The 264,226-nt window shown below is 37.1% G+C and overlaps 11 protein-coding genes and 1 long non-coding RNA gene across 24 annotated transcripts in view; 5 read left to right on the top strand and 7 right to left on the bottom strand.

Annotated features, from left to right (window-relative positions):
* Positions 1 to 7,798: 7,798 nt before the first annotated feature.
* Positions 7,799 to 36,643, bottom strand: LOC115411928 (poliovirus receptor homolog). Of its 3 annotated transcripts, none has more exons than XM_030124224.1 (9): positions 36,231 to 36,643; positions 31,690 to 32,028; positions 31,273 to 31,569; positions 23,732 to 23,825; positions 20,218 to 20,372; positions 10,635 to 10,652; positions 10,436 to 10,541; positions 9,798 to 9,900; positions 7,799 to 9,670 (listed from the first exon to the last, which is right to left on the bottom strand). In XM_030124224.1, the coding sequence occupies exons 1-8, from the start codon at positions 36,271 to 36,273 to the stop codon at positions 9,819 to 9,821; spliced, it is 1,134 nt and encodes a 377-aa protein (XP_029980084.1). In that variant the 5' UTR covers positions 36,274 to 36,643; the 3' UTR covers positions 7,799 to 9,670; positions 9,798 to 9,818. The 3 variants fall into 3 exon arrangements, with proteins under 3 accessions (XP_029980084.1, XP_029980083.1, XP_029980085.1); XM_030124223.1 differs by lacking the exon at positions 36,231 to 36,643 and adding an exon at positions 35,809 to 35,980; XM_030124225.1 differs by lacking the exons at positions 10,635 to 10,652; positions 36,231 to 36,643 and adding an exon at positions 35,809 to 35,980.
* Positions 36,644 to 42,815: 6,172 nt separating this feature from the next.
* LOC115411932 (uncharacterized) lies at positions 42,816 to 45,949 on the bottom strand. The gene is made up of 5 exons (XM_030124230.1): positions 45,580 to 45,949; positions 45,183 to 45,500; positions 44,991 to 45,078; positions 43,320 to 43,407; positions 42,816 to 43,215 (listed from the first exon to the last, which is right to left on the bottom strand). The coding sequence occupies exons 1-5, from the start codon at positions 45,683 to 45,685 to the stop codon at positions 43,111 to 43,113; spliced, it is 705 nt and encodes a 234-aa protein (XP_029980090.1). The 5' UTR covers positions 45,686 to 45,949; the 3' UTR covers positions 42,816 to 43,110.
* An 8,298-nt stretch (positions 45,950 to 54,247) lies between these two features.
* On the bottom strand, positions 54,248 to 58,941 carry LOC115411935 (uncharacterized). 4 transcript variants are annotated; one of them, XM_030124237.1, is made up of 5 exons: positions 58,755 to 58,941; positions 58,357 to 58,677; positions 58,165 to 58,252; positions 57,065 to 57,152; positions 54,248 to 56,959 (listed from the first exon to the last, which is right to left on the bottom strand). In XM_030124237.1, exons 1-5 carry the CDS (start codon positions 58,858 to 58,860, stop codon positions 56,942 to 56,944), a joined length of 621 nt encoding a protein of 206 aa, XP_029980097.1. In that variant the 5' UTR covers positions 58,861 to 58,941; the 3' UTR covers positions 54,248 to 56,941. The 4 variants fall into 4 exon arrangements, with proteins under 4 accessions (XP_029980097.1, XP_029980095.1, XP_029980096.1 ...); XM_030124235.1 differs by having other exon boundaries at positions 54,249 to 54,352; XM_030124236.1 differs by having other exon boundaries at positions 54,258 to 54,319.
* Positions 58,942 to 60,199: 1,258 nt separating this feature from the next.
* LOC115411931 (uncharacterized) lies at positions 60,200 to 63,049 on the bottom strand. Its single transcript, XM_030124228.1, has 5 exons — positions 62,926 to 63,049; positions 62,527 to 62,847; positions 62,335 to 62,422; positions 61,059 to 61,146; positions 60,200 to 60,952 (listed from the first exon to the last, which is right to left on the bottom strand). The coding sequence occupies exons 1-5, from the start codon at positions 63,029 to 63,031 to the stop codon at positions 60,935 to 60,937; spliced, it is 621 nt and encodes a 206-aa protein (XP_029980088.1). The 5' UTR covers positions 63,032 to 63,049; the 3' UTR covers positions 60,200 to 60,934.
* Positions 63,050 to 77,484: 14,435 nt separating this feature from the next.
* Positions 77,485 to 103,257, bottom strand: LOC115411938 (uncharacterized). The gene is made up of 3 exons (XR_003934286.1): positions 103,216 to 103,257; positions 94,429 to 94,430; positions 77,485 to 77,585 (listed from the first exon to the last, which is right to left on the bottom strand). It is a non-coding gene; the product is annotated as an uncharacterized LOC115411938 (long non-coding RNA).
* fstl1b (follistatin-like 1b) lies at positions 87,213 to 118,906 on the top strand. Its single transcript, XM_030124238.1, has 11 exons — positions 87,213 to 87,402; positions 87,557 to 87,613; positions 108,576 to 108,677; positions 108,778 to 108,907; positions 111,350 to 111,382; positions 111,655 to 111,785; positions 113,461 to 113,579; positions 114,013 to 114,125; positions 114,761 to 114,871; positions 114,965 to 115,059; positions 117,448 to 118,906. The coding sequence occupies exons 1-11, from the start codon at positions 87,400 to 87,402 to the stop codon at positions 117,487 to 117,489; spliced, it is 936 nt and encodes a 311-aa protein (XP_029980098.1). The 5' UTR covers positions 87,213 to 87,399; the 3' UTR covers positions 117,490 to 118,906.
* A 2,677-nt stretch (positions 118,907 to 121,583) lies between these two features.
* Positions 121,584 to 131,925, top strand: lrrc58b (leucine rich repeat containing 58b). Its single transcript, XM_030124226.1, has 4 exons — positions 121,584 to 122,338; positions 128,453 to 128,581; positions 129,001 to 129,278; positions 129,972 to 131,925. Exons 1-4 carry the CDS (start codon positions 121,881 to 121,883, stop codon positions 130,163 to 130,165), a joined length of 1,059 nt encoding a protein of 352 aa, XP_029980086.1. The 5' UTR covers positions 121,584 to 121,880; the 3' UTR covers positions 130,166 to 131,925.
* An 11,915-nt stretch (positions 131,926 to 143,840) lies between these two features.
* gpr156 (G protein-coupled receptor 156) lies at positions 143,841 to 158,733 on the top strand. Its single transcript, XM_030124202.1, has 10 exons — positions 143,841 to 144,029; positions 147,074 to 147,226; positions 151,744 to 151,871; positions 151,974 to 152,109; positions 152,249 to 152,359; positions 152,549 to 152,674; positions 152,866 to 152,961; positions 153,365 to 153,601; positions 155,539 to 155,697; positions 157,366 to 158,733. The coding sequence occupies exons 2-10, from the start codon at positions 147,110 to 147,112 to the stop codon at positions 158,695 to 158,697; spliced, it is 2,442 nt and encodes an 813-aa protein (XP_029980062.1). The 5' UTR covers positions 143,841 to 144,029; positions 147,074 to 147,109; the 3' UTR covers positions 158,698 to 158,733.
* LOC115411920 (E3 ubiquitin-protein ligase TRIM39-like) lies at positions 148,481 to 150,264 on the top strand. The gene has a single exon (XM_030124203.1). The coding sequence runs from the start codon at positions 148,546 to 148,548 to the stop codon at positions 150,262 to 150,264; it is 1,719 nt and encodes a 572-aa protein (XP_029980063.1). The 5' UTR covers positions 148,481 to 148,545.
* A 7,445-nt stretch (positions 158,734 to 166,178) lies between the features above and the next one.
* Positions 166,179 to 212,821, top strand: gsk3ba (glycogen synthase kinase 3 beta, genome duplicate a). 4 transcript variants are annotated; one of them, XM_030124210.1, is made up of 11 exons: positions 166,179 to 167,058; positions 178,746 to 178,939; positions 187,542 to 187,625; positions 198,211 to 198,321; positions 199,811 to 199,941; positions 200,137 to 200,243; positions 202,917 to 203,014; positions 203,839 to 203,946; positions 206,097 to 206,283; positions 207,756 to 207,854; positions 209,554 to 212,821. In XM_030124210.1, the coding sequence occupies exons 1-11, from the start codon at positions 166,971 to 166,973 to the stop codon at positions 209,622 to 209,624; spliced, it is 1,278 nt and encodes a 425-aa protein (XP_029980070.1). In that variant the 5' UTR covers positions 166,179 to 166,970; the 3' UTR covers positions 209,625 to 212,821. The 4 variants fall into 4 exon arrangements, with proteins under 4 accessions (XP_029980070.1, XP_029980072.1, XP_029980073.1 ...); XM_030124212.1 differs by having other exon boundaries at positions 203,839 to 203,934; XM_030124213.1 differs by lacking the exon at positions 207,756 to 207,854.
* A 5,225-nt stretch (positions 212,822 to 218,046) lies between these two features.
* Positions 218,047 to 243,118, bottom strand: nr1i2 (nuclear receptor subfamily 1, group I, member 2). 2 transcript variants are annotated; one of them, XM_030124208.1, is made up of 9 exons: positions 242,983 to 243,118; positions 235,853 to 236,025; positions 234,835 to 234,965; positions 232,319 to 232,488; positions 231,898 to 232,244; positions 229,377 to 229,522; positions 222,083 to 222,199; positions 218,438 to 218,543; positions 218,047 to 218,347 (listed from the first exon to the last, which is right to left on the bottom strand). In XM_030124208.1, exons 2-9 carry the CDS (start codon positions 236,017 to 236,019, stop codon positions 218,203 to 218,205), a joined length of 1,329 nt encoding a protein of 442 aa, XP_029980068.1. In that variant the 5' UTR covers positions 236,020 to 236,025; positions 242,983 to 243,118; the 3' UTR covers positions 218,047 to 218,202. The 2 variants fall into 2 exon arrangements, with proteins under 2 accessions (XP_029980068.1, XP_029980069.1); XM_030124209.1 differs by lacking the exon at positions 222,083 to 222,199.
* Positions 243,119 to 253,134: 10,016 nt separating this feature from the next.
* The window catches only part of LOC115411921 (uncharacterized), a 13,074-nt gene continuing 1,982 nt past the window's right edge, over positions 253,135 to 264,226 (bottom strand). The window contains exons 2-9 of one of the 4 annotated variants that reach the window (XM_030124207.1): positions 263,449 to 264,016; positions 260,603 to 260,838; positions 259,524 to 259,670; positions 258,671 to 258,758; positions 255,381 to 255,586; positions 254,864 to 254,950; positions 254,602 to 254,683; positions 253,135 to 253,787 (exon numbers count right to left, since the gene is read on the bottom strand). In XM_030124207.1, coding sequence (XP_029980067.1) covers positions 253,543 to 253,787; positions 254,602 to 254,683; positions 254,864 to 254,950; positions 255,381 to 255,586; positions 258,671 to 258,758; positions 259,524 to 259,670; positions 260,603 to 260,838; positions 263,449 to 263,998 — 1,641 coding nt within the window. In that variant the 5' untranslated portion in view covers positions 263,999 to 264,016 and the 3' untranslated portion in view covers positions 253,135 to 253,542. Of the gene's footprint in view, positions 253,788 to 254,601; positions 254,684 to 254,863; positions 254,951 to 255,380; positions 255,587 to 258,670; positions 258,759 to 259,523; positions 259,677 to 260,602; positions 260,839 to 263,448; positions 264,021 to 264,226 lie in introns of all 4 variants that reach the window. The other 3 variants (XM_030124204.1, XM_030124205.1, XM_030124206.1) reach the window with 3 other exon arrangements.

Here is a 264,226-nt window from a genome sequence, read left to right on the forward strand (position 1 = left end):
TAAACTTTGACTTACTTTTTCCAAAATGTAATCAGATCTATTCTGGGTCACTGGCAATCTATAAACCCAATTTGGATTTGGTATGAATTCAACCAATAGTTTTGCTGTTAGAGTGTTAACAATCAAAGAAATAAAGAAACAAAGAAGCCAAGACAACCAAAAACAATACCCCTTGCCTCCTCTTCAGAGGTGGGGTAATAAGTGGTGTTAAATCACTTAGGAAAGGTTAGATATAGAGGAAAATTCATTTGAAAGTCGCCCCAAAAGTTCTAGGCTTTTAAAGGTCAATATGCCCCCTACTGGCTGAAAAAAAAAACACGTTTTAAAATGGCGTTTCATTTACACATGGAAAACAGTGAACTCAAGGAGACCAATGTCCTACACAGAGAGAAGAGGAATTAACACATCAAAATACAATAAAAATAAACATAAACAGACTGACTGTATAGTTTTGTGCAGGACTCTCCTCAAAAAGAACAATTTTAAGGACTGATAATGCAAAACATAGCGTTGCTTTTCAACCCCCACTCTTTCAAAACTTCTCCTTTGTTTGGTTGCTTTCCTTTGGCATTTGCAGAGGAGTTCGATTAGAAGGTTTACTGTGTCTCAAACACAAAGGACCTTATTGTGTTCATGATACTGGCCTTATAACATCATGATGTAACTTTATACAGTTATGGAGAGAACCACAGACACTTCTTCATTCCTGACTGGGGTAGTAACGAATATTTAATACAGGTACACTGTCTAGAAACCATGGTATGTGTTGACGAGTACTTGAGTGCACTGAACCTGAGGCCTGCATCGTGTTTTTTCAGCTTTAATGAAAACATAGTCTGTTTGAAGAGAATAACAGTCTGTAGATTCCAAAGTAAAGTGCGTAATCTTTAGAGGTATCCAATGGTTTAGCGTCAACCTCACCAATCACTGCAGTGACTAAGGCCCTTATGAGAACTAGCACTTGTTTTGTCTATTTCGGGCTTTCTGGAAGTTAAAGGGTGTGTACTGTGGTCCAAACTCAAAAATAGCATTAAAAAAATGTAAAGGAAACAAGAAGTCATCTCTGTAGAAGCATGACAGTGCATGAACCTCATGAATATTATATTCCACTTCTGCAAATAGATCCCCCTAAATCATACACACTGAATCTTTAGTCAACCAACAAAACAGTTAAACATCAGGAAATCAGATGAATGGTTAAATTCAGACACAGATTGAACAAGAATGGTGTTACAATAATGTGAATACTAAGTTGATGGTGAAATCCTTTATTCAGTCATCACATAACACAACCACTGTCAACACTATAAACATTACCAATAGGTTAGTGACTGAAAAGGCACAAGCAGAAGCACAATGCCTGTATTATTGCCTGTCCTACATAACAAATTAAGCTACCCAGCATTCTATATAAGAACAAGAAAAAACAAAAATATAAACAACCAAACAATATAAAGAAGTGAAACTAAACCAGAAAAACAGAAAACATAACCTACTAAATTAATGGTAATTTAATGTAGAGTAGAAAATAAATTATTTACTTATTAGATCTTAACAACTGTAACCTTCAAAAATGGCCCTACATAAAACACAAAACATACTTGTACATATTAGTACTAAAACATTTTTGATTAGACTACTTCAAAGAAAAATACTTAAAATAAATATATAAAGCAATAATATTAAATAAAGCCATTTCTCCCAAATAAGCAAAAAATTGAAGGCATGTTTTGTTGTGGGGTTCAGCTCTCCATAAACACAGTGTCTACTGGTGTTTAACATGTACAGTCACAGAAAAAATTATTTAGACCATCTAAAGTCATCAAAAACAATGGTTATGCAATCAAGTACTAACTCTTGTGTGTATCATGTGACTAAAACAGACAGAAAAGAAAACATGGAATCCCTAAAAGCACTGTTTTTGGCAGTACAATGCCATAGCTACTGATGTAAGAACTGAAGTGATTTTGGTTATTATCAAGAAAACCATGGAAAATAGCTAGGTATCAGTTCTGAAATGAAACTCTTATGAGCTGTTTTTGGTGTTATCATTGTATTTGTCCAAACAAATGTACCTTTAGTTGAACCAGGCATTAAAATGAACAAGAAATTGAAGAAAACAATGGTGGTCTAATAATTTTTTCCCCGACTGTATTTTACAATTTACTGTGCATACTGATTTAAAAACAGGATGGAAACCAGTTACAAACAAAAACACAGAAAACTCCGCCAAAGCCAACAGTCCAGTCCTCATTATTGTACCACACTCAAACCCCATGTCGTACATCATTATCACTAAAGATGACTAATTCCAGTGTGACCGGTTTAACTACTGATGGAAGTGTAACGGCGACTGAGCTGGATGCTCCATTATGCCAAGCACAGAAACCCTGACTTCACTGAATGTTCTTTTGTCTTGTGTGATGTGAGATCAGTGACATGACAGGTGAATACATTTTTTTTTACCTGTGGTTTAGACAACATAAAGAGTAACAGAGATATAAAAATGCAAGTAAGTGGTCAGTACATGCTTCAGCTACATTACAGACTGTAAACCTGACCTGTTCCAACACTTGAAACTGTCGATTATTCCACAAATCGATTGTTAAGGTGCCGTTATGATTTCTAGTCTGTGCTTCTTTTGTCTACTCCTTCAGTTTGTCAGTTGGTGCTACTTATTACTTTAACCCATAAAGACCCAGACAACCACCGGTGACCAACAGCATTTCATCCCTTGAGAATCAGCTGCTTCTATGTCCACTTTTCCTCATTTTGAGAAAACAGAGTTTGAAAATTTCACCTGTCTGATCTCTGATATTTCAATCATCTTTTGTGTGGAATAGTGTTGACTGTGGAAGGTACCCTAAACATATTGTTAACATGTTCTAAATCTCCATAGGCTTAGAGATATAAGAAGTCAAAAATGGACATAGAACTTTCTGATTCCAAGGTATGTAAGTTGTCCCTGGTCAACATGTTCTATGTCCAATATAGGACCTGGTGCCTTTACAGGTGTCACTTATGATCAAAATCAGGAAGTTCTATGTCCACCACAGTTGTTTTTAAAAAAGTTATGAACAAACCAAGAACGTTTTAGTCAGTGATTATATGTATTTATACTGATGTCACAAAATGCAACAGTAAAAACCATCCTTTGCTAGTGTTTTCCAATCCACATGTATTTAAGGTTGACAGCTAAAATGAGCACATCTATCCTTTTTCATTAAAAGTAGAATGGTGAATAAACATGTTAGGACACCTGGAGTACCTGAGTGAATTGTGTTAACTCAGTTTTCATGGCAAACAACCATTTTCCAGCCATACTTCAATCCTCAAATGCAGGATAATTAGTTGTGGAATGTAGGAAAATGATGTGTAACACCATGAACCATCTTTTTAAGACTGAGGATTGATAAGAATTGAAAATTCTTCGTACACTCATAGATAAAAGTCGATGAATGAGCCACATTCTCATTTGAACCTGACACCGGACAACATTTCCCACTTGACCAGAATCTATAACATAAAAAATAAAAATTAGAAAAAAAAGTGTATAAAATGCAAAAATTGCATCAAAATTAAATGTACATTCACAGATAAAACAATTATATCAAATCAATGACAAGTCTGTAAATAAGCCAAATTCTCATTTGAACCTTAGGCCGGGACAATATTGGCCACTTGACCAAAATCTAGTACGAAAGAATGAAAAATAAAACTTATCCAGAAATGCCAAATTTTGCCTCAAAATGCCTCATACACTCAAATATAAAATGACTATCAAATACACAAGTTTATCAATGAGCCACCTTCTCAGACCTGACTCTGGGACAGCCTTGCCTGTCTAAAAATGCCAAATTTGAACACTGAACTACTGTGAACAAACATTAAACAAAACTATTTACATGATAGCCCTGTTCAGACCAATCATTTAAAACTTTACCAGTATCAAAATGCCTTACTTCAACGGCATAAAGTAAACATGTCTCAGTCAATTTGAGACCCCCTCCATGTATTTTCTGAGCATACATCTTTTTTGAGCGAATGTCACATGATCCAGGTCTGGCCCCTGACTGGCTCCTCTTGGACAAAGAACTACCTGATTTGAAACGAGCTCCACTCAGGATATAGAACTAAATGTTTCTAGGTGTGAGTGTGTGTAGATGTTTAGCTTGGAGCTAAGAACTTTGGGACATAAACTTAAATGGTTTTAGAATGTCCTGATATGCTTAACTCATTTCTGCAAAAAGTGGACATAGAACCAGCTGATTCTCAAGGGACGATTTGCCAGTCTCAACTGTTGATCCACTAATCCTGCCAATACAATATAGTAAATAAATAATTGAGGTAAAATACAGTTTGTCATCTTTTCATTGATTTACCAGTAAAACCCATGTAGTTTGGTAAATGAAAGGAGTTGGAGATGCTCCTTTTTACATTCAATGATTGATATCTTTCCTGAAAAAGTCACTTTTTCTTCAGTTTTCTCCATTTTGATACAACCTTTGAATTTACTCTGCGTTTTCATGAATATCTATATGATCAGTGAAATGAACATAAGAAAATACCTGATTTACACTGAAAAATACAAAAAACAGAAAATAATATGATAATAAATAATAAATAAGACAGGTTAAAAAGAGAGTAAAATTCTTTTGGGAACTGCCACAAAAGTAGCACTGGGTCTATATGGGTGAAGTGACTGTTGCCATGGTAATAGGGGTATTAGTTCATTTAAGCCTGGTCTGGTAAAGGTTCATACCGTTTTCCAAGTACAATTATGTAGATAATTCATTTAGCAGCCCTCCCTGCTGTCTGGCAAATCTCCGTGAGCGGCCTACAAGACCCGACACGGCAACATCACGTGACACTTCTGACGAAGGCTACAGGAAGTAATCGAAACTAGTCAGCAGGTAAAAACTACTCCCACCTGCTAAATGAATTATCTTCACATTCAAGCCTGGGGATTCGTACTTGGCCCGTGTGTGACCTTACCACCAAGTGTCATGAAAATCCTGCTGAGAAACAGAGAGGAAAGCACGACAAACATGAACCATCACACCACCACCTTGGCATTCTTAATACTTCAACCAAAGAGGTATTTTTCATCATGTGATCAATCACGTTTGTCTTTTGGTTCCTAATGATGACAGGAGCCAAATCCTGTGAGAAAAGCTGGAATTCACACCCACACACAAAGTTCATTGTTGCAGACAAGTTTTTTCCCAGGCTATTTTACAACTGAAGGAACTGATGAACCATTGTTATCAATGACAGAGTAACACAACCCTATGGCACCAAAGAACAAACAGAAGGAAGATAAAGCTTATAGTTTGTAGCTTAATGATCATTTATAACTTAATATGTAAATAGACAAGGAGACAGTAGGTCTGGGTGGAGGTCTGTTCTATTTGTACTTCTTTTGTTTGTGTCTAGTTTCACACTGATAGCTGGATGTGTAACAGTAGAGGTATAAAACCCAGTTCAGACCAAAAAGTCACAACTCAATAAGCTGAAATCGTGCTTCTACATGCAAAGTCCAGATCTGGAACTAAAAGTGAAAACCTCCCAGTTCACACCCATGCAATGAGACGTGACAGAGCATCATATTATGCTGTTCTGATCTCTGTGCATTTCTGGTATTGATGAAATGACAAAACAATTTTCCATCTCTGTTCCTGGAATGGTTCTTTCCTTTTAGAGGAGTTGGTATTGAGTTGTGCTACACTTCTTTGTGATTATTCAGCCATGAATATGGAACAGAACATGCAGTATGTTCTAAAACAAGCCACTGGTGATTTGTCAGACAGTTCAGTATTTTCCGCAACAGATTAATCTTATTGTGAATCTTTGGTCTGAACGGCAGAGGCTGAGGAAGTACTAATTATACAACCAGACTACCGCAGAGCTGCACAATTTGGTGAAAAACAAAATACACTGAGATTATTATATTATTTTGGAATTTCCCCTTGTGGGACTAATGAAGGAATATCTTATCTTATTATTGAGCACGAAACTCCAATGACGCACGAGTCTGTTTACTTTGTATTCAAGGATAATGCATAGTTACAACACGCAAACTTTAACTACTAGAAAATATTAAAACTTGAAAACAATTAAAGCAAACGCACATTTTTCATGTTTTATGCAGTACGAATATGACCATACATAGACAGAACCTATCAAATGCAGCATTTTGCAGTTTCATAATCACACAGGCTGATTTGATTAAATTTGCAGCTCTCGATTACAGATATACAAAGTAAAACTGCAAGCTACTGTTAATGAGGCGGGGGGAAAAAAAACATAAAAAAGCAAGGATATGCAGTACAACAGCTTAGATTACAGAGGTCTTTTGCAGCCGTTTTAACACGGCACTTCATTCTGACCTTAAGACAACTTAACGCATCATCCTGTTTTTTTATCTGTCCATCTTGTGTCAAAACAAAACTGAAATGCTATTTTTTCAACAAGACCGTAGCATCAATGTTCAGTGAGATAAAGGCCTCTCCCTCATATATGTCTTAACTGACTGTTGACACCAAAGCATCAACATGAGAAGGGAGCTGTGAAAAACTAAATGTCACTGGTGTCTATGGACGTAAAGAGCTATTGTACCTTTACTACATAATACACACTAGAAAAAACTGAGTGGAAAGTTAAACTACTTGAGATTTTCTCTGGAAATGTTTAAGATGGAGAACTAAAACCACCACAGAAAGGGTGAAGAAAAAATAATGTTGACTGAAATTAAAATAAAGCCACCACGGAAACTAAAAACTGCAATTTTACTCTACTTTTCTACTAAACTTAAATAAAAAGTAAATTCATATCTCCTCGTTTGGAAGTTTAAGCACATGACAGATGATGTTATTCCACTGTTATGGTAAGAAAAGAAACTTATGTGGTCATAAAATACCACATGTAACATTTGACACTTGGTAGCTGTAATGCCTTTGCTGCGTATCTGGTCTGGTCTGGGTTTTGGTCTTGGCTAAGTACTCATCTGGTCAGGAAATGTGGTCTTGACAACACTATCTGACATGTATACATTAATCCTACCTTCTTTCAGCATTATACAAAACAAATTAACACTAAAACTACATCAGAACTAAACTTAAAGTAAGCATTTCCCCTAAAATCGACTGAAAACTACTTATGTTTTTATAAACTGTCGATTATTGAAACCTATTGTGGAAAATCTAGAGCAACAAGTGCACTCATATAAATGAGTGGACAGATTACTTCAAACCAGTTCTTCAGTGCTGATTATGAATTCAGTTTTCAATAGCCATTCTTCAGTAAAACATCACTTTCCTCCCAAAGTACCCATTATTAAGTCCACTGTATGTGGGCTGTATGTCTTAATGGTGTGTATGAAACTGTGCCCTTCTATGAATCAGAAATTAAAAATATGAGATTATCAGTTTTAGCTGCCAGAGAAATTATTTACATTGACTCCCATACAGTGATTCTTTGTGTAAGTTTTTGTAAATTACACCAGATTATTCAGTCAGAAATTCTATATCCATCCTGCAAAAAACATATGTGAAAATGTTTCTGCATTTCAGACATGAAAGACTGGACCAGGGGTGTCAAACTCCTTTTTTTTCAGGGGCCACATACAGCCAAATTTGATCTCAAGTAGGTCGGACCAGTAAAATAAGAGCATAATAACTTATAAATAATGACAACTCAAAGTTTTCTTTGTTTTAGTACGAACAAAAATTAAAGTATGAAAATGTTCACATTTACAGACTATCAATTAAAAATGTGAATAACCTGAATATTCATGTACAACCTAAAATAACAATTTTAACAATATTACACCTCAGCTTATTTACACATGTGAATTACAACATATAGATCACAGTGGATCTACAAAGGCACAAAACATTTAATAACAGGCATCTGGATCTGAAAAATATAGGATTTAACTTCAGAATCATTACAATCTGTCAAGACTCAGTGATACTCTTGACTGTTAATGTCATCTGTGCAATTTTTGTACTTTGCATATTCGTCTAATGGGCCCCATTAAACCCTTTGGAGGGCCAGTTTTGGTCCACCAGCCTTATGTTTGACACCCCTGGTCAAAGCTGAAAATATGACAGAAACATGAGACGTGTAAAAAATGTAAAACATACAAACGCAATATTGAATTGGAAATAACAAATGGGGCATGAAGTACAAATTCACATTTACAGTGTTATAGCCGCATCAGCTACGAAGCATTTAAAAAGGTCTTTTTCAAGTTGGACATTATCCTTACACTTGCATAGTAAAATCTGTGTCCTGTTCAGTTTCATTCTTTTATTTATTCATTCATTATCTGAACCTGCTTTATCCTCATTAGTGACCCCCTCACAGGGGTCACTGGAGCCTATCCTAGTTACTTATGAGCGAAGGCGGGGTACACCCTGGACATGCTGCCGGTTCATCACAGGGTGAATTCTTTTATGACTGTGATAATCAGGCATAAAACCACAGCAGATGTGCCGCAACTGTGTTGTCAAGGATCCAGGATTCTTGTTTGCAACACAGTATTTGTCCTTATCTGTGAAAACCGACTGTTGATATAATAAACGAAGGAGTTTGCATACCGTTAAAACAGTTGGTGATAGGAGGCCTTGGATAGCCGCAAAAAACCCCTAGGTTGGAGGTCAGGAAACCTCACTTCCTCCACAGTTACACTTCTGGCTCACAGTGGATTTTGACCACAGTTTCACTGCAACACTTTGAGGACACCCCCTCAATGAATTATTTAATTGCTCTTTTCAAAAGACATGAGGTAAAGACAGAAAAATGAACGTGTGTCCCAGTTATGTTCCTTTATCGATTAGTGTTATGTAATAACCCTATCACTGTACCATGTGTTTAATGCATGCAGTAAGCCCCTTTTCCACCACAGGAACTTTACCAGGAACTTTCACTTTACCTGGAACTTTGAAAACCTTGGCGCATTTATACAAAAATTACCCAGGCAAAATAATTTTCCCTCAACCCCAAACTTTCCCTGAAAAAGTTTGTCTCGCACCTACAAGTGCATTGCAATGCCTCTGAGTATTTGGCAATTATACATAAAATAGCCTGGACCTTGTCAAGCATATTTGCCGAATACTCTCAAAAGAAATTCAGTGGGACTTCGAGACAATGACTAGAAAGGACAGGGTCTGATTTGAATACATTTTCAGACACTTTCAAATGCGGTGGAAACACAAACCACACAGATTACAAGGAATTCTTTTACCCAGGTAAATAAATTCCTGGTAATAAAAGTTCCTGGAAATCTGGTGGAAAAGGGGCTATGGCAAACTTTGGGATAAAAGCATCCTACTTCTGGAGGATTGGAAGAGATCCCTGCTCACACCTGGACTGTCCTTGGTCCCTGTGTGAGCTCTTATCTGTGCACGAATAAGACCTTGAAATAAACAAACACATTTCTGCTTCGAGAAACTTGTCCCACAGTGGTGGTTTTTGGTCTTCAAATCCCACACTCAAAAATGAAAATAAGGTGTCAAAAGCAGAAAGGAGGCAGCAGTGGAGAGTAACAACAACTGATATACGCCACCTGCAAATGCTGCATCTTTCTGAAACGGCATGTTGCAAGGTGGTCCGTAAGCTCCTGTCTGTCTTTTTCTTTCCAGGAATGTCAAACACACTGGGATACCTATGGGGAACAATTTTAAAACATCTTAGTATAGGACCATTTTTTACTGTAAAATGCTGCATATTTAACTTTGAGGGAAACAGCAAACAGCCATATTGTACTGTAAAAATGTAAATACTTAACTTACTTCTATCTCAGGCCTATCCGTCTATAGTTCTGCTTCTGCTGGTGTTCCCTCTGCTTCTGAACTGCTGACCCGTTTCCTTACCGCACATCTACTGTCTTCCGTCCTGGATTATAAACCACTATTAGTAAACTGAACATCAAAAGAAAGTTATCACATATTCTATGTGATGTCATTTCACACCATTTTATTAAATATGAAAACAAATTCTTTCTTGTTCTTAAAAAAACATTTAATTAACAAACAAAATACAACAAACAACAAATGGTCAAAAGGTGCACAGCCTGTATCAGGGCTCAGGGAGGACATACCCAGTACTGAGGACATTGATCTGGACCATTTGGTCAATCTTTGACTTGCTGTGGATTAATAATGTTGCTTGTTGCTAAATGTGAACTCTGTTGAACCACCCTTTGTCATATTTTACATTATCCTCTGGATACTTATCCACTGTTTTGTTGTTTGTTGTATTTTGTTTGTTAATTAAATGTTTTTTAAGAATGAGAAAGAATCTGTTTTCATATTTAATAAAATGGTGTGAAATGGCATCACGTAGAGTATGTGATAAGTTTCTTTTGATGTTCAGTTTATATATAAAAACGAAACACAACTTGAGTATGAAGTGTTTTGGGTCTCTGTACCTCAGAAATGAGCCAAATTTGTAATACAAAAATGCTGCACCACCCAGAAGCAGGCCAAGCAAAATAAAGGACAAAGAAAACAAGGTCCAACAGGCATGGCAGGCTCCTGAAGGGAGACAGAAGACAAAAAAAAAAACAAGAAAACAGTTAGATGATTGCACTAAAAAAGAAAAAAATTATGCAATTTTAAAATACACACCTTGTACCTTCCTCTGCTCTAAAAAGATAAAAAAAAAAACAAAAAAAACACACTTGACATTATTTTGTCCTCTCTGGAAAAGTGGGGCCAATTTTCTAAATTTCTATGTTCACCCACTGAGTACAGATGCATTTGACAAAATCTTAAAAATCATCAGATATAACAGCATCCAATCAGCTCTTCAACCCTCCTACCTGTCTGATGACATCGATGAGCAGATTAGGAGGTGAAAAGTAATCATGGGCTTATTGCCCAGTGACATCAAAATACTATTAAGCAGTGCAGCAATAACACAAAATTATGAACATACAGTCAGGTCAATATGTTTCTGGACAGTGACACAGTGCAAGTGTAGAGCTTTAAAGGGGTTAAACAAAAATATTCATTCATTCATTCATTTTCTGAACTCATGAGGGTCATGGGTGTGACCAGTATTATCACAGGAAACAAAGATATTACATTAACCATTTAGGAATTTCAGCCATTTTTAACAAAGGCTGTCTATGATTCAGTAAAATACAACAGTCATACCTCGAACCTCAAAAATTTCATATTTCTTTACAGAAATTCAGATTGAAAATAATTCAACCTGATGGCCCTTTTGTCATTTGTACTGCTTTTAAAGGGAATTACAGTATTTTTTCATTCATTCATTTCCTGTAAGTGACATATGGAGACAAACAACCATTCACTCTCAAATTCACAGCAACAGGGAATTTAGATTGACCAGTGACTTTGGACAATGACAGGAAACTGGAGTACCTGAAAAGAACCCATGTAGACGAGAAAATATGTCAACTCCACACAGAAAAGCCTCAGCCTAGGCATGCAACAAAACTAAAATGGATAGCATACGATAGTAAATTTAGGTGATCCAAAATTGACCAAAACTATAAATATTGGGCAACTAAGGGAGTTACAGCTTGGTGTGTTCTGGAAAATAATGGGAGGCTGGAGAGTTTCCAAACTTTGGCACAAAAATATCAATTTGAGAAACATGATTTTTTCTGTTATCTTCAAATGAGAGACTATTATAAAGGGGAAATACAGGTGGGACCCTCCATGGAAGAGAGCGATGTGGTTCAAATCATGACTAAAGCATATAAAGATACCAATATTAGGATAATCTCAGCATTATATAAAGCCTTAATAATTCTCGATAAGCAAACAACTTATTATGTAAAAGTAAAATGGGAAAGAGAATTTGACATCGAAATTGATGATATAGATTGGCTAAACATGTGGAAATTACATCATACAACAACTAGCTCTAGGACATGGAGGGAATTTGCCTGGAAAAACCTTATAAGATTTTTTATTACGCCCAAGTTTAAAAGTAAACAGTTAGAGGCATCAGGAATGTTGGAGAGAATGCGGGGGGATGGATCTTGACCATTCTCATGTTTTTTGGAAATGTTCAAAACTTGCAGAATATTGGGAAATGATCTACAATGTCCTATGTCAAGTATTAGGGTACACAATTTAAAAGAAACCTGAAATTCTTTATTTGTGCAACTTTGGTGATGGCACTATACGTGAATACGAAAAATATTTGGTAAAGGTGATGTTGATAGCTGCAAAAAAATGTATAGCAAGGAATTAGGGGAAGATGAACGTGCCATCAAAGGATCAATGGATAAAAACGATTGAGGACATATTTGTAATGGAAAAACTAACACACAGATTGAGACTACAAGAACCACAAATGAACAAAAAGTGGAAAAAATGGACATTATATAAGCAAAATAATTGGTAAGACTGTGCTACCCAGACATATTCATGTTGTGTTTTCATTTTGATGTTGTTCTTTTAAAATTAAAAAAATATAAGTAACAAAAAAAGAAAAGCCTCAGCCTGCTCATGCTTCTGTCAGTTGGGCAACAGTGCTAACTACCAATGGAGCACCACACTGCCCTTTTACACTATTTTGACAGATGTCCTTTTACACTATTTTGACACGTCCTTTTACACTATTTTGACAGACTAAATGTATGTCAAAGGGCCCTTGGCGAAAGAGCTGGGGTAATTTTAGAGACCCTTTACCGTCATTGGGAGAAACTAGAGCAGCCGGTCACAGTTTCAGAACAGGACAGAATATTTTTCACTGCCCTACCAATAAATAGTCATAGCACAAATTTATGAGCAAAAAATAAGACCGATGGCCCTGTATTTCACCAGCATGTTCTATCAACAATCAATAACATGTTGAATTTACGAGGTTATTGGGTTCTGCCACTATGTTGGAGTCCTGTGGTCTTAATGAAGGAGATCCATCTCCCAACAGAAATAATAATAACAATAACTAGAAGCACTCGGAGAGCGCAGACCTCCGCCAAGGCTGATCAGTGGGCCCCCCCGTGGGCCCCCCCACCCCCGATCACCCCCAAAAGTTAATCATTTGTTCCTTATCCCATTTCCAACAAACCCTGAAAATTTCATCAAAATCTGTCCATAACTTTTTGAGTTATGTTGCACACTAAGAGACAGACAAACAGACCCTGGCAAAAACATCACCTCCTTGGCAGAGGTAATAATGGACTAGATTTTTTATAGTGCTTTTCAAGGCACTCAAAACACTTTCCATTATTGATCCATTATTCATTCGCTCTCATGTTCTCACTCTGGTGGTGGTAAACTACATTTGTAGCCATAGCTGCCCTGGGACAGGCTGACGGAAGCATCCGACCACCGCCAAACATTCACACTCATTCATCTATCAGTTGAAATAGGTGACACTGGGCCGGATCTATCAAAGGTTTGCGTGTATTAAAACGTGTGCAAACTCATTGCACGCGCAAAAAAATGTACAAACTGATTTACTAACAGTGCGCAATAAGGGCTGCGTCCTTCAAATGTGCAAAACAGCGCGTCTGCATCCAGTTAGTACCTTTGCCGTAATGAATATGCAATTTGGGGCGTTTACACGCAGTTGTGCGTGTGGTGGGAGGAGAAAATGTAAATATAATAATTTAGCACACGCAGAGTGATTTCTCAAACCAGAAAGCAATTTTGCTGATTGAAACTGCGCCTATAAATAACACGTTCCAAACGGAGGTGCAAACGGTTTGGATGCGTAATTACGCACACATGGCTGCCGTCGTTGTTTCAAGAAGGAGACGCAGAAATAATGAAAGAAGACGCAGAGAACGCATTTTTCACCCTCGTGTGAACATCTTTGGTATGAATGAGGAAACACTAATTAAAAGATATCGCCTATCCAGCTTTGCCATCCTGGAGCTGTTGGACGAAATCAAAGCAGATTTGGAACCAGCCACAAGAAGGAGTCAGGCAATACCGGCAATGACAAAACTCCTGGCAAGTTTACATTTTTTTGCATTTGGATCTTTCCAGCGAACGGTGGCTATCACAGCTGGAATCTCCCAGTCCCGTTTTTCAGAAGTGCTTTCTGAGGTCCTAAATGCCATGTTGCGCCGGATGGCCAAGTTTATTAGGTTTCCTCACACTCAGAACTCCTTGAATGAGACCAAACAAGGCTTCTTTGCGGTAGCTGGATTCCCCGGAGTTATAGGAGCGATTGACTGCACCCATGTGCAGCTTGTGCCCCCCGCAGGAACCGAGCTTGTGTACAGAAATCGAAAACACACGCATTCATTGAATGTGCAGTGCGTTTGTGATGCCAAAGGCATCATAACCAACATTGTGGCCAAATATCCCGGGTCAGTACACGACTCCTATATTCTGAGAAACAGTGCTCTGTTTTCCAAGTTGAGAGATGGCGAGTTTGGAGATGGCTGGCTTGTAGGTGAGTCAAATTGTACATTCCTTTGTAAAATAATTACTTGCATTAAAAACAAGAACATGTCTCATATTGATTCATGTGTTTTTTAAGGTGATAGTGCATACCCCCTACACCCCTTCCTCCTGACACCTGTTCTCAACCCGACCACTGCCGCAGAGAACAGGTACAATGAGGCCCATATACGCACACGGAATGTCGTGGAGCGCACCTTCGGAATCCTGAAGAGCAGGTTCCGTTGTCTGGACCGCACTGGAGGAGCACTGTTGTACAGGCCAGAAAAAGTGGCCCAGATTGTGGTGACCTGCTGCATGCTCCATAACATCGCCAAGCTACACGGACTGGAGCATGATGCCATGCCGGAAGACAACGTCGGCCCGTCCCTCCGTATGGAGCAACAACTGAATGCTGCGGGGACGCAGACACGCACCAGTCTCATTCAGAGTCACTTCTTGTGAGGTGTGTGGGGTATGTATTTATTTTTCTATTGTCATTTAATGGTATGTAATGCAGAAAAACACCTTGATTAAACATATGCAGTAGATGAGAATATGAGTGCAAGCCCGTTCCCTTTGGTTAGTGTGACCCAATGAAGAGCATTGCAAAGTTAAGCAAAACAGTTGTTGAAAAAAGGTGATTTCAATCACTTTCTAAATTAATATAAATATATCAAACGAAATATTCAGTCACCTAAACGTCAAATCATGTTAAGCCCCGCAAAATGCAGAAAAGCACCTTGATTAAACATATGCTGTAGATTAGAATACGAGCGCAAGCCCGTTCCCTTTGGTTAGTGTGACCCAATGAAGAGTATTGCAAAGTTAAGCAAAACATTTGTTGAAAGTGATTTAAATCACTTTCTAAATTAACATAAATATATCATCAAACGAAATATTCAGTCTCCTAAATGTCAAATTATGTTGAGCCCCGCAAAATGCAGAAAAGCACCTTGATTAAACTTATGCTGTAAATTAGAATACGAGCGCAAGCCCGTTCCCTTTGTTAGTGTGACCCAATGAAGAGCATTGCAAAGTTAAGCAAAATAACATTTATTGAAAAAAGGTGATTTCAATCACTTTCTAAATAATACAACCATATCATCAAACGAAATATTCAGTCTCCTAAACGTTAAATTATGTGAAGCCCCGCAGAATCAAAGACGCATGGCTTCAGTCACAAAACGTGGCAAAAAAAAAAAAAAACTCTTCATGGTGAAGCTTATTTTACACACAAAATAAATATTTACAGCCAAATGTAAGACAACTTAAACATGATCAGGATGAGTCTTCTTTTCCTTTGTCTTCAAAACGTCACCCGGTCTTTTTCTTTTGCGCAGGTGGAATTTGCCAGCCGTGTACGTCTCTCCAGTCCCCGGCTGCCTTGCCGTGTCCGTAGGAGTTGGCCGGCCCACGTCCATACCTGGAAGGAGAGCAGACATTGCCTCTAGTCCTCTCGCTACAGAATTGACGGCCATCGTCAGGGCGGACAGTGCGCTGACCACTTGTCTGCTGTGTGTGGCAATGGCCTGAGTGTCGCGCCTGACCGCCCGTGCCAAGGATGACGCCGCTCGCATCTCCCGTGCAATTGTCTGAAGGGCTGCAGACTGTTTCTTTTGTTCCCTTAGCAACTCCAAATCAATGTCCTCTGGGTCCTTTGGAGGCTCTGAAGGGGTGGCAGCTGCTTTGGTGGGATTTGGGGGGAGTGGCTGAACTTCTGATGAAGATTCTGCATATCAAACAAAGAGAAATGTTTTTTGTTGGGGATTTAACTTAATAGACAGCAAAATGTTACCATGGGAGGTACATTCATTTGTTATTTGGTGAATTAAAATATTTTCAAACGAAAAAGTGTGTTACTAGTCGCCTACCTTGTTCTGCTGTTGGGTCCAGAGTGTCATACCCGGCAATTCCAGCGACTTGCTCCTCGCAGAACGTCCACTGCACCTGCTCCTCAATGCCGGTCAGAGGGATTTCATCCGCTGGGCCTCCACCCGTTTTATTTGCCGATGTTCTGTTGTGTGCCAATTTTTCTTTTGTTCTCCTTCTAATGTCTTGATATCTTCTTTTTACTTCATCCATTGTTCGCCTCGTTTTACCAACAGCATTTACTTTTTGGCAGATTTTCTCCCATACAGCGTTCCTTTGTGCAATCGTCAGAGTTCTCTGCTTTAGCTCATCTAAGTGTTGGTTTGCTTCGTCAACCAACACCTCTAATTCCAGAGGGTCAAATTTAGCTTTACGCTTTCTTGTCTCTAAACTTGCCATGCTGCAAACCAACAAACAAACGCGCAAAATCCTCATTTAAATAGGGCGGTCTCTAACACTTTGCACCTGTTGACAATTGTGCGAGCAATCTTGATAAATCACCCGCAAACCAAGGTTCAGCCCCCCACGCAAAATTCTAATTTGCGCAAGCAAATTACTACACGCAAACTGGGATCTTAGTAAATCCGGCCCACTGTCTCTTGAGGATCTTAACAAATTAACTGAAAGTCCACATATAACTTCCTATCAGTGCTCACTAGTAAGTATACTGATATCTGTGACCATTCCCATGATATAAACCATCAAAATATGGTCCATTATAAGTAACGGCAAATTTTTAATTCATCAAAAATTCAAAACTAAAAATTTCTCAAAACTGTGAATAAACTTTTAGAAATTGTCCCAAGGACGATACATTAAAAATTGTCCGCTGACCTAAAAACATAATGTTCTGATCCCTATTCTTGTGCATTTAACTGTTTTTGACACATCACCCTTGAGGGCTATAGGTTCACTTGCTGCCTAATATATCCACCCACCAATGGGTCCCATTGTAACGAGATAATCAAAATTAATACCACGTTACCTGTCAGTTGTCATAGTGTTATGGCAGATGAGTGCACTTTAAAGGATTGATATTTTAAATGTAATTATGCATTTAAAAACATTTCCCTGTGGTCTACATAAACTATAAATGCTATGCTTGGGTCTGAATTCTTCATTAATTCAATTCCACAGGTCCATTTTCAACCCTATTTCTGAGTAATGACACCAGAAAGGTTTGTTTTGAGCGCTGGCCCTTTAAATATAAATGAGCCACTTCATGCCCCACCCCCTCCGGGTTGTTGACCATGCTGCTGTGTCCCGTTCAGCCACTTGTGTTCATTAATACAACCAACAACTGAACAATTTGAGTAAGCTGCTCGAAGTTTGGACATATTTTCAGTTTTTACAACAACCGCTGCTGCTGAAAAACAATTATGTCGTACTCACAGAAATGTTTGTTGAAGTCTTGACCTTATATGTGCAAATGTTACGACATAACTAGTTATAAAACGTAACAAATTAAGCAGGAATTAAAAGAGATTGTAGAAATCCACTTGATTTTTGCCGGATTGAATATAAAGATAGCTTTGCAGCACCTGGAGGGTTCAAATTCAAACTTTTTGAACTATTAGGGTCCAAATACACAAATAAATGTACCAAAGGCTAACAAAAGTGAGTTTAGCTAAATATGACCCCTTTAAGTACTTGAGATTCAATTATCACTAAAGCGATAGGTAAAACAGAGGTATCATAGTGATTTCTACAGGTTATTGTTGATTCCCAGCATCAACGCATGCAGTGAGTACCTGGGAAAATAAACACCACCTTAAAAGCTGCCCATATCCTTTGAGCACTATTTAAAGCTGGTCTATTAAAGTACGCTTTTCTGTAATTTCCGTGGAGAGCGGTGAAGCAAGATCCACTCATAAGCGATCACTTGAGACTAGTGGAGATGCACAGTAATGTGTTTAGAGTTGTCCACATGCGATCGGATTGCTCAGGGCACACATTAATACCAGGTCTGAGCTGGGTCTTAGTGAAATTATAATGAGTTGGTTTACAGTTGCAATTAATGAATACTTAGTCTCCTATATGTGTAGAAAAAACATTAAGGTGTATTTAAGAGCGTATGTATGAAACTACTACCAACATTCACCTTCACAATCACTTTTTCTACACACATAAAAAATTGGTGACAAACCTTGACAATATCCCAGAATGTTAATATTTCATGAGAGATAATACCATAATTTCTGGTCTATAAGCTGCTACTGTTTTCCACACACTGTGAACCCACAGCTCAAATATGATGCGGCTAATTCATGTTTTCTGAGCTAACGATCGATCCGGCGGTCGAGGAAGGAAATGGAGCTGCTGCACGTAAGCTTGACATCAATGAATCGATGGTGAGACGTTGGAGACGGGGTGGGTACGGCTTATAGTCTGGAAAGTACGGTACATTAAATTTTTATAATGACTCACTGATAGCTGTGCAGTGGGTGGAGTACATCATCCATCATCTATTTGTTTTTCCATACATGGGTGGTGGCAACAAACCTAAATGCCAGACACCACAAATCCAAAATACCACTGCACATCAAGCTTAAGATATTTTGTAAATTTGCCCCGGCATGTTTTCTCTGTTGCACAAAAGTTAAATACCTCTAAGGTGATATGCAGGTGTCCTTTAGGAATCCTGTGTGTGTCCCTTTTAAGTCTTCTACCACAGAAGAAAAGTGCTTTTCTCCAAATGTCCAGCATTATTAAAGTTGTTTCCAAACACTGTGCTTGGGAATTCATTTTGTTTTTACACATCGGTACACAGAGTAAACACAATTTTCAATGAAGCCAAGACAAATCCAGCAGAAGAGAAGAAATGAGACCACCAAAGCCCATTACTACTGCTGCATTTCCACTGGAACCAGCTCGACTCGACTCGTGTACCAGATACTATTCCTGGAGACCGTTTCCATTACAGGATACTACTGACTTTAGAGTACCTGGACATCAGAGCGACGCAGCGTGTAACTTCCGTGACATGTGCTCAGAGAGCTGCTGATAAACTTGCTCATTGCTTGTTGTCCCGTCAAGCTCACGCTGAATTTTTTCGGCTCCCACCAAGGACAGAAATGTCTGAAACTCCTCAACCGACCACGTTGTAGTTTTACGGGGCTGCCATCATTGGGATTATCTTACCTGTATATTGACTGTAAAGTTCCGAATCTGTTTTTTTAAAATAGCAGGTCGTAGATTAATAACACAATGACGCACAGACTACTTTGACCAATCAGTGGTCTGCAGTGTTTACACGTCACATTTTAGTATCTCTTCCCCTGTTCTGGAACCTCAGAGGAGCAGATATCAAAAAAACTAGTACCGGGTACCAGATTCCAGGTCCTTTTTTACATAATGGAAATGCAAAAAGCCAGAGTGGAGTGGAGCTGGAACCATGTAGTGGAAGCGCAGCCTTACCTTTAGGGCTGTGGAGACAAGTCTGGCTGCATCAGACTAAAGCAGCTTGTAATTAGATCAGATACCAGTGCTTACATGTTTTTTTACAACGATGCTGATCTCTTTTATCAATGTCAAATCAACCACATCACTATACTGGTGCAGTTTTGGTGTCTGATGCCTCCTTTCATGTTACCTCAAAAAGCACACAAACTTGATAAGATAAGATAAGATAAGATAAGATAAGATAAGATTTTATTTATCCCACTATGGTGAAATTTCAGTTAACAGCAGCAACATACAAGTGCAGAGAAAAAGACAGGCAAAGAAAACACAAGAGTAAAAAAAAAGAAATATAAAAAGTGAAATAAGAAATTTGGTATTTATCCTATATACTATAAAGAATGTTTTGCTTATTACTGATGCAAAACAAGTTGGATTTAGCAAAGTAATGACAGCTTGCTGATGTCGGACACATGATGGATCAACCAGTTTAAAAAGATCAAACTATTTTCAGCTTGTACACCACATTGGACAGACAACAGCTAAAATCAAACCTACACACCTGAAGTCACTTGCATGTAAAGCTGTGCTTGCTTTTTTCCATATGAATTAGATGCTTCGCATGTGAAGACGCCGTTTAACTCAGAAGTCATGCGTAGAATATGCAGCAGTGAACCATCTGTTTTGACAGCAGGATGAGGCCATAAATGATCCGATCTAAAGAAAACAATAAGGAATGATGGCATTAGGGCACAGAAATTTCTTTGATAACATGTTAGACATTATAAATTAACAGACATGCAATTAATCATATGAATTTAAAACATTAGTCCTTAAAGGGTGCATATGCTGGTTTTCAACAGAGGCTTACTATAACACTGCTTCCCTTAATTTGTTTAATATAAACTCATAACTAACATAAAGAATGAGCGCAGTATGTAAAACAGACAGCAAAATGTACCTGTTAAGGACAGAACATTTTCATCATCCATAGAACAATATTCATTTATCAAATTGAAACCAGCAACAGAAAAAACAACATTCTCCATAAGTCAGTTCAATAACTCCTGTAGAGCTTTCATTCAGTCAGGTCTGAGGTGAAAAGTATGTCATGAGAACTGAAGGAAATCTAATGAAACACAGGCTGAATACGCTCAAATCAGGCTAATTTTTATCATACAAAATGTGCAAGTATACTTAATAATTCAGCATCATTGCCACCAGTATCACCATCAATCTAAAAAGTTATAGTTTAGCCTGATTTTGGAAGCACAGCACTGTCAAAGTTCAAAACAAAGAACAACTAAGATATGAGATATATTGATGAAACATTTTGTTATATTAATTACTGACACTGCTACAAGGCGAGAGTCATGCATAAGCAAACACTGTGCAGAGTGCCTGATATATGGAGAAGTATGATTGATTTAATTTGTGTTTGATCAGTTCCAGTTGATAAATGAGGAATGACATTCCCTCCAGAGGGTCAGACTCATTCTTCCATCTGTGCAGCCTCATGCGTCAGTAATCTTATTAATAACAGAGGAAGAATGAGTAACGTTCATTTACTGTGCTGCATATACAAGCTGTGTAATCACAAATATCCCATGAAGCACTGGGAGAGGGCCATGTGAGGTAAGAGACAAAGCGGTACCCTTCAACCAGATACTGATTAAATTGATATTGAAGACACTGACATCAACATTCTGTATGTCAACATGCTGTATAAATTAATTAAACTGTATCAAAGAGCAACATTATTCCATTTATTTAGTTTCTATGCACCACTGAGGAGCTGAAGTCCCACCTTCCAGTGTGCCTCATGGAACCTGATTATGGAAAATATGAATAGCAGTCAATGGTAAGAAACAAATACTTCCACTTGAATTATGTCACCATTTATACAAATGATTTACAAGTCAAGCAAGTCATGGTTTGTGGTAAAGATGGTGAAGTAACATCTGGTTTTGTGTGAAATGGTACAGTGGACTGCATCTCCTGCCTAACCAACACTAAAACAGCTGTTACCTTGGTATATTTAAGCTCCTTATTTGAGAATGAGGTGTTGGGTATTCAAAGAGATAAAAATCAGCACACCTGTCATGCTGAACCTGCAGAGACTTCATCAACCCTGATGGAAAGAGACAGCTAAAATGAAGTCACCTCCAGGACTTTCAGGTGCGTAGTCCAGAGGCAATTTCTCATAGACTGCAAGGGAAGCTCGGCTTCCCCTAAAATTACGAAAATTAAATGGTCAAATATGTTCGGTTGTGTTGACATTTCATTGACTACACATGTGTTAGAACACGTTCATCTCACAGACGAGTTTGTTCAGAATCAGCTTTATCACAAATCAATGGACTTGATGTTGTTCACTTCTCATACATTCCCGTTGCGCTGTTTTCTCATACGATCTCAGCTCAGTGCATTTGCCCGTAGATGCTCAGGGTTCATGCACTTCAATGGGACTGAGTGGAACAGTTTTTTTCATTGCCTCAAAACTGGACGGTAATTGGATAAATTCCACGATGTTGTCCCGCCCCCGGACGCTTGGCGTCTCTGGGGGTGAACTGAGCTGTGGGCGGAGCTCGGCTGGGCTGGACACTGGGCTTCCACGTGCTGATTGGAGGATCAGTCGAAAGGCTGAATCCCATTTGACTGACAGCTGTTTTGAGATCTCCTCCTTCACTTGACAGAGTTCAGTTTAATACCGTTGCGCATTCTGCTGTGAAATCGAGAGAGAAACCACTACGAAATTACTTGTTCATTTCTTGCACTGTAAATAAAACACACTCATTGTACTTCCTTGTTCAATTTAACATCATTTCAGCGTTTTCTTGTTTACTTGGTACGATAAGGTCACAGACCATTTTCTTAAAAAGGAATGGGGGGCCGAATTTATGTTTAAATAACTTGACCATTTTTTTTTATGTGGGCCGACAATGAGCTTCCCCTGTCTGAAAGACAAGCAGCTGCCACTGGCGTAGTCTTTCTATTTACATATTTCCAGTCTGATACTTCAATCTGAAACTTCATTGATTTGTAAAATTTCACACATGCAAATTTTTTCTCTGAAAAAAGGTCCCATGGGACACAACCAAAAGTGACTTTGGCTCTCTACTGACCCTTGGCTAAGCCCCGCCCCCCTCTTGTTTTCAATTTTATCACAGTAACATTCCAGAAGAAACAATCAGTGGATTCTGTGACACCATTTTTGAGGTTTACAGAAAGAACTAGTGGAATGATCATAACAACATAAAGTAGATTTGATCAACAATGACTGAAAGACACAAAGCTAAATAACTAACTTGTTTTGTAGATATTCATTAAGGCCAAATTACAAAAATGGCTCTAAAGTACATATTACAGTCCTTTCTGATTGCATCTCTCCAGTATTTCAGAACTATTATTACAAAAAACTGATGTTATTCCCTAAAGAATAACCGACATACAGTTTTTATATCATTATTTAGTTACCATAATGTCATGAAAGATGGAAAACTACCTCTACAGTTCTCAACCATCCTTAAACTGAAATACACACTTGTTAGACTTTTTAGTCTTTTCATAAGTGTGTCCTTGCTCAGTGACGAACCTCTTAAATTCTCCGTCTGTCTGTATGTAATGTGGTTACCTATGTTCAGGTGTGAATGGCTTTTAGCTTCAGAAAATTATAATTCCAACACTCATCTAAACCTAAAATATATTTGCTGTCTGACTTCCGTTCACACACTCCTTTAGGCATCACTTATTCTAGAAGCTTGAAGAACTCCCACACCCAGTTGTTAACGTGGGATTGGAAACAACTGTTTTGGGAGAGGCTTTAGTGAAGCGTCAGTTCTAAAAAAAAAAAATCAAACTGTAATGTCAAAGTTATGTTACAGTATAGGCAGCTGTCACATAATAGAAGTGTTGCATGCGTTTCTGTGTTTTCTGGTGTGACTTACATAAATGAGCCCATCCACTACAAAATGAACCATGTCAGAGTTACAAATGAAACAGTGCTTCAGGGTAAACGACAAGAAAAGCTTGCGAGTGTAATATGATGCTGAACCAGTTCATTCAAATGATCATACCTGTTCCAGGTGTACTGTACCTCTGGATTGCCATTCGATATACACTCAAATACACCACTCGATTTTTCCTGAACATTCACCTCAGTTGGAGGAACTGCAAGAAATTGACAGTGAAAAATAGTAATTAAAAATGTGCATGATATGAAAACAGTTTCAGTTCAATTCCGATAAAATTCTATTTCCATTGAGTTTTAAAGTACACCACTCCTCACGCTTACACTGAAAACTAAAAACACTTAAGTAGCTGCTCTTAGCTTACTGTTTTTCTAGTTTAACAGTGAAAATTTAAAGTTTTTATAACCCACAGCAACTCCCTAAGCAAACATTTTTTTCTGTATTCCTGTGGATAACATGTCCATGACTCTGCCTCTTGACAAGGTCACTATTGTGTTTCAGGGAAATTCCAACCAGGGACTATCTGTGCTACACTAAACGAAAACATCCTGCAATCTCAACGGTTCAACTGCACCTGATAAGTTATTTAGACTCCCACAGTAGTTAGTGCAGATTGATTTACAAGATATTTTTCATAGCAATGGATCACATAATCACAGTGGGATAGTAGTTTAGACAGGTTATAATGTAGTACTGATAATCCAAACTCTCAGCAGCTTGGAAGTTGGATTCAATACACACTTAGTACCAAAACAACCAACAGTTCAACACTATGTCTCCAGACTGTATCAGTAACTGAATAAAATGTATTGATTGTTGCACAAATCGATATTATGTAGTTATTATTATATAGTTATTATTATAAGATTTATTTTTCAAACTAAATCTCAGAGCCAGTTATTTTGGATAGTTGATTAGGGCTGGGCGACAAAACGATAACGATATATCGCAAAATAACTTTTCCTTGATAGAAATATGAGACGTGCTTGATACAATTTCGATAGAATTCATTCGTCCATGTTTTGGCAGAAGTAAGAACAGCCAATCATAATTAAGTAGAGCCGCACCGAACCAATCACGTTAGAGCCACGTAAAGTTAGGTTGACACACACAGCGCAGGAGTAAGAGCAGCCACAGCACATACGCTAATGTTTGGGCTGCAGCGGGAGATAACGAGTGTTCCCTCAAGAGAAAATGTGACAGAGAAACTCAGGCATCCGGGTTACTGAAAAGTAGAATGCAAACCGTTTCAGTTCAGGGCCTTCAATACAATACAGGGGTCTACCGAACAAATACATGTAGCCTATGTGAAGAACGCAAACACTCACCTTTCCTTAAGTTTCACTTTCAATTTTAAGCCAGTTATGGCAGTTAAGGAACGCACCCCCAAGTATATACCCCTAGTATTGTTTAGTGAAGATAGTCTGTTTTGTTTGTGTTCTCTTTTAAAAGTTGAAAGCCCTTGCCTGCTGGCCAGACTTTTAGTTTAGTTTTAAATATATGTACCTGTTTGATTTATCTGAAACAGTTGTATAATTTTCTTCTGCACATCTGTCATGTTCAACCTCTGACAGAAAATAAAATCATATTTAAATCAAAAATAACCTTCTGATGTCTTCACAACTAACTGATGAGTGACGGAAAATTTAAGCTTGACAAAGATTGTGATTTGATTTACATCATGACACATATCGATATTGTCTGATTGAAAAAATGATCGTGATTTGATTTCTTTCCATAATACCCAGCCCTTCTGTTGGTCAAAATAAAACTGTGTCTTTACTCTTCACATGCCGTGACAGCTTATCTTAGGGGGCCGTTTACACGGCGTCGGATTCAGTTGACTCCGGGAAGATTTCATCGCGGATTAGCCTTTTGTTAACATGGAAACGGTGCCTAGAGTGCCTGAATCCGGAAACTTTTGATACCAGGGTCCAGGGTGGAACGTTATCGATACGCTCCGCATTCCAGCTCCGTGTTAACGCGAGTCGGAGCGTTCCGGGGTAAAATATGACGTCACCGCATGCACGTGCAGCCAAGAACCGCCAGTTAACCCACTCCAGGCCAGTTGGTGGCGGTAATGCGCCTCCAAGCTGGTTTGCCAGCCTCTATGACACAATAAAGCTGCAGAAAAAGAAGGAACAACCACAACAATGGCCGGTGTCAGAACAAAATACGTGCTGCTAACTTTTATAATTCAGGGCCACATCCAGCAACAACCCAACTTCATCGTCTGTCCAGACAAAGAAGTCCTGCGTCTTCGTTCTACCACTCGCCATTGTTGTTTGTAAATAGTGTTGTCCGCCTATTCTTCTTCTTCTCATTTAAAGGCTGTCTAAACCGGAAATCGTTTGTGCGCAGGCGCGTGTTTTACCGCCACTGTTTCACTACAGCTCTACATCGCCAGCTACTGGTCTGGCATGGCCACTACAGCGTATTCAGCTGTCCTCGCGGACTCATGTTAACGCAGATCGTTATCATAGCGGCTTCGTCTTAACGTGGAATGATTTTAAAACGCAAAGGAGAAATCTTTGCGGAATTGGATCGTAGCGTTGCCGTGTAAACGTAGCCTAGATCTTTATTTAGACAGAAAACACCCACAGCCACAAATGAAAAGTCTTAGGACCGACTGACCCATGTTCAACTGCTGTTCACATGGAACCCTTCTCCACTTCGGCCTTCAAAGTTCTCGTTTGAATATTTGCTACTACCACCAGCTGCACAAAAAATACGTCTGGAGTCATCCAAAAAGTCACAGTTTAGTCTGAACTGTGAATCAACAAATGACCAACTTGGTGAGTCTCATCCAGTCTCTAGTGGTCTCAAAAATTCCCCCAGCCAGTCAGTCTGAGTGTGTACAGTCCATGTCTCTACTATCCAGTACATCGGTGTCTTTGGCATAACTTCAGAACTCTTTATTCTAAACACTCAATGATTATTTTAGCCCCTTTAAATGAATCCTGTCCGATTTAAGATGATATTACAACAGCATCTACCTTTACAGCTCTTCATCTTTTATCGCTGATGGCTGCAATGCTTCAACCACTTTGTGGAATTTATGGCTTGTTGATGAACCAACAGTTTAAAAATAGAGAAATGGCAAAAGTTAATGTTTGAGCCACATTATTACACAGTCTACCCTACAATGCTCTTTCCCACAGTAACGTCTAAATTTTATCCTCATGTTTGCGTTCTTGTTTGACACTGGTGTCACAGTTGGATTGCTGGGAAGAGTGGGTGTCTCCTGAAAAAACAGGTGTGGCTGAATTGATGTTTTTGCAAGAGCAACGGTAACTCCTACTCACACAGTTCTACAGAATTAAAGAGCCACTCCTTTTCAGCCACCATAAAAGACGAGCCAATTTGCTTTAAGCTTCTAATTTTAGTAAACAGAGCAACTTTGCTTAAAAATAAACTGGCTCTGTTCTCAGCTGGAATCACAAAACAGTAAGTATTCTCTGAGTGAACTCCAGAGTGAACTAGAAGCACTCGGAGACCGCAGACCTCCGCCAAGGCTGATCAGTGCCCCCCCCCCCCCCGATCACCACCAAAATTTAATCATTTCTTCCTTATCCCATTTCCAACAAACCCTGAAAATTTCATCCAAATCTGTCCATAACTTTTTCAGTTATGTTGCACACTAACGGACAGACAAACAACAAACAAACAAACCCTGGCAAAAACATAACCTCCTTGGCGGAGGAAATATGAGTTGGAGTTTGTGGAAAAGCTCAAAAGTGGCAAAAGGGGGGCGGGGGGGCAGTTGATGGGGTAGTACAGTATGTCACTATATTACAATATGTTGTGTGTTCTATGTCAAAGTTCGAAATCGACCCAAGCGCTTCAGAGATACCATGTCAACAAGAAGGATGTGGGACCGGCAGTTAACCTGAACGCTCTGGCAAACACCAGTACAGAAGCAGAAGTAGAATCAAAATTAGAAACACAGATGGTTTTGGCAGACAAAGGATCCTCTTTTTTATGTTAAACCTTATGACACAAAAAAATTACACCTTTATCATAGTCACTAGTCTCATCATCTACTGTGAAACTGTACGGAGCATTTTTTCCACCTCTGTGTTAAATAAAGGATGCTAATAGGGCTGGGTGATATCTGGAGATTTGAAATATATCGAGATTTTTTCATGTGCAATATACTAAGAGACTATAGCATTTCATTTTGGGTTTAAATTATACTCGAGCCGCTCCCTCCAACTCCCCCATATTACTACTCTCCTTGTCTGCCTCTCACTCAGTTTTATTGTACCCCGCCTCTCTCTGTATCAGAGCACAACCCACTCCACTCTCTTCCCCTCACAGCTCCGATGTGAATGTGGCTACGAACACAAGCGAGGAACAAACTAATGAGGAACTGGTTTGCAAGAGAAAGAATAATAGATCGCTCATTTGGAGATGGTTTGGTTTCCAGTCAATAGATGTGCAGCAGAAAAACCTGTACTGCAGGGAATGCCGAAAATTTATTCCTATGAAAGGTTCAAGTACGACCAATCTGTTTCACCATTTGCAACGGCAGTGTGAAGTGCAGTATTAAGAGAGTGTAAGGCTACATTCTGACTGCAGCCAAATGTGGCCCAGATCTGACTTTTTGCCGCTATTTGGCCTGTATCTGACCTGTCAAAGACAGTCTGAACAGCACAAATCCGATTTTTCAAATCCAACCCAGGCCACTTTCATATGTGGTACTAAATCCGATACATATCGGATATTTTGCAATGCGATATCAGTCTGAACGGCCAGGTTGCATTTATCCGACCTATATGTTATGGAAATGCCAGTACAGCCCGACTGCAACACGCTTGCGAACAGATATAGGTCACCGGAGCTGAGTGTCTTGTCATGAGAGTGTTACGGAGAGGCGATCACAGATATATTTAAACGTTCTTCTTGTCATTTGAAAATTAGGAATGAAGTCTGTGTCAGTGAAGCCGCTAACGTCGCATCCAAATACTCCATTGTACAGACGTAGCAGCCATTGCACCACAAAAGGCAAAAGCAAAAAACCTGGCTCTCCTCTTTTTAAATCTTCTACTTAAAATTATTTGACTGTAATGGTGCTGACTTTGGTTGTAGAGAAACTTTATCAGTGCCACACACGCCGATACGAGATGCCTCCATATTTACTTCCGTAAATACAGTGTGTGCTGCATGGTCACGTATCACGTCAGGACCTCTTTTGCACATGCGGGCCACTTCAGGGTCGCATTCAGTTCATACTGAGAACTGATAGAAGTCACATTTAATTTGTAATATGAACGAGCACACAAAAAAATCAGATTTCACAAAAAATCCGAACTGTGCATTAAGACCTGCTGTCTGAATGTAGCCGAAGTCTGCATGCTGCAGCCCAGACTGTGAAGTCAGTCCGGGCTCCAGCCCCGAAACAAGGCGCGGTACAGAACTCACCCACTTGTGGCATCCCTTATGAGATAAATAGTGACAAGTGGTGCAACATAACTACAGTTGTAGCGTACCACGTTGCTAAATATGGTTACTACGGCAACTGTGGAGCAGGCCGGCTTTATACAGCTGCTAAAAACCCTTGACCCCAGCCTGTACACTGGAGTACTTTGGCAAAGAAATAACTGCCTACCTCAGCTTTATCAAGAGCAAGGTGGTCTGTTATTTTTGCTCAGTATTGTATAAGTGGCTATATGGCAGTTGGAACCTGTGAATTTGACCTAGAACTGTCCTTTTGGTATTACTCTATGGAAAAATAATATATCGAGATATATATTGTGCATCGTCATTCCACAAAAAAAAAAAAAAAAAAAAAAATTCGAGATATGATTTTTGGTTTATGTCGCCCAGCCCTAGATGCTAACCTGAACACTTATATTGCAGGAAAGGAAACAATTTTCGGTATGCCTAAAACCATACTATGAACCAGTAGTATTTTCTAAATACACTGCACCAACATAAAAATCCCATAACACAACGCAGTCATGGAAACAGTGGATAATGACAGGTGGCAAACACAGCCCTGTATAAGCTCAGACACTGATCACACACAGATCACAATACATGCTGGTAGAGATGAGACTAATACTAATGTTACTACAATCACATGTCCCCCATCTGACAAAGAGGTTTTAGAAAGTAACATATATTCACATGGTGAACAGTGCATCTGGAAAGATACACTCCACTATTCACTTACACAACGTATGCAGAATGTTAGGATGGATTTTGTGTATGGAGCGTGGGATTTCGTAGAGATCTTAATTTTGTACAAGGGCTAGGTGGCAAGAAATAATTCTGGGCAGTTTGATTTGAAGCCAAACACCAGACTGAGCCGATAAACTGAATTTTACCACTAGATGTCTCACTTTCACTCAGCAGACAACTGGAAAATACTGAGTGGAACAAATGAGAACCTAACAATGAATGTAGTAACTCTAATCCTCTTGGTGGCGCTAACGGACCTCGACGCTGCATTGACCAAAACCAACAATGAGAAGAAGAAGGAGGAGCAAAGTGGTTCTACCTCTAGCACTGTCAAAACATCTGCCTATATAAGCTAAATCAGAAATACGTTTTCTACTGTTTATGTGCTGCCTTATATACATGTTTTGGATCACCTCTTTCATCAGCTTCAAATTTGACATGTTCTGTAATGGTGCTTTTGACGTCACTCAAAAAAACATGAACTTTCCTTTAAACAAGGCCATGTACATCTACCCCCCTGCCACCACCACCACTGTAATCTTAACATTGTCAGCTTCGCCTTGGCTGTAAACTCACAGCTCATAAAACACTCACAGTAAGTCTATTTACTAAGTTCAAAACATCAATATTACATTAACCCTTTAAGCGCCAAAGTCTCAATGTTGCAACAAGCAATATAACGGAATGAAACAGACAGCCGTTTGATATCAAAACTGAATATTTAACCCATAAAGACCCAAACATCCACCAATGAACTAAACCATCTACTGATCTAAAATGTTTAATACCTGTTGATCCACTAATTCTATCAATACATGTAAATAATTTGTGTAAAATGCAGTTCGTCATCTTTTCATGGTCATCAGATATGACCCATTTGGACGTTCAGAGGCTCTGTAGTGAACATGGAAACACTGTCATCTTCTACAACACTGAGTCACCTGTAAAACCCATGGAGTTTGACAAATGACAGTGGATGGAGACATTTGGTTTAAATTCAGTTAATTATAGATTTTGTTGAAAAAGTCCCCCTGTTTCCCCCTGTCTCTCTGTTTCTGATATAATAACCCTGAACTTTGAGCTGAGCTTTATGACACTACATGATCGTTCAAGTAAATAGAGGAAAATACAAGATTTTCACAGAAAAATGCAAAATGTAGAGGAAAATGTCAATAAATGGTGAATAAATCACTTGAGAAAGGTTAAAAAGAGAGAAAAATTCATTTGGGAACTGCCACAAAAGTAGCACTGGGTCTTTATGGGTTAAAACAAACAAACAAACAAACAAACAAACCCACCCTCTGGCACCTAAAAGGGTTAACCACATTGTAATGTTGCTTATAACAAAGGTCAGATAGGTTGTTGATGTAGGACACATTTTAATTTAACACAACCTGAAAAATGACAAATATTGGTTCAAGCTCCTACATCGGACTGACCCGTATCTAGTGTATACCTACAGTGTATTTGAATGGTGAAGGGTTGGCTCTTCTGTGTTGAAAGGGCTTCACTGGTGACAACACACTGGACAGAACGATGGTCGAGCTCTATCGTAGGTACTCCCCACAACGTGCTGATCGTGGTCGTCGTACCATCGTCGTTCACACTGGAGTTGGTTGTGATCTTCAGATTCAGATTCCCAAAAACCCAGTTCACTTGTGCAGGAGGCAGTGAACCAGATGCCGTACATGTAGCAAGAGAAACTTCTTTGTCACCCAAAGTAGGTATATCACTTTTCACGCTTATGACTGGTGGCACTAGAAGAGATACCATAGACAAAAAAAGGTCGACATGCAATCAGAGAGACACGAAGATAATGTTTCTCTTTCTCTCTATCATCTCCATCAGAACATTTACAAAACAAAGTCAAATCATACCGAGCACGTTGAGAGGTATCTCTGTCTGGTGATTTCCGCTGGGAAATAACGTGAAAATACACGTGTAGGTTCCTTGATCCATAAGAGTGACATTGGAAAGACGAAATGATCCATTCTTTTCATTAAAATTCGCAGCAGAAGTAAACCTCTCACCATGCACATTGAAAAACTCTGGTCCCTCTGGTAGGATGGTGAAGAAATTGATTTTCTCTGGGTTTTTTTTGGTCTTCTTTTGCCAAGAAATCTGATTGAGCTTCTCTGTTGTATCCTTGAGGATGCAGGGAAAAAAGGCCGTGGATCCTTGCACCACGGTTATGTTTCCTCCAATCACCTGGAGAGCTGTGAAGTGTAGTAAATGTTCAAAGCACATGTTAAAACACAGAGACAAACTTCAACAACAAAAGTTGAGTTTTGGACTACTTTGTTCAGTCTTTATATCATCTTCGTTTACTACTTGGGAACTAAAATACATCTCTATGCTGATAACACTAACATGTACCGTCCAGAATACATAGTACTAGGCCTGTAACGGTACACAAAATTTTCGGTTCGGTACGTTTTCGGTTTTCAAAGCCATGGTTCGTTTTTTTTCGGTTCGGTATGGGAAGAAAGAAAACCCCTCAAAATGTCTATTAATGTATTTATGAATTTTTTAACATTTTTCCCTCAATTTTTGGAGACAATAGAATATAGAAAAACAGGAATAATATAATTCTGCTGCTACAAATCAAATAGAAAATAAAATTAATTATTAATATTACTAAATGTATTTTAAACATTAGTATTTCACTTTTCCCTGAAAGGTAGTTTCAAACAAACAAGAAAAATCTAATCACAGTTCTGTCAGTTCACATTCTGCATAAAAATAACAAAAAAATTCCACATGAAATGCAACATTAACAAGAGGGTAAACTGGTATTCTGTTGAAACAAACTGAAGAGAAACATTGACAACACAATGAACCAAATTATTTATTTTAGGACAGAGAACAAACTGTTTAGGACACTGTGTGTATTTGTGTGTGCCTGTGTGCACGGGGGATTTTTAATTTTTTTTTGTCGGAGCTGGGGGGTAGGGGGGGCGCGCAGTTATATACCTGGGGGTGCGGTCCATAACGAACGTAACGAATGCTGTCGTGAAACGAAAGTGAAACTTTATACTTTCAACATTCTATTTATTCCTCTATTATACAGCGTGTGTGATAGACACACAGACAGACAGACAGAGCTAGTGTAAGTGTTTTAGGACTACCGTAGTTCCTAGGGGCCAAACAACGTCCGTCTTATTAACGTCTCTTTCCTCGTTGTTGTCTTTCACCTGAACCTGAACTGATCCAAACTGGACTGTAATGATGGTGGAGGGTCTTCAGTCTCTTCCTTCCAGGTTCACATCGTATTTGTTGTTTTTTTTTTTAACCTTATATCAACTGCTATTTCATATTTCGGGTCAATGTGTGCTCCTTCAATAAGTCTGTGTGAAACTTGCGCGGATTTAAAGTTCCGCATCGAACAACGTCTTTCATTCCTTTTTCTTTTTCCTCATCATACTGTGCAGTTTCGGTACAGCTGTGTACCGAACCGAACAGGTATGTACCAAAACTGTCCAGTTCGGTACGTGTACTGTTACAGGCCTACATGGTACATTCAGCTGTTTAAGCCCTATAATGCTACTATGTTTGCTGATTTATGCTGCACTTAAGTGGTTCTATTTTTTTCTCCAGAACATCTATAATTAAATTTAATAACTACCAATTTTGTCATCCCTCATAAAAGACAAGAACGGTAAAAAGAGTTACAGAATACAACTATCTTAGTTTGAATGAGAATGATAACAACCTAAACCTAAATATCATGTGACTGAACTGGTAAACAAATTAAAATAGAAACTGTTTTCTGGTATTGGTGTTTTATTGAGATTAAACATGTTTTCCTTTGCTTTGTAAAATGATGCTCATTGAGGAAACTCTCTTATCAGTTATAAAGTATGGTAACTAGTAACGCATGCTTTAGTTGCAACTGTAAAACCATCGGACGCTCTTTCAGATTCTGTGCAAAGATATATTATCAGTGACTAGGGCTGGGCGATCTTGTCAAAAGATTAGGACTATCTTTTGAGTGCAAGTGTTGATTCATTGGTGGTTTTCGTAGCTGTAAGTGTGGTCAGGTATGCGAATTCTCACTGCTGCAGATAGTTTGCAATATAATTTCTACATAGAACCCCTTTAAAATCATGGAACCACCCAGCCCTAGTGGTGATAATAATAATATCCATAAGTATGAACTAAACTTAAATCTTTAAGTCTTAGGGTTCTTAAACTCTGTAAGGAAGGAGGTGCAACTTCACCACTGGCAGTGTAATAGAATTTTAACTTCTTTATCTGATTCCCTTCTTTGTTCCCGTATCCTTTCCTGAATACCCTTCCCCACTGCATGCTAACTTTCCCAAATACTCCCCACTGCCTGCTACCTTGACCCAAACCCTGCTGTGTGTGTAAATTTTCTTGCAAGGTAACAAAAGGTAACTGACTGTTAAAACCTGGGGCTCATCACACAATCAAAAGGCCCTTTGAGGAGACTGGAGGGGTCACTTGGAAATGTGACATAAATGCATATAAAAGGTGGATTTTGTGAGAAGTTCTTTGTCTTTTTCTTCACAATCAGCGCTCGTGTGCAGAACTGACCTTTCTTGACAAAGAAATAAAATCTTGTCAGCCGGCAGAAGTCTATATTTCATTATTCACCAGCAGCAGACAAAAAATTCCGTAACAGCAGTCACAAAATCTTTTAGATATTAATGGCCAACACATCCTGCTGTCCACCACAGAGATTAATGTATAGTTGTAAAAAAATATATATAATTAAAATAAAGCAGTGTTTTGAAAAATTGCAATCATCTACTTTTCTTGTCAGTACTTCTTAGTTTTCTGCATCAATGGACAAAAAGTCCATAATTACCTTTCAGCATATTACAAATAAAGAGATGTGTGTGTAGGCTAAATGGAGACACTGGACTTTTTTTCTTTATGATTTCAATTCCTCTAGCTTTAAGGCTCTCATTTAGAAATCATTGATTTTTAACAACAGACAAATGAGATCTGCAAACACTGCTGTAATGGGAAAAGGTTTTCAGACAGCCTCAAAATTGTACAAAATCTCAAATATCATCATAAAATATTTGCAGAAAAAAAAAAATTCTGTTTCAAAATGTGCAAACATGCAAATGATTTTTTGTTTGTTTGTTTGTTTGTTTACTCTTCAGAAGAAAAAATTACAAAACTAAATTCCTCACAGTTTCAACATGTCTCGTCCTGGATGTGTTTCAGTTTTGACCTCGAGGGAATAGTGCAGGTGCAGAAGTGTGACATACTGTATGTGATCACAAATGCGGGGGGGGGGGTGTCCAAAAAAAACCCTGTACATCACATCTGCCATTTTAAAAAGGAACACCATGCAAGTACTGGACAGTCCAGGACGCAAGTCATGTTAAGAACATAGATGACAAATGACAAAGCATTTGTGATTATGATGCATTAAACTTTATCTAGACTTTATAAATAATTATAAACCAATCACATGATAAGACATGAGCCAAAAACCAGGAAGTGACTCAGGCTTTGTTTGGATGGACACGATGCTGATATTGGGGGTAGGGGGGACTGAGGTCTAAATATATTTCTTTTCATATAAAGCTATTTAAATTTCACATATTGTACTTTGCACCGTATTTGTATCTGCATTATTTATCCTTTAAGGGTTTATTGTTTTTAACCTCATAGCTTTCTATATGTTTTAACTGCACTTCCATCATTTATCCAAAGGGAATCCCCGTTGACAGAATTGCGTTTTATCTTGTTTTTATGGGTTTCTAGGCCTGGGAAAATCGGACTAGAAAAACAGATGACATCACATTCTTTCATGCATCAGTACAACTACTGCCAAGCGAGTAAATGTTTTATAAGGTTAAAGAAGATTAAATGAGAATTTTCCCACGATGACTAAAGCTACACATGTAATATTACTGTAAGCTAAGGCTAATTTGTGTCAAGAAAAAACCTAAAGAATCCAAATTGCTGGAGAATAAAGGGGAAAAAACTGTAAAAACGAGCATTTTCGCACATACCTTGTACGTCTTTGTGTAGAATCAGCATAAATATTAGTGGAAATATCATGGCCCAAGTGGAACAAAAGCCACATTTTACGTAAAATGTCGACGGTAAATTATTCCAGTTCTAACAAATGGACCATAATAATGTTCAGAAAAGCAGCCTCACCACAACCTGTGTTCGTGGATCTGCAAATGGAGCAGACTGTGGGAGGAGACCAGTGTCACATGGACCCATACAGATACCCCATTTGGTCCAGGAAAATAAGACAGTTACGACGGCGTATTAGGGCCACATAAGAAAAAAAAAACGCTTGTCACTACGAGAATGAAATCGTTATTTAACGAGAATAAAGTCGTAGTTAAAATTAAAAAACATTGAGAAGAAAGTCGTTATATTTCAAGAATAAAGTCATAATATAATGAGAAGTTGTACCTACTCATCGATGTAGAACTGAACATTTTCTGTAGTTCTTCTTTCATTTGGGGTTAGACAAAGGCCAAATACTGAGTCTGTCCTCCATGAACACATCAGTCGAAGGACTTTGAACAGAGTTTACACACATGTGGGTTTGTTGTAAGAACTGAACTGTAGCAAATTGTCTCTTTCATGGAGGAGAACCTGATGAAGTGGTCATCAGCGGATACACCAGAGAACTAAACAGAGAGGGTCTGTTGTTTCTGAATAAACTGTGGGGATGATACTGAGTTTTTGAGGGAAAGTTGCTGCTTCCCTTGTTGCCTTCGCTGTGAAACCGGAAACTCTGTAGAATTTTCAAAATATTACGAGTTTAATATAAAAGTACGACTTTATTCTCGTTAAATAACAACTTTATTCTCGTAGTAACAAACGTATTTATTTTATGTGGCCCTAATATGCCGTCGTATAAAATAACTATCTAACTGTAATAATAACTAACTATACATGTCAACTCCAATTAAATTAAATTATGAAGATATTTACATTTAAAAAATCTCCTTTCACCAAAAAAAAGTGAATAACCTGGAAAAAAAAAAAAAGTAATAAGTGCAATTCTAACTATATTATGCCTCAGTTTATCATTTATACATGTGCATTACAGACTGGATCTATAAAGGTACAAAACATTTAGTAACAGGCATAATTTTGTTAAAATCTGGACTTTAGAATTTGGAGTTTGGAACTAAAATGAGTTTGACAGCCCTAACTTTTATCCCAGGGGCCATATTATAACCTTTGACATCCCTGCTCTGAAAACTGAATGGAAAAATCACATGTGGATTATTTTTTTCCCAAAAGAGGACAGAAACAAGGCAAGACAAGACGTAACAAAAATGAAACACTATGAAAATGACATGAAAAAATACACAAGACAAAACTGATGTAAAAAGTGGCAAAAAAAAACCCCAAAACAAACAAGACAGAAATGGCAGAAGAGAAATAGTGTAAACACAATGAGATGAAAACAACATAAGAGATGAAGACAATAAAATATAAGAAGGAAAAATTGTATATTGTATCTGCCCAAAGGATCAATAAAGTCTAATTTAATTTAATCTGATTTGACCTAATGTAATTGAAATAAGTAGGATTTATTTACATTTATTTATATATTTAAAAAGCCAAAAAAAAGTATTTCACAGGGAGCTACTGGTATTAGACAAACCAGAGGTGCTCATGGAGAGGGCATGAACAAAAGGAAATAAGCAAAAATCCAGGCACTCACCTGGTTGGAAAAATTAGAAACTGTAAAAAACCTTTATTTCATGAACGCCTGTTGATTATTTCATTGGGGCTGGAGTTAAAAATACACCAACACGTGTCGGCATACGCCTTCTTCAGGGTGTTACAAAGAAAGAGGGAGACACTAATTTATACTCATGAACTGCAGGTGTGGCAGCCAGCGACACAACTGCAAAAAGTTTAACAGGCACCAAAAGGGGGGAGTAAGTCGCCACTTTCTTGTAGTTAAATATTAGACATATTCTGTCCGCTATTTGCTGTTTGGGTGCTGTTGGCAGCTGTGGATCTGCAGGGGCAGCACAGGGTGGCAGCTGCAGGACCAGATGGCAATAAGAATATGACGTTGATGGAAATACAAACAGTGTGATGACAAGATGTCTCAAGATCATCAGTTATAGCCATGTATTCTGGCACTCAGTAAAGTTTCCATGCCACCATCTTAATATGGAATGTTTCTCTGGCATGTATTCCTGGTTAGGCTATCTATCAGATTCTGAATATCTGACAGCCCTGTGTATTCCAGAACCTGATGTTTGGGAATCTGTTTTTCTTTACTCAGATAAAGTTTTTCCACCTGAAGTTGGGGGCATAAATGGTCAAAAATTCCCCTAAATGCAGGAAATGAGGTGTTGAACACTTAGAATTTCCTGGTGGAGCCCCTCCAGACCCTCCGTCCCTCTAAACGCTCTCCACCCAATGTGGATATGAAACCCGTACACATGTGTATATGGAAATTTTCCCTGTGTTTTAGGACAAACATCTGAATGCGGGCTGCTCCCTTCTGAATTTTACAGGGAGCCTAAAAATGATTACTATTAAAGTATTTAGGAGATTAAGAATTAGATTTAAAATACAATTTGCACTCTCAAATAACAATGTTGTCAGATCACAATTTGTTGAGAAAGTTAATTTTTGAGTGAAAAAAAAAATCCTTAAAGGAACATCGATGCAATATAATATCACGAACAGAAAAAGCACATGAGGAATTTTGTTAAAACATCCAACATGCACATGAGAATTTAAAACAATATCTGTCAAACGAAAGAGACACTGATCTGTAAACAAAACAAAACAAAAAAATACAAGTGGTGCCAAGCACAAAAAACTCTGCCCTTCGCACATATAGTTTATTTTGGCATCGATCCAGCTGATGTCATCCTGTCCATGTATGTGCTGATGTCAGTATTTCAAATGTCTCTACATATGTGCAAAGTTTGAAGTAAATTGACACAAAATTGATGTTTTTTTATAAACGTGAAATCTCGCTCATTACAGGAGGGAAAAATAGAGGTAAAAAATTCATAAAAAATTTGAACTTTGACCTACTTTTGCCAAAATGTAATAACATCTATTCTGGGTCACTGGCAATTTATAACCCAAATTTAGTAGGAATTCAAATTATAGTTTTGCTGCTACAGACATTTGAAATTTCACCCATTATAAGCAAATAGGAAATTTTTTTTTTTGAAAAATTCATAGAAAATTTGGACTTTGACCTACTGTTCCCAAAATGTAATGAGATTCATTCTGGGTCACTGGCAATCTATAAACCCAATTTGGTATGAATTAAACCAATAGTTTTGCTGCTAGAGTGTTAAAAAACTAACTAACTAACTTAATTACTTTGGGGCATTATAATATATATGAATTAAAAATGTAACATTTAAATTTTAATATTAACATTCAGTGAGAACTAAATAAAAACATGCATATATACACAGATTATTCATGTAACGAATTAATTTAGTGGGTTGAGTAAGTTTATTTTGGAGATTTACTCATACTCTTTAAGTGGTTTATTGTCACTGCACAACACCTGAAAATACTGGGTAACTTTTACTCTGAAAATTCAGTGCATTTCAATTTGCACGTGTTTCAAAAACTTTAGAACTGGTGGGTTTAAGCTGGTCCACCAGTGTGGTTGAAGGTGGAATCATCCAGAACACCTGTTCTTGGAGCGGCCATTTTGAAACCCCATGAGTCATTGTGGCCTTGCTCATTCTAGTTTGGAAATCCTACTCATTCTAAACCTTTCGACCTCTCCATTGGGGAAGGCCTTCCTCTTTTATCTCTCATGATGAGAGCCTCTTGTGAAAAATGAAACCCAAAACTACACAGAGATCCATTCCAAGTTAGACTGAAAATATTTAAATGTCCTGTTCCCTTCACTTCCTTTTCTACCTCTGCTTTTGCGTAACTGCATAAAATTACCCATGTATTGCTTACGTGTGTTGCTGTTGCAGTATTTTGTTTGAATAAAAAACAACCTTGTAAACTAATCATTCTTTGTTGCACTTTCTTCAGTTATTTAATTTGCTTGCACTTAGAAAGATCAATTTACTTATACTTGATATTTTAATTAAATTAAATAAACTTATCTAGTAGATATGAAGTAACTGAACTTAAGTTAAACAGCAGCTACATGTAAGACTGACCTAATATTTTGATGATCTTAATCTAATAATTAAGTAGCAGTTACTTACTATCTTTACAAATATTAAGGTTAATAGTAAGTAAGTTGTACTTCATATTATACCATTGAAATTTACTTAAAAAAGTGAGTGCAAATTGTTACGAGGATTTTTAAAGTAAATTCTACAAACCTTTTTTTCAGTGTAACTAATTAATTAACTAACTAGCTAACAAACAAAGAAACAAACCAAACCAAAAACAGTGCGCCTTGCCTCCCCTTTGAGTGATGGGGTAAGAGCAGTAGAAAAACAGCTTTTCCACTTTATTCAGAAAAGATAAATGATCGTGTCCAAACAGGAGTGACAAACATCCTGATTGTACTTTAGCACAACTGAAGCCTTCAAGAAACAGAATGACACAATAAATCAAACAGAGAATGTTAGACAGCATCGACGTGTTGAAAACAGACTTTCATTGGTCATATAATGCTGACTGTGTAAGGTACAAATGAAGGCGCTATTATATTATCTGCCACCATATGTTTGGTTGGATTGTCTTTGTTTAAATAAAGCTTAACTGTAGCAGTGGCAGAGACAAATACCAGAGACGGAAATGTGGTCAGGGAGAACTTTAGAGGTAAGATTTAAAATGCCAAAGGAATTTAAAGGGGAAGGGAAGAATGAGAAACATGGGTGTTTTTAGCCAGTTTAGGGGTGCTGAAGCACTCCTAGATTGATTCCCAGCACGACTAAAATGTTTTAAGGTTTCTGATTTTTTTCGTTTTTCTTGTTTACTTTATGTGTGGGAAATATAGATAATTACAGAGTTTAAAATTAAGGATTGTGATTACATTGTTCACAGACATGGTTCGCAGACACCACCATTCTTTTTTTTTTTTTTTTTTTTTTTGGTGTTGTATTTGTGTGTTCTGAATATTTGACAATTTTGAAAAGTATTGTAATTTCTAGCTTATTCTAATTGTCTCTGAACGCCTCATGTATTGTTTACGTGTGCCTGCCTTGAACATGAGGAGATTCAGTTACGCACAGGGCTGGTGTGAGGGACTTTAACAAATTTTGGCTTGAAAATAAAAAGTTTTGCTGCAAGCCTACTCTAGTCTTCTTCTGTGCCTAAACCAGCTGCCACATCTGTCCATTCTTAACATGCTAGAAAAATGTCAAAACCACATACAGTACATGGTTGAAACGTAATATTTTAACAACAAAAGTACAACCCCCCCCCACCTTGTCTCGGAAGTGGTTTGATCCACTCCATCCCTCCCCCTTTCCCTGACTCAGACTCTGGGCTCTACCTGTGTAGAGCAGTGCGCATGTGCTTCCTCCTACAGTTGGGATGCAGTAGTGGTGGAAGTACCTGAATGAAACCAGGACATTTGTTTACTTCTGCCTCTGCCAGTCCCAATTTTTGCTGCATTGAAACATAGATCACTGTTTATGCTGTTAGGTGTGAGTTAGCTGATGTTTTTTCTAGCTAGGAAATGTTCCATGTGGTTCAGTCCAACTCTGTCCTCTGTTTGAACTGGACTGACAGAAGCTGCTGTTGTGTCTGTGCATGTGTTCAGATTAAAGACAAGGTGCTACTGACTTTATCTGACTGGATAACTGACTGGATGAACATTAACTCATATTGTGTGTGTGTGTGTGTGTGTGCATGTGTAGAGAGCCAGCCTCATCATGAACAAATGATTTTTTTTAATTTTTTTTTTCTAAAAAAAGAAAACAGTCAGATTCAGGTAAGAGTGTAAGATCAACTTGTGTAACCTCATTTTCCACAGCAACAAAATATCTATTACAATGATATTATAAACTGAATAAATGTACCAGTTTATATCTCTTATTAGATATAAAACACACTGTTTGGTTATTTGCCTTTTGGTTAAAGCACAAAGAGAGAGAGGAGACCAGAGAGACACTTAACATAGACACTGGTCTACAGTTCGTTTGTTTTTTTTTTTGTTTTGTTTTTTTTTAGAAATTGTCTGCCTCAGATTAAACGTGCTAAATGTTACGTATTTTAATCAGATTAATTGGAAAACAAATGACAAAAGTGCTGGTTTGCTGATGTTTTGACAGTATGATACAGTGTTATTCTACATATATATTGGTTTGTGTATATTTATACAACAGATTTACAAATGTTCACTGATAGAACCTGTAAAGGGAATGTATTTTCATGTGCAGACAGTGTTTTGAAGTAGATCTGGTCGCTCTGACACTAATATTCCTCTGGAGTTAAACTCATTCTCTCGTATATGTATATGTACATGTACATGTATATGTATATGTGTACGTTGAGGAGCTGCTGTATCAAAATGGAAGATTGTCTTCCACCAGAAATTAGGATTAGGGTATATTTCTTTTATGATTCCAATCCATTCCTCTTTTACTGTGGCTCAGCATTTAAATAACTTTTATCAGATTTGATGGTTTAGTCACAGAGTTTCTCATACCCAAAAAATGTTATGCTTTTCTTTCACAAATGTGGGAACGATGGTCCAAAATTGCGGTAAAATGTACAAAACAGTGAAATTTCTCTTGCCTGGCCAGCCAGCGCTCTGGGTGCTCAGCCCCCATAAACTTCTGATCCTAGAATCGCCCCTGATGAGAAACAGGCCAAGGCCAAAAAATACCCCAAAATGTTCTAAACCTGAGCTAAAAGACCAGTGTAAGAGGGAAATATCAAAGATTAGCATTATAGCATTATAAGTAATTTAGACTCACCAAATTCCATCATCTGTCACTGGATTAGTTTTAGAATTTTGCAAAAATACACCTTTATGTTGTAGAAGAAAATTTTCACAGTAATAAATAGATGTGAATCAAAGTAGATTATATGAGGAAACAGTTTTCAAGAGTATATATTTGTTGCACAGCTGGACAGGATGCACTAACATAACTTTTTTTAAATTAAAACAACCTCTTGGCTTTTTATTTTTGATATTTATCGCCATCTGCTGGACATTTGTGACTTACTGTTAAAATTCCATATAAAAAGGCAAACCACAAAAGCTGATATATATTCCAAAATTAAATCTATTTTATTTATGTTACAGTTTAATACACACAGCCATAATCTCTGATGTGCAGTGTTTGTTGTGGGAGATCATATCAGTTTAATTCTCTCTGGGTTGTACAGTATGTTTTAAATAACATTGCTGAAGCTCGTCATCTGATGGGATCATAAATTGAATTGAGCCTCTCCATGTACCGACTCCTCTGCCTGTTACTGAACCACTGGTCACTGTCGTTGTGTGACTGAGGAACCACCATCTATGGGGTAAAGTCAAAAAAGAGGGTTGTTTTGATTTCAACAAGGAAAAAAAAATAAAGCAGAGAAAAACAAGAGTAAAGAGATGAAAAAAGGATCCTCTGACCTGTATTTCTGCATATGTAGCTTGTGGATCTGGACACAGTGTTCTGTTTTGTACTGATTCCTGGTTTGATGACCTACGCTTACGTTTTCTGCAAAGATAAACAGATAATTTGGGATACAGCATTTTCAGTTTCATTATTATTATTCACTCTGCATTTGTTAAATATTTTGTCTCGTTAAAAACCAAAGCACTGGCATAAATACATTCATTAAATTAAACAATGTTTATAAAGCTGCTTTTTGAATATGTTCATTTTATCCCTTTGTTGATGCATATGGGCAGAAAAGTACGAAGTTAAAGGACCACATCTTTTTTAGCCTAAATTCACCTTCGTATTATGGTTATTATTATTATATTTATCCATATATTAATCTGAAGTTATGTATGTATCTACAGTCCCAGAGTGTGTATCTTTGATGATTGTTGCCTCCGCCAAGGAGGTTATGTTTTTGCCAGGGTTTGTTTGTTTGTCTGTCCGTCAACATAACTCAAAAAATTATGGACAGATTTTGATGAAATTTTCAGGGTTTGTTGGAAATGGGATAAGGAAGAAATGATTAAATTTTGGTGGTGATCGGGGGTGGGGGGGCCCACAGGGGGGGCCACTGATCAGCCTTGGCGGAGGTCTGCGCTCTCCGAGTGCTTCTAGTTTGCTTAACTTTTTAACAAAAATACAAGTCTTTTATTTGACAAAACACATTGAGTAGTTTGACATATTATGTTAAATTTAGTAAGAACCAGGCCATATGTAGCTTTGGAGGTAATTTTTGTATCACTGTGACAAAGTGCTGAAAAGTCAACATTTACTGTAAAGTTCACCCAAAAGTCATCTGGGTTTTTAGTGTGTGTATAAATGTGAAGCAAATATCAACAAATAAGGAACTGTGAGCTTTTTGTTCTGCAGATTTAACCCTTAAAGACCCACAACGATTTTACAATTTCCAAATTATTTTTTCTTTGTCTTTCCCAAATGATTTATCACCATTTATTATAATATTATCCTCTGAATTCAGCGTTTTTCAGTAAAATCAGGTATTTTTCTCTGTTTATTTTACTTATTGTGTGGATGTTTGTAAAAGCTCAGAGTAAATTCAAAGGTTATTAGCTTGATTAAGAAAAAAATGTGGAAAACATAACTTTTTCAACTGAATAATATAAAAAATAAAAATGTGTCTATAACCACTGTCATTTATCAAACTACATCAGTTTTAGAGAAGATAGCGGTGTTTCCATGTTTATTACAGAACCTCTGAATGGGTCAAATCTGATGACCATGAGAAGCTGAGAAATTACATTTTACCTGCACTATTTACTTGCATTGATAAGAATAGTGTTTTCACAGTTATTAAACATTTTAGATCAGTGGATACTTTTGGACAGTGGTGGATGTTTGGATGTTATTCAAGCTCAAATTCTGATGTTCTTCATAACAAATGCCATGAATATTCAACATCTGGTCAAAAAATAATCTAGAAGAAATGAATATTGTAAGAACGTTATGTCAACAGAGTGAAATTATACATACAATCATAGGTGGTCTGATAATTATTTCCCCAATCATGTGTGTTCATTATCAGGTATTTAGTTCTATGTACTCAGTAAACGTTGCCCTTTTACTGTAACCTCTATTTACTATATTTACAAATCTTAAATCTCAAAGTTACTACTCACAGGCAGAGACAGATGAACAAAGAGAAGCCAAGAAGAAGCAAACCACTTATAGGGAGTAATGTGTACAAATGCCATGATCCACTGAGTTCTGCAGAACAGAAGATCATCATCAGTTCCACAAATGAGCAGTTTGAGCTTTATAATTCACCTTGACTGGTGTAGAAATGATGAGTTGATTGGTGCTTTACCTACCTTTACCTTTGGGATTCTCAGTCACAGTTAAATTCCATGTAAAAACCTTTGTACCTCTTTTGCCACTTAAAGTACAGCTGTAGAGTCCAGCATCTTCATCTTCAGCTTTAATTATGGTCAATGTTGAGTTTGAAAAGTTTGTGTCTATGTTAAATCTATGATGAGTAAAATTTGAAGTAGTATTCTTTGATCTGTCATGAACATACATATATCTGCTGTTGTTCCAGACCACTTGTGTTAGATTTCCAATGGATTTGTTGCAGGAGAAAGTGATGGATTGTCCTCTGAACACTTGTACGTTACTGACGTCAGATGAATCTGGAAATCAAAAAAAAAAAGTCAAAAACTCAAACTGCAGTTAAAATAGCATCACAACAAAGAAAAAACTGCATCGTACCTGCAAAGATGTTGAATGATAACAAATGAATGAGGAGCAGAAATGCCCGATTCATCCTGAACATGAGAACCATCAAAAAGAAAGAGATTGACTGGAACTTCATCATTTAAACAGAGAAAAGGAAGTGGTATGTGGCAAGTGTTTGCACCAATGGCAAGTTATATGTCACGCCTAGTACGTGGCGTTAAGGCTGGCTTCTTCTTGCAGTCTACTTTGGTCTGTTTTTTCACTCTATAATGTTATTCAAAATGCACATCTAAGTAAGTATTGTCACACCTCGTTGATGTTGCATAGTGAATTTTCACACTAGTGTGGGATGTTTAACACTTCTGGCAACGAACAAAATCAGGTCAGGTGGCAATGATGTTTATCAGTGCAGAATTAAAGCAACAGAGTAGTTATTTACTACTTAGTCTTTAAACAAATCAGTTAATTTGTTATAAATGAGAGAGGAACAAATATAAGGGACACATTAAAAGTTCTAACAAAATGTAATCTGTAGATAATCTACATCAGAGTGAAACATCTTCAGCTTCTATACATCATGGACCAAGAGGCATGAACTGAAAATACTGACAACAGGATAAAAGTAGAAGCAGGAAGCTTTGCTGATAATGATCAAGTCACTTGTGTTCACCAGTAAATGTGAATATTTCACCATTCTCCAACTGCATTTCATGGAATCACATATAAAAGAGAGCTTTCATCAGATGAGACACTGTCTTAACATTAGACCAGATTTAATAACTTAATGGACAAGAAATCATCAAGTCTAATGAGCAAAGAGCAGAAAAAGTAGATTTAATCAGTATCATGTGACTACTACACATTTGTTGCTGTTTCCAATAGTGACCATGCAGGTGTACTCTGAAGAAAACCAAAAGGTATTCAATGAAAACTCTCTGTAGATTAATAGCAACACACTTTTTATCCAAATAACCTTGTTGTGTTTCATGGTTCGGTCCACCTGCAGGTTCCACTAGTATTCATCTGTGACAAACATGGAAGCATGAGCTGCTGTGGTCTGTGGTCTGGTTCAGCAGTGTACATGTCCAAGTAGAACCTCCACCCACACAGTTATAAGCGCTGTGGCTCAATGAAAAACTCTCATTTCCTTTATTTGTTCTTGCATACGAAGAAAGGTCAGCGAAGGCATGCACCTCAAAAGAAGAGAAACAGGAAACTCAACTTCTCTAAGGTTATCATACACAACCAGCTATCATTACAGACTGTACTTTTAACATATATATTACACATTGAATCAGCTGCATTTAACAGAAGAACAGGTTTTTGTGTTTATAACAGGCTGTTGTTTCGTTTGACAAAAAAAAAAAAAAAAAGTAACTAGAATATTTCATGCAGGAGTAAAATGCACAAAGAAAGCGTGAGTGGACACTTGCAATGGCGTTAAATGTAGATAAATCGTACTTTTAATCACATTTGGTTATTTTCATTTATTTATTCACTTATTTATTTTATCATCCCCCCATTTCCCTCATTTTTTTCTCTCTCCTTTTCTATTCACTTCTTCTCATCTAGTTTCAGTTACCTAATGGTTATCTTTGGTCATATCCCTGATTTTTTTTTTTTTTTTTTTTTTGAGAAACCCACATCGCTACAGTCACACCACATGCACATCTTACACACTCCACCACACACAAAACATTTACACAACCAAGACAGGACATTGAGTCATACTACCTGGTCAGTCAGACAGTTTGTTTCTTTTGTATATTACATGCCATATATCTTAACACCCCCCCCACACACACACACATACATAATGATAACTTAATGTAAATGTAAATATTGTATATTATTGTACATAAGTTTCCTTGTTACTTGGTGTCGCTTCTATAAAAGTTATGGAAGAAAAAAATGGAGTGGACACTTGAGGGCAGCAGAAAGAAGCTGCTCAGTCACAGTCAGGCTGCCAAAGCTGATGTGACAGAGCAGTGAGACAGCTGTTCATTGGTTTATTAAGCAGCCAAACCTGCAGGTTCATGTGCTCATATGATAAATATGAGCTTTCTACAGTGTAAAACACCTACTTCAGCTACCTATCATTACCATGTGCTTACATGTAATGCAAGGCACAAAGTACTATTGTTTGTCGTATTTATCATGATTATTTTTCTGACTTATACAAAACTTTGGGAAAAAATACGAATGTGCAGCCTGGTCTCGAAAGATGTGTTATGACTCGTGTTAACATTCAGATGCACGGATTTCATTAAAATTGTGAAAAAAATTGTCAAATTTGTCCATCCAAAATGAATTGGGCCATTTTCAAATGGCTACCATTCAAACATGATTGATTCTAAAATTACGTTGCCTGTACAGAGATTGTGCAGCGCAGTGCAAAGAATATTTGTGTGACACATGGTAATGATATCATGTGCGGTTTTTGCACAAAACGCGATTGAATGCTGACAGCTGATTCGCTGAAACGCTCTACACTCTAGCTCTCAGAATTAAGACAAGTTTTTGGAAAATCTACAAACAACACTTCTGTCACATTTCTGGGAATTCAGCAACAAATTATACATCAAATTGTTGGTAAGGCTTCCTATCTCTCAAAGACTATTCACATGTTTATCTAAAACGTTTTGTTTTTTATCTACGGGCTTCTAAGTGCACAGTGCTGATTTTTCTCTCATTCGCTCCCATGTTAAATTGGTTGAAAAGGAGTAGGAAGAAGCATAAACTTATTTAATCCTACCCCTCAAGTGCTTGTTCACCTTTATCACTAACTTAATACATGAATCAAACAGTAGATTCTTCCGAATTTAGCATTCAACCCACAACTAATACATAATGCAGTAATTGAATTATGCACAACAATATGTTCATGGCAGTACAGTCATACAAACTCAACAATACAACAATTGTCTTCAATAATTACAACATATATATCAATTGAACATTATCCATAAACAAACAGCCCTCACTGTCATTATTAAATACTGTACCTCACAAGAATCAATTCTTTATATCTTTTTTTAATCTGAATTATGTTTGGTATTTGTTTTATCTCCACACACAGTTTGTTCCACAATTTTACTCCACTAATGTTAATGCAGAAACTTTTTAACGCAGTGTGCACTTTATGAATCTCTAAACGTAACTTTCCCCTTAAATCATTACCTCCCTCTCTTTCACAAATCATTTCTTGAATATCGCCCGGCAGTAAGTTATTCTTTGCTTTATACATTGTTTGAATAGTTTTGAACTCCACAAGGTCAATGAGTTTTAAAGTTTTAGATCGTAAATATAGTGGATTGGTGTGTTCACGAAAACCAACATTGTGAACAATTCTTATTGCTCTTTTTTGCAATATAAAAAGTTTTTGTAATGAACTTGCAAATACATTTCCCCATTCTTCCAAACAGTAAGTTAAATAAGGTAAGAGCAATAAATTATACAGAATCTGAAGTGATTTTTTATGTAACATATCTTTTGCTCTGGCCAGGACTGGGATACTTCTGGGTAGTTTGTTTTGTACATGTTTTATGTGAGGGTTCCAGCAAATTTTATCATCATTTACTACTCCAAGAAACTTGTTTTGATTCACCCTTTCTATATCTACACCCTCTATTTGTACCTTTACCTGATTACTTGTTTTATATTTACCAAAAATCATGATTTTCTTTTACGTAGATTTTTTTGACAACTTATTTTTTATCAAATCATAATTTAGTTTTATTTAGCTCTGAAGTGATTAAATCCAAAAGTTGCTGTAAATCCTCACCAGTTCATAAAATATTTGTGTCAGGAGTAAATAATATAAAGTTTACTGGTTCAGACACTTTACATATATCATTGATGTACGTCAGAAACAGTTTAGGTCCCAACACTGACCCCTGGGGGATGCCACACACAATATCCAAACACTCTGAATGACAGTCTCCCATCTTCACAAAGTGTTTCCTATTCTTTAAATAGCTCTTCATTCAATTCAACACCACTCCACTAATTCCATACTGTTCCAGTTTATTGTTTAATATGTTATGATTTACGGTATCAAATGTTTTTTTGTTTTTGTTTTTTTTTCAATCAATGAAAACTCCAACTGTGATTTTTTAATCATCTATGGAATTTGTGATTTCTTTAATGAGTTCAGTCAGTGCTAGTGATGAGGACCGGTTGGTTCTGAATCCATTTTGACTGTCTGGAAGTAATTTGTATTTTTCTATGAATTTTCTAATCTATCACTGAAGAGTTTTTCTAGGATTTTGGAGAATTGTGGGAGAAGAGAAATAGATGTTATTTGTGAAGTGGTGTCTGTTGCTGTTCTCATACAATGACTTTGTAAAGGTAAAAAACAGACGTATTTCCTCACTTGTTTTTCTTAGGAAAATGTCAATGACTAAACTGCCTAGGGTCTGTCCTTCAGTTCTGGTGCACATCCATATAACACAAGGCATTCTACAGAAGGTAGATTTACTCTACCTAAAGTGAAAACACATAAAATGAAAAATACTGTGATATATAGAGCCATGGTGATATTGAATGATCTGCTGAGACGAATCATTCAAGAAAAAAACAAATACAGATTTAAAGAATTCTGACAGAGTACTTCATTTGCAAAACAATGCTCGGTGTCTGCTAATGTTTAGTTAATTGACATTACATTGATATATAACTGTGAAATATATCTGACCATTTACAAAGTATACTAAAAACGACTTTTTGGGAGGTACTGTTAATGGAGCTAGGTCCTGTATAACATGTATGTTGTGTTTTTGTTTTATAATTGTGATGAATGGTTTTTAGTTGTTGTTTGTGTAGTTTTGTTTTGTCTGTGGGTGTTTTTTGGTAATTTGTGTATTGCAGTATCAAGACAATCGTGTTGGATGTGGACCCCAGGAAGAATAGCAATGGCCTAAGCTAAAGCTAATGGTGATCCAAATAAATGAAATGAAACATACATACAGTTTTATTTCAATCTTTTTTTTATATGAGAAGCAGGTTTAGAAGTCTATAGCATTCCATGGGAGTGTCTGTAATCTGTCCAATGTTGTTCTTCTACGTAGTTCGGTCAGAATGCATTTGACCACCACACCAGTGTCTATGAGAATCTGATTAATGATCATTACACTTCTTGTTTTCCAAAGTTTGACCAAAACAATACAAATTATTAACTGGAAGAGCCTTTGTTAATTTAATGGCATTTTTTCTTCTAGGAGTCCATACATGACAGAACAGTAGTTGATTGAGCAACTCAAGCCAATGTTTTTTTAAGAAGGTCCAAACAGCTTGGGCTCTGTAACAGTCAGTGTGGACGTGTTCCTGGGTTTCATCCTCTTACAGTTTATCATTAGACATATTTTGGTTGTTACATTACAACTCCAGGAAACCAAGGCTCTGGCTGGGAGTCTACTCACAGAGATGAGCCAACAGATGCTTCTGTAATTTTCTGAGATTGATTTATGATTTTAATAACAGTCCTCTTCTCATTGTCATTCATATGTTTATAATCAACCAAACCACCATAGTTAAAATCACTTATACATTTGTAGATCCCTTTTGAAGTCCCCTTCACCCATTCAATGTTTAAGTGTTTATACTTTTCCTTTACGTCACCATATATGATTTTATAATATGGACCTTTCCTTGCCTTGTCCTTTTTTTTCTCCCAGGTGGACAGATCATTAATCCAAATAGCTTCCCTTGACAAACCCATAGACATATTCTTAAATAAAGCTATTTTTAGTTTGAGGCCAAGGTCTACTGCTCTGAGTCCACCAAGTTCTTTACTTTTAAACAATAATATTCTTTCATTGACGTCTCTGGTGGTACCCCACACCAGATTTACACACTGTTTATGTAGTCAGATTACTGTTTTCTCTGTTGGAGGAAAGATGTTAGCCAAGAAGAGGAGCTTGGAAGGAGTACAGGTTTTTACAATGTTAATTCTACTTTTATAATTTGTTTTCTTATTCTGCTGTCTATTAACCTCATCCTTAATCTGAGTCACTTTTTGGTCCCAACTTCTTTCCCCACAGTTATTATTTCCAAATGTGAATCTGAGGATTTTAATTTTGTCTTTAGTTTGAATGTTTAGGCTGGGTTTATCCTCTGCAGCTCTGATTCAAACTCCCTCAGTCTTGTTATGATTTAGAACTGCTCCTCAAGCCAATTCATACATTCCGAGGTGTTTTAGGCAAGGCAAGGCAGCTTTATTTATATAGCACATTTCATGTACAAGACAATTCAAAGTGCTTTACATAAAGCATTAAAAGCATTACAGCATGGAAGCACTAAAAAGTATAAGCATGAGAAAAATAAAAACAAAAAATCAGATAAATAGATAAAACAGTTAAACAGATAAAACAGACAAGCAGATAAAACAGGTAAAAACTTTTAGCTTAAAAGGAACAGTGCAGATCTGAACTGATGAATTAAAACTCCATTCAAATGCAGCTGAGAACAGGTGGGTCTTTAACCTAGATTTAAATGAACTGAGTGTTTCAGCTGATCTGAGGTTTTCTGGAAGTTTGTTCCAGACATGTGGAGCATAGAAGCTGAACGCAGCTTCTCCGTGTCTGGTTCTGACTCTGGAAACTGACAAAAGACTGGATCCAGAGGAACTGAGGGGTCTGGTAGGTTCATACTGGGTCAGGAGGTCACTGTCCTTTTACCAGAACATCCATCCCCAACTGGTTTTTAATTACAACAGTGACATCATCCATGAAACCTATTGATTTTCCTGTACAAGACTGGCCGACAGGTGTGCCTGTTATTTCTGGATCTGAGTTAAGTTATTTTATTAAGGGGGTGATCGGTAAAATATAAAGTGCAGGACTGGGAGGACAGGACTGGGAGGACAGCCCTGCTTCACCCCTCTGACCACCTGAAATGGGTTTATTAAAACATCATTAACATCAATATTTACAGATGACTTCATATATAAACATTTTACCATATCAGTAAAACTTTTTGGGAGACCATACTCGTATGACTCCATCTTGGCCCAAAGATAGTTGCTTGAAATTTAATCAAATGCCTTCTTTTGGTCTAAAGCTACGATAAAAAAGCCCATTTTAATCAACCTTTAACTGCACAGGTACACTACTTAATTTATTATTGATTATTTTTTGCCAGAATCTTATAGTCAGTGTTCATTAATGCTAAGTGCCTGTAATTATCAATGCACGTGCCATCACCTTTTTTTCAGTAAGTTTAAAACTCCTTCATAAAATCAATCTGCCATTACCTCTTTATGTAAGCCTTCATTCAACTCAGTGGTAAGAAGATCTAAAACTTCATTTATATTTAACTGATAAAACTCTGTAGGGAGTCCATCCAGTCCAGGGCTTTTGCCTACATTCAGTTGATAGATGGCCTGAACACTTCCTCCTTTTTAATTTCTCCTTTTAAGAAAATCACAATGTGCAGGAGTGGAATTAAGTGTAGAAGAGTTTCCAAGAACCTCATGTCTATATCTTTCTTTTTATATGAGTTCACACTGTATTTTCTGATTGTTGCTCTGATATCTTTATCAGTGTTTACTATGTGACCATTTTGTTTCTTTACTAATTGTATAGTTTTACTCTGATTGTGTATGATAAGTTTCCTCTGTCATTTACCTCTGTATCTTTGCAAATATTAAAAAAACATTTCACTATTCAACTTATCAATTTGAACTTTTAAATCACACATAAGGTCTTCTTCCATGTTACTTTTGTGTTCTTTCTGTTTTAAAGTAATCTATTGTTTAGTCATAATGTTAGATTCCAAGTTTTTCCTTTTATTTCATTCTCTACATTTGAATTTAAAGAAATCCTTGACTCTATGTTTTAATATTTCCCATAGCTTGGTGTATGAATTAGTGGTGCAGCGTAGTGTGTCATCTTTTGGATTTCTTGTTTTAATTCTATTAACATTATTTCATTTATTAAACATTGTGTATTAAGTTTCCAGTAACCTCTGTGGGCTGATTCTCCAGAAGACGGGGCTGTTTAACCAATAAATGGTAGAAGGGAGGCGTTTGCATAACTGCCAGTGGGAGGTGCACAGCATGAAAGTGCCCCACTGTTGTTACTCCTCCTCTGCACCCGCTTACTTCCGCAGTCTGGGTTGGTGTCCTGCTGCCATGCCTTTTTTGCCATGCTTTTTGCCTTGTTCTTTTTTTTTTGTTTGTTTGTTTGTTTGTTTTTTAATATCATTTCTGTAATTATATGAATGAATTGTTTCGATTTTAACTGAAAATACTCAAAAAGATAATGAAGAAACTCAAAACAACTATGCAACTTAGAACTATTAAATAAGTATGTTGTGATATACGAAACACTTTCGCCTCATCAATGAACGAACCTGTGTCCTTCTGGTCCTGGGCCTATCCCAGGTGGTGTTGTCGGTTTTTGTTCATTTTGTTTTGTTTCATTTATGTTAAGTTATATTAGATTGACAGAAAAATTCTGTGATATACTCTGAGACAAAAGACGGAGTCACTGGATTCTGGAATCAGAAGATTTTACTTGCAAGGAGTCAAGTACATACAGTGAGATGCAGCAGTTGACTGACTAACAACAGGAAGTTCAAGATCTTATGAAAGAACATGAATATTACAATCATTGGACCAAGTGTACAAATATTATGACACTGATCAGGTTCATCATTGGCTTAGGTATTCAAAACACAGTGATGCATGGGTTCAGTGACCACGTCTGTACTCTTCCCCCACCTGCCCCGTGGCCTGATCTCCTCAAGGGCAGCAGCCTGCTCTGGTCCCAAACTGGAAGGACAACAAGTATGCTTTGGTCCCAAACTGGAACAAAACAAACAGATAGCAAAGAAATGGTAGACATATCCTGAGTGGATATGTCCGGGCATTCTTGCAAAATGTCATCATAACCCATCCATGACTCGTGCTCTGGACACCTGGTATTTACAGGATATAGTCTAATAGCCTAATTTTTCTAACATATCCCCCCTGTTTAGACTGTATTCAGTAAATATACTTTCAAATCAAGAGATTCCAGAAAAAATTTATGAATAAATAAAAATAAAAATAATAAATGAAACAAAATTATAATCAATGCAAAAGTAATAAATGACAATAAATTGAAGAAAAGAAGAAGAGAAAGGAAAAAAAAACCAAAAAAAAACAAACAAACAAAAAAAAAACGATTACAAATGTTTATGATAAAATGAATTAAAAGGACTCATGAAGTATGAGCAATCAACAATGCAAATCTTCACCTATAAAACATTGATCTACCCATACCAGTGGATTATCACACTGACATTCAATGAGTATGATTGACTTCAACAAAACAAGCTTATCATGAATATATGAGAATATATCACATATACCTGTTGCAAGCTTAAAGTTAATAAAATGGCAGCTTCAGCAAGAGAAAACATCATGTGATACTGTGTATTTCCACTTTAGCATTAACATATTATTCTTCAGCGAGATTTTCATAATATGCATCATAATGCTTTCACTTCAGTACCAATGAGATCAGTTTTGTATTAGTAGGGGCATAATCATTGAACCACACCCCCTGATAGGGCATCACTTTGATGGTGGTAACGTCGATCCAACGGAGGATGAGACTCCTAATACAGGGACGACAACAACAACAATCATATACAGCATTGTATATGGTCATTGTATATGGTCACTGGTCATTTGTTTTCTGATTCATCTCATTTATGTATGTACGATTTTGCACGTTTAATGTCTGAAGCAGATATTTTCTAAGAAATTATAGAGCAATGTAATCATTTAGGCCTTTCAGTGCCTTTACATCTGAACAACAGAATTTAGACTCAAATGTTTGTCTTTGCTTTATCTTATTTGCATATTTCTGCTTTATCAAATAATAAGTGTACTTAAATCAATCAACCTTGATTCATTTTTTTCCTCTTTAACCCCTTTCTTTGATTATTTCACTCATTTCTCTGTTTTCTCCAAACTCTTTACACCTTACTTGGCCAGACTAAAGGGGTTGGGTCTGTGTCTCCCCTGCAGTCTTACACTACAGTTTTCACTTTACATCTCCACACCCCAAAAGGAAGGAACTCAGCAGAACACCCTGCCTCTTCAGACGGCCTTCTGCTATACAACTCTTCCAAGCTCAGTTGAAGAAAACCCCTGATCAGTTCACTTCACTCACACATCATCACTATTGTCATAGTGAGATCAAACCTCATGCATCACTCAGGCAACTCTGAAATGTGCATCCATCCGCGTTGAGCCAACGCCCAAACTCCAAATGTACCGATATTTTGCTCACACAACAAGAACACCAAAGCCACAAAACATGTAATGCAAACATTTATCACAGCCATGGCACAACAACAACAACAGAGCTCTTTAACGACTACAATAACATGTGTATCAATTAAAATTTTTATCACAATTAGACCTTTTTAACTCCGTCTCTGATTTGGAGTTTCAACAAGCCACCAGTTTTTCGGTGAATCAATTATTTCACTCAATGTACTAGTACCATACTTATACAGCCAAGATACTAGAGTCACAAAACCAGGCAACAGGCAAAATAAATCAGAAATACCAGCTGGGTATTACTTAGAAGGGTTTTGTTTTATTTTTAACACCACTTCTAGATCTATAACTTCACTTCTGTTTTGAAGTTATAACAAGGCATTAAATTGTCTACACAATTAAGCTCCTTCTCACTTCCGCAAGATTATCTTTATTTTTCTTTTGCCATAACCTGCTCGAGTTGCCACAAAATGATCAGTAAAGTTATTCAGTATTGTTGAATACTGTATCACTTTAACGTGAGAAGATACATAGATCCTATCAATGCGGGTTTTAGATTTGGAATCGAATCTAGTGAATTTGAGCCCAGATGTTTTGACTGATCGGCAGATATCTGTCAGTTTAGCTTCTTCACAAATGTGTTTTAGGTGTTTGCCTTCAGTTGCCAGGTGAAACGGTACAGTACTGCATCAGTTTCTGCTGTGACTGTATTAAAATCTCCTCTTAAAATTGACTTTATGACCTACCATCAACAATTCTCTGAGCCTTCTAAATAGTTTAGTTTTTTTTCCCATGCATCAGGAGCTATGTAAACATTAATCAATCGATATTTATCACCCTGGTACAGACAATCAATTATTAGAAGTCTACTAGGTAATTCCCATTTTCTGTGGTCACATCATGTTGGCTACATGTGAGTGGAAATAACCAGCCACAACAACGATACACAGTACAGAACAAAAGTGTTAGGCAGACTGTGGCTTTGTTGATTTGCAGGGTTGCAATGGGAGTGGGTCTTTATTTCTATCAAGAAATATGCAAGAAATATGTGCACAGTATTGAAACACACTCAACTAAACAGCTTCTGTTGGCAAAGTCAGTATTTAGTGTGACCTCCATTTATTGGAGAACCACCACCTGTGGGGTAGAGAGTCAGAAAAGAGGGTTATTTTGATTTCACCAAGAAAAAAACACTAAAGCAGAGAAAAACAAGAGTAAAAAGATGAAAAAGGTTCCACTGACCTCTACCTCTGTATAGGTAGATTGTTTATCAGGACACAGCATCCTGTTTTGTACTGATTCCTGGTTTGACGACCTATTCTTAAGTTCTCTGCAAAGATAAACAGATAATTTGGGATACAGCATTTTCAGATTCATTATCATTATTCACTCTGCATTTGTTTAGTATCTTGTCTTGTTAAACACCAAAATAATGGCATAAATACAGTCATTAAAGTAAATAATATTTATACTATTGCTTCTTGAACACATTCATTTCATCCTGTTGTTGATGTATATATGCAGAAAATTCAGTCTAAAATCAGCTTCATATTATGGCAATTTTTCTTTTTTCTTTTTTTTTTTTTTAAATTTAGGCCAATATCTTTCTAGGCTCATATATCTAAAGTCATGGAGTGTGTATCGTTGATGATTACTTGCTTAACTTTTTGGCAAAAATACAAATATTTTGTTTGACATTAACAAATTGAGTAGTTTGACATATTATGTATAATTTAGTAAGAACCAGGCCATATGCAGCTTTGGAAATAATTTTTGTATCACTGTCACAAAGTTGTAAAAAAGTCAACATTTGTTGTAAAGTTCTCTCACGAAGTCATCAAGGTTTTTAGTGTGTGTAAATGTGAAGCAAATATCAACAGGTAGTATCAATTGTGCACTTTTTGTTCTACAGATTCAACCCGTAAAGACCCACATCTATTTTTGTCACAGTTTCCAAATGTTTTTTTTTTTTGTCTTTCCAAAATGATTTATCAGTTAATTATAATATTATCCTCTGAATTTATCATATTTTTTTTGTTGAAAATCAGGCATTTTTCTGTATTTATTTTACTGATTGTGTGGATGTTCTTAAAAGCTCAGAGTAAATTCAGAGGTTATTAGATCAAATGAGAAAAAATGTGGAAAATGTGACTTCTTCCATGAAATATATTATTAATGGAAAAAAAAAAAATCTAGGTCATTTAATTATTATTTCCCCAAACTGGTGCATTCATCATATCAGGTCCAATATTTAGTTCTATGTACCCAGTGAACGTTGCCTTTTATTTAAGTAACTATATTTACTATATTTACAAATCTTAAATCTAAAAGTTATTACTCACAGGCAGAGACAGATGAACAAAGAGAAGCCAAGAAGAAGCAATCCACTTAAAGGGGGTAATATGTACAAATGCCACGATCCACTGAGTTCTGCAGAACAGAAGATCATTATCAGTTCCACAAATGAGCAGTTTGAGCTTTATAATTCACCTTGACTGGTGTAGAAACAATGAGTTGATTGGTGCTTTACCTACCTTTACCTTTGGGATTCTCAGTCACAGTTAAATTCCATGTAAAAACCTCTGTACCTCTTTTGCCACTTAAAGTACAGCTGTAGAGTCCAGCATCTTCATCTTCAGCTTTAATTATGGTCAATGTTGAGTTTGAAAAGTTTGTGTCTATGTTAAATCTATGATGAGTAAAATTTGAAGTAGTATCATTTCGTTCAGTGTCATGAGCATACATATATCTGCTGTTGTTCCAGTCCACTTGAAATAGTTTTCCAGTGGATTTGTTGCAGGAGAAAGTGATGGATTGTCCTCTGAACACTTGTACGTTACTGACGTCAGATGAATCTGGAAATCAAAATAAAAAGTGAAAAACTCAGCTGCAGTTAGAATAGCATCACAACAAAGACAAAACTGCATCATACCTGCAAAGATGTTGAATGATAACAAATGAATGAGGAGCAGAAATGCCCGATTCATCCTGAACGTGAGAACCATCAAAAAGAAAGAGATTGACTGGAACTTCACCATTTAAACAGAGAAAAGGAAGTGGTATGTTGCAAGTGTTTGCACCAAAGGCAAGTTATATGTCACGCCTAGTACGTGGCGTTAAGGCTGGCCTCTTCTTGGAGTCTACTTTGGTCTGTTTTTTCACTCTATAATGTGATTCAAAATGCACATCGAAGTAAGTGTTGTCACACCTTGTTTATGTCGCTTAGTGAATTTTCACACTAGTGTGGGATGTTTAACACTTCTAGCAACAAACAAAACCAGGTCAGGTGGCAATGATGCTTATCAGTGTAGAATTAAAGCAACAGAGTAGTTATTTACTACTTAATCTTTAAACAAATCAATTAATTTGTTATAAATGAGAGAGGAACAAATATAAGGGACACATTTACAGTTCTAACAAAATGTAATCTGTAGATAATCTGCATCAGAGTGAAGCATATTCAGCTTCTATACATCATGGACCAAGAGGCAAAAACTGAAAATACTGACAACAGGATAAAAGTAGAAGCAGGGATGTCATGACCCCTCCCTTCTGGTCATGTGGGCTGCTTGTCTGTCCCTAACATTTGTGTGCAGGTGGAGTTGGGGGCGGACCAGTGTACATGCGTGGCACATTTGGGCTCAACGCGCCACGCCTGTTTAGACCGACGACAAAGCACCAGACTCACTCTTTCTCTCTCCTTCGCTGCTCAGGCTGACTCCAGCGCCAGACCACCCGTTTCTTTTTGTCACCTTTGTCTTTTGTTTTACACCATACAACACTCACACTTATCACATTCACTCACCCCATTACTGATGCTACAGATGCCACATCCAATACAGTTTATACTGTTTTGCACATTTCTCTTTATTTCATTGTAAAAAAAATCACTTTATTCTTTAATGCAGTGTTTTTCAACCTTGGGGTCGGGATCCCACACAGGGTCACCTGGAATTCAAATGGGGTCGCCTGAAATTTCCCGTAATTGATAAAAAATAAATAACTTACAAATAAAAAAAATGTATGGTGAGTTGAGAGAGACAGTCCCAATCCATAACAGACATGACAAACTGTGAAGCTGAAACTGAAGCACTGTGGTACTGTTTATCTGTCAAAAGTTCTATGTGGTCAGTTTCAGATGCTGCAGCTCTTTCATAATTCATAGTTTGAGTTCTTGTTTGTTCAGTATTAATTGTCAGCCTTGTAAATCCAAGCTGGACTGACTGTACATATCCTGACCAAGGAAAATAAAATTCTCACTTTGTGCAGTAATCTACATCTGACTTTTCTGCCTCTGTCCATAATAATATACATGATATAGACTAAATGTTGTCTAAAATAAATGTTTATTTGCAACATATTTGCACACAAAAAAAGAGTCTCTGTTTTGAATGTCTGGGTTTGCCAGAAATGTGTGAATTTAAAATGGGGTCACGAGCCAGAAAAGGTTGGAAACCACTGCTTTAATGCATACTTTGTTGTCGGCGTCCTTTTGTAATGCCTAGAGCCGGGTCATGACAGGAAGCTTTGCTGATAATGATCATATCACTTGTGTTCACCAGTAAATATGAATATTTCACCATACTCCAACTGCATGACATGGAATCACATATAAAAGAGAGCTTTCATCAGATGAGACACCATTTTAATATCATACCAAGTTTAATATTTTAATGGAGAAGAAATCATCAAGTCTATAGCTATAAGCATCTCTATATAAAATTCAGCTCCAAATTGTGAATTTCCGCAGTAAAAAATGTATATAGAACAATTATTGCGAATTACACAATCTGCACATTATTGGCATACCTCAGACAGAATTCAATGTACTTACACTAGCCAGTAGAATATAAATATCTGATGGGGTAGCATTCCCTTTTCTGTGGTCACATCATGTTGGCTACATGTGAATGTAAATAACCAGCCACAACAATGATACACAGTACAGTACAAAAGTGTTAGGCAGACTGTGGCTTTGTTGATTTGCAGGGTTGCAATGGGAGTGGGTCTTTATTTCTATCAAGAAATATGCAAGAAATATGTGCACAGTATTGAAACACACTCAACTAAACAACTTCTGCCGGTAAAGTCAGTATTTAGTGTGACCTCCATTTATTGAAGAACCACCACCTGTGGGGCAGAGAGTCAGAAAAGAGGGTTATTTGATTTCACCAAGAAAAAAAAACACTAAAGCAGAGAAAAACAAGAGTAAAGGGATGAAAAAGGTTCCACTGACCTCTACTTCTGTATAGATAGATCGTGGTTCAGGGCACAGCATCCTGTTTTGTACTGATTCCTGGTTTGATGACCTATGCTTAAGTTTTCTGCAAAGATAAACAGATACTTTGGGATACAGTTTTTTCAGATTCATTGTTATTATTCACTCTGCATTTGTTTAGTATCTTGTCTTGTTAAACACCAAAGTAATGGCATAAATACAGTCATTAAAGTAAATAATATTTATGCTATTGCTTCTTGAACACATTCATTTCTCCCCTTTGTTGATGAATATATACAGAAAATTCATCATTCATCTGATTTTCTTCATAACAAATGTCATAAATATTCAACATCTGGTCAAAAAATAATCTAGAGGAAGTGAATATTTTAAGAACATAATGTCAACAGAGTGAAATTATATATTATTGCTTCTTGAACACATTCATTTTATCCCATTGTTGATGTATATATGCAGAACATTCAGTCTAAATTCAGCTTCATATTATGGTTATTCATTTATTTATTTTTTTAATTTAGGCCTATATCTGTCTAGGCTCGTATATCTAAAGTCATGGAGTGTGTATCATTGATGATTACTTGCTTAACTTTTTGGCAAAAATACAAATATTTTATTTGACATTAACAAATTGAGTAGTTTGACATATTATGTATAATTTAGTAAGAACCAGGCCATATGCAGCTTTGGAAATAATTTTTGTATCACTGTCACAAAGTGGTAAAAAAGTCAACATTTATTGTAAAGTTCTCTCGAAAAGTCATCAGGGTTTTTAGTGTGTGTGTAAATGTGAAGCAAATATCAACAGGTAGTATCAGTTGTGCACTTTTTGTTCAACAGATTCAACCCATAAAGACCCACAACTATTTTTATCACAATTTCCAAATGTTTTTTTTTGTCTTTCCCAAGTGATTTATCACTGTTAATTATAATATTATCCTCTGAATTTTGCTTTTTTTTTTTTGTGTTGAAAATCAGGCATTTTTCTGTATTTATTTTAATGATTGTGTGGATGTTCATAAAAGCTCAGAGTAAATTCAGAGGCTATTAGAAAAATGAGGAAAAAATGTGGAAAACGTTACTTTTTCAATGAAATATATTATTAATGGAAAAAGAAAAAAAAAATCTAGGTGATTTAATTATTATTTCCCCAAACTGGTGCATTCATCATATCAGGTCCAATATTTAGTTCTATGTACCCAGTGAACGTTGCCTTTTATTTAAGTAACTGTATTTACTATATTTGCAAATCTTAAATCTCAAAGTTATTACTCACAGGCAGAGACAGATGAACAAAGAGAAGCCAAGAAGAAGCAATCCACTTAAAGGGGGTAATATGTACAAATGCCACGATCCACTGAGTTCTGCAGAACAGAAGATCATTATCAGTTCCACAAATGAGCAGTTTGAGCTTTATAATTCACCTTGACTGGTGTAGAAACAATGAGTTGATTGGTGCTTTACCTACCTTTACCTTTGGGATCCTCAGTCACAGTTAAATTCCATTTAAAAACCTCTGGACCTCTGGAGCCACTTAAAGTACAGCTGTAGAGTCCAGCATCTTCATCTTCAGCTTTAATTATGGTCAATGTTGAGTTTGAAAAGTTTGTGTCTATGTTAAATCTATGAAGAGTAAAATTTGAAGTAGTATCATTTCGTTCAGTGTCATGAGCATACATATATCTGCTGTTGTTCCAGTCCACTTGAAATAGTTTTCCAGTGGATTTGTTGCAGGAGAAAGTGATGGATTGTCCTCTGAACACTTGTACGTTACTGACGTCAGATGAATCTGGAAATCAAAATAAAAAGTGAAAAACTCAACCTGCAGTTAGAATAGCATCACAACAAAGACAAAACTGCATCGTACCTGCAAAGATGTTGAATGATAACAAATGAATGAGGAGCAGAAATGCCCGATTCATCCTGAACGTGAGAACCATCAAAAAGAAAGAGACTGACTGGAACTTCATCATTTAAACAGAGAAACAGAAGTGGTATGTGGCAAGTGTTTGCACCAAAGGCAAGTTATATGTCACGCCTAGTACGTGGCGTTAAGGCTGGCTTCTTCGTGCAGTCTACTTTGGTCTGTTTTTTCACACCATAATGTTATTCAAAATGCACATCAAAGTAAACGTTGTCACACCTTGTTTGGGTGATTCTCCAACTATCAAAGAATTTGTGTCCCAGACAGAAATAAGAAAAACTAAAACACATTTGTCTTTTTTAAACTTTTGCCACACTTACTTGACACCAAGATCAACTTATTATTTAATCATTGATCAATTATTGTTTTTAGTTTATGAAAAATGTTTTTTTTTTTTTAAGACTGTTTTTTGCTATATTTCCTTTGTTTCTGGGTCAGATTTTGGATTTCAGATTTTGATTTCAAATCATCATAATATTGATTTGAATTTTGATTTAATAGTAAGTTTATGGACAAATGACACATAAATTCTTTATTTTAATTAAATGCATGATGTGTTTGAAAGATATAAGTATTTTATGTATGTTTGATCAGAAGAACACGTGTCCCCAGGGATCACTGTGTTTTACATCTCACTCTATAAAATGTAACTATGGGTTTAAAAAAAAAAAATGTGTGTATACTTGCAGCTGCGTCAGTTGTCATGTAACAAGAGTGCCCAAGGCAGGGGAGCAGAGTTAGCTCCATGGAAAGAAATGAAACAAGAGAAAAATTAAGGTAAATTCTCATAAAACCAGGAGTAGGTTTATTGGTTGTCAGTTCAAACAGCTCATTTTTCCTTTGAATATACAAATACTGAGAAAAAAATCATTTTATATTGTGTATTTTCAGTTTATTTAATGCTATCTCTAAGACAGGGATTAGAATGCTTATACATCATGAGATTTTTTAGAAAATATTACACATTGTCATTTCCAAGGTGTAATTTCCAACAGTTTTTTATTGTAATGGAAAAGACATGCTGTGATGGAACTGACAATGCCTGTGTCATAAATGCATTTATTTGGCTCATATCACTTAAAATACAGTGCTAGATAGTTATATAGTTATACAAAACCCTTCATCAACTGATTCATAATTTTAGCTTGCAAAGCTACAAGAATAAAACTGATATTTAAATGTGATGCTGTCTGTTCTTTAGATGACATGCAAGACCACAGCAGAGATCAAAAACAGACAGAGAAAGGATTAAATCAGATCCACTTAAATACCAAGAGTTTCTCAGAAAAGACAGAAAAAGATGCCTAAAAAAAAGAAGAAGAAGCTATTGTAACATCTGAGACAGAACTGACACACAGAGAGAAAAGAAATGTTAGCAGACAACGGTGAACTTCCCAACAAAACACACACAGGAAGCTGAAAAGACTGGCTGAAGTTGAGACATTTATGGCTAGACCAACAACCACCACAGTCACCAGAAGGCAGAGGTGTTGACCCAGTATATACCGCGGTGGGAAACTCCAGCTCCACTGAGTTACATGAAACATCTCCCCTGCCAGCACCTACAAACTGTACATGGACAATATGCTGAATGATAACAAATGAATGAAGAGTAGAAATGCTCGATTCATCTTGAATGTTACAACCATCAAAAAGAAAAAAAGACTGACTGGAGCTTCACCATTTAAACAGAGAAAAGGAAGTGGTATGTGGTCCGTGTTTGCACCAAAGGAAGGTTATATCGCACGCCTAGTACTAAGTATTAAGTTAAGGCTGGTTTCTTCCTGCAGTCTACTTTGGTCTGATTTTTCACACTATAATGTTATTCAAAATGCACATCAAAGTAAATCAAATCAAATCAAATTTTATTTATATAGCGCCAAATCATAACAAAAGTTATCTCATGACACTTTACATATAGAGTTGGTGAAAACCAGACTCTAAGCCAATTTACAGAAACCCAACAGAATCCTCCAGTCACACCTTGTTTATGTTGCAAAAATCAGATCAGGTGGCAATGATGTTTATCAGTGTAGAATTCAAGCAACAGAGTAGTTATTTACTACTTAGTCTTTAAACAAATCAATTAATTTGTTATAAATGAGACAGGAACAAATATGAGGGACACATTAAAAGTTCTAACAAAATGTAATCTGTAGATAATCTACATCAGAGTGAAGCATCTTCAGCTTCTATACATCATGGACCAAGAGGCATGAACTGAAAATACTGACAACAGGATAAAAGTAGAAGCAGGAAGCTTTGCTGATAATGATCAAGTCACTTGTGTTCACCAGTAAATATAAATATTTCACCATACCCCAACTGCATGTCATGGAATCACATATAAAAGAGAGTTTTCATCAGATGAGACACTGTCTTAACGTCAGACCAGGTTTAATAATTTAATGAACAAGAAATCGTCAAGTCTAATGAGCAAAGAGCAGAAAAAGTAGATTTAATCAGTATCATGTGACTACTACACATTTGTTGCTGTTTCCAATAGTGACCATGCAGGTGTACTCTGAAGAAAACCAAAAGGTATTCAATGAAAACCCTCTTAGTAGCAACACATTTTTTATCCAAATAACCTTGTTGTGTTGCATAGTTCGGTCCACCTGCAGGTTCCACTAGTATTCATCTGTGACAAACATGGAAGCATGAGCTGCTGTGGTCTGTGGTCTGGTTCAGCAGTGCACATGTCCAAGTAGAACCTCCACCCACACAGTTATAAGCGCTGTGGCTCAATGAAAAACTCTCATTTCCTTTATTTGTTCTTGCATACGAAGAAAGGTCAGCGAATGTATGCACCTCAAAAGAAGAGAAACAGGAAACTCAGCCTCTCTAAGGTTATCACACACAACCAGCTATCATTACAGACTGTACTTTTAACATATATATGACACATTGAATCAACTGCATTTAACAGATGAACAGGTTTTTGTGTTTATAACAGGCTGTTGTGTCATTTGACAAAAAAAAAAAAAAAAAAAAAATAGTAACTAGAATATTTCATGCAGGTGTAAAATGTACAAAGAAAGCCCTTTAGAGTGGACACTTGAGGGCAGCAGAAACAAGCCACTTTGTCACAGTCGTGCCAACGCTGCCAAAGTTGATGTGACAGAGCAGTGAGACAACTGTTCATTGGTTTATTAAATGAAGCGGCCGTACTTGCAGCTTCTTGTACTCATATGATAAATATGAGCATTTCTGCTACGGCTGTCTATCATTAACCCTTTCATGCATGAATTATGAGAACCTTAGTCGAGATTTTTTTCCTGAGTGTTTTTATTCCTCTTTAGGCATGAAAAAAAATGCAGTTGATTTTTTTTAATAAACCTGTTTTGTTTTAGGATTTGTTTCTTTATTGCTGTAACTAAAAAAATTTTCAATAAAAAAAAAGTGCTGAATGAAAAAAAATCTATGATCCAAAAAATTGCATTTGAACACTTTTTTCCTTGATTGAAGTGAATTATTTTTTAATGTATTTTTTAAATGAAAATATATATTTTTTTGTTAAAGCAATAAAGAAACAAATCTACCTTCATAATTGTTTGTGGAGTTCCAAAAATGTCCACTCTGCTAGACACCATGTGTTTAATTTTTGAATATAAGAAAGTGATATACAAAATCTAAACATTTTTAATGCAGCTAATCTGATGTTTTTTCACATTTTATCATATTCCCAATTTTTATTAGCAATTGATTTACACTCAAACATGTTACTGCAGATCAGGTTTATCAAGAACAGCAAAGTTATTGTACTGGTATGGATGTCAGTGTATGGGATGGTGCATAAGCATCCACTGTGTTGGCTGATATGGAACTAAAACAACAAAACTCATGAAAATACAAGAGAACAGATGTAGAATAGCTGTCCACTGTAGTGACCACTATGCATGAAAGGATTAATCATATGTCACCGTGAACCAGCCATAAGCATCTCTATATAAAATTCAGCTCTAAATTGTGAATTGCCACAGTAAAAAAAAAAAAAAAAAGTGCATACAGAACAAATATTGTATATTACACAATCTGCACAGTACTGGCATACCTGACAGTGTTATATGCATTTAAACTAGCCAGTAAAATATAAATATCTTAGAGGTAGCTTTCCATTTTTGTAGGTCACATCATGTTGGCTACGTGTGAATGGAAATAACCAGCCACAAAAGTGATACACAGTACAGTACAAAAGTGCTGTGCAGTCTGTGGCTTTGTTGTTTTTGCAGGGTTGTAATGGGAGTGGGTCTTTATTTCTAGCACAGTACTGAAAGTACTGTCTGAATGCTGTCTTAAATAATCTCATGTCATATTACACACCTTCAGTTTCATAGAGGCTTTTGTGATCTTTCATCCTTTTCTCTGTCCAGGTGATCCCAAATAACTTTTTTACCTGAAATGCATTTTCTTTTTTAATTCTTTACATATGTGCTATATATTCCTGTGTGCGTGTGTGTGTGTGTGTGTGTGTGTGTGTGTGTGTGTGTGGTGTATATATAGAGGTGTTTGTATAGATTAATACGACTGGGAAATTCAAAGTCTGGTCATGCGTTTCAGAAAAAATATGAATATTGTAGAAGCTACAGTACATGGGATACTGTGTCCATATTTTCTGCATGTTTCTTAATACAAATAAAAGCCACGCCCATTACTGTCCTGCAAAAACAACAAAGCTAAAGGCTGCCCAAGACAGTGCTCTCCATATGAGATGATTATTAACATTAGTTTGTATAAATCCTAAGCATGTTTATTGTCAGATTGTAATATTTTTATGTATGTGTAATAGGGTTTTAAACAAATATATAAATGAAAGGCTATTGTTCTTACAGCTGCACACAAATGGTCATAAATGACTGTGACCACATGCTGTAATGCACATCTATGAAAACCTTGATCCTTTATCGCCATCTGCTGGAAATGTTTCACTTGTCATTAACATATGTATAGAATATGCGAAATAAAATACAAGAACTGATTTTCTAAAATGTATTTTATGAACATTGCGCTCTAACACACAGCTGAAATCCTGATGTACAGTTTCTGCTTCAATCAATTCATTCTCTGGTGTTTTTCTCCTACTCAAACAAAATGTGTATTAATTCAGTCTTATTTATTTATTTATTTATTTATTTATTTATTTATTTATTTATTTATTTATTCCTTCTGTTTTAGGTGATTATACAGAATAACGTTGCCTGGGGTGGAATTTTCCATTGTAAACATCATTAAGTATGAGCTCTGTGTCCTTGTATTTTGTTTGATTTTTATATGACCTGCAGCTTTTCACCTCACAAGATCAAACTGAACTGAGACTCTACATTTACTGTTTACCCTGCCTGTTATCAATATACAGATATAGATATAGATATATAGATATAGACATAGATATATAGACATAGATATCGAAATAGACATAGATATAGATATAGACATAGATATACAGACATAGAGATAGATATCGAAATAGACATAGATATAGATATAGATATAGACATAGATATAGATATAGATATAGACATAGATATACAGACATAGATATAGATATTGAAATAGACATAGATATAGATATAGACATAGATATACACATAGATATAGATATATAGATATAGATATAGATATAGATATAGATATAGACATAGATATAGACATAGATATAGATATAGATATAGATATAGATATAGACATAGATATAGATATAGATATAGATATAGATATAGACATAGATATACAGACATAGATATAGATATTGAAATAGACATAGATATAGATATAGACATAGATATACACATAGATATAGATATATAGATATAGATATAGATATAGATATAGATATAGATATAGACATAGATATAGACATAGATATAGATATAGATATAGATATAGATATAGACATAGATATAGATATAGATATAGATATAGATATAGATATAGATATAGATATAGATATAGATATAGACATAGATATAGATATAGATATAGACATAGATATACAGACATAGATATAGATATAGATATAGACATAGATATAGATATAGACATAGATATACAGACATAGAGATAGATATCGAAATAGATATAGATATAGATATAGATATAGATATAGACATAGATATACAGACATAGATATAGATATCGAAATAGACATAGATATAGATATAGATATAGATATAGATATAGACATAGATATACACATAGATATAGATATAGATATGGACATAGATATAGATATAGATATAGATACAGATATAGATATAGACATAGATATAGATATAGATATAGACATAGATATAGATATAGATATAGATATAGATATAGATATAGACATAGATATACAGACATAGATATAGATATCGAAATAGACATAGATATAAATATAGATATAGACATAGATATAGATATAGATATAGACATAGATATAGATATAGATATAGATATAGACATAGATATACACATAGATATAGATATAGATATAGACATAGATATACACATAGATATAGATATAGACATAGATATAGCTATAGATATAGATATAGATATAGACATAGATATAAATATAGACATAGATATAGATATAGATATAGATATAGATATAGATATAGATATAGATATAGATATAGACATAGATATACACATAGATATAGACATAGACATAGATATAGATATAGCTATAGATATAGATACAGATGTTACAGTCCGCACCGGTGTGACTGCCGGCTCCTCCCTCTCCACTTTATCCATTATCAGACCCACCTGCTGTGCACCGGACAGCTGCACCACATCATCATTTAGCCTATTTAAGGCTTGGTGCTGCAGTTGTGCAGCGCTGGTCCATTATCTTCATCACCTGCTCCATAACCCAGACATTTACTCACTCGGACTCTGACTACAACTCAGGTTTTGTTCATCCCATGTTTAAGTTTTGATTTGTGATTTGTGTTAATAAACCCGTTTTTTCCCTTCAGCGCCGTGCATTTGAGTCTACTCCTTCCCACCCTTGTGACAACAGATACAGATGCTGGCACACAAACAGAAAAAAATCATCCCTGGGGTGAACTTCAGTTTTCATCATCTCAAGAAAAGAAAAGAGAACAAAATAAAAACCACATCAAACAGGTCTTTATCATTTTATCATAAAAACCCACAATATAAATCTGAATTTTTGCAGACTTATTTCATGATAGAAGAAAGTGGTATGATATAATTACACCAAATGTAACTTAGATGTCACACCTATCATTTGACCAAAAAAATAAACTCAGAAGCAGAATTATTCTTGGTTGACAGCAATAAGATATGCAGATGATTCTACATTTTCTGTACGTAATGAAAATAGTTTTATTTGAAGTGTGTACAGGGTGGGGGAGCAAAATTTACAATGAACATGTAGTTGTTTTTTCTCAGCAGGCACTACGTCAATTGTTTTGAAACCAAACATATATTGATGTCAGAATCATACCTAACACTATTATCCATACCTTTTCAGAAACTTTTGCCCATATGAGTAATCAGGAAAGCAAACGTCAAAGAGTGTGTGATTTGCTGAATGCACTCGTCACACCAAAGGAGATTTCAAAAATAGTTGGAGTGTCCATAAAGACTGTTTATAATGTAAAGAAGAGAATGACTATGAGCAAAACTATTACAGCAAAGTCTGGAAGATACTATTAAAGAAGAATGGGAGAAGTTGTCACCCGAATATTTGAGGAACACTTGCACAAGTTTCAGGAAGCGTGTGAAGGCAGTTATTGAGAAAGAAGGAGGACACATAGAATAAAAACATTTTCTATTATGTCAATTTTCTTGTGGCAAATAAATTCTCATGACTTTCAATAAACTCATTGGTCATACACTGTCTTTCAATCCCTGCCTCAAAATATTGTAAATTTTGCTTCCCCACCCTGTATTTACTACTTTGAAAGCATTAATTGGTGGAAAAGGGACTTTCTTTAGTGTAGGAAGGGCATGTTATCAGTTGTTTTTTAGATATAATGATGAAACACTCGAAATTGACAGTGAATCATAATTTGCCTTCACATTAGCCAGTTATGGAAGATATATAAATGAATAATAACAAAATGTAGTTTGTAGATAATTTGCATCAGCGTGAAACATCTTCAGCTTTTATACATCAAATACCAAGAGGCATAAACTGAAAATACTGACAACAGGATACAATTAGACGCAGGAAGCTTTGCTGATAATGATCAAGTCACTTGTGTTCACCACTAAATATGAATATTTCATCATACTCCAACTGCATGTCATGGAATCACATATAAGGGAGAGCTTTCATCAGATGAGACACTGTCTTAATATCAGACCAGGTTTAATAATTTAATGGACAAGAAATCATTAAGGCTAACAAGCAAAGAGCAGGTTCTAGATCACTGCCGTCACTTTGTTCCTGTGCATTAGCTATGAAAACAAGTGAGAAACACTAAGCAAGTAGCAAAGACAAAGAGAAAAGGTAGATTTCATCAACATTATGTTTGAAGTTTATTTATTTATTAATTATTTTTCAAAGGGACAGTGCATATTAATGAACATAATGTGTGCCAATATGCAAGTTCATTTCTATCTTTAGTGTCTTACATGTGACTACTATGCTTTTGTTGCTGTTTCCACTGGTGACCATGCAGGTGTACTCTGAAGAAAATAAAATGAAAACTCTCTGTAGATTAGAAGCCACACATTTTTTAGCCAAATAACCTTGTTCTGTTTAATGGTCTGGTCCACCTGCAGGTCCCATTAGTATTCATCTGTGACAAACATGGAAATATTCAGAAAGGCTCAACAGATGACTTTCAGTTCTTTTATTTATACTTGCATACAAAGGAAGGTGAGCAAATGTAGTCACCTCAAAAGAACAGAAACAGGAAACTCAGCTTTTCGAAAGGTGTCAGACACAACCAGCTATAATTATGTTGTGTACTTTTAACACATACTACTCATTAAATCAGCTGCAACTGTGGTACTTTCTTTTTTTTTTTTTTTTATCTCTTTTGTAGCCACACAGCTAAAACACAACTGTAACCCTCACACAAAAGACATTTTTCCTTGATTTAATAACACACTAATATTGCACATACATGAAATACACAGTGTTTACATACTGATAACACAATGAGGATATGTAATTCTAAATTTCATAGATTTCATTTTGTTTGTTGAAAATATATTACTTTTAAGCATGCACAGAGAGTTAACCGCACATTCACAATTCAACAGTTTAGTCAATCTAATATTTAACATGAAGTTAATTAATTAATTATATATCTAATTATTGTTTCTGTTGCAGTTGGGGGTGGGGGGAGTGGAGTTGAATCCAGGTTGCAGCTGTTGTAAATGGACCAAACTATCAACAGGAAGAGAATTTTTTGGTTAGTAACCTGGCCCCCAAAGGGAAGGCAAGGGGTATTGTTTATGATTCAGTTTGTTTGTTTGTTAGTTAGTTGGTTTGTTTGTTTGTTAACACTCTAGCAGCAAAATTATTAATTAAATTCATACTAAATTTAGTTTATAGATTGCCAGTGACCCAACTACATTTTGGGAAAAGTACGTCAAAGTTTCAATTTTGTATGAATTTTTAAATATATTTTTTTCTCCCATTTACTTATAATGGACAAATTTTCACATGTCCGTAGCAGCAGAACTATTGGTTGAATTCATACCAAACTGATGTTATAGACTGCCAGTGACCCAGAATGGATCTCATTACATTTTGGGAACAGTAGGTCAAAGTTTAAATTTTTATGAATTTTTAAAGTCTTCCCATTTACTTGATACTGGCACAAGGAACAAATGATTAAATTTTGGTGGTGATTGGGGGGGTGGGGGGGGGGGCAGTGATCTGCCTTGGCTGAGGTCTGCGCTCTCCGAATGCTTTTCTTGTTTAATTTAGGCTTAAGGTTGTTAGTTGTGATTTTTAAGTTTCTGTGGATATATCGTTTGTCCACATGTTTCTTTTTTGGAAACTTAAGACTAACTGCCCTGTTACTGTATGTATTTTGTAGGGTTTTTTTGTTTTGTTTTTTTACTGTGTGTCTATTATTGGCTTTTTTTGCCTGTTATGTCAGTGAAGTTCTGTTGTGTCTATTTGGGTCTGGTCAGTTAGTTTCTTAAATTTCTTTAGTACTGGCCTGAGATCAGTTCTGTGTATGTGGCTTCTTTTATGGACCCAGAATGCGAATTTTGGATTTTGTAAATTGATTTTTCCACCTTTTTGGGTTAAATAAAATCATTTTATGCCCTTCAGCTTGGTCCCTTATATCATGTCCATGTATTGTCACCACCCACTCACATACATACAACTAACTGATGAAAATAATATTTCAAAACTCTGTATGGGTAAAATCCAGGTCTGCAAATACATTTTTCACAAATACAAAACAGTGTCACAAATGCCTGATTCAAAAGATGTTTTGTAATTATTTGTAGATGAATTGCATGTACATAGAGATGTTTTTGTTTGTGTATTTGCAGAGTTGTTTTGTACTTGCAGATTAAACTATGCATATATACACTAATGGTTGATCTGTTCACAAATATAATAATGAAACAGTTTAATGTCCATACATTTTTAATTCCCGTGTATGACCATCACAAGTCTGATGTTCATTAAATAGTTGATTTTCTGTATTTATTTGAGCAAATAAAGCTTATATTCCACAAAACAAAACAAAGCGCATACACCCTTAAAGCAGTGTCAGTATTTTGTGTGAGAACCACAGTTTTTCAGACCAGTCTTCATCTTATCAGGTTCTGAGTCCTGTGTAGGTCTTTTTGCTGAGATGTCCCTGTGCTGTTCTGTGAAGAATCTGCCTGATGTTGAGCATTTGATGTTCTTGTGGTTCAGGTTTCTGGATTGGGTTATATTGGATGACATTATACAAGACTCTGTCTGCTTGGAGCCATGCTGAGGGTCACTGTTGCGCTGGAATAAAGCTCTTGAACATACTTTCACAGGGAGGGAACCGTCTAATCCTTCAAAATGTTACAGTACATAGTGGAATACATAATTCCATGAATTTCAATGAATTTGAGCTCTTTGCTGCTCAGTAACCATCCACTACTGGCATACTTGAATGAAACCACAACACATTGTTCTTGGTAATGTTCAGCAGGCTGTTGTGATACGTACTGTACCCCATCACATCCAAAAAACAGGGCATATACACTGGGGTTGCCATTGTTTTCACAAATTTCAAATGCATCTTTGGTTTGGGGAATAGCAGCATTGCATATGCAATATTCTTATCTATTTAATTAAATTTTATCCTTGTATCCTTGTTTATCCTTGTGCTTTATTTTACTTTCTTTGTATTTATTATCATAATGCATTGTTATGTCTAAGTGGTGTTGTGTTATTGTTCACCCACTTAGTTTTATTTTGACTTGCAGATTTTATTTTTTGTCACATTTTATCCAAGTTATCTATCTATCTATCTATCTATCTATCTATCTATCTATCTATCTATCTATCTATCTATCTATCTATCTATCTATCTATCTATCTATCTATCTATCTATCTATCTATCTATCTATCTATCTATCTATCTATCTATCTATCTATCTTCCATTTTTGTGCTTGAACATTTCTTTTGCATTTATTATCATAATGTATTATTGTGTGTAACTGATGTGTTATTGCAAATAAAGCTCTTAAGCTCAAAGGTGAAGTGGATTATATCACAGAATGACATAAATAATCATCATAACAGTGCCTCTAATGCAGTTGCTAGAAAAGACAATAACAGTTTAAGCCTTCATTATTTTCACTTCATTCGTATGTATTTTTCTTATATGGAAATTCAAAAGCTGCAAATGTATTTTATTTGCATATGTATGTATTTGTATGAAGGTTCATGTGTGAAACTGTCCTTCATACATATTTTATGTAATTGCAGACATGCCTGGTGATCCAAACCTTTAGTTTAGTGCATGCTTGCTTGTTTTAGTGTGTTTGTTTATGTGCAAATGTGTCCCCTGGACCACTTTTTGCCTTTGTTTGAAATGCCAGGTTAATGAATGAGGGCCTCAGTAATGGCAGTCGGTAGGCGCCCTTGGCCATATTCACCAGAGAATAAATGACTGAGATGAGGCCTGGCAACAAAAAAAGGGTTCATTCCTATCCAGCAACATGTAAATCATTTCAGCATCACTGAATTTGTTTTTGTTAAGAAAAGAAAATCCTCTTCTTAACACACCCATCACTAACATAATGTAGATTAGCCGGTTTGATTACGTTCATTATCCAGCTGATGTGAGGGAATTATGAGAATGAAACAATATTTTGAGCGTTAAAGCAAAACAATGTCTTAATGCGTGCTCATTCAGTGCAGGTCTTTAAATACTGTACGTCTGCTACAGGAAGCCTCAACACAAACCCACTCACTCGCTCATGCACTCACATATACATAATGCCATCACATGGATCATGAATACATTTCCTGTCAAGTCTCTAACAGTCATTGTGCTGTACACTCACTTGCACACTAAAGCCAAGCCTGCCTCTGAGTCACACTTTTTCAGCTAGTTAAAAAAAAGAGGTGATTGGAGAACAGTTATTACATAAAAGTCCAGGAGCTAAAGTAGAACCTAATTAAATCTGCGGGCAATGTATGCGATTGTGTTTGCGGTCGTTTGCCTGCGAGTGTGTTTGTGTGTGTGTGATTCTGTGTGTGACCATGGCTAGTCTATGACCCTATCAGGCATTGATGGATGTTTGTGAATATGTGAGATGCCTCTTGGAAAGCCCAAGGCAGAACACAGAGACACATCAGAGGAGCTAATACCTCTGTTCTCCATCTTGAATACTGCATGATTTGCTCGTACATGGACGGTGCATGAATTTAAATCAGTGGTAGCAGAACACGTTTTTTTTTTTTTTTTACACTAATGGCTCGGAGAGGGAATATGTATTGTTTATTGGACTTTGCAGCACATAAAGAGATTAAACAGTTTGTCTGATTAAGTATTCATTCTCTCCCAGCTGTTCACAGAACACAGTGAAAGCAAATCTACTGTGAATCTGAGTTGGTGTTTGTCTTTTCACACATATCTTTATGTACTGCTATGCAAAGATGCAAGTGTGTCCAAGTGTGCAAATGGGAAGGAAGCGACACAAAGTACTCAGTTTCAGTCGTTTTCATGTGGTCGAGTGGAGAAGAGGATACACTTTCAGGTTTTACACTAACATTCTTCTCATATGAAGTTTTAGGTTGTTTTGTACATTTAACCAGGGAGCCATGGGGCGGCCATGGCTCAGATGGTAGAGTGGGTCGTCAGTTCGAATCCTGCTCTGTCCTAGTCAGTCCATTGTGTCCCTGGGCAAGGCACCTCACCTTCCTTGCCTCCGGTGCCACTCACACTGGTGTATGAATGCGTATGAATGTTTGGTGGTGGTCGGAGGGGCCTGCCCCAGGGCAACCATGGCTACAAATGTACGAGTAGTTTACCACCACCAGAGGGAGAATGTGACAGTGAATGAATAATGGGTCAATAATGTAAAGCACTTTGAGTGACCAAAAAACAGCTCTATATAAATCTAATCTAATCCATTATTAAGGTCTGCACAGTAAAGACATTCACAATGATAATGCATATGCTGATGCTTCATAAGTGTAGTGTTTTTCGTATCCACCACTTCAGTCGAGCTGATAAATATGCTAAAATGTGTTATACCCATGAAAATGCATTGAGATCCATTTGAATATTATTACAAATTAAATGAAATAAAAAAAAATCATACTGAAATGTCATTAGATGCAGATGAGAAGTAGTTACTTTGACTCATTCTGGTATATTTACATGGGTGTATGGTTTATACAACAATGTTCATAAATATGCATGGTTCCTATTAAGTGAACCAATAAATAAATGAAAATAATTTACTAAGGTTAAGATTATTATTCAAATTGCTTTATTATCCCTGTAGGGAAATCCGGCCTTTGCATTTTCTATAGACAAACTGGGCAAATGCTCAGGACCCCCAAGCCCCCAAAGGGCCCCAAAACTGCATGTTCAGCCTCATCTGACGAAAATTAAAATGTCCTGTCTTTATCTGTAGTTATCTCATGTGTTTATTACATCCCTTATACACTTAAAAAAAAGTAGGATATAAATAAAATATAGTGCAATGATAAGCTGTGGCAGGTCTTTTTGTGGCAGTATTAGGTCATATTCGTTGGACCGCACCATCACACAGTTAGTGCCGTAGTGGGCCGCCAACAGGTATGGTGGGAATAATTGACAGCTACCCACCTACCATTACTGTTAGCGAAAGTATTAAACAAAACAAACTTCATAATGGCATCAAAGAGAAGTTATCTCAGCGGCTGTTGTATTTTCTTATTCATAGTAAGGATTTTTTATAAACCCTCAAAATCTGTTTTATTTATTGACGTATAGAGGATTGGTGTTTTCCTTGAATTATATATATATATATATATATATATATATATATATATATATATATTTATTTATTTTTATTATTTTTTTTATCAGTTTAACTTGCCTGAGTGGCTCAACTTAAGTTGTTTAATTTTAACTGTAGCCTGTTTTGCTCATGAAGTGTAATAGATTGTGGCATCTTAGTAGACTATCTAAAGGGTTTAGGAATCTCTTCATATGTAGTTTGACAAATTTGGGGCCCCCAAACAGCATCTTGCTTGGGGCCCCCACGAAGCTAGAAACGGCCCTGATTTTATCCATCCATACACATACACAGTACCCAGAATTAGCATTAGCAATTAGCATTAATCCATAAAGACCCAGTGCTACTTTTGTGTCAGTTCCCAAATATATTTTTCTCTATATTTAATCTTTCTGAAATTATCACCATTTATTGTAATATTATCCTCTGTATTTTGCATTTTTCAGTGTAAATCATGTATTTTCCCTATGTTTAATTCACTGATCATGTAGATATTCGTTAAAGCTCAGATTAAAGTTGAGGGTTATTGTATCAAAAACAGAGAAAACTGAAAAATAGCGTCTTTTTCTGTCCAATCTCAATAACTGAACATAAACCCAGTGTGTCCATCCACTGTCATTGATCCAACTCCATGGGTTTTACTGGTGAATCAATGTTGTAGAAGATGACAGTGTTTCCACGGTAACTACGGTGCCTCTGACCGTCCAAATGGGTCATATCTGATGACCATGAAAAGATGACAAATTATATTTTACAACAATTATTTCAATGTGTTGACAGATTTAGGGGTTCAGAAGTTATTAAACAGTTCAGATCAGTAGATGGTTTGGTTTCCAGTGGCTGTTTGGGTTTTTATGGGTTAAAACATAGCACACATCCATATCAGTCAGCTGCCACTGAAGGTGCCACTTTAATCAGAGTGAACAATACGTTTGATGGTTATTTGGTGTGTTATTGCTGCAGCCGATTAGCATCTGATTCTGATTGATCTGACATTTTCTATTGAATTGTAACAGACCTTGTGATGATGTGATGGAGCAGAGGTCGTGGATCATCACAGCTTGAATATCATCATGAAAATTGGTACATCAGTAACTGTTGAGATATTTCAGTCTGGATGCAACAGACTAAGAAAACGCAGAGAGATGGATCACACAACAATCCATCCTTATGTTAGATAATCATAACTGTTTAGTTTTGTCATATTGCATCATTATACCATTATTTCATGTTGTTCAGAGTAGTTTGATACCTGCTTTATGTCATCGAAGAGAATATTTTCTTCTTGTACTTGCTAATGTATTGTCTTTTTGAGGCAAAGTGATGCGATTCTCCCAGAGATAAATGTCAGTGTCTGTTTTTTAGCCCTAGGCCATCGTTAGGGTTGTTGTTTTAGCAGGATTATAATGACCGTACATATAGATTTTTATTCTCTGTTTCAACATATGCACAACTGGATGATACAGGGAATATGTAAACTGTAATAAGAATATAACTGTTATAGAAGCATAGAAGCTATATGGGGCAAAGAATAAAAGACAGCCCAAGTGTAAAGAAAAAACCCAATGATATTCTTCATTTCACTTGGTATAATATATCATAAGATTATTTAAGAAAATGTGGAGACAGTCAACCCAAGAGAGTTCAAGATTGTACTAAATTAAAAAGGAGGTCACACTATACTGACTTTTACCTATAGATGTCACAAAAGGGAAAATGAGAGGACTCAAATGCACAGTACTGAAGGGAAAAAATAACAAGTTTATTTAACAAAAAATGAAAACCAGACAACGAAAAACCTAATACAAAAACTAAAGTAGAGTCCATAGGAAAAAAAAAAAAAAAACATACAAAACCTGAGTCAGAGTCCGTGGATGAATATGATCAAATGTCTGGGCTATGGAAAGGAGTGAGGAGTAATGGACCAGCGCTGCATGGCTGCAAACCAAAGCCTTAAATAGGCTGAAGGTAATTGGCTGCAGCCATGCAGCGCCAGCAGGTGAATCTGATGATGAAAATGAAAAGGTGGAGCTGAGGGTCGCACAGGCCCATAACCAAAAGGGAGGAGCAAAGAGTCACAAGCACAGATCCTGACAGGACCCCCCCCCAAGGGACGGCATCCTGACATCCCCAGAGAAGCGAAAAAAGCCCCCACGAAGACCAGGGCATCCTGGAATATAGAAGGGATCCTGGCAAAGGGGCACGAAGAACCACAGGGCAGACGGGCTGAAGCACCTCCCGGTGGGATGGCGTGAAGAGCCTCCGGGCAGACTGGCTGAAGAACCTCAGGGTGAACAGGCTGACGCACCTCCCGGTGAAACGGCGTGAAGAGCCTCCGGGCAAAGAGGGTGAAGCACCTCCCAGTGAAACGGCGTAAAGAGCCTCTGGGCGGACTGGCTGCAGAACCTCAGGGCGAACAGGCTGAAGCACCTCCCGGTGAAGCGGCATGAAGCGCCTCCGGGAAGACTGCTGAAGCACCTCAGGGCAGACTTCCGGACCAGGACGTGGAAAACCTCCAGACCAGGACGTGAGAAACCCTCCGAAACAGGTCAGAAAACCCCCTGGTTCGTGGATCTCCAGGGCTGTGGCAGACAGGACTCTAGCTGGATTTAGGACATTGACTGGAACTGAATATGACTGGACTAGTGACTCTAACTGAGACAAGACTGACCGGACAAAGACTGGACTACAGACATCGACTGGAATTGGACTATGGCTGGACCCATGACTCTGGCTGACTGAGACTGGACAGACAGGGGAACGGAGAGGGAGACACAAAGAGCGAGGCCGAGACGGGGAGACACAAAGAGCGAGGCCGAGACGGGGAAACAGGAACGCTGCCGGACGGAACCGGACTTCAGGAACGCTGCCGGACGGAACCGGACTTCAGGAACGGACAGGAACAGGCTTTAAAAAACGCTGCGCGAACAGACAGAAACAGATTGCAGGAACGCTGCATGGACAAACTGAATCAGGCTTCAAAAAACGCTGCGCGGCCGGAACCGGACTTCAAGGAGGGGAAACTACCAGACGGCGTACTAGCCTCCAGGTAGTACTGAAAAATACACACGGAGAAATACACACGGAGAAATACACACGGAGAAATACACACGGACAGAGAGAGACAGGGAGGAACGAATAAAACAAGCAGAACAAACAAACTAACATGAACAGGCAGATCAGAGCTAATAAACTCACTCAAACCATTAGACACACGAAGGAAAAGACACAAGAGAAGAACCCGGACCCCACGAAGGCCCAGGTCCCCACAAGGAATAGGATACTGGAACACGAGGCGGAAACAGACGAGAGACAGAAAATCACCGGAAAAAAACAACACGGGAGGAGAGCCCGGACTCAGCGTGGTCCGTGGCCCCACACAACATGGGAACGCCGGTAAAACAAGGCAGGAAACAAACAGGGAACAGAGACACACTGGGAGAAAAACCGGGGTATGCACCCGACGGCTCCGGGCCCTCCCGAACCAACCGGCACGGAGGAGACCGAGCCGCCGTCGCTGAGGACAAGGGTGAGGACAAAGGTAAGTCTCAGAAAAGCCGGATATAGGGCAGGGAAGCGCAGAACGACGGTATAGAGGAGAGCTATGGAAAGGCGAACGAAACCAGGGATGAAAAAACTAAAAACACGAAAAAAAAAAAAAAAAACGGGTCCCTTCAGTACCGGCTGAGTCCAGGTATGGCTGGTCCATTCTGTCACAAAAGGGAAAATGAGAGGACTCAAATGCACAGTACTGAAGGGAAAAAATAACAAGTTTATTTAACAAAAAATGAAAACCAGACAACGAAAAACCTAATACAAAAACTAAAGTAGAGTCCATAGGAAAAAAAAAAACATACAAAACCTGAGTCAGAGTCCGTGGATGAATATGATCAAATGTCCGGGCTATGGAAAGGAGTGAGGAGTAATGGACCAGCGCTGCATGGCTGCAAACCAAAGCCTTAAATAGGCTGAAGGTAATTGGCTGCAGCCATGCAGCGCCAGCAGGTGAATCTGATGATGAAAATGAAAAGGTGGAGCTGAGGGTCGCACAGGCCCATAACCAAAAGGGAGGAGCAAAGAGTCACAAGCACAGATCCTGACAGGACCCCCCCCCAAGGGACGGCATCCTGACATCCCCAGAGAAGCGAAAAAGCCCCCACGAAGACCAGGGCATCCTGGAATATAGAAGGGATCCTGGCAAAGGGGCACGAAGAACCACAGGGCAGACGGGCTGAAGCACCTCCCGGTGGGATGGCGTGAAGAGCCTCCGGGCAGACTGGCTGAAGAACCTCAGGGTGAACAGGCTGACGCACCTCCCGGTGAAACGGCGTGAAGAGCCTCCGGGCAAAGAGGGTGAAGCACCTCCCAGTGAAACGGCGTAAAGAGCCTCTGGGCGGACTGGCTGCAGAACCTCAGGGCGAACAGGCTGAAGCACCTCCCGGTGAAGCGGCATGAAGCGCCTCCGGGAAGACTGCTGAAGCACCTCAGGGCAGACTTCCGGACCAGGACGTGGAAAACCTCCAGACCAGGACGTGAGAAACCCTCCGAAACAGGTCAGAAAACCCCCTGGTTCGTGGATCTCCAGGGCTGTGGCAGACAGGACTCTAGCTGGATTTAGGACATTGACTGGAACTGAATATGACTGGACTAGTGACTCTAACTGAGACAAGACTGACCGGACAAAGACTGGACTACAGACATCGACTGGAATTGGACTATGGCTGGACCCATGACTCTGGCTGACTGAGACTGGACAGACAGGGGAACGGAGAGGGAGACACAAAGAGCGAGGCCGAGACGGGGAGACACAAAGAGCGAGGCCGAGACGGGGAAACAGGAACGCTGCCGGACGGAACCGGACTTCAGGAACGCTGCCGGACGGAACCGGACTTCAGGAACGGACAGGAACAGGCTTTAAAAAACGCTGCGCGAACAGACAGAAACAGATTGCAGGAACGCTGCATGGACAAACTGAATCAGGCTTCAAAAAACGCTGCGCGGCCGGAACCGGACTTCAAGGAGGGGAAACTACCAGACGGCGTACTAGCCTCCAGGTAGTACTGAAAAATACACACGGAGAAATACACACGGAGAAATACACACGGAGAAATACACACGGACAGAGAGAGACAGGGAGGAACGAATAAAACAAGCAGAACAAACAAACTAACATGAACAGGCAGATCAGAGCTAATAAACTCACTCAAACCATTAGACACACGAAGGAAAAGACACAAGAGAAGAACCCGGACCCCACGAAGGCCCAGGTCCCCACAAGGAATAGGATACTGGAACACGAGGCGGAAACAGACGAGAGACAGAAAATCACCGGAAAAAAACAACACGGGAGGAGAGCCCGGACTCAGCGTGGTCCGTGGCCCCACACAACATGGGAACGCCGGTAAAACAAGGCAGGAAACAAACAGGGAACAGAGACACACTGGGAGAAAAACCGGGGTATGCACCCGACGGCTCCGGGCCCTCCCGAACCAACCGGCACGGAGGAGACCGAGCCGCCGTCGCTGAGGACAAGGGTGAGGACAAAGGTAAGTCTCAGAAAAGCCGGATATAGGGCAGGGAAGCGCAGAACGACGGTATAGAGGAGAGCTATGGAAAGGCGAACGAAACCAGGGATGAAAAAACTAAAAACACGAAAAAAAAAAAAAAAACGGGTCCCTTCAGTACCGGCTGAGTCCAGGTATGGCTGGTCCATTCTGTCACAAAAGGGAAAATGAGAGGACTCAAATGCACAGTACTGAAGGGAAAAAATAACAAGTTTATTTAACAAAAAATGAAAACCAGACAACGAAAAACCTAATACAAAAACTAAAGTAGAGTCCATAGGAAAAAAAAAAACATACAAAACCTGAGTCAGAGTCCGTGGATGAATATGATCAAATGTCCGGGCTATGGAAAGGAGTGAGGAGTAATGGACCAGCGCTGCATGGCTGCAAACCAAAGCCTTAAATAGGCTGAAGGTAATTGGCTGCAGCCATGCAGCGCCAGCAGGTGAATCTGATGATGAAAATGAAAAGGTGGAGCTGAGGGTCGCACAGGCACAGGTCCATAACCAAAAGGGAGGAGCAAAGAGTCACAAGCACAGATCCTGACAATAGAAGCCATTTAGTTGTGATTTTTCTGTTTGAACACCATGCACATACAGATATGAACCACATTTTCTTGCTGTGTCTTAATTAACCCATAAAGACCCAGTGCTACTTTTCTGGTAGTTCCCAAATGATTTTTTTTTTTTTTCTGTATTTGACCTTTCTTAACTGATTTATCATCATTTATTATAGTATTGTCCTCCATATTTTGCATTTTTCACTATAAATCACATGTTTTCCAATATGTGATTTCCTGTATTTAATTTAGATGTTCATGAAAACTCACAGTAAATTCAAAGGTTGTTGTATCAAAACACAGAAAACTCAAGAAAAAGGGACTTTTTCAGCAAATATATCATTAACTGAGCATAAATCATAATATGAATAATAAGCAGAATATTTTTACTTTTTTTTTTTTTAGTTTTACATTTTTGCAATTTTTAATTGCCCTGTGTATATTCAGTTCGGTTTATTGTCTTTTTATTCTTCTCTGCACCAAAATTATTACACTGTGTATGATTGTGCAATAACAATAAAGATTCATCTATCTAAAACAAGTGTCTCCATCCACTGTCATTGCTCAAACTCTATGGGTTTTACTGGTGAATCAGTGTTGTAGAAGATGATGGTGTTTCCATGGTAACTACAGAGCCTCTGAACATCCAAATGGGTGATATCTGAGGACCATGAAAAGATGACAACCTGTATTTTACACCAATTATTTACATGCAATGATAGGATTAGTGGATCAACAGGTATTAAACAGTTTAAATCAGTAGATGCTTTTTGTTAACTGTGGATTTTTGGGTCTTTATGGGTTAAGAGACTGAGATAAAGATGTATACTCATTACAAACCTGCAAAAACAACAAAGCCTGAGACTTTGGCACATACAGCACCATACATCACCTGTACCTCTTGTGCTCCTACATCCACCCTGGATAGGTTTTCAGTTCACACCTACCGGCAATTTAGAGTCACCAACCTGTTATTAACTTACGAACCCTCTTGATTAAATGCCTGCAGGGAGTATGTCAAGGTGTTAAGGATGGATACGTCAATAAATCTCATCAAAATGCTAAACTATACTTGCAGCTTGTTGCCTTTCCACAGCTGATGTTTTCTTTGCAACCATATTGGAGTGAAAAAAACTGCCTTTTCAGGCTTCAACTAACAGCCTTGGCTTCCTCTGAACTTCCTGCATTCCAGCAAAAACAGGGATACAAAGGTTACTGAATATGTTAAGACAATATGAAAATATAAGCACAGCATCTGACAGCAGTGTTATATCTGAGAACACAAAGCAAAATTCAACAAAAGCCTTTTCCCCTTTTTGTTTCTTTTCCCTTGGTTGATAGGCTATTATTATTTGCAGATGTGCATTTTTGTTGTTTGGTGGAATATCAATGCTTGCAGAATGAGAAACACACATCTATAAGTCACACATACACAAAAAGCACTGGTGTGGAAAAATGGAATCATTTTGCAGGGATTTTTCTGTAGTTTATGAGTGAAAATATTTAAGAACAATCACCAGGGAACAAAAGCATCTACTGATAATATGTTTAATAACTTTTGAACCGCTAATTCCATCAATACACTGAAATAATTCAGGTAAAATGCTGTTTCTGAGCTTTTCATCTGCATCAGATATGACCCATTTGGACGTTCAGAAAATTGGTAGTGAACAGGAAAATACTAAGATGTTCTGCAACTTTGATTCTCCAGTTTGGACAAGTGACAGTGGACGATGGATTTGACTGAAAAAGTCACTATTAGGTGGTGTGGTCTGCTCTTGTCTGTATGTAGCAGTATTAACTAGAAAAGCACTTGGAGAGCACAGACCTCCACCAAGGCAGACCCCCCCCCAAATCACCACCAAAATTTTATCATTTGTTCCTTGTGCCAGTATCAACATTTCCTGAAAATTCCATGAAAATCCATCCATGACTTTTTGAGTTATCTTGCTAACTAACCAATCAACAAACAAACAAACAAACCCTGGCAAAAACATAATCTCCTTGGCGGAGGTAAATATGCATTCTGAGTTTGTCACACTACAGAAAAATTATGTTATTATTATCATTAGCAGTAGTAGTAGTAATAGTAGTAGTAGTGGTGGTTAATCATGTCTATAAAATCATGAAAATGTTGAAAAATCATCGTTTCTAAAAGCTCAAAACTCCTTGTTTTGTCCAATATTTAATGATATTTAACTTACTTTCATAAAGTAGTAAAGAATCCAGAAATTATTGTAATGTAAGAAACTGGAATCAGATAATTATATTTTTTTCCCTTCAGTTTTCTCTGTTTTGATGTAATGATAACCTTTGCATTTACACTACGCTTATTTTAACATGTACATAGTCAGTAAATGTAAGAAAACACCTAATTTTCTCTGAAAAATGCCAAATGCAGAGATTAATATGAGAATAAATGGTGATAAATCACTTAGGAAAGGTTAAATGTAAAAGAAGAATTCATTTGGAAGCTGCCACAAAATAGTTCTATGTCTTTAACCCTTTCATGCATAGTGGTCACTACAGTGGACAGTTATTCTACAGCTGATCTCTTGTATATTCATGGATTTTGTTTTAGTTTCATATCTGCCAACACATGCATCATCCCATACACTACAACTGATAACATTACTGGAACTTTGCTGTTCTCAATCAACTTGATCTAACATGTTTGAGTGTAAATCAATCGCTTGTTACCATTATTAGACTGTAATTAACAACAGAAAGATCTATCTATCTATCTATCTATCTATCTATCTATCTATCTATCTATCTATCTATCTATCTATCTATCTATCTATCTATCTATCTATCTGTCTGTCTGTCTGTCTGTCTGTCTGTCTGTCTGTCTGTTTGTCTGTCTCTCTGTCTGTCTGTTTGTTTGTTTGTTTATTTAGCATATTATCTCCATGAAGTGAGTAATAACTTGTATTAGAGTTTGTTAAAATATGAGAAAACATCAGATTAACAGCTATAAAATGTTCTTATTTCATAGTTTTCACACAGTATATCAGTTTTCTTTGCTTTCTTTGGTGTCCAGTTTAGTGGATGTTTTTGCAACTCTATGGAAAATAGCTTCATAAAAAAATAAATGCCCAAAGAGGAATAAAAACACTCAGGAAAAAAAAAAAAAAAAATCTTGATTAAGGTTCTCATAATTCATGCATGAAAGGGTTAAGGGTTAAAGAACAGTACCAGGAAACCAATGATATGATATGATATGATATGACATGACATGATATGATATGATATGATATGATATGATACATGTGTTCAGATCTTGTTTCCTCGCTGCCCTCAAGTGGACAAAAATATTAATACAGACAAAAAAAATCAGTTGTTAACGATGCTGCTTCTGCATCATAAAAGTATGGATTAGATGGAGCAGAAATGATCATAAACAAATAAAGTGACGTGCAGAGGATGCAGGGATGCGCGGACCACCCAAAGGCGCATAAACAGAGGCAGATGCATGTGCAGAAAAGGCATTTAGGGTGGAATCGGTTGCAGTTTAACATCATTTTGAATCGACAGGAAGGTCTGCACACAGGCTGCACAATACGCACGCTTCTGCTGAGTCCTCCCCCCTCCTCCTCCTCCTCCTCCTCCTCCTCCTCCCTCCTCCTCCTCCTCCTTTTCCTCCTCTACTCTCCTGTAAACGTCCTCGGAGGACTTGAGGCATTTCCATTGGCCACGTCGAAGAGAGAGAGGAGGGGAGAGACTCAGTGACTGGCACGAATTCCACAGCGCTCCTCAAATTTCTTCAAATCACGGACCTCCTGCTCGAATCCGTCCCGACAAACATCCAGAGCAGCTCCCCCTCCTCACACAAGACCTCCGCCGCTTGCACAAAATGGTAACTTTACAGCCGGATTCTGCTCTCAAGTTTTTCTTTTATCCACTGTGGAATTTGGTTTGGAAACGGCTGTGAATTTCCCTAACTCCCATCTCCCATCCTGACCCTTTACTTTCTGTTTTTGTTTTTTTGTTTTTATTTTTTTTATTTCCAGATGTTGCGAAGTGCTGCCGTGCTCCTTCTGCTGTCCGTGGCTCTCTCTAACGCAGAGGTAAGTTGGATTAAGTCGCCTTTATTTCTCATATGAGCTCCTAAATGATCATAACTGTCTTTAGGCTTTTTGCAGCGAGAAGCAAAATGTTCCTTATTGCTTTTTTTTTTTTTTTTACATTATAACTGTGCGCCAAAGTGTCCTTTACGCACAGACAGCACCTTTGTTCATATGCTTAACGACCCTATACTCAACCCTGAGCTGTGGTGAAATGAGCCATATTTGGGTAATTTCAGAGTCAATAGCCTGTTATGGCATTTTTCTTCTTAAGGAGAACCAATTATGCCACTATTGTTGCAATCATGAACATTCATTATGGAGACAATTAACGCACAGTTAAACTAAACTGCCTCTAGGCCCGTTTTTCAACAGTTTCAATCTCTAGAAATTACTGCTGCCATAACAATTTAATAAGCTTTTATGTCTCAAATGTAGTCATATATTGTATATCCTCCTGCACCACACACACACACACACACACACACACACACACAGAAACACACCATCTATTGTGTGTTTTTTTTTTTTTTGGACTTGTGAGGTAAGCAGGACTGCATAACCTGCCATGGAGGAAAAGGGTGGAGGAAAAAAAAAGTGACATACATCTGTGAAAAGAAAAGAAGGGTGGGCAGTGTTTGTGTAAAGCTCACAAGCTCAAACCCCCCCCCCCCCTTAGGGTTTGACGACCCTCATCATCAATATTGTAGGATGCAAAACACTCCGCCAACTGGTGGCAGCTCTAATGGCATACAAACAGGGTGTTTGGGTGGTCAGTGTTTGTCTGTGTACTCAGGGGTGGTGACAGTACTCACCTCATCTGTCTCACACTGCAGCTCTAAGTGGTCACGCTGTGGGTAAACTCACAGACTGGTTGATGTAGGGTTACACCGACTGTTCATCCAATATTCACATTTCTATAGTTATTGGGAGTGTTTTTATCTTAGCAGGTATCGAACAATATAAACACATTTAACCCTCACTGTCTACCATGAGTATCTATCCTATCCTGTCAACATATTCTATCAAAACATTCAAATAAAAAAGGTAAAATGCAGTTTATGAGGTTTTCAGTGGTGACACATGTGTCCTATTTGTACATTCAAAGGCTTCATAGTGAATGTGAACACCATCTTTTTCTGCAATATTGATTCACCAGTAAAGCCTATGTAATTTCAGAAGTGGCAGTGGTCATAGACACTAGTTTTTATCTTCAGTCAATGATATTTATGCTGAAAAAATCTTTTTTTAGTTTTGATGTAAAGCTTTTTTGAAGATAGGTTTAAGGCACGGGTGTCAAACATGCGGCCCGAGGGCCAAATCTGGCCCGCCAAAGGGTCCAGTCCGGCCCGCGGGATGAATTTGTAAAATGCAAGAAATGCACTGAAGAAATTAGCAATCAATGGTGTTAAAATCATTTTAGGTTATTTCAATCTAAAGTGAATCAGACCAGTAACATACTATCATAATAACCTATAAATAATGAAAATTGCAAATATTCCTCTTTGTTTTAGTGTAAAAAAAAAAAAAAAAAGTAAAATTACACAAAAATGGTTACATTTACAGACTGGCCTTTTATAAAAATTTCTGAAATGTGGAATTTTAACAATATTCTGCCTCTTACAAAATTTTTTTGTGTATTTGTAGATCCACTGTGATCTGTAAGTTGTGCATACATGTATAAATGAGAAATTAAGGCATAATATTGTTAACATTGCACTTATTTTTCGTAAGATTTTCAGGTTGTTCATATTTGTTCATGTTATGTTCAAGTACAGTTCGTAGATGTAAACATTTTCATGACAGAATTTTACTTTTTTCACTCAAAAACGTAGATTTATAAGTTATTTTATAAGTTCTTATCCTATTATTTGTATTAATTTATTGGTCCGGCCCAGTTTGTATCATATTAGGCTGTATGTGACCCCTGAACTAAAATGAGTTTGACGCTCCTGGTTTAAGGTTTAAATTTATTCAGTCATCTTCTCTAATACAGAACATACAATCAATGAGGTTGATTTTAAGTCAACTGACTGTGAATTCTGTTTAGACTGAACAGGCTTAGGCAGAAGCTAAATGCTTATATACGCCTCACCTATATTCAAATCAAAATCAGTTTTAGGCGACCAATCAATACATCAAAAATCCTTCTTGCTTGTATCCCTCAAAAATATCTTTACAAACCAGTGTTTTGAAAACCATTAATGAATTATACATCTTTGAATGTATATTTATGTATGTAATAACAGAAATACATCTTCTTTTTATACATTTAACAGCTTTTTGTACAGTAAACATACAAACACCTCTAGAATCATACCTGCTTTCCCATGTCAAAAAGAACTTTTGAACAGAGTGACCTTTGTTTGGCTCGGAACATTATTTGCACGGTTTTATAATAAAACAAGTCATTGAATTTCATCCACCTCATTAGTAAAATTAGGTATAGGAAATACCCCATTTTCACTGAAAAATACAAAATACAAGGCATAATATTATAATAAATGGGGATAAATCACTTAGGAAAGGTTAAGTGTAGAAGAAAAAAATCATCTGGATACAGACAAAAACACAGATACAGATACAGATGCACTTTATTCACCCTGAGGGGGAATTTCACTTTCTTTCGTCAGCTCAAGAAAAACAAAGAAAACCAAACAAAAAATAGAATTAGGACATCACTGCAAAAATAGTTCTAGGTCTTTAAGGGTTCATATAAAGTGAAAAGATAAGAATAATTCAATTAGAAAAGAGTAAGCCATTGGTGTTGACAATGAAAATGTAAATTTGCGATACAAATGCATGTGCTGATCTGCTTTTTTTACACACGGCATCAACATGGTGCACAGTTTGTAGTCGATCCCAGTACCCAGATATCTACAACAGATAAGATAGAGCTCTAAGGAAAGGTTAAATGTGGAGAAAAATGACTTGGGAAATGGCCACAAAAAACATTTCTAGGTTTAAAAAGTTCTTTATGGGTTTGGCACTGACACAGTCACTGAGGTCAACATTCCACATCTCATTCTGACTGGATGTACATCACAAATAGTTGCCTATCAACACTGAAATGAGAAAAGAACATGTACAGGGTGGGGAAGCAAAATTTACAATGAACATTTAGTTGTTTTTTCTCAGCAGGCACTACGTCAATTGTTTTGAAACCAAACATATATTGATGTCATAATCATACCTAACACTATTATCCATACCTTTTCAGAAACTTTTGCCCATATGAGTAATCAGGAAAGCAAACGTCAAAGAGTGTGTGATTTGCTGAATGCACTCGTCACACCAAAGGAGATTTCAAAAATAGTTGGAGTGTCCATAAAGACTGTTTATAATGTAAAGAAGAGAATGACTATGAGCAAAACTATTACGACAAAGTCTGGAAGATACTATTAAAGAAGAATGGGAGAAGTTGTCACCTGAATATTTGAGGAACACTTGCGCAAGTTTCAGGAAGCGTGTGAAGGCAGTTATTGAGAAAGAAGGAGGACACATAGAATAAAAACATTTTCTATTATGTCAATTTTCTTGTGACAAATAAATTCTCATGACTTTCAATAAGCTAATTGGTCATACACTGTCTTTCAATCCCTGCCTCAAAATATTTTAAATTTTGCTTCCTCACCCTGTATTTATTCATGAGCACTGGCAATCCCTTATATTCAATGTAAAAATGATGTTTTATTCTGATGGAGTTGGTCTTCCACCCTGATTTCTATTTTTTCTGTAAATACATATTGGTTTTAAACATCATTTTCAGTCTCTTTGGTTACTAATAGCAGGTATTGACCTTGAAAAAGCAGTCGATCAGTCATTTTTATGTGCTAGAAGGTTTATAGGTACAGATGAATGACCCTTCAGATCATTTAAAATGAATGTTTTTAGCAGTTCATTTGGTGTATTTGACCAACTGTGTTTGCTGTCTGCTTGAGAACGTCTTACACACCAGGTGGTGGATGAGGGCCTTAACCTCACCGGACACAGCTGTTTAACACCTGGCTTTATGTCAGCTCCTCTGTTGACCTGAACAACAGTTAAAGGCCCAGGGGAAACAAACAGGATGAACTTCTTTTCATTTTTCCACATAAGCTGCAGCCTAATTAGAGACTAGATTTGTCAAACTCTTACAGCTCCAGCGAATGTGGAACACAACATAAACAAACTGTCTGCTCTGTTTTTACAGCCTCATGCACAGGGTCATTAGTGATGGGCAGGCCTTCACTTATGACCCACTGGCATCTTTACCTTTGTCTGCTTGGAAAAAATGTGCCATTGTCTGTATCTTTATTGCATGATCTGTTTGGTAATTTAGTTAGGTGAAGACAGAGCACACAGCGGAGTCAGTAGAGTGGACCCGTGAAGTTAATGGGGAGGCATTAGAAAAGCATCTATTCTCCAAAGGTAATTACCCAGATAATATATGGCCTGTTGACTGGCCGTGGGAAGGGCCTGAACCGGCATACCAATGTGTCGTCTAAAAGAAGTCAACAAGTTAGAGCAAAGCCTCCACAACACTGGATCTGATGAGCTGACGAGGTGGATGTCTGAGTTGTATTTAACGTCCATGTAAAGGAAGGTCAAGGATTTGTCTGATTGTAGAATAGTTGCGGAAATACTGTGAGTTGGATTCATCATCAGTTTTGTGTTCAGGGTGTTTTAGGTCAGAAATGAATACAGTGATCCTCCCACTTGATCATTGATGTCTCGTATAAATAGAAAAAACAACTTGCATAGATTAATGCAGAGTTTTTTGACACTTTGGAGAGGCATACTGACATGGAGGCTCACTCTAATAACATTTTCTCTTCTTTTTCTTTTTATTCTGTTATATTTGTTTGATATATCAAATCAGAGCAAAGCAATCGAGCATCCTGCTATGGTCAAAACCTAATCGTATATACTTCATGATTCTTTTATTCCATGGTTGTCAGCTATGATATGTGTACAGCTGGGTGATACGGCCAAAAAATAAATCTCATTTCTTCACCAGTCAATTTATGATTTTAATCGATTCTTTTCTGGCTGCATGAAGTAAAGACAAAAGATGACTCAAAAATCCTCTTTACTATGTCTCTATGCCATGTATGACTGCAAAAAACACAATTACAATACATTACAAGAAGCAAACAGGTAACATTTAAAATTTTTGTTAAATGAGAAAGGACTCTCAAAATACGGCCAAAAAATAAATCAAATTTTTTCCCCAGTCAATTTATGATTTTAATCGATTCTTTTCTGGCTGCATGAAGTAAAGACAAAAGATGACTCAAAAATCCTCTTTACTCTACCTGTATGTCATGTATGACTGCAAAAAACACAATTATAATACATTACAAGAAGGTAACATTTTTAATTTTTGTTGAATAAGAAAGGACTCTGGAGGAATAATGACTTTTTTTTTTTTTTAATGAATTTTAGGTCATAATACTTTTAATTTGCAAGGAGTGTCTTAATGACAATGTCAAAATTTGATTTTATAAAAGTTTACTGTAATACTTTGGTTTCAGTGTCAGCCTATTGCAGCTATTCCTAAAGACTTACTCTAATAGTTATACTGAGAACATTAAATCTAGCTAGCATACATTCTCTTTTGTTTTACTGATGAACAGGATAATACTGAAAAGCTTCTGATTTTTCAATAACATGCCAGGTTTGTGGTACAAGTCGTACCAGAAACCTGATTTATTTTATTAATTTCTAAATAATTTATGGCAGTTTGGGGGATCTGCTGTATGTGATTAGATGTGTTACCTTTGTTTAAAAAATATAAGATTAATTTTTAATCAAGAATTTTTACATTTTTCCAAACAGTCAATCAATTATCATTAGCTTATGAGCTAACAGTGGCTAACTGTAGCAAGGAAACTAATAGCAGTTCTGTTAGACTGAGGGGAAATAAAAAAGACATAAGTTAATTAGTCATTTTAACAACATAAATGATTGAGAAAAATCATTGGTGACTGTAGTCCCCGTTTATTTGATCATTTAAATGATTAATTAATTAACTGATCATTGCTTGTACATATTATTACCGATGTTCTATGTACTGTGTGACAATAAAGTTGAATTCTTTTTCATTAACATATTTTAAATACTCTTTACGAAAGGCAAATGTATTTATTTAATATTAAATCATTTTGGTTCTAAATTTGACTAGTAGTTATACAACAAAATCTAAAAATATCTAAAGAATCTGCAAGATATTTTATTTTAAAATGCATGTGGCAGGAAGTAGTATTCTTGTACATATGTAGAACAAATTTGGTGAGTTGTGACAGTAGGCACTGCAGAATTAGCTAAAATGATAAACAGTTTATAAAAAGACACTGCTGTTGTTGCTTCAGAGGAGAATTGCGTTGTCCAAGAGGAGAATATTTGAAAGCAGTCCTGTACAAAATGAAGTGAACAACAGTGGGCTGAGCACAAGCATTAGTTACTTATATTATATGCGAAATGGCAAAAAACAGCATGAATCAGAAAGGAAACATGCATGTTGTTGATATTCTTTGCAGTGAATCTATAAAATCATCTTAAAGTTGAATTGAGTTGATGGCAGTGCAAGTTCCTGATTTAATAAACCTGCATTATAGCAACCAGCAAACTAACTACTGCTACACAGTGGCCAAAAAATAATGAATACTCTTCTTTCTTCTTTTATTTTTAGGAATAACTTTGTCTCCTGTGTAAAAAGTGTGTATCTGAATAAGGTAGATCTGCATGACAGTATGTTATTGTTGGTCATGATAGTGGTGTGTGCTTTGTGAGCCAAATATTTTCAAGGTAATACACAGTTTAAAAAGTTTGACAACCACTAGCTGGGTGGTTAATAACACATTTTTCTATGCTCATATTTATCTCTGCTTAAAAGTGATGGGATGTGCACTAGAATTATTATCCGCATGCACACAGGAGCATAATAAAAAGGTAGAAAGATTGATGAAAACATGTATCTTTGTGTGTGAATTGATGTTTATATTTCCTGGCGTGAGTGTAGGCTATTAAAATCTGGACGCTGACTCCTGATTTATTATGAAGGAGAATACCCGTGTGCTTCCTGAGGTAAGAAATTGCGCCGTTTGAAGATAAGCGGCTCAGAGATGTAGTGTGGCAGGGTGGTAGGGGTCGAGAAATGTGTGGTGTGTATGCAAGTGGGAGTCAGATATGCATCGAGTGAATAAAATGTTGATGTTTCACTCAAAGCTTGATATGCAAAAGAGGTTGAGATACAGGCAAAGAGAAAGTCATGAAAGTTTACAGCCTCGGGGGACATCTGCACATACACACTAGCACACACAAAGCACAGAGAGAGCTGTTTATTATTCTGTTTTTATGGCATGCAGTGTTATTGTATTATGGCACATCATTCCCCAGTAACAGAGTGGAATGACACTGTTATCAGACATTGAAAATAAATAGACACCAACAGGAAATTAGCCTATCAAGACAAGCAGAAAAAAAGTGTTCTTGGGTCTACAGGAGTTTAAAGGTTAAAGAGAGCTGGATGTGAAGAAGAAAGCTCCGGTTGCATTGTTGTGACCCCAGATCTGTATCAGCCTCTGATTGAGCCACAGTCTTGTAGGCACCCCGCCATGTTGCCATGTTGATGCCTGTTCTGTCTTTTTCAAGGTGGGCTAAAAATATCTGCCCAGGTGGAGAGAACATGAGGGGACGCTGTGTCCTCTGTCTGTATCAGGCTGCTCTAATTACTGTGGCTCAACAACTAGTCATGGAGCCAGTGCAGGCTTTGTGATAGAGATAGAGGGATGTAAAACAGAGGGGAAATGCAGCCACAGTCATGCAATTATAGCGAAGGAGATTGGGAGGTGAGGTAAGACTTGGCTGTGTAGTCAGGGGGTAGGGAGAACGAAAGGGGGGTTGTACTGCGTTTCATGTCCCTGCAGTGTGTTCTTTTCACTCTTGGCTTGGCTTAAAAGGAGTCCTCATTTAGCTTACCAGCTGTATTGGTGTCTTATCATTACTGACACTCTGTACTCAGAGGCACATCGCACATAAATTAACGTGCACACACTAATGACAAAGAGCAGCAGCAAGGCCTCCTCTAAGGGTTTGGCAGGAAGAGATGATTAATATGTAAGTTACTACAGTACAAATGAAAAGTTAAGGGTTTAATAAGAAGCACAAGAGAGCTGCAGTAATGACTGTTCACAGCTGTTTTTTTTTTAACAATATTTAGATTTATTTTCATTTCACATACAGACTTTATCATCTAGTATTACATTGCACAACAACTGTTGATTCAACAACCCCCTCATCCCTCCCCTCAACTATACAGTTCTCTCTTAACATGTTTTCTGTTTCCAGATCTTAGCTTCTTGCAAATAAATAAATAAATAAATAAATATCTCTTTAGTGAATGAAATTCTGTGATACCCTTCCAAGAAATCAAAAGATTACAAAAACAAAAAACTGAAATCAAAAATTCCAGCCTTGGTTGCACTCGCCTAAGCATGTTTCCTTCACATTTCAACAACTGATTTTTTTTTTTTGTTGGTGGTTATTTTGTGTAATTCCCTTTTGTAGAGAGCCTTTCCCTTTGAGCTCCATGGGATCTAACTTTATAAAAAAATATGAACAGTGGTCCATGGAGACAATTTTTCATTAGTCACTTTTCCATTAGACATCTGCGCAAAACTTTACTGATATTTACTAAATGTCGAAAAAAACAGAAGTGCGTAATGTCGGTTTTTCCATTAAATCACAAATACAATGATTTGTTTATTTATTATCGTGCGATGACATGAGAAGTCATGCCATAAACATGGTGACAAGCATAAATATCATGTTGATTTACAGATACGTTCATTATTATTATATATTACTCCTCTACCCCGTACTAAATTCAAAAATAATTTGGTTTCCTGGTGTGTCCACCCATGTCATGCCATGTTTCTTTTAAAACTCTTCTTCTTTGCTTGTTGTAACGTCCGTCAACACGTGACTCTAGTTGCAGAAAAAGGTCTTTCCATTGCAGTTTTATGTGATATACCAATTGCACCATGCCCGAAAAACCATGTGTTGCCAGTGCAAAAAATTTAATCGAAAAACAAGAGTTTTGGTGAAATTTTCATTTTTCCATTAGGTAAATTTTAATGTGCAAATTATATTCACACAATTTGAGGGTCAGTGGCAAAGCGGCTATTTCCTCATATGATATTTGTCAATGTAAAAGATAATTTTACGCACCAAGAAGGCTGTGGTTTGTGGTAAAGATAGTTGCATGTTAATAGCTTAATGGACTGCATCTCTTGTCACATGAGATCCACATTCCAGATGTTCCGTTGGCTCACTTTACCTTAATCTTGGAGAGTGGGAAGGGAAAGTATTAAAAGAGGTGAAAGTCACTACATGTTGAAGCTGCAGAAACGTCTTCAGTGACTCTGAACAGTTCATGGACAGACAGAACTGTAACACTGAACATGTCTCTGCAGCTTCAACATCATACATTTACAAACTTTATGATCCTAATTTGGCTTGTCATCGTCATTTCTATGACTTTCGATTATGCTGTTTTTATATGTATGTCTTTTCAAAGGCTGATAGTTCAGTTTAACCATAAACTGTGACTTTCTTGACTTATCCTTAAATTATTCAAGATCATATGTGTAAATGATACAGAATTCAAACAGGATCAAAAAATATCTTGTCTCATTCCACTGACAGCAACACAATTTTGTTCTCCAAAATAAAATCCCATAACTGGAAGCTGAGCTCTCTGTTCTCACATGTTAAAACTGATTTTAAGTCTGAACATAAACTGTAGCTCCATTAGTTTAGCCTTCCTCTGATAAATGGAGTCTCCGGTGCCTCTTGAACTCAGCTTATGAAAAAGAGCAATTTTCCATTGTTGTCCTCTTTTTAACTCACAGTCAAGCAATAAATCAAAATCATCACTGTGAAGTGCTGAAAAGATCTTAAAACAAACAATAATGCATTATTAAAACAATAAAAAAACACTGACAACCCATCCTCTTCCATCCTTGCATGTATAAGATGATACAGGGAAACATACTAGTATCGTTCTCACCAGTTATTAACTAAGTCTTAATACATCCTAATACAGTGGATCCTTTTAATTGTTAAATGCTTAATGTAAATAATTCCTTTCCGTGTAGGATTTAAGATGTGAACTGAAACACAGACACCGTTTCAGACTCATCAGACCAGTTTACAGATCCATGTAAAAGACTGTACTCTCTGTTCTAGCCTCAATGTAGGCTAAAGAGATTTTTTTATAGCAACAAAGTAAGTAGGCAACACTTGATATATTATTTCAGATTGTAAGTTAGTTAAAGGAATAGTTTTTCCTAAATTGTGATACTTCCAGTTAACTTTGCAAAACAAATGGAAAAATTGGAAGTGCCTAACCCATAAAGACCCAAACAGCCACTAGCAACCAAAACCATCAAGTGATGTAAAATGTTTAATAAGTGTTGATCCACTAATTCTATCAATACATGTAAATGATTGGTGTAAAATACAGTTTGTCATCTTTTCATAGTCATCAGATATGACCCATTTGGACGTTCAGAGGCTCTGCAGTGAATGTGGAAACACGTCATCTTCTACAGTATTGATTCACCAGTAAAACCCATGGAGTTTGATAAATGACAGTGGATGGAGACACTTGTTTTCTGTTCAGTTGATGATGTATTTTTTTGAAAAAGTCACTTTTTCTTCAATTTTCTTTGTTTCTGATATAATAACCCTCAACTTTAATCTTAGCTTTTATGAACATCTACATGATCAGTGAATTAAATATAGGAAATGCTTGATTTTCACTGAAAAAACGGAGAGGATAATATTACAATAAATTGTGATAAATCTCTTAACCCTTTAAACTCTAAGTCTAAAATGGTTCATCTGTACATTTTCTCTTATTTTAACTATAAAAAGGTTAGAAAATATGTTGTGAGGGATTCCTTTTACCAATTTTTCAAAATCTAGCAGTCATTACCTCCGGCAAGGAGGTTATGTTTTTGCCAGGGTTTGTTTGTTTGTTGGTTGGTTGGTTGGTTGGTTGGTTGGTTGGTTAGGAAGATAACTCAAAAAGTTTTGGACGGATTTTCATAAAATATTCAGGAAATGTTGATACTGGCACAAGGAACAAATGATTAAATTTTGGTGATGATTGGGGGGGGGGCAGATCTGCCTTGGCAGAGGTCTGCGCTCTCTGAGGGCTTTTCTAGTTTACAATGCAGTGCATGTTATAATACTGCTAAATAGGCTTCTTCTCCTGCTTCTAGTACAGGTGTGAGTGAAATTACCATAATGACCCAAAGAAACCTGTACAGCGCAACATCTCAAGTTTCAGAAACCGTTGGAATTTTTCCAATTGCACAAACAGTGAAAGAGTTACAGCCATCCAAACTGCATATGGGCAGGGTGTGTCAGCGATGACACGTCAGGGTTTAAGGAGCAAAGAAAGGTTAAATATAAAGAAAAATTCATTTGAAAACTCCTACAAAAGTAGCACTGGGTCTTTATGGGTTAAGTTTAACTCAATGTCAGTGAACCTGCCCATTAGCATCATTAAAGCTAATTGCATTTTTGTCATATTTATATATTTTAATGTCAGATTTGTATGGATTAAGCAAACACATACATGTCACTGTTACTTTTTCTACATTTTGTTTAGTTGTCAGTGTTAGACCAGGCAGTGATGGATCGTGTTGAAATGCTGCCGTTGCACCCTTCAACACTCTTCTAACTGCTTCTCAGGTCTGTAATTGTTCTTTTACTGTAAAAAGTGCAGTTAGCCCCCGTAGTGGCCCCACCGGAGAGCAGAGACGAGGGCAGGGAATCTACTCATTCAAAGGCCCTCCCTCCTTTTCTGAAAAAAAAAAAAAAAAAAAAAGCCTAGAACAGGACTTGGGGTTGGAGAAAAAAGTAGCAAAAAATAAGGCTGATAAAGATCAAGTGCTCTGAAGAAAATGAGGGGGTTTCAGGGTCAGTAATGGGTCTAAACTTGAGGCAGAAGATGCTGATGGATAGATGTTGAGAGACCAGTATAATAGGTGAATTAGGTGGGAGTGGGATTGATGTGGGCCAGGTGGTGGGGGGACAGGGGACACTGTTGTCCCAGCAGCATAACAACAGGCTGAACAGAGTGGAGGGGGCAAGGGTGGTGTTGTGTTTATGGCATTTTATGTTCTCTGACATTTTAACTGCTAGCAGATGTGTCCCTGCCCAAGCCGTGACTTATTTCCTGCTTTTCTTCGCAACTCTCCTTCACTTTCTCGCAGTTTATCTCTTTTTCTTCTGCCGTCCTTTCACTGTCTTTGCTCTCTTCATTTCATTTCTTGTTTTCTTTCTGGGTGTAGTCATTACATTTCAGCTTTTTTTTTTTTTTTTTTAACGGGAGGATTTTGAATTAGAGGCTGCAGTCTGGGATGACATCATCTAGTCCGTTGGTGCATTCCATTCACACTGAATAAGAAACACTGAGAGAACAACAGCAGATCTGTACCGACCGGTCGTTACCAGGGCCCTTTTGTTTCCGCAGGTTTACTCTCAGACCTGGCGCCCCAGAGAAGGACTCAGACCACCCATAGAGCCGTAAGGAAGAACTCATATCTTTAGAACAGACTCAAATTAGTCCTACTTTGACCTCATTATCCCAAGGACACATCCTGCCAAGTCCACTGTTGCGTCATTGTCATATAAATCCATAAAACTAAGCCGACAGTTCAGCGGATTCAGTGGAATGTGCTTTTCTTCACTTTAAGTGGAATCTCGAGAGTCAATCACAGCTAAATGAGGCCGGATCCGACTTTATATGTATGACGATATAGTTAAATCGATTCACAAGGAAGAAAAGCCTAGAGATTTCTGAATGTACATGCATGAATTATTGAGGCCAAACGTTACAGCCTGAGACGACGATAGCCATTCTCTGTGATCTTACTCCCCGTGTGCGTTGGATTTAGCTTGTGTAAATTCCTTAAAGGAGGAAATTGGTTCATAGTTCACGTAAAGTATGTGGAGAGAGAGAGTGGTGGTAGTTCTTTGGCTGGGAGGGCCCGGTTAGAGGAAAGAAAAGTAAAAGGGAGAGGGGAACAGCTGTTAGGTTGGAGCCCTCTTTGTCCTCATGATCCTACATTTCAGAGCCAAAGGGTGGTGGACAATCTAGAGCTGGAAAGCGGGAAATGTTTGTGAGGGGGAGAACAGGGGCACCTCTCTGACCTAGATACTGTGGAGATTTTGGCTCAAGACAAAGTGTGTTGAACCCCAGCTGAGGCACAACATAGTTCAGGAATGCACCCCCCTACTTTTTTATTCTTCTTAATCCGTCTCTTCTACAGGCTTCCTCATTACATCTCTTTTCGCTCCTTTTTTTTTTAACAGGGTTTTAATAATACATTCTTATAAAGGGCTGGGTTGCATTTTAAGCTGGTGTGGATGAAGTAGTCTCGCTGTGCGTCCATTTGTCTGTCCATCTGTCGGGGTGTTTCTGGTTAAAGTACATGATATAGATCGTGATGCTGCAAGGAGAATTACTGATGTGAATAATGACATTTAGTATATTATTATTATTATACTTTTATGTCATTATAACTACTTTATTCAAGTAAAACACCAAAAAATATGACTTCATTTTACCCTGGCACATTCTGCTGTTGAAAAAGAAAAAGATTTGGTCTTTATTAGAATGTTCTACCTCTAGTTTTTTGTTAATCATTCTTTGATTTGACCAGAAATAACACTGGTTTTCAATTTTTATTTTTATTTTTATTTTTTTTAGAAATCATCTGCCTCAGAGATAAAATGTGCTAAATCAATCTAATAAAGATGAATTGGAAAATAAATGACAAAAATGCTGGTTAGCTGATGTTTTCAATGTTTATGATAAAGTGTTATTACTCATAGATATTAGTTTATGCACAGATTTATAAATCTTCTGCTGGAAATAACTTGTAAAGTGTATGTATTGTAATGTGCAGATGGTGTTTTGAAGTAGATCTGGTAGCTGTAAGACAAATATTTATTTAAAGTAAAACCCATTCTCTCATCAATTCTCAGAATTTCCCATTTTGGCCAAGAATATGTTTGAAACTACAGCCAATCAACATTTTTGACTTAATTTTTATTTTTATTCATAACTCAAACTTGGTAAAATTACACTAATTTTATTCTAGAGACATTTCACTTGTAAAACAGTGTAATAGTTTGTTTCTTCATCTTTCATTCAGCACAATAAATGAGCCTTTAAACCTGACAGAAATAATGACTTTATACAAAATTCATCACTTTGCCCAGCCCTTATTTTACAAACTTAAAGGTTTGTTAAATTATAAGACTTAACTTATTGCTTTTCATTTGTGCGTAGTATCTCCACTGACAATAGTTTGTTGTATAATCCTGTCTTTAACATTAAGTTTAAATGATACAAGATACAAACTGTCTAAATGGAGACAGACGAGTACCATCAGCCCACATTTGGGAGCTTTGATGGCTGCCTTGAACTGACTCCCTCATCTATTTCTCTCAGCATCATTGTGGTAACTCCCCACTGAGTTATAAACGAAATGTCTTTGAAGAATAACTATGTTTTGGGGGAATAGTTTGCCAACCACAACATCTAAGCAGTGCCTTGCATCCTACAATAATTTACACTTCGTTTTTTTTGCCATCAGTTATTATGTAGATGTTTTTCTTACTGATGTATTGTTTTAATAATTGCTTGCTTTTGCCTTTGTCTGGAACTTTTTTGTCTTCTAAATTAATCAGTTCACATCAGGACCAAACAAAGGGCAACGTCAACCATGCTGAATTAAAACACTTTCCCGTCTTCTCTCACCTTCCCAGAACATTTTGTTTTAATATTTCAAGCCGTAAATAGATAACACAATAGTTTATTCATGAAAACATGTAAGACATACTCTACCGAAGGGGAAAGACTAAAATATTTGTGTACTCTACAAAGCTGTGTCACTTTATCAGGCAACTACATCCTGTACAATCCAATACCACAGCCTCGCTATATAATGAATATATTTATGAAGCTCATGGTGTTTAATTATTATCAACGCTGAAGCACTTTTTACCTTTCGATTATGTGGTTCAGTTCAACAGCACATTTAGTTCAATAGTGCTGAATTATCACCTCTTGAACGCTGTCTCAAGAGGGGCTGAATATGACAAGTATGTACTGCAGTGTTAACGTTTATGAAACCAATCAACAACCAGCCTGAACAAACTGAAAAGAAGTTCATCAAACTCATTAACTGAACATATCAGACATTTTTGGTTGAGATTCTTTATGTTGTTTGACACTGTAGATCTCCATGGCCAGGTCTTTACAATCAGTAAATCAATGCTTTCTATGTTAATGAGGAGCAAGATGCATTGTGGGAAATGGATTTACGGTGGCTGTAAAGTGGCATGCTTTGGAGAGAAGCATTGATTGACCTCCCAGATCAGTGGAGCATCACTGAGACATGTTCGGTATACAAAACATAGAAGATGAGCAGCATACAGATAGTCATTCTAATGTGTAATTTACATGAGTAGGTGTGAATTTAACTGTTTCTTTTGTACAACCTTTGTTTTAAAGGGGTTATATGTCAGATTGATACTCTAAACCAGGGGTGTCAAACTCATTTTAGTTCAGGGGCCACATACAGCCTAATATGATATAAAGTGGGCCGGACCAGTAAAATAATAAAAATAGTAGGCTAGTAACTTTTGAGTGAAAAAACTAAAATTCCGTAATGTAAATGGTTACATCTATGAATTGTTCTCGAACATAACATGAACAAATATGAATAACCTGAAAATTCTTTAGTAAAATAAGTGCAATGTTAACAATATTACACCTTAGTTTATCATTTATACATGTAAATCACAACTTAGAGATCACAGTGGATCTACAAATACAAAAAACATCAAATAACTGGCAGGATATTATTAAAATTCCACATACTTCTCTTAAGAGATTTCAGGTTATTCACATTTTTTTTAATAAAAGGCTAGTCTGTAATGCCAACATTTTTGTGTAATTTTACTTTTTTTTTTTTTTTTTTTTTTTTTTTTTTTTTTACATACTAAAACAATGAGAAAAATGTACAGTTTTCATTATTTATTAGGTTATTGTGATAGTATTTTACTGGTCTGAGCCACTTTAGATTGAATTGACCTAAAATGATTGTTAATATCTTCAGTGTCATTTTTGCTTTTCACAAATTAATCCCAGGGGCCAGATTGAAATCTTTGGTGGGCTGGATTTGGCCCCCTGGCCGCATGTTTGACACCTGTGCTCTAAACTCTCAAAAGCAGAAGGAAGTCACGTATCAGAAAACATTTATGACTAACAAAACCACCATCAAACCAATGCTATGTATCCACAGACGTATCACTCACTGAGTAAACTGTAAAGCCCATTGTTTACACTCATTTGTATTATGGTATCATCAAAATTTCTTCTAACAAAAACTCAGAGCTCGTTATTTTGACAGTCTGTGTCTTAAAAACTTGATATGCTGCATCAGCTGATAGTTTACATTATAGCTCTGTTAGCTTAGCTCTGCTTTTAGACTGAAAACAGCCAGAGTAAAACCACACATCACCGTAGTTTTCTGTACGGTTTGTGTTGTCAGTAGCTGCACAAAAGATCTATTTGGAATCGTCCATACAAGGTCAGAACTGCCATAGATTTGTCTGAACCATTGATGAACAAATGGGGAATTTAGCAAAGGTAATGCTAACTTAATAGCTTCATAAACTTCAAACTCAAACTTATCCATGTAGAAGAAATTCTGCAATTTCCACATCGAACTCCATTCTTTTCACCTAGAAAACAACAACAGTGCGTCTTCTTTTTTTTTTTTATAATTCAAATTTTTATTCTTTTTTCAAAGCAGAGCAGCATGCATAGAGCAGACACAGTACACAGCCTTTGTAAGGAACAGTAGACAGCCATCCTTTAACACTAAAATAAAACAAAACAATGGACATGAAAGATAAGAAAAATAAAAGTCAGTCAATTCTTTCTATTCTAGTTTAAATTTAAATTAACGTGCAACCAAAACTGATCCCACGCCTATTTGCTTTCCTTTTACAGTCAATTCTTGCTTCCTCTTCTTAAAGTTCATCACATTTTGATGCTTTGGTTTTCATCACGATGGCCTCAATACTCCCTCTAGTGGTCACATAAATTCACTGGACCATTGTGGTGAATGTATTCACTTCATATCTGTCCAATATATTGATGCTACTTCAGTGCTCTTTACTCTGAATGTTGTAGTGATACTTTTAGGTCATTTTTCAACATGTGAAAGTATAAATACTACAGAGGGTCCATTTAATATTTCTTATTCATATTTGTTTCTTTAATTTTAAATAACCTTTAACTCCCGCTAGCCTCGGCATGGGGCCATTTAACATGTTTTGGAATAGAAATAAACCTCAGAAAATGCACGACTCCACATATCATCACCATCTACCATTTTGTAAAAGTGTAACTCTCCCCCAGCTTTGTCTTCATATTTTTCTTCTGTCTATTCACTTTTTTTTTTCTTTTCTTGGAGTTCTATTAAGCTGTGCAAGGCCGGTCTCAGTTCACTGGCACATCTCTTGCAGCCGTAAAAGGGCATGGCACTGGGAATAAGATGACAAGACGGAGAATTATAGCAGATGAGAAATTAAAGTTCAGTAGCCTTCAGTTGTGAGGCTCTGCACAGAAACAGGAAGATGCTTTGAGGCTATTTTAAGAAAAATCACTTAGATGTTTTAATCTTCTTAAAATGTTTAAATAAGTTCAAACTCCTCACTAAATGTCTGAGAGTAAACTGAAAAAAAGGACAGAAGACGAGGAAAATACAATTTGTGTGTGTGTGTGTATATGATAGGAAATCTGCCGGAGGCGTCTTCCTGGATGATCATCTCTACTTAATCTGTTATGATTCATCGTTCAGTTAATGGAGCCGTGGTTTGCATGATCAGTTTTAAGTGGAAGTGATGGAAAATAAGGCAGTATTTGTTGACTGCAATGAAAAATTAATGCCATTTAAGTAGGACACCCAGAGCAGTGTGTTTGTTTTTGTTTGTGCTGAGTTTGTACATTTTTTTCCCACATGTCTGCTCTGATGGTGATTAGGTTAATGAGGATGTTTACATGCACATCATCATCTGGGGTTATGACTGGGTTGTTGGAGAATGTGTTTGCGTTTTTTTATGTGGATTCAATGATGATGACTCTGGATAGTGTTATTCATATGCTTTTAGATGCTTTTTTAGTCATATACATGCAGATGAATAATCATTTTGCATGGTGCTCTGAATGTTAATACCGAAAAAAGGGATATTAATATGCATGTAGACATACTTCTTACAAAGACCGAGTGATTTTTGCTAAATGCTCATTTCTGCATTTCATTTACACTAAAAAAACTGAAAGTGATGATGTGATTTTAGTAGGGGTCGCACAAAACAAGAATGATTCCTTAAACTCCATCATGGAGGGCATCAATTTCCAATTAAACAAGACACATTTGTTTGATTTTTATCTCTCAGTTCACATCATTTACCAAAACCTGACATTTTACGTAACCATTAGTAAGAACATATTAAAGTCATTCATGCATGATCTGACACTGATGAGATTTTCTCCACCAAAGAATACCAGGCATTTTTTTGATACTCGATCATATGTGAGCAGTTTGGTTGGTGCCAAAAAAAAAAAAGGGTCAGTATCCAGCCCCGTCTCTGTAACACCACAATACTTAATTCTAACCACATGCTGTGACATGTTTTTCCTCTATCCAAAAATGACGCATTACACCTTATGAGTCTTGCACAGTATAAATACCAAAAACAAGGTGGTAGTGTGCATGGAAACATATTTGTTATTGATGCATATATTATTCATATTGTCAGTAACGGCTCAAAACAACATGCAGTGGTGATTCGTGACCAGATATAAGGCATCTGCAGCTCCAATATTCAATTCGCCGTCCCTGGTTTCTTAAGTGCCGATGGCGTGACATCAGTGCCACATTGTTTTCTAGTCTGCTCTGTATGTCTTTGTCATACAATCCGAATGACACGCTGCGCTATGATCTCATTATAGGCCTGTCTTTTCCATTTGCCTTTTTTGATTGACACCTCTGTGATCTAGCAGCAACAGGAGCCTGTGCATGCTCTCACCATAGCAACAATCTACTTGAATCGGCTGAAAAATGGCCTTCTGCCTGTGTATTCATTAGCTAAATGTCAGGGATCCTCTGCTGGTTCTACTTGAAGGGAGACGGACAGACAGAGCTATAAGGCTACACCAGATTCATCTAAGAGTCCCATCCATTATTCATGTTCTCATCAGAGGTTTCTACAGGTTTCAACAGGCTTCTAGCCCATCTGTGTCTAACACACCGAGATGTCCAACATGCTCAAGGCCACAGGAATTGCTTTGAAGCTTTTCCATGACCTCAACTTTGGAGTGCAAGCGTGTGTATGTCTGACTCATGCATAGAAATGAACCAAAAGTCTTAAACCCCCCTCTCCTTTCCCCTGATCTTGGTGTATCCTCTCACCCCTCCAGGGTCAAAGCAGCTCTACTAAACTGCATGCCCCGGTCCTTCCATCTATGTTGTTGTATTCTATCATTAGCGAGTTTACAAGAGTTTAGTCATGAGGATCCACCTTGATTTTAACCTACATTCCAGACCCCAGACTTGGAAACACACAGTGGAGCTTGGAAGCCAGCTCACGTGCACTCACACATAGAAGGCCAACTTTCTGTCTGGCTCGTACAGGAAACAGCGGCTTAGGGGAGGAGGGGAGTCTAGAGAAACCGGGAGGGGAAAAGATTTCACAGAGCATGGGAATGGGCCCGAAGGAAAACACAACCCAGACTCCAGATGTGGAAACACCCTGTATACACACTCGCACACAGACACACACACACACACACACACACAAAGGTACACACATAGAGAAAGGAGGAGGTAATAAGGGTCATAAAGCAGCTCTCGGAGCTCCGCTTGGCGTCTTGTGATTGGTCCATTTGCTGCTCATGTGAACTTTTTTTTGGCAAGTTGACCGGCTGTGTCCTGCAAGCAAAACGTACTGTAAAGAAACAAAGAAAGACAGTGACGACAGAAGAAAAATGTACTGAATGCAGAACAATGAACATTTGTGTGTTACAGTCATTAAGTCTGTTCCCGTTTGTACTTACACACCACATAACAGAATACCGCTGACAATATCTCGTCTATTTTAACTTCAGCAAAACCTGTTTATTTTAGTTTTCAATATCAGTTAAATTTTTCCACCTCACTTTATGTCTCTTCTTGCTTTGCACCGTTGACATGGTAACATAAGTGGATTTTTTTCACAGACCTTCAAAAGGAACAGAAAGTACAAGTGATAACCAAAAAAAAAGCAAGTACAAATCAGCAATTAGGAAGTTCTTACAAAAAAAAATAAGCCTGTAAATGTTAAGATTATATAGAAAGTAACTATATACAGCATTAAAATTCCCCTAATTGTAGACATCCCTGTTATGAGAGATGTTGGAGCTGTGATTTCCCAAGAACCGATACAGTGAATCCTTTGCAGAAAATCTACAGATTGTGCAAAATGTCAAGTGAGTCAGAGACGCAACCAGTGAACTGTTGCCATTTTAATTTATGTTGTATCCAGGGGATGCAGCACCATCTACAGGGGAAATGTCATCAAGCATCTTTTATGTTTGGCTCCAGTTTAACAGTGTGTGAAGACAAATCATCTGCAGCTGGATGTAAAGATGTGCTATAGTTGGAATGTTGAAAATGTTGGGTGCGGTGTAAAATATATAACTGTTGAAGAGCTGTCGAGGGAGAATATCGATAAACAGATATGTAATATAATAAGAGTACAACAGTGCTGCCCTGTGTGTGAAACATGTAGAGAGTAATGTAATTATCCATGTGAAAACAATATTTGTGTTTTTTTTTTTCAGGACCTGCAGAGTAAGAGCAAAGTGTGTGCCAATGTGTTCTGTGGAGCTGGCAGAGAATGTGCCGTCAATGAAAAAGGGGAGCCAAGCTGTCTGTGTATAGAGGTGAGTGCTGGATGTTTGCCTTTACAGCTCTTCAGAGACGCAGAGTAGTCGGTCCTCTGTTTACGTCGTCTTCCCTCTGTCTCATTACCTGTCTGTCTAGAGCTGTAAACCCCACAAGAGGTCAGTGTGTGGCAGCAACGGCAAGACCTACAGGAATCACTGCGAGCTCCACAGAGACGCCTGTCTGACGGGTTTGAAGATCCAGGTGGCCCACGATGGACACTGCCAGGGTACATGTGGCAAAACATACACCCACACAATACAAATTAAAATGACTTTAAACCTGGCAGTCTCAGGATCGAATGTGTGGAAAGTTATTCAAAGCCTATGGTGAGAGTAAACTTTTTTAATGCTAATGTTTAGAGCGTGAAGTGGTACCAGGCACAACAAACCCTGCCCCTCACACATATTGTAGCTTATTTTGGCATCGATCCAGCTGATGTCATCATGTCTATGTGTGTGGTGATGTCAGCATATCAGTTGCCTCTATATATGTGGCAAATTTGAAGTAAATCATTTTTATAAACGTTTGAAATTTCACCCATTATAAGTAAATGGGAGGAAAAAAAAATTTAGAAAATCATAAAAAATGTGAACTTTGACCTACTGTTCCCAAAATGGAATCACATCTATTCTGGGTCACTGGCAATCTATAAACCCAGTTTGGTATGAATTCAACCGATAGTTTTGCTCCTAGAGTGTTAACCAATAAAGAAACAAACCGAACCAAAAACAATACCCCTTGCATCCCCTTCGGGGGGCAGGGTAATAACAATTATGTGTAACAGATTAGAGGATCTTTCTAAATGTTCTGAGAAGGGTGTTAGCACAAGTTTTGTATACCTTATCTACATTCAGAATTTTTATCTCAACTTTTTTAACCCATAAAGACCCAGTGCTACTTTTGTGACATTACAATGACAAAGAATAAGAGGTGAAATGATGTTTTTAAATTGTTGTTGCTCTGATTAAGGCTCAGGGATGAAATGCTTCAGTATACCTTTTGCGTAATGTGGTCCAGATAAATAACCAAAATGTGACTTGGCTTGAATTGGTGTGCTACTTGTTTTGAAATATTGGACTTTGGTTTAGTAGTCAACAACTATTTAATGATAGTGATTAATATATAATGATTTGCTGTAATTTGCTCTGCTTTTACTCTCTCTAAACGAGACAGCACGTGCCCGTCTTGTTTAACCCATAAAAGACCCAGTGCTACTTTTGTGTCTCTATATTTAACCTTTAACTGCGTAATGCCAAATATATCGTATTTAATACATGAGTTTTGAAGCCCTCTGCGTGATCAGTATGATATTTTTTTTTCTTGAAAAACCTGATGTATGCAATTAGATACATGAAAGACATGGATAATCCACCGGGGGGAGGAATTCATTCACCAGAGGCCTTTCCAGTGACACTACAAGACTGTCATTAATGAGGAAGGAGGCAGAACTTTGACAAATTTGAAAAGGAATTACCAATTTGTTAGAAATGTTTGAGTTATATTACATTTTTGTTTGTTCAAAAATAATAGTATTTGAGCACTGAGACCTGATGTATCAAATACAATACAAAATTGAAACTTATACATGGAAATTGATATTGAAAACTTTTTTTTTTTTTGGGTTGTTCAGAAGGACCAATAAAGGCTCCAGTTTCAAAGAACTGGAATTTTCTGTCAATGATTTAATGGTTCAGGCTTTACAGGGTTAGGTGATTTATCACCATTTATTGCAACATTATTGTCTGTATTTTGTATCTTTTCAGTGTAAGTCATGTATTTTCCAACATTTCATTCACTGATCATGTAGATGTTCATTAAAGCTTAGAATAAATTCATAGAGTATTATATCAGACACAGAGAAAACTGAAGAAAAAGTGGCTTTTTCAGCAAAGATTCATTATCATCTTAACTGAACAAAATCCAAGCATCTCTATCCTCTGTCACTGACCCAACTCCATGGGTTTTACTGGTGAATCAATGTTGTAGAAGATGACGGTGTTTCCACTTTCACTACAGAGCCTCTGAACGTCCAAATGGGTCATATCTGATGACCATGTAAGGATGACAAATTTAATTTTTCACCGAATATTTACATGTATTGATAGGATTACTGGATCAACAGGTAGTAAACAGTTTAGATCAGTAGATGCTTCAGTTGCCAATGACTGTTTTTGGTCTTTATGGGTTAATAGTGTAAATGCTGACCTTGCTATGTATAGTTATAAATCATAGTTAATTGGACTGATTACTGTGTTTGATCTCTGGTCAAGCTCATACTCACTGAACTGATATATAGGGTCACTGAGTTGATAGTCAACCATATATGGTTATCTCAGTGTCGTTGAATCGGTTGATTCATTTTTTTCTGTCTTATCCTTGGCTCATCAGTTAAATGTATCTAATAACTTATCTCTTAACTCCAACTAAATAACTCTTATCTGAAGTGAACATCATTGCCCCCACTCAGCAGTGACACCCTTTGTGTCCCTACAAGCCTGTACGTTGATCAACTGTGGCAGAAAAAGTACTCAGTGAAAAGAATTATGTCCATTGTCCTCTTTAGACCTTTGGCCGAGCAGCTTGTGACAGCCAGATTAGCTCCACTATTCACTATTCAATTCATTTTGTACCTTACATGTTTTATTCTTTCTGTTTTATGGACCTTTAGAGAAGAAAACAGAGCAGGCAGCTGCCAGCCCAGGTGAGTAAATATATGTGTTTACAGTTTTAATGTGATGAAAAAACAGTAAATGTGTGGTCTCCTATTGGGGTTATCAATTATGTACTCTACATGAGCTATTTATGGTCTAATGGAAAAGACGCTGTGAACCTGTAAATGCTTGCGTATGCACTACAGGACAGATTAGATGAAGATTAGGGGTCAATTGTGAAAATATGGCAGGAGAGATATATAAAATTGGATTATTTATTAATAGATTTCTACGATTGACTAATGATGTCCCTATCCTCCAGTGGTTTGCTATGCTGCTGACCGCAATGAACTGAGAAGTCGTGTGATCCAGTGGCTGCAGACTGAGGTTGTCCCAGATGGATGGTTTGTCAAAGGATCCAACTTTTCTGACATCCTGCTCAAATACTTCAAGGTGGGACTCTCTTCTTTGTTGGAGTTCAGAAATCTACAATGAACCTGGTCTCCATGTCATAGCTCCTAAACCATTCTGATCACAGAATAACCCCATTTATGTAGCCACCCTGATACTTAAAGCTGCTCCAGCTGCTGTCTGACCATAAATCATAACTATTATTATGCAGATCACACATCAGTGGATAGCTGTAGCTTGGTGTAATAAGGATCTCTGTTCTGCACAGCATACACCAGTGTCTAACATGAATGGAATTAAACCAAAAGAGTAGATTATCCCTGAATTTGAAAGTTTTTTAATCAAAAGTGTGGTAGATGTACATATACCATTTTATAGCAGTTCTTTAATGTTTCTATTTCCTCTTTCGTCCTGTGAGGCGACTTTGTTGTGATATTGGGCTCTATAAATAAAACTGAATTGAATTTCTTTCACAGCCACATAAGTTAATCATAGAATTGGTTATTTGTTGTCTGAAACGCACAGAAAAAAAATTACACAGCATACAACTTAACTTCTGCTCCAGCAACATTTTAGAATAAACACTGCAGGTGTTTGAAACAAAATAATAGCCTAGTTTTGTGAATAATTTCATCTGTGAGCTCCTGAGATTTTTAAGAGACATTGCAAAAATGTAAATCTTACCAAGTGTATTTTTCTCATTTCTAGTCAAAATATCTCATCACACTCAAAATAAGACATAATCACCTAAAGAGTAACATTTCAATGAGTTATAAGAACTTATTTTTCAACAGTAGATCTTGAAAATCTTATTTCAAGAAATCTTACCAAGATAATTTTCACTTGTTCCACTGGCAGATTTTTTTTTTGCTTAATTCAAGATTTTTTATTTTTTTTTTGCTTAATCCAAGCAAAAAAAATCTGCCAATGGAACAAGTGAAAATTTTCTTGGTAAGATTTCTTGAAATAAGATTTTCAAGATGTATTGTCTAAAAATAAGTTCTTATATCTCACTGAAAAGTTACTCTTTAGGTAATTATGTCTTATTTTAAGTGTGATGAGATATTTTGACTAGAAATGAGAAAAATACACTGAGTAAGATTTAGACTATTTCCAGTGAAATAGGTGCATAAATACTGAAAAAAACTAAAACGCTGGCAACAGTTCATTCTGAATGGGTAGTTTTAGGTTAAGACCACATGTAGACAAAAGTGACCTAAATCTGATTTTCTTTTTTCCCCTTGTATCTTATATCATATTGCTTTATTTCATTACAGTGTGAAAAGCACAAGTCACATAGAATCGACATTTCCATTTGTGATTTGAGCCACACCCATATGTGATCCTAAACTAGATATGGGTCTTATTTCTTAAAATGTGACCTCAGGCAGGAGGTATTTAATAAAGTCAATAAGCAAGGAACACTGAGGTGTTAGATTTCAGTATTTTGGGCCAGAATTCTGTGCAAGAATAACTCAGGGGGTGTGTCGCAACCAGAAAGCCTGCTGAAAGAACTGACCAAACAGGGCCGCAGAAAAATGTGGCTGCACTGTTGAAACATTTAACCTAAGTTTAGAATCTGATGACTGAAACTGACTTCTGCATATGGGTCAGTTTAGGACTAGAATGTTACCATCTGATCTGCCACATTTCATTTATTCTTCTGTTTTGTCACGTTAGAGACATTTTGTTTTCTTGTTTGCTTATGTTACCACAGTCGTATGACAATGGCGACTCCCAGCTGGACTCCTCAGAGCTGCTCAAATTCATCCAGCACAATGAGTCACTTATTGAGCTGCAGTCGTACGCAGACCAGGAGAGCAACAAGCTGCTCAGGTCAGTGTTCATCCATGGTTGCGGATGCTTACATGCAGAGTGTGTGTGTGTGTGTGTGTGTGTGTGTGTGTGTGTGTGTGAGGGCAACCTGGGAGAAAAACAACAGCTGGTTTTTCGCTGCCATTAGCTGTTTTTTCAATATTTTGCCACAGGAAGTGTGCATATATTTTTTCCTAGAAATGCTGTCATACACACACACCCGGGGGCAGTGGTGTTATTTTAAGTTCTGAACTGTAAGTTGTTGAACCTTATCTGAAGCAGGGTAAACTTTCTGAAGGTCTCCCTCCAGAGCCTGTACTAATATAAACATCTGTGTCACATGGAATAAAACCCTTCTAAACTGCTCATTATCTCTAGAATAGACATCTTTTTATTGCTCTTCTCTGTTGCCCCTATAAGCAGGTGATAATCGTTCTGTTTGTGTGATTCTCAGGAGTCTGTGTGTTGATGCCCTCATTGAGCTCTCTGATGAGAACGCCGACTGGAAGCTGAGCTTTGATGAGTTCCTCAACTGTCTGAAGCCTGGCTTTAATCCACCTGAGAAAAGTGAGCATAAAGGGATACTTTATACACTTTGACGTAATTTTTTTAAATTATTTTTTTTTATTCAACCATGAAAAAAGCTCATTGAGAATAAAAATCTCTTTTTCAAGAGTGTGTTGGCCAAGACAGAAGTTACATAAAACAGAAATCACAGCATACATCCACACTAGAAATGTACATTATACACAATAGAAGTCAGTTCTAAAATTATACATAATATATCTATAATTATGTCTCATTATAAAAGACCATTAGAAACTAGAGTATCTTGAAGCACAGCGGCTAAATACACAGTCAGGCAGATCTGATACCCAGCAGCTTGTCAGTGATTCTTAATTTGTTCCGCCGTTCTGGGTAGTTAAACACATTGTTGAGGTCATGTGGTGTCATGTGACGTGGACATATCTGGGATAAAGTTCACAGAAAGCAAAAGCATTCCTCTGTTAAAAATAACATTCACTGAACCCACTGAACCCTGTAGCTTTACCAATCTCAAGGACACAGTGACAAGGCTGAGACGTTACTGTGATAACAGTTAATCAATAAATGATGTTGGAATGCTGATGCTTGGAACAAAAGTTATATAACAATCCCACTGAAAACTCTATATTCTTATATGTTGCTAATTTTTTCTGTAGAATGTGCCTTGGAGGATGAGACTTACGAGGATGGTGCAGAGACCCAGGTGGAGTGCAACCGCTGTGTTTGCGCATGTGGCAACTGGGTGTGCACCGCCATGACCTGCACTGGTAAACTGAAATACTGAGCATGATCTGGGTCCTACATATTGATTGTAAATCATCTTTTGCATGTACACAAATGTCATATTGTTCTCTGTACAGACAAGACTGCAGCTATAGATGACTTAACAGATACCGGAGCAGAGATGACTGAGGAGGAGTGGAACCTCCGTGTGGCTGAACTCAACAAGCACCAGGTTTGTATTTTGTGTCTAAAATACTTTAGTGTCGTATTAATTAGTCAGCGTTAATCAGACATTCCTCAGTTTTTCAACCACAGCAGCCAGTTTACACATACACCAGGTCACATTATGTTTTATTCACTTTGTTTTGATTCATATTTAATGACTTTTCCTAATTTAAAAGGGAACAATACACTTTTAGCAGCACAAATCACATTAAAAAACATGTTACACATATTTGTTTTGGGTGATTTTGGGTGGCAATGAGGTCACTATAAAATGTTTTCCATCTGGAGGAAACTGTTCTCTACTTACCTATCATGACAAAACCTCATTACAGTTGTGGAAAAATTGTTAGACCATCAAAAGTCATCAAAAACAATGGTTATGCAATCAAGTACTAACTCCTGTGTGTATCATGTGACTGAAACAGACAAAAAAGAAAACATGGAATGTGTAAAAGTACTGTTTTTGTCAGTACAATTCCATAGCTATTGATGTAAGAACTGAAGTGATTTTGGTTATTATCAAGAAACCATGGAAAATGGCTAGATATCAGCTCTGAAATTAAACTGTTATGAGCTATTTTTGTTGTTATCATTATATTTGTCCAAACAAATGTACCTTTAGTTGTATCAGGCATTAAAATGAACAAGAAATTGAAGAAAACAAGGGGTGGTCTAATAATTTTTTCCACGTCTGTATACAGTGGCTGATACATGAACCTGGGTATGGTTTTCTGGAAGTTGAAATTTCTGGAATGAATAAAAGCCAATATTCAATTTGAAGGTAACAGGAGGGTTAAGGCTCCATCAGTATCCAGTGCTTACAACTATCTGCTTTGTAATTTAACCAATATATAATATTTGTGTGTTTACTTATCACCATACGTTATGAATTATGAGCTTAATTACACAGAGTGTGTTTCTGAGCGTCCAAATCAAACTGCACAGGCAGCACAATACAGTGGAACTGGAGAGTGTAAACTTTGATATGATTATGTACCACAGCTCAGTGAGCAAGGACATCAGCAGCTTTATGACTCCTGGGCTGAAAATGAAAAACTGTAAAATAAAGGAATGTTTTTGAAATTAGATCAATAACTCTTCATGGACAGGGATTTGATTAATGAAAAAGAAACAAATGATCACTTATATTTTCCTTTAACACCAGAGTGCTCTAAGCCATTATTTTATATGGATGGTTCTGAGTTTTAGCTACAGTATATAGTTAATAATTTGAAAAAAGTGAATATTGAGTAAGCCTCTCTACACTAATAGAATGAGGAAAAATTTAATTTAGTGTTTCTTAAGGTTCCTATAGGTTTCAACAAGTTAAATTTAAGACTTTTTAAAGACCTATTTAAGACTAGTTAGAACAGAATTTAATGCCCATTTCACGGTCTATTTCATGGCCAAACTGGCAAAAATTTGTGACTCCTAGAATTTAGGAAAATTTATCTATTTACTCCAATGCTTTGATTCCCACCATTCTGAGTCATTTGTCACCGGGGGGATACAAAGTCATTGTTTCCTAATTTCAATATAAATTGTCAGGTTGGAACAAGTGGAACTGAGTAGACTAACATTACCTTCTTTGCAGCTTGGACATTTAAACATAATACAGTGAACAAGTTAATGGCATCATGACTTAAGACCTACTATATCAAATTTAATACCTTTTAAAGACTTTTTAAGTCATTAAATACTGATTTGTAAATTCAAGACCTTCAAGACTTTTTAAGACCCTGTTATAAAGGAAAACAATGTTAAAAACCTGGAAAACAAAAATGTTTACTTGGATATAGGAATACTTCAAATAGTGGAGTAATGCTGTCAGTGCCACAAACCAAATATCTGACTTTGTTTTGGCTCAATTTAAGCTTTGGCTAACGGGTACTTCTGTGAAACTGGCCCTGATGTTTCAAGACTGCTAGAACAAAGACAAAAAACATTGCAGAAGCTCATGGTTAGTTCCAGGACACTAAATAAACCTCTTTTATTTTTAGGTTTATTACTATTACTGCAGTTATTGATACATTTTCTATATTTAGGGAATATCTGCTCTTGTTTGCCTTTGCTCGCTTTTATGTGAGTGTGAGAGCGTGGCAGACACAAGGTAGAACTAGAGCTCTGGCTTTAGGACATGGCTGAGTCAGCAAGGTCATGTTGTTTTCTCCAGAAGGTCAGGTTATAATGACATTGTAAACAAATGCAGCTGTGGTTATAGAAACTGAAATTCACTGTTCTATGGCAAACAATGTTGATTTTACTAGATGAAGCTTCAAGTCACAGCTACTAAAGAGGAAAAAAAAAACAGTAGTTATGCTCATAATATTCATTGTGTAGCATTCTGCAAAAGATCTTCCTTTCTATTCAGCTTGTGTCACTGTTTTAAATGCAGGAGACAGTTGAGAAGATGAAGAGCAGCACAAAAGAGGCCTAAATATGGAAGTAATGACGGAGAGGATGCACAACATCGACCTTTCTCCACATTTTTCTGAAGTTGCGGCCGCGTGTTGTCATTAAACTGATGTTTTCATGTTTCTCTGCTATGTTAATTATTATACATTTTTAAGTGTTTTTAAATGTTTGTGTTACTGTTTGTTAGATTCAGGGGCAATCAGAGAGTATTATAAGATTCCCTTGTGTTCAGTACTGTCATTTTTGATTGTATTACTGTGCCCCTGCACTAGCACCTGGGGCAGTTTTTACTACAGTCTTTATATTTTTACATTTATTAGGAAAAAAATGTCAAGTTGTCACTGTTTTGGAATATGGGAGTCACTGTTGGAGCAGGTTGGATCATTAGGAGCTTGGAGAATCCTCCTGTTGAGATGAGGGAGCTGTTGGAGTGCAGAGAAAGCTGACTGTTTGACACCAAGTGCACCTTTATCTGCACTAAAAGGGTCTCATGGGTAGAAGGTTAGTTTAAGGATCCACAGGGCCATTTGGAGGGTAGGATAGAGTTAAGTGATTTTGATTTTGTTGCCATTTAGAGCTGCCACAGTAGGCCACTACTTGACCAATGCACTTCTCTTTATTTTTCTATGCTTTTTTAGTTTATCACCAGCCTGACATGTGTTTGTATCTTATTGCATTGATTATAAGTAATCATGTTTGCTTCTGTGTACAGTATGTTATCAGCTTGAGTTGGAGCTCATCTTGTTCCCAGGTTATGCTCAGATAGATCTCTCTGGTGCTTCTGGCTTTACCTTTTCTTTGTCATAATTTCAAGACAAAGACTTCAGCTCTCAGTGTGGAACAGCGTCACTGTGCCCAGGTGAGAGCTGATCTGAAGATAGCATGGTGAAAACTGAAACCAAAGTCTTGATGAAGTGTTTGAATAATGTACAAAATTCTCCAGGTACAACATTACCCTGGACCCAGCAACAACACTATACCTGTGCTTTCAAAATCACTCTAACAGAAGGACTAGCCTCACTTTCAGCTAAAGTAGCTTAGACGCATCAGTAACTGGATGCATGTACATTGTGAGTGTGTGTGTGCGTGTGTGTGTGTATGATGAGTAGTTGGGTTTGTTAAAAGCGTTTGGAAAAGTCCTGTGTCTGAATTTGATGTTTGAAAATAAAAATCAGTGCCTTAAACCTGCAAACAGCATCTGTCTCTCCCTTTGCCTGGATGTAGGCCGCCGTACGCCAAGCACCATCGCAAGGGTGAGTGTCCTTTGCTGAAGTTTAGAAATAAACTAGTGCTTTGTGACTTGATCCCTTGATACATGTTTATATTAAAGTTGCATTTCTAGGTTAAAACTAAATCTTTTTATTCCACTAAAGGTGCAGAGACTGTAAGGAATATGTATGTATGTATGTATGCCAATAAACCCAATATACAACGACGTGGCACTGTCTCTATATGTGTTACCTGTCTGCATGTGTGTTTGTGATTATGTTGTGTGCACTATAGCATTAAAACCAATAGAACTAAGATGGTTAAACTGGTCATCCATTAATTTTGGGATCAGAGGGACAAAATTCATGGTCATATGATCCAAGGACCCTAACTTATTAAATGCAGCTAAAATGATCAAGCAGTAATGTTTACCACCTTGGTCACCCACCATTTTTAATTAAATGGTCAAAGTTCAAAGTCCTAAGATTAAATTAGTTTAAGAAAAGCAAGAGAACTTTGTTTTTATAGTGCATTTCATTCCATGCGGAAGCACACTGTGCTGTACAAAGTGTGAATTACAAATACTAGCAAAATAGAGTTTATCTAATTTATCCAAACAGTATTTACTAAAAAAATAAACTATTAAAAAGGATAAAAATGAAATAAGAGTACATGAAAACACAAAAGTAAATGAAAACAAAAATACATACAAGACCAGTAAAAAAAACATAAAAGTCATTAAAAACAAAACATAATGCAAAGAGTATCAAGTCATTTATAAATAATATGCAAAACACACAAGAGAATCATGGCACTCCAAGACAAGTGAAAAGATAAAAATAAAATAGCATATGGTAAAATTAAATAAGTTCAATCTCTCTGCAAATTTTCTCAAAATTAAAAGATCAGAATCTTTATTGTCATAATACAAAAAGTACAATGGAAATGAATGCAATTCCACTTTCCTGCTGTAATGTGGAGTTCTTTCCCACATTGGAATAATAAAGTACAGTAATGGACACCCTTAAAATGTTACATAATCAAATAAATCATCATTAAATATTTGCAAAACATATTTCATGACAATAGGGAGCATGCGGGTCTGGAGAATGTAACAATATTTGGCACAGTTCAAAGGCTTAAAAGTGATTCTCAATGCAATATATCACAAATGCATGGGGAGTCCAAAAACCTTTATCTATATCTATCTAAATATTGCAAAGTTGAAAATTATTGGATGTTAATATTCTATTTTTTTTTTTTTTTTACTGCTTTATTCAAATATTCAGTGTACAAAAAGGCACAAACATTGCATAATTACATATTTGTTGTCCATAAAGGCACAGACAATGCGCAAACTCCAATTGAAGTGTACAAAAAAAAAGACAGACGTATGCTCTCAACAGTCGAATAAATAACGAGAAGACATAAATCAACATAAGAAAAATAAATAAAATAAAGAAGTTCCAATTAAGTAAAAATAACATTAACTCTCTTCCTCTTTAAACTACATATCGTATGGCTTGACAGTTTTTATGCTCTTCATTGAATCTAAATATCTCAATGCTTTGGTGTATTCCTTAAATTCACAATTAAATAAACGGGGTTACTTTGGACTCTACTTTTGTGGGTGTGAAATTTCCCAAACAAAATTAATAAATTAAGAAAAAATTCAATTTTGTCATTATTGTGATCAAAATAAGTGACAATGTTTTCACATTCTATCTTCACACTTATTTTAATTTTGCACAGAATATAACTTCCTAATCGAGACCAGAACTCACTTGAATGTACACAGTAATAAAATAAATGTGTTATTTTTTCTGATTCAGTGATACAGAAAGTGCATTTATTCTCAACATCTAAAAACTTAGAGAGATATGAGTTTGTCACATATATATTATGCAAAATTTTAATATGTATTTCTTTGAATTTATTGTTAATACAAAATCTATATGGCAACAGCAATGCCTTCTAATATCACTAGTCTACATTTTTTTTTTAGAAATGATTTGCTTCAGAGATTAAATGTGCTAAATGTTACGTATTTTAATAAGATTAATTGGAAAATAAATGACAAAAGTGCCGGTTTGCTGATGTTTTCAAGGTATATGATTAAGTGTCATTACACATATATATTGGTTTATGTACATTTATATAATAGTTTTATAAATCTTCCACTAAATAGAACCTGTAAAGTGAATGTATTCTAATGTGCAGACAGTGTTTTGAAGTAGATCTTGTTGCTCTGAGACAAATATTCCTTTTGACTCAAACCCATTCTCTCGTTAATTCTTGAATTTCACATTTTGACCCAAGGCTGTATCTTGGAAAGTTCAGCCAACCAGCATTTTTTACTTGATTTTTCTTTATCAGTGACTCTCATGTGGTAAAATTTCATTACTTTTATTCTGGAAGCATTTTCCTTGCAGACCAGTATATTCTAAATTTGTACGTATCATCCAACAGCCCTGCATGACAAAACCCCAAGAAACTGAAAGATTCTTGCAGATTTAGTGGATCCATATGGTTGAATAATCTATCCCATCCTGCACCTCTTTTTTTTTTTTTTTTTTTTTTTTTTTTTATTTTATTCAATCCAATCCAAGTCACGGTATTGCATAATGTAACACGAGGAGGATATTGCATAATAGCATTAGTCAGCAGTTGGTACAGTGGCTCATCAGGCTACTTTCTCCAGCTGTTCCAGAGATACGGTTTATTTGGTGAAAGTTATTAAACCTTAGAACCATTTGGCGCACACCACTGCAATAAAAACGTCCATAAACGATTGAGAAAGCCTTCAATTTACTTTTGATTGATGGGGAGGCTGACCAATGAGCAGTCAGTGGGCGGGGTTTATACAGGATTAGCCAATCTCTTATCACGGACGTAAACTGTGTTGCAAAGAACGGCTGGAGTGTGGGAGCCATCCAGTGTAGCTGCATGTAGTTACAGTAGTTAGTCCTCCCTGCCACATTAGTGACCTAGATTTTTTTTTTTTTTTTTTTTGGGGGTGGGGGGGACGAGATGCGGTTAAATGTTGCAAGCGAGTATACAGAAATATCAGAGTACTCCATGTTAAAACGGGACAACAACTCCTGAAGCTAACTCGTGGTGTACGGGGGCGTTTAGCCTAGCAAAAAAAAAAAACTCACACAAGGACTTTGTTCAGAGTTGGAAATTCAGCTTAAAACTGTCAAAATGGAGACCCACGAAGGGGCAGTGGCAACAGGCGACGGTGTACTCGACTTCTCCCGGCTGAATTTGGACACTTTTAGCACTGACAGTATAAGCGAAGAGAGGAAAAGGGACACCAAACAGCTCTACCTGAACTACAACCGGCTGGCCTCGCTCCCCTCGTCGGTTAGTTTTTTCTGCAACCTGGCGTTTTTGGACATCAGCAACAACGGACTGACCACCATTTGTGACGGTATTACACGGCTCACCAAACTCAAAACACTCGTAGCCAAGAACAACCGACTGGATGAGTTTTCGCTGCCCAAGGAGTTCGGTTCTCTGCATCTGGAGGTGTTGAACTTCAGTGGGAACCGCTTTGAGGAAATCCCACTCCAGTGTATGAAACTGCTGCGTCTGCAATCGCTTTCACTCGGTGGAAACAGACTGAAAAGTATACCTGCGGAGATAGAAAACCTAACCAGGTATGTAACGGAGGGTCAGAGCACATTTAGCAAACTGCAAGAGTAGGAATACTGATTTGTACTTTGGTTAAAAAAAAAATGTTTAGGTCGTTAGATGTAGGTTAACCTCTAGGTCTGCTGATATCAGAATGATTTATGTTGTGAAGACATTTAAGACCAATAATCTTCCTTATTGGACTCTTTTCTCTTCGTATAAGGGCTCCCCTGAATATATTATTGCTGTAAAAGACGCATATAACAGTTTGTAGTCCTTTATTCCAGTCCGCCATTAGCTTGGTTTTTCTCTGGAACTTCGTTGGCAACGGAGTGGAACCAGGAGCTGTTGCTATGGTTACTACTTAAAGCTATATGCACAGATTTTTAGAGATGGTCAAATGTTGAGTAACCAAAGCCATTTTATTGAATTCATCAAATGTCAAATGACCATTTCAAATAAACAGTTAACAGAATAAAATGGCAACAAAATCAAACCCGTTTGCCTAAGTATAGTTGGAGTGATAGTAAGTCAGATGGTATATTGAATTTTTATAGATAAGTAAAGTGTTGATCTTGAGTAACCACATTCTCTTTATTGAATTTATCAAATGCCAACTTAACAATTCCAGTCAACAGTTAACGTACTAAAATGACAATTAACTTGTTTGCCTATGTATAGCTGGAGTGATATTAAGTCTGATGGTATGAATTTTTAAAGATGGTTAAAGTTTTGAACTTGTACAAATCAATTACATTTAGTCATCAAATAGAAAATGATATTAAATATACTGTATTGTCCCCAAGGGGAAATTTGTCACGAACAACTGCAAAACAATATGTGCAGGCAGTACAAACTACACGCATACTTAAAAACAGACAGTGGACCACATGATGTGACAAAATACAGTATATTATACTAGATTATTGCACCTGTCCCAACAATATATAAATTAAATTATGGTAAACCAGCTGAACCTAAAGCCTAGTCATAACATGTAAAATCCATTAAAAATACCCCCTAAGAACAGAATAATATGACCAACAGTACTAAAACAAGGATTTCAGTGAGCTTCTTATTGATTAGAGGGTTAGACATGGCAATAAAAGAGAGCTTTAGGCGGTTAGTTTTATGACTGTAAGCTTCATATCATCAACGTGAGGGAAGCAGCTCATACTCAGAGAATATGATGTGAGAAGGATCATCAGATCCTGTGAGCGAGCTGAACAACTCAACTTTCATAGATGGACTGTAGGGAGGGGTAGTCTTTATTTGCCCATTACTTCCACAGCAGCTTTTACCAGATTGATGAGTTAGGACTTTTGCAGGCCTGTAATGCTACCAAATGAACAAATAAACAATTATTATTATTATTATTATTATTATTATTATTATTATTAATAACAATAATAATAATAACAACAACAACAACAACAACAACAACAAGTGGCGCTAGGCGCAACAAACCCCACCCCTCACATGTATTGTAGCTTATTTTGGCATCAATCCAGCTGATGTCATCACGCCTATGTGTGTGCTGATGTCAGCATAGACATAGACAGCATAGACAAATTTTGGGCCATTATAAGTAAATGGGAAGAAAAATAAGGATTTTAAAAATTCATAAAAACATTTGAACTTTGACCTACTTTTCCCAAAATGTAATCACATCTATTCTGGGTTACTGGCAATCTATAACCCAATTTGGAATGAATTCAGCCAGTAGTTCTGCTGCTAGAGTGTTAACAAAGAAATAAACAAACAAATAAACAAACTGAACCAAAAACAATACCTCTTGCCTCCCTTTCAGGGGGCAAGGCAATAAAGAATTGGATTTTTATAGCGTTTTTTAGGGCACTCATGCGCTTTACATTTTTGATCCGTTAATCATTCACTCTCACATTCACACAGTGGTGGTGGTAAACTACATCTGTAACCACACCTGCCCTGGGGCTGGCTGACGTAATCATGGCTGCCAGTCTGTGCCAATCCGCCCCTCCCACCACTACTACCACACGTTCATACGCCAGTGTGAGTAACACTCGAGTCAAGGTGGGTGAAGTGTCTTGCCCAAGGACAGAACGGCACATGACCAGGGCAGAACAGGATTCAAACCTCCGACCTGGTTATTGGATGACCTGCTCTACCTCCCGAGTCTCAGCCTAAAGACTAAAACCACATCAAAATGACAATAAACCAGTTTGCCTTTGTATAGTTGGAGTGATGGAATTTTCTGTAGGCAGTAACCATGTTCATCTCATCTCATGCACATCTGGCTGTAGCCACACTCTGTGAACATATTGCCCTTTGCAAAAACTGATTCATCTTTCCTGTTTGTTTTGTGTGTGTGTGTTGCAGTCATTTCTCATGTCCTATCTGTTGCATTTGTTTTCTGTTGCAATCATTTGATATCTACTTCACATAGGAATCTTCACCTCCATTCATCAGTTGCATCTTAACCTTTAAAGACCTATAACTATTGTTGTGGTGAATTCCAATTGAGTTTCTCTTCTAAATTCAACCTTTCAGAAGAGATTCATCACTACTTATTATTTAATCCACTGTAGTTTTCAGTGAAAATCATGTATTTTCCTACATTTCCTTTCCCTGTCATGTAGATGTTCTCAAAAGATCAGAGTAAATTCAAAGGTCATTATGTCAAAACAGAGAAAACTGAAGTAAAAGTGACATTGTCAGCAAATTATACCATTAATTGAATGTAAAAACAAGTGTCTAAAACCATTGCTATCTGTTAAACTACATGGCTTTTATCTGTGATCCAAGGTTCAAGAAAAGGATAGTGTTTTTGTGTTCACTACAGTACCTCTGATGGGTCAAATGGACCATGTCTGATACTGTTGAAAAGCAGAGAAACAGCATTTTACCTGAATTATTTAAATGTATTGATAGGATTTGTGGTTCAAATTCAGTCAGCATTTTAGATCAGTAGATGTTTTTGGTCGCTGGCAGCTGTTCAGGTCTTTGAGGATTTGAAAGACTGTAAATCTCACTAAAGCTACACTTTTGGTTTATTCTCATCTTACAGTAAAGTTGATGAAACCTAGAATATATGATTACATCAATTTTTGGTCTTTTTGTCTATTTTGGTTATCTGGTTTGGCAATTGCCACCGTGATGAGCTCATTTTCGCTGTAGACATTGTGATTCATAGTGTGTAATTAGTTGCATACCTACACAGTTCCAGTAAGTAGCACAGCCTGGTAAACAGGTTTTCATTGTAGTGTTTGTTGAATATATCTACAGCATATTATTAAGTCTATAGTAAAATCATATTAAAAGCTTTTCATGAAATTTGCTACTACATTATGGACAGGTGGCCATACCTCTTCTTAAACTTCAAACGCATCCACTGTAACATACACACACTTTAATTTGTTATGTGTGAATTTGTCCACATTCGTCAGCTAAAAAAACACTGAAACATGACTGTCAGCTGTTTTCTGCAGGCTGTTGAAGCTGATGTCAACATCACAGCTCATTTTTGTCTTATCATGTGCTGGTTTACAGTAGCTAGTCACACTGACCCACTGCCGGGCCAAAGATCAGAAATCTAGAACGTTTACTCTCACACAGAAATACAGTCACGTTAATGTGTCCTTTTTTAAAGAAGACGGGGCAGTTAAACAAAGAGACCAATTATCTTATAACAAGAAAAGCACTCGGAGAGCGCAGACCTCCGCCAAGACAGATCTGCCCCCCCCATCACCACCGAAATATAATCATTTCTTCCTTGTGCCAGTATCAACAGTTCGTGAAAATTTCATGAAAATCCGTTCATAACTTTTTGAGTTATCTTGCTAACAAACAACCAAACATGCACGCAAACACACAAAGCAAAGTGATCACAATACCTCCTGGTGGAGGTAAATATGATAACATATAAAATTGTTATATGGCATAGGGTTTTGCATTAATTGGAAATGTTCCTACACCTAAAATGTGGAAACATATTTTCACTGTCACCCGTGGAGTTTGAATGATTTTGTTTTCAGACACATTTCTCTTTTTATTCCTCTTTATACACATCAGTAATCACCTTTGGCCAGGTACAGTGATGACATCCTGAGTCCCACTTTATCAAGAATAAATGACATTGCCACAATCATTTCATAAGGTAAAAATATTTTATTCCAACTTTATGGGCAACAGTTTATTACATGTTCTTGTCAAAGTCAGAAAGTGATTGTAAAAATTACAGTCATCAGTCTGTGCTCATAAATCTCTATCAGTTTAGCACATGTATACATTACAGGATTCCTATTTTTTTCTTTTACCACAGTTTTGTGACTGAGCAGCCAAAATGAGGTCTCAGCTGTATATGTTTCAGGCAAAGTGAGAAATGAGCAGATGGCTTGACCTGTTTTACAGGTTAGGTGAATATGTTGCCACTGGTCTGGTCTAGGCAATATTTCCATTGCATAGTGCCAGGATTATAATTCTACTTCTGCTATCTGTGTTATCTCAGATAGGCTCTCTCACCAAGTGAAAAACCTTTGAGCTGAACTATAACCTGAAAAATGGCATGCTTTGCCAATGACACAATTCCTTTATGTGCCATTTTGCACATGTGCCCTTTTTCTACCTGCAGAAGAGGGAGTGGTTTTGGGGCTGCTGTAGAAATAGTGATGCAACACAACAGACTCCATGAACAGTGACTCACTATCGATGCAGATATAAATGGTTTGTCCTAAAGATGTGAAAATACAACTGTTTTTGTTTTTGTTTGAGTATCCATGTGTTATTATGAAAAATTCCATTCTCCCTTTAGTTTCTTTCATATCCCCTAAATTGTATACATGAAACCTTTAAAAAACTGTAACACAAGTTAAGAAACTCTGTGGCGCTGACATTTCCTGTTCTTAATTTCTTCCCTTTTTGTAATCAAGTCATGTAATCAACTGATTTCTTAATTGTTGTGGTCCTCTGCATTGACGTGATAGTATCTAATTAGGGCCTAGACTTTTATACTTTGTAGCAAGCCAATTTGCCACACAAAAACAGAATTCTTCTTTTTCTTTTTTTTTTTTTTTTTTTTTTTAAATCCTTGACATTTTACCAAGCATGTTGACTGTTTATTTCTAACTTTATTTCAGGGTCTCTAGCACACGATTTCATCATCTTTCTGCAAAATAACAAGCCAGTCTTAACGTGGGATGCAGTTCTTTTGCACGTAGCAGCAGGTTGTCCTCTAGGATTTCGCTATCATTTTGCCCTTTTATTTATTCGCCCTTTACCTTCATAAGCCTTTCACAGCTCAGCGATGCATGATGAAGGTTGTTTTTACTGCTTCATTTAAGAGCTCATGTGTTGTCAAAAAGCAGTTGCAGTTATGTCTGAAAATAATGAGCTTTGTAAAGTGTCATCTGGAGAGGCCTGTCTCCGGCTGATTGGTGTCACTGTGCTTCTGAGAGCACTGAGCAGACCCTCAGAGTCTCGGTCCATGTCACAGAGTGGGCTTACTCAGTGCTCAGCTGCCAAGGACAGTATAATGGTTTCCTGTCTCGCAGTCGCTGTGTCATCAGTTCCAGCAGACAGATGGCCTGACAGCTTACTTTTGCTGACCAGCCATCCATTGCTGTTTCACTCTCTATTTTAAACCCAATTACCACGCCATGTACTCTGTACATATAATAGCTAACCCACAATAGTCCTATGTTGACCTATTATTTTAAAACAGAAATGGTGTTATTATGGAGGTCTGTTAAATATTATTTCAGATTTATAGTAATGTGCTGTAATGTGTGAATTGGTAAAGCTAGAATCCATAATCTGTATAATTAATATTATGAAAATAATACACAATCATGGTTTGTCTGTTTCTGTTCACATCTTGTCATTTGGTTTTTATTTTGTAAGGACAGTGATAAACACAAATACAGACCCCTTGCATCCAGCTATGCATCTTTAGCTCCCCCCTGTGGTTTAGGTTTTAATTGTGGGTCCCACACTTCATTTCAAGTGCAAAATACAGATGTTGGACTTTAATCTTATACTCTTACAGTTTGTGTGTTACTTATTGTATTTGATCTATAGTGTGTAGCACAGTATACTGTTATATGAATCTGCATTTAAGGAAAACATTATTTAATATGAAATGTTTTCTTCTCTTTTTCTGTCAGTTTGGAGCTGTTGTATCTGGGAGGTAACCTCATCACAGCCATTCCTCCAGAAGTGGCTAATCTTCCCTACCTTAGCTACCTGGTCCTATGTGACAACCGCATCCAAAGTGTTCCTCCACAGCTCACCAGGTAACTGCAGCACCCACTTACAGAACATTTCCTGCCTAACTTATTGTGTACAGCATTTCCAGATTCCTACTAGTGTTATTTGTAGCTCTGTCTCGCTCTGTTGCAAATCACACACAACATTTTAATTAATTTGGACAGCACTTACATTGTTATCAAGTATATAATTCAAAAGTGAATAACAAAAACATGTTTTTCTGTGTGTATTCTCAACTATTTATTCATTGAATTTAAAGGGATTATCGTATTTTGATATGTATTGTTTTGTAGACGTGTAAAAACCAATATGATGATATATTGCACAACCTTGGACCGACACTTCAAGTTACACAATGTGGGATTTGTCACCTGACAGAGGTGTGTCTCTACTATCATGTATCACAGAAAGAAACATTACAAAATGCCTCCCTTTGTCACTCTAGGCTCTACTCACTGCGATCTTTAAGTCTCCACAACAACTTGCTCACATACTTGCCAAGAGAGATCCTCAGCTTGGTGCATCTGCAGGAACTCAGTCTCCGAGGCAACCCACTGGTGGTGCGCTTCGTCAAAGAGATGACCTACGACCCTCCCTCACTGCTGGAGTTGGCAGGGCGTACCATTAAGAGCAGAAATATTCCCTACTCCCCCAGTGACCTGCCCTCAAACCTGTTGCTCTATCTGGACCTAGCTAGCAAGTGTCCAAACCCCAAATGTGCTGGTGAGAAAATAATATTCACTGTCCTTATATGCTGTGTTTTGTGCCTGGCTTATAAAGAGTCTGTGGATGAGCCATTCTGAAGTTAGTATCTGAAACTGGTGATTCATACAAGAATGTTAATCATACGGCACAAGTCTGTATTCATGGAAGGCTGGTTTTGCAATACGGTGATGTATAGCATGTGATGATAGAAGTGTACGTTTGCAAATTCTGGTGGAAAAGAAAAAGGGATATGAAGCAATACATTCTGAATATACAGTAAACACTCAATAATTAAGCAAATTGGTTTACGTTGTTAAACCACTTAAACTTAGAGAAATTTAGGGTTTAATTAATGAAAAAATCCTGCTAATACCGAAGTTAAACAGGATACTTGTATATTTTGATATCCGTTTGGTGAACTTCCTCTGTTCCTTTATGTCACATTTGTGAAATTACATATCAACTGGCATGTTTTGGTTTACTTTGAAACAGACCTGCTATGAAGAAATACAAATTTAGTTTAGCAAAGAAAGGTCATCATACAACACATATTTTCGAAATTAAATCTTACAAGAAATGTTTTTATTCTGTATATAAGCTGCATATATCAGTACCTTGAAAAATAATTGGTTGTCATTTGGCTACGTTGGTTCTATTTTTCGTACATTGCAGAGTAGCAGACTCAAATCTGTGTTTTTTCTAATCCCTCAGGTGTATACTTTGACTCCTGTGTGCGGCAGATTAAATTTGTGGACTTCTGTGGGAAGTACCGGCTGCCCCTCATGCACTACCTGTGCTCCCCTGAGTGCACCTCTCCATGCAGCTCAAACCCACAGAGCGACGCCGAGTCGGAGGATGAGAGCAGTGTGCCAGCTGACCGACTGCAGAGGGTGCTTCTGGGATAGTACAACACAACACAGAGCAGCCTTTGATCGTCTGCCAGAACCTTGTCAATCTGTCACAGTGTGTAGCGTTTTTTTTTTAAACAAAGACAAACTGTCAGGCTTTACAGCATACACACATTTTTGTTTTACATGCAGACACTCATACGCACAAAATGTGGCCTTGAAAACATTATTTCAACATTATAATCAGGGTTTAATAAGGTTTACTAGTGGTCTTTTGTTCCTTTCTCCCTGTAAGAGTAGAGGAATCCTCATATTTCCCACGTAGCCATGGAAGTGCTTGTACAAGGAACAAAATCATGGTCTCTCTCTTTTCAGACCAGTCTTTCATTTCACATTTTATGTTTAACATTTTCTGAAAGATTTCTAAAAGTGTTATCTTGAGCAAGACTATTGGAATTTCTCAACACATGTCCAAATCAAAGCTGTTGTGCTATCTAACACGTAAGTCCTAGGGTCATTTGAAAGATGCCAGCAGTAATGTTGAACTATGACACTACATGCTTCTGATAGAGTAGTCTGTGTGAGATGACCTTATTTCATGATCTAGTTGTGCAGAAGTTGTTTACAGTCTGTCTCTCCCTCACACAGTGATAAAACACCACTTTGGTAATCTCTTGGTGTTTATGCAGTACCAAGGTTTTACCATCATGCTGTGGTTGCTGTAGGTTAACCCAGATTATGAATTATGTGGCCAAGTGGAAGAATGCTTGTCCAAGCTTACTGACAGGAAGTGGATGAGGGTGGACCAGGGAAACCCATTCACTGTGTTAGTACGAAAACAATAGCTATTCAGCAAAACACAGTGGCAGCCTCCATGTTTATGTTCAGGACCATTGGGTTTTCTCTTGACATAAACATATGGATGTGTGTATGCAGAGCACACAGTCAGAGGAGCCATCTGAAACCACCTTTGTCTGTTGACTTTTCTGCCAGCAGCAAAAAGTACTGCATGATTTTGAAACACGATGTAAGGGTAGGGCATGGGCCAAAGAGGAGCCTATTAAATTAAGGAGCACATCCATAATAAGGGATGGAACTCGGATATTTTTTTCTTGTTTTTTCCAACATTGCAAAGAAGACAATGGTGCTTTACTGAGTGCCCTTCTAGTTTGTATCTCAACTATCACCGAGACAGAAATGTCCCTCGGTTCTAACAAGAGGTGTCGTTTTCTGTTTGGTAATTACATCTCTGCTTAGTCGTTGAGCTTGTGTGAAGGCCTAGGAGCTTTCATAGGCTCCCAGGTGAAGTGTGTCCATTAGTGAGCAGGAGAACCCTTTCCTGGCTTCACAGTAGACTTTAACATTTAGAAAACAGAGGAATGCTCCTTTATGTTACAGTAGCATTTATACTAGAGCATTTGCTAAGTGCCTTACTAATGACTGCTAATGCTATCGCACAGAGTATGAAAAAATGTGATCTATGCACCCTGAAATGTGACAAAATTAACATGATTTATAAAGTCATTTAAGTGATTTTGTATTCATCTAAAATCACTAAAAAGAAAAATAACATTTTGTAACAAAATAAACTGCTTTTATATAAATCCTTTCTGAATTGTAAAACTAAATATGAGACTTAGAGAACAGATGGTAAATAGAAAATATATGGATATATCTATATTAATTGTACGTAATTGTATTTTCCCCTTTCAGATTATGTAAGTACACTGTACAGTATATAATAACAGTAACACATATTGATTATAATATTTTTGTCTTTTCCCTGTGTGATCTAAATAAAGCAGTAATATAAAGAATTGTTTATTGTCTTGTTTTTATTATTTTAACATGGGCCGGTGCCTAAAAAGGTGAAATATTTTCATACATGTGCATTATTTTGTTAAATGGAATTCATACACAAAAGGTGCAGTGCTATTGTTGTGTTTGTGTGTTTGCACATGAACCAGTTCATCTATTCTGTAGCTTGAATGAGCCCAGGTTTAATTTGCATATGAAGGTAAATTCACTATCAAAGCTGAATAGTGAGAGACCATTTCTTTAACCCAGACCCAGGGGCGAGAGCATTCTGCTTTGCTCAATCTGTTAATCCTTAAACATCACCTGCCAAGAGCCTGTAACTACTTTTTCCTTTTCTCTCATTTCTTTTCAGCTTTTGTCCCCACCTCAGCGTCTCATTAAATGTCCCCTTTTTTACTCTTTGTTTCTTTTAGTTTGTCTGGCATGAATAATGCTTAGAGTTTCACATATTTTATTTGTTTTGAATGGTCTTTGACCATGTCACAGCTGGTTTCTTCACTCATTTTCACTCTCTTTCAGCACATGTATGTATGGGACCTTGTAACAACAGCAGGCACCAAGGAAACTGTTGCGCTCTGTGTGGATTAATGTTACACTCAGAGTTGGTGAGGGCGTGTGCACACACTGTTGGTATGTTTTCTGTGTTCCACTAGAGGAGGCTGATTGTTAAACCTGACACTAAACTTTTGATGTGAGGAGGTGAAGGAGTCAAATCATTTAATTTCTTCAACAATTTGGACTTTATTACGATCTGTTTTAACTAAAATTGTGAAAACTCAAACTGTGTGTGCGTGTTGTCCTGTTTAAAGACTGTTGTTAATTATCTTTTGGTTGTTTAACCCTCAGCTGTCAGTATTATTTACTACCCTCTTGAGTCATTCATGACAAAAATGTCCACACTAAAGAGTGCTATAAAACCTTTTCAGATTAATACTTTTTCTGCATAAATCTCTTTAACAAATTCCTCCCTTGTTTAAAACTACCAAATATTCAATCATTTTAAGTATTTTAAACCTTTAAATGCCAGATTGATTAGTTGAAGTCCCTGTTGTTTAGGAAAAATACACAAAAAATTAGTTATTTTCCATATGACAAATGTTGGGGCCTGGCATATTATTTTTGAAATCAGTCCTGAATATGTCAAACATTAGAAAAATATATTGGCTTTAGTGTATGTAGCATCAGATTTAAAATCAGAACCTTCTTGAGTCATTCAGGACAAAAATGTCCACTTCCAAAAAATAGTATAGATCAGGGGTCGGTGAGCTTTACAACCTAAAGAGCCATGTTAGTCTCACAAAAAGAAGAAAAATATCTAACTGGAGCCATGAAAAAAATATTTAATAAACCCATCTATATTTTACCGTGAGGTGGCTGCTCTGCTGTAGCCTATTTGTGATTAGTTTGCTATTTAACTTTGTATTTCCATTACAATACAGCAACGTTTGGTGCATTTATGAAATTACACAACTACAATAAAAAAAACATTCAGAATTTGTATGATTTTTTTTTTTTTTTTTTTTTAAATGACAGACACTATTTCCAAAACCTAATTATACTGTGTAATTGAAAAAAAGCTCAACTTTCATGTAGAGGCTGACTTTTAAACCAACTACAAACAAATGCAAATTGACTATCGTGTATTGTATCTTGACTTTGGCAAGAAAATAATGCATTTTGGTTTATATCCTGTCAAAAAATTAGTTTATTCCATGTATAGCCTGTGCATTTTTGCAGATGGACAAAGTTAGAATAGATTTAGGCCTATAATAATGTTAAAAAGTAATGACTTGTTCTGTTCATTTCAAAATGTTCCTTAAATGTTTTTTTGACATTGGGAGCCATAGAGAGAGGCTAAAGAGCCACATTTGGCACAGGAGCCACGGGTTGCAGACCCCTGGTATAGATTAATAATTTTTTCTGCTTTTTTGGGTCCGATATTGCAATTAACTTCAATCCTGATCATAACTGTCAAATATTAAATAATTACTAGGATTTTTAACCTTTAAACGCCAGTTTGATTGCATGATTTTGATATTTTTATTAAAAAAAACACTAAAACATCTGTTACTTTCCATATAACAAATGCCAGTGGGCTAAGGGATTTTTGTGTTGTTTTTTTTAATCAGTCTTTTGGCCTGAGTGTACTGGTCCACCTGCAGCCTCTGGGATGACCACAGTGGACGTGCGATCTTTTGGGCCACCATGAATCAAACCAAACTCAGAATAATCTCCTCCTCCTTGTTCAGAGGCTGTAGGTTGAGTCAAAGTGATGCCAGATGAAAAGGGAAAATTTGCCGAAATGGATAAAAATGTCCTCAGTGATGCATGAGGGTTAATATTCACAGACGACCGTCCTGTTGTAACTGTACTGTTGATGCTGTATTGTTGATCAAAGTGCTTTTACATGAGGCGGTTGTGACTCCCTAAGCCTCTTATTGGCCTCCATCAGAAACATACCAACCCATATCAGCTCACCCTCCAGCCAACACGCCAGACCTCACACATGACTAGTTTCACAATTACACTGGTTCACTCAGCTGAGCCTTAACACACGACAGCCTCACCCACAACCATCAGACGTCGTCTTCAGAGTTGCACTGTTAATCCCACAGCAGGAGGGTGAATGTGAGGTAGTTACACAGAAGGAAAAGGCTCAGGGCTGATGTGTGACTGATTTATACTGTGAAAAACTTTCCTAAATCCTACTTTACTCTCTCTGCATGTCTCTTGTAATGGCTTCCATTTTAATACCATCAAAATATAACAAAACATGTACTTCTAGTAGTGCTGAAACAGCAAAACCATAAAACGACAGGGTAATGATATAATGTATAGTACCAGTATATACAGAATACATCTTACATATGTACAGTTTTGGAAATAAGTATTACAACTTGTGATTTCTTTCAATTTCTATCAGTATACCAACCCTTCTAAACTTTTTTTGGGTGAAATAGATGAAAATGAATGGAAATGCTGCCATTTATAACAGGTACAGGGTGGGGAAGCAAAATTTACAATATTTTGAGGCAGGGATTGAAAGACAGTGTATGAGCAATTAGTTTATTGAAAGTCATGAGAATTTATTTGCCACAAGAAAATTGACATAATAGAAAATGTTTTTATTCTATGTGTCCTCCTTCTTTCTCAATAACTGCCTTCACACGCTTCCTGAAACTTGTGCAAGTGTTCCTCAAATATTCGGGTGACAACTTCTCCCATTCTTCTTTAATAGTATCTTCCAGACTTTGTCGTAATAGTTTTGCTCATAGTCATTCTCTTCTTTCCATTATAAACAGTCTTTATGGACACTCCAACTATTTTTGAAATCTCCTTTGGTGTGACGAGTGCATTCAGCAAATCACACACTCTTTGACGTTTGCTTTCCTGATTACTCATATGGGCAAAAGTTTCTGAAAAGGTATGGATAATAGTGTTAGGTATGATTATGACATCAATATATGTTTGGTTTCAAAACAATTGACGTAGTGCCTGCTGAGAAAAAACAACTAAATGTTCATTGTAAATTTTGCTTCCCCACCCTGTATGATGGAATACATTCAATAGATTACGCATAGTAAATATTGAAATGGTCATATTTTATAACTAGGGCCAGGAGATGAGAGTTGAGTGAGTATATGATGTAATGTGATGTGATAACTGTTGTCAATATAACACAAGCCTTAATGTGATTACACAACATGATAACCCTTTACAATAAACTATTAGGATGCTGTATGGCCAATGGTCCCCACTGCGTAATGGACTGTTTTCATTGTTTTCCTGTTTCATTAATGTGCTACATTTGCTGTTTTTTTTCTCCTTTTGTCAGATCGGTTTAATACTACAACAGATTGTATGTGTTAAAAGCATAAACATAGTGGATGTGACAAAATTAACTCATAAAGACCAAAACATCCACCACTGACCAACAATATCTACTGATCTAAACTGTTTAATACCTGTTGATCCTCTAATCCTATCAATAGATGTAAATAATTGGTGTAAAATGCAGTTTGTCATCTTTTCATGGTCATCAGATATGACCCATTTGGACGTTCAGAGGCTCCATAGCGAACATGGAAACACCGTCATATTCTACAACATTGATTCACCAGTAAAACCCATGGAGTTGGATCAAAGACAGTGGATGGAGACACTTGGTTTCTGTCCAGTTGTTGATATGTTTGCGGAAAAAGTAACTTTTTTTTTCAGTTTTCTCTATTTCTGATATGATAACCCACAACTTTAATCTGAGCTTTTATAAATATTTACATAATCAGTTAATTAAATAAAGGCAAATATCTGATTTTCACTGAAAAAAACAAAACAAAACAAAATACAGAGGACAATATTATAATGAATGGTGATAAATGTTAAATAAGGAGAAAAATATATATATTGGAACTCCCACAAAAGTAGCACTGGGTCTTTATGAGTTAACACCAAAACATTCATAAACAAACCCAGATGTTTGTCCCTTTTATACATCCTTTCTAAGGAGTGTTAAATGAGCTGAGGTTCAGATTTTTCCTCTTTCCAGAGCTCAGATAAGTACTTACAGTCGCGGAAAAAATGATTTGACCACCATGGTTTTCTTCAATTTCTTGTTCATTTTAATGCCTGGTACAACTAAAGGCACATTTGTGTGGACAAATATAAAGATAACAACAAAAATAACTCATAAGAGTTTAATTTCAAAGCTGATATCTAGACATTTTCCATGGTTTTCTTGATAATAACCAAAATCATTTAAGTTCTTACATCAATATCTATGGCATTGTACTGACAAAAACAGTGCTTTCAGGCATTCTATGTTTTCTTTTCTGTCTGTTTTAGTCACATGATACACACAGGAGTTAGTACTTGATTGCATAATTATTGTTTTTGATGACTTTTGATGGTCTAATAATATTTGTCCACGACTGTATATAGACTATTGTACACCCAGTGACAGATGATGACTGACCATTTAGTTAAAAACTCGCTGTCACCAACATAATCAAACATTGTATCAGCAGTTATTGGAGACTTAATGCCATTAAAAGTGTAAAAATGTACAAAAAAAGACACACAAATCACATTTACTCTGCCTCAGCATCCTGTTTCTGGTCTGTCACTCTGATAATACAGTAAACAGCAGAATGTACATTATCTACATACTTATGACCTGATTGTGAAGTGGGTCAAATTCGACCACACCCAGGTTTCTTCATCGACATCCTCTGGACGTGAACGTGGTCAACAAGAGTTACATAAATCTCACCAGGAACTATTTCTCCCTTGCCCTTCCTCTTCCTCTCCTGTTTCCTCTTCCTCTACCTCCAGGTCTGTGTTGATCCAAAACAACACAACTGACCGTCTGAGTTGTGGTAATGTGACATTTAATGTCTGAGCTTTTGTAAAGGAGCACATGTTACAGCAAGTGATGAATGTGAAAGTGTGTGAATATTGTAAATAGTTTAAGGAAACATGTCTGTGTATTTGTTGACGGTCACATTACCTTAATAAAACTGATTATAGTGTGTAAACGATCAAGAAAATCTGTAAAAAGGGACATTAGATGAACTAGTCTATATGTAGTAGGCCAAACATAACCATGAAAATACAGGTAATATCTTAACTTCAATGTAAAAGGTTACAAAGTTTAGATAAAAGATTTTAGATTCGATTAGACTTTATTGATCCTACAACCAGGAAATTCAACGGTCAAGGCAGCAACAGAATAAAGTGCAAGAAAAAAGTAAACATGCATAAAGATAGTGCAAAAAAACAAACAAACTAATCATAGTAATAATAATACTTTTACCATGAATAGAGATTCTGTTTTAGTAATCCTAACCTGTTTGTATTTATTTTAGTGTTCTGACAGTGTTTAGGTAGATAATACTTTGATTTTTTTAAAAGTCAACTTTTAAGGGTTTTTTTGGACTTATTTTTTTCAGTAATTGTGCTGATATGAACCTGAAGTTAAAATTGTTTTATTTATTGCTGTTATTACTGTTGTAATTGTGTTTTATTTGATTTTTGTCTTGTTGTTCATGCTTGTTTATGCGAGAAGAACCTTACAGACCTGTAGTAGATCTTTGTTTTTGTTTTTTTAAATTTAATTTAATTTTATTTTATTTTATTCATTTTTTACTCTCAAATTCCAAATATAAGACAAATTTGAAGACATCTGTAATCAATAATGAAACAATTAATGTAACTGTGTTTTTTTTGTTGTTTTTTTTTGTTTTTTTTTCTGTCTGTATGCTTTGTCAATGTATACATTGTAGTACTTTAATATTGGGAATGGACCCCAGGAAGAATAATCTCTACTTTGGTAGAGACTAATGGGGATCCATAATAAAGAAATAAATATATTTCATAACATTCATTCTACACAACAGAAATATTTTGCTATACAGACACTGTCTCAGCTACAAGACGACCTCTATAAATCTCTGAAAGTCCATTTCCCAAACTCATTGTTAGGACCTGAAATGGATCGGCCAGTTTTTGCTTTTGTCAGCAACTGTCGGAGTAAAAACATGACAAAAATATGATGCAGCAGAGATTTAAGAGCTGAAACAGGACGAAAACGATGTAAAGGATACAACAAGATGTGACCAAAAAATAAGAGGAGAATAAGATAACAAAAGAAAATGAAAAACAAAACATTAGATATAACAAACTGTTAAAGAAGCGACAAGATGGAAAAAGTTTAAAAGTAAAGATAAAAATTATGTAAAAGAGATAAAGAAGTAAGATGTAAAATAAAGAGAGATTTTCAGACACATTATTTAAACAGTTGACACGTCAAGAGACATGAAGACATATGACAGTTCAAGATGTCTTAGATGTATTGTGTATATCAGTATGTCAAAATGTACATTGTCAGTTTTAACAGTTACTCCTTTCAGTCGGTTACATGCACACAGGATAATAATAGTAATAATAATAATAATAATAATAGTAATAATAATAATAATAATAATAATAATAAATGTTATTTATAGGCGCCTTTCTTGGCATTCAAGGATACCGTACAGTAAACAGGAGAGTATAAAACAAGCAATAAAACAGAGTAAAAAGCAAAAGGCAGGTTAAAAATTGAACAATGTAATTGTGGTCACATAGAGAACGCGGTCCGAAACAGATGGGTTTTGAGTTTGGATTTGGAGAGAGGGAGTGATGTGGCATTTCTGAGCTCTGTAATATATCCAGTTTCAACCATCTGACAGTCACATAACCAGACCTGCATCAGCTGTCGATACTACTTTGTAGTCACGAAAAGTGGAGAATGTAGGAGAAAACCCCAAGTGTCCCTATGGTTTCCCCCACATTTACCATGATCCACGCTTCAGTAGAAGCTGTGACTGGAACCTGCTGGGAGCTTTGATTCAGGCCTGCTAATCCTGGTCCATGGCAACGCTGTAGGAGGAGCTGGGAGGATTTATCTGTGGGTATGTTAGCTAGTTAGTGGGCAAACCTGGGCATGTCCTGGGACAGCAAAGGTCTAGAAAGGGTTTGGTGAAGCTCAGAACTCAGGACAATGCATTTCCACCCAGAGAGAACAGTGTCAGTTTGCTGCAGATGCTTCCATGTCAGGAAATGTTCGGCCTGTCAGTGGTGTTTCAACAGGAAACGGTGTGTCACTGGATGGAGAGTTTGTTATTTATTTTCTTAGGTGGACTGGCAGTGTGGGATCCAGAACGAGGAGGTGACACCTGAACTTAGTAACGCCTTAATGATCATCAGTGAACCGTGGTAACCTCCGCAGAATAACGGGGCTCGTGTTTCCTCCAGATCACCCTCCTGCCCAGCCTCTCCTCTTTGACTCCTGTTTTTTGACAAACTGCTGCATGGCTGCTTGATTAAATATTGAAGCTCCCGGTAATCTGAGCCTTCCTACAGTCCACCTGCCATCGGAGCAGTCTATCTTAAACCTGATCTTGAAGGGAACCTGATAGTGACGGCCACGCGCTGGGTGTAACAGAGCTGACAACACTGTTTTCGATCTTTCAACGGGGTCATTTGATCTGGACCCACAGGTGAAAATGTTGAGCTTATATCGTGTGCTTTAGTGGAGTTCACTGCATCTGTGCCAGTGCAGGTTTTAAGCTTCAGTACTGAACCATCAGTAGATATTAGTATTGCTTTTTAGTGTTTAGTGTCCCCATTAGATTTTAAGACTTTGTTTACATTGCCATCCATGCTAACAAAATGCTTCAGAGTTTGTATTACATCAATTTTCTTTATGTTAATTTTTTTTAACATAACTCTTTTTAATGTTCTACCTCTTTATCTCAACCATAAAGACCTAACCAGTTGGTGTAAAATACAGTTATTCACCTTTTCATGGTCATCAGATATGACCCATTTGGACGTTCAGAGGCTCTGTAGTTACCGTGGAAATACTGTCATCTTCTACAACATTGGTTCACCAGTAAAACCCACGGAGTTGGGTCAATGACAGTGGATGAACACACTGGGTTTATGTTCAGTTAGTAATATCTTTGCTGAAAAAGTAACTTTTTCTTCATTTTTCTCTCTTTTGATATAATTAGCTTTGAATTTGCTCTGAGTTTTTATGAACATCTACAGGATCTGTGAGTTAAATACAGGAAAATACATGATTTAAACCCAAAAAATGCAAAATACAGAGGATAATGTTCTAGAAAAAAATGGTGATAAATCAGTTAAGAAAGGTAGAGATAGAGAAAAATTAATTCGGGAACTGCCACAAAAGTAGCACTGTGTCTTTATGGGTTAAATAATTATTTTAAACCACAAGTAACATTCACTCAGTAAAAAAAAAAAAAAAAAAATCAGCCTTTGAATGTTAATTTGGCATTTATTATGATAATTATTCACAACATCTCACATCAGCATTTGTATTATGGTAATCTGGGTGTCTGGTCTGATGTAAAACTCATTTCCAGGTTCAAACAGTCAGTTACTGGCAGAGTCTATGTATGCATTTACAACAACATCTGTATTTAATGAGACATCAGTGAGGATTCAGTTTATTTAACTCAAGTACTGTTATTTCTGCGCTTTTCCATTGTTTGTTAAGTAGGTCATCAGTTTGAGTGACTTTAACGATGTTTGAGCTCTTGAACTGTTTCCAGCAGTGCATTGATAAATGGGTGCTTCAGTGAAACTGGTCCCTAAAAACAGGCCATGGGGCTAAAAATTCACACCAGATGTAGTCTAATGTTATGAATCAAGTTTGGAAGCACTTTGGGTCTGTTTTAAAAATAAATATTTACTGAGATAAAAGAGAAACTATTTTTCAGATAAAACATATTTTTATATTATTTTATACATAAATCTCCATGTAACACAGTAAAAAGAACACAAAAAAATCTTTTTATTCTCTCACAGGTACATTTTGGGAATCAAACTAATTGTGCAAGGCAGAGTGTTTCACAAAAATGACCGCTGTTGCAAAATCACTCGCGATTTATTTGTGTTTAAATGGGCAGGTTCCGCATGTAACATGAGTGGACACGATGGGTTACGCATGAAACTTGAAATGAGACTGCAGATTCATGAAAAACTCACGTCTGGATTTAAAAAATCACTAGAATCCTCAAATTTAACACGGTGTCTTAATTTATAGCAGTATATAAGACCATTTCAAGCCATGTTTTACAGATCAAATGCACTGACACCTAGGTAGCCTTTCATGGTCCTATTTTTGGCCCCAATATTTTATTAAAAATTAATTAATTTTGGGATGGCTCAGAGCAAGAGTATAATTTTTTTGCATTTATGGTCTAAAAAGCTGGCAGATACCAAAATAAACCCAGTTTCATAGAAGCACCCAAATCATAAATCATTCCTTTGTTTATTTTCTAAACAGGTCAGCACTGATAAAAAAAACAAACAAACAAACAAACAAACAAACAACAACAAAAAAAAAACTGACAAACTAAACATGAAGTGTTTAGATGTGAAACTGCCTTATTCTATTTCAAAATAATCATAGAGTTCTGGTTTGGTGGAAGCCATGAGAGCTAACATTAATTAGCTAATGCGCCAATGTTATCTAGCACCATGCATACTTGATCATTTTCTCCTTCGATTCAGACTTCTGTTTACTTATATTATCATCCTCTGCCTCTGCTCCATATTATCACAAGTGAAGTGGTACAATTTCATGGCTGGATTCCAGATATGCTATAAATGTGATTATTCTATAGAGATGATGTGTCACAATATTTTTGTCTATATAGCCTATTGTAATTCTACACTTTAGAGGAGTGATATTTAGGTTTTTTTTTTAAAAAAAAATTGGAATTATGCATTTTAAAACATTTCCCTGTGGTCTACATGAACTGTAAATGCTATGCTTGGGTCTGAATTCTTCATTTATTAAACTCCACAGGTCCATCTTCAGCCCTATTTCTGAGTAATGACACCAGAAAGGTCATTTTGAACGCTGGCCCTTTAAATGCAAATGAGCCACTTCACGCCCCACCCCCTCTAGGTTATTGGCTGTGCTGCTCTGTCCCGTTCATCCAACAGCTGAACATTTTAGGTAGTCGGCTCAAAGTCTGGACATATTTTCAGTATGGACTACAACCGCTGCTGCTGATAACCAATTATAACGTACTTAGAGAAATGTTTGTTGGAAGTCTTGACCTCATATGTGCAACTGTCCTGACGTAACTACTTATAGATGTAGCAAATTAAGCAGGACTCAAAAGGGGTTGTAGAAATCCGCTTGATTTTTGCCAGAATGAATCTAAAGATAGCTTTGCAGCACCTGGAGGGTTCAAATTCAAACTTTATGAACTATTAGGGTCCAAATACACAAATAAATGAACCAAAGACTAATAAAAGTGGGTTCAGCAAAATATGACCCCTTTAAAATTGTTAGGATCTTTTTTCTCGTTGAGCATTGCCAGACTTTATTTTACAGCTTTAATGGTAACATTACCAGCATTTCCTTACAGTGTATCCTCACCAGATTGACATTTTCATTTTATTCCTGCAAGTTTAACACTATTTCTGATCTGAATAAATAATCTTCTTACAACAGTTTTTCAACCCCTGTATAAAGGAAACTCTCAGTTTTTAATTTCAACAGCATCATATTCTACTAATTTCATCTTTACATTTTAATTTCTGTGCAATTGAATGGATGGGTTGTCAAACTGTAGGTAAAATCTTAATTGATTAAAGTGTGCTGATGGCTAAATGAACAAGTGTGTGTGACGACAGGATGAATGAGCATCCGCATATTTTTATCCTGCTTAATAAGCTCTGTCTTTGAAAGTGTGCAGCTGCGGTGGTGGTGACACTCCCTCATCTGGAATGACCCAGTGTGTACGCTCACACTGTAAATCTCTGTGACGACTTAATAACACCTTTATGCCTCCTATGGCTGGTGGAACAAATGCTGAGATATTTCTACTCGCTTGCTGAGAAAGAAGAGAGAAACTATTGTGTGTTTTGATGTGATCCAACTTGATGATTCTTCTGTTTTGGCAAATTGTCTAATAAAAAGGGTAGCCTCAGAAAAACAAGAGGAGGTATGTTTCTCTTTCCACTAAAAACATGTGCTGTTATTGAGGAGATTTATTTGTACTGTGGATACAAAATGTGCCGCCCTGTCCCATATGCCACCCACTCCCCTGAGACCCCCTACAACCAGCTGCACCCACTCTGTCAAAATCCTCTAGCTCCACATGGGTCACATCACACTCTGAAAACCGTTTGGTAAGTGGCTGAAAGCTCACAGAGGCAGGGAGAGAGAGAGAGAGAGAGAGAGAGAGAGAGAGAGAGAGAGAGAGAGAGAGAGAGAGAGAGAGAGAGAGAGAGAGCACACATACACACACTTTCTTTCCTGACACACTCACCTCCCTCCCTCCACGCTCACATGAAAACTCCGGTAGTCTGGTGAACTTCTTCTCAGTGACAGGATCTTCTCTGGCTTCCACACATTCATCACACACGTGCAGTTATGGGATTTATGTCGCTATGTTAGATTATACTTCATCTATTTACTTATTTTCAGTTTTGGGCAAAAAGTTTCTAAGTGTTGAGCGATGGAACCAGGAGCGGGACGAGGCATTGGGATCATCCATGTACCCTGAAGATCAAGGTCTGGTCTTTACTCTCGTCATTCTTTTTCAGTTTCTCTTTCATTTGCTGACCTTAAATTGTTTTTCCATCGGTTTGATAGAAACATACTTTTGTGCATTTATGTCACAGAACATTTAAATTGACTCTTTTAGTATTAAGACAGAACATCTGAAATGGATCATGCTGCATAAGGATAAAGGATAGGATAAATGAATAATTATCAATAAATATTTGTTGAAATACTGATTACAAAATTCCAAACTTAGTATTTAATGTATATAAAATGTAAAGCATATTACATACTTCACTTCCCCATGAACGCATATATCTTCTGCTGTTAAATAATAATAATAATAATAATAATAATAATAATAATAATAATAATAATAATAATAACAATCACATGTTTCATAAAATATTGACATGTCTCTGTTCCAGACCAAAATGGTTTTTGATTATATCCCAACAAAGGCAGGTGATTATTTCAGGCTGTAAAATGCACCGTATACCCTGGCAGGAGTTTAGTGCTAATAAATGCATTCTAACTCAGCTTAAGAATAAACTTATAAACGGATTACTGACTGAGGAGGAATGTTTCAATATTGGCCCCTGAACTGGGCTTTACATCTTCCAGCACCCCTGGTTATACAGCCATAATCTTAAAAGAGAGAAATGGGAAGATTGACAGGACAATGGATTGGTTTAAGGCCATTTTTTTTATTAACAGACTTTTGTAAAAAAAAAAAAAAAAAAAAAAAAAAAATCAGCTCTGTCTTTTAAGCCCAGAGGCCTGTGATAAACTGTTAGAATATGCATGATATTTCCATATATTTAGGAAATATTAGACCTGAAGAGAAGCCCAAGGGCAAAAGAACAAGTGAAAGCTTAACTGCACAGGTAAGGCCCGCCCTACATTTAAGTAAGACATCCGAGGCCACAGGTAGCTCAGGTATTACAAGCGGTTAAGCCTCCAGGACTTCAAAAGACACTCCTCATGACTATTCTGAACTGTCAAAACATGTCCATAAAACCTCAGTCAGCTAACGGACGGCCCTGTTCTGCTGCTTACTCACTGACCCCTGTGGCTGGATGGTCTCCAACCTTTGTTAACCTCTGCAGGGTGGCGGGTTTTCGCCTATGGAGGCAGGATTTTTAAAAACTGGCGGAAATGCCTCTCTACGCCGGCTTTTCCTGCGGGAAGCAGCAGAACTGTGATCTAAACTTGGAAAGTGACGAAAGGACAAGAACAGGAACTCCAGACATTTCCCAGATATGCAGCTCCGAGGACTACATTGTTCTGCTGACACTTAGATTATTCATGTATGGAAATAGGTCAATGTGAGCCTGGGTAACTTTAATATTTCAAACAGATTATTGACACAAATGATCTAAATCTGAAGTCCCATAATGCAGCCATCCCAGACCTTTACAGGTGTCTTAGTCATTAGACAAGGACGAGACGTGAGTTTGGATTCTAAACTACTCATGTAAACACTCACCTGTCTGCAAATTCTGATACAAGGGGTCTTACCTTGTCAACTTGAGGCTGAGTCACATCAGCATTTACAGTTTCAGTCTGTACTAGTTACAGCTCAGAGTATCAGGTGATACCATGCTGCATAATTAAATCTGTAACATGTCAGTGCAGCAAGAGCAGCCTCATAAAAATGCCTGTGGCAAGAGTGACAGTGCTGTTTGTACCTTCCGAAAATTGTATCTTCATCCTCAAGTGCCTTAAATAAACCTGGCATGATTATATGGTGGTGAAAATCGGAGTAATACAGTAGCAATAAGTCTAATCAAGCATTTTCCTATAGCTCTGTCTTTCGCCATGTGTATATGTGTGTGTTTGTAGCAGTGTGTGATTCATTGTTGCTGATTCGACTCTGATGACGTACTTGTGGAAATTGAGGATACAGGCAGACACACACAGGTTTCCTGCCTCTCAAGCCAAATCCTAACCTCATGATTTGTTTTGTGGAGGAAACCACTTAACATTTGATCTAACCATCCTTAATCCACCCTGCCAGGCTGAAAAAACCACTATGGTGAACAGTACTGTGCAAAAAGCTTTATCTTTGTTGTTTTTGCAGGGTTGAAATGCACATATATATTTATGTCTCATTTTCTTTACAGGAAAATACAGTGAATATGTGCACAGCCTTAAAAAAACACAAAAACTTTACTAGGTTTAAGGTTCACTTTATTGTCATTACATGTAATATATACATGAAACTAAATAGGTTTTAAAGGTTAAAGTAACTTAAAAGTCAAATGAATGAAATCAGTCTCATATTGTCAGAACAAAAGGGTTAAAGATATGTTAAGTGCAAAGGGAGTTCACGCTAAATACTATCACTTTGATTTATAGAAGCTGTTTTTTTCCTTAAATGTTTGTATTTACTGCTGTATACTACCCATACATCCAGATTGTATTATAATGCAGAAACTGAGAATGCATGTGTGTGTCATTATAACTATATTAAACCACAAAACCTTATGTTGGACTATTTCACAGTACTGTTTGTTGTGTTGTTTATTCTCCAACACTTTCCTTATGATCTAATATTAGTTCCTACCCATCCCTCCTCCCTGATGTTTCTGCAAGAGCACCACACTGTGGCAGCAACAGGCAGTACAACTACTGAGAGTATTACAGACCTGAACTGACCTGGAACTAAACACCAAAATGCATTCCCCTGATCTCTGGGGTCTTCACCACTCCTGTCCATGTGTGTGTGTGTGTGTGTGTGTGTGTGTGTGTGTGTGTGTGTGTGTGTCACTGAGATTAAACAAGAACTACTCTGATGTTTTTCTTGAAATTTAGTAAACCCATCTCTTTAATTTTTAAATTTTGGAGCAGATCCACTGAAAGGGGTAGAGGTGTGAATTGTACTGGAATATTAACTGTCAACAAAAAGAAAAAAAGGACAGCAACTGGCAAACAAGGGAAAACAGGTTTATTTATGTTTAAGAATAATGTGGTACAAAGTGAGTGGATATGTAAAGGTACAATAAGTCTGAATCTAATCATATTGGTCTTTTCCTCTGTTTTTTTGTCAGGATGTGTGTGTAAAAGTGGACAGACTGGGGCCAATCATGAATCCTGAGCTGAACTGCAGCTCCCAGTGTGAGCCCCCACTCTGCTTTATCCACTCAGGAGTCAACAAACAGGAGAGCCTTGACATTCTGCAGAGACTATGCAGTCTCAGCACGGTATTCACTTTCTTTACCTCTGTTTCTGTTGTTATTCAGCAAAGACACAAACAGCGAATTAGTATGAACACATTATGTCCTGTGTACACATGCACATACAATTGTTTGTTGCAGTAGAGGTATACCCACTCACAAACATACATACATCCATGTACACACACTTACTGTTCCATGCACAACCGATATACAGTCATGGAAACAAATTATTAGACCACCCCTTGTTTTCTTCAATTTCTTGTTCATTTTAATGCCTGGTACAACTAAAGGTACATTTGTTTGGACAAATATAATGATAACAACAGAAGTAGCTCATAAGAGTTTAATTTCAGAGCTGATATCTAGCCATTTTCCAAGTTTTCTTGATAATAACCAAAATCACTTCAGTTCTTACATCAGTAGCTATGGCATTATACTGCCAAAAACAGTGCTTTTAGGCATTCCATGTTTTCTTTTCTATCTGTTTTAGTCACATGATACACACAGGAGTTAGTACTTGATTGCATAACCATTGTTTTTGATGACTTTTGATGGCCTAATAGTGTTTTCCGCAACTGTATATTCAGGTTAACACAAGTAGACAGATAACACTTAATGAAATCTATCATATCTCAGCAAAACAGCATTTTATGTCATGGATTTTATAGCAGAATATGTCTCTAGTGTTATGAAAATACTTGCAACAAATCAGTAAAAGTAATGACACAGATTAATGGGTGATAAAAATGTGGGTTGTACATTTTGCTAAAGTTGTTAAAGTTGTTTTGGAAGCTGTTTCGGCGCACTGTTGTTGTGACAGGGATGGACCACCGAGGCTATGTTTAGTACAGTGTTAGTCATGATTCCCTTTAAGAGAAGAGCGAGCAGAGCCACGCAACATGAGGCAGACATAAGAAAGTGTAATGTGACTTCCTAAACAGAAACTGAAGTAGAGTAGACACTGTGTCAAGACACACACTGACTGCTTCTGACTCTGTGCTACGCTGTAGATAATCAAGGTGAGTTGTCTTTCTCACTTCTTTTGTGTTGAGTAGAGTTAATGTATGCACACATCACTCTCAAACTGCAGATAGTATCGGCTCCTTAGGGGAAAAGAAAAGTGAGCTGTGCTTCTTTGTTATGGTAATGTACAAGATTACACCGTAATATCCTTCCAAACCGTTTTTATTATTCTTTTAACTCAGCAAACATGAAAACGACAGCTAACATGAAATAACCTTGTGATGAAATTCAACACCATGCATTTGTTACTATTCATAGATGCAGGCAGCTCACTGGGCACAACTGGTTCTTCACTTAATAGTACAGTGCAGAGTAAAAATATGAGGACAAGAGCCAACTTAATCTCCAAATTCCCACCTGCTTTTCTTTCTGAATGTGTTCTAGATATGGCTACTTGTGGCAGCGTACTGTCTGAGGAGCAGCTTCTTTGCCCCATCTGTCTAGATTTATTAAACCAACCGGTCTCCACTCCCTGTGGACACAACTTCTGCAAGGACTGCATACAAGGATACTGGCAGACCTCTAATGTTTCTCAGTGTCCCATGTGCAAGCAAAAATTCTACAGGAGGCCAGAGCTCAAAGTTAACACCTTTATATCCGACCTGGCATCCCGGTTCAGAAAATCCGTGAAGAAAGATAACGTTGAAAACAGTACAGTGGATCGATCCTCTTCCCATCAAGGACAGGTTTTGTGTGATGTCTGCATTGGGAAAAGAGTCAGAGCTCTTAAATCATGTTTGGATTGCCTGGCTTCTTACTGTGAGACTCACCTGGAGCCCCATAATGTTCTAAGCACTTTCAAGAAGCACAAACTGATCAATCCTATGATGAACATGCGAGACAGAGTGTGTAAGAAGCATGAGAAGCTCCTGGATCTGGTTTGCAACACTGACAAGACATATATATGCCACATCTGTGTCAAAGAAGACCACAAGGCTCATCACACTGTTCCAATAGAGGATGAAAGTCAAAACAGGAGAGCTCAAATTGGAAGGATAAATGCAGAAGTGGAAAAAATGATCCAGGACCGAGAGCAGAAAATCAACAAAATCAAAGAAGCTGCTCGTCTCAGCAGAAGAAACACAGAAAAAGAGACCGAGGAGAGTTTGCAAGTCTTCACCAGGCTGCTCCAGTTAGTCCAGAACGGTCACTCTGAGGTGGCAGAGATGATAGATGCAAAACAGAGGGAAGCTGAAAGAACAGCCAGCGGACTCATCCTGGAGCTGGAACAAGAAATTAATGAACTGAGGAGGAGAAGCACCGAACTGGAACACCTCTCACAAACTGAAGACAACCTCTACCTTCTCCAGAGTTTTCCTGCATACTCCAAAATCCCAGCCACTAAAGACTGGTCCGACACGGTTTTAGAGAGCGCCGTATATGTGGGTGTAGTGAGGAGAGGAGTCAGGAGAGTGGCGTGTCAAATGGAGGAGGCTGTAAAATCTGAGGTGAAGAGACTGTGTGAGACAGAATTTCAGAGGGCTCAGCAGTCTGCAGTGAATGTGACTCTGGACCCGGACACAGCTCATCCTAAACTGGTGCTGTCTGAGAACAACAAACAAGTGTATCATGGAGATCTAGCACTGAATGTCCCCGACAAACCGGAGAGGTTCTACCCTGGCGTTAGCGTCTTGGGGAAGGAGGGTTTCTCATGCGGCAGGTTGTACTTTGAGGTTCAGGTGAAAGGGAAGACAGAGTGGGATATCGGTGTTGGACTGGAATCTGTGAACAGAAAAGGAAGCAGTGTACTGAATCCTGAAAATGGCTACTGGACACTGGGGATGAGGAATGACAAAAGCTACTGGGCCCTCAGTAACACTCCTGTGCTTGTCCCACTGGTGGAAAAGCCCCAGAGAGTCGGGGTATATGTGGATCTGGAATGGGGGCAGGTTTCGTTTTACAATGTGGACTCTGCTTCTCATATCTACTCATTCACTGGATACACATTCAATGACAGACTGTTTCCGTACTTCAACCCACGGCGTAACCATGGTGGAGTCAACTCTGCACCTCTAATAATCTCAAGTGTTAATGTCTAAATTTTCACATGTTCCACCTTCGTAGTTTTTCTTTTATTCCTAAAGGTACAAAGTGTAACAACATGAACAAATGTAAATGTGTAATATTTCCAGTGTGTTGTTTATCTTAAAAATGAGTGCCGTCATCCACTTTCTTAGTAGCCCAATAGATTGTATAGTAATTCAATAGATAGATAGATAGATAGATAGATAGATAGATAGATAGATAGATAGATAGATAGATAGATAGATAGATAGATAGATAGATAGATAGATAGATAGATAGATAGATAGATAGATAGATAGATACTTCTGCCAAGGAACGACGGAGGTTATGTTTTCATCGGGGTTTGTTTGTCTGCCTGTCTGTCTGACTGTTAGCAAGATAACTCAAAAAGTTATGGACAGATTTTATTGAAATTTTTAGGAAATGTTGATAGTGGCACAAGGAACAAATGGTTAAATTTTGGTGGTGATTGAGGGGGGGGGGGGATTATCTGCCTTGGCGGAGGTCTGTGCTCTCCAAGTGCTTTTCCAGTTTACATTTTTTACAGACATGTGTGTTATGGTATCATCAACTTTTCTCCTTCAAAAAAACCCCCCAAAAACGAAACAAAAACGTAGAGCCAGTTATTTTAACATTGACTCTTATGATCCTCATGTGCTGCATCAGCTGATAGTTTACATTATAGCTCTGTTAGCTTAGCTCTGTTTTTAGCCAGAAAGAAGCCACCATAAAACCAAAAATCACCACAGTTTTCTGTATGGTTTGTACTGTCAATATCAGCCCTAAAGATTTCTGGAAACATCCAAACAAGGTCAGAACTGTCTGAACCATGGGTCAACAAACGGTGAACTTAGCAAAGATAATATCACCACATGATAACTTTATCCCTTCATGAGCTTCAGAACCAAACTCGCCCGGCTCAGTAACAGCGCTTCTAGCTTTTATCACTTTCTTTGACTCTAAAAGTTGTTCCTTAGCGGTTCTCATCCCATCTGATCACTTTCTGATGTTTTGGTCAAAAAGCCCATGGTGTTAGTTTTCCTTATGGCAGAGTGACTCACTACTCCCTCTAGTGGTCACATAATTCAGTTGTACTGTTAGTGTGACTACAGTATATTAGCTCATATCTGTACAATCCAGTACAATTGCATGTTTGGTGTAACTTAAGAACTGTGTATTCTCAACAGTCTAATGACAATTTAGGGTCTTTTTCAGTATTTGAAAGTAGAAATATTATGTATATCCCCTTTAATACCTACTGCTTTAATAGGATTGGTTGTTGGTTGTTGCATATTGTACCCCCACAAGTGTGAGCTTTATTCATCTGCTAATAAAGTTTTGTTTTCTTAAATAAAATCTGCATCTTTTCTTCATTGCTTAAACAGCTGTTGTTCACAAACAGTCCAAGTTGAGAACACAACTAAGCAATCCTAAGTGTGTCATCAGCAGTCTATGCTGGGTATGATTGTTAAAGGGTTTACATGTGTGTGCAGATGGCGGTGGAGCTCCCAAGGCGGACTCTGTCCCCGGTCTTAAGTGCTGTGGTGTGGACGCTGCTGTCTTGTGGCATCCTTCTGGCATTCGGCTTCCTCCTCTTCACCATGCGCTTCAAAAACAACAGGTACAGAGTTGAAGGTCAAACACTTACTCTATATAAAGACACATAAAAGTAAACACAAATGTTAACTGTTGATTGTGTGTATGTATGCACGTGTATTATCAGGATAGTGAAGATGTCCAGTCCCAACCTGAATGTTCTGACTCTCTTTGGAAGTATCCTCACCTATAGCAGCGGCTTCCTCTTTGCCGTTGATGAACAAGCACATTCACACTCTGGGGTTTCAACAGCTGTGCTTCAGGTAATAGCACATTTACACACTGTACTCTGTGATGTTGTGGGAAAAAATCAGTATTTGTGTTGATAAACCTCAGCTTTAAATGCAGGTTATCATGTGTCTTTTTCTATCACTGTAATCATACACTGCTCTTCTCTCTCAGGCTCGGATGTGGACTCTTTGCATCGGCACTACCTTGGTGTTTGGCCCAATTTTAGGGAAGACGTGGAGACTGTACAGAGTGTTCACTCAGAGAGTTCCTGACAAGAGAGTGGTATGCTGCTACTTCACCCCCATTCTTATTTTAGTCTGTGGTCTTACTCTGGAATGCATGAATTTTTATTTTCTTCTGCAAAAAAAATTAGAAACAAAAAAGTTACTTGGTGGACACTGAGTCTGGAGACGTAACGGACAGTATTTATAGTAAAGTAAAGGCTGATGCATGACTTTTATTTTATTTCAGATTATTAGAGACATCCAACTGATGGGCATGGTGGTCCTGTTGATCCTGGTGGACATGATGGTTCTTACAGCCTGGAACCTCACAGACCCTGTCATATGTTCCAGATCTATTGGTGCAGTTGTTAAGGTATACTTCAGTTGATATTCTATGGTGTTGTAAGCAAAGATGTTAATTTGTTCATTAACAGAACAATAGCAGGATTATGATACATGCTTGTACATTGCTTACCAGTTCTTTTAATGTAATTAGAACTATTAGGGACGTAGTCAAATGTGATTAAGTTTTATTTACTTATATTGTTGTTTCCTTTGGGCTAGGTGGTGGAAAAAGACATCTCCTATGCTTTGACTCAGCTGGACTCCTGTTCCTCTGTATATTCAGATCTGTGGGTTATTGTCATTGCTGTTCAGAAGGTAAGTAATCTGTGTTTTATTCTGATTCAGTGAAATAATGGCATGCATGAATTTCAGTTCATATATTGTGTGTTGTGATCTATTTCTTTTGACATATCCTCTTGTCATGCAGCATTACTTTGTTATAACAAACTTGAGAGTTAATGAAGGAGAAGGACTTTACAAGTTCATGATGTAAAGTGTTAAATAGACTTAGGTTTATAGTATTGAATACAGGATAAAAGATAGAATTTTAAGGCTGATTGAATTATCTTACATCTGTATGTGTGAATATATGAAGAGAAACCTATTATAAGGAATTGCTCTGTTTTTACACTAATGAAATATAACTTTTTTTAAACTTGTTTAAAGAACACTTTATTTCAACCTGTTTAATTATTCCCTCTCTGCCTTCATCCTTTAGGGTTGTCTTCTTCTCTATGGGACTTATTTGGCTGGACTGACCAGTAACGTTAGCCACCCTCCGGTCAACCAGTCTCCCACCATCATAGCAGCTGTTACCTTGGTTACCCTCTGCTCAGCCGTGGCCGTCCCTGTGTCCATCTTCCTGCAGGCCTGGCCCAACCTGGTCTACAGCACTGTGGCTGGAGCCATCTTCATCTGCACACTGGCTACGAACTGCATGCTGTTTGTACCTCAGGTTAGAACATCTGCAACACATACGATGGTGGAAAAAAATGTTTGGACACCCAATGCATTTCTTATATATGGCATTTCTTTCTTTCTTTCTTTCTTTCTTTCTTTCTTTCTTTCTTTCTTTCTTTCTTTCTTTCTTTCGAATGTAAAAAAACAAGGAGAAAAAAAGTTTAAAAAAAAAAACAAAAAAAAAAACAAAAACAGCAACATTCAAAAAGGAGCGGGATGAAGTACAAATTATATACTCCCACCCCCTTACCCCGTCTTTTTCTAATTAAGAATCACTCTTAGGTCATTGAACTCTGCCAAGTATTGTTCCATTCTTCAAACCCACATGTTCCATTTTGCACATGCTCTGTTCCATCAAACTCAAAACTGGATGTCTCAGCAAGATAATGAAAGACATCTAGGCATTTTTTCTTATTAATAATGAATTTAAAAGAATAAACCATTTGCATTTGTTTGTGTCTGTCTGATGCAGCCACAGCTCTTGAAACACAAAAAAAGATTTTTCTGCAAATTTTTCATGACAATATTTGATATAGTGTAAAAATTTAAGGGTGTCTGAAAACATGTTCCCACTACTGTACATTTGAGTTCTATTCAACAATGTCATGAGGGGGAACATTTAAACATTTTTACAATTAAATCTTGGAAAACAAGCTTTGTTTTCATCCATGGCACTAGTTTTCAAGCCTCTTTAGAACAGAACCCACTAGAGGCAGAGAATTTATGGCAGCTGTCTCTCAGTTGGTAGAGTGGGTCGTCCAAAGACTGAAGGGTCGGCGGTTTGAATCCTGGCTCCGACTGTCCACATGTCAAAGTCCCCTTGGGCAAGACATTGAAGCCTAGCTGGTTCCCAGTAGGGCCTGCAGTGCCTTGCATGGCAGCAGCCACCCATTGGTGTATGAGTGTGTGTGAATGAGTGAATGTGAGGCTTTGTAAAGCACTTTGGGCACCATGAAGATGTGGGAAATGTGCTATACAAGTGCAGTCCATTTACCATTTATATAACTGGCAGAACTGCTGCACAACCATATGATCCCACAATAAAGCAGATTTGTCAGGAGAGGCAGGAACTGTGACCAATAGGTAGACAAATGTCAGACAGTGCAGATGAATGACTGATATGTGTATGGTTTCCGCTTGTTGTGGCAAAACTAGTCCAATCTGTGAGCAATTGTGTTGCCCACACCTCCAGTTTCCATGTGCGTGTAACTGTGCCATGTCTGTCAGTGCAGAGTGAGTCACACAGAAGGTGTTTATGAGTCAAAACTACGTAGTCCGCTGCTAACAGGTTTACGACTCTCTTAAGTGTCTGGTAGTGAGTTTATGTTAGGATAATGGAATGCATCTTTAGTGGGGAGGAAGGAAATATTTTAACAATGAGTAAACGATACAGTCAAACACACCTGGTCCCAAAGGTCCTGTGTTAAACAGACCTGGTAACATATCCATGCAGAAGACTGCTATCACATACTACTTTTTACCCCGCCCCCCAAAGGAGAGGCAAGGGGTATTGTTTTTGGTTCGGTTTGTGTCTTTGTTTCTTTGTTAATGGTTTTGTTAGCAGCAAAACTATTGGTTGAACTCATACCAAATTGGGTTTATAGATTGCCAGTGACCCAGAATAGATCTGATTACATTTTGGGAATTGTAGGTCAAAGTTCAAATTTATTATGAATTTTTTAAATCTTTTTTTTCCATCTACCTATAATGGGTGAAATTTCAAATCTGTATAAAAACATCAATTTTGTTTCAGTTTACTTAAACTTGGCGCATATATGAAGGCAACTGATATGCTGATATTACCACACGCATAGACATGATGACATCAGCTGGATTGATGCCAAAATAAGAAACAATATGTATGAGGGGTGGGGTTTGTTGTGCTTTACACTACTTTTTTATTTATTCATTTATTTATTTATTTTGATGCAGTTGACCCAGTGGCGGCAGTTTGAAGAGGATCAGAACAACCCGAGTCAGATGGCCAAGTATTTCAGCAGCCCCAGTAAAAGCCAGCCCTCCGTGTACAGCCAGGATGAGATCTACTACCTGCTGGGAGAAAATAACTCCATGAAAAAACTACTTAATGAGGTACTGCATCACCCCAGTACACACTACTCACCTTTTAATAAGAAAAACTTTAAAACATTGTTCATTAGAATTCATATGATTTCTCAAACTTGCTTAAATAATTTAATCAGACATGAGGCCTTTTCAGTTACAGAAAAAAAAGAAACAGGTACACTTAATCTCCAGAGTGAAATTAATTTTTGCATAAGCTCAAGCATGTACTAAATTAATTAAAAAAAAAAAAAAAAAAAAAAAAAAAATATATATATATATATATATATATATATATATACATATATATATATATATATAACTAAGCATCCACAAAGGTGTATGTATCAACAGAGATGATTCATTTGAGTCATTTCTCATAATATTTACTCTACTCAGAGGGAATTAGGTTGCTCCATAAGGCAGTAATCCCTCAAACATAATTAATATTTTGCTCATACTTATCAGCGTCTTATTCATTTAAGATATTTCTGATAAAAAATATTCCAAAAATAACAACAGCCTTTTAGCAATATGTTAACATCTGTCCCTTATAAGCAGTTTTTGTTTGTGAAAAGCATTAAAAAAGACAGGAAACTATTCATTAGTTTTTGTTTTTATTCAGTCTGTCAGTTTATTTTTGGTTAGTATTGGATATTTTTTTTATTTATTTTGAGTAATTTAATTAGTTTTTCAGATGTTATGAGGAAAACCTTCATTTAAAGAAGCTGGAAAATCATTGTTTAAGGTCATATATCATGCAAAGTGTTTTTATTCTTGAATACCATGAACCCTTGACAATCAGGACAACAAAAGCAGAGCTGATTTTATCTGCAATTGTATTTTATTTTGATACGTGATACATTATTGATTGTAATTTTTATCTAGTTAGTATGTTTTTAAAAGCTTTTGCTGTCTTTTTCACTTCTAGGTTTAGTTTACATCAGGTGTGTCAAACTCATTTTAGTTCAGGGGCCACATTCAGCCCAATTTGATCTCCAGTGGGCCGGACCAGTAAAATAATAACTGTGAAAAAAGTAAAATTATATTATGATCAGGTTTACATCTACAAAGTTTCCTTAAAAATCTGAATAACATGAACAACTTGAATTGTCTTCAGAAAAACAAGTGCAATTTTTAACAATATTCTGCCTTGGTTTATCAGTTTATCATTTACACATGTGCATTACAATCACAAAAAACATTTAGTAACAGGCAGAATATTGGTCAAATTGCATGAACTTTTCTTAAGGCATTTCCATTTGTTCATATTTGTTCAGGTTATTCTCATTTTTTGTAAAAGTATAGTTTGGTAATGTAAACATTTTCATGTAATTTTCCTTTTTTACACCAAAAAAACAACGGGAAAATTTGGGGTTGTCATTATTTATAGGTTATTATGATAATATTTTACTGGTCTGACCCACTTAAAATCTAATTGGACTGTATGTGGAATCTGAATTAAAATGATTTTGACACCACTGATTGTTAATATCTTTAGTGTAATTTTTGCGTTTCACAAATTCATCCTGCGGGCCGGACTGGACCCTTTGGCCGGGCCGGATTTGGCCCCCGGGCTGCATGTTTGACACCTGTGGCTTACATGCACTCTAATACTGTCCAAATAATCATATCAGCATAACACCCTCTCTGTTTATATCTGGAAGCATTAAAGTTTTCATTTATTGTCATTTACAGAAGAACGCTGTGATTGACAGTCTTCAGGAGCAGGTGAGCAACGCCAAGGACAAACTCTTGCGACTCATGTCCGCCAGTCAGCCCATGGAGGACCAGGACATGGACTCATCCACCACCAACCTCAACTCCTCCTCCACCCAGACCACAGAGCTTCAGTCGGATGGCCAGTCTTGTTCTCTACCTCAAAAAGACAGTAAATCCAGACCCTCACCCCTTGATATCTCCCCCTGTCTCGATGCTGCTGTTACTGTATCGACGTCTACTGACCTTCCCCCTGTTCCAACAGTCACACCCCCTGTTAGTGCTTCCTCTCCTCCCCCAGATGGTAGGTGTTTGGAGGAAAATCACATGGACGTCTCTACTACTGACCCAGCTGATCCCAGAACAGCTGAAGATCTCCTACCTGTATCACCCCTGTCTTCTGGATTACTCAGGACAGCTGAAGAAACAGCTAATTTTGTGACTTCCCTACAGTACCGTAGAATGTTGAACCCCTCTTTGGTTGAAGCTTTGAACAAGCAGAGTAATCTAACATCACACACTGGGTCTAAAGTGAGGCTGACTGGGTTTGTTAGCAGTGAACAGCTACAGGAGATCCTCCAGGAGCTCAGTGTGGACACAGTCACAGAAACAGCACTCAGATCTCCCAGTCAGACCTCCAGGAAGTGTACAGAGACCTCCCCTCTTTCCCCACTCTCCATACGGACGCCACGCTCCCCTCATGTACCCGCCCTCTTCCGCTACCCCAGCATCTCCCCGTATGCAATGAGGAAACGCCGACCACCCTTCTACTCCCCCAGAAGAGATTTGGACCCCCACTGCTTCTACACAGGTTCGGACGCAGTTGGGAAGACAAGGGACCGCTGCAACCCAAAGAATCATGGGAAGCATTCCTGCAAATCCTCTGAGGAGGTCACTGTGGATGGTACTCATCTCCAGGTTCTCAACAGTGATGAGGAAGAGGAGGAAGAGGAGGAGGGGGTAGAAGGACGTGAAGTGGTAAGAAAATGCCGTAGGTGTTCTTCAAAGTGTCGCAGATGTTCAGCTCTTGCTTGTACAGATCATATCCACGCAACTCCAGCTGATGTGGAAGCAGGAGGTGATAATGAGCGACACCACAGACACATTAGAAACTCCTGTGGATACTGGGACTCCGATTCCAGCAGCTCCACAGATTACTGCTACTACCACCGACCTTACTGCGAATGTGGCTCCATCACATCCTCAGACAGCTCCTCAGACTCTGACAGCGAGTATGAAGGCTTCACCAGCCTCTACCGCTCTCCACACCCTGTGGTATTCAAAGAAGACCTCAAACCCACCTTTGTATGAACACATTTGCTGAACTTTTCATGACCATTTTCACCATGTACAAGAGGGGGCTGGAAAGTTCATAGCGTGACTAAGAAGGAGTTATTCTGCAGCAATGAAACTTGGCATACATTAAATTCAACCTCTCCTGATACTAATTGCATGGTTTCCTTCCAGATAAACCCACACTGGATAAATAATTTAGGACTTTGAAAAGTAGTACCAGAGACATTTCGTGAACCATCCGTGGCACCGTGGTCTCATCAAATGTCTGCAGAAAAAGGGGTTAGCCCCCAAGGACATTCATGCTGACATGGTTGCTATAGGGCGCAGGTGTCAAACATGTGGCCCGGGGGCCAAATCCAGCCCGCCAAAGGGTCCAATCTGGCCCACAGGATGAATTTGTGAAATGCAAAAATTACACTGAAGATATTTACAATCAGTGGTGTCAAAATCATTTTAATTCAGGTTCCACATACAGACACATACAGTCTAATTAGATCTCAAGTGGGTCAGACCAGTAAAATATGATCGTTTTAACCTATAAATAACAACCCCAAATTCTTTCTTTTCTTTTTTTTTAGTGTAAAAAAGTAAAATTGCATGAAAATGTTTACATTACCAAACTATACTTTTACAAAAAATGTGAATAACCTGAACAAATATGAACTAACAGAAATGTCTTACAAAAAGTAAATGCAATTTGACCAATATTCTGCCTTTTACTTAATGTTCTGTGTGATTTTAATGCACGTGTAAATGATAAACTGATAAACCGAGGCAGGATATTGTTAAAATTGCACTTGTTTTTCTTAAGACAATTCAAGTTGTTGATGTTATTCAAATTTTTAAGGAAACTTTGTAGATGTAAACCTGATCATAATATAATTCTACTTTTTTCACTGTTATTATTTTACTAGTCCAGCCCACTGGAGATCAAATTGGGTTGAATGCAGCCCCTGAACTAAAATGAGTTTGACACCCCTGCTAAAGGGGATGATGCTCCAGCTTTTTCAACTGTGCAAAACTGGGAAACTGAATTCAAGAGGGGTAGGGAGAACAAGGGAGGGGCGAAAAGCAAGCATTTTCATGAAATGTCTGTAGTACTACTTTTCAAAGTCCTAAATTATTTATCCAGTGTGGGTTTATCTGGAAGGAAACCATACAATTAGTATCAGGAAAGGCTGAATTTAATGTATGCCAAGTTTCATTGTTGTGGAATAACTCCTTCTTAGTCAGGCTATGAACTTTTCAGCCCCCCCTTGGACATCTATAATGGGGGATTACATGACTAAAATGTAACTTTGTTGGGATGTGTTACACATTCTGTATGAAGAGAGTATTAACTTCTGATTATTTGCATTGTGAAAACTTCTGTAGCACAAAAGCACACACTGCTGTTTGCTTTTGATGTTACTTTCGGGCATTAGATGTACAATTCTGTTCATTTGAAAGAAAAATAAGTAATTTTCCACTTGACATTTATGTATTTTTAAAGCTCCAGCGTCCATTTTAAGGGTGTGTGGCAGCCTCAGAAATATTGAATCTGATTGCATTTCCCACAATGCATAGTTTCAAGGTTACAAAGGTAGAAATGTTCCCTATGATCGCAATTATGCAAATATTTATTTTAATATTTATTTCTAAAAGTACTTGTGTGTAGAATTACTTCCTTTATCCTTTTTACCGTTTAACCCATAAAGACCCAAATATACACCAGTGACCAAAAGCATCTACCAATCTAAAATGTTTAATACCTGTTGATCCACTAATCCTATTAATACGTGTAAATAATTGGTGTAAAATGCAGTTATTCGTCTTTTTGTGGTCATCACATATGACCCATTTGGGTGTTCAGAAGTTCCGTAGTGATTGGTTGATTGAAGTATTTATTTCAAATATGAATGTAAAAAAAAAACCAAATAAATAAACAGACAAACATTTAAACATAAAATACACATTCAAAACATGGAAACACCGTCACCTTCAACGGAACCGATTCACAAGTAAAATCCATGGAGTTTGATAAATGACAGTGGACGGAGACACTTGTTTTTGTGTTCAGTTATTGATAGATTTTACTGAAAAAGTTACTTTTTCTCAAGTTTTCTCTGTTTTTGGCGTGATGACCCTCAAATGTAATTTCAGCATGATAATTAAAGTACATGATCAGTAAAATAAATATAGGAAAATACCTGATTTTCACCGAAAAAATTTAAAATGGAGGGGATAATATTATGATAAATGGTGATAAATCACTTCAGAAAGGTTAAATAGAGAGAAAAATTTATTTGGAAACTGCCACAAAATTGGCACTGGGTCTTTATGGGTTAATGTTGCTGCTGCTTGTTAGTGAAGTGTTCAGTAAATCTATAAACAGAGTGGAAACAACCAGGATAAGCACTGAATGTTGCGTCATAAACAGCCTTGTTTTCAGTTAATGATGCGCTTGAACAAAGCTCCAAATCAGTCATTTCCACTATTTCTACTTTACTGGGCTGTACACTTTTTGTTAGATTTTTCAGTTTAATTTATTGATCTCCTGCAGAGCGCTAGATGTAGACTAGGTTTAGGATCAATCCAACCCTTTCATCGAAGTCATTACTATTTATTTCGTACATTTCAGTGAGTTCTTACAACTTGTTGTTGTCCTTTGTTAAGAGTCTTCATGAAAATGTTTACTTATGTTTGAGAGAAATGTTGATGCTACTGTTATGTCCTGGAGACCACCTTAAAACCCCTGAAGGTCTAAGATCCTGGTTTTAACCCACTTGATGATAAAAGCTGAAACCAAATGGGCGGACGCGTCATTTCTCCAAATTTACAGAAGGACCAAAATGAAAGATGACCATGGTTTGGTCTTATGTTGTCGACTGACTTCAGTGTACTAATAAATTGCATTCAAATTTAATCAAAGAAATGTTCTCTACATTTTTAACCCTTTCATACTGTTTTGAATCAATCCAATCCAACATTAATAAACAGTAATAAAAGAAAAAAAACTACCTAAATCTAATAATAACTGAGCCATTGTGCATAAAATGTTCATATTTGTCTATACAGTAATACAACCTGCTGTTAAACTGACCTCAAAGAACAGGATGAGTAGTAAAAAAAAAAAAAAAAAAAGAGTACAGGCCACTGGAATCATTATCACAGTAATTTAACCCCATTGAAAACATGTCAGTCATTTATTTAGAGCCAAAATCAGTGAGTGATAAAGTGTCTTTTTTTAATGATTAAAAAAACCCACTGTGCCAGATGCTCAATAAAAGTAAATAAAACTAGGTTAATGAGTAGAGTAAAAACTAAATAAAACACACCCTGCTTGTTTACTGAAACAGAAATTAAGGATGGGTCATCTATGTATTGATGCTGGAGGGGCTATTTGGATATTATAAGTAGATCTGTAGTTAAAAATGAACAGTATATAACTTGTAAAATGGAAAAAGTCCAATCCTCCACAATCATTTCAAACAGGAGCATTATGGGTAAAGAATAAATAAAGCTTTACAGGATTGAGTTAAAAGTAAATGACAGTCCAATGTAACAAAATAAAATATCACATAAAAAAAAAATAGTAATGATGAGAATGTGGCTAAACTAGTCCTCTGAGCCACATCTGAAACATTTCACATCTGATGAAGTGACGAGGCATTACACAAGTATTTATAATAATAAAAACAAACAAAAGCACATATTGTTGACTCAGTGATTAATGACATTCAATATCTTACCAGTTCATATTACTGTTTCCTTTGACCTTTTGCCACCAGTTCGTTCATTGTAACCAGTATTAAGTGGTTTTTTTTTTTTTTATTAATAACTCTAAATTATTAATAATCTCACTTGTGTCCATTTAAAACAGCACAATAACAACTTTTATTTGATATATTTTTCTAAATTAATCCAAACAGTCTCTTATGCTCATCTGGTTTCAGCCCTTGATATGATGTTTAGCTGAAATTTCCCTTTAATTCCCTCTCAACAAATGCTTCATGAGGACATATTCAGGAGCTAATGTGATATTTTATACTTCTCTTTTATACTTGTGTTACTTTTGTATCTTGCCCTTTCTCTTTCCCTCTCTCTCGCCATCTCCTCTGCATTTTCTTCCTCTGCCAGTGGGAAAATGTGCGTTTGCCGGAGGAGGTGACACTGCGAAGAGAAAAAAAAAGTGTCTTTCATTAGTTCTGCTCTGCTGCCAGTTTTTTTTTTTTTTTTTTTATAAGACGCTACTGTTCTTTCTTCTGCGTATGAACCATTGAAGGGCAGCCTGGGAGAAATTCCCTTTCATATCGACCACAACAGATTATAAATAAACCACACAAAAGATCCACTCGCAGCATCGTTGCACAGGAGGAAAGACTTTCATACCAAGACGAGATGACTGACCTGTATTCTGTAAGATGTGCACACTGGGAAATTTTTATAACAAATCTTTTAATGCTTTAAGGATAACCCATTAAACTGACTCCTACTGACTGAGGAGCCCACAGACTCCAGACTCTGTGTATGTGTCTGTTTAACTAGTGCTTTGCAGAAATACACCAGTCAAACACATCCAAATACACTTATATAGTCTCAACTAATTTCATTAAATTTATTATTTCAACATTGTGATTTTTTTCCTAAATTTCCTGAAAAACAAATGACTCCAGGACAAAATGATGGTAAACAAGCTTTCAGATATTGTTCTATTTGTGACAAAAGCTACAAAGTGTATCATTGAAATATCTTTTTATTTTACTTGATATTAAATTAACTCCAATTTTCTTAAAAAAAAACATATCTATTTTTTTTTATGACATCAGTTTATGAATAATGTGTTGAGAGGAAATAACTTACTTTCTTATAGTTTTGGGTCCATTTTGTTCAATAAGTGACATTATGTCCTTTTAATTGTAGTTTTACCTAAATTAATTTATTTAGATGATATTAAGCATTTATCAATAGTTTATAGCATATGTAACAATGCAGTTTAACAAAAAAAATAACCATTATTTGAGCCCTGCAATGAGCTGGCGACATGTCCAGGGTGTGCCCCATCTTCACCCTTAAGTAGCTGGAATAGGCTCCAGCGACCCCCGTGACCCTAGTGAGGATAAAGCAGGTTCAGATAATGAATGAATGAATAAACCATTATTTGAAACTAATTACATCTTGGAAATGCAATTTTCTTTAGGGAGTGGTACCATGAAGAGCATACGCAAAGGTGCGCTGTTCAAACAAAAAAACACACACACGCAATATGTGTTGGTCCGCCTCTACATTTGATTACAGGGTGTATTTGCTCTGACATCATTTATGTCACACAACATTTATGCAGTGTCACAATAAATGACATGACACTGACTCCACCCAGAGTAACTTTAGTTTTTCTCTGTGACCTTGTATTGATGATGGAAGAGGTGCACCACTCTGTAAAGTCTTCTCCATCCCATCCCAAACATGTTCAAACCCAGACCTGATCCAGTGAACCAACACCAGATCATGACATTGGCCCCATAGGCTTGTACTATAGGTACTAGGCATGATGGGTAATCACTTCATCTGCTTCTCTTCTCACCCTGATGTACTCAACCCTCTGGAACAGGGTCAGTCTGGACTCATCAGACCACATGATCTTTTTCCATTGAAACACAGGGTCAGTCTTTATGCTCTCTATCAAACTGATGGTTATTAAAGAAATGAGAAGCTCCTCACTGCATCAGTTAAAATTACATAACTTGTTACTAGAAAGATATTAATCACTGCAGTGATGATCCAATGGAAGGTTCTTACCTACTTGCTTGGTTGAATCCAGGTGGTAACTGTTTTGGCAGTATGTTATCATATTGTTGAATACCTGTGCCTGAGGTGATCAGGTGTCCCATGTCCCACTTTGGTCAGAACTGTGCACCGAATTGAGACAATGTCCCACATTTTAAAAATGCAGTAACACATGGGCTCAAACAGATTATAGTCAGTGTTACATCTACAGTCAGACCCATAAGCATCTGAACACTAATTATTCAGTTGTGCAGATGGATTATGACCCAAAACATACTTCAGAGGCAGCCCAAGAGCTTTTACAGATGAAGAAATGCAACGATCTTCAGTTACTGAAGAACAGGGTGAAGGCAGAAAGATGCACAAACAAGCAGCTGTAATAACAGCCTGGCAAAGCACCTTCATGAAGAAGCTTGAAGTTTATGATGTCCATGGGTTCTAGACTTTCTACATTTTCATCTAAATATTAAAAACAACCCTCATATTGATAACAGTATTAGTTTGTGCGATTACTTTTGAGCCTCTGAAAATGGAGGTACTATTTGAAATGTAATTCCTAAACAGTTCATGCATGATTTTGGTTAAAACCCTTGAATTAAATCTGAAAATCCGCCCTTCAATCACACTTCATTTCCAATCCACTGTGATGATATACAGAGACAAAATCACACAATTTTTGTCACTTTCCAAATACCTATGGCTCTAACAGTATTTGTATTGCAAATCTTAACTTAATTAGCGTCAAATCACTGAATGAGGAGCAAATTTCTGGGTGTTACCAGAATTGTTACCAGCATTAACACCAGTGTTCACTACTGTATGGGACTATTAGAAGCAGTGAGGTAAAATGTCATGGATGACTGGTCACTCTTTTAAAACGTTATCATACATTAACTATTTTAATTAATACTTCAACATAACGTAACGTATGACATTTGATCCCCATTATCACTGTAAACTAACATTGTACAGTGATGTTAGGGGCCTTTTCTTAGTTGCAAAGGGAATATATTTTCAATTTAGGATTTATTTGGTTCATTTTGATTTGATGGTGTGCAATGGGATTTCTTGTAAAACTTATTATTATTATTATTATTATTATTATTATTATTATTATTATTATTATTATTATTATTTTATTTCTAGAATTAGGATTGGAAAATATCAAGCAGAGTAAGGCAGTCATTTTCATTTATTTGACTTAGACAGACATGGTGGTCGACCTCTCAGTATTTGTGACATATCTCTGGCCCACATGTGGTTTGTTAGGACCCGGTCGACCCGGTGCCAGAGGTGTGGGGGGATTAAAGGATGGGGTTTCTATAACTAACATAGCAACAGTGCGGCATGACCACCGCTGCTCTGTGACAACCGAGGCCATTTGAAGTGACAGTCGGATTTTGGATCCTCATTGGTGGATGAAGTGATCAATCCCGGAAGCAGACCCGCCCACTGCCCCAGCCGCTGCATGGAAAAAAGCCTTTGAAGTCTTGAGGGGGCGGGGCCCAGCAAATTATGCCATGTGGTGTTCAAGAGAAGCACCCTCATTGGTTACACAAGAGCACGGTGAACGCCCATTTCTAAAAGATCGTGTCTGTGATTGGCTACGCGGGACACCCCAGATTCACGTTTGCGCGTTCACAGTTACCCCATTCTGCATTGCGGGTTACGTCACTAGCGTGAACTCTCTGACGTAGCGACGGGGCGATCCCTGTAAGACTGTACGGAAATGGCGTAGGAGACGTGCGTAGCGACAAAGACAGCGAGCCCGAAACCTATGGGGAAGGAATAAAAAAAGAAATTCAGTATCGTCGCACTCTGTACTTTAAGACCATCGTTTTTGGAGGAGCTCGCTGCCCCAGGTGTCAGTGCTAGAACCGAATTTTGACGGCGGCGAGGGCAGATTTGGACCAGCGTAGAGTCACTGAAATCGTGGAAGCAGACTGTGGCAGCTGGCAGATTTTCCGTTGGACGTTTCTGTAGGCTAGGGTATAGCGAGGGAGCCGCCATGGCAGTCGGATCATTGAGCCTCCACATCGGGATATGAAGAGGAACTGCATGTGTCCCGAATCGACAAGAAAAGCCCGCATTTTCCTGTGATCCACCGGATCAGCACTCATACCATCTGATCTAAACACGTCTTCGCTTTTTGTTCCATCGAATCCTCATCCAGAAAGAAATCGCAATTGGTTTTAATCGGGGGGCCACAGGGAGAGGCCAGATTCATGACTATTTTAGTCGGAGACGTGTCTTCAAAGGCCCGTTGAAAGAAAACAGGGACTATCAGGTAGAAAGGATGCTCTGAGTGACTGTAGATGGGAAAGAGCTTTATTAGGAGAAACCAACTCGTGTGAAGGATCGTGGGACAAATCGTGGGATCGCTTTCTGCCTGGCTTCCTGGTGAATTATAGTATTATTCATTTACTGTCATCCTTTTTGGATGAGAAGGTTCGGCGAATCGAACAGCCCTGCCGTTTAGCAAGTCATAGTCTCCGAGGCGAGAGAATCTAAGGGATCGGATCATGTCGGGTCGGCCCAGGACCACATCCTTCGCGGAGAGCTGCAAACCAGTGCCGCAGCCCTCGGCTTTCGGCAGCATGAAAGTCAGCAGTAAGTAGACCCCTGTCATTCTACAGCAGCCCACCTTTCTGCATGCACCAGGCCCACTGGGGGCTACACATCCTGGCTACATACCCTGTCACTAACCGGGCTGAAAACGTGTCAGAGCAGCATGGCGGTAGTCCCGGGTAGCCCTGTCATGGATCTGTGTCACAGGCTGGGCGGTGCTGAGCCGCTCACACCCCGCCGTCCTCGCTGTTAGCTCAGGTCTGTGCGCCCTGACGCGCCGGTCAGCCTGGCCAGCGTTAGCAGGCCGCGCCGGGCAGGGCCGGGCTAGAGGAAGGTAGAGCTGGCACCGGCCCAGGTCACAAACCAAGCCTGATCTGTCCCCGCAGACCCGATCTGATCATCATCCATTTGACTGTAGATTAGATCGCATAGTCGTGTTACTACATAGCACCGAAGGTATGCGTAATACTGTTAAAGCGATAGGGCCGGTCTATTACGCAACTGTCAAAGCGGAAGGTGTGCCCATAGTTGACTGGGTTGGAACTGACGTGATCCCGGACAGGGCCGTGTTACCGATCCCTAACACCAGTGTCGCGACGCCTGGATGGAGTGTGACACAGAAAAACCCGGTTCCAGACAGGCTGCAGCACACAGATCTGAGACCTGCTGACCGGGCCTACCTGCTCAACAGGGGAGCCCAGGTCTGTCCAGGGCCAGTCATCGATTATTTAATGTTAAATATTCCCGCTCCCAGTCATTTACTACTACTAGGGCGTTTCATGCTTCAGATCCAAAGTCTTGTGGACCTTCTTCCCTTTAACACTGTGTGCATGTGGGCATACTTTGCAGGTCGTTGTAGCTGGGGTTTCTCTAATGCAGTCAGGTACCATGCACAAATTTAAGCTTCTAGGGAGCTGTGCCTTAGACAAATCCAGTTTAGATTTTATTCTTAGTATGAATCATTCAGAAGTCATCTACCTAGCTGTATCCTAGCTTGTATTGCATGGATGCTCTCATTTGGGTGTGAGACCGGTATGTAGGTATTCCTTCTGGGCTGTGATCATGTTTTATGGTACTGAGGTGGGTCCTGAGGCTTTCCTCTGGACCTTGGCACTAGAAACCACCCAGTGGACACACACATGGACGTACATTTCCGACTCCAAACCTAGGTCTTCTCTTGCAGCATATATTAGCATTTAAGCGGTGTTGTTTTTCCTTTCCAACTGTGCTGCTCAATAAGAACAGGATGACACTGAGGGCATACGCTGCTGAGTTAGTGGTGAATACAAGACAGATCTTGTGGACTTAATATTGCATGAGGTTTGCACCAGTGTTGTACTGATGTTTCTTAAGCTGGAGTCAGTCTTTATGACTCATCTGCTAAGTCTTCACATTATTATCAGACATTAATGGCTGATTAGGTATTAAATAGATTGACTTATTCAAGCCATGCTTTTAAGCTCTACAGTGGAAAGTACAGCTCAGTGTATGAAGCATTTTATGTCATGATCAGTCCTATTATAGTACCTCAATCAGGGCAAGATGTTCACTTGAAAACAAAGAAACAAATTTGCTTATTTTTAACTGTATCATTTCACCTCTTGCTTCTATCATGACAATATATTAGGCTCTGAAAATGCCACAGAGTGCATCTTAGTGTCAAAGTTCAACCAAAGTACTATAATGTGCATGCCATATGGACACAAAATCACAGAAAACTTCTTTTAGGTGCCAACATGAACACATCATCCTGGTTTCTTGAAAATCTGGACTAAACTTAATGAAGCCTTTAAGTGAATATGTTAATTGGTGTTGTTCACAAAAGGAAAAAAGGACCAGACCTTTATCACATATCCCATCTGATCATCAAGGTTGGTGTAACTGATTACAGTATCGGCTGACACATTTGCTGTTAGATTGATGCATATATTTCTAGGTAATATGCAGGAAGCACCAGCCAGTAGTGGATTTTAAAAGCTGATGTAATAATGATAATTTGAAGTAGACAAAAATAATGTTAGCTGTTAACTCTGCCAATATCAACCCCTGAAAAATCATTTAATTCATTCGGGAATTAATTTTCTTTAACTATAAGAGACAGGATTGACTGTTGAACTAACAATCTGAGTCAAAGTGATTTAAAAAAAACAAGTTGGGCTGCACAATTTAGTAAAGAAGTTAAACTGTAATTATTGTTGGGAATATTGGTTTTGCACTTTCAATTCAAGTCTGCTTGGTTTGTTATGGTTACATTTATGAAATATCAACTTTAATGCAAACTTAAACTAGTGTTTTTCATTTTGCATATTTCTCTTTCTGCTCAGTGTCCACATTATTACTATACAACAGTGTTTATTTTTCCATTTTGCAATTACATCACCCTAAAGCCACCTCATTCTGAACCTTTAGACCTTTAGCAATTATATATTTGCACAGACTGATTTTGATTATGATTTCAGTTTGATTAATTGTGCAGTAAATACATTTGGATCACTGAACATCATTACTAAATAGAATACATTTGGAGCTGATTCTAGATGCATCCATTCAGTCAATTCCCATATCAATATGCATTACATTTGTGGACACAAAATACCAGAGATACAACATTGTTGTTGCATTCAGGGTGTGACAATGCAATGGCTAAGGTGTGGCTATGTTTAGGCACAAAAACAACTTGGTTACAAAAGATCATGGTTAGCAGTAAATGTAATTAAATCAAAACAGCAGGATGGATATTAGCAATCAGCCACTACTGGAACTGACTTATTGTTAGTTCATAAGATGTCCTGTTGGTGATCCATACAGTAGTTTTTGTCTGTTTTATTAGAAATCCATAAAACTGGAAGCAGTTTCCCTTATGTAGTTAGTTTCTTAGAGTTTTAGTGTCATAGTAGGCCTAGTAGTTACAGTAGAGTCTTTTCCACTTGGGTGCTTCTATGAAACTGGGTTTATTTTGGTATCTGGCACTTTGCCAGCTTTTTAGACCCAATAATAAAAGAGAAATTTAGACATATTTCCTCCCAGGATGTACCTAATGATGACCTCAGATAGATGCAAAAAAAATTATACTCTTTCTCTGAGCCATCCCAAAATTAATTAATTTTTAATAAAATGTTGGGGCCAAAAATAGGACCAAAATTGGAACAGGAAAACTACCTAGGTGTCAGTGCAATTGATCTGGAAAACATCATTTGAAATGGTCTTATATACTGCTATAAATAAAGACACTGTGTTAAATTTGAGGATCCTAGTGGTTTTTCTAATCTAGACATGCAGGTTTTTCATGAATCGGCAGTCTCATTCCAGGTTTCATGTGTAACCCATCACGTCCACTTGTGTTACATGCAGAATCTGCCCATTTAAACACAAATAAATCCTGAGTGATTTTGCAACAGCGGTCATTGTTGTGAAACACTCTGCCTTGCATAATTAGTTTGATTCCCAAAATGTACCTGTGAGAGAAAACAGAGATATTCGGGGAAAAAAATAGTAGCTCATAGATTTCGTGTTCTTTTTACCATGTTACATGCAAATTTTTGTATTAAAAACAATATAAAAAGTATAAAAATATGTTTTTATCTGAAAAAATAGTTTCTCTTTTATCTCAGTAAATATTTATTTTTAAAATAAAACCAGAGTGCTTCCAAACTTGCTTCATTACTCTACATCTGGTTTGAATTTTTAGCCCCTCTGTCCTGTTTTTAGGGACCAGTTTCATAGAAGCACCCACTTATAAACTGAAATGCAGCATCACATAATAGACATTGTGGTTAATCTGTAAGTTAATGTGAGTTATTAACTGTACTTCCGTGTCTGCAAAGATTTTTTTGGACACTGTTAACCAACCCCAACAGTAATCAGAACTGAATCCTCGAGAGTGATTTGTTGCATCAGCTGCTGTGTCATGACTGTACCTTGGACTAAATGTCTTACAGCACCACCATTTTTCCTGTTGCTATCTGTCCACCTTGTACGTCACCTATCGTTACCCTGATTCACATCAATCACGCTCACACAAACATTCACGTTATCTATGTGTGAATATCTTGGCTGATGATCTTAAGCAGCTGTAGCCAGTGTGGAGAGAAAGCTCCTACCCTACCTACCCAGGAAGGCTGAAAGACACACACATATGTATACTACATACATTCACACACCCACACGAGCACTCTTTGGTTTTGTTTTTTGGGGTGAGGCAGCTGGCCAAGAACAATGAGCGGTTTGTTGAGCATTTCAAAGCTTCAGCTCTTACTCTCTCTCTCTTCTTTTCCACTTCCTTTTTGTCCTTCTCTCACATCTTGCAAGCAACGATAGGAATGAAATGAATCAATTATATTCTTTGATTCCAAATGAAAGAGGAGCACTTGCAGATGAGTAGTGTCAGAATCGCTCAGGAGTGGATTTTGGAGGGAAAAAAGATATTAGGAGATCGTCAATCTCTGGGTGGTCTTTTGGGTGAGCAACCAAAGGGTCTGCAGCCTACACACTACTGTGATAACTCAAACATGTGCACTCGCATCGTGCCATTTCAGAACTACAATAGTACCATGGAAGTGCCCGAAACTAGAATTTATAATTTTCTCCTTTTCTGCATAAAATAGCCTCAGATTTTCAACTTACTGAATTATTATGTAAATCATCCAACTTCTAAAATATTTGTCTGGCAAAAGTATTAAACCTTGAGCCTTCACTAACTGATCTGATCCTCTTTTTCAGCTTTAACTTCAACTAAGTATTCACTGTTAACTGTTTACTGACCCTACACTGTGGCTTAGGAGGGGTTTTTTTTTTATCTTATTTAACCTTACAGAGCAGCTGCAACTCAGGAGATTCAGTGAATGTCTTCCTTCTGGTTCTTTCACAACATCATATGGGCTGATTCATTGGTTCATTAATCACATGAGATGAAACTGATGAAATGTTTAATGAACTACTGGTATGAGCAGAATTTTACTTTAATAGTTGTGACAGTTGTGATGCCAAAGGAAAGTGTCACATATGCCCTACATTTTTTTGTTTGATTGATCCTGGTCCTTTATTTATTTTAGTTTATCACTGTGACTTAAATATTCAGGTCAACACTTTACCAGTCCCTAATTAGGTCAAAAATGGTTTTCAATAGTGTTGTTTTTCTATGTGGGCGTCGGTGATAATTGGTTATTGACTTTATTTTATTTGCCTTTTAAGAACCCGCTATTGACCAAACACCTACTGAGATTAAGGTCACAACTTTAACTCAGTCATTCTCAAACATTACATTTCCTCAGCTTTTACCCTTTATGAATATAGCCAAAGCTTGATTGTGGGTTATCACCTGGTCAGTAATTCACCTTCTGGCCTTAGTTCATGTATATGTGTTGACATTTTTTGCAGAATTTTCAGCTACAGTTTCGAATCCATAGTTGATCAAGTTGAGCAAACCAGGGCCAAATCATGATCCTACCACCTCCATCTACCACAGATCTTATGTTGGAATGCAACTCTCGCCCTTCCGATGGTATTCTGGATTTTCCACATAGCATTTAGCAAACTGTAAATGGGTAGCAGCCTTCTTATTATAGAGTAGTGCCTTCCTCTTTCCATGTATTCTATTGCTGTTCAGTGTTCTCCTGGTGGTGGACACATAAACACTGAACCACAGCTTTAAAGCCCTTTAGTTTCCTAGAAGTTACCCTGGGGTTGATTGTGACCTCTATTACATGCCTTCCTCTTGGGGTGAACAGTCTTAGTTGACCTCTCCTAAGGAGGGGGACAATGGTGTTGAATCTTCTCTATTTATACACCATCTGCCTGACGGTCAACTGGTGGAGTCCAAGCTGTTAAGAAATCCTTCTGGAACCCTTTCTAGCCTGGTGAACATTAGCAACCCTTCTAAGGTTTTCAACAATCTTAGTTTTCTGAGATATACACTTTGAAAAACCTGTGTTGACCCAGACTTAGACCTGATTGTTGTCCCTTTGATTAAAATACTAAACTCTGATAACCCTGTCAGATGATCATACCACACACTTTTAATACACAAATGTTAAAGATTGCGTAATTTTCTACAATGAATAAAAATGTTTAATTGGATTACTATGTTTAATTGGATTCTCTTTGTGAAAATCTGATCATGTTTTAGTACATATTTGTGCAGAAAAAACAAAATTCTAAATGGTTTGCAAATTCGGTATCTCGATCGAAGCGCTATTTAACCAAATATCTTAGTCACCGTTGACATTCCTGTGACTGGACGTTTCAGTAATGTTGTGAATTATCTCATCAGCGTTGCAACAGTGGGGCAACACTGCACTTTGCACAAGAGTGTATACCTATCAACACAATATGTGCTTGTGTTTGCAGTTAATTATGCTTCAGTCCTCGACAGGCCTCCGATTCACTGGGTTTTCGCTGCTGGTACTTTTGTATGTTATTTTCTACCAGCTTAATAATAGTTCAGCAATCAGTAGGGGTTTTCCCTCTGTTTTCAGAAGGCTTGGGTGTTGTCTGGGTTTGAAATGATCTGAAGGATGTTATTCTAATTTTGCATTTTGCTCTCAACCATTATTTTAAAAAGATGGATACAACACTTGCTATAAATACAGTGTTTCCCATACAATGAGGGGACGGACCCCCCTGCATCCACTTTCCACCAACAATCATGTCAGAATATCAGCAAGATTGTGGAAGCCTCAGGTGCATAGGTGTCCATGTTAGGGTTCCTCTTGCCAGAATAAAAGTACTGAATTTCATACAATTTGGACTTTCTAATTTGACCAAAATCTACAGAAAGTTGGAAATGCAAACCCAAAAGCTTTAAGTTGTAACTTGCTAAAGAGAACCAACTGCAGCCATTAGATGTAGGAAAAGTCATGTGTTTAGTTTTGATGTCCTAAAGTGATAATATAGTAATCTGGCTTAGGTTGTGTCCAAAATGGACTGGGTGGTGGACCTTTTATAATAGGAGGGAAACCCCTTAATACATGGTGTGCATACTGTATGCATGCATGTATAATCACTAAAACTGAACCAATATGGAATGCAGACTTATTATGAATACACTTTGAATGAGAAGAAGTCAAATACAACAGAATATTTATAACTTGTATTGAGAAAATAGCTATGCCTAACAGTCATCTTTCATGTCCTAAGGCTTTAATAATCACACTTCATACTATCCCTCATTTTGCAGTAATAATAACTGTTACTACTATGACATCAGTGAAGCAAACCTTCAGCTGCACAAAAATCCTGCACAAAATCAGTTGACTTGAACAGTTCTTTGTTTCTGCAGATACATTGCCTCCAAGGAGGGGATATTTCCCAGGGATGGAAATGGGGAATTACCCAAAAAAAACAAAACAAAACAAAAAAAACAGCACATATGTTGAATAGTAGGTAACGTTCCTCTGAGATTTTAGATTTCTGAATCTCTGTTGTCTGTGGAAAAGCTGGGAGATCCTTGTTGAAGATATAACCACAACTGATTCAGTCATTCAGCCTCTTTGTTGAAAGCCTCCATTACACATTTTGGCATCAGTAACACTAATAAACTATAAATAACCTATAATAATTATGCATGAGTCGTGTAAATGCTTAACAGTGCTGTTGTTTTGCCACAGTGAGTTCACGCTGGCCATATTCAGCCGTGGCTTGAACTAGTCTGGTGACCTGAATAGACTGTTGATGCCTGCGGCTAAAAGTCACACGGGCTGTGTCACTTTGTAGCTCATACATTCATGAAATCTGCAGTTTCTCACACTAGTTCTGCTCTCATGCAATATACTGACATTTTATGTGCAGATTGACAATGTAACCATTACAGCGCTGCATGCAGATGCTTTCGGGCGAAGCTTAATTTCCCTAGTGATTATAAAAATGATCCTTACTTGTCATTGTCAATGAATTTAACCATTTTCCACCAGTAGAAAGCAGAATGTAGTCTGCATGAAGACAGATTCAGGCTATACCAGATTAGTGTATGAACAGTCATGCTTCACATTCTTTTCAGTCATTTAAAATACCATTTCAATTGCAGTCTGATTGACCATTCCTTTTTTGCAGTAGTGTGACATCTCACTATGAGTCGTACTGCTGTCTGCGTGTATATGTGTCTACATGTGCACAGACTTTTCTCACGGTTTGAGGAAGTGCAGAGGCGTTTTAGAAATGGCCCTGCTGGAATATGTAGGCAGAGTTTTATTTCTCTCACACTCGCTCTCTCTCCTTTGACGTCTGCGTTTTCATTTTGCTCATGTGTAGAGCTGAGAGCCGAGTGGACAGATACACACGTTGATACTATTTGCGTGGAAATCAATAACTCTGCTGGATAAAGGGAAATAAGCCTAGTCGGCCAATGAGTTTGAAAATGGATAAGATCAGTAAATCCCTGCACTCTGGACAGTCCGACTGATCGCTCAATGCAAGCCACGTCAGGTTTATTAAAGGTGCAATATGTGACATTTGTGAAAACAATTACATGCATGCATAAATGGCTTTGTTTTATTTCCAATGTGGTTGTAATGTACCTTAAAAATTGGAACCATCCTCGAGCCTGTAGACCAGGGGTGTCAAATATATGACCTACAGCAGTGATCCCCAATCTTTTTTGTACTATGGACCGGTTTCATGCATGAAAATTTTTCACAGACCAGGTAGAGGTGTGGGGGTTCCAACAACAAAAACCTTTGTCAGTTCAGAGCATGTGATCTGAAACACTTACACTGTATATCAGGCAATTCCAGTGATTCTACAGTATATTATCAACTCACCCCAATGCAGAATCAGTCGGAACCCTAGACGTCTTTCCTTGCAACTGGATGGTCCCATCTGGGGGTGATGGGAGACACACACTCCAATTGTGTTCCGTAGATCCAGTCTACTCTGGATTCTTGTCTTGGTAACTGTCATTTGCGGAAAAGCCAGCCACACAAAGATATGAGGTTGGAAATGGAAGGACTTTCAGGGCTTTTGTGGCGATATCTGCATATTCTGCTTTGACTTGAATCCAGAATGCAAAGAGGTTTGAAGTTGTCTCAAATATGGATAGACGTGCCGGAGCAGTTTTGAGGTTCTTGTGTGTCACCCGTTGCCATGAACCTGTAACTTAGGCAGGAATCATGGTATTTCCTTTTAAATGCAGCTTTCTGTTTGCAGACAGTCTGGGACCCTTCTGCAGCCCCATTGTTTCCTTGTTTCTTCCTGGAGAAAAAGTTCTCCAGTGAATTTTGTTTTTGGCGCATTTCTTTAGCTTGTGTTACTACTGATTCATGAAATGGCGCTCTAGAGTCAAGAGTGGTTGTGAGGAGAGGGTGGAAACGGTCGCTTTTCAAAATAAAATCTCCACAAGACTAATGGAAAAAATTGCTTTAGTATTAACCGCAATTTTTTTTTTTTTTTTTTTTTGCGGCCCAGTATTAAATGATCTATGGGCCGGTCCATGGACCGGGGGTTGGGGACCCCTGACCTACAGGCCAGCCAGAAAGTCCAATCCAGCCCATGGGATGAATTTTTGAAATACAAAAATGACACAATAGACATTAACAGTTTAGGGAGTCACTGAGTCTTGGTGAATTTTTTGATCATTAAGTTAAATAATATATTTTTTCACTTACAGAAGCCTGTTACCAAATGTCTTTGTGCATTTGTAGATCCACTGTGATCTGTGTGTAAATGATACACTGAGGCATAATATTGTTAAAATTCACTAATTTGTCTTGGTTCAGGTTGATTATCTGGATTATTCACCTTTTGGATGAAAGTATAGTTTGTAAATGTAAACATTTTCACAATGTAATTTTACTTTTTTTTGCACAAAAACAAGATAAAAATTTGGAGTTGTCATCATTATAGGTTATTATGCCATTATTTTGCTGGTCTGAGCTGTTTGAGATCAGACTGGGCTGAATGTGGCTCCTGAACTAAAATGACTTTGACACCTGTGTCGTAGACAGGCTTGTATATGAAGGACTCAGACTGGATTTTCTCTGAATTCACCTCGGTGTCTTTCTCCTACCCAAACCCCACTGTTAACTTGGCAATGGACGTAGCTTAGATGTAAACAAACCTGTGGCTCATTGGGCCAAACAGACTAAGGCCCCGTTTAGATCTGGTATTAACATGTATGTTTCAGATCCAGCAGCGCTACATGTGTCTGTTCTCACCTGACATTAGTATGCGTCTCCAAATGTGCCTTAACTGATCACTTCTATCCTTGGAAATAGACAAGCACATCAAACATAAAAGCTTTTATTTCACCTTTAACAGACTGAATTTTTAATATTTTTTTGCAAATGAAATTCACTGTGTTTTGTGGATGATGAGCAGGTGGAATATTTTCTTAACCTTGGCATGAGTTCACCATGTTAATCTTAAACAAAAAAAGCACTGAAAATATGTTCATGAATTTTTATGGAATTCTGTGAACTACAGAGGATGGATTTCTACATGGATGTAAATAGCTGAGTGTTGCCTGCGTATATGAAACATTAGTAAAACACTTTAGAATGACTCCTTACCATGCCACATTGAACATTTTGGCTGAGGCTGAGCCTTTCTGTCCACCCTGGGGCATATTTTATTCAGAATGTTAACATACGTGTTCCAGATCAGCTCTGAATGTTTTCTGAGAGATCGGATTGAATCTGTCCTCAGTGCATACAGAGTGTGTGTTCATACCTTGCATTAGATTGAGCTGTTTGGTTTGATTGATGTTAAAGCCAGGTCTGAACTTCATGTAAGCATGTGAACGAAGGTAAATGTCACAAATTGTACCTTTATACATTAATTTATACACAGCTGTAGGTTTGTTATGGGTGGTTGACCACTTCCACCGTATTGGGAAAGCACAAGGTGTAGGAGTTTTCATGTAGGTTGTGTGCAACTGGGAGTTTTGGGGTTAATTTTGGAGCTGCATGAAGGTAGCACATGTCTGAGGCACGCGACATTCGCTTTTGCATGGTTGTCCTTTTAACTGCCAGCTGATGTGAACTTTGCCCCTTGACACTTCTGTGGGGGAAGGGGGGGTGACGTGGAGAGATCACTCAAACAGGAGAAAAGCCTCCCTGTCATGATCTCAGGGGAGTTTGGCCAAAGGGGACAGCTGACATGTAAAAAACAAATTCACACCAATAGAACATTCCCCTCCTGAAGATAGAACGTTATTACAGTAACTTGTGACTTTTACTGATAGTAGAGCTGATTATTGTGTTTTTCTGTGGTGTAATAAATGGACTTTAAACCCTGTTTGATGAACTGATTTGGATAAAAAAGTCGAAAATAAAAATAACATGTAGCGCCAAACTGGCTATTTATCATTGGCTGTTGGAATAACTTAGACATTTTCCGCAGATCATTAATATAGAAGGGGCTGAAACACTACAAAATAACGGATCTCAAATATGTTTATTAAAGCAGAAATTGAATGTTGCATCCCTATGGGAAGAACAAGAAAAAGGCAGTATTTGTCAAGCTTAAATAAAACTCCAATGTATTCTATTTCTCCCATAATGCAACTTAACTAAATCTTTCATTTCCCTATATATGCATGGTAAATGTGTTGTGCTTTAAACCTGTTTGAGTTATGGTTATTAAGTCCAAACATTTGCTTTCTGTTACTGGACTTCCAACCTGTAGTGTCCCTATACATTTTCAGGAGTAATTTTCTACTATTTTGGTGTTTTACAACCTAAACTGTACATAAACAATAACCTGCCTCTCTCTCTCTTTCTCTCTTTGTTTTTGTTTAGGAGATAAAGATGGCAGCAAGGTAACGACAGTTGTTGCCACTCCAGGCCAAGGCCCTGACCGGCCACAGGAGGTGAGCTACACGGACACTAAAGTCATCGGAAACGGCTCCTTCGGCGTCGTCTACCAGGCCAAGCTCTGCGACTCTGGGGAGCTGGTGGCCATAAAGAAGGTTCTGCAAGACAAGAGGTTTAAGGTAAAATATGCACAAGCATGCACACACAAATATATACACAGAGGACCTTTCTGTTTACCCGGCTGTCTCACCCATTGACAAAAAAACAACCTAGAAACAAAAAGTGTGCATAAATCAATAACATTAAAAACTTTCCTGTTCTTTTGTCCCAGTTGTTCTTTTCTTTTTGGTATGTTGTTGGTTGTGAGAGGGAAATGAATCGGGTGAGATCAGAGGAGCTGAGAGAGAAGCAAAAAAAAAGATTTGTAGTGTTTTTCTGCTGACAAAAGCTTTAATGTGTATATTCTCTTCAGGACGTGTCTTTTTTTTTTTTTTTTAACCTCGTAATACTCCGTCTCGTATCAACTTTGTTCATTTACAGCCGTGGAAATGTCATATTTCCTCTGTAAGAAGCCTCCTCCTGTGCTTTGAATAGATTTGACTGATGGTTGTTGCTTCTTAGTTGAGGAGTCATTGTCTGTTCTGCCTTGGTTGGAGGTGGGGGTGGGGGGGCTGTTAGCTCACGGCTCCCAGATAAAAGATCGGAGGTGGTCGAGGCTCTTTAAAGTCCGATTAGGTTTTTGGTCTTCAGGGTTGTGGGTTAGAGGTGCTTAGTGTAGAGACAACAAAATGCAAGAATAAGACGAGCTTAGGTGTCGAAGTGTACTCAGATGTTCTCGCCTATGGCATTTTTTGTTTTGGACTGCTGTGTTGAGGCAACCGGTTCAACAAAATACCTCAGCAGCTCAGTGCCCTGGGTTTAACCTTTGGAAGTTTCACCCAGTTTTCCAGCAGGTGCCTGTCTTTCCTTGAACGAAGCACCAAGATAAATGATGTCATGTGACGATGTGTGTGGGGGGGTCATTATTTTGCCAGACCATCTGTCACCAAGTAAAAAAGTGTTTGTTCTGGACACACTCACACGCCTGCAGTATACAGCCCATGTCTGCACCGCGACCATCATGGAGTCATTTCCTGCTCCTCCTTCTAGCCCGTGGTCACCCTGTGGTTCGCAAGACACGCTAACGGGTTGAATCATAAACAGCTCCGTGGTCAGCTGAACATCACACGTACAGTTTTTTTTTTTTTCATCTTTTTGATGTACAGTTTCCTCTCCAGTTCAGACCATCTGCCTCAGCTGTTTTTTCCCCCTGTACGTCTTACTGCGTCTTTGTCTTACTACCCCGTCTGGCTGAGCCCGTCCTTCCTCGTGAACAGCTTGTTACGAAAAATGAGGCAAATGAGCGCTAAGTCTCCTCACATGACTGCCAAGCGCACACCGTCAAGTGTGTGTTCTCCTGCACACAAACACTTACCCAAACACCTGCCTTTCCCCTTCTCTTCTTCCAAAGCTTTTCTTTACACTTCTGTTTTTTTTTCCTTTCTGATTGGGTGCTCAGCTGTGAAGTGAGCCAGGATGAGGCAGTCCACCATGTGCACATGCTTTATTTTCTCTTACTGACACACATGCGAGTCAAACGGGGTGATCATGTGAATAGGCTCTGTTTTCAGGGTGTAGCTGATTCATGTGTCAGACAATCCTGGTGGGCTTACGGTCTTGCTCCTGGTGCATTATGGGATAGGTCCTTCTCCACTCCCATATGAAGGATCACATATCAGCCCGTTGGAAAATGGATGCTCACATTATAGCTCATTCTCACTCACAAACAGAGGCTGAGAGTGTCTGGTTGTAGTGGCACTTTGAGCAGAACAACTGTCCTGATGTTGTAGATGCTAAGTCGAGACAAAATGTGTTAATCTGCAGCTGATGTAATAGATGAATACATTTATAGTACTGAGGAAATGTTTATTGAAAAGTAGCACGCAGGTTTTAGGAGGAATTAATACATTTAGTGCAGAGACAGAAAACATGGCAGGTTAATCTATCCATTTTCAACTGGATGAAAAATATAGTATAACACCAGTTTATATTCATCCCTAAATCAGGGCTGCACAATATGATACAGTAGAAAACATCTACTGCTTCATATTATGATGCTCTGTTGTTTGTCTGTGTCATAAATGACTCTTTTTACTGCTATGTCTTAAATTGTTTTGTCCCATGTTTTGCATTGTTCCACATGACACAGTTGCAGGCAGAGAATGTGCATGAAGGCAACACAAAGAAACATGGAGGAAAGAGAATGTGACCCATGACAAATGACTAAAGCAGCCAAGACAAAACTATAAGCTGTTGCATAAAGTTTAAATATGAAAAGAAGTGTTGTTTTTTAGATATATATTGATATGTTATTAGTATTTTCTTACATGCAGTATGCAAAAGTTGGGTTTTGTGGCGAAATAAGCCTTTCTATACTGTCATTTTATAGAAATGTATCTTTGGAATCACGTGAAATATGCTGTTTTGTGATCTAGACAGAGCTCCTGCATAGAGAATTACCAGCCATTTCCAGGTCTTAACAAATGTCTGATTTAGAGACCTCAAGTCCCATGGCTTTCGGTTGTGCTACTGTTTTTGGAAAAAAGATGAATTTACAAAAACTGTTGAGCTATGAGATTGTAAAAATATGTACGTGGAAAAAACGACACAGCTGAAAGTCAAGGAAGTGACGGCATCATAACTGTTTGTCCATGATCTGTTCAGTGTCACTGAAGATGTCTCTGCAGCTTCAACATGACCAGACTTGGAGTGTTAGTATTTTTTTTTCACCCTACTCTCAAAGAAAGACAGCCGTGAAAAAAATTATTAGACCATCAAAAGTCATCACAATGATTATGCAATCAAGTACTAACTCCTGTGTGTATCATGTGACTAAAACAGACAGAGAAGAAAACATAGAATGCCTAAAAGCACTGTTTTTGGCAGTATAATGTCATAGCTATTGATGTAAGAACTGAAGTGATTTTGGTTATTATCAAGAAAACCATGGAAAATGGCTAGATATCGGTGTGTGTGTGTGTGTGTGTGTGTGTGGGGGGGGGGGGGGGGGGGGGTCAAATGGCAGTTGAGTTTGATAGACATGGTGTTTGGATGGTGGATGGTGTTTTTTCAGTCCTGTCCGTTCCACAGGTGACTACATTTTTTTATTTTTATGTTAGAGCATTTAATTAATTGTTTGTAATCGGAGTGTGAAGGAGATTTTAAGCAATATAGTAAAAAATGCTCCAGGAAAACATCTCGCACCCCACCTTTAAATTGAACTCTTATGAGTTATTTTTGTTGTTATCATTATATTTGTCCAAACAAATGTACCTTGAGTTGTACCAGGCTTTAAAATGAACAAGATATTGAAGAAAACAAGGATGGTGTAATAATTTTTTCCGCAATTGTAGACCAAGGTAGTGGCTATTTTGGCATTGGTGACCTGTATCGTGCTTGATGAGAGATGCACTGTATTTAGCTATTTAACACAAAACTCAATGTTTCTTTACTATCTTTACCAAAAACTGTGACTTCCTTGTATCATGAAATTATCTTTTAAATTGAAAATAATAATGTGTGTAAATGGTAGCGCAAAAATGTATTAGTCTCTTGCTGTTGACCACTGTTCCATGGCGCACAGTGAAAAGGGTGAGACTTCTCTATAGGCGTCTCTATTGACAACACTGTGCTCTAACTAATATATATTGTGATCTATAAATAAATGAAACATAAAAGTGTTGGTAGGAGACTTAAATTCTCTTGAAAAGTGTGAAACCACTGAACCACAGTGATCTTTGTCTTCACTTCCTGTAAATAATGCTGTCTGTCTAAACCACAGGTGTCAAACATGTGGCCCGGGGGCCAAATCCAGCCCACCAAAGGGTCCAGTCCGGCCCTTGGGATGAATTTGTGAAATGTAAAAATTGCACTGAAGATGTTCAGGTTCCGCATACAGACCAATTTAATCTCAAGTGGGTCGGATCAATAAAATACTATCATAATAACCAATAAATACTCACAATTCCAAATGTTTCTCTTCTAAATGTAAACATTTTTATGTCATTTTACTGTATTTACACTAAAACAAACAATCATACCACAAAAAAACACGAATAACCTGAACAAATATGAAAAATCTGAAATATCTGAAGTGTAAGTTTACCAATATTCTGCGTCTTTATTAAATGTTTTGTGTTTGTTGATCCACTGTGATCTGTAAGTGGTAATTTACATGTGTAAACGATAAACTGAGACATAATATTGCTGAAATTGCACTTAGTTTTCTTAAGAATTTCAGTTTGTTCATGTTATTCACATTGTTTTAAAGGATAGTTGGTAGATGCAATCATTGTCATCGCATAATTTTACTTTTTTCACTCTAAAATGTAGAAGAAAATTTGGAGTTGACATTATTTATATATTATTATGTTATTATTTCACTGGCCCGGCCCATTTCAGATCAAATTCGGCTTAATGTGGCCCCTGAACTAAAAGGAGTTTGACACCCCTGGTCTAAACCCTGACACATAAGATAACCAGTAGGTCCCATGATGAAGTGTTTGTTTCAGGAACAGTAAAACCAATTATTGTACAGGGGTTTTTTTTAAACACACTGTCCTTTTCTTTCTAGTCGCATGTTTATTCAGTCAATTGGAGTTCATTTGGGAGCAGGAAAAACCCTGTTGTATATGAGATTTTGGTCATATTGCACAAGTGAACGCTATAAACTGAACATTTACACAAGCCTGGTCTTTTTTTAGGCAGTGCTGGGTTAATAAAAAAACAGAAAAAGGAAAGTACATGTATGTTTGTGTGGGTGCTGTGCCGCCTCTCTGCGCTCTTGGAAACTGGATGTGGTTTTGTGCGACTACATCAGTGCTAAAAGTGCTCAGGTGTAGCTCTTCTAGCAGCCTTGGATCTGAGGCGTTCTTTCTCTCTCCATCTGTCTGAGCTGCTGACACACTGGAGGATGGATGACAGGTCAGCAGGAACCATTGCAGTAGAACTGGAGAACTGGGCAGGGCCGTACTGAACAGCCTGTCTGCTCCTCCTCCATATGGTAGCATCACTGTCACACACAAGAATACACTCACACACACACACACACACACACACACACACACACACATATAGACACACCCTCCAATGCTCCCACTGAGCTCCTGTAAGAATACGAGGGCGTTGCCTGCGGTGCTTGATGGTTCGATGGCTGGTCTCTTACCCACACGTTATGATGTCACTTTATGATGTGTGGGGGGAGGGGGGATGAGTGTGTAGTAGTAGTTGTGTAAAAAGCAAGGAAAGGACTGTGGGAATCATCTCCGTCTGCCACTAAGTGAATTAGGCCGACGAGATTGTCTCCACCGGGCGACTGAGCTGCAAGATGTTCTTCTGCTGCTACAAAAGATGTTGAGGTCTTGTTTAGAAGGCGCACTCTGATGAATGAAAACTGATAAATGCTCATTATTTGGCACAGTAGTGTAGAAGAAGAGGAGCACGTGTCTATTTGCCAGTCGGTGCACTTCTGACCCACTTATCTCAGGATCTCACTAGTCACCTGATCAGTCTGGTCACAGTCTTCTGCAGTTTTTCTAGCTTGTCAGTCATTCACATCTAGGTACCAGCATAGCAAATCAACAGTTTCTAACCAAACCTTTATTCTAGTCCACAGGTGTCAAACATGTGGCCCGGGCGCCAAATCCGGCCCGCCAAAGGGTCCAATCCGGCCCGCGGGATGAATTTGTGAAACACAAAAATTACACTGAAGATATTAACAATCAATGGTGACAAAATCATTTTAATTCAGGTTCCACATACAGACACATACAGTCCAGTTAGATTTTAAGTGGGTCAGAACCAGTAAAATATTATCATAATAACCTAGAAATAATGACAACCCCAAATTTTCTCAGTTTTTTTGGTGTAAAAAAAGTAAAATTACATGAAAATGTTTACATTACCAAACTATACTTTTACAAAAAATGTGAATTACCTGAACAAATATGAACAAACGGAAATGTCTTAAGAAAAGTTCATGCAATTTGACCAATATTCTGTCTGTTACTAAATGTTTTTTGTGATTGTAATGCACATGTGAACATGATAAACTGATAAACCGAGGCAGAATATTGTTAAAATTGCACTTGTTTTTCTGAAGAGAATTCAAGTTGTTCATGTTATTCAGATTTTTAAGGAAACTTTGTAGATGTAAACCTGATAATAATATAATTTTACTTTTTTCACAGTTATTATTTTATTGGTCTGGCCCACTGGAGATCAAATTGGGTTGAATGTGGCCCCTGAACTAAAATGAGTTTGACACCCCTGTTCTGGTCTAATCAGTCTGATCTATGCTCGGGTTTCTATTGGGTTTTAGGTGCATGTGAGTGTGAGGAGGAGGCTGTGTGGCTGTTTAGGGTTAGGGTTGCACCCAAGTGGGTTTTTACCCCTCAGCCAGCTTCTGGCCAAAGGGGTATTGTAATCTTTTTGTCCTCTGTCGGTCCATTCGACGACACAATCACATTATCTGGAGAATGCATTGAGATATCTGCACCAAATTTTTACTGTTGTGTGGATGCATCTTGGCATGGATCAGAAGCCTATTGAAAATAGATCACCTTCACCTACTTTTTCAAGGTCCAGTGGCCTTGTGCCTTTTCCAGTTCAAGTATCTGAGTACTTTCAAATATAAATATGTATATAATAAGTTTTGCATAAAAACAATCTAATCTAAATTATAGGGGAGTAACTTTCAACAGAATCTTAAACTATATTTGGCTGAGGGGTATTTGTACATTTTGTTTTTTAAAAGAAAGTGTAGGATTTACAATAAAAAAACAGTGTAATTTAACATTATTTTGGACCATTATCATGTCTTTGTGCAGAAAAAGCTATTGGAAGAACCCAAGATGCTTGAAAAACTAAAATTGCTAAACAAGTCAAACTAAAGCCATTAGCTCTGAGAAAAGTCATTTAGTTAGTTTTGATGCACTCTTCATCTTGATTTTACTTTAATTTGGCTTAGATGGTGGTGATTGGGCCAAAAAATAGTCAGTATTATGGACAATTCACATTAATTTTTCGTCTACATGATCTCAGAACAAATACAAAACATCAAAATCATTTTTCCTCTTTAACTTTTTACCAGATGTGCAATATGAACAAACAATGACAAAGAGCTGGACTCACAAGAGTGTCAGTGTGCATTATTTGTCAAAAAATTAGGGATGCACCAATTTCTATCATAGTGGCTGATGCTAATATTACTTTCAGTTTCTTTATTTTGTTTCTGTTGTTATATATTGGCCCCTTAACTCCCTTAATTTTCAATATTCATTTTTAAAAAGCCATTCAGTGCTTTTTTTATATGATCTTATAATGAATACAGAGTCTAACATAAATTTAGGAAAAAAAAAACTTTAATATAACACAACCGATAAATATCCACCTTTTCCATAATTGAAAAGTTGTTGTAGCATGCCTATAGTCATAGTAGCTTTTACCAGAAATTATTAGCTGATACAGATGTCCGGCTGGTATACTGGTGCATCCCTATTAAAAAATATTATAAATGAAACAAAGCACCACTGGTAATGGCTGGAGAAAAATATTTACAATTAATAGAGTACAACAAGCAAACTTATTGCATTCAGAAGGTCTCCAAATGAAATAATGGCCTTGGTTTTGTGATCTGCTGTATTGCCCAGCCATAGGTGGTGCCCAACAGAGAACAGAGAGAACCCTGAGCTGGTCCAAGATCACAGATCACAACAAATTTCACAATCTGCACCACATACAACACTCTCTGTCCTTCAACCCTTGGTAAGAAAAAGGAAAAACTCCCCCAAAAAGCCCTTACTCTGTTACTCAAGCTGCACATGACCACTAAAACAAAGGTCTGATTATTATGCACTTAATTTAGCCGCCTTCCTTCACATGCAACCCTGGAGTCCAGACTCTCCAAACCCTGTAGATCAGCTCAAGACAAAGCACCGTGATAAAGAGGGAGAAGGACGACAAAATGGAGATGGGAGGAAAATATGAACCTTAATGGAGCTGTTAAAGCTTTGTGTAATGCTTGAATTCCTGCCCACCCTTGAGAACGTTGATGTCCATATGTGAAACCATTTTCTGCCAGGACGTACTCTAGATGAATATAAATGGAGCGCTTCTGCAAGGTTCAGTGCTCGCATATTGTCCTAGTGGCCATGTAACAGTTTCAACTTAAACACATCTGTTTCCACATCTCCATCCAAGGACGGCTCTTGTTTTTCTGCTAAGTTTTATTTTTCATTATTGGTGCATTTATGGGAAAAAGGGCAAACAATATGGGATTGTGTCATCATGTTGGATAAATTCCTCCTCCTGTGAAGGAATAGATGTCCACTTTTCTTTTTCTTAACATACTTTTGTTGCTACGTATCGGTACATTCACACTCTGACAATGCCATGGCTGTCAACTGAATGAGTGGTTGGATGATTAGTGTGTTCTGTCATGAGATGTGGTCATTTTAACCCATCTGTTCCTGCAGGCCACCATTACTCCTGAGCCTTTCTATACACCGTAACACTATACATTTATCTTTTATTCAGGTATATACGACTCGAAATAAAGTGACATTCTGCTGTGGACCCAGTGGGAAGTTTTAAGGGATTCCCGAAATTCTACAAACCTACTTTTGTCTTTTGGTGTGAAAAATGCACTAAACTAAAAATGTTCTGTTGTCTTGCTTTGTTTAGAACCGTGAACTGCAGATCATGAGGAAGTTGGATCACTGCAACATAGTCCGCCTGCGCTACTTCTTCTATTCCAGTGGAGACAAGGTCGGTTGACTTCTTATCCTTCATCTGTTTGTTGTGCTCTGTATAATTAATTGAGTGTAGCCTCATTTTGCAGCCTTCACAAGATCCTATTTATCCCAGTAGGTTTTTGTTTTTTCACTCTTCCTAACATCGTGAGATGGATTGTAGAGGACTGTAGGGCCTTAGCGAATTATGCACTCGGAGTTCCTTCCCAGTTGTGTTATTGGCTAGAAAAACGAAAGTTGTTTTACCCCCCTCCCTTATCTGTGTTCTGTGGAGGAGCCTGAAAAGCACTTAAAGGTTCTCTGGAATTACTGCATGTTGATCCACTAAGTACTTGACCTTTACTTTGTCAAGTACAGTAAAATGTTTTTTTTTTTCCTCCACTTTTCAAAAAGATTATGAGCATTAGTAATCAACACACTACCTCCACCAAGGCTCCACAGTCCTCTGAGGTTTGAAGATTCATACTTTCTAAGACTGTAGTTCTGACCCCATCTCACCTTTTTTCTACAGCCATTAAGACATAACCTCTTTTCATAGGATTCAAACCAACCAAAATGATTATTCAAAAATGCATTGTTGAGCAAATTTTAAATGTGTTTTTTTTACTACATGCATTTTAATCAATATATCGTCGCTGTGTGGTAGAAACCTCTTACATCCAAAATTGTTATTTTTCAAAGGATGCATATTCTAAATAAATGAATAGAGTTAAGAGATGTAGTCACAGGCTGTTTTCAACTTTTTTCATTGATTAAATATTTCTAAAACCATCAGGCTAATGGGAAGTCTGTCTGTATGTGTAATACAGCTATAAAATGGACACAGTTTATTTTGATATGTCAAATACTGTTATGAAATGCAGTTATGAAATGGACAGAGTTTATTTTTTATATGTATAATATTTTTTGTGTTTTGTGCAGGATTGCGTAGAATTTATTTTGACGTGTAAGATTTGTTCAGGTACTTTGAGGAGCTGACATGGGACTTTGTGATCAGTGGAAAAAGATGGGCTAAGGGGTCAGGAGTATGGAAGTTGTACTTCATCTCACACCTTTTCAAATTTTTTTTTTTTTTTACTTTTTTTCCTTGTTGTATCTGTTGTTTTTTTTTTATGTTCTAAAAATAAAAAGACAGACCAATAGAATCATTTCATGACAAAAAAAAGACCAAAAATGGACTTACAAGTTTTCCGCCCCACAATGACGATGTAGACGTTGTTCTAATAATAAAGTGAGTGAACTTTATCTCTAAATGCTCCTGTGTCTTATGGAAATTATTGAAATGAACTATACAAAACAAAATAAGTAAAATCCCCCTAAAAAGTGTTATTTCAGTTTTGTTGGTTCCATGTTCGCATGGGAGTACACCATCCCTCTCTGACTCAGGAGTTTTAGTCACTCTTTTTATCGTCAGTGTACATATTCATAGTTAACACAGTCATATTTGTGCTTCAGTTTTGCATGTGCAGCACAATTTGAAACCTAGTCTGTCAGGTTTAGATTATAATAGTTTTTGCACCATGGTAACAACCTATGGAGAAGCGGCTTGTGACTGAAGGGTTGCCAGTTCTATCCACTGGACCTGGTAGAGAAATTGTTGGCTTATGTGGCCTTGAGCAAGGCACCCAACCCCCCCATTTGCTCCCTGGGCACCTGACATGGCAGCACAGAGCTCCTAGTCTGCAGTGTGTGGTGTGTTCCTGCATGTTCAGCTAGCGATGGGTTAAATGCAGAGATCAAATTTCAGTGTGTGCTATATGTCTAATATACTGACAAATAAAGATTCTTCCTCCGCATTTATTGATGAATATTTGTCAGAATAAAAGTCTGATATTAGATAGCTGTACATTTTTTAAACCCACACTCTGTAACCCTTTCAGAACACGCTCGCAATCCATTTTTGGTTCATGACTCACCAGTTGAGACTCCGCTCAAAACGTAATGGGTTCATCTGTCACCTATGCTCTACTCTACTACTAGAGCAGCCATAAAGACAGACGGAAAGAAAAAAATGCAACATTCTCCAATCCATTGTATATCATGTCATCTGACTCTAACCAGCCAGGCTAAGTTTGGTGGAAGTATGGAAGTACTGTCTGGTCAGCCAGAGCCTGTGCAGGTCTTTCATGGGACTGTCCTGTCTTTAGTATCACATTTTGCTTGTGTTGCATTTCATTTTGCTCTGTCCATGCGTGTCAGCTGCACACATCTCTGTTCAAATGTCTAGCCTGTTGTGCCTTAAATACACGAGTACATCCACTGTAACAGTCAGGGAAGTCCCTGGTCATGCTGTCTGTCTGTGCTGTCCATTGGAGGACCCCTGGAGACTGCGAGGCTAGAATATGTCACTCAAACAGGCACAGGTCCATGTGTCAAATATAGATGCACATGGAGCTGGCACACACTCTGTTGGGACTATACCCATGATACTGTAGTTAGGAATGCTCCTCTGTTGCACACCTACTGAGGCCAAGGAAAGCTGTGGGGGGATTATATGAGGGGGATATGGTGAGGCAGGGTGGGAGATGGGTAAATGGGATCCATTTGCCAGACCAGTGGGTGTTAGTTAATTATAGACTCACCCTAACCCCTCCTCTCTGCGTTGTAAGCTCCACCTCTCATCTCTTGCCATGTGCTCAGTGACCTCTGGGAATCACAGCTAATTCTCAGAGTCATGACACAGTGACAGTGGTGAATGTAGGTAGTTGTTGTTGAATCCGTGTATCATTCGTTCATTCGTTTTTCAATTTAAAACCAAAAATCACCAAAAAACAAAAATACAACTTGTTTTTTTGTTTTTCATTTTCAAAACCAGAATGAAAAACGGATAATGGTTTGTTTTTCCATTTCCCAATTTTGTGCTCAAATGAAAAATGGGAAAAAACTGGATAACGACCGTTTCATCCGATTTTGCTATTTTCACTATAGTTAAGTTGTCTGACCCGGAAGTAGTCGTAACTAGGGAAAAAATAAACTAACGGAATCATGGCCGGACTGGAGGAATATTTTGCTATAATTAAGCTGCTGTTAATCTTGTTAATTCAGAAAAATAGAGCCGAATTTATTTTTTTGAGTGAATGCAATACGCTTCCGTATCAAACAGCTGCTTAATTATAGCAAAATATTCCTCCAGTCCAGCCATGATTCCGTTTGTTTATTTTTTCCCTAGTTACGACTACTTCCGGGTCAGACAACTTAACTATATTGAAAATAGCAAAAATGGATTAAATGGTTGTTATCCGTTTTTTTCCATTTTTTTATTTGAGCACAAAATGGGGAAATGTAAAAACGAACCGTTATCCATTTTTCATTTTGGTTTTGAAAATGAAAAACAAAAAAATGAGTCACTTTTTTTGTTTTTTGATTTTTGGTTTTAAATTGAAAAACGAATGAACGAATGATACATGGATTTTGTTGCACTGGTCGCTTCAGCATGTTACTGAAACATGTGAGAATGAGTCAAGCCTGGCCTGTAAACACATACATGTAAACAGGGCCTTTTTTCAGGATAAAAAGCGCTATAACATTTCTGTTTCTGAACTGATTCAGATGAGTTGTTTTTCTATTTAAGGTTAATGTGGGTTAAAAAGAAGTTGTCTCAGAATTGTGTCATCCCCTCATAGATTCTAGTGCTTTCTCCCCAGTAAAACCTTGGCGTCCCTGTTTGCTTCACTTGTACTCCACTAGTTGTAAATGAGGCTCTTATGTTATTAGCAAGGTTGTCACAAATTTTAGAGAATGTGACGTTGCCAAACTGCTTAAGGAATAAAGATCAGTTTAAGAACACATTAATTCATTTCTGGGTCAGAGGCAATGGTCTCCAGTGATGATTTAATGGTAGAAATCAGTTTTGTGAGAGCTGTTAGGCCTGAAGTTTGGGGTCAGTGTAATGGCCCGTTCTGTCTCAAGACTCTAGAATTGATCAGATATTTATTTATATCTATGGAGGGGATTTGTTCCTCCACCTTCCCAAATTCATTATGTTATTTGACTGATCCACAATTTCAGTTTTATCTGTTACTGCATTTTTACACCCTTTAATTCCCCCGTCTAGCCTTCCATATATCCATTTCTTCTCCCTCCCCCCTCAACAATGTCAGTCCCGTCTAATTATGGAGACTGGTACCGTGTTGTTGGTATGGGGATTTACCCCACACGGTGAGAAAAGAGGGAGGAGGGTAAAGTGAAGTAGGTAAAAGGTAATGTCACGTGTAGCGGACGTGTTGATGGATAGATGGCAGGTGCGTAAATGTGGAGATGATGTGAGATGGACAGGATAGAGGTGAGATGAGGTAAGGTGTGTGTGGATGTCTATGCTCTCGTGGACAGTTTCATGAAGTGTGCAGCTGTGAGCCAGGCTGGTGCGAACGCTACCGAAACTATCAGCATGTGCACAGGTAGTCTTATGTAACAGCTGGCATGTGGTGTGTTCAACTCGTACAGTGTGCTTTTTCTTTTACCCTTTAACCACTTGTATAATACTGTTCAAACAGAGGGCCGCGGGTCCAAACAGCGTGGGCAGGTAGACAAACAGCGGTTCGCCTTTAAAATCATCAAAATATAGATGGAGACATTGGGCCGTTCACTGGTGCAAAGCCACAACTACCTCTTAGTTTTTAGTTGGGGTGTAAAAAAATATCGGTTCTGCAGTATATAGCGATGTGTCATTCCACAATACTGTATCGATATTAAAAAGTACTATATCAATATTTTTAGGTATTTATTCAAATGCAGATATTGTGGGGGTTCATTTTTTTTATTTTATTTATTATTATTTAACACCCTTTTATTAAATAATGTTAGTTCCTTTGTTGGGATTGCACAAATATAGTGTTATGATTTTAGTTATGAACTATTAGAGCAGTGTTTTTCAACCTTGGGGTCGCCTAGAATTCAAATGGGGTCGCCTGAAATTTCTAGTAATTGATAAAAAATGAAAAATAAAAACTTACTAATAAAAAATATATGTTGAGTTGAACGAGGCAATCACAATCCATCAAAGACATGACAAACTGTGAAGCTGAAACTGAAGCACTGTGGTACTGTTTATCTGTCAAATGTTCACTGTGGTCAGTTTCAGATGCTGCAGCTCTTTCATAATTCATAGTTTGAGTTCTTGTTTGTTCAGTATTAATTGTCAGCCTTGTAAATCCAAGCTGGACTGACTGTACATATCCTGACCAAGGAAAATCAAATTCTCATTTTATGCAGTAATTTACACCTGGCTTTTCTGCCTCCGTCCATAATAATATACATTATATAGTCTAAATTTTGTCTAAAATTAACCTTTATTTGCAACATAGTATAGCAACCTGTTGTACTACCATGTACTACTATAACATGATCAAGAAATTAATTTTAGCAAAAAAAAAAGTCTCCGTTTTGAATGTGTGGGGTCGCTAGAAAATTGTGATGTTAAAATGGGGTCACGAGCCGAAAAAGGTTGGGAACCACTGTAATAGAGTATAGAGCTGAAATGATTAATGGACTCAAAGTGATCCAAAAAACAATCATTCAACCACAATTATCCTGAATCAAAGCTTTGTTTCCTTCATTTCTCTGCTGTTAAACATTGGTTCCACTCTTGTGTTTCACACGGACGCTTATTGCGACGCGCAAAGAAGCTTCAATTCAGGAAAACTACAGTAGAATATTTCCCTTCAGTCAATTTGAGTCGATTAATCGAATTTTGAATTTTTGCATTCGCTTCAAGCACCTAATCGATTTATCAGTTTCAGCCCTAATATAGTATGAACATTTGAACAGGATCTTAAACTGTAATGTCTGTAAAACATAATTTAAGTTTTAAAACAGGAACATTTTGTGATATAACATTAGATCCTGTTCTGATCAAATACAAATATGTTTAGTATTTGTGCATATTTCTGGTGTAATTCAATTCTTCAAGGAAATAATCATTTAAAAAAAAGAACAAACAAAAAAATTACCTTTTTCAACAATATCATGATATATCGTGATATATCGTATCGTGACCCTAGTATTGTGATTTGTATCGTATCACCAGATTCTTGTCAATACACACCCCTAGTTTTTAGTTTTACTTAGTTTTGATACATAATAAATGACAAACATCCCTTGCCATGTCACCAAGTTCACATGAATCCTGTTTATATCAGACACATTTCGTAATGAAACTGAAACTAACCAATGATCTTTCAATGGACCATTTTCTGTGTATGTCTATATCAGAATATGAAGCATGAATAAATAATTACCCCTCTGGCGTCCATCAAGTAGCGTCTAAATGTGATCATAGACCCCCCACCATGCTTATTAAGTCCTAAACATATTACATACACCAATATAAACATACTAGGCATCATTAGAAAGCTTAGATTCTCCATAATTTCTCTATTTTATTGTAATCGTATGCACTTAAATATAATGTCATTCATATTTACCAGCATGATGAACAGGATAGCTGATTAAAAAATGTACATTCCCTCCATTTTGAAGCAGTCGTGTTGTCAGGACATGTCTACTCTGGGATTATTCATATTCATTTAGTCTATAAGGGTCTGCAGTTTTAGAAAAATCCAAAAAGGACTTTCATAAAAGTATTCTACAATTATTCTATTGTGAATATTACTGTTATGAACTTATACATATGCTGTACAGAATATAGCATTTTTTGCAAGGCAATAATGTGCAATATAAGATGATGTCTGTGTAACTGATGTGAACAAAAATATCCCCAAACAGGCAGAAGTAGGACAAGTGTTTATTCCCTGTAATGCAGTGTCCTATTCACAAAACTTGAGAGCTTAAAAGATATGGTGCACAAAAAAGTGACAAATGCATCTTTAAAGGTTCAGTGCTTAATTGTTTTTACCATTATTGGGCCAAAAATTCCATAATACCCTTTTTAGTGCATTGTAATTCAAGTGGAACTTCCGCATCGACTCTTTTCCTGTTTTTTTTTTGGGCTGTAGAAAATCTATATTGTGATGCCCCGATTTTGGCTAATCACGGGCATTTCAGGCAAGTTTGGGGAGGTTAAAATACGTGATTTACAGCAGTAATTACCAGTCGTTGATCAGATTCTGTGAGGTGCGACCTGGACGTGACTCTACTTCTCTACTCCGTGTCCCGAAACGATGCCAGGTTCATCTATCATTATATTTGGTCTTTGGACAGAGCAGCAGGGGGAAGGTGTATCTCTGCATAGTCTGGCCTTTTTCCCTCTGATTTCAACTGCTGCAGCTTTAACTCCTGCACACACTAACTCCAACTACCAACTCCCCCTGTGTTTTAATACGAATGTTAATATTGAACCACATTTCTTGTTAATGTAGCGCAAGAAAGACAGAAATCCCATAGCAGTATCTTATCTCAACCTATAAAACAAAATCAGATAATAATGCTCATGTTAATATTTGCATTGAAACCTTTCTATGTAAGCAGCTAGAATAGAATACAATAGAATAGGCTTTGTCATCACATATCTTTCAATTGTGCAACAAATTTGCAGAAGGTTTCTGCCGGCGACAGTGCACTTACATCTAAGTAGCAATACAATAAGATACTGACATCTTTCAAAAAAATATAAGAATATAAAGTGTGCAGTCGAAAAGTGTGTACAAAATGGGGCTATACTGTATGAATGATTTAAAAATGTAATGTAGTATAAAGCTCGATGTGACTGTTAAGCTCTGCATGATGGATACGTCTTATTATATCAAAGTACTAAACTGTCATTTGGCTCTGGCCCCTGAACATACTTGTACACTGATTCATAGATGCTCAGTGCTGTGTTATACATGTCCCTCCCTTTCTCTCTTGTGTGTATGTTCCCTTCCTTAATCCTTTTAAGACTGCCATTATAACAGGCAGCCTAGGTATCTTCATGTTTTCTTTGCAATAAAAATGCCAGAAAATGTCTTTATTTGCCAATTCTTTTGCACCTTTGTTTTCAGGAAGAACTTAACTTTCAATATCTGGCCATTAATGATCATCATTATAAATAATAAATGCTTGAAACAGTGTGTTTTAGTAAAAAAAGAAAAAAAAAAAAAAAACAGACTTGAAGTTTTTAGCATATTATCAGAAACAACGGAAAATATCCAGAATGAAACTTTTTGAGATTGCAAAAATAAACTTTCAACTATTTTACATCAGCTTAAACATGCTTTTTGGTCTTGAATCTTCAGTATCCATATTAGGGATTCATATTTTTTGTTCTGATGGTTTTTTTGGCCTGTGTGAAAAACTCTGAAGCAGTTCCTTTCTACTTGTAATATAATTCCCTAAAGTGTTATATAGTGTCAGAAAGCTCAGGATCTCAGCTTTCTGATGGCATTTGAATTTTATGGATAGTTCAAATGGTTCATTTGAATGCTGTAAAGTGCAAAATGCAGCGCCGGAGAGATTGCCATTGTTCAAGGGTTGATTCTTTTCTTTAAATATATGGATTTATCTTCCTTTATGTCATTTCTGACTTGAACAATGCAACAACTATAGATGTTATTCAGGAAATGTGTACAGTAAATGTGCTCATGCCACTTCCACCTGTAGAAACTGTCGTGCAGAGAGTAACACTGCAGAACATGACATGCTTTCAGTCAAATGATTACTGTCGATGAGCCATTTATTCAGGTACAAGCAGTTTTCTTAGTAAATTGGAGGCTGAATTATTTAACTGGTCATGAAGAGGGGGGGCCAATCAGATCCCTGCCTTTCAAACCATCTGGGAACAAGCCAAGGAAGTGGCTTTGTAGTGAGGCAGGAAGTGAGTCATCGCTGTTGCCAGGCTAAATATAGCTTTGGTGGCTTTGAGTATGAGGCGGAGTGGGCTCTCTAGTCGTCACAAATGTTATCAATGAAAAGGGAATGGCCGCTCACACCGGCAAGATAGAGGCGCAAAAAGAAGAGAGGAGCGTTGAGAGTGACGCCAGTGGCAGATTTGTATAGGAATGTGTCAGTGGTGTCTCCTCCTGGCCTTGTTTTTCACTCTGACGTGTGTCCGTTTGACAGTTTGTGAGGGGTCAGTACAAAGCAGGGCATTGAGCTGACAGAAGTGTACCACAGAGCCGTCTGGGAGCTCTTCACCGACTCCTTATGGAGATCTGCGCACATGTTACTGGGTTCAATATAAACCTGCATGTGTGGAACCAATAAGAGACAAATGTGAGAGCATATGGAGTAGAATAAAAGTGCGGTATAATTTGATCATTTTAATGTGCTTTTTATTGCACACAGACAGCATTTCTTATGTTGGACAGGCTGGTCACTGACTAGATTATGTCTGGATCTACATATATCTGTAGTAGGGATGTAACGATTACCAGTATAATGATAAACCGCAGTAAAATTCCTGACGGTTAGTATTACCGTTTAAATTCTAATTATCATGATAACCGTGTTTGATTACCGCACTTTGACAACTAATGGTACGGCTCATTTTCTGGAAAAGCAGCAGCACTCCAAGCTCTCTCTCTCTCTCTCTCTCTCTCTCTCTCTCTCTCTCTCTCTCTCTCTCTCTCTCTCTCTCTCTCTCTCTCTCTCTCTCTCTCTCTCTCTCTCTCTCTCTCTCTCTATCGTTCTATCTATTTATCTATCTATCTATCTATCTGATAAACAATTATGTCGTGCTTGGAGAAATGTTTGTTGGAAGTCTTGACCTTATATGTGCAAATGTCATGACGTAACTAGTTATTGTAAAAAGTAACAAATTAAGAAGGAATTGAAACAGGTTGTAGAAATCCACTCGATTTTTGCTAAAATGAATATATAGATAGCTTTGCAGCACCTGGAGGGTTCAAATTCAAACTTTATGAACTGTTTGGGTCCAAATACACAAATAAATGTATCAAAGACTAATAAAAGTGGGTTTAGTAAAATGTGACCCCTGTAACTGGTGTCTGCTGAGTCAGTGGGTAACAGCTGATGAACTGACCCATCCATTAGGCTTATCCGTAAATGCACACATTTGAGTCAGTTCCTTTGAGTGTAAAAATGTTTAACACTATTTGCACTTCCGTCTGAGTTATCGGTGTGAGTCTTGACGTATAGGTTTCAAACAATGGTTTCAAAAGAACCACCCAGTGACTCAGTGTTTGCTAACTCCAATCAGAATCTAAGGAAAAGGAAGTCCTAGAATAATTGGGTGGGGAAACCTCAGTTACAGTGTCCTTTTGGGGTCAGTGTGCTCCTTAGTGGAATATGCACAACCCCACCCTCTCCACACAGCCCTCGTCCAGCCAGGAAATAAGGAAATGATATCATTGTCTGTGGCCACTGGCCATTATGACGCATGCGTGTGTGTTTCCTGCCCTCGGGGAAGAACCTATACAATGGATCTCCAGTTAGCCTGAGAAAAAAAAAAAACGTCAGAGTAGTTTGCAAAAAAAAAAAAGTTTCTTTCATCAGGGAAAAAGCGATTACAGCAAAGAAGAGAAACTACAGAGAGGGAGGAACTCTGGAGTAAAATTCACGAGCATGAGCGTGTGCATTTATAGATCAGTTTATTAATGTGTCAGAGTTTTACTGTGGGGAATTGCAGAGATATTTTAAGCACAGTCAGTATCTTGTGGTGCAGACTTGTAATCTCTGTTTTCTTGTGTATTTTTTTTCTCCAACAGAAAGATGAAGTCTATCTGAATTTGGTTCTGGACTACGTTCCTGAGACTGTGTACAGAGTGGCCAGACACTACAGCCGAGCCAAACAGACCCTGCCTATGGTTTATGTTAAGGTACATGTGCTTGTCTTTGTGTTGTCGCTCTAGTTTGACCTTCCAGGTGGAATAAATTATCATGACGTGAAAAAACAGACACAATGGTATATTAAGATCAGAGGTGGATGATGAAATTAAACTGTATATGGAGGTAACACCTGTTATTCTATCTTGGCATTAACATTATCTTAGCATTAAGACTAGTGCTGTCAAAGGATTACAGTTTTTAATCAGATAAATCACAGAGTTGCTGTGGATTAATTTCGATTAATCATGATTAAATATAATTTATTTTTAATCTGTATTAATTGCATTTCATTTTGCATGAGCAAACAGACTCAAGAAAGAAGGGAGTTTGTATGCACTAAATGTGTTTATTAAACACCTTCAACAGTTTCAACAAAACAGCTTGAAACAATTGTTCCACCTTGGGGTTTTTTTTGTACTCAGATATCCTACGTAGAGGTCCAATGTTCTGTTTAGCATCTTCCATCTTTATGGGTTGGTTCTGCTGCCTGTCACTACCGGATCAACTGCCCATTTGCACATGTGCGAAGCTAACTCTTGGACAAACTGCCTGAAATGCGTTGGCAGAGACGATTCGAGTTATTCTGTGCTGCACATGGGTCAATTGCGTTAAAATTTTTAATCAGATTAATCATGATGACTAATTAATCCACGTTAATGCGTTAATTTTGACAGCCCTAATTAAGACTAAAAACAACAGCTATCTGAGGCTCTGTTTTTGTACTAAGTGATGTAACACCATGGTGTTTCTGCTAGCTGAATGGTAAACTTTACGCTAAGCTAACAGGCTTATATTTAAAATGCAAAAAGAGTTCTGTCAGTGTCATCTAAATGAAAACTGAAAGCAGATTTCCCATAATTCAAAAAAAATCTTTATATAGCCTCAGTTCTACCTCAGTAGTATCCAGTGTATATGTAGGTGGCTGTATTTCAGTTTCCACAGAATAAGTGAGTGCAACCAGATTTTTTTTTGTTGTTCATTTTGCTCTGATATTTCATTATTATCCTATTGTTACATCAGAGCAACATTAATTTAACATTAATCCACTCGTGTTATTTGCTTCCTGAATTTAAAGACATAAATTAGATTACACAGATGAAGCATGCACAAATACTTTTGCCTCAGGGCTTCACTGTGGTTTTGTGTAATGAAACGTGTGTAACATTACGTATGCTTACATTAAACCATCCAAAGGAATTCATCCTCATTCAGTATTTACTTAGTGTATGTTTCCTGACACGAGAAAGATAAAGAATGTTTCATTTATCTCTATGTGGCCAAGCTATAAAAAGATTTCCGAGTTTGAAGAGACAATATGTGACGCAATTGTCCCAACACCTGCTGATAAAACACTTTTTACTGGGCTGAAACAATCCTTGAGTACTTGTTTCCGGGCTTAAACACTGCAATAAAAACTGAGCTCACTGTTTGTGCCAACATAACCTGTGTGTGTGTTGTTCTGTGTGTTGGTCTGTGTAGTTGTATATGTACCAGCTGTTCAGGAGCCTGGCCTACATCCACTCGTTTGGGATCTGCCATCGGGACATCAAACCCCAGAATCTGCTGCTGGATCCAGAGACGGCTGTGCTCAAACTCTGTGACTTTGGCAGGTGAGAGGCAGTGCAGCTGGGGAAAAAAAATCTGGCTTTTGGCTGTTGAAGAGTTTAATCCATAAGCTTGTTGACACTGTAACCCAATATAAATACGAATACGCATTGACACTAAATCACACAGTGTTTTCTTTTGGTAGTTTGTTTATCATAGTGGTACAGATGATAATATTCTGCTTTGGTTTTTATGTACAGTGCTAAGCAGCTGGTCCGTGGAGAGCCTAACGTGTCCTACATCTGCTCTCGCTACTATCGGGCTCCTGAGCTCATCTTTGGTGCCACCGACTACACTTCCAGCATAGGTAGGTTGAGTCCGACTGTCAACACAGGCCGAACCGCTGCTCATTAATGCAGTGGAGACTATGTACAGTGATGAAAAAGCCAGTGACAGAATTCAAGTGTCAGTACATGTTACGGTTTCTGTCTTCAAACTACATAAGCCATTTTTATATCACCAGGAAATGTACACAAAACAATAGGGTTTATAAGGTTTTATGGTAAATGGACTGAACTTATATAGCGCATTTTCTACACCTTAATGGTGCCCAGAGCGCTTCACAATTCCTCACATTCACCCATTCACACACACATTCATACACCAGTGGGCGGCTGCTGCCATGCCAGGCGCTGCCAGGCCCTACTGGGAGCAATTTAGGGTTCAGTGTCTATGGACAGTTATATGGACAGTTAGAGCCAGGATTCGAACCGCTAACCCTTTGGTCATTGGACAACCCGCTCTACCAACTGAGCCACAGTCGCCCATTTATTTAGTACAGGGTTCCTGCAGGGTCTTAAAAAGATTTAAAAGTCTTGAATTTACAAATCTACATCTACCCGTACTCGTCTTCATCTGCTTATCTGGGTCCGGGTTGCGGGGGCAGCAGCCTCAGCAAAGAAGCCCAGACAGCCTTCTCCCCAGCCACTTCCACCAGCTCTCCCAAGATGTTCCCAGGCCAGCCCAGAGATATAATCCCTCCAGCGTGTCCTGGGTCGGCCTCGAGGTCTCCTCCTGGATGGACATGCCCGAAAAACCTCCCTAGGGAGGCGTCCAGGAGGCATCCTCACTAAATGCCCGAACCACCTCAACTGGCTCCTCTCGACATGGAGGAGCAGTGGCTCTACTACAGAGTCCCTCTCAGATGTCCGAACTCCTCACCCTATCTCTAAGGCTGAGCTCGGCCACCCTTCAAAGGAAACTCATTTCAATCAAATCATCATTCAAAATAAAAACTTCAAAAAAATTAACAAATAACTCTTAAATCTGTGGAAAATCTACTTCAGCAGCAGGTACCAATGAAACATACAATATCAACGAGTGATTCTCATACTATATACACTTCAAATAATAAGCATGTCAATGAAAATTAATTCATTTCCTTTCAGAATTTCCTGCTTTTAGTGGTCTGAAAGGAAACAGAATATGTCGGCCGTCTTTGGAATCAGTTTACAGGCTGTGTAAACTGTATTCAGTGATGGAAGCTCATGAGGTGGATTTATGACGGTGATGGATAATCTTGAGTCTTTTCACAGAGTTAGCTTTATGTGTAAAGGGAGGGTTAAGAACATGACTGACAGCTTTAATTACAGATCGCTGTTCAGATTCCGTCAGACTTGCCTCAGACGTGGGTCATAACGCAACATGGCAGCACCCGTAGCGGCGTGAAACGGCTAGAGGTCACATCTTTATGCAGTATTTACTCTTCTGATTGGGACAGAGAGCTGCAGAAGGAAACTTTCTATTGTAATTCGTCTGCTCACAGTGTTCACTTTTAGTTTTTTCCTACCTGAGGCGGGTGCTGCAAAGTTATTTTTCTGAATGATAAATGTAGTTTCCTTCAAGCATTTGACAACCTGCCAAAAATGAGGCAACAAGATTCAGTGGTGAAACCTGATGTTCCCGAGGCTATTTTGTGTAGCCTAATGCTGCGTTCATGTCGTATTGTTGGAATCATCGCTACAAGCAGCTGAGTGGAAAAATTTGTCCCACTTCTGATTCCAACTCAGCAGTATCGGGCATTTCCCAGATATAACATATACACTACATGTGTTGACACAACAGGTAGCACAATATCTACACAATTCACTACTACCACAGGGTTCACACAGGTGCTTGAAATCCTTGGAAATGTCTGAATTTCAATGTTGTGTTTTCAAGGTCTGAAAAGTGTTTGAATTTTAGTTGAAGTGCTTGCAATTCTAACTCTGTGATGTAATTTATTTATTTTCAATGTTAACTCTGCCAGTTTAGATGCCAAGCCAAAGCTACTTACAGAGAGGTGATAAATTTAGAAAAATAAAACTTTATGGCAAAAAAGAAAATTACCAGGTGCTCTCTGGTCGACTTCAGGTACATTTTTATCTTCATCTTTGTATCAATGTGTGCCTGAGGAAAGCCAAGTGTCTTCACTTTTTTTTGGATAAAACTTTGTGTTCTCCTTTAATTCCTAAACTTTTTTCCTATTATTAAACATAATTTTAGATGTTTGTAGCATAATACAATGTGTATCATTGTGATAAAAAGTGAAATAAATAATCCTTAGTATATATATTCCTGTAGATGTGTATTTGGCCCCAGCAATAAAGAGCTATGCTGGAAAAATTTGAAAATGGCCCTTAAGTGTTTGAATTTGACCTTGAAAAATGTGTACAAACCCTGTACTAATAAGGTAATTGGCAAATATTATTTTAAGCTTTTATTAACTTAAATATTTTAAGCTTTTAATAACATTTTATTCTAAACTGTAGAGCACTTTGTGATTTTATCTGTGAAAAGTGCTATATAAATCAAATTTACTTACTTACTTACTAAAATTAAAGGTTAAATTATAAAAAAAAGCATGTGTTTAGTAGTGATAAATGTGCAGTTTCCACTGTGTTGCTATTATTGTGAAGGAATTGAAAGGAATGCTACACCTGTGGTGATTTAGTTTCTTTGCCACCTGTCTGACTGTTTGTTGACCTGTCTTTTCCTTCAGATGTGTGGTCAGCCGGCTGTGTGCTGGCAGAGCTGTTGCTAGGACAACCAATCTTCCCCGGTGACAGCGGAGTGGATCAGTTGGTTGAAATTATAAAGGTAATGATCGGATGACCGGGGCGACCACAAGGTCCTCTTGTACGATACTCACAGTTCATTTTAAAGACATAATGTTGTAGTCCAGGGGTGACAAACAAAACCAGCCTGCCAAAGGGTCCAGTCCAGCCCACGGGATGTGTGTAGTTCAGGGTCCGCATACAGCCCAGTTTGATTTCAAGTGGGTAGGACCAGTAAAATCCTGTTGTAATAACCAGTAAATAAGTAACAACTCCAAATGTTTTTTCGTGTCAGTCTAAAAAAGTAAAACTACATCAAAATGTTTACTTTTACAGATGATCCTTTCATAAAAAATGTGAATAGCCTTAACAAATATGATCAACCTGAAATGTCTTAAGAGAAGTGCAACTTGTAAGTAAATATTTTGTGCCTTTGTAGATCCACACGTGTAAATGATAAGATGAGACATAATATTGTTAAGACTGCACTTATTTTTCTTAAGAAATCTCAGGTTTTTCATGGTTGTTGATGTTATTCCTATTTTTTTAAAGGATAGTTTGTAGATGTAAACATTTTTATAATGTAATGTTACTTTTTTAACTCTAAAACATAGAGAATAGTTTGGTGTTGACATTATTCATAGGTTATTATTTAATTATTTTACAGGTCTGGCCCACTTGTGATCATATTGCAGCCTATGTGGGCCCTGAACTAAAATGACTTTGACACCCCTGTTGTCGTCTGTCCCTCCGCAGTCCTCGTATCAGTCCGTTTCCTCTCTTACTTCTGCGTCATCAGTTCTGTTCTCTGGGCCATCGGTCCTGTTCTTGTTCTTTCCTCCTTAATGGTCCACCTCTGCCCCCCAGGTTCTTGGCACCCCGACTCGAGAGCAGATCCGTGAGATGAACCCCAACTACACCGAGTTCAAGTTCCCCCAGATCAAGGCACATCCTTGGACTAAGGTGAGTCAACAGGTACAGGAGCCCTTTTCCTTCTCTAAGATCCATCACTGCAGCATCTCTCCATGCTTGTGTTGCCAACACGCCGCCTCCTGCTGCCCAGCTTTGTCACCTAAAAGACTAACTTTTTATAACTGAAGATAGAAAAGATCATTTTTCAGGACTTTCTCAAATAATTTTAACTCATTTTTCACAACCATTGAAGCGGTGTTTTGTGGCACTGTACAGTTTTTACAGACTGTAAAGATCTAAGTAGAGACTGAACCTTTCCCAGCTGGCATTAAACTGAAGAGAGCTGGGTCACTTACGTAGGTGCTTAATATACTAGTCAAAATGTTCATTACTCTGGTATATCTGAGTGATGTGTATAACAAACATGGGTTTAACCCTTTCATGCGTAGTGGTCACTACAGTGGACAGCTATGCTACAGCTGTTCTCTTGTATATTTATGGATTTTGTTGTTTTACTTGCATATCAACCAACACAGTGGACGCTTATGCATCATCCCATACACTGCAATTCATACCATTACTGTAGCTTTCCTGTTCTTGATAAACCTGATCTGCAGTAACATACTTGAGAATAAATCAACTGCTAATTATTATTAGACTGTAATTAACATTTTTTAAAAAAGAAAAAGATGTTGTTTTATTGCACATTATCTATGTGTGTAATAACTAGTTTTATAGTATGTTAAAATGTGAGAAAACATCAGATTAGCAGCATTAAAAATGTTTTTATTTCATAGTTTTCACACAGTATGTTGCTTCAAAAATGAAATACATGGTGTCCAGCTGAGTGGACATTTTTGTAACTTCTTGAAAAATAGGTTCATAAAAAAAATTCTGTCACTTTGTTTTTTTGCTTTTTTTTGCTTTTTTTGCCTAGAGGAGTAAAAACACTCAGAAAAAAAATCTTGATTAAGGTTCTTGTAATTCATGCATGAAAGGGTTTAATAACACATTCACAAACTTGCACAGCTGCCTTGTATCATATAGTAGTATATCATCCAATCTGTCACATACATTGTTCATTTCATTGAACCATGCTGGTGCTTATTTTAAGTCAGATGAAATATGAAACAGGAGCAGCTGTAAAGGACGATTGCTTCTTCCTGGCTCCTTCCACAGCCTTTCCATTGAGTAAGAGTTATCCGGTGAAGAGACGGCAGTGAGCCCTTTCTTTCAGGTTACCACTACAATGAATGCAATTAACAGGGACATATTCATTATTCATACATATGGATGCTTCTGTGAAACTGGTCCCTAAAAACAGGACATGGGGGTTAAAAATTCAAACCAGATGTAGACTAATGTGATGACGCAAGTTTGGAAGCACTTTGGGCCTATTTTAAAATAAATATTTCTGAGATAAAAGAGAAAATATTTTTCAGATAAAACACATTTTTATATTATTGTTTATACAAAAATCTGTGTGTAACACAGTTAAAAGGACATGAAAATTACACGCTACTGTTTATTCAAATATCTTTTTATTCTCTCACAGGTACATTTTGGGAATCAACGTAAATATGCAACGGAGAGTGTTTCACAAAAATGGCCGCTGTTGCAAGATCACTCGTGATTTATTCGTGTTTAAATGGGCAGGTTCTGCATGTAACGCCAGTGGACACAATGGGTTAGACACGAAACCTGGAATCAGACTGCCGATTCACGAAAAGCCCATATGTCTGAATTTAAAAAATCACTAGGATCCTCAAATTTAACAGTGTCTTTATCTGTAAAAGCCATGTTTTCTAGATCAAATGCATTGGCACTTTTCCTGTCCTAATTTTGGTCCTATTTTTGACCCCAAAATTTTATTAAAAAATTGATTAATTTTGGGATGGCTCAGAGCAAGAGTATAATTTTTTTGCATTTATCTGAGCTCATCATTAGGTACATCCTGGGGGGAAATATGTCTAAATTTCTCTTTTATTATTGGGTCTAAAAAGCTGGTAAAGTATCAGGTACCAAAATAAATCCAGTTTCATATAAGCTGTAAACTTATATAAGCTGTGAAAAGTGTTTCATATGATGCATTAAAGATCAGTTCTTCATCCGCTAACCCCATGCCATTTTCCGTTTGATTAACTATACTGAAATGTCTTCAGTCTGTCTTCATATGGTTGTTGTTCAGTGTCTGACCATGTATCTCACTTCAGGTGTTCCGGCCGCGTACGCCTCCAGAGGCCATCGCCCTGTGCTCCCGCCTGCTGGAGTACACGCCCACAGCCCGCCTCACCCCACTAGAGGCCTGCGCACACTCATTCTTCGATGAACTGCGTGACCCTAATGTCAAACTGCCCAATGGGAGAGAGAAGCCCTCCCTCTTCAATTTTACCACCCAAGGTGTGCACAAATTCTACTTCAACGTGTTTAAAACACAGAAATGACTTTATGTTGAGTGAATTATGTGCAAAAATAAAAGCAGTTGTAGAAATGAAATGGAAGAATGAGTAGACATGTGCACACATCTCTCATGCCTTGTCCACACTAACACTGATAGTTTGTAAACCAAATATTCATTAATTTTTTGAATATTTTTGCCTCTTGTCCACATGTAAATTCCTTCCAAAGTGAAGAATGCCAACACTTTTTGTGTGTATCGATGTGGACAAAGAAAATGAAACTATTAAAAACAACTGCTTTGTACAATCACACAATTTGAATCATCAAATATAGGATATGGAGGTGTATAAGTTGGTGTATTAGCCTGCAATAGAACACGGTAAATGTACAAACAGGAGCCAGAGCCATGCCAAATCTATATAATACAGATTACACTTTAAAAACCGAACCTTACAAGTAGGGCTGGGCGATATGGACAAAAATCATATCATGATCATTTTTTCATATCAGACGATATCAATATGCATCGCGATATAAATCAAATCACTATTGTTGTCAAGCTTAAATTTTCTGTTACACATCAGTTAGTTGTGAAGACATCAGAAGGTTATTTTTGATTTAAATATGATTTATTTTCTGTCAGAGGTTGAACATGACAGATGTGCTGAAGAACATTATACAAGTGTTTCAGATAAATCAAACAGGTACATATATTTAAAACTAAACTAAAAGTCTGACCAGCAGGCAAGAGCTTTCAACTTTTAAAAGAGAACACAAACAAAACAGACCATCTTCACCAAACAATACCGGGGGTATATATGTGGGAGTGCGTTCCTTAACTGGCATAAACCAAAAATGAAACCTAACATGCTTTGAACATCCGACTCCCCATGCCGCACTCGACTTTTCAGTAACCCAGTCGCTGGGTTTGGTTAAATTTTTTCCTGAGGGAACACTCATTACTTCCCGCTGCGGCCCAAACATTAGCGTCTGTGCTGTGGCTGCTTTTACGCCTGTGTTGTGTGCATCAACCTAACTCGCTGTGGCTCTAGCGTGATTGGTTCAGTGTGGCACAAATTAGTTATGATCGGTTGTTCTCACATCTGTCAAAACATGGACGAATGAATTCTATCAAAATTGTTTCAAACATGTCTCATTTTTCTTTGTGATACATATCGTTTTATCGCCCAGCCCTACTTACAAGTTCTTTGGAGTGAATAGTAATGCCAGTTGTGATACAATATATCAACAATGATCACCTCGGCATTGACAGTTTCTGTAGTGTTAACAGGTAATGATTTTTACCAGACTCTGGTAAAAGATATACATTTTTCTTAGTGGCATATATGACATCTGCAGGTTTTATTATGGTCATAAGTAGTTTTGTCATGACATGAGCCAGTACCTTTATTTTTTTTTCCCTCTGTCTCTAATTTTTTATTTTTTATTTTTTTGTTTTGTTTTGTTTTTAGAATTATCCAGTAATCCCTCTTTGGCCTCCATACTCATCCCTGCCCATGCTCGCAGCCAGGCCACCACCTCTACCCCAACCAACGCCTCTGCCACCACAGGTTGTTTAACTAGCACCTCTATTCATTAGTTTTATGAATGGATTTTCTTCATTTTCTTCACTCATGGCTGTAAAGAGAAGCTAAATTAGAAATGTAGACTTTTAAGCCCTATTCAGACTGAAGATTCACAATGACAGGAGTTGAAAGTTTTTGTGACACACCAATGCAGGATGCCGAGATGGTGTGTTGTTTCCATGGAAACAGTTGTCAGCTTTTCAGACTCCTTTGTAGCTGGATGTAATCTGTAGTAACTTAAAATGTGAATGACACTGAGGAGTGTAGTATTGATGGAAAAGTGAAAATAACAACAAACGAGATGGTTGAGAACTTCTCTCGTCTATTCCTGGAGCCTCTGTGTCACCTCAGAAGAGCTGATAAAAACACTGTGTGTCTGGGTGACAGATGATACAGCCCATAAATACTGAGGAAAACATACTCTATATAAAACTATGCCTTAAAACCAGCCACTGGTGATTTGACGACCAGTGACGCCATCAACTGGTTTGACTAGAGTCTAGACGAGCCAGTTCACTCCACTGCAGCTTTAATCTGAAATATCCTGAGAGGTCTTTGTGAATCTGAGGCTACGTTCACACTGCGGGTAAAAATGGCCCAAATCTGACTTTTTTTCCCATATGTGACCCATATCTACAGCACAGCAGCACAAATCAGACGTAGGCCACTTTCATATGTGATCCTAAATCGGATACATATCAGTCTGAATGGTCATTTCATCTGACTTTTATGTCATTGAAATGCGACAAACGCTACAATTCTGGACTTGGTAACATCCATATTTACTCCTGTAAACATAACGTGCTGCGTGTGATGTCACATCTTCTGCATGCGTGGGTCACTTCGGGACCGTAGACCAGGGATGTCAAACTCATTTTAGTTCAGGGGCCACATCACCCCAGTCTGATCTCCAGTGGGCCGGACCAGTAGAATAACTGTGAAAAAAGTAAAATGACATTAGGATAATGTTTACAGCTACAATGTTTCCTCAAAAATCTGAATAACATGAACAATTTGAAATGTTTAAGAAAAACAAATACAATTTTAACAATATTCTGCCTCAGTTTATCAATTACACATGTGTGTTACAACTTACATTACAAAGACAAATACACAAAACCTATAGTACCAGGGAGAATATTGGTAAAATTGCATTTTCTTCTCTGAAGACATTTCAGGTTGTTCATATTTGTTCAGGTTATTCACATTTTTTGTAAAAGGATAGTTTGCTAATGTAAACATTTTCAAGTAAATTTAGTTTTTTTTCACTAAAACAAAGATAAAATCTGCAGTTTTCATTATTTATAGGTTATTATGATACTATTTTACCGACCTGACCCAATTGAGATCTAATTGGTATGTGTGTGGAATCTGAATTAAAATTATTTTTACACCATTCGATGTTAATATCTTCAGTGTAATTCATCCTATGGGCCAGACTGGACCCTTTGGGCTGCATGTTTGACACCTGTGCCGTAGACTGTTCGCACATGAGTCTGATGGAAGTTGCATTGAAATTACAATGTGAACAACCATGTTAAAACAAGTCAGAATCGAGCTTTGAGACCTGCAGTGTGAACGCAGCGTTAGTCTGAACTGGGCTTCAGTCTTTGCCGTTTCTTCATGACCCTGCAGAAAAACACTCGTTCCCATGCGTCTGATTATGTCCTCTTTTTGTTCGTAGATGGCAGCAGCACAGAGCGAGGTCCCAGCACCACCACCGCCTCTGCCTCAGCCTCCAACTCCACCTCCTGAGCCCACAGACCACCCGCCCCTCCCCGGTCTCAGCCCCAGCCCACGGCCTCTCCATTGCCCCGGTCAGGGGGCTGAGCTCTGCCCTGCTCTACTCCCTGACAGCAGCGGAGCGATGCTGACGCAGTCTGGGTTCAACAGCTAGCCAACAGCCCCGTGCCACAACCACAAACCGCCCCCACCTGCCTTTCTTATCCCCGACCGGTCCCCCCCATCCAGCTGTTCGAACTCTTCTTCATCCTCCGTCAAAAATGTCCTTCCGTGCCCTTTCAACAGGGAAGCAAAGCGCAGGGCCAGAGGTGTCGTCGGCTGTACTAAAGATTCAAGTACACTGTACATGTATACACAATGCTAGCCTGCTAATGTTTGTAAGAGGACAATCTGTAGAAAAAAAGTCCTAAGCTGTTACCCATGGCCCTTCCCTTATGGTGTTCAATTTTTCTGCATCCTCATCCTTTGACCTCTGACCTCTGTGTACCCTGGCCGAGCCCCCTACTCGCCCCTTTCTTGGTTCCTCCTGTAGTGCATGGCCTGAGTATGGTTAGGATCACCCGTTGGGTCAACCCACCCGTTCACTTTTTCCACCTCCACTTTCCGCAGACAAGGCATGAGGCTCACGCACGCGTATACACATTCATAAACACAGTCACACACCTGGATGCATGATGATCCTGATGTATGTGGAAAGAAGCAGTCCACTCGCGGGAGTAAAGTTTGGACACTTTTTTTTTTTTTTTTTTTTTTTTTTTTTTTGATTGCCTGGGGTTGTTTTTAAATGGTAAGCAAACTGTTTTTATTTTATCTTATTTTTATTTTTTGTATTCCTGGGCAGATTTGGATTGCCATGTGAGATGGATGTGACATGTATCTGGTCCTGTGTGCTTGTATAATATATACATACAATACAAAACAAACATGCATACATAACACAGTTTATATATTACTTTTCCTTATGTATAAAAAGTATATATAGATATATGTATATTAACTACAATGGTTCAGAAATCATTTATGGTGAGCTCATATCTGGCAGAGCAGTGGCAATATTTGCTGCTGCCTAATGACAATAGAATTAGATAAGGTGGTGTTTTGTTTCTTTGGTTTTGCTGGAGTGTGGTTAGATTCCAGCATTCACTTCCTGGTTCTCTTGCGTTGTCTGTATTTAAGGCTGTAGATGGATTTAGGGCATTGCTCTATTCCTTGTCTTTGTACTGACTCTGTAACAGTGTTTTCTGTGACAGTGCAGCGTCCTGACAAAAAAAAAAAAAAACAACAAAAACTAAAAACAAAAACATCTTCCATGCTTCCCCCACCTCTTCCTCTCATCATGATCTTCCTCTCTGTCTGTCTCCGTGAAGAACCGAAGATGTTTCTTAACTTTTCTTTTCCTTGAATCTCCGACAAGTCTCCGGCGGCGGTCTTCGGCGAGAGGCACAGCAGTCTCCAGACACCGCCGACCACTGTCTCTCGTTCGTCATGACCACTGACTGAAGTGTTAGCCTAGCTTTCTTTCTTTCTTTCTTTCTTTCTTTCTTTCTTTCTTTCTTTCTGTCTTTCTTTCTTTCTTTCTTTCTTTCTGCTCCACCTGCCGCACATAGAGCCACTCGGTACAGTCCGTCTTATTTACAGAGAATACTCACTACATTTAAAAGAAAAAAAAAAAAAAAAAAGAGAGAAAAGCTGAATTTGTATATACAGTATAAATGCTCCTCACCAAAATTCTGACTTGTATGTTTTTTTTATGTTGTTATGTTGATTATTTTTTCCATGTTGTGTTCAAGGTATGTATATATGCAGACCCATGTACTGTTTATGAGCAAAAACAAAGATGACAAAGGGTAGGGAAAGAAATGAAAAAAAGATTAAAAAAAAAAAACAATCAGGGCAAAACTGATGTTGCTTATGGATACTGTAGATGATGATGATGATAATGATGATGATCAGCTTTATCCAGCCATATGTTCAATCTTACCTGTACAGTACAGTAGAAGACAGCTGTATTATTGTAACAAGAACTAGTCATGTATAGTGTAACTATAGTTTGGAGTGCCTTTGCTTTCATACACCTTCGCCTTGTTCATCACCCCCACCCCACCCTACCCCACCCTCTTCACCCTTGTATTGTGACTCTCCCTTTGGTGCTGTTGAATGTCCTGCTTTCCTGCAACACACACATACACACACTTACACACACACACTGACATCGCACTGTTGCACCTGATTTTCTGACCCCTCCACTCACACGTTGTTTCCCTTTCGTCATTGCACATTAAATGTAATATACAGACATTGTTAATTATAAGGATATTCTCCTTAGCTGAAGATACAGTAGACAAGTGTTTATTTTAATAGATGTTAAAGGTTTTATCTTGGACACACATGCACGCACAAAACATGTATACCACAGTCCTGGCACAGGCTCCGGGGCATGAAGTGGCCGGGGTGTTTGGGGTGGGGTGGGAGTGTTATATGGATGGCAGCAGGGGTTAAAAAAGGCCTCTTATACTGTATATAAAATACAGTACAGTTTCTGTATTACTCACAGTGTTGGTTCTGTTACCAAAGCCAAACTATGATGTAGTTGTGATGAGCCATCCTCAGAGGCAATAATGTATTCTGTCTCTCTCTGGTTATTCTGTTGTTTCTTGTCCTCTTGCTTGTTCTCCTCCCCGTCTGTGTATCCGGGGGGAATTCAGTAGCACCTAAGGGGTCGAGTCATGTAGCCTTTCTCCTGTCTCCTGCTTGCTGTAATTTTGCATTCATGAACGTGTTGCTATCCTCCACCAGAACGTTTGACCACTTCACCCTACCCCTGATTCCAGTTCAATAAAACCACCACAAAGGTTACCAAAAAAGAAGAAAAGCACGGACATATGCTGGTAAAATATGCTAGTAAAAATTGATTGTACTTGCATATATACTAGTATAACCTGCTAACTGAGTTTTACTGGGGTTAAAGAAAAGAAAAATCATAGAAAATACTACAAAAACATCCTGTATAACAGTACTACTACTTGAATGCCTCTGTTTGTGACTGAAATTTTTATTTCTTTTTTGTTTTGTTTTGTTTTGTTTTTCTTTTGTTCTGTGAAGGTATGCTAAATGTGCGCCTCTGTAAATATTCCCTCTGCGTGCTCTGAGGAATAGTTCCCTGGTACTGTAATTTGCATTAAATAAAGAGTAGGATAGCCTGGAAATGATCGAAGTCGGTCTTCTTCGTCTTTTTTAAGTGTACTTGAGTTTGTTTATATTAATAGCTTATAAATATTCAGATCCTCTCAGTAAAAGTACAGTTAAAATACTACAAGTAAAAGTTAGCCTGACATTTTATTTTTTTATTGAACCTTTTTTTAATCTCAATAAGTCTTTCCTGGATAAATAATCTTTTACAAGATGAGCAGCAGCAGAATTAACCAGGAACCAAACACACAAATACACAGATCTATGAAATAGACTATTACCATTTAATACTGTAAGTATTATATTAAAAAAGAAAAAACATCTAAACCTCTGACCTCCATGATTATGAGCTGTTTGGCTCGTGGATGAATATGTGAAATGCATAAATTACACTGAAGATATTAAAAATAAAGGGTCAAAATCATTTTAATTCAAGGGCCACATACAGACCAATTCAATCTCAAGTGGGTCAGACCTGTCAAATAAAAGCATAACAAGTGGTGCCAGGCACAACAAATCCCACCCCTCACGTATTGTAGTTTATTTTGGCATCGATCCAGCTGATGTCATCATGTCAATGCATGTGCTGATGTCAGCATATCAATTGCCTCTATATATGTGCCAAGTCTGAGGTAAATTGAAATAAAACTGATGTTTTTATAGACATTTGAAATTTCACCCATTAGAAGTAAATGGGAAAAAAAAGATTTTTAAAAAATCATAAAAACTTTGAACTTTGACCAACTTTTCCCAAAATGTAACCACATCTATTCTGGGTCTCTGGCAATCTATAAACCCAATTTGGTATGAATTCAACCAATCGTTTTGCTGCTAGAGTGTTAAACAAAGAAACAAATAAAAAGAACCAAAAACATACCCCTTGCCTCCCCTTCGCCAGGCAGGGTAATAAACCTATGTATAATGGCAACTCCAAATGTTTGTTTTAGTCTTAAAAAAAGAAAAGTTACAGGAAAAGGTTTACATTCACAAACTATCCTTTCACAAAAAATCTGAAAATCCTGAAATTTCTCCAGAAACATTAGTGGAATTTTATTATTATGCCTGTTATTAATGATTTGTGCCTTTGTAGATCTACTGCAATGTATGTGTTGTAATGCACATGCATATAAATAATAAAATGAGACATAATACTGTTAAAATAGCACTTATTTATCTGAAGAAATTTCAGGGTGTTCATGTTATTCACATTTTTAAGCGATAGTTTGTAAATGTAAACATTTTCATACTATAATCAACTTTATAAAGTTGTTTAAGGACAATATATCACAAAAACATAATTATAAAACAAACAATATAAAGCAATGAAAACAATAAATCAGAAGCAGTCTCTGAGTGAAAAGTCAAGGAGTAAAAATAGGTTTTAAGACAAGTTTTAAAAATGGAAAGTGAAGGGTCTTATCTAAGGTGCAAAGGGTAGTCAATCAATTATTTAGGAGCCACAACAGAAAAGGCTTTACAGTCTGAAACATACAGAAAAGGTGACATTATTTATAGGTTATTTTATTTTATTTTTCTGACCCATTGGAGATCATATAGAGCTGTATGTGACCCCTGACCTAAAATTATTTTTTTTTGTAAATTGTTATGCTTTGAATCAACATGGGCCAGCAGACACAGAAATGCTGCAACAGATTTGACAAGATAAGCACAGCTGCCTTTTTTTTTTTTTTTTTACTCCCAAGGTAAAAAAAAAAAATAAGTACTTAAAACTGTTCCTTCAAGTGTTTTGTTGTTGATGTTGAAGGATGAATTCATTTTTCACACTTTCTATTGGTATGTTTGTAGCCTCTCTGTCCTGTGAGAATCTCTAAAAAGTTAATTTTTCATGAGCTCATATAAACAGTAAAAATGTATAAACATATATCTATCATCTAATCCAAGAGGGTTTTCCAAAGTAAAAATGTAAAATTAAGGCTGTCAGACAAATGTAGAGGCAGAAAATGTGCAATATTTGCCTGAGATGTTGTTGAGTACAAGTGTAAGTTTGTATAGAATGAAAATATACATGTAAACCCCAAGTTCAATTCCATCACTGAAGCTAATTAAATTATTTTCGAAGAAGAGGAAAAACTGATGTCAAACCTTGAGTATTAGCAGTTCAGCTCTTTTAATAGTGTTAGTGTGACCACAGTGAGGCAGTGTTTGTCTGAACTGGAGCATCTTTAACAGTTTTATTTCCAAAAATCTTTCACAATGACCTCAGTAGCTGGGACCTCAGTGGCAAATATCAACGGTAAAGAGCGTTTTTGGAAATGAACTACTTAATTTCTCATATACTCTTAGAGTAATATTAAAAAATAACACAGAAACAGCAGTAATTCACAAAAACATAATAAAACACAACGGGTACCATCAGCAAATAATACAAATAACAGCAAAAAAAAAAAGACGAATTATACTTTGAGGTTACAATAAACACATCTTCAGCTCGTCATGATTTTGTGCAGTTTATAAATATCAAGCATCTGAAATTCACTTTTTTATATATATAACCTCCTGAGACCCAGGAAAGTAAAAGTTTTGGGTTTGGAAACAGCATGATGCAACATTTTTTTCAAAAACATGTTTTATTTTCTTTTATTTTTTTATGGAATTTCCTTTTCTTTGGACAGTATTTTTTTTAGGAGTGATATTTTGCTTTTTTAAATGGAATTATGCATTTTAAAATATTTCCCTGTGGTCTACATAAACTGTAAATGCTATGTTTGGGTCTGAATTCTTCTGAACTTCACAGGTCCATCTTCAACACTATTTCTGAGTAATGACACCAGAAAGGTCATTTTGAGCGCTGGCCCTTTAAATGCAAATGAGCCACTTCATGCCCCACCCCCTCCAGGTTGTTGGCTGTGCTGCTCTGTCCCGTTCAGCCGCTTGTGTTCATTAATACCACCAACAACTGAACATTTTAGGTAATCTGCTCAAAGTTTGGACATATTTTCAGTTTTTACTACAACCGCTGCTGCTGACAAACAATTATGTCTTGCTTGGAGAAATGTTCGTCAGAAGTCTTGACCTCATATGTGCAAATGTTATGATGTAACGACCTGTAAACGTAACACATTAAGCAGGAATTGAAACAGGTTGTAGAAATCCACTCGATTTTTGCTGAAATTAATATTTGCTCTAATGTATTGTTAAATCCTCAGTACTACTATGGATCAGCTCTCCGTTTAAATAGGGTCCTGATCTTTTGTGGCTAAGTTGGGGTCTTAACCTCACACACTAACCCGTAAAGATTCTACTTAGCTGAACGAAGTTTGAAACACTCGCCTGTCTTCTGACTACCTTTAATTCCAACCTCTGCCCTGCTAACTCTGGTACCAGAACTGCCAGGAGAAACCCACTCTGTGGTCAGTAGTAATACCAGCCCGGTTGGTTATGGCAGCTGTTTCACATGGATTTGTCTTTACTCATGTTTGTTGTGGTTTTTATATTGCTATTAAATGTGTGCCATGCTGCTGCTACACTGTAATTCCCCAGTTTGGGATAAATAAAGTACATCCATCTATCTATAACGATAGCTTTGCAGCACCGGGAGGGTTCAAATTCAAACTTTTTCAACTATTAGGGTCCAAATACACAAATAAATGAACCAAAGACTAATAAAAGTGGGTTTAACAAAATATGACCCCTTTAAGTAAAACTGTGAAACTTTTGTCCCCTATACAGGACAAAAATGCATTGCTGGGTCTCAGGAGGAAATATATACTGAACAAAAATATAAACGCACCACTTTTGTTTTTGCTCCCATTTTTCATGAGCTGAACTCAAAGATCTAAAACTTTTTCTGTGAACACACAAGGTTTATTTCTCTCAAATATTGTTCACAAATCTGTCTAAATTTGTGTGAGTGAACACTTCTTCTTTGCTGAGATAATCCATCCACCTCACAGGTGTGGCATATCCAGATGCTGATTAGACAGCAGGATTTTTGCACAGGTGTGCCTTAGGCTGGCCACAATAAAAGGCCACTCCAAAATGTGCAGTTTTATCACACAGCACAATGCCACAGATGTCACAAGTTTTGAGGGAATATGCAATTGGCATGCTGACTTCAGGAATCTCCACCAGAGCTTTTGCCTGTGAATTGAATGTTCATTTCTCTACCATAAGCCATCTCCAAAGCTGTTTCAGAGAATTCATGAAGAAGACTGTGAGAGGAAAATGGTGGTCACACCAAATACTGACTGGTTTTCTGACACCCCCCCGGACCTCCCAATACAGTAAAAGTGCACATTTTAGAGTGGCCTTTTATTGTGGCCAGCCTAAGGCACACCTGTGCAATAATCCTGCTGTCTAATCAGCATCTTGATATGCCACACCTGTGAGGTGGATGGATTATCTCAGCAAAGGACAAAGGAGAAGTGCTCACTAACACAGATTTAGACAAATTTATGAACAATATTTGAGAGAAATAGGCCTTTTGTGTACATAGAAAAAGTTTTAGATCTTTGAGTTCAGCTCATGAAAAATGGGAGCAAAAACAAAAGTGGTGCGTTTATATTTTTGTTCAGTGTATATATATATATATATATATATATATATATATATATATATGTATGTATACACTGAACAACAAAAGAAACGCAAGTATGTTTCGGTATTGGTTTATATGGGAGTTTTATTACGAATATTGGTTTCATATGAGATATTTATATCCAGCTGTGAAATTTACAGTGGGTCTCTCTTGCTGTCCTTGTAGCACTGAGTTGACGGTCACGGAGATGGGCCAAGCGAATATGGCGATCCTGATTACGGGTGGTCACATGTGGTCTTCCGGATCTTGGTCTGTCCCGAGTGGTCCCTGTGTCACGGAATCGTGTCCTCAGCCTACTGATGGTGGACTCGTGCACTTGCAGACATCTGGCAACGTTGCGAGCCGTTAAACCAGCATCAAGCATACCAATGGCGCGTTATCTCAGATTATCGTTAAGGCGAGGCATCGTGGTAATGCAGTAACTTTTGAATCTTACCATTTCTTTTTATAGCCCCTGGATAAACAAAGGGAATTGCCACTCCCATTTGTTGCTCCCACTACCATATCACTCAAAACGTACCGCACCTCTGATACTTGTACACGTGCTCAACACCACTCGTGGTCGTGTTTGCCTGCAAACACACGCTCCAATGGTTACCACTCACTTATTGTAATCTCAGTTGACAACTCAACAGGACAGCTGAACTCTTGCCTAAATTAACAACCAAAACTTGGGTTTCTTTTGTTGTTCAGTATATATATATATATATATATATATATATATATATATATATGTGTGTGTGTGTGTGTGTGTGTGTGTGTGTGTGTATGTATGTTGCACACAACCACAACAGTATTTGCTTTACATTCTTCTACAGGTACAGAGTTGTCAATAATTCCTCCTCAGACGTCCTTACTGACCACCTCCATTATAAGAGGAGAAATATCATCAGGCTGGATGTCCTGGATGTGCAGAACCTGTTTACTGTACTCCTCAGTCATGGTTCTCATCTCAGTCAGACAGGCCATCACTTTGGGATACAACAAGCTGCACAAACAGTGGAAGTAAAGGAGGAGTTACAGAGGTAGAAGGTGGTGGACTGAACGGTAAATGTCAGCTCCTGCTAATGTCACTCACTGTTTTTCTGGGCCTGTTCTCTTACAGTCAATCCAGGTTTTTAGTGCAAGTCCCAGGTTTTCGTGCAGGTCGTCTATGACATCATATTGCTGAACACCTGGACGATCTCAAAGGACAGAAAACAAGATATTGAAGATATTGGGATAAATATTAGGTTTCTGCGAGGATAAACTTGTTAAATTGCGGCTGCTTTGGGCTCATTATGGGTGTAATTTAAGACCTGTTTTACATGCTGCTGAGCTGGAGGCAGATGGTGACGATGATCCCCATGAGAATGCACAACAATACCAGGTAATTGCGTTGTTTTTGCTGGAGGCTTTTCATTGTTTTTTTTTTTCTGGTTTCTCTAAAACAGGGGTGTCAAACAAACGGCCCAGTCTGGCCCACGGGATGAATTTGCAAAGTGCAAAAATTACACTGAAGGACTCATTTTAATTCAGCTACCATATACAGTACAGGACAATTTAATCTGATGTGAACTGGTTTCAGACCAGTAAAATAATAAACTTATAAATAATGATAACACCAAATTACTAGGTGTAAAATTTTAACAATATTAGGCCTGTAAGAAATTCTTTTGTGCCTTTGTAGACCCCCTGTAATCTGTAATGCACATGTGTAAATAAGTTGAGGCATAATATTGTTAAAATTGCACTTATTTTTCTTAATAAATCTCATGTTAACATTTTTTGTGAAAACCGTTTTTGCCCACACTGATATTTTTGCACTGAAACAGAAAAAAAATTATCATTATGTTATTATTTTACTGGTCTGACCTACTTGAGACCACATTGGATTGTATGAGGCCCCTGAACTAAAATAAGTTTGAAACCTCTGGTCTAACCTCTGGTCATAGGTTGAATTGTCCTGTAAATTATTGTTTGTTGTAACTGTATGAGGTAATTGTATGTTGTAACTATGTGCTGTGTTTCATGCTGTCTCTTGGCCAGGACTCCCTTGAAAAAGAGGTTCTTAATCTCAATGGGATCCTTTTCCTGGTTAAATAAAGGTTAAATAAATAAATAAACAAATAAAGCCTTTATTACCAGTGTTCCTAATAATGAGCAGTTATTTTCATCCGACTCCAACCAGACAGTGCATAACATTCAACCAAAATCAAACAAATACAGAAAAAGTCCTGAAATTGAGCTTGTGTTTTTAGACTTTCATCATTTTTAAGGACCTGTAGAAACCTTGCATCATATGACATGTTACACAGCATTCTAGAAAATAAATGTTTAACATTTTACAAGAATATCATAGTAATAATAACAGAATAATACTAAATACTAAAAAAACTGTTTGGAGGTATGGGAAAATACATATGCAAGTTCATTCCAAAGACTTTTTATATTGCAAAAAAGAGCAATAAGAATTGTTCACAATGTTGGTTTTCGTGAACACACAAATCCACTATTTTTACAATCTAAAACTTTAAAACTCATTGACCTTATGGAATTCAAAACTATTCAAATAATGTATAAAGCAAAGAATAACTTACTGCCAGGCAATATTTAAGAAATGTTTTGTGAAAGAGAGGGAGGCTATGATTTAAGGTGAAAGTTAAATTTAGAGATTCATAAAGTACGCACTACATTAAAAAGTTTCTGTATCACCATCTGTGGAGTAAAACTGTGGAACAAATTGTGTGTGGAGATAAAACAAATATCAAACATAATTCAGTTTAAAAAAAGATATATAAAAAAAAATGACTCTTGAGAGGTACAGTATTTAATAATGACAATGAGGCCTGTTTGTTTATGGATGATGTTGAATTGATAAATCTGCTGTAATTATTAAAGAAAATGGTTGAATTGTTGAGTCTGTTTGTATGACGGTACTACCATGAACATATTGTTGTGAATAATTCAGTTACTGCATTATGTATGTGTCGTGGTTCGATGCCCAAATTAGGAAAATAGTATTGTGTGATTCTTGTATCAAGTTAATGATAAAGGTGTAAAAGTACTGAGGGTTAGGATTAAATAAGTTTATACTTCTTCCAACTCCTTTTGCAAAATTCCGACTTGTATGTGCCTGAAGATAGATTCTGTTCATTTAAATGTTTTATTTTATTTATTTTGTTTTATTTTGTTTGTTTGCATGTTCGAAATAAATAAATGAATTAAATCAAATCAAATTTATAACATGAAGAATTAGTAGCAGAGGAAGAACTGATAACAGCTACACTATTGTGGTAATATCATTGTTATTAAGATCCTCATGTTATTTACTGCCGTTTTATATTTTTTATGATTATTTTATTATTAACGTTTCTTTTTGTTCCTTTCCTTTCATCCCTTTTCATTTTTTTTGCTATTGTTTGGCTATCTCCAGTTTGTTGAACTTGTCACCACTGTTTGTTCACACAAATTAAAAGTCTAGGATAGGGGTGTCAAACTCATGTTTTTCCAGGGGCCACATTCAGCCCAATTTAATCTAAAGTGGGCCAGACCAGTAAAATAATAACATGATAGCCAATAAATAATGACAACTCCAAATTGTTTTAGTGCAAAAAAAAGACATTCAATTATACCAATATTTACATTTACAAGCTATCCAAACAAAAAGGATGTGAATAATCTGAAAAAAATGAAATTTGTTAAGAAGTACAAGTACAATCTTATTAATATTATGCCTCGACTTATCATTTATACATGTGCATTAAAGCTCAGATCTACAAAGGCACAAAATATTTAGTAACAGGCAGAAAATTGTTAAAATTGCACTTAATTTTCTTTAGACATTTCAGGTTGTTCATATTTGTTCAGGTTATTCACATTTTATTGTTAAAGGATCGTTTGTAAATGTAAATATTTTCATAATTTAATGTTTTTTGCACTAAATCAAAGAGGAAAAAAAAGTGGTGTTGTCATTATTTATAGGCTATTATGATATTATTTTTTAGTTTGATGCCCTTACTTGCACTTTGCAAATTCATCCCACGGGCCAGATTGGAACCTTTGGCGGGCTGGTTTTGGCCCCTGGGCCGCATGTTTGACACCTGTGGTCTAGGACATTTTCAGATAATCTGAGAAATTCTGAGAAAAAAGAATCCCAGAAAGCTTTATAGTTTCAGAGAATATTTGAACTTTTCTTGGCAAGTGAGTCTTTCAAATTTACTACTTTTATCTAGTAAAAAAGTTTGTCAAAATATTCTCCCCTCATCAGCTTGTTTTAAGTGTTTTAATTTGACCTAAAATGGTCCTAATACAGGGGTTGGACAAAATAATGGAAACACCTTCACCTCAAGATGATAATGCCCCAATCCATACAGCTAGAATTGTTAAAGAATGGCATGAGGAACATTCTAATGAAGTTGAGCATCTCGTATGGCCGGCACAGTCCCCAGACCTCAACATTATTGAGCATTTATGGTTAGTTTTAGAGATTCAAGTAAGACGTCGATTTCCACCGCCATCGTCTCTAAAAGAGTTGGAGGGTATTCTAACTGAAGAATGGCTTAAAATTCCTTTGGAAACAATTCATAAGTTGTATGAATCAATACCTCGGAGAATTGAGGCTGTAATTGCCGCAAAAGGCGGACCTACACCATATTAAATTATATTTTGTTGATGTTTTAAGGTGTTTCCATTATTTTGTCCAACCCCTGTATGTAGTTGCAGCACTGATATCTGCTTTTACCTGGAGAAAACAGGGAGATGGCTTGTATGAGGACGTACTCTTCCTCCTGCAGGTCCAGTTTGCGTAGCGTGTGGTGGAACTTAAACAGAGGATCCACCAGGACCGACTGGAAACCCGCTACAGGACACAGAACAGCAGACGTGCATTAGGCATATGTGGATGTTATTTAACCCTTTCCTGCATAGTGGTCAGTACAGTGGACAGCATTTCTCCTGCTGTTCTCTTGTATATTCATGTTCATTGATTCACCAGTAAAACCCATGGAGTTGGATGAATGACAGTGGATGGAGACACTGGGTTTGTGTTCAGTTAATAATATATTTTACTGAAAAAGTCACTTTTTCTTCTGTTTTGTCTGTTTTTGATATAATAATTCTCAAATTTAATCTAAGCTTTTATGAACATTTTCATGATCAGTGAATTTAATAGAGAAAAATATCTGATTTATACTTAAAAATGGAAAATACAGGGGATACTATTATAATAAATGGGGATAAATCACTTAAGAAAGGTTAGATATATAGAGAAAATTTCATTTGGGAAGTGACACAAAACTAGTGCTGGGTGTTTATGGGTTAAAAGTCTCAGCTTGTTAAATAACTTAATGCATAAATTTGTCGTTATACTCAATATTCCCAAGTATATATTTATTCTTATATATTTAGCATTGAAAATTTGACTATGAATCAGTGGCTTTTCAGGTTTATTATGCATAAACGTGTGACATCCTTTAAGATTTTAAAGCACAAATGCCAAGTTTGTTAAGAATATACAAAACAAAAACAAAATACTCAGATTTTCTGGCATCACAGATGGCAGTTTTTAGGGTTAGTTTAACCCTCCGGTATCCCGTCCCCTTCGGTATGCCTTTTTGGCACACTTGTGGAATAATGTCAAAAAATTTTTCATACAGTTTGTTTTTAATTCTTTTACATGTTTTTCTATTTCATCAACTTGAGCCATAAATAAAAATACCAAATACTCAATAATTGTCACAAATTTTAACCCTTTAAATCCTGTGTTTGTAATGTAAACAAACCTTTTTTTGGATGCAAAAAACACAAAAAATAATTTTTTTTCAATATACTACATAAAAAGTGGATCACATATTATTTGATTTTTGCAGTCTGGCATATGTCAATGAACAGCAACATTGGTTAATTTTCATTATTATTTTTGGCGCTAGGTCAAATGTTCAAAAATACTAGCATCTGTCACCAAGTGTGTGTAAAATGCACACCCATAGATCAAACTATTAAATATTATATATTGATTTATTTTTCTGCTCTAATTTGATTTTATTTTTGTAAATCAAGGTCAGCCCTAATCATACATATCAAATGGAAGAAATAGTGCATTTTAGGCACACATGGGAGACAGATGCTAGTCTTGTAATTTTCTTTTGTTTATAATGTGCAAATTTTAGTTGGTGGCCAGAATTTTAAAGATCATGCAAAAATGAACAACTTTTGAATTCTAACCTTATTTAAATTGTGAAAAATAATATGAAATTTTTTTAAAACAAAGTGCAAAGTGTGCCTAAAAGGCGCACCCGGATACCGGAGGGTTAATGTGATTATATAATAATAACTAATGTTGATAATATACAATCATACCTAAAAGTTTGGATTCTTTATATAAAAGTGATTTATTTGGCAGTAAAAGTATTTGGAATTTGTGGGAAACATTTGGGGAAAAAAGACAAAAGAACAAAATTGAAGCAGCAAAAGTTGTCAAAACAAAATTTGATTTACTGCCAAAACTTCTGTCTCTGTCTGCAGCAGCAACATTAAACCTCACCTGAACAGTTTTTGATCAGGACAAATCTCTTGTCATTGGCAACAGAAAAGATTCATCCTGACAAAGAACAGTTGCCTTTTTCTGCAGAAAATACCTCAAAGCTAATTTGCGAGACAACGCACACGGTAGCGGTGAGTACAGAGCAGAAAGAAAACGGAGGGTATTTTATTGTCTTCCATTCAGCGTGAAGCAGACGACACCAGTTCGACAACATTAAGATTCCTGCCAGACTCATGTGACAAACACCATAAGATAAGACGTGTAAGAGACACGCACACACCAGTTAGAACATGCCTCATAATGTCTAACATCAAGCATAACAACATTCAGGGTTTGTATTAGTGTTGACAATCAATATATTACTTATAACGGTAACGAACCAATATAAAGTAATATCCACACACTCTGGTCACAGTCCGAACAGCCTGAACCACATGAACTAAAGCAATGGTTCCCAACCTTTTTTGGCTCGTGACCCCATTTTAACATCACAATTTTCTAGCGACCCCAGACATTCAAAACGGAGACTTTTTTTTGTTGTTGTTGCTAAAATTAATTTCTTGATCATGTTATAGTAGTACATGGTAGTACAATAGTTTGCTATACTAGGTTGCAAATAAAAGTTAATTTTAGACTAAATTTAGACTATATAATGCAGGGGTGTCAAACTCATTTTAGTTCAGGGGCCACATTCAGCTAAATTTAATCTGAAGTGGGTCAGACCAGTAAAAAAAAAACATAATAATATATAAATAATGTCAACTCAACAAATTTTTGTCTTTGCTTTAGGGTAAAGAGAAAAAAACATTCAGTTATGAAAATACTTACTTTTATAACTATCCAAAAAAAGAAAAGATTGAATAACCTAAAAAAAACTGAAATTTCTTGAGAAAAATAAGTACAATTTTAACAATATTCTGTTTCAACTTATCATTTCTACATGTGCATTATGGATCAGATCTACAAAGACACTAAACACTGAGGAACAGGCAGAAAATAGTTCAAACTGTGCTGACTTTTCTTTAGACATTTCAGATTGTTCATATTTGTTCAGGTTATTCACATTTTATTGTCACAGGATAGTTGGTAAATGTAAATATTTTCATAATTTAATGTTATTTTTTGCACTAAAACAAAGAAACAAATTTGAAGTTGTTAATTCAAGATTTTTTGCTTAATTCAAGATTTTTTGCTAAATTTAAGATTTTGGTTTTTTATTTAATTGAAGATTTTTTTTTTTTTTTTTTTTTTTTTTTTTTTTTGCTTAATTCAACATTTTTTTCCTTAATTCAAGCTTTTTTTTTTTTTTTTTTTTTTTTTTTTTTTTTGCTTAATTCAGTTCAAGATTGTGGAATTTTTCACTTTGCAAAAACATCCCAAGGGCTGGACTGGACCCTTTGGCGGGCCGCATGTTTGACACCCCTGATGTAATGTATATTATTATGGACGGAGGCAGAAAAGCCAGGTGGAGATTACTGCATAAAGTGAGAATTTGATTTTCCTTGGTCAGGATATGTACAGTCAGTCCAGCTTGGATTTACAAGGTTGACAATTAATACTGAACAAACAAGAACTCAAACTATGAATTATGAAAGAGCTGCAGCATCTGAAACTGACCACAATGAACATTTGACAGATAAACAGTACCACAGTGCTTCAGTTTCAGCTTCAGTTTGTCATGTCTTTGATGGATTGTGATTGTCTCTGTCAACTCAACATATATTTTTTATTAGTAAGTTTTTATTTTTCATTTTTTATTAGTTACTAGAAATTTCAGGTGAACCCATTTGAATTCCAGGCGACCCCACGTGGGGTCCTGACCCCAAGGTTGAAAAATACTGAACTAAAGCATCACAGTTTGAACAGTTCAGATCACATCCTTCAGGAAAAATACTAAAAAAAAATACCACTACAAGTTGTTCATATTAAATCTTATTCTTAGAGGGGGTTATATGTAGTATTTATAATCCAAACTCTCAACAGCAGGGCAAGTCCTGTTCCACATTGACTTTACGACTACCAACACCACCAACATATCCACAGATGGCATCACTCACTGAATAAAGTATAAAGCTCAATGTTTGTACACATCTGTATTATGATATAATCGAGTTTTATTCTTCCAACAAAAACTCAGACACCTGACGCTTTGATAGTCTGTTAATCATCTTCACATGCTGCATCAGCTGATAGTTTACATCATATCTGTTAGTTTCAAGGTTATAATAAGTTCAGATTTTTCATTACGATTTAGTTTTATTTAGTTTTGATTTTTTTTTTTTTTTTAATTCAGTTAGTTTTAATTAGTTTTTAGAGCAGGTTTGCTAGTTTTTATTAGTTTTTGTTATTTTCTAAATGCTTAGTTTTAATTTAGTTTTAGTTTTCTCATTATCTTTTATCTTCTTTGTCATATTTAAATGAATCCCAGACAGGACTCTGCTGTTTTCTCCCAACTTTAGTCTCCATGTTTCCAGGTAGAGTGGGGACCAGAAGACGACTGGAAACCACAAGTGACGGACTGTTAAATATCATATGGTGCCAGCAGCTAAAATTGGAAATAAATCGATTTCATATCAATCCAACATTGACAAAGATGAAAACTAAGGGAATTTTATCCATAATTTTCATATGTTTTAGTTACTTTTGTAAGCGCACAATACAGTTTCAGTTAGTTATTGTTTTTTTCTTTTAATTAAAGTTTTTATTTATTTCAGTGAACGAAAATGTTTTTGCAATTCTAGTTTTCGTCATTTCATTAGGTTTCGTTAACGATAATAACCTTGGTTAACTTATCTCTGTTTTTAGACCAAAAACAGTCACAGTAAACCCACAAATCTCTACAGTTTGTGTTGTCAGTACCTGCACTAAACATCTATTTGGAAACAAGGTCAGAACTGTTACAGTTTAGTCTGAACCATAGATCTACAAATGGCAAATTAAGTGAAGATAATAACTTGTAAGAGGTGTGATTAATGTCAATCTAGAGCACGGGTGTCAAACTCCAGTCCTGGAGGGCCGGTGTCCTGCATGTTTCAGATATTTCCCTCTTCCAGCACACCTGGGTCAATTAATGATCCGCTCATCATCACGCTCTGCAGAAGCCTGATAATGATGGAATGGCTTCCAGGTGTGATGGAAGAGGGAAATATCTACAACATGCAGGATACTGGCCCCCAAGGCCCAGAATTTGACACTCCTGATCGAGAGCATTGGTGTAAAACTCATTTGAGCTCCACATACAGAACATTTGACCTCAAGCATTATCATCACTCTGTGGAATAATCTGCACTAATGCCATAACTACTGCTCCTTTCCACTACATATTTTAATACATATTAATTGATTATATTTATAATAACTGCCTTTTTTGCACATTTCTGGTTTTAATACTTTTTAATATATTTTTATACATACATATTTATTTTTAGCATACTTGAAACAGTAGCTGCTGCAAGAGACATTTTTGCTGCTAAACAAACGTAAATCATAAAATGACAATAAAGCTTCTGTTCTAAGCAGGCCAAGCCAGTAAAATAATAGCATAATAACCTGTAAATAATGACAATTCCTAATGTTTAACTTTGCTGTAGTGCAAAAAAAGTTAAATTACATTTTGTAAATGTTTATATTTACGAGATGCCTGTGTAAAAACTCATTTGTCCAGGTCATCATTCATTTATAGTTGCTTCCAAAGTTCAACTTTAAAAAACAAAACCAGTCCAGTTGAACTGTGGAAACAACTCAGGATTTATCTTTACAAACTATTCTTTCACACAAAATATGAAGAACCTGAAGAACCTGAAATTTCTTTAGAAAAGTAAGTGGTTTTTAACCGTATTATGGCTCACCTTATAATTTACACATGTACATAACATACAGTTCACAGTGGGGGGGCCATATGTTTTACACCCTGATCTAGAGCTGGGGTCACCAACTCTGGTCCTCCAGAGCTCCTATCCTGCATGTTTTAGATGTATCCCTCTTCCAACACACCTGATTCAAAGGATCAGCCTATCATCCAGCTCTGCAGAAGTCTGATAATGACCATCAGGTGTGTAGGAAGAGGCAAACATCTAAAACATGCAGGATAGTAGATCTGGAGGACCAGGGTTGGTGGCCCCTGATCTAGAGCTTTATAAAAGTCACATGAATCCTTATCTGGGTCATCAGACTGATATCACATTGCAAAAGATCTGATTTCGGACCACATATGGAGGTGGCCCAGATCTGAGTGGATAACATCAGATTCCACATGTTTGTACTGTTCGTACTGAGTCACATGTGAGTGAAAGGATCAGACTTTGGTCACTTCTGCTGCACTTTGAACGTCCTCACACAGACTTTATACGTCTTTGCTGTGTCCAATCTGCACCAGATCATCCATCAGTCTAATAAACCAAACCAGTCCTAATTCATTCAATGTACTCTTTATTACTTCCCTGTCAATGCTATAAGAATTATTAGACTGCCTAATGAAGAACCATGCAATAAATGATTAATCAAGTGTTACTTCAGTCTTCACATGACCCAATTTATTCCTTATTCTAAGCATTCGTGCTTATCTGTTAAAATATGAGCTATATTTAGTACAGGATATAATGGTGTGCAGGCAGGTTTAAACAAGTACTAGTTTTGCAAATCACACAAATAAGTAGAAGAAATAATATATGTGTTAAAAGACTGATTCAAGCAAGTGCAACCCAACACAAGAAAGAATTAGTTATAATTTACACATGCACATACAACTCTTATATTTTTTTAAAGTGTGCTCTTATTTATATTCCTATACTGTGGATTTACACACTGTATTGGTCTGAGCTCCCTAATGTTGTTGTACACAAGTGTGTAACGACAATAAAGTCTGTTCTGATTCTGATCCTAACAATAAAATGGTGTAAAAAAAAAAAAAAAAAAAGAGTGAATGTTGACATTTTAGCAAAATTAATGTTCATTATCTTCAACACATTTGATTGTATTTCATTTCATGTGAATTAAAGTGGTGGTTTAACACTTTTTATAGTCTTTAGTACAGGTATTGACAACCCAAACTATACAGAAAATGGAGGTGTTTTGTGGTTTTACTGTAACTGTCTAAAAACAGAGATAAACAGAGTTATAATGTGAACTATCAGCTGATGCAGAACGCTTTGGTCTTTTGACTGAATAAGGGTCTGAGGTTTTCTTCGCAGCAGAAAACATGATGATACCATAATACAGATGTGTGTAAACATGAGTTTTATACTTTATTCAGTGTGCATTAATTCGATGGTGGTTTTGTTTTTTTTAAGTGTTTTCTGGTACATTCACTTCCTCCTGTTGTTGAGAATTTGGAATATTAATACTACATAAAACCCCTTTATGTACAGTAATGAAGGCTTTGTGCTTTATTATTTATCTCCACTGAGGTTTTGTATGCATTTCTCTGTCCAGGTTTACACTGTAGTAGATCTACTACTGTTTTCGGTGGTTTGTTTGTGTAACTAGTAGGTCTCACCTCGTACAGCGTCGTCTATGCAGTAGGTAATAGGTCCGCACTCCCACATGCTCGTGTTTACATTGAACACCATGTTGAAGCGGATCTGCATCATCTCAAATGAGGCTCCCTTCAGCAGTGTGATTTGGTCCTCAATGGTTAAAGACCTTTAATGACACATGCACACATTGACTTAATGATTCAGGCCACATGAATCATTCCAAAAATTAAACAAGTGGTACCAGGCACAACAAACCCCGCCCCTCGCACATACTGTAGCTTATCTGGGCATCGATCCAGCTGATGTCATCATGTCTATGCATGTGCTGATGTCAGCATATCAACTGACTCTGCATATGTGCCCAGTTTGAAGTAAATTGAAACAAAATGGATGTTTTTATAGACATTTGAAATTTCAGCCATTATAAGTAAATGGGAAAAGAAAAAATATTTAAAAACTCATGAAAAATTTCAACTTTGACCAACATTTCGCAAAATGTAATCACATCTATTCTAGGTCACTGGCAATTTATAAACCCAATATGGTAAGAACTCAACCAATAGTTTTGCTGCTACAGACATGTGAAATTTCGTCCATTATAAGTAAATGGAAAACAAAAAGATTTTAACAATTCATAAAAAATTTTAACTTTGACCTATTGTTCCCAAATGTAACCACATTTATTCTGGGTCACTGGCAATCTGTAAACCAAATTTAGTATGAGTTCAACCAATAGAGGATATGCACATTTGTCACTTCCCCCCGGGCCACGCCCCTCTAAGTCAGACTGAGTGGCAAAAACCAACCTGCTCAACATGAGTACAGCAGTAAACACAGAGAGACCGGGCAAATTTGAAATATGAAATTAAATTAAGGACAACTGGAATGGACATGGATCTGTACGAGCTACCAAAGAACAAGTGGACCATGAACACTGACATGTGGACTGAAATGGAGCATCCTGACATCCAGGGTGGAGGGGATCATCGCTATTTTTACCTGAAACAAATATACATGGTTTCATTATTCTTGTAATATTATGGCTTTATTGTCAGAATATGACGACTTTAATCTCATAAACGAATGACATTTTTGTTAAATTATGAGGTTTTTTTATGACTACGACTTTATTCTCATAACATTGTGATTCTTTTTGTATTCGACTGTATCATAAAATTATGGGTTTTATATCGATATTTTATGACTTTATACTCGTAGTGACAAGTGTTTTTATTTTCTCATGTGGTCCTAATACTCCGTCGTAGCTTTATTCTCCAGTACCCCCGTATTTGAAAAACTAGGTTAGCCTCAGTTTTAGTTAGTTTACTAATCATGTAGGAGCACAAGGTTCATAATCACAAAATGAAGACAAAAACCATGAAAGATCTGATCATGAAACCAAGAGCTTTACTAAGAAGTATCTTTAGCCAAAACAACACGTTATTTAAGGTTTGATTTTACCCAAAAATACAGCATAAATGAATGTTACCTGACACCAAACAGGATCCACAGATCTAGGTTTGGTTTCCTGGATTTGTGGATCCATCTACTTCTCTTTTCTTTGTCTTTCGGTGTCTGTAAAACAATAGCTCCGACTGCTTTTCAAACCTGTTCATACAATCAATCGCACAACAGCTCTTCCTCATTTTTTATTAAATATTGTTCTTCAGTTTAGACAGTATTGAAGCCAGTGCTGTCACTCATCTCCCTCTTTCTGCCACTCAGTGGGTGTAACCGCGGTGATGTCACATGCACACCCTCTATAGCAGGGGTGTCGAACTCATTTAGTTCAGGGGCCACATTCAGCCCAGTTTGATCTGAAGTGGGCCGGACCAGTAAAATAATAACTGTGAAAAAGGTAAAATTATATTATGATCAGGTTTACATCTACAAAGTTTCCTTAAAAATCTGAATAACATGAACAACTTGAATTGTCTTCAGAAAAACAAATGCAATTTTAACAATATTCTGTCTTGGTTTATCAGTTTATCATGTTCACATGTGCATTACAATCACAAAAAACATTTAGTAACAGGCAGACTATTGGTCAAATTCCATTAACTTCTCTTAAGACATTTCCATTTGTTCATATTTGTTCAGGTTATTTACATTTTTTGTAAAAGTATAGTTTGGTAATAAAGACATTTTCATGTAATTTTACTTTTTTTACACCAAAAAAACTGAGGAAAATTTGGGGTTGTCATTATTTATAGGTTATTATGATAATATTTTACTGGTTCTGACCCACTTAAAATCTAATTGGACTGTATGTGTCTGCATGTGGAACCTGAATTAAAATGATTTTGACACCATTGATTGTTAATATCTTCAGTGTAATTTTTGCGTTTCACAAATTCATCCCAAGGGCCAGATTGGACCCTTTGGCGGGCTGGATTTGGCCCCCGGGCCGCATGTTTGACACCTGTGCTCTATAGTTTTGCTGCTAGAGTGTTAACAATCAAACAAACCAAACCAAAAACAACATCCCTTGCCTCCCCTTCAGGGGGGCGGGGCAATAAATACCCACTGCAGAAATTTCACCTGAAGAACCGGAGACTTTTGGAGAAACGGATGACGTTTTGAATCATGTACGTGCTGAGGTCAGTCACATGCGGAAGAGCGGTAAAAACCGAGACTCTTTTGTCCGTTTCATCATCTTCTTTTTGGTGACTGTGAGACAAGGAGGAGGAAGAGGAGGAGGAGGAGGAGGAGGAGGAGGAAGAGGAGGAAGATGGGAAGAAGGAGCAATCATACGAGGATGTTCTGGGATGACTTGCAGGTTCAGTAGCAGCAGTGCAGGTGTTTTCAGGACAGATATTCCGTGGGTCACAGGCCTCCCTTGCATACTGGTTATACTCACTCACAGAGCTGGTGTTTCTGTCCATAGGCTACAGAAAAAACAAAAGTTTATATGAGACAACAAACGTGAGTATGTTCAACATGCCTGGAAGTATTCCCATACCCTAAAGCCACTGAAATGTGAAAAGGCTGGATCGAATGTGCTGCGATGGCCACTGAGCAGCTCCTCTATCATCTCCTGTTGTTGGGACGAAAGCTGCATCAGGCTGTTACGCATCTTGTTTTTCTTGATTCTGATCCTCCTCTCCTGGACCTTCTCCTCCGACATGACCACTGCAAGGACACAAAAATACCAGTACCTGCAGACAAACCCATTCTGAACACCACCCACTCTTATCCCATAAAGACCCAAACATCCACCAGCGACCAAAAGCATCTACTGATATAAAATATTAAATAACTGCTGATCCACTTATCCTATTAATACGTGTCAATAATTGAGGTAAAATACAGTTTGTCGTCTTTTCACGGTCATCAGATATGACCCATTTGGACGTTCAGAGACTCTGTAGTTACCGTGGCAACACCGTCATCTTCTACAACATTGATTCACTTGTAAAACCCATGGAGTTGGATCAATGACAGTGGATGGAGACACTTGGTTTATGTTCAGTTATTGATATATTTACTGCAAAACTCACTGTTTCTTCATTTTTTGTGTGTTTTAATAATAACCTTTGAATTAACTCTGAGTTTTCATGAATATTTAAATCAAATATAGAAAATTAAATATAGGAAAATACATGATTTACAGTGAAAAATACAAAATACAGATGATAATATAATTAATGGTGATGGAGACACTTGGTTTATGCTCAGTTAAGAATTACTTAACTATCATAAGAATAAAGACAATTCAATTCTATTGTATCTATTGTCTAGGGATGTGCAAGACTAGATGTTGAGGTAAAAGTGAACATAGCTGACCTGTTTTTTTTTTTTGAGAGCTGACCAATATTAACTTTTAGGTGGAAGGAGATTTACGTTTTGCATTATTCAGAACTAATGTTTGTAGCGCTTTTTTTTTTTTTCCCAGAGTAGCACATGTTAAAGTCTGAATAAGAGTTTAAAGTCTTATATTTTGATTTGGGTGGAGGATGTCGTTCACATAATTGACTCAAGCAGATTTTATTATTCAGCTTCAAAAACTAATTCAAATGCTCCCTACTATTTTAATAAAGCTTTTTTTTTTTTTTTAAAACATAGAATCTTTTTCTTTTCAGCGTCACTGAATCCACATCTTTAATGAGCCGACACTGGGAATGCATGTGATTCAATTATGTATATAGAGGGTTTTTTCTTATTATTTTACTTTTCTTGCATTTGTTATTAGATCTACTAGACCAGGGGTGTCAGACTCATTTTGGTTCAGGGGCCACAGTCAGCCCAATTTGATCTCAAGTGGGCCGGACCAGTAAAATAATAACAGTGAAAAAATTGTAATTATATTCTGGTCAGGTTTGCATCTACAAAGTTTCCTTAAAAATCTGAATAACATGAACAACTTGAACTGTCTTAAGAAAAAGCTGTGGCTACAGATGTAGTTTACCACCACCAGAGGGAGAATGTGAGAGCGAATGAATAATGGGTCAATAATGTAAAGCGCTTTGAGTGACCAAAAAAGCGCTATAGAAATCTAATCCATTATTATTATTTATTTATTTATTTTTCATTTTTTATTTTTTTATTTTTTTTATTAAAAACAAGTGCAATTTTAACAACATTACGCCTCGGTTTATCAGTTTATCATTTACACATGTGCGTTACAATCACACAAAACATTTAGTAACAAGCAGAATATTGGTAAAATTGCATTTACTTTCCTGAAGACATTTCCATTTGTTCAAATTTGTTCAGATTTTTTCACATTTTTTGTAAAAGTATAGTTTGGTGATGTAAACATTTTCATGTAATTTAAATTTTTTACGCCAAAAAACAAAGAGAAAATTTGGGGTTGTCATTATTTATAGGTTATTATGATAATATTTTACTAGTTCTGACCCACTTAAAATCTAATTGGACTGTATGTGTCTGTATGTGAAACTTGAATTAAAATGATTTTGACACCATTGATTGTTAATATCTTTAGTGTAATTTTTGCATTTCACAAATTCATCTCGCGGGCCAGATTGGACCCTTTGGTGGGCCGGATTTGGCGCCCAGGCCGCATGTTTGACACCTGTGTACTAGAGAGACAACATCTAGTGGCAGAGAATTACTCGTATGTGTTTACGCACTTGGCAAAAAAAAACAAAAAAAACAATTCGATTTATTGTGCAATTGGAAGTGCAGATTACAACAGTTTACAACAAAACAAGACAACTTTTAAATATTATTAAACCATAAAATGCAGGGGACTCTGATGTAAAAGCCAATATAATAAAAATAATGGAAAGAAGTAATTTGACTAAAATTTGAGTTTTATTAGATTCTGTTCAGCATCTGTTGAACAGAGATCACAGCTATTAATTTTATTGGATTTTGGATTTTTTAAAAAAAAATAAAGGAATGGCTGAAAATACAGAATATCAGCTTAGATAATAAACCAGGCAGGTAACAGGTTGACCCCTCATGTATTTCTATAATGAAAGCTCATTCTTCAATCTGGATGGTACTTACTGTCTTTGCGCATCCCAATGGCCTTGCATTTCTGGAAGCGGCAGGCTTGACATGACCGGCGATTGTTTTTGGTTATGATGCATTTATTCAGGAACGGACAGCGGAGTTGATCTGACCTCTTTATGGTGCGCCTGAATTCATTCACAGAATCCACTTAGTTCTGGTCACAAGTAGCATTGTGCAGTTACAAATCACATGCATCCATACAAACGCATTTATCAACACACTCATGACACAACTTCCTCTTGGGGAATGTAAAGGAGTAAATCAGCTCAGAGAACATGACCTGCCTTTTTCTAAACTGAATATGCATTTTACATTAATGGGACATTCAGCTGCTTCCTTTGAATAAGGAAACACTGACAATGAAAAGCTTATCGTGTTAAGTTTGATGCACTGCAAAAATCTAAATCTTACCAAGTGTATTTTTCTCATTTCTAGTCAAAATCTCTCATCACACTTAAAATAAGACATAATCACCTAAAGAGGAACTTTCAAGAAATCTTACCAAGATAATTTTCACTTGTTTCACTTTTTTTTTTTTTTTTTTTTGCTTAATTCAAGCACAAAAATCTATCAATGGAACAAGTGAAAATTATCTTGGTAAGATTTCTTGAAATAAGATTTTCCAGATCTATTGTCTAAAAATCAGTTCTTATATCTCACTGAAAAGTTACTCTTTAGGTGATTATGTCTTATTTTAGGTGTGAGGAGATATTTTGACTAGAAATGAGAAAAATACACTCAGAAAGATTTGTATTTTTGCAGTGTGGATCCTGGTCAGTTCAGTTCACTTCAGTTGAGTTAGTTTATTTCAGTTTCTACTGAATTTTTACAGAATTAATCCAAACTTTAATCACCAAGACACTAACTTACATGGAAAAACAACTGAGGTTTAAATTTGAGCAAATTATTAGCTAGTGATGTTTATTTGTTTTTTTGATGTTACTCTGAGATATTCTGCAGAAACTGCCCAACAAGCATGTTTACGAAGCAGAAGGAGTAAAAAAAACCTCACCTGAAGAATCCTTTGCAGCCTTCACATGTCAGGGCGTTGAAGTGATAACCCTTGGCCTCATCTCCACATACGCCGCAAAACTTGGGCTCCTCGTCTTCAGTTTCTTCCTCATTTTGCAGTGTGAGTGTTTCATCAACGTTCTCCTCATCCATGGCCTTCTCACTCATCCAAACCTGCCGCATGATCAGACGTTGTCACCTCGATTTAGTACACATGCAACAGATTTTTTTTAAATGACATTGATGGATTTAACCTCTTATGACCCAGCTATAGGTTTTCTGTCCACATTTGTGGACAAGAGTTTCACAACTTCATACAAAAAAAGAGAAAAGAAAACTGTCCACCACAAAGGACATTCCATAAACATTTTAAAAACTGCATCTGAAAAAAACTATTGCATCATGATTTTTCCAATATAGGCACTTATTTAATAAAAAACAAAAAAGCTGGTACTTTGCTGACATTTCCTGGGTCTTAGGAGGTTAAGGGAAGTTAGTTTTGTTTTAATTAAGAATTAAAGAAGACATTTAATATGTATTAATTTACATATATTCTGATTGGTGACACTTCATACATAAACTGGACCAAAAAAATGCCCTGCTAGAAATGAGCCTAATATTCCTAAATCTGGTCAAATTGGCTTAAATTGAGCAAAAAATCCGCCAATGGGGTAAGAAAAAAATTCTTGGCTAGAATTTTTAAAACAAGCAAAAATCTATCAACTAAAAAAAAACCATAATGTGCCTTAAAACTAGACAGAAATGCTACAATTTTAGCCAACAGTGACAAAGTACAGAACAAGAAATAAAATCACACTCATGTAAGACAGAATTACTTTAAATGAGGAATTTCAGTCTCTGACTGAGCTGGATATAAGAATTTAAGTCTGAAAATAAGGGGAATTACTGTCATTTCTCCAGATTCTTAAATTGAGAAGTTGTGCAAGTGGTTTCAGTCTAAAAATAAGTAAAACAATCTGGATCCTTTGCTGGGATCATGTGAAAAATATTGTCATACCTTATTATTGGTCAAATCCAGCTTGATATTAGCTGGAGAATCTTATTCAGAAAAAGTTAGATATATTCTTTTAAAATAAGATTTTTTTTTTCTTGGCAAGCTTTTTTTTTTTCTATTTAGATGGAAAATAAGACAAACGTTCCAGAGATGAGGATTTTCTCACTTTCTTAGAAATAATTTTTTGCAGTGCAAACATTGGACCCTAATTGGAATAGAAATGATCACTCAGACCACCTCTGTACTGAACTGCAGGATCCAGTCCTGTGGGTATCCAGGATTCAGGTACATTCTGGTACCAGGAGTTTTGAAATGGATTAAAATTAATTCATTCATCATCGATGTCATGAGGAGGCACATGCAAGTTTACACAGATTTAGTGTTTTTCATTGCATAAATACATTTCTACCAACAGGTATAGAAATCAGTCTGTAAAATAAAGTACATGCATTTGCGCTCATAAGTTTCCATACCCTGACAGAATGCACGTGGGATGGTCTTGGATGTTCCAACATGACAATGACCCAAAACACAAGGCCAAGTCCACCTGTCACTACCTACAGCAGAAAAAAGTGAAGGTGAAGGAGTGGCCACACTGCAAAAATCTAAATCTTACCAAGTGTATATTCCTCATTTCTAGTCCAAATATCTCATCACACTTAAAATAAGACATTATCACCTAAAGAGTAACTTTTCAGTGAGTTATAAGAACTTATTTTGAGAAAATAGATCTGGAAAATCTTATTTCAAGAAATCTTACCAAGATAATTTTCACTTGTTCCAATGGCAGATGTTTTTTGCTTGAATTAAGCAAAAAAAATCTTGAATTAAACAAAAAAAAAATCTGCCAATAGAACAAGTAAAAATGATCTTGGTAAGATTTCTTGAAATAAGATTTTCCAGATCTGTTTTCTCAAAATAAGTTCTTATAGCTCACTTACAGGTTACTCTTTAGGTGATTATGTCTTATTTTAAGTGTGATGAGATATTTTGACTTAAAATGAGAAAAATACACTTGGAAAGATTTCGATTTTTGCAGTGCATCTCAGTCTCCTGACCTCAATATCATTGAGCCACTTTGGGAAGGTCTCAAACATGCAGTTCATGCAAGAAAACCCAAAATCTTAAAAGAACTGAAGGTGTTTTTGCCAAGAAGAATGGGCAGCTTTACCATCTGAGAAGGTAAAGAGCCTCATCCACAACGACCACAAAAGACTTCAAACTGTCACTGATGTTAAAGGAGCCAAAACAGAGGATTACGAACTAGGGCATGGAAACTTTAGATCAGGCTCATTTGGATAGTTTCTGTTGTCAGTATGATTTAAAAAGAACAAACACATTTGTTTGATGATAAATGTCTTCACCCAACCACTAACCACGAGTGAAAGAAAAGTTTTCGTATTATCATTCATATTCTCTGAAAAATGGCAAAAAAATCATAAATTCTGCTAGAGCAGGGGTGTTAAACATGCGGCCCGCGGGCCAAAACCAGCCCACCAAAGGTTCCAGTCTGGCCCGCGGGATGAATTTGCAAAGCGCAAAAATTACACTTAAGATATTAACAATCAAGGATGTCGAACTCGTTTAAGTTGAGGTGCCACATACAGAACAATGTGATCTCAACTAAAATAATAGTACAATAACCTACAAATAATGACTCCAAATCTTCTTAGTTTAATGTGAAAAACATAATATTACATTACGCCCATAAATAATGAACTCCAAATTTTTCTCTTAGTTTCAGTATAAAAACTTACATTAAATTACGAAAATATTAACATTTACAAACTATCCTTTAACAATAACGTGAAAAACCTGAACTTTTGAAAGTGAAATTATAACATTATTCTTCCTATTATTAAATATTTTTCACCTTTGTAGATGCAGTCCATAATATGCATGTATAAATGGTAAATTGAGTGTAATATTGTTAAAATTGCACTTATTTTTCTTCAAGAAATTTCAGTTTTTTTAGGTTATTCACATTATTTTGTTTGGATAGTTTGTAAATGTACATACTTTCATAATTGATTTTGATTGCAGTAATACAAAAAGAAAAATTTGGAATCATCATTATTTACAGGTTATTATGCTACTGTTTTCCTGGTCCGACCCACTTGAGGTCAATTTGAGCTTAATGTGGCCCCTGAGCTAAAATGAGTTTGACACCCCTGTGCTAGAGTATGTAAACTTATGAGCACAACTGTGACCCTCAGAGTTTCTTTGATCTAAAATCCGAATCAAAATGACCTGCATTTCTGCATTTTAAGCCACAGACTATGACTGTATCTGTCATTTGTTCTATAAAGTAGAAGCATCTGCACCTTATATCACCCACCCTCAGCTCCGACTGTTCACACTTCTACCATCAGACCGTAGGTACAGACGTGTAAAATGTAAGAGCCCAAAACTAAAGATCATGTAACTACTCTTATCTTTTTTGAACACATTTTTTGACACCCTTCTCTTTTTTTTGCACTATTTTATCTATTATACTGTTGGTTTTATGTGTCTGGTGTTCTGTGGACAAAGCAGGAATTTCATTGTACAGGGAAACATGTTTCTTCACTGTTTATGTGACAATAAATGCTTTCATTCTTGAATCTATATGGTTCTGTTATTTATTCTGGATTTTACTTCTTTTTTCTTGAATATTATCTGCATTCCACTTTCTGTACAAATGTGCTTTACACTGTATTTTTAAATAATAGCTGACTGAAACATTTAATTTCTCCCTTTTCTTTCTTTCATCCATTTTCGTTGCAATGCAATAGTAAAGTTCACACATTTAATGTCTATGAAGAGCCTTTATTTCTGATCGGTTCCCTGAAGTTAAAATGTCAGAGTTAGGGTTCATCCATCAAAATGTATGAAATAACAGTGAAGTGTCAGGAAAGAACAGTTACATGAATGGTGAAATGATCAACTGCAGCTCTAATGGATGTCATTCTGAAGGTGCCTATTACTGGTTAAGTGCTGTCATTTTTAGTAACTAGCAATCAACCAATGCTGCATTTTTACTGAAACTCCGACTTTGTTACAGTACGTAGAAATAGTAATATGAAGAATGAAAACTTTAAGGTTGACTGTAATATTGTTTTGGAATCTTTTTGGTTTTACAGTGCATCCAGAAAGTATTCACAGCGGCACACTTTTTTTTTTTTTTTTTTTTTTTTTTTTTTTTTTTTTTTTTACATTTTGTGTTTCAGAAATATTCCAAAATAGATGAAATTCATTTTTTACTTAAATCTTTTACACACAATACCTCATTATGACAAGGTGACAAAAAAGTGTTTGAATCTTTTGCAAATTTTTTAAATTTATTTTTCAAAAATAAACAAAAATCTAACACGTTCACAGCGTTTACTGAATACTTTCTTGACATACTTGTCAGCGATACCGCCTCAAATCTGTCTGATACTATAAGCTTGACACATTTTTGGGCAGTTTCTCCCATGCTTCTTTGCACACTGCAAAAATCTAAATCTTACCATGTATATTTTTCTCATTTGTAGTCATAATATCCCATCACAATTAAATAAGACATATTCACCTAAAGAGGAACTTTTCAGTGAGATGTAAGAACGTATTTTTAGACAATAGATCTTGAAAATCTTATTTTAAAAAATCTTGCCAAGGTAATTTTCACTTGCTCCATTAGCAGATTTTTTTTGCTTGAATTAAGCAAAAAAAAATCTTGAATTAAGCAAAAAAAAAAAAAAAAATCCTGATTTAAGCAAAAAAAAAAAAAATCTGTTTTAGTTAGTTTTGTAAGTACACAATACAGTTTCAGTTAGTTATCATTGTTTTCTTTTAACCCTTTCATGCACACTGGTCACTTCAGTGGACAGCTATTCTACAGCTGTTCTCCTGTATATTCATGGATTTCTTTATTTATTTATTTATTTATTTATTTTTAACACATATCTTTATTAAAGTTTTAAGGCACTACATATCTTTTCTGACATGAATCGGTAACATTATGTAGAGCTCTACTGACCATAAACCCCCAGAATCACAAGCCCTCCCCATAGTTTTTCACAATTTATCAGTAAATACATGTTTCTGTGCATCAAAAATTAAACATGTGGTGTCCAGCTGAGTGGACATTTTTGCAACTTCATGAAAAATAGGTTCATAAGATTTTTTTTTCATTATTATTATTTTTTTAATGTATATATTTTTTTAATGTTTTAAAATTATTTTTATTTTATTTATTTATTTTTAATTTATTTTTCAGAAGAAAATTTTCAATCGCATTGTTTTTTTAATGCCTAAAGAGGAATAAAAACACTCAGGAAAAAATTTTGATTAAGGTTCTCATAATTTGTGCATGAAAGGGTTAATTTGAGTTTTTATTTATTTCAGTTAACAATTTTTTATTTTTTTTTTCAGTTTTAGTTTTCGTCATTTCGTTCGTTTTTGTTAACGATAAAATAACCTTGGTTCAGACTAGCTTTTAACCTTTAACACTGAGACTTCTTAGGACTTAGGTTTTAAATGTGTGGTCTTTTCTATCACTGTGTGTTGTGTCTTCTTGTTTTATGCACTTTTATAGTATTTGATTAAACTGTTATCTTATAATTTGCAGCAACTCCTAAACTTTGGAACAATCTGCCTCTCCATATCAGACAGACCTCCTCTGTGTCTGTTTTTAAATCCCTTCTTAAAACCCATCTTTTCTCCTTGGCCTTTGAAACCACGTGAGATGTTTGAATGTATTATTTTTATTCAGTTGTTTTATTTGATATTGGTTTATTGTTCTTATTTGTTGTTGTTTTTAACTGTACAGCTTTTTATGTTTTTCATCTATTTTAGTATTTTATTCAGGTTTTATCTATTCTTCTGTATTTGTATTTATTTATTTATTTTACTTTACATATTTATTTTACTTAAAGTGCTTTACAAATGAAGTTGGATTGGATAATTTGATCATATCTTTAGATGTTAAGCACTTTGGTCTTCTTTTTGTTGCTGTAAAGTGCTATATAAATAAACATTGATTGATTGATTGATTGATTGATTGATTGATTGATTGATGTGTGCCTTTCCAAATCATATCCAATTAATTGACCTTACCACAGGTATACTCCAATCAAGTTATGGAAACATTAGAAACACAATGAGTGGAAACAGGATGAACAGGATTCTGAGTGTCATGACAAACACTGTGAATACGTATGTACATGTTATACATGTTAAAAATTTCATATATATAAAAATAAATACACTAAAACACACCCAAACTTTAAAATCTTCCTACTGGAATTTGAAAATTATATTAAATCTTTAGAATTTATCCATAATAAAAAAATAAAAATAAATAAAATAAAATAAAAAGCTCCAACACCCTGGCTATTTATAAACAATTATTTAATATTGACTGAACTCTCTGTTGTATTATTTATTTATATTTGTTAGATTTGTTATTTTTATTTATTTATTTACTTTTCTATACTATTATTTGTATATTATGCTTTGTATCTTTCATTATTTTCTTAAACTTATATGTTAAAATGCCTTTTCCCTTTTGACATCTTGTTTTTTGTTCAAATTTTTATACTGTATACTTAAATGTTTTCAGTAAAGTTGGGGGGAAAAAAATGTTATATATGTTATAAATATGTTATTCATGTTAAACATACTTTTTTTATTTGCAACATTTTCAAAAGCTTTTTCCACTTTGTCACTATAACATGTTGTGTATAAAAATTTGAAGTAAAAAAAAAAAAAAAAAAAAGATCCCATCTATTTTGGAATAAGGCTGTAACACACAAAAATATAAATAAAAACTAAAGAATAAACATTTTGTACTTTGCATTTTATATCATCCTAAAAATATTTTCAACTAAACATAATCACTTTTAAATGCAGTACAGGCCTTTAAATCATGAGAAAAACAGAAGATGACAGGTTAATGCATGTTTTGACAGATTAAATCAGAGTGTGAAGGTGCAAAGTTTGGACTGAGTTTTGGCAGGAAGCGATGATACTGTGACAAATGGAGAAAACATGTCAGTGACTGTGAACCTGCAGATAAACTTGGCACTGGTCTGTTGTTTACTCAGTTAAAGGTCCTGATTTCTGCAAACAGGGATCAGATCCATTCAACTCACTGTGTGTCCAGATGTCCCAACAGCTGTCTGCCTTCATCGGTCGGTTCCACTCTTAATCCCAACGTTCACCGGATTTCCTCAAGTTCAACATGTGTCAGACACAGTTTTCCTGTTGGACGAGATGTTTCACGTCTGCAGAAAACACTCAGACCGGTCTGTGTCTGCAGCACGGAGGGGGCGGGGTTACAGCTCTGGCCCCGCCCACTCCGTCTGTCTGAGGGCAAAGTACAGGTTTGGTGTTCAGTCCTGAAAGCTTCACCTTTAAGCACGAATACCACTGTGGGTTCTACCACTATCACTATGGGGGGGGGGGGGGGGGGGGGGGGGGGGAGTGATGATGGGTCTAAAGGCTAAGACTGACAGGAGCCCAAGACAATTATGAAAGTAGATGTGTTTCTTTATTAGTTAATGAAAAGGAAAGTTGCCTAAATAAATTACAAAAAAAAAAAAAAAAGTTTCAATCAATTTGACTGAAGTTAAGTTTTTTTAATTGAAAATATTTTATCTAAGTGATATTTTGGGGGGATTGAGTAATAAAGACACAAATATCCTACTCTTGATATGGCATAAATACAAAAAATAATGACTTTAATAAAAATTCAATAATAAAATTACTCACTTCAATTTTAAAAAAAGAAAACCTTTTCAGTCAAAGAAAAAAGTGTTCAAATGCAATATTTTGGGTCTCAAATATTGTTTTTCTGCATTCAAACACTTTCTTTGATTGAAAAGGGGTTTTTGATTTAAGTGAAAGGTTTTTATTCATTCATTTATTTATTTATTTTCATTATTTATTTTTCTGGGTTAAAGCAACTTTCCTTTTGATTAAATAACAAATAATAATAAGAAACAAACCTACCTTCATAGAAAATAGTTAAACATGAAACTATTTTTTTTTTTAGAAAAAAATATGAACCCATCACCATTAAAGATTTTCTTTTTTTTTTTTTTAACAGTAGTTTTATTCTACCTTACTTACCGTTTATACATTCTATATTAGATTTAGTTTTTTTTTTTTTTATCTTCTTGTGCTACAAACCAAGACCTGAGTAACAACAGTGTGTTCTATCATGTACCATTGATCAAATGACAATAAACCTGAGTCTGATATTTGCTTCACAAGGTACTTCTACAAATATTTTTTTCTTTGCATTAGTTCTGTTTTAGTTTTAGGGGAAAAAAAGGATAATATTCAGTCCATGTCAAATACACTGCTTCACTCCCCTCATATTACTAGTATTACTTTACTTCATTCTTAGCAAAAAAAATGATGTGATTCTGCATTATTTTAGCCAACATTTGATCACTCTGCGCTTCAATGCTGCAAACCATGCAAATGCTAAAAATACAACACTGTGCAGGCATGGATCAATATTCTGCTTACAAAAGACTTTATCATTTCATGCAAGATTTATGAGAAAGATGCAACCCGTCTTTAACATTGTAATAATATTTTTAATGATAACAATATTAGATATTCACATTGATATACAAATAAAATACAGTTTTACTTTGTGGATAGTGTAATGTGCAGGTTCAGTACATGGTGGTGAGTTGCTCTTGATAAAAAGAACCAGCAGAAGGAAAGGCAGTTAACGTTACTGTCCAACTTAACATGTGACAACACAGCATTTATACCACTGACTTTATATCTTTGTTGTTTTTTTTTTCTTATTGGAACTTTAGAACATACATACAGTATATAAACTCTTGCAGAGGACATTTCAATAATGACAAGAAATAGATTCAAAGTATAAAAGGAGCATGTAAAGTAAGATTTTAAAAAAAATCTATGACAAGTCAACAAATGAAAAAAAAAACAAAACTAACAAAAAAGGAGTTGTAAAAAAAAAAAAAAAGTACAATATAAAAACTAGTGGAGCAAGAATAAAAAGGTCAAACAATAAATGTTGCTTAATTTCACCATGTAATTTTTTGGCTGATTTATGAGACTTAGTTTTTTGAAGCAATGAAAAAAAACATTTTGAAATCATTTTTGAACCAGTTAACTTCCTAAGACCCAGGAAATGCCAGCAAAGTACAAGCTTTTTTTGTTTTTTATTAAAGAAGTGTCTATATTGGAAACATCATGATGCAACAGTTTTTTCAGATGCAGTTTTTAAAATTTTTATGGGATATCCTTTGTGGTGGACAGTTTTCTTTTTTTTCTTTTTCTTTTTTTTGTATAAAGTTGTGAAACTCTTGTCCACAAATGTGGACAGAAAACCCATAACTGGTCGTAGGAGGTTAAATGAGGGAGTAGAATTTTTCCATTTATTGCAATGAATATGATAATTACACAAAAGAATGACTATATTAATAAGATCAGATACAAATGAATTCAAATTATCCATAAAATAAAGAATATCAACAATATCACGCAATGCTACATCATCACTTTTAAGAGAGCCAATTCTTAATGTCAAACCAAAATTCTTGAGTAATTGGACATAAAACAAAGAAATGCTCTAATCTTTCCTCAAACTTGGCAGAGGGAGCAAGCAACTACTTCTTATTTATTTATTTATTTATTTATTTATTTTTGAGAAATTCCGCAACTGTGTAAATATGAATGATTTTGAAGTTTCTTTTACTTTTGGAGAAATAGACCACTGATTTTATATCTGATCAGGAAAAACTACATAAACAATCCCACACCAGAAGAGTTTCCTGACATAAATGCATGTAAAACACAGAAGCAGATTCAACACTTATTTAAAAAATGATTCATTATGTCAGTCAACATTTAGAGTGCAAATACATTAACACTATGTGTAAATAGTTAGATTATAAACTGCATTAATCACATGATACAAATATGAAACACAAACTAAATGGATTAACTTGACCTTTGAACCTTACAATGGTATTCACAGTTAAAAAGAAGTCGGGTTTGTTTCCTTAAAAATCAGAGAAATATCCCTGTCAGTTAAAGTTAGCCCTGTAGGAGGCTACTAAAACTAGCTTTACAGTTCCCTCCAAACAATATCATTCTATCATGGGCTCACTGTGCTCACAGCTTGCTCAAGATGTGTAGAATTTCAATCTTTGCTTCCCCCTGGTGGCAGTATTAAAAATTGCATTGCAACACACTCCAATGCACATCATTACACAGGTTTACATGCTTGATAATTTGCTCAAAGGTGTTTGTAAAAACCTCAAATATATGGTTCTACATTTCAAAGAGGTCCAAGCTATCAGGTAATTTCAACAAGTATTAATTTTTTAACTATTTACAGATGGACAAACAACACATTTTCTTTATTCTGCACAAAAATGCAATGTACTCAAAGTGTAAAATAAAACTTATTTCTACATTTCTACCTGCTGTTTCTGTGCAAAGCTAAGTGAACCCCACATCATCTGTTTCTATGGTATTTATTCTCTTGACATCTAAAGACAACATCTTTTCTCTGCAGGGTAGTCTCTCTGTCATGTCTTTTTTTTCGTCGTTACATATTTCATATCGCTACATGTGTCATAAATACACTGTACACACACGGATAAAATGTTGAGAAATCTGTGCAATGATACAAAATAAGATATGAATTAATAATCAGTTGCAGTGGCACTGAAAACAAAGTAAGAAGACTGTTTTGAAAATGCAAAGGAACAAACAGAAACCTGACAAATCTGCATAAACATTTGTACTTAATTACCTCCCATGGCTGTTCTGATCAAGGACAGAAAAGTTAACAGTTTGATGGAATCCTCCTCACTGACCTGCATCTCCTCCATCAAAGACAATCATTTCCACCTGTGTCTGAAACCTGCAGGGAGTTACATCACTGCTTGTTTAATAAAAAGACACAAATGGTAGAAGTAAACCTTACAGTGTAGAGGACTAGTAGGAGGGTTTGACATTCATGCTTTTAATGGGTCTGCTGTTGTACTGTCTGTTGTACCTGAGCCAAAGCTGCCAGTGTTAGAAGTTCGGCTTGTACCACTTACTCTGGATCTGTCTGTGCTTCACTTTCCCTGGACCCCACACTAAAGTGAGTGGGCTGCTCCAAATGCAAAGTCTTCTCTCAGGAAAGAAACAAAACAAAACAAGAAGACACCTGAAAACAATAGCTGACTATAACTGAGCTCAATAAAAAATAGTGACATTGCACTTTACTAACTTATTTAGTTATTCATTCCATTTCTTTGCTCTATTTATTATTATTGTGACTTCAATTTTTTTCAGTTTCTTAATTTTATGTTCTTATCCTGGTTTTTATCCCAGATTGTTTTTATCTTTCCTGGTTTTTATTGTGTTTTATTGCATCTTGTTTTTATTTATTTGATCTTATCTACAGGGTGTCCCATAAGTCTCCATACATAGGAAAAATAAATGTTTCTTGACATAAACCATTTTTATTTATATAATATGCTCTATATGACTGCCATTTTGTCGGGAACACATTTCAATGCGTGTCCTCCACTGCTGAAGAACTATAAAGAAGAAATATAAAGAAATACATGTTAGAACCATATATATATGGAATGTATTATGTCTCCTATGTATGGAGACTTATGGGACACCCTGTATTTTATTCTTTTACTTATCCATGCTGCTATACCAATGAATGGTGGAACACGGAACACTTTTTGTCCTGTCTGTAAGCGTGATCAAGTGCCTGTCTTGTATGTTCAATGTATGTGTTGTTGTAATGCCAAGGCAAAACAAATAGACTGCAAAACAAATCTACCTACGGGTATAAATAAAGTAACCTTGACCTTGAACTATATGTATACAGTATATAGTCTATATGTGGCTGAAAGACTGAGGCTGTGTTCACACTGCAAATCTAACCCAGAAAGACCCAGTGCTACTTTTGGGACAGTTCCCAAATGATTTTTTCTATATATTTAACCATTCCTAAAAGATTTATCACCATTTATTATAAAATAATCCTCTGTATTTTGCATTTTTCCAGTGAAAATCAGGTATTTTCCAATATTTGATGCACTGATCACATAGGTGATCATAAAAGCTCAGATTAAAGTTGAAGATTACTCTATCAAAAACCGAGAAAACTGACAAAAAGTGACTTTTTCTGTTATATATATCATTAACGGAACATAAAACAAGTGTGTTCATCCACTGTCATTGATCCAATTCCATAGGTTTTACTGCTGAATCAATGCTGTAGAAGATGGTGGTGTTTCCATGGTAACTACAGAGCCTCTGAACATCCAAATGGGCCAGATCTGATGACTATGAAAAGATGACAAACTGTATTTTACACCAATTATCTACATGGATTGAAAGGATTAGTGGATCAGAAGTTATTAAATGTTTTAGATAGATAGATGGTTTTGGATGGCAGTGGATGTTTGGATCTTTATGAGTTAAATGTTCATATTTTTTGCCGAATTTTTTATTTTTTTTTTGCATGATTGTTCACATTATATTTTAACCCATAAAGACCCAAGCAGCCACCTGCTACCAAAAGCACCAACTGATATAAAAAGTTTAATACCTGTTGATCCACTAATCCTATCGATCCAAGTAAATAATTGGTGTAAAATACAGTTTTTCATCTTTTCATGGTCATCAGATCTGACCCATTTGAATGTTCAGAGGCTCTGTAGTTACCATGGAAACACCATCATCTTCCACAGCGTTGATTCACCAGTAAAACCTAGGGAGTTGGATCAATGACAGTGGATGGAGACGCTTGGTTTATGTTCAGTTAATGATATATTTTTTACTAAAAAAAAAGTCAGTTTTTCTTCAGTTTTCTCTGTTTTTGGTAAAATAACCTTCAAATGTAATGATGATAAAAGTACATGATGAGTAAATTAAATGTTGGAAAATACCTGATTTGCACTGACAAAATGCAAAATAGAGAGGATAATATTATGATAAATCATTTAAGAAATTTCTGAACTGCCATAAAAGCAGCACTGGGCCTTTATGGGTTAAATACAACTGCCATCATTTGAAGACAGTCTGTGGTCCTGAAGGGACCTGTATGTGCAGAGGAAGATGTGATGTCACATGCAGGACACTGTGTTTACAGAAGTAAATATGGATCGCTTCCTCCAGCCCAGAATTATGATTTTTATTTATTTATTTATTTATTTGCACAAAATAAAAACAGCAATGGAAAAAAACAACAACATTCAAAGAAGTAACAAAATTGTGCAGGAGAGGTTAGAAGCCAAAAAAGAAGGCTTATATGAATACCTCCCCCGAAATGAACAATACACTCAAAAAAATTTTTAAAATACAAAATAACTGAAATAATAAACTAAAGTAAAAACAATAAAAATGTAATCCACATTACAAATCATCAAATACAAATCAAGTGATATACAGCCTTACATTTTTTCATGAATTAAAGTCCTTTCCAGATGCTTTTTAAACAATGATAAAGTAGATGTTGACTGAAGTTCAGGTCTTAGATTATTCCACAGATTTGGTCCACCGTATTTCAGAGAATACTGACGGACTGAAGCTCGGCAGTACGGAAGATAAAATTTGCTTCAAAATCATGTCGGAAAGTTGTGAATAACAGAAGACAACATAAAGAAATTGTGAAAAACTTTAGGAAGAATATGAGTTAAGTGAACATATTTGTACATGAAGACACAGGTCTGGTAAATGTTCACATCAAAAACTGAGAGAAGATTGAATTTTTTGAAAAGAGGAGCAGATGAGTCGAGTCTCTTAGAAAAACTGATCATTCTTAAAAATCTCCTTTGAATTAAGAGAATCTTACTGAGATACATGGGACAGGTTGCCGCCCAAACAGTATTGCAATAAATAATGTGAGGGTAAATTAAGCAATAATGAAAAGTCAAGAAACAAGAATGATTTATAAATGAACAAACTCAGTTCAAAATGTCAATTGACTTCATGATTTTTTTTACAGACAAGATTAATATGAGATTTCCAATTCAATTTTTCATCTACAATAACACCCAAAAATTTAACGTAAGATACCTGGGTTATTTCAAAGTTATCTATGAGTATTTTGTTGTTTTCCTTGTTATACTTCTTATTTTTGTTACAAAATATGATAAAATTAGATTTTTGGGTATTGAAAGAGAGTCTATTCATCTGAAACCGTCTAGAAATAGACGATAGTTCTTCATTTGCTTCTTAATCAGTGTATTGATATTTTCATGTGATATAAAGAAACGTGTCATCAGCAAAACAATGATATCTGTTGCATTTCAGTGACATAAAAGGAATATGAAATGTGACCGTTCAGACTGAAGTTATATGAATCCAATTTAGGATCAAAAATTAAAGTGGTCTGGGTTTGATTGAAAAAAATCTGATTGGTGCTGACATAAAAAAACAGATGTGGGTCACATATGGGAGACAAAGTCAGATTTAGGCCACTTCTGTCTGTCGTGTGAGCGTAGCCTTAGAAACACAAGACCTATTGAAGTCAGTACTTTCACAAAGGAAACCTCACATCTGAGGGGACTTGGTGTGCAACAGGGAACCAGAGCTAAAAGAAACTCAATGCCTCATTGTGTCAGAGAGTGGGTCAACATTTGAAGTGTGTCAGACAGAAGGAAATGCTGCACAGTGAAGTTAGTGTGGCTTCATTCCAACAGGGCTGGATGTGGCTGGTGGGTCGCCAGTTCATGATCACAGCTATACTGCACAGTGTACTACTACAGAAATGCTGCTGCAAAATGAACAGTCTATCCTTGATATGTACTGCCATTTTGTGTTTTTTGCATAGTCATAATTATGTCGGATATGTGAGGATTTTTGAGTTACTCAGGGATTCTGATATAAGAATTTAGGACAGATGAAGGATGGGGTAAGTGGGCGGGAGATTATAAATTAAACTTCATCCCACTCCTTTTTGAATGTTTGACTTTCTTTTTATATAATTCTTTTGTTGTTTGATTTTAACGCAATATTCAAAGTAAACAAACAGAAAAATCAAAAACATGTGATATAAAGAAATAAACTGTTTACTCTACGTATAGTCGCAGAAAAAATTATTAGACCACCCTTGTTTTCTTCAATTTCTTGGTCATTTTAATGCCTGGTACAACTAAAGATAAAATAAATAAATAATTAATAAAAATAGCTCATAAGAGTTTAATTTCACAGCTGATATCTAGCAATTTTCCATGGTTTTCTTAATAATAACCATCACTTCAGTTCTTACATCAATAGCTATGGCATTGTACTGACAAAAACAGTGCTTTTAGGCACTCCATGTTTTCGTTTCTGTCTGTTTTAGTCACATGATACACACAGGAGTTAGTACTTGATTGCAAAACCATTGTTTTTGGTCTACTTCTGATGGTCTGATAATTTTTCCCGTGACTGTAGTATCCAGTATGTGATCCCAAACACAGCCATAGAAGATTATAAACAGCACCAAATAGCAGCAGATTGCTTAGAGTTGTTTTGTTGATGTCTAGTTAGTGGCAGTGGTTAAGTCAGAATCATAAAACAAAGAAAGAGAAAAAAAAAAAAAGCCAGTGTTTTCTCTGCAGGCCAAAGCCATTCATAAACAGATTTATTCTTCAAGGCTTCTGATGAGTGATGTACAGTACACAATGAAAAAGATTTCAACACATACTTGAATATGAATACAATATTAGATTAAATGTGAAATACAAAATGAATAGAACAAAAACAATCTTTTTAGCAAAATGATTATATTACAATATTGTCATCATGCTTACCAAAGCAAAGATTTTCATTTACATATTTCTGATTTTCACTGGTATATTGGAGCTCAGCAGGTTTCACATCTCAGTTTTTCAGAAAATTGTCAACTGCCTTTTAATTACACACACACAAAAAAAACATTAAACAGACTCAAAACACACTTACATTATTTGGAGGATATCCATGGAATCTAAAAGGCCAAGTGTGTAACATTTTCAGCAATAACAATCCACTCAATAATTGCTGATATTTACCTGTAAACCTGATGACATTTCCTATTCTATTATGTACGTCTTAATTTAATCGTATTGCTATGCAAGTCTGGAGGACTTTATATTCTTTTAAACATTTCAGCATAGAATTCTTTTATTCTTTTCTATTATGATGTTATGAATCCTGTATTCTCTTCTAAGCATATATATAATTTTTTTAAATATCCCAATTATTTATTTCTAAGCACTTTGTTTTTTCTCCTTTGGATGTTCCATTTTATTTATGTCACACTGAACTGCTTTTGTGTATGAAGTGCATTGTATAAATAAACTGTCCTTGTCGTGCAGAAATCCCGCTCTCTATCTGTATTTTTTTCAATTTCCTCTCGCTTTGCTGTGTTCAGGATGTTTCTGTTCAGTTACCTTCAGCCAATCAACAGCATGCATGGACCGAACAACATAAAAATGAATCCACTTCAAAATGAACTCTGCTTACACAGCGCAAAACTCTGGGCAAAGCCGACCTTTCAGCCTACAACCTCTAAGGCTACGTTCGGACTGTAGGTAAATGTGGCCCAAATCTGATTTTTTTGTCCATATGTGACCTGCATCCGATCTGTTAAAGACAGTTTGAACAACACAAATACGACTTTTTCAAATCTGACCCAGGCCGCTTTCATATGTGGTCCTAAATCCGATACATATCTGATATTTTTCAAAGCGACTTCCATCTGAATGGCCAGGTCGCATTTCCACTGCAAAAATAAAAATCTTACCAAGTGTATTTTTCTCATTTCTAGTCAAAATATCTCATCACACTTAAAATAAGACATAATCACCTAAAGAGTCACTTGTAAGTGAGATATAAGAACTTATTTTCAGACAACAGATCTTGAAAATCTTATTTCAACAAATCTTACCAAGATAATTTTCACTTTTTCCCTTGGCAGATTTTTTTGCTAAATTCAAGATTTTTCTGCTTAATCCACGCAAAAAATCTGCCAGTGGAACAAGTGAAAATAATCTTGGTAAGATTTCTTGAAATAAAATTTTCAAGTTCTATTGTCTGAAAATGAAAAGTTACTCTTTAGGTGATTATGTCTTATTTTAAGTGTGATGAGATATTTTGACTAGAAATGAGAAAAAAACACTGTAAGATTTAGATTTTTGCAGTGTATCCAACCTTTATGTCGTTGAAATGCGACAAACGTCAGAATTCTGCGTCCCAGGAGTGTTACTTCCGTAAAAGTGGTCACGTATTACATCAAGACCTCTTTTGCGCATGCGGGTCACTTTAGGATCGCATTCAGTTCATATTCAAAACTGACAGAAGTCGCATTTAATGTGCAATATGAACGAGCACACAAAAAAATCGTATTTCATCAAAAAAATCTAAATTGTGCATTAAGACCTGCTGGCTCAACGTAGCCCAAGACAAGTGTCGAGACACACAGCAGGAATGAGGATGCTTGTTTCAGTTGTATGTTGCCTTCAGGAAACTACCGTAGAGTTTTGTGAAGGTGAGAGTGTGTTCATTTATGCTTTTAGAATTTAAAAGTGGTGAAATGCTCGGAGAGGAAATATTTGACAAAAATGCAAAAAGTTACATACTTGGTCTTTTCAGGAAGCCCAGTATATTTACCACCTCAAACATCTAGAATTATAAACGTTTGCCAACCACAGTCTCGGAATATAAACCCGATCTCAAACATCTACGTCTAAAATGTCCGAGTCTGTCAGCGAGATGCTCTGCTGCGACAGGTTGACCTGTGGGTACGAGGTCGATGATGTCACAGCCTGTTGATTGGCATGTGAGGCGGTGCTGGGGCCTCTCAGGGGCCGAGAGGAAGACGATGATGAGGGGTTGATGAGGGGGCGGGTGTTGCAGAGGAGGCTGGTAAACTGATGCAGCGTTAAGCTCTGTCTCTGCTGACTAGTGGACGCTGAAGCTGAAACACAACAAATTAAGGACGGACTGGTGAAGAGGCCACACTTTGGAAGAGATCATCCAGGTTTAAGCCTATTTAGTCTTATTTTTATATCCAATTCTCACATTTTTTGGAGAATTATACCTATGTATTAATATGTTTTTGTTGCTAAACTGTGCAAAACATCAGCAGTAACGTCAGATTCATACACTTTCAATCTCTGTGATATATTACCTGGGGAAGTCAGTCGTGAGCTGAAAAATGTGTTTGTACGGTTAATTATCCTCTTGTGTAGGTAATGTTCAGTCAAATTGCAATTCTGAATAAAATGCAGCACATCGCAGAGTCGTTAGCAAACACAAGGTTCATACACATATTTCAAGGTCAAATTCAAACATTTTTCAAGTACTTTTAAGGGTCATTTTCAGAATTTTTCAGCACACACCTTACAAAATCCATATCCACAGGAATGCATATGCTCATGATTTTTTTTTTCACTTTTTATCACAATGATGTACATTGTATTATGCTATAAACATCTAAAATTATGTTTTATTATTGCAACTTGGTGGAACATTAACTTGGAAATCTTTTAGAATGTAGTGATTGATTTAACATTTTGGAGCATGTAAACATACATATTTACTGGATGTGTTTATTTTATTGTCCATGTAAATAGTTGAGCTGAAAGTTCTAAATAGAATTATTTCAGTTAGGTTGAAAAAATACTGTTTATATAACTGCAGTTCCTTAGTACTGGTAGGGCCCTGAAATCTGAAAACTGGTGTGAGTGAGGTGGAAACGAAACATTAAAACCATCAGTGTCTCATCTTACCGCAGGGCGCTCTCAGCTGCTGGTGCTGGTTGGTGGTTGGAAATCTGTTTTGGGATATTCCTGCAACCCCAGCATCTTGGGTCTAGAAATCAACCAGAAAAAAAAAAATACTCCTTATGTCATCGAGAAGACACTTCCTTCTACCTTTTAGATGTAGCAGTGAACGGTGAAACTGAGTAGGGGCTTTTGTGTTCACCTGAAGATACCTGGTGAGTCCAGACAAAGAAATGACAACAAACAGATGAAGACCACGACTACTAACCTGACCCTCGTTCAGACAGGCCTGGAGTTTCCTCTTTGCCCTCCATCTGGCCACCCTCAGCCTGGTCTTTTCTCTACGTTCTCGGAGCTGCAAATACAACAAATACTTTCTATTCTCAGGTAATTTTTTGAACTTTTGTTATTTGGTGATTTTTGTAATTCCAGATCAGTGACACAGCAGGTTTATGAGCACCTTAAATGGCAATAACAATCTGGAAATTGTCCTGGATAACAAAGGAGGTGTACTAATTCAGGCTTATTCAGGTTTAGATCCTCCCTGGGTTCCAGAGTTTTTGTGGAGCTTATGAAAGACCTATGTCCCACCCATGTGAATATGGAGCATTATCCTTTATCATTCAGTGTCATTTCCTTGTGTAAATCATGTTTTAGTTCACTGATACAAAGATTTGTAAATATTCAAATATATTTAAATGTAACAATACATTTAAATGACTGATAATAATAAATGTAGAACAGTTCTGTAATGGGTTTGTATGTTTGCGATAATCTTTACTTACCAGGTCTGCGAGCAGCGGCTGAGGCAGCATCTTCTCCAGCTCTCTGCGTCTGTTGATGCTTCGCCTTCGCACCTCATTCCTGCGCAGTTTGTATTCCTCATACAGGCTGAGCTCTTTAGTCCAGGGACGCATCGCCTGACGGGGGGGGACGGCAGGGGCTGAGACCACCACAGACGGCAGGGGGGCAGCAGGCTGAGACATCAGGCCTGAAAGTTTACACATGTTAAATGTAAAGGAGTTGTAACAGATGATTAACAAATGTCCATATGAACCCTGTTCACTAGTCTTTAAATCTGCATGGTTGTATCTGTGTGCATTCATGTTCATACTGGGCCGGAGTACTGCTAAATGATGCGCTGCTGCTCTATGAAAAGAACAAAGAGTTTGTTTTCCAGTCTGTAGAACCTTATGCAACTTAAAGTTTCTTATAACCACTTCAATAAATGAAAAAAGAGAAGAAACTGGCTATATGTAGGAAATATTCTTCTGGATTCCACCACATCCCAGGAGCTTTGTATTTGTCATATTCGTCACTGCAACTTTAATAGTTTTGGGCCTCATTTGACACATTTTATCACATTTAACAGACCGTACTGTCAGTCAGCATCACTGTCAACTATTCTGAATCTACACTGATGTATTCAGGGTCATGTGTCCTCATCCCATTCTCTGGTTTATGCTGATGCAGTGTTGTCTCCTAATAATCCATACTGTTTCTCTTCATCTGAGGGAACATTAGGTTACCAAGAGTGGCAAAAGCATGTGTCTGTCTGATAATGTGTCATGACTGGCGTGTGAATTACAGTCTACTCTCGTTATACCGCCAACTTCCGTTCACGGCCAAATTGGCGGTATAGCGAAAATGGCGTTACAACGGGTTGCGTCCATAATGTGCATGTCTTTACTATATGATGTCTATGCTGCCTCCGTTAACCCGTTCTAATTGCGTTTCTAAATAAATCTTGATTCTGTTATGTTGTAAGGCAGGGATCGGCAACCTTTAACACTCAAAGAGCCATTTCGACCCGGTTTCCACGGAAAAGACAACACTGGGAGCCGTACCTCGGAGGTGCCGCGCCGCGACGCTGGCGGTATAACGGTCGGGAAATCAATGGTATAAGTGTTGTTTGTGCATGGAACTGGGCTGGCGGATGGCGATAAGCGGAAATGGCGGTATAACGGCGGGCGGTTTAACGAGAGTAGACTGTATTATGTCTGATCATTAGGACATAACGTTACCTCCGCAGCCCACTAGATGGTGGTCTGACACCCACTGATTGAGCAGTTTTCAGGCAAGGAGAAGTGTTTGGAAGCTGTATATTCATTTGCAGAAACATGTTCCTTCTTTATAAAACACAAGACATCTTTCTCTCTGCTACCCAAACTAGCAAAGCAGAGTATAATGTATATCTACCATTCAACAGAAGACAGAAACTCTCCTCTCACTTCTAAAGATAATGTATCAGAGTCTATAGACAGGAGGTTTTGGAGAAACAGACAATCTTTGCAGGTCCACCAACAGTAAAACTACAACTGGACTCATTCTGAGTTTTGTTGGTCTTTTTATTGTTTGTGCAAATTTAAGTTTAAGTTACACATAATATGAAGAATCCAACTGGATCCTTCAGAGAGTCATTTTGCTGTGGAATAGTGGTGTACTTTGGTTTATCAAACAACGTGGTTGGATAGTAGCATTTAACTCCATAAAAAGGAGGTAAATGCAATTTTTCTTTTTTGTCAAGTTAATCTGATGTGTTTCACTGTTGGTAGTATCAGTTATTGTAATGTATGAAAAAGTTTGACATCACTACATCATCATCAGACACATTTAGAATCAGGATTTATTGAAAAAAAGTAAGCACCAAAATAAAAAAAAACACAAAAAATACTTAAGATGTATCGAGGTATTTGACTGACTTTGACCTGAAGGTGATGTTGAGACTACTGTTTGTTTGTTTATTTATTTCAAATATTACAATAAAATCGAACAACAAAAGAATTATATAAAAAGAAAGTAAACCATTCGAAAAGGAGCAGGATGAAGTTTAATTTATAATCTCCCACCCCCTTACTCCATCCTTCACCTACCCCAAATTCCTGTCAGATTCCCTCGGTAACTCAAAAATCCTCATACATCCAACTAAATTCTGACTATGCACAGTAGTGGTTGAACCATAGAAGAAGAGGAAAACTGAACAGTGTAAACAACTGTGTGTTCATCATCATAAAGACCACTCCTATCACTTCTCTGAGAACATTAGACAAGTCTGAATTTGTCAAAACAATACGATAGAAAAAAGGTCCCCTTACACTGCCACATCACTCATGAATTTATGGCGCCAATATATTTCATTGTGCGACACTGAAATTGCTTGAAAGGCCATCTGTTTTATGGCCACCATTAGATGCATGTGCCTGAACAGGTCATCTACACACTAGACCAGGGGTCTCAAACTCACGGCCTGGGGGCCAATTGTGGCCCGCGGGATGATATTTTGCAGGCTCCTACTTGACATCAAAGTTTAGTGTTAGCCCGCACATAATTCTTAGATGCACCTTTTTGCTGGATCTTGCCACACTTTTATTTTATTTTTTTTTTATCACTTACGGACTACCAAAGATAGTCTAGTGACAGCTTCTGGGGCATTTGTTGTCAACGGTTGTCAAGCTAGCCAACCGCGAAGTACCTGGGGAAGTATGAACGTTAGTCACTTAGTTGAAACATATTTCGGAGTGACACCAAGTGCACAGAAAATATACGCCGTCACCCAGTTCCCGTCACATGTCTCTCAAAATGTGCCGTGAAGAGAAAGGTTGGCAATGAGCACAGGCAACTTCAGGAAAAGTGGGAGACAGAATATTTTTTTGTTTAGCACAGGGGCACCCCTGTGTCTCATATGCACAGAGAAAGTTGCGGTGTATAAGGAATACGTCTGACGTCCTTACTCAACTAGACATGCTGAGGAGTATACGAAATACCAGGGAGATGAGAGAAAGAACCGGGTCGCCAAGTGTCTATTGAGGCAACAAGATTTATTCAAGAAAGCAAAGAGAATGAAGCAGCAGTCGAAGCTAGCTATGTGGTGAAGTGAGATGATTGCTAGGACCAGAAAGACATTCAAAGAAGGCCAGTTCATCAAAAAGGCCATGTTACTAGCTGCGGGTAAAGTAAAGAAACCCTTTTTTTGTAGAATACTTAATGCAGCCCAGCCTGACCCAGACTCAACCTCCAGCCGCCCCCAGGTAAACTGAGTTTGAGACCCCTGCTCCAGACGCTCTAAGCTACTCACAGGAGCTTGGTCCAGATGAGCTGCATGCTGCACTGTGATTTCTTCCACTTGCCTGGGGTCCAGACCACTCTGTCACCGTCTTTACAGCCTGAAAGAAAAGACAAATGCATTAAAAGAAAAACAATAGCAGCTGATTGTCTCTTCTTGTGGATTTTCTCAATAGTTTCTTATGTTCAGTAGAGTAGTCATTTTGTTATCGTTTCTTCTCTCTGTAGCTACGTCTACTTCTGGCTCTGTTACTTCTAGCTTCCCAAACTGTTGTTCTCTCTCTAAATAGTAAATCAGGGTTCCTATAGGTTTCTACAAGTTAAATCTAAGACTTTTTAATACTACTTAGAACAGAATTTAATGCCCATTTCACTGCCATACTGGCAAATATTTGTGACTCCTAGAATTAAGGAAAATGTATTGATTTGCTCCAACGCCTTGATTCCCACCGTTCCGAATAATTTCTCACCAGGGGCTGCAAAGTTAGTGATAATCGGTTCCTAATTTCAATATAAATTGTGGGTTGGAAAAAGTGGAACTGAGCAGAATAACGTTACTTTCTTTGCAGCTTGGACATTTCACAGACACATTTAAACACGATACAGAAAACATGTGTATGGCAACATAACTTAAGTCCCACCATATCAAATTTAATATCTTTTAAAGACTTTTCTAAGGTATTAAATGCAAATGTGGAAATTCAAGACTTTTAAGACTTTTTAAGACTCTGTGGGAACCTGGTAAATGCAGGTGAAATATGAACATGTTTTGGTAATAACAACAAACACAGAAGGCCTTTATAACTGACTGTGGTAAACTTTGATTCAGTAACATTCACATCATTACTGTTCAACCACTCCTTTACCTCTGACTCTGAGACAGGACCGTCCTGCACATCACAGTCCAGCAGCAGAGTCGCCATCACCTCCTGCTCCTCCTCTGGCTCTTCCTTAATACAGATCACCTCCTCCTCCTCCTCTTCCTCCTGCTGTGGCTGAACCTCCTGCTTCACTTTCACCTTTGCCAATGAGAGACAAACAGGGCTAAAGAATGAAGACAAGTACCTTCCATTGTTTATCGATAAACAGTTGAGTTAGATGTGGTTCTACAAGGAACATATGCTTCCATGCATGATCTGTGTTTTTTGGTCAGTTATGTTTTTAAGAAAAAATCCAAAGAATATAAACTAATGATGCAAAACACAGAGGATCTTTATATTTAAAGATGAACCTTCCAAATGTGAATTTTTATTTTATACAACATTATAAGCTATCAGCAATCTTATTAAATAAATAAATCAATAACTTTGGGAGTCAAATGTCTTTAACTTATTAGCATTATTACATGTAATTACAATGGTCTGAAGACTGTGATTTTATTGTTACCCCACCCCCCCGAAGGGGAGGCAAGGCGTATTGTTTTTGGTTCGGTTTGTTTGTTTGTTTGTTAACACTCTAGCAGCAAAAGTATTGGTTGAATTCATACCAAATTGTGTTTATAGATTTCCAGTGACCCAGAATAGATCTCATTACATTTTGGGAAAAGTAGGTCAATGTTGACATTTTTAAAGAATTTTTTAAATCTTTTTTTTCCCATTTACTTATAATGGGTGAAATTTCACATGTCTGTAGCAGCAAAACTATTGGTTGAATTCATATCAAATTGCCTTTATAGATGGTATAGATGGCCAGTGACCCAGAATGGACCTCATTACATTTTGGGAACAGTAGGTCAAAGTTCAAATTTTTTATGAATTTTTAAAATCTTCCCATTTACTAACAATGGGTTAAATATGTGCGAGGGGCGGGGTTTGTTGTGCCTAGCACCACTTGTTAGAATCTTAAAATGCAAAAATTATGGATTCAGTTGATGCCCATGAAATAGCCTCAATTTTCCCCTAAAAAAACATTTGGTCACTCTGTACAGTGTACTAGTAGGTATCACCTGTGGAATGGAGGGGGGCAGTGTGGAGCTGTCAGCCTGAGTGGAATCATCTGGGGTCAGCGAGCTGGTGTCGGACCGCTGCTGCGACTCCACACTGAGAACCCGGAGAGTGGGAGCAGCCACAGCAGCGTCCACGCCATCTGTGAACGGTTGGAGAGTGACCTTCCATTCACTGTCGTTGTCCAGCTCCTCGCCTTTGTTCACAGCTGTGTCTTGGTCTGTGGAGCAGAATAAAACTGTACAGACACAGGAGTGGTCAGTCGAGATAGAATTCTAATAATTAGAAGATAAGAATTAAATAGATACTACTAGATAAGACCAACTTTGAACCTGAAAACAAGAATCCTTTGTGTAGTAGACACAGCACAAAAGACAGGTAATATTAACTTTAACCAGCTGCCAATGAATACATCTTATATTTTTATACTATGATCCCATTTTTAAGATTATTTTGTGTGAATTAGGGCTGTTTTTTTATCCTATTTTGTTCATTCTATATACGAACTATCCATTGACTCAAACAAGAAAATCAAACTAAGACCTTGTGAATCAAAATAAACAAAGTAGGGATGCACCTACCATCACCTGCCAGATATCAGTATTGGCCGATATTTGCTGATATTGACCAACATCGATATTGATGGTAGTGGAACATATTAATTTGCGATCCCATATGAAGGTGTTTTTATCCCACCCACTGAAGGGGAGGCAAGGGGTATTGTGTTAGGTTCGGTTTGTTTGTTTGTCTGTTAACACGGAAGCAGCAAGATTATTTGTAAAATTCATACCAAATTGTGTTTATAGATTGCCAGTGACCCAGAATAGATCTGATTACATTTTGGGAATAGTAGGTCAAAGTTCAAAGTTTTTATAAATTTTTTTAAATCTTTTTTTTTCCCCATTACCTTATCATGGACGAAATTTCATGTCTATAAAAACATCAATTTTGTTTCAATTCACTTCGAACTTGGCACATATATATATATATATATATATATATATATATATATACATACATACATAGATACATACATATATATATATATATTTATATACACACACATACATATATACACACACATATATATATATATATATATATACATATATATACACGTATATACACATACATATACATATAAATATATACATACATATATACATATATATACACACACACACATATACATATATATATACACACACATATACATACATATATATATATATATATATATATATATACATATATATATATACATATATGTACACACACAGGGTGGGGAAGCAAAATTTACAATATTTTGACGCAGGGATTGAAAGACAGTGTATGACCAATTAGTTTACTGAAAGTCATGAGAATTTATTTGCCACAAGAACATTTACATAATTGAAAATGTTTTTATTCTATGTGTCCTCCTTCTTTCTCAATAACTGCCTTCACATGCTTCCTGAAACTTGCGCAAGTGTTCCTCAAATATTCGGGTGACAACTTCTCCCAGTCTTCTTTAATAGTATTCTCCAGACTTTCTCGTAATAGTTTTGCTCATAGTCATTCTCTTCTTTACATTATAAACAGTCTTTATGGACACTCCAGCTATTTTTGAAATCTCCCTTGTTGTGACGAGTGCATTCAGAAAATCACACACTCTTCGACGTTTGCTTTCCTGATTACTCATATGGGCAAAAGTTTCTGAAAAGGTATGGCTAATAGTGTTAGGTATGATTATGACATCAGTATACGTTTGGTTTCAAAACAATTGACGTAGTGCCTGCTGAGAAAAAACAACTAAATGTTCATTGTAAATTTTGCTTCCCCACCCTGTGTATATATGTGTGTGTATATATATATATATATATATATATATATATATATATATATATATATATATATATATATATATATGCAATTGATATGCTGACATCACCACACGCATAGACATGATGACATCAGCTGGATCGATGCTAAAATACGCTACAATACATGTGAGCGGCAGGGTTTGGTTTGTTTGGTTTGTTTTTGTTTTTTTTTAGAAATTTGTACATTTCAATCTGTATTCAAATATAATGTGATAATGGACTAAAGGGTTAATGAAAATTTCTAAATAACACTAGAAGCACTCAGAGAGCACAGACCTCCGCCAAGGCAGATCAGTGCCTACCCCCGATCACCACCAAAATTTAATCATTTGTTCCTTGTGCCAGTATCAACATTTCCTGAAATTTTCATCCAAATCCGTCCATAACTTTTTGAGTTATCTTGCACACAGACAGACAGACAGACAAACCAACGCCGGCAAAAACATAACCTCCTTGACGAAGGTAAAAAACAAAATGAAGAAATGTGGCATCTACATTAGTAATAGCTTTACCTATTGGCCAAGATTAGCGAATCAGTATTAGTATCAGCCAGAATTTTGCAATCAATGCCTCCCCATCATCACCACTTTCTAATAAATTTAGTAGAAAGGACTCTTCCTTCCCATATATTTCATCGCTGGTGGTACAATAGGTAGTGCAAACTGATGAGGAGACCAAATTATTATTTGATAAATCCTACATCCCAGACAAAAAAAAAATCATTCTAGCTGTTTTACATTGAAAACAGTTACAGGAAGCTCCTCTGTGCTGTTTCTTACAGTGATGTGAATGCAGCCTAGTTTACTTGATCCAATCCACTTTATGGGGATGCATGTGAGTCGCAATTTCACATTGTGACTTTTCAATAGTTCACTTCAAATTTGCCTGACATTTTATGGAAACACAGCTGGTAAGAGCAGGGAAAATGATCGTACAGGATGCAACCATTCAGACAATAACAGACACTCCGTCCTCTGCCTCTGTACCTGAACTGCTGTCCAGGCTTTCAGACGGTTCAGACAGCGACACAGGCAGCAGCAGGTCAGCTGGTTCAGGTCTGACACACGTTCTGATGTCATGTTTGCTTGTACTCTGTGAAGAAGTGCATTCTGGGTTGCTTCTTGAGAGTGACACCTCAGCAGTCCTGGTCTGAGTCGAACATGATGAAGAGGCCTCTGCAGGAGAAACGCCTGAACCAACCCTTTGTCCTGGAGAAATACCGTGGATCAGAGCAGAAGCTGAGACTCTCTGCTGAAGCTCCTCCTCCACTCCTTGCCTGTAGTACTTCAGCTTCAGTTCAGTGTATCGCAGCTTTGCACGGATGTTGTCATTCTCCTTCTCTTTTTGGGCCTTCTCCCTCTGCAGTACTGCCATGTCCCTCTTCATCAGCGCCACTTGGGATTTCAGCTCCTCAAATTTGACTCCCACCACTTTGAGCATTTCTGCCAGCACCGTCTCCACTGCCCCGTTCACCGCCCGCTCGACCACGGCACCCATCTGGCCTTGAATCAGTGATACAGCAATGCTGACATCCATTGTGCAGATTTGTTTTACCTGAATGAAAAAATACATCACAGTTTAGATTCAAGAACACCACTTCTATCATTTAAACAAACCACCTAAACACAACAATAAAAAATAAAACATAATAGCAAGGATGTAGTTGCACATTTAGAACCTTTGATGGTGATTTCACTACTCTGGTAAAATAAATAAATAAATAAATAAATAAAACCCAAACCAAAAAAACAATATTCTAACCAT

The sequence above is a fragment of the Sphaeramia orbicularis genome, chromosome 21 (assembly GCF_902148855.1).
Source record: "Sphaeramia orbicularis chromosome 21, fSphaOr1.1, whole genome shotgun sequence".
Lineage (NCBI taxonomy): Eukaryota > Metazoa > Chordata > Actinopteri > Kurtiformes > Apogonidae > Sphaeramia > Sphaeramia orbicularis.

Excerpts from the sequence above, each read along its gene's own strand:
- LOC115411928 (XM_030124223.1), bottom strand. The coding sequence starts at position 35,857 with ATGATATTTCCACTAATATTTATGCTGATTCTACACAAAGACGTACAA. Across the intron at positions 31,570-31,689 it reads GATACCTCTCAACGTGCTCG|TGCCACCAGTCATAAGCGTG; the intron begins GTATGATTTGAC and ends TATCTCTTCTAG. Across the intron at positions 20,373-23,731 it reads GTACAGTACACCTGGAACAG|ATCGGATCATTTATGGCCTC; the intron begins GTATGATCATTT and ends TGTTTTCTTTAG.
- LOC115411932 (XM_030124230.1), bottom strand. The coding sequence starts at position 45,685 with ATGATGAAGTTCCAGTCAATCTCTTTCTTTTTGATGGTTCTCATGTTC. Across the intron at positions 45,501-45,579 it reads ATCATTCAACATCTTTGCAG|ATTCATCTGACGTCAGTAAC; the intron begins GTACGATGCAGT and ends TTTGATTTCCAG. Across the intron at positions 43,408-44,990 it reads TTGTTCATCTGTCTCTGCCT|AAAACGTAAGCGTAGGTCAT; the intron begins GTGAGTAGTAAC and ends TTATCTTTGCAG.
- LOC115411935 (XM_030124233.1), bottom strand. The coding sequence starts at position 58,860 with ATGGTGAAGTTCCAGTCAATCTCTTTCTTTTTGATGGTTCTCACGTTC. Across the intron at positions 58,253-58,356 it reads TGAGAATCCCAAAGGTAAAG|AACTCAGTGGATCGTGGCAT; the intron begins GTAGGTAAAGCA and ends TCTGTTCTGCAG. Across the intron at positions 57,153-58,164 it reads TTGTTCATCTGTCTCTGCCT|AGAACTTAAGAATAGGTCGT; the intron begins GTGAGTAATAAC and ends TTATCTTTGCAG.
- LOC115411931 (XM_030124228.1), bottom strand. The coding sequence starts at position 63,031 with ATGATGAAGTTCCAGTCAGTCTCTTTCTTTTTGATGGTTCTCACGTTC. Across the intron at positions 62,848-62,925 it reads ATCATTCAACATCTTTGCAG|ATTCATCTGACGTCAGTAAC; the intron begins GTACGATGCAGT and ends TTTGATTTCCAG. Across the intron at positions 62,423-62,526 it reads TGAGGATCCCAAAGGTAAAG|AACTCAGTGGATCGTGGCAT; the intron begins GTAGGTAAAGCA and ends TCTGTTCTGCAG.
- fstl1b (XM_030124238.1), top strand. Across the intron at positions 87,614-108,575 it reads TGGCTCTCTCTAACGCAGAG|GACCTGCAGAGTAAGAGCAA; the intron begins GTAAGTTGGATT and ends TTTTTTTTTCAG. Across the intron at positions 108,908-111,349 it reads CCACGATGGACACTGCCAGG|AGAAGAAAACAGAGCAGGCA; the intron begins GTACATGTGGCA and ends ATGGACCTTTAG.
- lrrc58b (XM_030124226.1), top strand. The coding sequence starts at position 121,881 with ATGGAGACCCACGAAGGGGCAGTGGCAACAGGCGACGGTGTACTCGAC. Across the intron at positions 122,339-128,452 it reads GAGATAGAAAACCTAACCAG|TTTGGAGCTGTTGTATCTGG; the intron begins GTATGTAACGGA and ends TTTTTCTGTCAG. Across the intron at positions 128,582-129,000 it reads GTTCCTCCACAGCTCACCAG|GCTCTACTCACTGCGATCTT; the intron begins GTAACTGCAGCA and ends TTGTCACTCTAG.
- gpr156 (XM_030124202.1), top strand. The coding sequence starts at position 147,110 with ATGAATCCTGAGCTGAACTGCAGCTCCCAGTGTGAGCCCCCACTCTGC. Across the intron at positions 152,675-152,865 it reads CTATTGGTGCAGTTGTTAAG|GTGGTGGAAAAAGACATCTC; the intron begins GTATACTTCAGT and ends CCTTTGGGCTAG. Across the intron at positions 155,698-157,365 it reads TGAAAAAACTACTTAATGAG|AAGAACGCTGTGATTGACAG; the intron begins GTACTGCATCAC and ends TGTCATTTACAG.
- LOC115411920 (XM_030124203.1), top strand. The coding sequence starts at position 148,546 with ATGAGGACAAGAGCCAACTTAATCTCCAAATTCCCACCTGCTTTTCTT.
- gsk3ba (XM_030124210.1), top strand. The coding sequence starts at position 166,971 with ATGTCGGGTCGGCCCAGGACCACATCCTTCGCGGAGAGCTGCAAACCA. Across the intron at positions 167,059-178,745 it reads CGGCAGCATGAAAGTCAGCA|GAGATAAAGATGGCAGCAAG; the intron begins GTAAGTAGACCC and ends GTTTTTGTTTAG. Across the intron at positions 199,942-200,136 it reads AAACTCTGTGACTTTGGCAG|TGCTAAGCAGCTGGTCCGTG; the intron begins GTGAGAGGCAGT and ends TTTTATGTACAG.
- nr1i2 (XM_030124208.1), bottom strand. The coding sequence starts at position 236,019 with ATGAGTGAGAAGGCCATGGATGAGGAGAACGTTGATGAAACACTCACA. Across the intron at positions 232,489-234,834 it reads CATTGGGATGCGCAAAGACA|TGGTCATGTCGGAGGAGAAG; the intron begins GTAAGTACCATC and ends GTGTCCTTGCAG. Across the intron at positions 229,523-231,897 it reads AAAAGTCTCCGGTTCTTCAG|GTCTTTAACCATTGAGGACC; the intron begins GTGAAATTTCTG and ends GTGTCATTAAAG.